We start from the raw sequence: 273,817 nt of genomic DNA, 5'->3' as shown, positions 1-273,817 counted from the left end.
CGCTGTCCCTCTTCCACGATTAGCCCATTCCCGCAACCCGGGCAGAAGAGCAGCATGGCGGCCGCCTGGGTCCCGCAAGCTACCGGCAACCCCCGCGGCCGGCCGCGGGGCACTGACACCAGGCCCGTCTCCAGCTCACATTGGTTCGGGAATCCGCCCCACCTCCCGGCCTGCCAACGGAAACGCCGATTTCGCGTTCCCAGTGAGCACTGCGGCGGGCCGCCTCGCGCTTCTCATTGGTCCTCGTGGCGGCCCCGCCCCTCGCAAATCCCGCGACTGGGCTGCCGTCCCCGCGGGTGCGCGCCCCGCCTCCGTCGCGTACCCTAACAGGTAGCGCGGGCCGTGCCTGGGGACTGAGAGGCGCCCTGGAGCAGGCGGAGGAGGAGGTGGCTGTGCGGCCCGAGACGCCCGAGGACGATGAGGACGAAGAGGAGGCGCTGCCACACTCCGAGGCGGTAGACGTGTTCCAGGAGGGTCTCGCCATGGTCGTGCAGGACCCGCTGCTATGCGATCTACCGATCCAGGTGCGCGCGGGCGGGGAGCCGCCGGGTGTCGTTCCCCGCCGGGCGGTGCTCCCGCTGACAGACCTCTGGAGGCCCTGATGGGGAGCTAGGGGAAGGCGCCTCTGGGCTCAAACGAAGGTCTTAACCGGGGCGGGGATGGAGGTGGGGGTTGGGTGGGCGAACGAGGCTCTCACCTGGCGAGCAGAATTTAAAGGGGTCAAAACAAACCACAACCAAATTAAAAAAAAAAAAAAAAAAAAAAGTCAGGCTATATGACCTTTTAATACACTGTTTCAAAAACTCGAAGGTCATGTGAATAAGTATGCGATAAACAAAACAGTGATATTTTACGTAAAGACCAGATCAGCATTGATGGTTTTTCACTTATCAGCCTTCAGTGTGCCTCAGGACAGTCCTGTCTTGAAATCCTTGTAGCAGGAAGAACAGTGTCAGTTCAGTCTGAGAGCCCCTAATTACCAGGAGTCAGGCCAGGGCCCAGGACAATGTAGACGAGTCAAGTGTGCAAGATTTACCAGGACGCCACAACACGGTAATGATAAAACATTGTAATACAACTAAAAAATAATACACTTAAAAAATAAAACTCCAGGGGCGCCTGGGTGGCTCAGTCGGCTAAGCGTCCGACTTCAGCTCAGGTCACGATCTCACAGTTCGTGGGTTGGAGCCCCGCGTCGGGCTCTGTGCTGACAGCTCAGAGCCTGGAGCCTGTTTCAGATTCTGTGTCTCCCTCTCTCTCTGACCCTCCCCCATTCATGCTCTATCTCTCTCTGTCTCAAAAATAAATAAACGTTAAAAAAATAACACTCCAATATGAGCAAAATAACAAGGATGGTAAAGGTAAAGGTAGACTCACGTCTACATTGTCCTGGGCCCTGGCCTGAATCCTGGTAATTAGGGGCTCTCAGACTCAACTGGCATTGTTCTTCCTGCTACCGAGCCCCAGAACCCGGATCTGATCCTCATCCTCCTGTTTCTGCACTCCTCTTTCTCCCGAGATCCTATCCACTTTGCACATTAAATACAAACGTGTGGGTGGAACTGGGGAAAACCCTAACATACAAGCAAGAAATTTTGTTTCTTGTTCTTCATAAAATACGGTACTGCTTTTTGGACACTATCAGCTTGCTTTCTTTTGTTGCTGTTTGGGATGGTAAAGAGAGGCAGGGATCCCACTTCCACCCTTGGTCTTTTTGTAGGTTACTTTAGAAGAGGTCAATTCACAAATAGCACTAGAATATGGCCAAGCAATGACAGTCCGAGTGTGCAAGATGGATGGAGAAATAATGCGTAAGTGCTCCCTTCTCCTTTTGGACCATGCAGTCTGAGTTTTCACACAGGCAAGATGCTAACATGGCCGCTCAGTGGGAAACTCAAGGGCCACGTCCAAGGATACTGGGGCAAGCACAAGCCTACCCTACCCAGATCTGAATCTCCATCCAAAACCATCTGGACAGAGCTTCTGGGTTCCTTTCCTGCCATCCGAGGCTGTGGCTCCCCGCCATGGCTGTTCTCCTTTTGTGTTGCAGCTGTGGTTGTGGTACAGAATGCTACGGTCCTGGACCTGAAGAAGGCCATTCAGAGATACGTGCAGCTCAGGCAGGAGCGGGAAGGAGGCATTCAGCACATCAGCTGGTACGTGGAGCCACAGGAAGGGCTGGTGCAGCACGAGCACCTGCTGCCTGTATGCTGCAAAGTGCCAACGGGGTCTGAGCTCCCTGTCCCAAGCATGGAGACGTGGTGGCTGCCTCCATGCCTGGGAGTCCTGCCTCAGCTGCTCTTTCATGCTCTTCACCTCACCTAGATAGCATTTCCAGTGGCCGGAAGTGGTCTCCCTGGTTACGGATGGGGCAGCGTTCGGCAGCCCCACCCCATCTTTACATGGGTGCTCTCCTCACTCCCACTAGGTCAGATGTCTTGTTGCCTGTGTGTTGGTATTGCCGCCTGTTTTGTTAATAAGGTGTGTTTGGCTCCCAGCCACCCCACACAGCCCGTTGAGAGCAGTGCTTCCTTACAGCTGCCTCATGCCCGGTGCATACGTGGTGCAGGAAAGGCCAAGAAGAGGCCACCTGCCCTGGGCCCCCAGGACTGAGCACCTTGAGCTCATCTCACACACAGCCCCTGCATCCCAGCTGGCCAGTCACCGTGCTTGTGGTTTACCTGAATCCCCATCTGAATCTTGCAGGTCCTATGTGTGGAGGACATACTACCTGACCTCTGCAGGAGAGAAGCTCACTGAGGACAGGAAGAAGCTTCGAGAGTAAGTTGGGGCCACATTTTGAGCTGCATCTAGTGTGTTGCCCTCTTGTTCCCCAAGCCCTGCCAGAGGGCCGGGGCCTCTTCCCCGGAAGGAGGAGTCTTAAATCACTTACCGGGGAATAACCAAGACCAGCACAGTCCCTGGATGGACTGACTCCTTCCTGCAAGGAGCTTCCTGGGGGCCCTTCCTACCGGAATGGGAGGCATAAGCACAGTGTGAGTGAGCACTGCTCACTAGTGGCAGTGTGGGGCTTCCCACAGCCAGAGGAGGCCAGTGAGAGCATGTGTGCAGGAGAAAGGCTGCCCGCTGGCACAGTGTGGGCTATGGGGTGATGGCCACTGCCACTTCCTCACCTTCCTGGACACAGTGCTCTTCCTATTTGTCCTTTCTTGGTCCCTGACATGAGTCTCTGGTGAGGAGTCACAAACAGACCTCACACTACAGCCCTCCTCTTTCAGTTACGGTATCCGGAATCGGGATGAGGTGTCCTTCATCAAAAAGCTGAGGCAAAAATGAACCTCCAGACAAGGACAACTGTGCTGCTGACCAAGCTCTCCCCAGCCCCAGGAGGAAGCCTTCGACAACTGTTCCCTTTTTGCAGAAGAGTGTTGAGGTGGCCTGCACCTAGCTGGAACACCCTAATCATGTGGCAGATGGGCCTGGCCCTCTGTACAGGATTCATCCATTTGCTTCTTAGTTTGAAAAGTAAAAAAGCCACGGTACTTGGGGCAGGAGGGACTGGTGCTGCCCAGTCCCAGAGGGAAAGCAAGGGCAGAGAATAGGGCAAGTGGGTGCTAAGGTGGAGGACGCTTCACCTGAGCCCTGTGGCCACCCCCTGGCCATAAGACCCTTTTACTGTGATCTCTACAGCAGGGGGAAATAAAGGCAGAGTGGCTGGCTTTCTGTTTGTGCTTATGGGGAAACAAGGGCCTGGGATCGAGAGTATGCGGGTGGGGCCCCCAGCCTCAGCTCACAGGGTTCACCTATAGCAACACCTTCACCCTTTGGCTTCCGGAAAGGGAGGTAGCCTGGGGCTGAACTTTGAGTTGCCGGCTGGGTAGGTGGTATTGGGGTCGGAGATGCTTCCCATTTGTTTGGGGGGGGGGGGAGGGAGAGGAGGGCAGGGGTGACCACACAGCTATGGGTTCTTCTTTCATTATCAGCTGCCAGTTACTGTAAGGAAGGGGGACAGTGTACTCCCATCCACCTGACTGAGAGACTTCACTGGAAGGTATATTTGACACTTAGTTCCCTGTTGTGGGGAATTGTGAGCAAGGTGGCCAGCGGCCTGAAGGATCTCCCTCCACAGCCCCCAGCCAGAAGCCAGAAAGACGAGGCAGCTCCGGTAAGTTAGTGGCAGCTAAAACGCTCCCAGTCCATTTATTGGCCACACGAGGTGGTCGTCAAGAGACTAGTTAGAAGGTAATCACGGGAACTAGTGTAATAAATGCCCTGAAGTACGAGAGGTTCACCGCTGGTGAACAAGGCACAAGAGGTCAGTGTTCAGGAAACAGGCAGGGCGGCAGCACACAGGGCTTGAGCGTCGAGTCCTGTGGCCTGTGAGGCCTGGGGGAGACCATGTGCTGGCTCTGGCCTGCTGGAGCACATGGCCCCGGCGCCCCAGCCAGCTCAGTGGAGCTGAGCATCCAGCTCGTACTTCTCACAGAACTTGTCAGTGAAGGGGATGCAGGTGAGGAACTCACACCACTCACAGCGGACGGGGTAGAAGTAGAAGAGGACCACCAGGCCGGCCAGGAGGCCCAGGAAGACCACCTGAAAGACGATGATCTGGCAGCGCTTGCGGTACAGGTCAAACTTGCCGAAGCTGATGTAGGGCAGGAAGGCAAAGGAGAGGAAGAGGCCGCTGATGAAGCCCGAGATGTGAGCGAAGTTGTCGATCCAGGGCAGCAGCCCGAAGGTGAACAGGAAGAGGACCACAGCCGACAGCTTGAAGAAGGCACGCCAGGGCCTTGCCAGGACCTGCCAGCTCTGGAAGAGCTCCACGAACAGGCAGGCCAGGATGCCAAACTGCGAGCCGGCTGGGCCCACCTGGCGGCAGTGTGGGTGGCTGTGAGCTGGTGGGGCCGAGCAGACCCGCCCCAACCCAGAGCCGCGTCTCCCCGTCCTGCCTCCCGTGGCCCGCAGCACACTGAGATCAAGGAGCCAAAAGGAGATGCTCCCCGTCTGGACCCTCCAGGGCCCCAGACTCCGAGCTGGACGTGGACTCGGTTTACGACAGGCAGCAGGTGCACATGGGGGCGTCCCCACTCTGGGTGACAGTCTTACCTCTGCCCGGTATGGCAGGAAAATGGCACTGGCCAGGTTACCAGTGACACCGCTCAGCAGGTAGATGATGGCTATTCGGTGCCAGCCTGCCAACTTCTCCAGGTCCCGCAGGACAGTCATCTGGAAGCAGACTGACACCAGGCAGTGCAGGATCCTGTGGGGTGGGGGTGAGGTGGTACTCAGTAAGGAGGCCGCCCCCTTCACCATCTCTGGCCATCCTGGGGTACCTGGGACCAGCCACCCCTGCTCAGCCCACATGGTATCACTTGCCCAGCGTGCAAGAAGAGGGACAGCCACAGGCGGTAGAACTGGTCAGGCACCTCGGGGTTGAGAAAGGGCAGGAGCCCACACACGTCATCCATGCAGTGCACCTGTGCAGAGTGGCCCGTCAGCACCCACAGTGGCTGGGGGGAGAGGGGAGGGACACTCACCCTGGAGGCCTACCTGGGAGCACAGTGTGGCCTCCTCGTGGAAGTAGCCCCTCATGAAGTCACAGTACTCCCGGGAGGTAATCTCACACCTGGAAGGTCAGGCCAGGATTGCAAGGACTTGTAGAGTGGCCCAAGGGCAGAGGCACCTGACTATGCCAGCCAGGCCCAGCTTTCAGCCCTACTTGCCCACCATCGTTGGCTCTGGACAAGTCCAGGCAGACCCCTTCTCACTCCAGGCCCCTCGGAATCTTGGGTTATTTTGGAACTTGGTGAGGGAGAAGGGCACAGCCCCAGGGCAATCTGCACCCAGGACTGGCCGCACACACAAGCACAGACAGGCACACCCACCTGCCCTTTGTGCCGATGCAGCAGGGCCGGCCCGTGATGACACAGTCCATGTGAGGGTGGTTGGTGTGGTTCCCGGCGCTGTTTTTGGTGCAGATCTGGGTCACAAATGGGGGTGAGTTGGGTCAAGGCCTCCCCCAGCCCTGGGACCCACAACCATGCTTGGAGAATGGGGCAAGGATGGACAGGCTCCTAAGGTAGGAAGCCAGCCTCCCTGGACTTCAAGCTGGCTACCACACCCCGAGACACAGATGAGCCATCTGTCAGGTTGGAGTAATGTCACTTGGCCTCCTAGGCTTCCACCTGGTTCTCCTGTTCTGGCTACCTGCTCAGAGAGGCAGGTGTTTGGTAGGTAGACAGGCTGAGCAAAGGCCAGAGGCACAGCGTCTGAACACCCAGGGTGGTCCCATGATGGGGATCTCTGGCATCGCTAACGGGTGGAATGTGGGTTCCTCCTTCACAAAACAGGGTGACTCACAAACAACCCCTCCACTCTGGCTCACCGGCCACTTGGTGATGTCATCTGGCCACTCGTGGGGGTCCTCGGAGGAAGGCTCATCACACACCCTGCATGAACCCAGGATGTGGTCAGACCCTGCCTTGTACCCTTGGTATCCGTGCCTTCCCGTCCGACTCAACGACATGTGGGGCAGCTGTACCCTCTCCCCCCACACACACCCCATGGAGCCATTGACAAAGGAAGTAAGGGAGGGGCTGGCAGGACTGACCTGGGGTCCTGGTGGCAGACAGAGCCAAACTGCCTCTTGCGGCCCGCAAGATCTGGGGCACTGGGGTGGAAGGGCCACTTCACCCACACTGCCAGCGTGGACTGTGGGAGGACACAGGGTCAGGCCCTGGTCAGAGCCCACCCCTTAGCCAGTGCAGTCTCCAGGAGGCAGGAATCAAAAGTAAAGTCACTGAGTCCCTCACACTGACCCACAATGCAATTTCAATGAAATTACACTCCACAAATGTGCAGGCATGTTGGGAGACTATTAAAAGGAGCTCAGCAGCATAATTCCTGTTAGCTTAACAATAGGAACGACCTGTGTCCAAAATCAGAACTGGTGTAAACTACAGCACCTCCACATGAGATGAAGTAATATAAACTTGTAGGAATCTTTTTTGGTTTTTTCTTGAATTGTTTAGTGGAAAGAATAAGGCAACACCCCTTGTGTAAACTTAGGACATGTGCACAAAAACAGGACCGACGTGCAAAAAGAGCACACCCAAATCAAAGACTTGCTACAGCTGTCCTCTGTGACAGGAGGAGCAGGAAATGGGGGGAGCAGGGGATACAAGGAATAAATGTGAGCGGAGGGCCCTCGCACGGAGGGGCGCCATAATATGCACGGAACTAGGGTAGTGATGACTCAACCGACTCTATCTGAAGTCCCAAAGTAACCGCAAGCACACGGTGGTGGGGGCACAAACCGAGCACTCCTCCTCCGAGGTCTGCACGCAGCCCGACCGGTCATTGCGCACGCAGCAGGCCGAGTGCTTCTCACGCTCACGCGCAGCGCGGATGAAACTGTGTACCTGCGGGTCCTGGCGCATGCAGGGCGAGAACTTGGCACCCAGGTGAATGAGAGCCTCCTGCGGAGGATTGGGATGTGCAGCTGCAGAATCCGGCCCCCTGCGAGCCCAGGGTTCCCACCCTCCGGCACCCACAAGGCCCTGCCCTCACCGAGCTGGGCCCGATCCAGAAGTTCTCCTGCTGCACGTACTTGACGTTCTCATAGACCCCGCGGTTCCGCAGTACCTGCAAGGTTGGGGAGAGAGATCAGACAGAACCCGCTCCAGCCCTCTCCTCACAGAGTGAGGAAAGACGGAGTCCAGAGCCCAGACTCCGCAGATCTGGGCCGGGCAGGGTGCCAGGGCTCACCGAGTCCACAGTCTCATGCTGCGAGAAGCCCACAGGCGCGATGCCGTAGATGCACACGGCTAGAATGGTGACGAGTGAGTGCACGAAGGTGAGCCAGTAGGTGAAGAAGGGCCTGCAGGGCAGAGCGTCAGCAGAGACCGCGTCTCCAACCCAGAGAACCCACCCCCAACCTGGAGCCTTGCCTGCTGGAAGCTGCATCCCACCCACACTCCCACCCCATGCCCACCTGTGGTCGTCCATGTCCTCAATCTGGCGCTTGACATAACTGTCGATACGCTTGCGGTAAGTGCGGTTGGTCAGCCGGCCCACCATGCCCAGCCCATATGGCCGCTTCTCCCTGGCAAAGAACTTGCGCACGGGCATCGCGATGCGCTGGCCCCGCCGCTGACCCGCCGTGCTCACTACCTCCTGCCGCAGCCGCACCTTGGGCTGTGGGGCCGCTGCGCCACCCTCCTTCTGCTTCCTCCAGCCTCGTTCCAGGGGCCTGGGGGAAGGGGCACAGTCACCTCCCGCCCTAGACTCCCAGCCTGCCTCAATCCCTCCCAGCAGGACCAGGATGGCCTCTCCTCTCTGGCCCCCATCTAACACTGAAGGCACTGTGCAGTCATCCACCATCAGCCTCCTCCTCACCAGTGAAAGAGCAATCCTGAGCCCCCCTGGGGATTGCAGAGGTGGAACCTGACCTATGTGAGGTTCCCTGGACGATCTACAAGTATGCCTTACAACACCCTCCATCTCCCTGCTAGATTCCGTCCAGCCTGTGGACCCTGGGATTCCGTTGCTGTCCCACAGGTGGGCAGCCAGGACTTGAATGGTGCCCAGCCCTGGGTCCCACAGCCATAGTGACCAGGCTGGGCTCACAATCCACAAGATGACTCCTTCCCTCGGCCCTCCATGGCATCAGTGCCCTAGGGCCCAGATGCTCCGGACAGCCGTAGATCCTGCCCTCCCCCCTCCCCCCTGGCTGGTGGCACTCACAGCATCAGGTGGCTGCGCTCAAGCTCACTGCGGTCCAGGGCCCCACCCGTGAGGTCTGCCTGTTCTGTGGCTTTCTCCCAGTCTTTGAGTGCTGCCTCCGAAGGGGACTCAAACACCTCGTCTGGGTACGTGGACAGCTCCTCGTGGAGGACTCCTTCCTGAGCAAATACACACGGTCAGGGTGGGATACGTAGGCGGAGGGGTCTCAGGTGATGCCCCTGTGCTCTTACCCGGGCAAAGAAGGATGTGTCCAGCTCGTCGGGGAAGTCAGCTGTGTCCTCCTCCAGGAAGCTGGCGGGAGTGAAGCTTCGGCGCTGCACCCGGCGCAATGTGCCATCCCTAACAGAGCGGCCCTACCAGCGAGGAGGTGAGCGTGCGGTGTGGTGGCCAGCTTAGTTCCCACCTCACCCCAGCCCCTGCACCCACCTTCACCAGGGCTGCAGCTGCCCGGAAGCTCATCTTGGCCACCGATTCACGCTTGCGTCGCCGCGGGAGCCGGTTGAAGCCCGAGCGGGAGCTGGAGAAGGAGCAGAGGGAAGCAGCACCAGGCGTGACAGGTGTGTGTGGGGTACTCAGGCCGTCAGCCGTGTCATCTGCCACTCGGAAGGCCCGGCCCCGGGCCAGGGGATCTATGATCTGGCAGAGGGAAGGAGATGTAAGAGTCAGGGACTGGGTCATCGCTATGGGGGGGGGGGGGGGGGGATCCTTTTCCACCCTATACTCCACTGTAGAGAACACAGCTGCTGGTCTTCCCACTCCCCAATGGGTCCCTGGACAGCTGTGTGGGTGCCCAAAGAGGCCCCCATCCTCGCCTGTAGTACCTTCACACTGCTGTTCATCCTGCGATACTCTCCCACCTGGAGACTGGCCCATGGTACAGTCCCAGGACCTTGTCCCTTGCCCCTGGCCCCCATTCCCAGAGTATCTTGGGTGCCTTTATGGAACCATCTGACCACCCTCCCACACCATGAGCTCCGAGGAACCTCCTCCGCTCAGGCTGGCTGTGTCCCCAGTCCCAGTCCGGGAAGCAGAGTGAGAAGCTGGTACGAGGCAGAAGGTGGGCATACCTTCTGCATGCCCAGCTGGCATGGCCCCACGTACAGTGGCGGGGGCGTCTCAGTGCTGGTCAGAGACACGTTGTCCTGACTAGGCAGGTCTAGCTCCCGGATGACCTGCGGCTTCAGCTTTCCGTAGCGCTGGCTGCAGTGGCGGATGCTCTTGCGCTGCCATTTCTGGGTGCTGTCGCTGTCCTTGCTCACTCCGAACCAGTCAGCTGTGCCCCTGCCATAGGAGGGTCTCAGCAGGGTAACACCAGATCTTCCGCCCACCCCAGCAGAGGCCTCAGAGGCTCTCCTCTTGTGCAGCATGCCCCAACCCAAGCCTCCAATCACTCTAGGGTCCAGGGTCCAGGTGGGCTTGGTCTAATTAAGGGGATGAGTGCGTTCCAGCCCTGGCCACCCCCTAAACAATTAGCCAACTCCAAATTCCTACTAGAACCGCAGACGGTAGGCCTTGCCCAAGTGAGTATTTTACACAGATCCTCAACCCATCATGGAGGGGGGGGGGGGGTCCATGGGGGAGACATCGAGTCCACAGATGGCACTCAGAGCTCAACCCTTAGCCACAAAGCTCGGCCCCAGGCAGCAGCCTGACCTTGGACACCACAGAACTCAGGCAGTGGGCACTGCAAGCCCAGGAAAGCTGCCCATAGCTCTTAGACATGCAAGGAAAAACACTACCGGCACCTGCTGTTAGGAACCCCAGGGAACACCAACTGCACTGGCAACTCCCGAGAGGCCACAAGCCATGCACACGCCAGCTAATGTCAACATACTCATGCCCTGCCCCAGGTACCTGAGCAGGGACCGAGAGAGAGACCGGCGCTGTGGGAGGGCCCTGCGGGCACCAGGGGGACCCAAGAGGGGCAGAGTGTGGACACGCCCAAAGCGCACCTGTCGGCTGTTCAGGGGCCAGAGCATTGGGATGGGGGAGACAGAGAAGGAGAGAGCGAGTGCTGGAGGGGAGCAGAGAAGGCAGTAGGTGAGAGCAGTTGGTCCCCAGAGCGGGAGGAGGACAGGGTGATGTGGGGAACAAGATCGAGGAGAAAGCCAAGACAGGAAGGACCCTTGCTCCGTTCCCAGCCCTAGTATCCAGAGGGGACCCTGTATGATTGCCTCTGTCCCCCCAGCCCCCCACCAGCGGAGCAGCCAAGGCAATACAGTACCTGCGGATGGTCTGGGTGATGGACGTCTGGCGCTGCAAAACTGGCCGCCGGACCTCATGGTGGGGCGAGGGGATATGGGCTGTCTCGGCCGGCATACTCACACTCCGCAAGAAAGCCTGGCGTCTCAGGGGCTGGACAATGGGGTCACGGTGAGGAGGCTGGATGGAGTATACCCACAGCCTCTCCTGGCCAGGGCCTACCTGTAAGAAGCTGGGTTCCTCGGTCACTGGGGGCGCTACAGCTGGTATGTCCAGCTTCAGCCAGGGTGGCTTCTTGCGCTGCAGGCTGCTCGTGCTGTCCCTGCGGGCCTCACTCATGGTTCCACGTGGGGCGAGGCAGGCCTGGGGGGTGTCATGTGTTACTCAGTAACGGTGCTGACAGAACTCTGAAGTATCGCTGGGCCCAGGGATGGTCCTGGTCCCTGATGCTGAAGTCCTACTCCATGCTCAGCGCTAATCTGCTGAGTGCCTGCTTCATTCATCCCTAGAGACGTTGCAGGCATGAACTAGGTCCTCAGACAATATACATTCATTCATGTCGAAAGATATAAGTTCGTAACAGATATTAGAGCATCTACTATGAGTCACTCCTAGGTGCTCAGGGACACATTGGTGGAGAAACAAGGAAACAAACACGGACAAAATCCCTGACTTCCTGGAGCTTAGAGTCCAGACAAACAATAAACCTATAGATACGGTGTGTTAAAACATGGGAAGTACGATAGGGAAAACAGCACATTCCAGTTGCCGGGGCACTGATGCCTCCCTGTAAGGTGACATCTACCAAAGACATGAAGATTGTGATGAGGTGAACGAGGCCAGTGGTTGGCGGGCAAGGTTGTTCCTCACACAGGAAACAGCCAGGCTGGGGGCTCACTCCAGTCTGTACACAGGGTACGTCTCACGTCTGCCTGACACATACCTCACCGTCCTACCATCTGCTACAAAGACAAAGGGCCCACTGCATCCACAACAGGGGTGCGTGATCCCTCCATCTCAAAGAGGAACAGCCACATGGCTTGCAGCGGGCCACGGATGCCCCCACCAGCAGGGGACCTACTGAAAACCACTGGCATGCGGATGCTGCCATGACCACCAGGGGCCGCTATGCGCCCAAAAAACAGATGCACTGCAGTGCCGAGGACTTCCCTCAGCATCTGAGACCCTGCCACAGCACGAGGGCCCAAGCAGAGTAGGGAGGACCCAGAGCAGAGGCCATGGCTTGATCAGGGTCTCTGCTGCGTGGCCAGGTGACAGTGAGGCAACGACCATGTGACCACTGGCCTCTTGGGCACTCTATTCCCCCCTTACAAAAGGTCAATTTCAGGGCAGATCTGGTTGTCCCCCCCACCAAAGGACCACAAGGTGTCTGGAAGCAGGACATCCAAGTTTGGAAGGGTTCCCCAAGCACACTGTGGGGCATGGATAGCAGGCGAGTGGCCAAGCAATACTGAGAGGGCGGAGACTCCAAACTCCCGCCGCTACGTCAAAGAGCTTCAGACCCAAACAGACTCTGAAATTTGGGCTTGGGAATCCACCCACGAACGCCTCTAGAAATAGCCTCCCTTGCAATCCCCTGAAGGAGATATAGAGAAAGCCCCGCCCGTACTTTACAAATAGGAAGACTGAGCCCTGGGGAACAGGGGCTTGACTTGCCCAAGGTCACATATCCAGGGAGCGTGACTACAGACAGCCCCAGGATGCTGCCCACAGCTCCCACTGGACTCACGCAGAACACGGAAGGCAGGAACTCTGTTCAGAGCAACTTCCAGCTGTATACTGACCCGGGAAAGTCGAGGGATGTTGTTCTCACCCCTACACAGACCAGGATATGAGCCGGTTCTCCACTTAGGAGCACAAGGAACCTCTGCCAGCTGATTGGCTTACACCACCACACACATCCATGACCCTCCCAGCTCCCACTGCCCCCATGGCCTCTCCGCACACCCGGCGGCCTCCCATCTCAGCACTCTAGTCATGCCCCAGCCTTGCACATGCATTCTGCCCCAATCCCCACATGTTCAAGGACCCACAGCCTTAGTCAGGCTGGCCCCACCCCTGAGAGGTGCTCCCAGACCTGGATTCCCCTGGCACGGCTCAGGAGTTCACCCACGTGTATGCTGTCCTGTTACCACCGGGTCTGCAGTGGCAAGACAGGCCTGCTCCAGAGCCACTGCTCAGTCAACACTGGCCATTTCTGAGCATGGACTGGCAAGGGCCCATCCTCATGATCTGGAGGGAGGAGGGGCTCCTGAAAAAGACCCTACAATTGCGTCTGGGAGGAGGAGCTGACCACAAGGCCGGGTCAGGGCAGGGATAGCACAAGCAAAGAAGTGGGAAAAGGGTGGTAAGGTACACAGGAAATCTGGCATTCCCCAGCCACTGCTAGCCTGGGCGGACAGTCAGCCCCAGGAACACAACAGCCGTTAAGCTCATGAGGGAGGTACCAGGGCCCTGCAGGTACGCCCAGATCTCCCAGTGTCCCTCGCCTCCACACAAACCCCTCCTGTGTTTGGGGCAGAACCTGGAGGGTGCTCTGTAACCCACAGGGTTCCAGGATCCCCACCCTGCCCCCAGTGCTGTGGGTTCCTGGCCTGCCCCCCCCCCCCCCCAGCTGTGCACAGTTCCCCATCTGGGCCTCAAGTGGGTGGGATTCACAAGGCGGGGAGTGCTCCATAGTGGGCCCCAGGGGTGTGGAGCAGAGGCAGGCCCAGAAGACAAAGAGTCTGGGCTGGGGAGGGGCACAGTGCCTACGCAGAGGACACAGTGGTTCTGTGTCCAGGCCTCCCCCAGGCACACAGTGGGCTCTTGTTCCCAGACAGCCCCTCAGGGGGGAATCCCGACAGCATCTCTGCTCTGCTGACCCCCTCAGTGCAGGAAGAGACCGCAGCCCAGGGAGGGCCTGATTGCATGGGGCCACATATTATCCGAGTCACTCTGGCAACAATCAAGACTGCCCACCCGGGGCCCAGCCCCACCAGGAGACCCCCAAATGGGCATCCAGAAGTGGAGTAGAAAGTGCTGGCAATGGCTTACCAAATGCTAAGGTGGGGGCCAAGCCCAGCAAGGGGACACGAAACAGGGGTGCACATCAGGTGCTACACCCCCAGGCAGGGCAGGACAAGTGCAGGGCCCATGATGAGGGCCCGGGATGGGGCTGAGGCACAAAGGTCACAGGACCACTAGGGCTGCTTCTTTTTTCTTTTTTTTTTTTTTTTAAGTTTATTTATCTATTTTAAAGAGACAGGGAGGGAAAGTCTTTTTTTTTTTTTAAGTTACCACTGGGGCTGCTTTAAGTGCAGGGAGAGGGGTGGGAGTAGCTGCAGCCTCATGGCAGAGGGCTGGGTAGGGAGCCGGGCCAGGTCCTACTGAAGCAGGTTCCTGCTCTGGGGATGAGTGGGGACCCTTCAGGCTGGCACAGTACACAGGTACAAGAGGGGCCGGGAAGCCCATGGAGGGAGGCCCGTGGGGGAGAGCCTGGCCTGAGACACTGGACAGACCCTTCTCACCTTCACCACCTGCAACCCTCTGCAAGCATCAATTTCTTCATCTGAAAATCAGGGGCTGTAGCAGTGCCTGGCACACAGTTGGTGCTTGAGAAGCAGCAGCTAACGCAAACACCAGGCTGAAAAAGACCCTGCAATTGAGTCCGGGAGGAGGAGCTGCCTGCTGGCTCTGTGGAGCCCCCTGAGGACAGCCAAAGGAAGGGGCGGGGGGGGGGGGGGGGGTGGAGTAGGAGGGCCACAGAGCATGCACCACCAGAACAGCAGTGCGGGGCATGGGGGGGGGGGGGTGGCACCTGGGGATAGGACCCTTCAGAGATGCCCAATTTGGTAAGGTATAACCAAGAGGCAGGAGGAGACTGGGGAGCAGTTCTGGCCTGCTCTGGCCTGGGCAGTGGCCAGAGCCATTGTGAGGCTGGATCCTCAGGCGTGAGCAGCAGCCACCAATCCACTCAGGCCCGCTCAGCCCCACGGCAGGACGATGCCAACAGGGGCGGCTGGAGGCCTAGTGGATAGCCCAAATGGCCCAGCCCCAGGACAAGACCCGCCAAGCCCTGGCCCCACCCTGCCCAGGGGACCGCCCACTGCCAAGGTCAGCTGGAGCAATGGGCCCCGCCCAGGACACCTGCCCAGACGTGTCCCCAGCTCACCTGAGCATGATCCCAGGAGGGGCCAGATCCTCCAACCTCCACACTAGTGCCCTGATCTCTGACCCTCGGTCTTCTGTTTGACTCCTAATCTGATGCTCATCCCCAGAAATCCCTTGGGAACAGGGATCACCAGCTGTCTGGCATCCATCCCAGAATCCAATCCTTCAAACAGGCTACTGTGTGGCAAAGCAGAATTCACCTGGCCTCTCTGTGCCTCTTTGTCTCCTGTATAAATGGCATAATGCTAAGAACGGTAATGGCCAGGCCCGCCCCCCCTCCTCAACCCTCCCAAATCTCACCACTTTTCTGTGCAGGAAATAAGGTCAGACAGGAACAGGGCAGGCCTGAGACCCAGCTAATAGCCTGCACAGTGCTCTCTGCCCATCCCCAGGAGGATACATCAATCCCTCCTTCCCCTTGTCACCCGTCACCGGGCAGATGTCACCCCAGACATGTATGTGGAGGGCCCATAACAGAACAACAGAAGGCTCCCTGCTACAGGAGGCCCCCAAAGGCACAGGAATCCCCAGGAATAATCACACTCTGGGACCTAACCAGGGAGCGTGGTGCACAGGGAGCACCAGCCCTGGGGAGAAGTACTGCCCAAAGTTTCAACAGGCATATATGACAACCAAAGCCCAAGCCCCTGACCCCACTGGCTCTGACAAGGGCTGACAGGGTGGATACACCCCGGGCTGGGGAGCCCCAAGGCTCAGAGAGGTTGAAGGTCCACGCCACAAAGTCAGTCAGCAAGGGCGCAAGGGAACAGACTGAGCTATAGCAGATTCTGGCTGAGACTTAGGTGAAAGCATCCCTCAACCTGCAGAGGGGAAAGGCCGGCATCCTACCAACCTGCCTGGCTTTAGGGCAGATGAGTCGCCTGGCCACCGATCAGAGCCCCCAGAAGTTCCCCCCTGAGACGCAGGCGCTCCCTGGTGCCTTGACACCCTCGGGCTTAGTGACCTCCTCCCAGGACAGGCCAACTGCTGGATAGTACTAGAGAGGCCCCAGGAGGGGAAACCAAGTCCCAAAGTCTGTTCGAAGAGCAGAAATGGCCTGTCATCAGAAGCCTGGCACACCTGCTGACCTATCACAACCCGTAGCAAAGGGTCCTCTGTATTCATCTTACAGATAAGAAAACTGAGGCTCAGAGAGGCCAGTCACCACCTGAGGTCACTGAGCCTCCAAGGGAGTTCAAAGCCTTGGGCAATGTCTGCCCAGGAGCTGGGGTGCAAGAGACCTGTGTGCCTGCCTAGCTGGCCCTGGCCAAAGTCCCCCAGGGGTAGGGACAGACCATGTGGGTCCCTCAGGCTGTGGACCTGAGGCTGTGGGCTATCAAACCCATCCCCCAACTTCACGCTATCCTGACCCGGAGCATCTCCGTTCAGGCAGAAGGGGTTCACCTTCAAACACATCCAACCCAGAAAATAGGTAGGAGCCAAGGAATATGATCCTTGGGCAGAAAGTGGATCCTGTCACAGACACCGAGGTGGGGGAGCTGGGGCTGGCAAGGGGAGCACCTCATCCAGAGAGAGGAGCAGAGGGTGTGCCCTGAGCAGTAGCTGGGAGCTGAGAAGACCCTGAGGGAGGGCCCCAAAAGGCAGGGGAGAACTGGCTGATCCCCTCTGAACAAAGGATATGACTTCCCAAGGGCAGCAACTTGGCCACTAATGCTGGATGAGGAACGTTGGTCACAGCAATGCTCCAGCTCTGCTGCCCTCACTTGGGCCGTCTGCACAGCGGGAGGCTGGTTGGCTGCTTGGAAGGGTTGGAAAGGGGCCTGGGGCCTGGTACCTTCAATTTAGGGCCAATCAACTGTTGTGCCCACCTACTAGCCTCTGTCCCGTTCTCAGGGTAAAGGACCCAGCTTGCCCAGAATGACCCCTGGTGACGGGGGGGGGGGGGGGGGGGGGGGGTGCAGCCTTAGGGACTTCTGGGACCCCAGCCAGGTGGTGGGTTCCTCACCTTCCTCCTAATCTCTGGGGACTCTCTAGGGGCCTGGGACTGGCTCCCGGTGGGGGGGGGGGGGGGGGGGATGGGGGAGAATCCAGCTTCTAGCTGGGTCAAACCTGAAAAGCTGGTTTCATCCTTGAATCTTCTCAGCTGGGAAGTCCCAAGGTTGGGGAGGGGGGCTCCCAGCACAAGGTTAGGGCCTTCAGACCCAGGACCCCCGCCCACCCAAACAGACACAGAGACACGGGACCCAAGCTGCACAGAAGGAACTCTGCTCAGGAACCAGCTGAGCCTTGGGCAGGCATGACTGTGGGATCCCCTGCCCATTCCCCACCCAGCCCCACAGACTTGCCCCCAGCAGGACAGACAGCCAGGCCCTCCCCCAGTCCCCTGAGCCCCTGGGGTCCTGCCATCTTCCCTGCAATAGAAAGCCAGCCTCTAGGTACGCCCCCACTCCCCCACCCCACCCCCTGCTGCTCTTGGTCACTAAGCACAAGATAGGGGGTGTCTTTGGGAGTAGATCCCAGGGCCCCCGCAGCTCCAGGATTTACAGATTAGGGAGACAAAGGTTGTGAAGCGGGAAGTAGGGTCAGTCCCCCGCCCCCACCTCCCCAGCTACTGCTATTATTGGTGATATTATTCCCATCCACAGTGGCGACGGCTGCGGCAGGGATGATTCCCGAGGAGTCCCACCCTCGGAGCCGGAGTTTCGACTTGGAGCACCACCCACCGGTGGCGGCCGGGAAGGAAAACGTCAGGGGGGGAGGGTTACAGCTTGGAGGAGCCTGGGGACACCCCCAGACTCCGAGCCCTCCCCAGGACCCTCAGCTGTTGGGCGGGGGCTGGAGCCGCGCTGTCCGGCCCGATCGGGCCGCTGGGACGTGCTAATCCGGCCATGGGCTATTTTTGCGCCGCGCCGGGTTAGGAATCCCGGGCTGGGCCGCCTCCGCGGGTGAGTCGGGAAACTCCGGGAAGGGAAGTCCGGCCGACCGGGGCGGGTACTCGCCCGACCCGGGACCCAGACCTGGAGCCCTCAGCCAGCCCGACTCCGGTCGCTGCCGGCGGCTCCGGCCACGGCTGGCTGAGGACGGGCCCCGGGGGCGGCGGACGCGAGCCCCGGAACCCGCCCGGCCCGCGGAGCCCTGCGCCCCGCTCCCGGCGCGCTCACTCACCGCAGCCGCCGCCGGCACCGAGGGTCCTCGGGGGGTCCTGAGGGCTCCGGGGAGGGGCTGCCACCGCCGGCCGGGAGGGCGCCCGCGCCGAGTCCCCGCCCGCGCGCCTGTCCGGCCCGCCCGCCCGGGAATGCCATGGAGCGAGGGGCGTGCGCGCCGGGGGCGGGCCCGGCCGGAGGGGGCGGCCGCGCTGACTAAGGGCTCAGGAATGCGCGCGGCCCGCCCGGCTCGAGGCACCTCCTCCGGGAAGGCCCCTGGGCTCCGCTCTCTCCGTGTCCGGCCGCTCGGACACCTGTGGCTGGGGTGGGGGGGGGGGGCGGGGGGGCGGAGGGGGGGGGCGGTTTGGACGCCTCGGCCGGGGAGGGAGGGCCTAGGGGCCCAACCGGACAGAGCCTCAGCGTCAAGGGCAGTCCTGTGTTCCTCAGCCTCTCCCAGACTCTAGAGTGAATCCTGACCTTATTCCTCCTTGACTTGTGCTTGAGAAAGGGGGGAAGGGGCGGTGTGGGACAGTGTCCCTGGGTCTCCTGTAAAGCGAACCACCAACCTCCTCCAAAGGCCCACACTAAATCCCTCTACGTTCACCCAGACCCATGTGAGCACTCACACTTACCCACGTTCCCGCTCGTGCATTCAAGCACGTACACACCCACGCGCTCTAACCACTCTCCCTGACTCACACATTCACACACACCTGTTTACAGACTCACACACACACACACACCTACACACACACACAAAACTGTACACACCATATCAACTTGCACATATTATACACATGCACACAACCACAATTGTACACTCCCATCTGTGTGTTTACACACTGATGCACACCCTCACAGCAAAGGATTAGAGCAGTTACCCCCTCCCTGGCCCCCTGTGCTCTCCAGCAGGCACTCCCAGGCCAGGCTGGGCCTACGACCCCAGAAACATTCAGAGCAGAGGCAACACTGTGGCATCCACTCCTTGCTCTTCCCTCTTTCAGAGCCTGCCACTGCCCCTGACAGGCTCATCCCTGCATTGTCTGAGTTGGATACAAAATGACCCATCTGCTTGAGGCTGATGGGAATTTCCCAGAGTCCCTCTCTCTCGACATCCTAGGAGTATGCGGGGTCGAGAAAGACCTGGAAATGGGGGAGGGGAGTTCCAACAGCAGGGCATAGATAGGGCTGACCAGGTCCTGTGAGTGGTGGACGAGCCTAGGCTTCCTTGGGGTGGTCTCTCTTACTGCCTCAGAGAAGACATAACTGGGACCACAGGTCTCCTAAGGACCCTTTCACCAGATGCCAGAACACCTTGGGGCACATCTGGCCCAGCACAGCAAGCCTCGCAGTGTCCTACAAATATGTCCTCAGGCCCTTTGCTGGTCTGGGACCAGGTGGCACTGGCCTGCCCCAAACAGAGCTGCTGCCACCAGTGGCCAACCATGCTGGGCCTGACCGCAGACTTGGTTCCTGACCACACAGAAAAGAGAGTTGACAGCTTGAGGAGGCAACCAATGTATGGGCTCTGGAAACTGGGCAAGGGACAGAACCCCTTGATCATGGCCTCACCTGTACCAGGGAACAAAGTGGTGCCGGCACATACTGGGACCTCTACGAACACGGGCCTGTCAACACAATTCCTAGGTAGAGGGAGGCAATGAAAGCTTTGGAAGGGCTACAGGAGGACTCCTCCATGGGGTGCGGGGTGGGGGGGGGGGGTGGTGACTACAGGTGCACTGGGGACACAAGGCAGGAGGGAGCCTGCCTGGTGCTGATGCTCATGGCTCCTGCGGCCTACACGTGCCACTCCTCTCATGCCAGGCTCTCAGCCAAACAGGACAGTCTCTCCATACCAGGCATTCTCGACCCCTGCCAGGGGTAAGCAGGCCCCGCCCACCTGGTTGCCCAGACTGGGCTGGCAGGGCCAGCAGTGGTGTCAGTTCTGGAGGCCGGGGCCCGGGCTCACGTCCAAAGCATGCCACGGCTGGGCATCCGGTGTTGGCAGGTCCCCCTCCTGCAGTGGATGCTTCAGGGTGCCACTCCATGACCCGCTCCATGACCCAGACGCTCATTCCCAGCTGCCAGGAGTACTGGCCATGGCTGGCCCACAGCTGAAATCCCCCTCCGAGGAGTCACCTTCAGTGGACAAGAGCCGCCTTCCCAAAAATCATACTCTTTCCCCAGAGAGGGTGGTCTATGTGTTCAGTGACAGGTAAATGGCCTCCCCCTGTGTTCATTTAAGCTATCTCCGAAGGGCCCTCTCAGCACTGGGCTTCAGTGGGAGCCCCAGCAGTCTCTGTTGCAAACCCTTGCCCCCCACAGGTGTTGATCCCAAGGCATGTCTCAGTATACCCTGGCCGGCAAATCCAGGAACCCCCACGTTCTCAACCCAGCTCAGCATCCTGAACAAGGACCTTGGAATCAAAGGGTGGTGGGAGCAGAGGCCTGGACACGTGAGTGCTCAGGCCTGGACCTAGTCCACATGGACACATTCACACCTGTATGTTCTGCTTCATGTCTGTCCCACTGCCCTGTGCTCTGGGGAAGGAGCCCCTACAGGGAAAGCCGGCTGCCGGTCCTTCTCTTTCCTCTTCGTCCGAGCCCTAGAGAAATGGAAATCAACTGCAACTGCGGACAGGTGGCTAGGTGTGGATGGATATCTGGACCACCCCCATGGCTGTGGACCTCACTCTAGGACCTGAGGGGGGAAGATCCTGACCAACAGCACGAGTCCCCATCAGCTACCCTGGAATCCTCAACTCAGCAGGCCAGTTCCTGGGCTTTGGGGAGCCTGGACGGGCCTGGCACCAGCCCCTGGCTATTTGGGGAGGAGAGGGAAGTGGGCCAGGCCAGCCGGGGGCCTGAAGTCACTAGCTATTTCCAAGGCAGCTGCCTGTCCCTGTGTCTCAGTGCATGGCAAGGGGTCCCGTAAGTGCCTCGGGCCAAGGCCCAGCAGCATTGGCGGCACAGCCCCAGAAAGGGAGGATGCAGCCCCCATACATCTCCTTGGGCTGCCTTCTCTTCCCAAGGGGGCTCTGATCCCCCTGCCCTGCCCAGAACCCGTCAGATTCAGAGCGCCTTGGAGGCCACTTGGGATGCCAGAACCGCTACGAAGCTGCCAGAGGGCTGGCCCTCTGCTATCTGCCGTGGAGTCCACTGGGCCCTGACCCAACTCTCCCTTCAACAGTGTCAGCATCCCTCCATCAGAGAAAAGGACACTGGGCTAGTGTGCTGGGTGCTCTGCAAGAGTGCTGCTGCTGGAACTGTGGCCTCTGTGCTGTCCCTTCAGGGCTTTAGTCACGGCCCCTCCGTGGGCTGGCCCAGCCCCAGCACCGACTCCTTTCAAAGCATGGAGGGTGTCCTCAACTCCATCTCGCCCTGACAGCCTCCAGCACGTCTACCGGCCCAGCAGCAAGGCACACTGAGGACAGAGAAGGCCCTAGGACCCTCCTCCCACCGGGACCACCTTCTCTGACCCCCGGCCAGCCTGCCCAGCAGGCCACAGTGGGAATGCTCAGCCCACCACTTCCAGCCTGCGGTGGGGCCTCAGACCACTAACCAGGAAATGGGGGCGGGCCGGTGGAGGGCCCACCCTGGAGAGGTTTCGCAAGCCCCTGCACTCAGGCTGAAACATCTGGAGAAGTACATTGCTGGCACCGGCCCTGCCTCCTCCTCCTGGGGGCCAGGGTGTGCTCGAGCCTCTCTCTCCTCATCCTCAAGGTGGGGATAAAACACCCCTCCAGGAACAAGCAGGCTCCTCCCCGATTTCTATAAGGACCATGAGCCATTTGTAAAATGAGAATAAAAATTAATACAAATGGCATCCACCCTGCCCCGGCCCTCACCAGGAGGAGGGGCCCAACTGAGGCCTCACTTTCCCTCCTGGAGAGAGGGAGGTTGGAAAGGCAGGAGAGAAGGGGGACTGGACACAAAGGAGGGCAGGAAGGGGGAGTTCTTGTTTGGGCAGAATGCCTGCAGGGGGTAAGGAGGAAAGAAACGGGTGGGAGTCACATCTAAGCCTGCCTTACAAGCATGGATTTATGACACATTGCCCACCCCCGGAAGGAAGCGGCACATAGTGCCACAAACAGCTGGGTGGCTTCCAGCAGGCAGCTGGAAGGCTGCAGCCCTTCCCTCCCCAGGAAGTCCTGATGGGAGCCCTGAGGGGAGGGGGCCAGCAGTACTGCTGGCCCAGGGCCCAGGCTGAAGTTCAGCTCCCAGGCTGTTCAGAGGAAGGGCCTAGCTGGAGACCAGAGTCCTCCCAGCTGGACTGACCCTGTGCTCATCTGAGGCCTATTCACATTCACATGGCCCATCCGGGCACTTCCTACCTGACATCATCCTATGCCCAGTCGCTGAGGCCCCACAGGTACCCCCTTCCAGGGCCAGGGTCACAGAAATCAAAGCACAGACGGTGCTCCTCAAGGGTTTTTCCAGAGTGGGTGGTACAGGAGGGTGGGACTGTGCCAGCCACAGCAAAGGGGACCTGCAGGGGAAGAGACCCTAGAGCTACAGTGTGTGTTTGTGTGTGGGGGGTATTCTGCTGGGTGTTGAAGCCAGTACCCTCTGGTCCGCTGAGCCACAGGAGCCGGCAGTGTGCCCCTCCCCGCCATGGTTGTCCCCAGCCAACAGCCCCCGTGCTTGAACACTTCCCACTCACGGCCCTTCCTTCCTCTGGATCAGGCACTGCCCTCCCCAGATTCCCCTCCCCTCCTCTTCTGGACTCCAATCCGACTTGAAAGGTTACAGGCAGGGTGAGCAACATCAGAGGTGGAGGGCCGCACGTTCCCCACAGGCCCCCAGCCGCCGCCCTTCCCGGCTGCAGGCTGCAAGCGCAAGCCGGGTCTTCCCGGGTCCCCAAAGTCCTAGTCCCGGCCTCAGCCTCTAGAGGAGACTGGCCGTGATCCAGCAAGCCCGTTCCAGGGCGTGGGCAGGCTCCTCTGGGCATCTTTGGGCGGCAGAAGGGTTGGAGGCTACACTGCAGACAGTATTCTCAGACCCGCTAGCGATGATGACCCCGGCAGGGGCTTCCGGATACGCCTGGCGTCCGCTTCCTGGACAGTCTTCCTGGCCCACTCCCCATGTCCTCTCCCCACAAATGCCCCCCGGAGGTCTGGAGCAAGTAACACCCCTCCCCCGTCCAGGAAGCGCATTCCGAGGACCGGGACTCAGCCACCACCTCCCTAAGGCGCACTCCGCATCACCCCACCCCCCGACCGGGGCCCCTCGAGGGCCAGGAAGACACAGGACGGACCAGTCCTCCTGGGGGTCTGACTACTGGCTGGCGGCCGTGCACGGACCGCGGTGCATACGGGGGCGGGAGGCCGGTCACTGGGAGAGGCACCAGGCTGCGGGGGTGCTCGCCCCAACCCCAGACGCCTTCTCCCGGGTCTCACGCCACGAGAGTCCCAGCCGCCCCGGGCCTACGTCCAGGATGGGCGGAGGCCCCCCGGCTCCTCCTCCGCGGGCGGATCCGCGCCGCGCTCGCCGCCACTGCGCCGGGCTTCCGTCCTCCCGCGCGCAGGCGCCGGCGGCACTTCCGGGGTCGCCTCGGCGGGGCGGGTGGGCTCCACGCGCTGGGGGTCCCCACGCCCGGAACCCCGGCCCCAGCCGCGGGATGCCCGCGCGCGGGGCGGGCCAGGTGAGTGTGCGCCCACGTGAGCGCGCTTCTCGCTCCCCGCGCGGCTGCCCCGCGCCACGGCCGAGCAACGGTCTCCGGGGCGATCATCTCCCCCCCCCCCCCACCCCGCCCCCCGGAGTCGTTCAGCCGGCGGACCGCTGAGCGAGAACCCGGGGGACAGCAGTAACGCGGGCCTCACTTCCCAGACAGGCGCCCACCGGTGTGTTGGCCCTGGCTCGGCTGCTCCATCTGCCAGGAGAAAAGCTGAGGCCCGGCCGAGGTCGCAAGTGAAGTCTGGGAGGAGACCCCGACACCGGCTTCTTGGTTAAATGTTGTACACTCAGACCCAGCTCAGACGTTCCCTCCCCAGGGGCCGGCCTGCTACAGAAATGACCCTGGCTTGGCCCAGGGGGCCACTTTCTCACGCTCCTCGCTTCGGGGCCTGTCACAGCCGGATAAATGGTCTCTCTATACTTAGGAACCTCGTGTTTGCCCAGGTTGTGATGGAGGGCTGGTGGGCACCCACATCCAGGCCAGGCTGTTTCCTGCCCTCCGCCGGGCGGACCTACTCTGACAAGAGACCCTTGTCCCCAGGTTTTGCCTGGAGACATCCCAGGTGGAGGGTGTTTCTTTTTAATCTTTTAAAGTAGATTTATTTATTTTGAGAGAGAGAGTGAGAGCGAGCCGGGGAGGGGCGGAGAGAAGGAGAGAGAGGCATGCAAGCAGGCTCCAGGGTGTCAGCTCTGAGCCTGCGGGGCCGGGTGGGGGGGGTGTCTCGATCTCATGGAACCGTGAGATCCTGACCTGAGCCACCCAGGCGCCCGAGGGCGTTTCTTCCTAACATTCTTTGAGTGCTTGCTGTATGCCAGCCGAGTGCATACCTGACTTCTCTCATTTTATCCTCGTAACTTTGTGTGGCAGATATTGGTTACTTTTCTACAGATGAGGAAACAGAAGCACAGCCACTTTAGGTGATTTTCTGGGGCCCCTTGTTCAGGGAACCGTCATTTCCAACCGGTGCCAGGGAAGCATGTGAGGTGCCCACGTACAAAGTTTGAGGCGGTGCTCACTCTTGGGTGCAACAGCAGGGGCACCCCCACTACTTAGCCCTGGGCCAGTCCATCACCACAAAGGCCTGTGAGGCAGGTTCAGATTCTAGGTCTCTGATGGGGAAACTGAGGCCTCTCTCTCAGCCTCTGTCCCTGTGCAGCTTTATGAGTCCCTCCCCACCCAGGGTGGACCAGTGCTGACCCAGAATGACCCAAGTGCCATGAGGCAGGCAGGGGGCCAAACTCCCAAGTGGCGGTGTCCCAGCGCCTGACCCCATGGCGGGTATTGGCAGATGGGCTGGGCTGCAAAGACGGTCACGTCAGTGTCCACTCTCAGTAGACTGGCGGTCTCCTTTTGACATGGAGCGTCAGCACTTATGTTAAAAATAATGGGTCTGTCACATGCCAAGGAGATGTGGGTGCTACTGAAGACCAGCCCTTGAGCGGGGTGTTTCCCAGGCCCCAGTGCTCACCTGCTCCCTTCATCTTATCCCACTTGCTGGAGAGCAGCTGGTCTCAGAACAGCTGAGCATGTGTGGTCGTGTTTCTCAGGCTGTGTGGCAGCAGGTGGGAGGCTGGGTCTCGTCCCTTGAGAGACCTCACCTTTGCCCCGCTTGCTCCTTATCATTATGATATCCCGGGTCATGAGAGGGGATAGTTGGGGACTCACCAGGGGTCATGCCTGAGCCCTTGGGGTGGAGCAGAGAAGACAGCAGGTGCGCAAGCAACCACCTGTGTGTGGCCTTCTGAGCCATTCTGAGGAGGGGATGGTACAGTGGGAGCCCTGCCAATGTGTCAACAGGGTGGGTGGGAAGGGAGTGTGGGTGACACAGCAACACAAAACCCATTCCTTGGCCGGGCCCCATCAAGGTCATGGCTGTGCTTTTAAACTCCTGGTTAGGGTCAGTGCAAAGGGCTGGGTTCAAGAAATAAGATCAAAAGTTCGTTTGGTGGGGGGGGGGTGCCTGGGTGGCTCAGTCGGTTAGGCGTCCGACTTCAGCTCAGGTCATGATCTCACGGTCCTCGCGATCGAGCCCGTGTCAGGCTCTGTGCTTAACAGCTTGGAGCCTGGAGCCTGCTTCGGATTCTGTGTCTTCCTCTCTCTCTGTTCTGCCTCCGTTCGCCCTCTCTCCTTTTCTCAAAAATAAATAAAAATTAATACAAAAAAGTCTGGGGTCCATATGATGAGTGGGAATAAGAGTACCAGCCCTCCTGTCCTAGGCTCGGATGCCCACTCTCCCCTCCCCGGGCCCTGCAGCCCTTTGCCACCAGGCTGTGCATCCGCAGCATGTGGAGGGTGTGTGGATTAGAATGGCTACCCTGACCCTGCCACCGACCGCCTCTCCTCGTTTCCCAAGGCTTCCTGGGGCCCAGCATGGGGCTGAGTATAGCATTCTGCTTGCACCTTGCAACAACCCACCAGGTGGCTGCCTGCCTCCATTTTGCAGGTGAAGCAGGCAGTCAAATATGGTCCTTGAACTCCACCAGCCTGACTTCACCACAGAACCTATTCAGAATATTTATTTTGTCTGTTTTCATCACAGCTTTCCCGAAGAATGGGGCAAAAAAAGCAGCGACTGTTGGAGGCACGACGGCGTCAGAGCCTAACAGACGGAGCCCAGATGCCTTCCACCATGGAGCCCTGCTTGGGGCCGCCTGCAACCCTGGGACCCCAGCGCAGCATCTATTTTTCAAGCCCCAAAAGCCACTCTGCACAACTGGGATCTGAGTTTTTCGACCAGCCTGCAGTCCCTCTGGCACGGGCATTTCTGGGACAGGTAATATAATGTGGCCAAGGAATGAATAGGTGAAAAGTCTTCAGGCTGAGAACTCAGTTCCCTGGCACATTCAGCACTTCACAGGCCCTCCCTGGTTCCACTGTGGCCTGAGCTCCTCTCCTAGGTGCTCTGTTGACCTGAAAGCACCGCCCCTCCAGTGATAGCCCCTGGAAACTGCCCCCTGCCCTGTCCTCAGCCGGTGCCCCTGTCCCCTGTGGGTGCCACCCCTGGCCCAGGGTACTGTCTGAGCCAACCACAGCCAGCGCATCTTCCTGGCATAACGCCTACACTGACGCCCTCCTTGTGGAGCTGACTACACCCAGGGTTGTGGTCCAGGCCAGGGGTGCTACGGGCACCTGTCTTGCTGCTCAGAAATGCCTATCAGAGCTAGGTGGGTGGGAGCTGAGTAGGATGGTCCTTTGTGGGTTAGTCCAGTGGAGGGGGCTACACAGGCTCTGGGGTTTCAGCTGTGTGGGAAGAGCATGGGGGCCCTGTGCCCCCCACGCTGCCCTGCACTAAGCTAAGCATTTCAGTCCAAGGGGGACTTGGGGAGGAGGAGGCAAGGAGATGGGAGGCCTTACCAAGAAGACTTGGAAGTGTGTGGTTTCAGTGGTGCCGACTTTCCAACCCAGCCCGGGCCGGAGCTTGAGATAGCTGCTAGCTGTGGCCAGGACACTTAGTGAGCAGGGCCTGTGGTCCGGGGGGTTGAGCAGGCCAGAGGGGACAGCAGGGGACCCGGCTGGACCTGGGTGCCCTGGTGTATCCTGAACCGGGGAGATGAGGCCCAGGCTGTGAGCTATCACAGTTGAGTCTCTGCTTCTTGCTGCTCTAAGCAGACCGACTGCCCACAGGTCTTGGTTCGGCGACTTGATGATGGCACAGAGCTCCGCGGCCGCATTGTGGAGACGGAGGCATACTTGGGGCCCGAGGATGCAGCTGCTCATTCGAGGGGTGGCCGGCAGACCCCCCGCAACCGTGGCATGTTCATGAAGCCAGGAACCCTGTACGTGTACATCATCTATGGCATGTACTTCTGCATGAACGTCTCCAGCCGAGGTGAGCAGAGTCCCCTTAGCTGGCAACTGGGAGACCCATGGGAACACCAGGCTGGGGCAGGTATCTGACCAAGGAGGTGTCAGTGCTAAACTAGGTTGCAGTTTTAGGAATCCTGGCTACACTGACAGGGCGGTTATAGGTGCCAGAGGCCCCCACGGGATAGAGGTCATGGGTTGACCTGAACACAGAGCAGACAGGTTCCACAAGGCCACCCATGGTCACAGAGCTCAAAGGTGGTGTCCCCTGTGGCCCAGAGTAGACCTGTGGGGGTCCGGTTGTGGGCAAACAAGGGTGAGATCAATTTGGGTTGAGTTGGGCTCAGGCCAGAGCCTTGCCAGAGGTCAGTTACAGGGTCTGAACCTGTTGTTCTCAACGTGCTACTGGCGTCTAGTGGGTGAGGCCAGGCATGATGCTGGATAGCTCACAGGCACACGCTGGCCCCCGTCACACAGAATCACCTGGCCCCAAACATCAGTAGTGCCCAGAGATGCTGGTCTAGAGCACCCAGGAGAACCCATTCACCCTGTGGGACCTGCTCTGGGGCGGCTTCTGTTCTTCCTGAGCAGGTGGCTGCTTTCTGGAAGGCCTGTGCTCTGAAGGAAGAACCCACAGCGTCACCCTGCCAGAGGCACCGCTGACCAGGAGCAGGGTCTGCCTGGCCCATTCTGACTAGCCAGTCTCAACATCTGTATGTGTGTTGAGCTTCCTCCCTGACCATCCCAAGAAAGAAAATGCTTGAGGAGACCACAGAGAGGCGTGGGGTCTGGTATGCTGTGTGTTACACATGATTCCAGTGGCCTGGAAGTTGTGATTGCGCAGAGTGGACAGCTGGGCCTGTCCAGTGTCAGAGCCACATGGGCCCCAAGATTGGTCCCATGCCCGGCACAAAGCAGGTGTTGAGCGAAGCTGAGTGACTGGAGATCAGAGGATGGTGGGGACCACCCCAGAGGGTCGGTCCTCTTACCACCCTGGAAGACTTATCTTGGTTGTCTGGCTTTTCTTTGGCAATAGAACCAACCCCCTCTTGTGAAGTGGGACTGAACTCGGACAAGGAGAGAGAATGAGTCTGGGGATGCCTGGGGCTATGGTCAACAAAGAAGGGGAGAAGCCTGGAATTTCTAGGGTCGGGGGGCAGGGGGAGGGTGGGTACAGCGGACAGGGCAGACACGGGAGGTAGCACGTTACTTTCTGGACACATGACCAAGATGCCCCGGAAACATCCAGGTCAGGGGGGCAGGAAACCACATGGGTGCAGACAGGGCCAAGGGTCATCCAGCTAGAGGGAGGAAGAGGGGAGGCCAAGGACATGGTCGTTGCCTGCCTGCCATCAGTGTGGAGGTGCCACAGAAATGACCAGGAAGGCAGGTGGTATAGACAGAGGACTAGCGGGTGAGGATGGGGAGACTTGGTGGGAAGAGGTCATGCTTTCATCAGGACGTGGGACTCAGATGCATTCCAGGAAAGGGGCGTGGGGACAGAGGGATAGGCTCCTCCTTCACCCCGTGTGCAGGGGCTCATTGAGACACTGAGGGACATGTGAGGCACCCACGGGGCACCCTGAGGATGGTGGGCTAAGAAGGGCCCAGGAAAAACAGAGGCTCAGGAACTTGAGGTTTCGCTTGCTCCCGACTAGATTTTGAGATACTTTAAAAAATCGGTTGGTTAAGGGACATCTGGTCACAAAACCCCCAACACTTGCCAGGTGCTGGCTACAAGGGAGAGCATGGCTGCTGTAACCACTCAGGGCTCCCAGGTGCCGATGGGGAGAACCTTGTGGCCAAGGTCCAAGAGTGGAGACTGGCCTGGCCACCTGAGCCTCTTCAGACCCCCTGGTGGTGGGGGTGGGCCAAGTCGGTAGAACAGCCTTGCTGGAGGGTCAGGGCTCCTCTGGCCAGGGTCATCACTGTCCCCAGCCATGCAGGACTGAAGGAATTTGGGGAGATGCATCTTCCTGAGTGAGCCCCTGGGCCCAGGGTATCCATTTGCGGTCTCCGGTCTCTAAAGTAGCTTCGCCTGAGCACCTCGCTGGCTGGAGCATTTGACTCTTGCTCTCAGGGTTGTGAGTTTTGAGTCCCACGTTGGATATAGAGATTACTTAAAAATTAAAAAAAAAAAAAATCTTCAAGTAGCTTGGACTGCTACACAAAGAGCCAGGGCCGGAAGGAGGTGAGGGGCTATGCCGGCATCTCTTCCCACATGGTCTCCTGTGTCGCTGGGTGGGGCTCCCCCAACATCACGAGCACACTGGTGGCTGCTCTGAGCCAACCTTTCAGCTTGCCCAACAGATTCCAAGTAGGTGAGGTGAATGGGGTGCCCTGGGACCTGGTCAGAATCTGCCAGGTCTCAGGCCGCCTGCTTCCTGGTGGGTTGGCCGTGCTCACAGACACCTGGCTCTCTGCGGTTTCCTTTGCCAGCCTCACAATTGCTGCCAATCACCAAGCCAGAGGAAGCCAGAGAGGAGGCTGACTACAAGCACCCTCCAGGCTTTTTTTGAGATAGGTTCTCCCTAACTGATGCTCAGGCATTCAGGCTGCATGGGGGAAGCCCCCACCTGGCGCCACAGGTCGTGTGTGCAGAAGGTGGAGGTAGCCGAACCTGGACACCGAGTGCAGGGCCGCCCAGGAAGGCAGCTGCGTCACACCCATAGCGCTGCACGCACCCTGGGGTAAGGAGGGCAACCGGCCTGGGGAGACCTGGCTTTCTAGGCTGTCTGTCTGTCCCACAGGGGATGGGGCATGCGTCCTGCTGCGAGCGCTGGAGCCCCTGGGGGGCCTGGAGACCATGCGGCAGCTTCGCAGCACCCTCCGCAAGGGCGCCGTGGGCCGAGCCCTCAGAGACCGTGAGCTGTGCAGCGGCCCCTCCAAGCTGTGCCAGGCCATGGCCATCGACAAGAGCTTCGACCAGCGGGACCTGGCCAAGGACGAGGCTGTGTGGCTGGAGCGCAGCCCCCCGGGCTCCAGGGAGCCGGCTGTGGTGGCAGCAGCCCGAGTGGGCATTGGCCAAGCAGGAGAGTGGGCCCAGAAGCCCCTGCGCTTCTACGTCCAGGGCAGCCCCTGGGTCAGTGTGGTAGACCGAGCGGCCGAACAGAACTCACAGGCCTGCTCGGACAAGGCTTTTTAATTGTTCAAAGACCAAATAAATGCTTTATGTCTGGAAAAGAGTACTGCTTGTTATCTCTGCCAGAGCGCCTCTCGGTAGCCAGCGTGCGCTTAGTCCTTCTTCCTCCAGGACGGGACACTGGGGGCCGTGTGTGGCAGGAGGCTGAACGCATCATTCCTCAGGCCTGCACGAGGGAGGGGAGCGTGTACCAGTGCAGACTCACCTTGAGGATGGGGATCAGCCCAGTCCCTTGTGTATCATCAGGTGTCAGAGAGGGAGTGACAGCCTGGTCACGAGCCTGCTGGCGGTTAACGCAAGGGCTGTGGTGAGTGAGGGCAGGGCCACTCAGGTGTTCCTGGCCCCCGGAAGGGCGGAGGGGTGGGGGCAGACGTGTTTCTGTGTATCCCCCAGGGTGACCAAGGGAAGGCAGCAGTGGAGGGGGTCAGGGGATGAGGACGGGGTTGGGAGGAGGGTCTGACAGAAACGCACGGCCCGAATTTGCGTGTGGAACGAACGCAGCAGGCCTCCCTCTGAGGCGTGAGTCCTGCACACTCCCTCCAGCTGGAAGCCTCACCTCAGCTCAGATACTGAGGCTGCCTCCAGGACCAGACGAGACCGAGAACCTGGAGTACAGCAGGCCCAAGGCTGCTGCTGGACTGTAGTCGGGCTTCAGGCACAAGAGGGCTCAGCCCGCTGTAGGGGTGGGAAGCCCAGGGCTGGGGAGAGCCCAGCAGCCCCGCCGCTGGCAGCACCCGCTCTCCGCCTCCTCGTCCTCGGTCTGGTCTCAAGGGAGCAGTGCCTGGAACACCGCGATGACTGGGTCCTCATGGGTGGTCACCACCAGCACACTGCGGAACTTGTCAAAGAGCATGAGCAGCTGGGAGCGCCGCGTGTTTTCATTGTACATGATCTCCTCCAGGTGGTGGCGGCCCCGGAAGTAGTGCAGGAGCCTGGGGGGTGGGGGAAGGACAGCATGAGCCCAGGTGGCCTTTGCCCTCACAGCCACTGGTGGGGATCTCAGGGTCTCGGGGAGGCGGCCACCCACACCTCCATCCCCAGCAGAGGCAGGAAAGGTCCCCTCAAGTGGGTCCGTGAGGACACAGGGCTACTCAAACCCTGGAGCCACGCGAGCCTGAGGGCCATTCCCGCCCTCAGCATCCTGACATGGGTGGGGAAGTCCCATGTGGCTACGGACCCAAACAGGATCAGTGCTCTAGGGGGCCATCTGTGGCAGGGCTGGCGTAGGAGGCCTGGACGTGGCTGCTTCAAAGAGTTGCCTGGCATGCGGTTCGTGACTGAGGGTTTCCTCACCTCACCCAGAAAACCATACACCTGCAGAGCCCCCCACCCATCCCGAGTCAAAGCCGGGTCTGACAAAGTGTGTCACCAATGATGTAGGGAGGCTGGAACCCCTTCCCCCCACTGCCTGGGCCAAGAGCTTTCCCACGTGGGAAAAATCCCTGCCAACCCCCGTGAGGAGGAGAGCCTGCTGCTGCTTCCAGAGAGGTGACAAGAGACACCCAGGAAGTCCTGGAGGGACCCCAACGTCAGAGGCACCACGGGTGGGGACACCACAGTGCCTGAGACGCCACCTCAACCAGCAACTGCCATTTGTCATCGATGGATTTCAGTTGGGGTTGTGTTGGGTAAGTCCCCATCCACTTTCTGTTCTGACCCTAGAACTGAGCCAGCCCCACTGGTCACCGCGCCCCCACCTAGCAAACATGCGGAGGTCCTCGGGGTTCTGGGCTGCAGGCACGCTGAGGATGGCCGCCCGCTCGTGCTCCGAAAGGCTGGCCAGCAGGTTCTCCGTCATCCTCTTGTTCAGCGGGGAGTCCCCACTGGGGAGAAGCTCTGCACTGGAGTTGTCCATGCTGGGGCTCGTGAGGGTCATGTCGTCACTGCTGGCTGTGGGTGGCCGTAGGTCAGGGAGCAGCCAACCCCCCAAACATGCCCCTGTTGCGCCATCTGTGCCCACCGGGAATCCACTGCCACGCCCTCTGGTCAGCCCCCCCCCCCCCCCCCCCCCCCCCCCAGCACAAGGCAGGCCTGCCCATCCCGCCCCTCCTACCCGACATGGACAGGGTTCTCGGACTGGACCTGAAGACCAAGGTCAGGCCTTAGTCGAGGGAGACTTCCAGCCCTTCATCTGCCCCGAGCCTGGGAACCTGGGGCATGCTGTGGCCACAATGGCTCTTTAAAGAAGGGGCTGTGACAGTCACTTTCTCTTCACAGGCCCTGGACACAGCAGTCTCAACCGTGACCTTCTAGTGACGGTGTGAAATCTGCTCTGATCCCAGGCTGCTCTTGACTCGAGCCCAGGAGCCCAGAGGCACGGCTTTCTCCTCAGAGCCACAGAAGTACAGGGAGGTCAGGGAGAGAGGTCTCCTGTCCTCCCTCAAGGGAGAGCCGCTCAGCAGGGGGCAGGGGCTCTCCGTGCGAGGACCCAACTGCCCACACAAGGTGTGGGTGTGCGCGCGCACGTATGGCCACGTGAAGGTGCTCCAGTCACTCCCAGCCGTGCCTGTGTCGGGATCCTGGCCGCCACTCCCAGGCACCCTCCCGAAGGCTACCCCCACCCACCAGACGCGTGCCCTGGGCAGGGGGCTCCTACTTGGGGAACCAAAGCTGAGGGCGTTGGGTGTGCTGAGGCTGCGGCCGCTGACCCTGGTGGTGAAGGGGACATCGTCCTCTCGAGGGTGGGGCTCATCCTCACTGGGCGAGGCCATCAGGCACACGTATGTGTGCAGCTGGACAAGGAGCCTGTGCTGCAGCATCCACACGACCATCTGAATGAGCTGGGTCTGCACGAGAGACAGTGTGAGGCCCAGGGCGGTAGGCGGGGTGGGGGGGGAAGGCTGGTCCCCCACCACCGCCCTGCTCCCCTCTGGGTAGGATCCGGGAGCCACGACCTGAGACACGGTCCCCACAAGTCATCCCAGACGTAAGGGCCACATGAGCTTCAGGGGCCCAACCCTAGAATACAAGGCTCCACATCTCAGAAAAGCAGCTCTTGGCTGCTGGCCGGCCTGCAAGCCCAACTCCCTGCTCCAGGGAAGGTGGCAGGGCCACAAGGGCACTGGGCTTACACCTGCACTGCTCCCACCACACACCTGGGCTTTCGTGCCCAGAGCCGAGGAACAGGACTGATTACATGGAGGCCCTTGCTCTGCCTGGTCTGCCCCAGGCCACTCGGCCCTGTCGCCCAAGCCCCCCACCACACAGAGCCGGGCCCACTGTGGCCTGGACACCGTTCACAAAAAGGCTGCTGCTCTGAGAGCAGGAAGTCCTCTCCTTGGGTCAACCTGGAAGCCTGCCCAAGGACAGGGAGCTGTAATGCGGTGTGCAGTCCTAGGGCGTGGAGTCCACCCCTCCCTCGGGGGCTGCCACCTGACCAGGGGCAGTGAGGAGGCCTGTGCAGGCATGGCTTGAGCATGCCTGAGCAGGAAGGTGCATGTTCTCAGACACACACATCTGCCTGATCGGATCTGCGGGGGTCCCCTCCTGGGAGGGGATGGCTGCCCAGGGATGAAAACAGGGAGGTACCATGGGCGTGTTACGACCTGGTCAAACCAAATACAATTGAAAAGGACTGTAACATAACTAAACTTAAAATTAACAAGTAAAACAAAGAGGCTTCTTAAGACCTCAACAACACACTCCAGGCCCCGAAACAGGAGGTGTGACAAGAAGGCGGGCTCAGGGTCACCTGGGTGGCTCAGGCGGTTAAGCATCCAACTTTGAGTCAGGTCGTGATCTCACGGTCTGTGAGTTCGAGCCCCGTATGGGGCTCTATGCTGACAGCTCCGCGCCTGGAGCCTGCTTCACATTCTGTGTTTCCCTCTCTCTCTGCCCCTCCCCTGCTCACATTTTGTCTCCCTCTCTCTCTCTCTAAAACATAAATAAACAACAATGAAAAGAAGCAACAGAAGAAGGAGGAAGAGGAGGGGAAGGGGAGGAAGAAGAGGGGGAGGAGGAGAAGAAGCAGAAGCAGCAGAAGCAGAAGGAGAGGCAGAAGGAGAAGAAAAAGGCCTCAGCCCGGGACTGTGCAGGACCAAACCCAGCTCCATCTGGGCCCTTGACAAGGGACAGGGTGGCCCCCCCAGGCATGGCTTGGAAAATCCACCCACCATCCAGACCATTAGGAAGCTTCTGCTGGGTACAGATGCAAAGCGTGTCTTTTATTCGGCTGGCATGGCCTGGCACAGTTCCCGGAAACCAAAGGCCCCATGAAAGGCGGCCTTTAGAACTGTCACACTCAGCATCTAAATGAACTCAAGAACCTGGATCTCCATCTCATTCACAACTTGAGAAGGGAAAGAATTTGCTCTTAAGGACTGGTTTAACAGATCTGTCGCTTATTAAAACAAATACTTTGGAAGACAAAGCCTTGAGAACACCCAGCCCCATCTCCAACACCTGCCCCATCTTGGCCCTGTGCTGGGTCCCTGCCCAGAATTCCAAAGCTCCAGGCATTCAGCGGAGAGGAGGCAGGCAGAGCCTTGTTCTTGGGTCTAGGCTGCACCTGGACCACAAGCCCCATACCTCCCTGGATGAGCCCTTGCCACACCCAGCAATCCCACCTGGCCCTCACTTTGCCCCAGGCCCAGTGGGGCCTGTTCCAGGCCTGTCCTCTCCAAATCCTCTTGGATGAGGAGATTCTGGGAACCAGTGAGCCCAGAACTTAGACCTATATACCCTGTGGCCACCTGAACTGTGGAGGGGGAGAGAGCAGGAGGGCAGGGCCCAAGTTCAGTGAAAACAAAGCCGATTCCACACACACACACACACACACACACACACACACACACACACACCCAAACCCAGGAAAGGTCACCACTCTCCTGCCATCTGGGCTTCTTAACTCTGTTCTACCCCAAGAACCACTCACCATAGCCAGGGTGGGCTCCACTGGAGTGGGGGTGGGGGGACTTGGGACTGCCCAAGTGTCTGCAGGTGGCCTGGCTGGGGAGCCAGCTTTTGATCACCTTGGCACAACATGTGCCACCTACTCCCCAAAGGAAGCCCCCTCCTCCCCAAAACCAAGGCTAAGGGTGCAGCACTGAGGGCTCTGGGATGAGAAACTGACACCAGAGGAGTGGTTCCTGGGCTCCCCAAGACTCCTGTGACTTACCTCCTGCACCGGGGGGGCGAGGGGGTTTCTGAATTCTGACAAGGAGACGGGCAAGGAGAACTTAGCAAGGACAGATGGCAGGTCGTGAGCTGGAAACTGACGGGAGAACTGCTCAGCCAGTGGAGAGTACCTGGGGATGGGTAAGGTGGGCATGACCGTGAGCTCAGCAGGCTTCTCCGTCATTTCATGACATCTGTGCCCTCACCATGAGCCCAGGGTGGGCAGCAGGAAGGCTCAGCATAGCTGGTGGCCTAGGATGGGTGCAATGAGGACAGAGCCCAGATGCTCTCCCTCGAGGGGCAGAAGGAACAATGGGCACAGGCCACAGCCCCTCTGAGCCCCCAAGTCAAGACCAAGGCTCCCAACCCCCACCAGGCACCCCGTCCAGACCCCACTGGCCAGCAGACATGGGGGAGCACAGACCCTGTATGGAAACTTTGAATGCCAGAAGAGCACACGCCCAGGGCAGGCCACGTGGTCCTGGACCAGGCCAGAATAAGAACCTGGACACAGCAGAGGCCAGTAACCAATTCCAAGCGAGGTCCTGGCTGAGCAGAGGAGCACGGCCCTGGGCTCTGGCAGCCAGAGGTACTCACAGACACACGCTGGCGTTGGGAGAAAGCATGTAGACATTGTTCTCACACAGCGGGTAGATGATGATGGCCTTGCCCCAGTACACCAGGTGAGCCGCGAGCTGGAAAACCTGTAGGCAGAGGGAGCTGACGGCAACCCTCCCACCCAGGGGCTTGGCACGGCAAGCACACAAGCCTTTGTATCACCGGTCGCTGTGTGGTTTGGGACAGTCACTTCCCACAGGACCCGGTGTTGTCCAGGCTGGCAGTAAGGAAAAGTCCCATGAGCATGGGGACATGTGAGGTGCTCAGGACCATGGGGTCAGCTCAGCTGAACAAGGGCCTTGTCTGAACAAGCTGGCAGAGGCCAGCACCCTGCTCCCACCAGGAGCCCAGCATGGGGATGGGTTTCCACATGGTAATGGATGTGGGTCAAATGAACCTGTCCTACACCTCCTGCACTCATCCCTGTGTGTCCCAGTATCCCGGGACCACACTCCACTGCCCGGCTCTCCTGGACGCTCAGACAAGACGGGCCAGAGACAGACTAAGATGCCAGAAATTCCTTCCAACTGCAAGAGGGGAGCCCAGGTCTGAGGGTACGGCACTGGACACTTCTTTTTTTTTGGTTTTGTTTTGTTTTAGTTTTTTTTAACGTCTATTTATTTTTGAGACCTAGAGAGAGACACACACAGGAGGGGAGAGGCAGCGAGAAGGGGAGACGCAGAATCCAAAGCAGGCTCCAGGCTCTGAGCTGACAGAGCCCGATGTGGGGCTTGAACTCACGAACTGTGAGATCGTGACCCGACCCAAAGTCGGACGCCTAACCGACTGAGCCACCCAGGCGCCCTGGCACTGGGCATTTCTAATTCTGCATCACCGAGGTGAGCGTGCTGCCCCTCCGTGCCATCACTATGTGTCCCCAAGTGGGCAAGACACCCCGACCCACATGCAAGGCCAGGGACACCGCGGAGTCCACCTCCACCTCATCTTGGCAAACAGGACCTCCAGTGGCACCACCAGTGCCAACGTGGCAGCAATTTCAGTTCCTTCACTGCCGCTCTTCTCTCTCATCCCAAGTCCTACTGAAGCCCACTCCAAAGCAAGGACACACCCACTTTCCTCCGCCTGGCGTCCACCCCCCACCACTCCCTGCAGCCCGAGCGCCGTTCTGGGGACCAGAGGTCTGAACTCGGATCCCAGGCTGCAGCGTCTGTCAGCAGGACGACTCTCTCCAAGTCTCCGCCTCCTGTAGCGGCAGCCTTCCTTGGCCTGTGCGTGTGGCCACATCCCTCCAGTCTCTGCCTCCAGGGTCACGTCCCCTGCCCACTTCTTACAAGGACAATCCAGGGTCACCGCCCATCTCAAGATCCTTTATCGCCTCTGCAAAGTCCCACGTGAGGTTGCATCCACAGGACCTGAGGGTTAGGATGCGAAGGTCTGTGGAGCCATTACTAAGCCAATCATAAGGAATGGACACTGTGATCAAAGATACTGTCCTAATTTATACATACAGAAAATCTGGAGGAATCTGCTGTGTTTACCTCTGAAATACAGGATTGCAGGCACTCTCTGTGCCCATAATTTGCGAGATATATCAGTTTGTATATGAAAGAGCATATCGACTTTATCACGACAAAAAAGGCCCCAAATAGGGGAGGTAGGTGGGGTGAAATAGTGAAGGAGATTCAAACTACACTTATCTTGATACAGAACTGCTGACTCCGTATACAGCACGCCTGAAACTGTCGCTGTGTCTTATTTATAAAAACAAAGGGGGCCTGGGGGGCTCAGTCAGTTAACCATCTGACTCGATTTCAGCTCAGGTCATGATCTCACGGTTCCTGAGATCGAACGCCACGTCTGGCTCTGTGCTGACAAGAGTGGAGCCTGCTCAGGATTCTCTGTCTCCCTCTCTCTCTGCCCCTCTCCCGCTCGCCCTCTCTCAAAATAAATAAATTAAATAAAAATAGATTAGATTAAAACAAAGCCCGGGGCGCCTGGATGGCTCAGTCGGTTAAGCGACCGACTTTGGCTCAGGTCAAGATCTCACGGTTTGTGAGGTGACAGCTCGGAGCCTGGAGCATGCTTCCGACTCTGTGTCTCCTACCCTCTCTGCCCCTCCCCCACTTGTGCTCTGTCTCTATCAAAAATAAATAAATCTGAAAAAAAAATTTTTTTTAATAAAAAATAAGAAATAAATTAAACAAGGCCCAAAATATTTACTTTGCCTGGGATGGAACAGGAGTTATTTAAGATTTTATTTTTTCTTCAGTGATCTCTATACCCAACACGGGGCTCAAACTCATGACCCCAAGATCAAGATTCACATGCTCTTCTGACTGAGCCAGCCAGGCGCCTCGGGAACATGAGGTAAGCTGACATCTTCTCTCTAGTGGGGCCATCCACGCTTGAGGGTCCAACTAGGCTCAGCCAGCCTCTGCTCCCCTGCTCTCCCAGGGGCCTCCACTGGGCCACCTGACCTGCCACAGGCAGCAGCAGTCCCAGAGGCCAGGGAGGCTGGCCACGCCAGCAGGAAACCCTGATTTGAAGTGAGCTCAGTGGGGAGGGTTATGGAAGGAAATAACAGCCTCCCCATGGCAAGGTGGGGGGCGGGGTGCGTGAAGGGGTTATCATCAAAGCTTTGTCTTTGCCCAAAGAGACCGAGAAACTTGAAAGCTTTGACAGCTCAGCCTGTATTGATCAGAACACAAGCTCTGCAGTGTGTACAAAACAGCCAGAACATTTAAGGTTCTGTCTTGTGGATGCTACGAAGGTGACTAGGATGTGGTCCTCACTGGGTCCCATCTAGTCTGTGAGCCCATATGACACACAAAGGCAGAATCGGATGAACTCTCTGGCCAGGTAAATGAAGGTCATGGGGAAGGACTTATTCTGGATGGCAGAACCTGAAACGGCTGCTTTGGGAAACAGAGGCCTGAGAGTCAAGCTCCCGCCCCTTGCCAAGGACCACAGGCCAAAGACGTGCCTCCCAGAGGGCCCAGGTAGGCTCGCGTCACACCTGGGATCCTCTTCCTCAGCCCATCTGAGAAAGCAGCTGCTCTGTAGCCAGGTCCTGCTGCCCCCTGGTGGCCACATGGTGCCCACCGTTCTCGCCCTGGGGCTCTCACCTGGAAGGCACACTGTCCCAGGGCCTCCAACTTCTCTTTATGCTTCTCTTCACTCCCTGGCCCCCACCCAGACTCCAACCAGATCGCAGCCAGGGCTGAGAGGCCCTCTACCCCATCAGAAACTGCAGCCCACAAGCACGTGGCTTGGCAAGAGGATGGCACCTCACACAGAACATAGGCCTGGGTGCACATACAAGGTAGAGGTCAAGGCCACGAAGCTAGGTCCTGGTTCCGCACACAGGCAGGCTCTCAACCCAACTTCCTGCCCTCACCTCCCACACTGGCAAAGTGGAGCTGTGGTACTGGCTGCTCACACGACGACACTCTGCGTGCCCCTGCAAGCCCCTAGCCCTGCCACCCCATCCTTCAGAGCCCAGTAACCCAGCACCTGGAGGGCCTCATGCCTCACAATCCTTGGACACAGGGGTTAGTACAACATTAGTCCCAAAGCCAGTTCACAAAGCCCGCCCCGAAGCCAGGCCTGACTCGGATTCCAGAACTTGGAGCCGACCCAGGGACTACCCATCCCATCACGGCAGGCCACGTAGTGGACCTGGGTACATGGCACACAGGCAGCCTGCTTTCCTGACACCCTGACCTCCCACCTTCAACCAAGGGCGGCCTGCTTTGACGTGCCCACCCCTCCCTCCCCCATTCCCCCCTATTTGGGGTATCTCCCCAGGCCCCCCCGGGGTTACCTGAAGCAAGGCCAGATCTGCATCCTGGGCCAGCTGCTGCAGGTTCTTCACGGCAGACGTGGTCTTGATCACGCGCACCAGGGCCGGGGAGCAGTCGAGCGGGAGCTCGCCCAGCAGGGACTTCTCATCACTGAGAAGCAGCAGGGCGTGGTAGGGGCTGCGGAGTAGAGTCACGGGTCACCAGAGCATGCAAGCCACAGGCCTCCCCAACCAGGCACACGCCTTGAGCACACAGACACTGAACCCCGGAGAAGAGGCCGCTGGAAGGATGAGAGAGGCCCAGGGGCCTTTAAGAAGCCACCAGGATTGCAGTCACCTTCAGAAGAAACTAATTAGAACAAAGCTGAAGAAGGCCCAAGGACCCGACTCCATCCCCACCTCTGGGATTGCCCTGCAAATGTTTGTTGACTGAAAAAATGCGTGACTCTTTTCTAAGGAAAGAGTCCCAAATGCGGGAAAAGCAAAATCCTCACCACAGACTATGAACAGAACCACATTAAAACGTACTCAGCAAGGAAACCCAGGAGGAAGGACGTGGACTTGAAGGCGTGGACTAGGTGAGGGAGGGAGGGAGGGAGGGCGGGCCAGGGGGTGCCTTGCTTTCTGTCACCCCCAAATTTGCTGTCATGTGCCCACATTTCTTTTTTTAGTTATAAAAGTCTCTAAGGAAACGGGAGACTTGGTGGGATGTGTGTGTGAAAACTGAGCTTAGCTCTTACCTTGCAGGAAATCAGTTAAGTAACTGAGTTCCCACAAGCTCTGATTCAAATGCAGGAGGTCCGGTGAACAAACACTGTAAAGACAAAATCCCTCCCGTACCCTGGCTGACCCCCACAGCCCTGCCCAGGCCTAAGGTGAAGACCCTTGGCGCAGGACCCCAGGCCGTGCCCGAGACGGCCCAGGGGAATCCTGGGGTTGGTAATTTCTGGACAAAACCAGACCCCAACATGTGTGTTTTTACTTCTATCAACAGTAGAGCCTTACCTGCCAGTTTCTGTAGCAGGAAGAGGGAAAGACAGTTCTTGGGAAGAAGTAATTGGTAAAACCTCAGGCAGAAGCTAAAGAGAAGAGCCCCCGAGGGGCGAGGGGCCAGGGGCGTGTGCAGGGGCAGGTGCTCACCGGATGGCTTTCAGGCTCCGCTCGATGGCCTCGGGGGGGATGAGGCTCGCAGCAGCGTAGTGGATCTTATGCGGCAGGCAGAAGCCCACCTCCAGCCAGCTGTTGATGTGGAGCCGCACCACGCCGGACGTGCAGAGGCTGCAGAGAGCAGGCGCGGCGACTGTCAGGTGCTACTGAGAATCCACACGGTAACTTCTGACCAGACACACAGATCACACAAAAACCCCTGAGGGTGCTTCTTCCAGGCACACTGCCAGTCAGAGGAAACTGCAAGCGACGCCCTCCGGGGCAAGCAATCATCTTTGCAGATCTCAGTATACTCAAGAGAAGAAAATGCATTAGGAACGCAGAACCGTAGCCCTGGGTAGCCCCGGAATCTGCAGTCCAAACAGAGTGCCAGCGCTCTGTGAAGGCCTCCTGTGCAGAGGGGAGAGAGCCAGGCCCCCTGCACACCTGCCGAAGGCCCCACCACACATGAGCAGCCAGGCAGGGCAAGGCCTGTCTCCAAAAAGGAGAGGCAGGCAGGACAGGAAGGGCGGGGGGTGCCAAGTCCCCCCAAGCGTCTTGTTCGGGAGGAGCACACGGCGCCCACCTTGCTGTGGATGCCAGCACCGCCCAGGTGTACCCCGGCAATGGCCCGAGCTGGCCTCGGCCTCACCTCATCAGTGACAGCAATCTGGTTCTTTCAGAGCCAAACACCGCAACCCTGTCCCTGACTCCTCCTTTCTCTTATATCCCGCCTCAACCATCCCACCTGCAGGGAGGTACAAAGTCCAGACCTTCCCTGCACCGGCCCCCATCTGCCCTCGCACTCAGACCCCCACGGCTCCCATCCCATCTCGGCAGTCCCAGCCTGAAGCCCCACGTGACCTGCTCACTTTTCTCTGATGCCCTCTCCTACCCCAGGCCATCTGGTCCCCCGCCCTGCAACCGTCCCCACAACTCCGCTGTTCTCTGACTCAAGCGCTCCCTCCAGGTGACCCGGCTCCCTCCCTGTCTCAGGTTTCAACTCAAGCACTACCTTCTCCAGGAGGTGAGCTCTGACCCGGCCCTAGCCCCAGATTCGTGTGTCTTGAGCACCTGACCACAGGATGCAGTTTCCCCGACCAGAATTCAGTCACCACGTGTGCTCCTGTGTTGCACTAACTGTTCCTCACACGGCTGGCAAAGTGTGGGGTACTTGGGGGGCACTGAGAACCATTTCGTGAATGGAGGAAGGAAAGGGGCCCAAGGAACATGCTACTGACTCTGGGTGGACTACCTCTCAGTGAGCCCCTGCCGGGAGAACACGCTCATGGTGGCCGCACGGTAGGCACGTGGCCCCATACGCCCTGCACCAGAGAACCACACACAGACTTGTTTTCAGCAGGGGTTTCTGAAACCCTCCAGCGAGAAGCCAGCCGGAATGCGCCCACAGCCCAGTGCACAGCCCTGGGGCTAAGTGCCAACAGCACTCGATGTCTGACACAGAGAGAAAGTGGCTGCTTGGACAAAGCCCCCGTGGCTGGTGCTCACCACGCCCCTGGCAGGTGGACAAGAGAGGGGATGTGTGCCCACTGCCAAGGCCTGCACTGTTCTGACCCAGCTCTTCCCATCACATTCCAACCCCACTCTGCCATTCCCAACTGGCCGGAGAGGCCAAGATGCCCACATCTGGCCCAGTGTGGGAAGGCCGTGGCTCAGGGGGAGCCCCGCCTGGTCTTACACCTCCCTCGGGGGCACACAAACGCACAGTGCCAGCAGGAGGCGCTATGGCCCTCACTGCCTGCACCCACAGGCTGTTCTCGCCGCCGTCTCTTCCCTGAAACGTCAAGCAGCAGACCAACTACCACGAGCTTCCCCGTGGGTCCACCCAAAGAGCCAGGAGCATCGTGGCCATCAGGTTTCTCAAACAGGGAATGTGCAGGGAGAAAAAAGTGTGAAGAATGCAGAGCACATCTGCGACCTCCACAACCCCTAGGATTCCTGCCAACACCACCGTCTGCTCACTGCCAACCACCCCAGAGATCCAGAACACCCTCTGCTTGCCCTGCCTGGAGGTGTCAGGAAGACCCACGCCACGCTCCCAGGACACCTGCGCCACCGAGTGGTCCCCGGAGGGAGGGTCAGAGCACCGCTGGCAGCAGGGGTGGGGGCCACAGGCTGTGGCTGAGTGTGGAAGGTGAAGGTTGGGTCACCGCTGACGCCACACTCCCTCAGGGTGAACCCTGTGAGTGTCAGGATCTAGGGAAGAGACCCGGGGTCCTTCCCCAACGTCCCAGAGGAGGATACTACTCTTGGGTTCTTCGAGAACGGGGCGCTAATCAGTAAGTATGAGCAGATGGAGACTCCCGGAGCCTCGCCAAGTTTTGGGCAAGGGTCTTCGCAGGTGGGCAGCTCCCATCAACCTCTGAAAAACAGCCTCTTACAGAATCCAAGTTCACACGATGAGACAGCGCTCCAGTGGATGAGAGTCTCAGCATCCACGAACAAAAGGGAAGAGAAGAGTGAGGAAAAGCAGGGCTTGCAGGGAGAATGAACTGCCAAAGCTACATGGGCAGACCCCTCCTCCGTTTCACTATGCACCTGGACAAAAAGGCTGGTGGACTGAAAACAGAGTCTTTTTATTTCTGAGCTGTCCTCTTTAGGATACGGCTCAAAGCGGCGGCTGGAACACCACAGAATCAGAATTCAACACTGAGATTCCTACCATTTCAAAGGTAGCTGTTTTTGCTCCCCCAGGAGCTTGGCAAGGCCATGTACATGCACACACTGGCATGGGGTCCTCTTCTCCGGGTGGGAGAGACGCTCCCGTGTGGGTTCCCTGGTTTTCACGTGGATTTTACTCCACTTTTCCAGGCATCTGTTCACCCACTGGCAACTTCCACCTGGAGTACTTCGCACTGGGACGCGGTGTGAAGAATCCCTGGACCGAGTCAGGAGGAGGAGCACACCCACCCACCCGGAGCCCCCAGGGAAGCCCTGCAAGTGCCCCTGCAGCAAGACAAGAGCCAGGAGCGGCACTGAAGTCTGCCAAGAGGAGGGAAGAGAAGGTCGGGCTCTGTTTTCAAAGTGCCCTTTGTTTTTTTTCCTAAAGCCTCCAGGGTAGAGGGAGCCCACCCTCTGAAAATCTTTGAGGCTACAGTTCATTTATTTATTTCTTGACTTTGAAATAGAGTTGACATACATTGCTGTATCAGGTTCAGGTGTTTGACGGTTCTCTTTATCACTCAGTGTTCACCAGCATAAGAGCAGTCACCACCGTCTGTCACCAAATAACATGATTCCATTATTAACGAGTATATTTCCTATGCTGTATTAAGTACAATTTCAAGACAAGTGTTTAGCAGAGCAGGGGTTTGGGTTTCTGCTATGCTTGTACTTCTATTTCCAGGGCTTTGGAACCCTATTTCCAGGGTGTTTGGTCCGGAAACACCGCGCAAAAAGCACTCCCCCCGCAAGCAAGGCTTATCCAGCCCGTCCCACAGCTCTGGGCCAGATAGGGTCGCCTAGCCCCATCTGCCACGCGAGATAGATGCTCTTACCAGAGCCCCGAGTCCTAAAGCGATGACTGTGCATATCCTCTAAGGCACGCTCTTATCTTTCCTATCCCAGGTGGAAATGTACTGTGTACAAGCTTGCTCCATTACCCTCACACCTCACTGCCCGAGGACGAACTTCAACTCCTAACCGTTAGCTAATAGCCAAACGCCCTTGTTTGGCCTTGCAGGCAACCTTCACCCTGCCAGCCCAGCACCTGCTGGCCACTCTGGTCCCAGACACAGCCAGGCTTCCCAGTCCATGGAGCGGATGCTGCTCACAATCCAAGAGGTGCAAGCAGGCACCAAGTGGCCCGCCGTGACCCTTCAAACAGAAGTTTCTATGTATGTGCTTTTTACGGGCAAAGGGAGTAAAACTCCCAGGATATTAGCAGAGGTGTCCGGGGGCCAATCTCTGCTCTGGAGGGGCAGCAGTGGGAGGCAGCAAGGAACAAACGCAGAGTCCCCAGTGCCACCTGCCTGGCCAGGGCCCGGACAGCTCCTCCAAGCTCTGAGGACTCTTGGCCCCACCACAGGCCCCATTAACTCTGAAAATGGTGCAACAAACACTTCCATCAAAGCACGGAATCCACAATCACACGACTCCTGTTTGTTCATTCCTTTGGCCACCAGTGGACAAGCCGTGCTTCCCCACGCGCCAACCACAAGGTCTGTGTTACAGAAAGTGAAGGGGTATCCCTGACCTCATGTCATGGGAGACACCACCTAACAGTCACACAAAAGAGTGGGACACTGTCACTGAGATCACCAAGCTCCATGGAGAGACACAGGTGCTAGAACAGTCAGGGTAGGCTCCTGAGGGATTCATGCTGCCAGCCTATACTCATGGGCACTTGGGTCCCAGGGCACAAGGCCACCAGGCTAGTCGGCCACACCACAACCCTGGATTTTAATTAAAACAGCAAATCCAGAACCACTCCTTTGAGAAGTTTCACCCCAACCTCTAGCCTCCACATCTCACATCTTCCGGCCTCTCACTTCTGCTACGAGAAAACCCTCCCTGGGGTTTTCTGGAAACCTGTTGGGAAGTTGACAATAGGAGAAGGCGGCTCTGTGCTCTGTTCTACCAGATCGGTCATGTAAACTCAAGTCTCCCTTTCTTAGCTCCAAAGCAAGCCTACCCTACAGCAACAGGCCAGGCCATACCTCAAGGCAAAGGGAAGGCCGCAGGCCAGGGGGGCTCCTGGGTAGTCACAGAGCCACTGCTGTTGCCAGGCTGGGACAGGGTGCAGGGGGAGTGCACCACTGTCCCTGGGACTCCCTCCAGACAGGCCCTGTTGCCAGCTTACCTGAGGTGGGCCCCAGGACCCACAACCTGAGCAGGGTGGGGTCTGAGAACAGGAAGGGTACATGGGGGTTCACCCTGAGAAAACAAGATCCTGAACACTAACACACCAGGGTGCCTGGGCTAGAGGAAGGAGGGCAACTGCTCAACAGTGGGACCCTGGGAGCCTTTTCTTCCCCAGAACAGATTCCTTTAAAGGGAATCCGGTCCAGAAGGACCTTTAAAGGGTCCTTCTCCTTAAAAGTAATGTCCACCAGGGGGCGCTGTGCCACCTCAAGCTCTGAGTCGCTACAGGCGGGCCAACTACCCAGGACTTCATTCCCTCCAACTTGCGGTTTAAACATCAGAAATTGCAGTCCGTTCTTTCTTTAGACATAGTAAGTGTGGTTCTGGTTTGACGTTTACTTTATCTCCAGGTTAGGCTGAATTCTGCTTGTGGTCTAACCCTAGCTGAGGTGTACATTGTCCCACTCAGAAGCAGGCAACACTTCTCACAGAAGGGGTTTCTGGCACCAGCCAACCCAAGGCCAGAGAGCAGCACTTCTACTGCAGAGACAGCTTCAACGTGATCACGAGCGGCGTCATGAGAGAAAGAGACGGGGTGGCTACGACACTAGAGACCCCACTTCCTAACGCCCAGAGGCCCACACCCAGCGGTCAGCAAAATCAGGACAAAGGAACTGATTGTGTCACAGAGGACAGCTCTGACTCCTTTATGAGGCCACCCTTCCTCCCAACAGAGAGATGAGCTGGGATCTGGGGAGAGCTCAGAGAGAAAAGGGAGATGTGCGAACTTGTGAAGATGCAGACAGCTGTGCCAGGACACCATTCTCCACCCACTACGCCGGACGGTCCACAAGTTCACCAAGACTCTGGGCAAAGCCAGAGAAGGGATATCTCCTGTGTTGCTAGTTGGGGGGAGGGTACAGCCTGAGGCACAAGCCCCAACGGGGAAATACACCAAAATTACAAGTGCATTTTACCTCTCCAGCCCGGCCATTCCGCTCTCGGGAATTTACCTTGCAGACACACAGGCACACGTACACAGTGACATGTGCACGGAGCCGACCAGCAGGTCTTATAGCACCAGAGGCTGGTACCAACTAAATGCCCAAGGGAAGGGCTGGCTGGCTATGCAGGGGAAAAAAAAAAAAAAAAAGAGTCCCTGAGTGACTCAGTCGGCAGAGCGTCTGACTATTGATTTCAGCTCAGGTCATGATCCCAGAGTCGTGGGTTTGAGCCCCACATCGGGCTCCACGCTGAACATGGAGCCTGCTTGGGATTCTCTCTTCCTCTCCCTCTGCCCCTCCCCGACTCATGCGTATGCTCGCTTGCGCTTGCTCTCTCTCCCTCTCTAAAATAAAAAAATTAAAAAAAGGAAAATTGAAAAAGTCCTTATTTGCCAATACAGAGAGAGTCTAAGCTACATGGTTCAACTACGAAGGCAAAAGGCAGGCCGCATGTACAGCGTAAAAGGAGAAAGGCAGTCTGTGCCCACCTGTGTGTGCCTCAGGCCCACCTGTGAGGGACGGCACAGGACACACGGCTGTCTGCTTAAATGCATCCTGCCACCAGAATGGGAACTGGCGGTGGTACAGCAGGAAAGAAACTCAACACTCTGATTTTCAAACTTGATGGAAGTGATTGATGATGAAAGGTGATTGAAAGGTGGCCTTTCAAAAGCTTTAGTTAAAACGGCAAAAAGGATGAAAATTTCCAAAATGCTCATAACAAGTATCATTGGGTATGGGACTACAGACGGGCTTTGTTTTCTCTTTATTTTTCTATATTTCCTAAGTATCTACAATGGACGTGTATTATTGGTAAGATCAGGAAAATTATTAACATCAAAAAAAAGGAGAGGATGCTGCACAAGCCACCTTTTCTGCGCTCCAGTAACACGTGGTATCGCCGGCCACACTCTTAGATCCAGCACACCTCCGGTGGGTGGCATGGAGCCTACCAGGATGGAACGAAGCCCAAGAAGGCCAGGAGAGGGCACTGGGCTGCATGCAAGGACATGGCCCAGAGAAGCCTGCACCTCCATGCCGTCTGTGCAGCAACATGCCTGCACTATGCGGTCCCCTCGGCTTGAGTGATGGCTCCTCGTGAACCAACAGTCCTGGAGTAGAGTGGGAAGGCAAAGCTTTCAGGGGAACTGTCACTTGGACACGTGCCCAACCCCCACTCTCCACCTCCCACCTGCAGTGCAGACCCAGGGTCAAGGACTGGTGGACCCTCGTTAAAAAGAGGTTCTTCGCTTGTCCACAAAGAGAGTGCTGGGAACACCAATATAATTGGAACTGTTAACTTCTGCTGTGTCTGCAAATGTCTGCTGCTCTCCTACACTCAGGCCCCAAGCCCCAAGTCCCTCAGAGCCAGGAGGAGCACCCTCTGACCTTCAGTTTCCTCGTGGGGGAGGTGGTGACAGTGACACCGTCTTAGAGGACAGACCCAGAACTTGGCACTGTGTCATGCTGACCCTGCATCTGATGATGCAAAACACTTTCAGGCTCTCCCATGTGACTTCAGGTTCAGTTCTGGGAGGGACTGTCCCAGCAGAAGGGCTCTCTCACCCCCATCTCAGTGGCACCACAGGACAACGGCTCAGGCAACAAGGCCCACAGGGAGATGCACCAAGCATGCCACCCACCTGTCTTACCTGTCGTAAGCTTCCTTAAGGTCCCTGGCCAGCTTGCACTTGGGCAGAATGTGATGGAACGGGGACTGAGGACCATCATTTGCTGCAAAAATCGTAACACGGAGAATTTAGAGACTCCAAAGCAAGAAAACTTGCCAAGGTTGGAATGGAAAATACCTTTAAAAACAAATTTAACTGAAAATAAATTGTAAGTCATTTTAAACCAAATATCACACCATTCCCTACTGCTTTTTATAAAATCTGTGCATCGAGTTGAATGAAGATGAGACTCAGGCTGCTTTGTTTGCAGTCTTTATATGGAACTTTTGTGTTTAAACGTCACCACTGGTGCCCCCTGAGCCTGCAGCACTGGAACAGTCCAGGTCACTGGCAGCCCCCAAAGCGTCCCCTGAGACCACCAGAGCCACCTTCCACTTGGTGAGTGGGTGCTGCCACACCTCATCCTACTCACTCACACTAATGCAATTTTTTAAAGTTTACTTATTTTGGAGGGGCCAGAGAAGGAGAGAGGGATCCCAACTTGGTTTTAGGCTCAGTGCAGAGCCCGACATGGGGCTCGACCTCACAAATCGTGAGACCATGACCTGAGCTGAAATCAAGAGTCAGACATTTAACCAACTAAGCAACCCACGCACCCCTAATGCAATTTATTTTTATGATCAAAAGTCTTTCATTAATCCTTTCTCATAAATGCCTTAAAAATATGTAGTTAAATTGAATTTTTACAAAATTTCCTGTGATAGGGACGTCTAGGTGGCTGAATTGGTTAAGTGTCCGACTTTGGCTCAGGTCATGATCTCACAGTTTATGAGTTCGAGCCCCGTGTTGGGCTCTCTGCTGACAGAGCCTGGAGGCTGCTTCAGATTCTGTGTCTCCCTCTCTCTCTGCCCCTCCCCACTCATGCTTCGTCTCTCAAAAATGAATAAACGTTAAAATTTCCTGTGATAAAGTCACAGACCCTAAAGAGAATGTTCTTTTAAAAACAGAACTTCTAGGGGCGCCTGGGTGGCGCAGTCGGTTGGGTGTCCAACTTCAGCCAGGTCACGATCTCGCGGTCTGTGAGTTCGAGCCCCGCGTCAGGCTCTGGGCTGATGGCTCGGAGCCTGGAGCCTGTTTCCGATTCTGTGTCTCCCTCTCTCTCTGCCCCTCCCCCGTTCATGCTCTGTCTCTCTCTGTCCCAAAAATAAATAAAAAACGTTGAAAAAAAAAAAAAAAACAAAAAAACAGAACTTCTAGGAGCATGTGGGAGGCCCAGTCAGTTAAGCATCCAACTCCTGATTTTGGATCACCTCATGATCTCATGGTTTGAGAGTTTGAGCCCTGAGGTGAGCTCCACACTGTTAGTGCAGAGCCTGCTTGGGATTCTCTCTCCTTCTCTCTTGCCCCTTCCCCACTCATGCTTGCGCGCGCGCTCTCTCTCTCTCTCTCAAAATAAATAACTAAAAAAAAAAAACCCTTCTGGATTGTTATTAACACATAACTGCCAAAACATAATTATACATTTTGACAGCTATCAAAGATAAAAAGCAAATTTTCACTGAAAATGCACGTGAGTTGGACACTTCACATATGGTGGTCATTACTTTTACTTATTGCTTAAGATTAGACTGGGTTCACCTTCAAATCTATTTCTACTTTCTCTCTTTATATAGGCGCTGACCTGAGATGGATGTGGCATGTGTAACAGGTAGGCCTTTCTCTGTGCTTTGAGGTATTTACAAAATACCAAAATCCACAAAAAGATCTACTGGCAAAAAAATTTTTTAAAGATTTTTCTTTTGAACCCCAATGTGGGGCTCAAAGTCACGACCCCGAGATCAAGATTCACATGCTCTACCAACTGAGCCAGCCAGAAGCCCCTGGCAATAATTATTTTTAATTGGTCAGCTGATAACTCAATCAGGTCCTTCATCAATTTAGTTGAAATCAAAGAACTGGAAACCACCCTCTTTGCCAGCTCGATGATCCCACTGGCCTCTCTGCATGTCCTGTCCCACCACAGGCGAACATGGCCAGAGAGAGCAGGGCTGGGTGGGCAAGGCCCAGTCTGCACGAAGAGCCATCCTGCAGCAGCTGGGGCAAGGGAGGGAGGCAGTGGGGGCTGGGAAATCCATTTAAGTGCATCAGGTCAGGAGAGCTGCTTTCCAACTGTGATCCTTGGGGCACCCTCCTGTGCACCCCAGGAAGATCACGTGAAGGTCACATAACCTCCTGGTGCCTCAGTTTCCACATCCGCACACCTGGATCAGGGTCCCTGCCTCAGAAGGCTGCCTGCTCTGTTGTGTGGGGGAGAGACTCTTGTCACACTCACCATCAGCTACCGCGGACACCTCATCCTGCAGCGCCAGGATCAGCTTGGCCTCTCTTGTGAGATACTGGCAGCGGCGCTCCTCGTGCTGCAGCACAGTGGCGATGCGTCGGGAAAGGTTGTGCAGGCAGTTTATCACTGATGGGTCCGCGTTGGCCTGCAAGAGAGGGCACACGTGACTCAAACGTAGCACACACACTCGTAGCACACGTGCACAGCCGACTCAAACCGCGTAAGAACTCTGTCCAGGTTCACTGCTGTCCCCGGTTCCCTGTGTCCCCTCTAGGGTCTGTCCCCAGAAACACCAGTGCTCTGAGCACCCTGTCCTGGGAATCGATGCCCGGATGGTAACGCAGGGACGGTTCTGTGGGGTCCCCTGGCTGGTGGGGCGGGGGAACGCAGGCATTTCCTATAGGCAGAGAAAGGCTCCCGTGCTACAGGGCCGCACACCAGGGCCATCCAGGATGGCGTGGTACAGACCAGGCATCCACTCCAGGCCGGACAGAGGTAGCCCACTGGGGCAGCGGAAGGCACAGATCCAGTACCCATCTGCTGCGGGATTCTCTCGAGTGGGATTCTCTCGGGTGAGACCTGAGACAATGCCCGACAGCGGCACCTCCCTCTCCAGTTAGTTTGATAGAGCCTTCCCAGAGCACAAGTCCTGGCAGCGTGTGGTCACCAGTGTGCCGCTGACTGTTGGTAGACAGGACCAGGCTACGTGATCACACAGGTGACATGGGGTGTACTAAACAGAAGCACTACACCGACGGTTCACTAAACACGCTGTCTGCAGGAAAAGAGGCTCTTTCCAGCAGAAATAAGCATGGCTCACAGAAGTCGTCGGCAGGATCCAGGCCACCCATTCCCCACAAGCTCCCCTGGCACCCCTGTGCTAACTCTGGAACCTATCAGACACCGCAGTGAGGCCAGGCAGGCACACCCACCCAGGCCAGGGGTGGAGCAGGCAGCTGTAGGGTCTCTGAAGATGCTCCACAGAGCAGATAACCGGCCAACCATGACTCAGTGTTTCAGGAGGCCGAGAGGGCGGCTGAGTCATCTTAGGGGTGGAGGTGGGAGAAGGGACGCGTGGTACTGCTGATTAAAACCTCTGGAACCGCCTCCCCTCCTGTTTATCTGGCAGGCAGGGCCCTGCCCTCAGGGTGTTCACAGCCTGCCTTCTGGACCAAAACCCAACCCAGACTCATCACCTGGACTTGGAGAGATTTTCGAAACTCCTGGAAGATTTCATGCTCGCAAAGAGAACTCACACCTGGCAGCACACCTGTGCTGGAGAGAGGACTGGACACTGCTTTCAATGCTGTGCCCACGACCGGGCAGAAGCCCTGCCCCTTCGTGTCAAGGGCAGCCCCTCAACAATGTTCCCCCACAAGATTATGGAACTGGAGGGCCTAGGTTATAAAGTATGTGCACATGCTTTAAGACAACATATACTTTTAGAAAAATCCATGTCAAAATACTCTTAGCAGCACAAGAGAAGAAGGGCAATGATCCTGAGCACATGGCTGTTCCCTTGAACAGTAATCAACTCACACCTGAGAGCCTGACCCTATGCTCAAGATCCCACTGGCTGGGACAGGACCGTGCTTTAAGTCAGACGTCCAAGCCCACCTGTGCCGTATTCCCAGACGTGCAAGGGGGTGTGTTCACCCAGGCGAGGCCGGATGACCTACACTGACAGCGTGTGCTGGGGGGTCCTGTTTGGCTTCACAGGCCAGGTACCACTCCAGGTACCTGCACAGCCCAAGGCTATGTGGCCACAATGGGAAAGCTAGCACCTCGGAATTGCCCGGTCTTGAGTGGGAGCTCTGAGAAATGCCACATTTGCCCCACAGGTGATGTGAAACAGCAGGAAATTTAGGGTATCGCCTGTGAGACTTTCTTGCTCCCCAAAACACGTACCCAAATGTAATGAGGCTTCGGAGCAAATGTCCAATTTGCAAGCAATACATGAAATGAAGAGGAAGCAGGATGAGATGAATCCCAACATGGAACATTCAGTGGGACAATGTGAGAGGAGAGTCCTAGGCTGGCAGAGACCTACAGGTTCTCATCCTGGTCCAGGCCAACTGGAAAAATATGGCAACTGAAGAAAGTTTCGATAGACTAGGCACCAGGTGACAACAAACGATGGCCAATTTTGTCAGGTGTGACAGGGTATCGTGTTATAAAATAAATGTCCGTACTTTACAGAGATGTTGTCTGAAGTACATAGAAGTGAACAGACATGAGGTCTAGGACTTGAAACACATGAGCAACAGGTGGGGTAGAGAAGCCAGGGTGGCCTGGTGACGGCTGTGGGACATCAGAGACGGGTATAAGAGGGTTATCAAACTACTGTCACTGATCTGGGGTTTAAAACTTTTCAAAGTAAAAAACAAAAGTATACATTTTTATAAGACTACTAAAAAGGAGGAAAAAAACCTGTCTACCCTAAAATACCAAACCTTTACGTTACTGAAATTTCCTCCCATTCTTCGACATCACGGCCTATGCTACATGAAGCCCTACACTACCTCGTTTCCTGCTGCTTCTACCCGGCAGCAGTCCTCTCTACTCCTCCAGGCTCTGGCCTCCCCTACTCCTCGACTCTAACAGCCCAGCATTGCCAGGAAAATAATCGCCACTTTGTCGAACCCTTCCCCAACTACTGGCCACCAGAATGAACCTCCGGCCTCATTTTTATTACAAAAGTCTTCACACAACTTCAAAACCGGCTTGTTTTCTTGACTGCTACATCCAAGGGTGTCACACATTCTGCTATCAAGGGCTGTTCCCCAGAGAAGAGGGCCCGCCTGCCCATGTCCAGGGCGGGGCCGCGGCTGCTTCTCACCACCCATCTCACAGAGGCTGCCGGTACTGACACGTGGAGAGCATTCGCCAGGATTTTTAGTCTTTGGTTTCTTACTTGAATTCTCTCTCTGGATGTCTGCATTATGTCATTTCACAAGTCAGACCCTGGTAGTACTTACACTATGAAAATGCCAAAACTATAAAAATAAAAGTCTCCTCTTAGCACCTCACACCTCAGGGACAGCCACTGTTAAGCAATCATTTTGTCTTAACATGCAGCGTTTTTTTTTTTTCTTTTTTTAGTGTTTTATTTTGGAGAGAGAGAGAGAGAGAGAGAGAGAGACAGTGCAAGTGGGGGAGGGGCAGAGAGAGAGGGAGACACAGAATCTGAAGCAGGCTCCAGGCTCTGAGCTGTCAGCACAGAGCTCCACGCAGGGCTCATACTCACAAATGGTGAAATCATGACCTGAGCCAAAGTCGGATGCTTAACCAACTGAGCCACCCAGGCGCCCCAGAAGGCCTGTTTTAAAAATTAAGCTCCGGAAAAAAAAAAAAAAAAAATTAAGCTCCGGGACACCTGGGTGGCTCAGCCGGTTAAGTGTCGACTTCGGCTCAGGTCATGATCTCGTGGTTTGTGGGTTCGAGCCCCGCATCGGGTTCTGTGCAGACAGCTCGGAGCCTGCTTCAGATTCCGCGTCTCCCCTCTCTCTGCCCCTCCCATGCTCATGCTCTGTCTCTGTTTCTCAATAATAAATAAATGTTAACAAAAAAAATTTTTTTAATTAAGCTCCATTATAAAGGAGCTTTTCTCTGACATTATTTTGGTTTTGAGCCATTCATGCAGTGAATGTGGTATGGGCTACACACACAAAAACTCTCAACATAAAAAAGCACCTTGAGACTTAGAATGATACCCAATTTTACAGGTGCCCTCTCTACTCAGCCTCATTTCTGCCACTCTGAAGGTTTTCTGTTTTCTTTGTCACTGAGATCCAGTCACTTTGGTCTGGGACACTTCTGTAAAAAGCCATCAGGCAGATTACACGGGCCCAGACAGAAAGAACTACTGAATATTTTGGTGAAAACTGATAGTGAGATATTTCAGAGAAATTCCATTATCTAATAGTTACTAAATATAAATAAATTTTCTAGGTAATTAAAGTCCTTTCATAATATTAGCCAGTTTCTACCCAGGAATGCTTTTTATGCTTATTTGGATCCCTTATATTTTGACAGCTTTATTGAAAAGAAATTTCCTCTGACACAACTTCAGACAGCACTGGCAACTGCCTTAAGAAACTATCAGTTTCGGGGCACCTGGGGGGCTCAGTTGAGCATCTGACTTTGGCTCAGGTTATGATCTCACGGTTCACGGGTTCGAGCTCCCACGTCAGGAGCTGTACCCTGGCAGGGGAGGAACCCCAAACACCACAGCCCAGAGACTCAGCTGGGAAGAACTTCTAGGTTCTTTTGTTCAGGTGAAGCTGACCGCTTGGGTGAGCTGACTGGCCATCCCTCCCTCCATCACAGTGAAGCCAAAGAACAGCAGGTTAAGGAGGCACCAGCAGGGCAAGGAGAGGCACAATGCACAAGACCAGCGGTCTCAGGCCTTCCCCTTCCCTTCTCCCCACCCACTCTGCAAAGGGGAAGCAACTACATGGGACAAAGGAAGATGGAAAGGTAGAAAGAAGGGAGCAAGGCAAGAGAGGGAGGAGGCAGACAGAAGCCGTACAGGATGGTGACCTGGGGGCAAGCTCACCTGTATGAGAGGCGAGCTGGGGGCAGCACACAAGGACTAAAGGAAAGGTCCTGCATCTTGTGATGAGATGTCCTCATCACAGGGTCCACCAGCCCCCGCACAAGTGCCAGACAAGGACTCACAAATGGTGAAGGAACTCATCACCGGCAGACCGCCACTGCAAGAAGTATAGTCTTTCGGGCAGAAGGAAAATGACAGCAAATGGAAATGTGGATCTGGAAGCGAATGAGCAGCGCAAATAGTGACTGTACGGATGAACACGTGATTCTTTATTACGTATGTCTCTTAACAGTTAATACCAGTATCCTGTGGGGTTTACAATACAGGCAAAGTAAAACGCAGGACAAGGTAGCACAGAGAGCAGAGAGGAGAAATGTGTGAATACTGTTGCAAGGTTCTTATGTTACATGTGAAGTTATAGATGGACCTCTGAAAAGGTGATCTTGGTAAACTGAAGATGTTTACTAAAACGTTAATTAAAGGGGTGCCCGGGTGGCTCAGTCGGTTAAGCATCCGACTTCGGCTCAGGTCATGATCTCGCAGTCTTTGAGTTCGAGCCCTGCATCGGGCTCTGTGCTGACAGCTCAGAGCCTGGAGCTTGCTTCAGATTCTGTGTCTCCCTCTCTCTCTGCCCCTACCCTGCTCGTGCTTTCTCTCTCAAAAATAAATAAACGTTAAAAAAAATTTTTTTAAAGAAAATATCAGCTTACATATATATATATGTAATATATATATATAATATATATAATATATATATATATATATATATACACACACACACACACACACATAAACACATATACACATAAAGGAAAATAACAATGTTGGCGAGGAGGTCAAGAAGTTGGAATGCTCACACATTGCTGGTGGGATGTAAAACAGGACCACCCCGGTGGAAAACAGTCTGGTGCTTCCTCCAAAGGCTATCATATGACCCTGGAATCCCACTCCCAGGTGTGCACGGTATACCAAGGAGAAATGAAAACGTGTCCACGCAGACATTTGGATACAAATGTCTATAACGGCACTGTTCATAATATTGTATTGTTGAACATATATTATTCTTTTATTTACTTATTTATTTGAGAGACACAGAGAGAGAGAAAGAAAGAGAGAAAAAGAGAGAGAACGAGCGGGGAAGGTGCAGAGAGAGAGAGGGACAGAGGATATGAAGTGGGCTCTGTGCTGACAACAGAGAGTCCAATGCGGGGCTCGAACTCACAGACCACGAGATCGTGACCTGAGCCGAAGTCAGATGCTTATCAACTGAGCCACCCAGGCACCCTGAACATATATTGTTCTTAATGGCTAAAAAGCAGAGACAACATAAACATTCATCAACAGATGAATGGATAAACTGTGGTTCGTCCATATAACACAATACGATTTGGCCATAAAAAAGAAGAAAGTCCTGACACATGGTACCACATGGGTGAACCTCAAAATCATTACGCTAAGTGAAAGAAGCCAGATACCAAAGGTCACGTATTATAGGATCCAATTTATATGAAAATGCAGAATAGGTAAATCCACAGACAGAAAGTAAACTGGTGGTTTCTAGGGGCTGAGAGAGGAGAGAAAATGAGATGTAAGTGTTCTCCTTTTAGGGCAATGAAAACGTGCTGGAACTGACAGTGGTTACAAAACGTGGTTACTAGACGCCACCAAACCACACTTTAAAATGGTCAAAATGGTAAATTTTTGTTATGTGTATTTTATCCAGAAAAAAAAAATAAAACAAAAGGGGGAGCATACCAAGGGTAAACTCTTCCAGCAGCTCAGGAGGAGCTTGGCAGTAGCTGGGTCAGCTCAGCAGTCTGAGCTCGGAGCCAACCACTCACCAGAAGTGAGCTGCTGCTACTCTTCCCTGACCCTCCTCCCTGATCTACCCACCTGTGCTCTTCAGCCATTTGCACACTCACTCACCCTCAGGGCAAACACCACATTAAAAAGAATCATGGTGGGAGCTTCCCTCTTTGGAGATGGATCGGTTTTTGAGACCTGTAGAAGAAACGTAATTCTAATGAATGAGAGTTACCATGTTCCAAGAAATATCTTGTTTAGTGCTATTCTTCAGGCATGGGAAAAGGTTCCAGAATATACCCAACCCTGAGAAAAACAGAGCCCTAGGGTCTTGGAGAAGTGATCAGCATCCCTGTAGAAGCAAGCACTGGCGGCATAGACAGACTGAGACACAGTTGAGACAAGAGTGGGAAGGTCAGTGCTATGACCCAAAGTGACAAGACTACCCCAGTCAATGGAGGTGAGCTGAGGTGTCCACACGAGACAAGATGGGGAGAGGCTCAAGCAAATGGGGTGTTCTCTGCCAAGACTCTCCGTCACTCAGTGGTGTTTCCAGTGTCAACCTGGGTCCTCCCAGGCTGTCTCGGCCCAGTATGGCAACCACTTAGGGCAATTAAGAGACAAGATAATGCTCAGAGCCAGCAAAGACCAAGCTGCTGCTCTGTCATCCAGCCAGCCAGCCCAGTTCACAAACACCAAGGTGAATACCAGTGTTGCCACCAGGGGGCATAGGAGTTCGGCCGAGGGGGGGGGGGGGAGGGGAGGGAGTGCACATCTCCCTGGGTCATCCCAAATCGGCTCTTCATCCCTGCTTGCCACTCCAGTTCTGTAGGGTATAACTCCTGACAAGCTGTCAGATCTCCCCTCTGTCACTCACAGGTCATCAGTGGGGACTGAGCCCTGTCTCCAGGGGCCTCGGTAAAGAGGAAGGATGCCACCCGTGGGGCCTGGTGCATGGCCCCACATCCCGGCACCCCCAACTGCCTCAGAAGCTCCTTCCATGCGCTGATTCATGGAAAAGATTTGAGGACTGCAATTTCTGGGTCATATAAATGGAGCTAAATCTTATACTGTCTTATCAAAGACCTGATTCTGCCTGAGTGCAAAGGACTGACTGGCAGGTTCTGGTGTGCAAATTCCCTTGGGTGATGGTACACTGGATCTTGTTAAAACCCCTCAGTACTGTACCATTTCATTCATCACAGAATGCACATAGAGGGTTTAGCACAAGAGAAAGAACTAAACTAATAATATTTGCTATGGTATCATCTAACAGTAAGAAAAAAATACTTGCACCACTTTAGAAACAGACATCTGAGATATAAAAGGGAAGGCCACATTCAGGAGAGACCCTGAATGGGGCAAGAACTGAAACCACAGGAGGCCTGTGAGAGTGGCAGCGGACAGCAAGCACCAGGTCAGGTCTGCCGCACAAAGGCTGCCTTCACCGGAGCCAGCGTGGGCCACAGGCTCCCCAAGGGCCTCAGAAACAGTGTGGGCCATGTCTGCCCGGGGAGAACCTTACCTGCCCAGGTAGGGCCATACCTGCCTGGGAAGGCCATACCTGTCCGGGGAGGGCCATACCTGCCCAGGAAGGGCCATACCTGCCCAGGAAGGGCCATACCTGACCGGGGAGAACCCTACCTGCCTGGGGAGGGCCACACCTGCCCGGGGAGAACCCTACCTGCCCGGGGAGAACGCTACCTGCCCGGGGAGAACGCTACCTGCCCAGAAAGGGCCATATCTGCCCGGGAAGAACCCTACCTGCCCGGGGAGAGCCATACCTGCCCGGGGAGAACCCTACCCGCCCAGGAAGGACCATACCTTCCCGGGGAGAACCCTACCTGCCCGGGGAGGGCCATACCTGCCCAGGGAGAACCCTACCTGCCTGGGGAGAGCCATACATGCACAGGGAGAACCCTACCTGCCCAGGGAGGGCGATACCTGCCCGGGGAGAACCCTACCTGCCCGGGGAGGGCCATACCTGCCCAGGGAGAACCCCACCTGCCCAGGAAGGACCATACCTTCCTGGGGAGAACCCTACCTGCCCGGGGAGGGCCATACCTGCCCAGGGAGAACCCTACCTGCCTGGGGAGAGCCATACCTGCACAGGGAGAACCCTACCTGCCCAGGGAGGGCGATACCTGCCCGGGGAGAACCCTACCTGCCCAGGAAGGGCCATACCTGCCCAGGGAGAACCCTACCTGCCCAGGGAGGGTGATACCTGCCCGGGGAGAACCCCACCTGCCCCGGAAGGACCATACCTTCCCGGGGAGAACCCTACCTGCCCGGGGAGGGCGATACCTGCCCGGGGAGAACCCTACCTGCCCCGGGAGGGCCATACCTGCCCCAGAGCATGCTGCAGCAGTGTCGGGTGCCCAACAAACCGCACGTTATCAATCTTCAGTTCAAATTTTTGGCCACACATTTCAGACTTGGTTGCCAAAATTGTTGCCAGAATGACATCCGAAAACCTTAAAATTATAAAAGGGTAGAGTGGAAATAAGTAAACAAAGCGTCACAGCACCACACCCACCTGCCCTCAGAGAGGAAAGGTCTCAGGACATGGCAGCTTCGTGCGTGGAGTGGTCAACCCCCACTGCTGACTTGGAGATTTCTATCAGTTTCCCTTTTGAAGCAATCCCCAAGATCAGGGACATAAAATCACCAGAATTACAAGGTAAAAGGCATGAGAAGCATAGGCTGAAGGCACATGCTGTCATTTCTCGGCATGCTCTATGAAATTCAGGACAGAAACGAGTTGCAGTTTGCTTTTAAAGGGAGGACAACAGCTGGAGCTGGCACTGCCCTGAGAAGCCACTCACTGAGGCTCACAGACGTTTCGGGGGCTTCCCCCAACTGGCCCAGGTTTGCCAGGCTGCACCCCACAACCCCCAGGACCTCCCATCCCCAGGTGTGTGAAGGGCGAGGGGACAACACTAACTACAGTGTGTTAATTACCTTCCTCACAGCACGGCTGTCTGGCTGTTTCCTCATCTGAGTTCTTACTAGGGATGAAACTTCTAAGATATGCAAAATATGCAGAACCAACGATATGACAGAAACGTGGGGGCACACAGGACTGGATGCCATGGAAAAGGAGGAATGGCTGCAGTGCGACAGCAGCTCTGGATACAATCTCTGTAAAACTGCAGAGCTCACTCCTTTTCAAGATGCATCTGCACCCTTGTGTCTCCCCACCAGCGGCCCTGTTCCTTCCTGCCCAAAGCGGTCCAGATAAGGGAAAGGCACCACAGGGAGGAGACTGCTGAGGGGTGCAGTGTCGAGTCTTATCTCAGAGCCCAGGCTCCAGGGGCCTGCACTCTAGAAACAGTGATGAACCATATACGATCTGGAGCCAGAAGGGAGACAAGACTGGTGCTCATTTCTCCACCTGGAAAAAGCATTTCTAACATCCAGGTCAGAAGGGCACACTGTGTTGGGGAAGGGGGCTCCACTTCCCCCAAGACCACACTCTACCCCTGGGCAGGGAGACCCCTAAAGTCCCGAATAGGGCAACGAGGACAGACACGCAATGTGCATCCTGGACCTTCGCCGAGGAGCCACAGTGAATCAGGGACTGCGCCGGATGTCTCCCTCCTGGAGGAACCACAATGGGGGGAAGAGGCAACTAACACCTTAACGCTCCAAATGGGAAGGTCTGCTGTGGACTGCTGCTGCAGTTCAGCCCTGAAAGAGCAAATGACTTTGATATAAAATGACCTAGGAAGGGGGGGTCGCTGCTTCGGCCTCCTTACACTCGGCAGGCCTCAATGTCTAACACTAGAGGCTAACTTGGAACCAGCCTGGAGCAAGAACCTTGTGGTGCTCAACCACCACGCGGACAAAAGCAAGACAGGCAGCACCTCCGCGGCAGGCAGGCCGGGCCTAGCATTGCCAAGGGGGGCTGGTCACGGTGGCTTCCAGCCTTCCTCCAGGACCAACACGGTCCTCCAGGTATCCACACAAACCAGATGCAGGGGGGTTGGTCAGAACGGGCTGCCTTGCCTCTTGCACGGTCAGGACTGCAGTTGGACCTCCTGACACCGAAGTTGTCAGAAACATTCTGGCAAACTTGGGGCCCACAGCCCAAGCCCTTGGCTGCCCAGCGTGCGTCGCTCCTTCCCAGGAATACCGCTCTCTGGAGTGAATAAACCAGAGACGGCAGAGTCCAGAGTATTAGACCAAAGGCATTATTACATGTTTTCTTCAAAAACTCTAAATGGGTCACTCTGCCCTGTAACTCCCATCTGAGGGTTACAGTGACAGTGAGGGAGGGCTTCAGAATGATAAAACCCTAACAAATACTTCTGCTCTCGTAACTGATTCAATGCCAACATTGCACACCCTATGTGAACAAACGCTACCCCTCCACGGACAGTGATAACGGATAGGAAAACAACTTCCTACCATTCCAGAAGGTTCGCTTTTTCTTGTGATACCCACAGTTTCCACTAAAAACCTCTGCTCTGTCACAAAGAGCCATAGACAGGCCTCAGCCCTGGCCTTCAGCCACCAAACCAGGAACCTAAGTTTGGCTGTGAGGTGAGTCCCGAGATTCAGAGGCAAACAGTAGTGGCCCAGTTCACATTCATAAATATCCAAATCCAAAATGTGTCTTTCCAGGAGCCAAATAAAAAGCACTTCCCCTTCTAGATTCAGAAAGGACAGAACAGAGGGAACCAACTGGAGAGCCATGTACTGCTGAAGTTAAAAGCCACACTGAGCCGAGTGGCCCTTCGAGGAGGCCTCTCTAGGGTGGCGAGTGGGAGGGTGTTAGGCTGCTCTGCCTGACTGAGCTAGTCTGGACCACACAAGGACCCACTCACTGCAGCCTAATATTACACATTCATGATTTTAGCAAATGCTTGAGGGGCTTATACTTTCTGTACTGTGTGTGCTGACATAACACGCCCAAAGTCACAGAGTCTGTCATGAGATTTAGGGGAAGGGGACACAACTGACATAAACAGCAAAGTAAAACAAAAACAAGTGACAATATTTGTTTCCAAAAATAAAAGCACTTAACATGAATTAGCCCAGCTGGAAAACAGGGAAAACCTTCTATTTCTGCCGGAATATTCAGGAGCAGGACTTTTTCTCTGCCTTGGCAAAAAAAAAAAAAAAAAAAAAGAGAAAAAGAAAAAGGGCCGGGGGGAGGGAGAGGCAGCATAGAAGGGAACTCATCTCTGCCCCCTCCTGTTTTGGGGGGCTCACGGATATTCTATGCACCTCCAACACCCAGGGGGATGCCCCATCAAGGGGACAGAGGGACCCACTTACCCACACCCTCTTGGAGAAGTGCCATATAAACTCCACAGGAACATTTTTGCCTCTAATGGGCACACACAACAGCATCTAAGCCCAAGGACCACATTTAGCACCCAGCCCTTGAGAGAGGCCTCCTGTGACTCCTCTGAGAAATGAAGGGAAGAAGCAACGATCAGAGGTCTCTCTTGGAGGCTGGCTAGGGAGAGGAGGAGCCTGTTCCTGCTTGCCTACCACCTTCATGGGGCCACTGGTGCCTGCCTGGAGGAGGGGAGGTCTAGGTGCATGCCTGGTCCCAGAAGTCTCCCTGGTACCAGCCAAACTCGCCTTGGCCTCTCAGGTAATGTGGAATAGCTAAATAACTCCAGGTGGAGAAAGGGCAGGGGCACTCATGGGGGATCAGGCAGTGAGGTCCAAGCCAGAGCCTGTGTGCCTCGTTAGTCATTTTTCAACACTGAGGGCAATCAGTTAAGCACAATTATAAGAAGAGAAGGCAGCAAGAATCAAGACAGAAAGGTGGCGGAGAAGTCTTGGGCTTACCCTGCAACCAATCGCTCATCGGTTGGAGGACATGGCTCGCTGGAATGGGAACAGGACCATCAAGACCAAACAAACACACTGATTTTAAAAATCATGAATAGTTACAAGGCTGTTTTATTAAAACAAGTGTTAAAGTCTAGCAAAAGTACCACCATAAGCATTAACTGCTGAGGGCAAGGCTAAGCAACTTACCGGACAAGAAAAAAGACACAGACACTCGCCAAGTTGAAGACTTACCACAGTTTTCTCACAAAAGCTCAAAGTCCCACATGTAAACTGAGCACAAGTGAGTGTCTGTCTTCAGAAGCAAGAGCAAGGCTGGAAGACCTGGGTCAGAGCCCAACACCACACGTATTCACTTGACACCCATGCACAAGCATTTAATCTTTCTGATGAAACCATCTCAGTAAGATCCAGGGAGATCGCCACAGGGAAAAGCCTTATAAACACTGTAGAATGCAGCGAACATCGCAGCCCCACGTCTTGAGATGCCGTTAACTGTCTGCAAAACCAAACTCAGCGTGCCTCTGCACAGCACAGGACGGCAGGCCCTTCGGCAGCAAATCTGTACGTGATGGATGAGGCCTCTGTGCTATGAACTTTAGTTTTTCAGAGAGTATGTTTAAAAGAGTCAAGTTCGTCTGCAGAGGCCTGTGTTCTCGGACATGCTGCTTTCCCAGTACCCTGCAAACAGAGAGTAGGCCAGACCCCAGAGTGGAGACAACACTGGAGGGACAAGAGCCTGCCACAGCGCTGTGCCACCCTGCTGGGCCTGCTGCTCCCCACGGCTCTCACTGAGAAACGCCTAAGACCCACACGACAGAAACACACAACCAAGAGCCCCCTTTTTCAACAGCTCCCAAACTTCAGCTCATCAGTTTACATAGTAAGAAAGGGGTAAGATGTTTTGTGGACTTTCCAAGATCACCCACCAAGTCAGAATCCCTAGAAGCCCTAGTGCAACTCCTACCACCTTTATCTTCGACGAAATCCCTCTAGTTTCAAAAGAGAAGAAGCATCTGGGGCTTCCAAGTGTCAGCAGTGCTCTATTTCCACCCTGGGCTGTGGAGGTGACAGGTCAGACCCCGCTGGCATGTTTTGTTTTGTTTTGTTTTTTAAGTTCATTTATTTATCTTTGAGAGAGAAAGGAATGTGACCAGGGAAGGGGCAGAGAGAGAGGGAGACAGAATCCCAAGCAGGCTCCACACTCAATACAGAGCCCGACGTGGGGCTCGATCCCACAAACTGTGAGATCATGACTTGTGCCGAAATCAAGAGTCAGACACTCAAACTGAGCCACTCAGGCGCCGCCCCCCTCCCCCCCCCCCCCTGCTTCCCCCTTCAGTGGCGTATCTTATGAACTTGTGTCTGCACCTCTGAGGGAGGCAGAGCCACCAACAAGTACTCTCCCCAAGGCACAGATGTTCCCATGATACCCAGACCTGGGAGGGGGAGGCAGAGGTGCCCTGCCACCCTCAGCATCTTACAAAGAGGCAAAACTGAGGCTCCTGGTCTAAGAAACATGCCCAAGATCATACTGTAGGATGCAAAATGAGAGTCACACCTGGAACCCTGAACTTGCACTCGTCCCAACACATTGCCTGCAGGCATGTGCCAGTGTGGACACACCAGTGTAGACTCAGTGACTGGGTCAGGAAAGGGGTAGGGGATGCCCAAGCTTCTTGGGGACAACACTGCTTATCCACATTCCATACAGTGACCTCAGCTCTAGGAAACAGGGGCACCTTTATTTATTTATTTATTTATTTATTTATTTATTTATTTCTGGGGGGGGGGGGGGGGAAAGCATGAGCAAGGGAGGACAGAGAGAGAGAGGGAGAGATAATCCCAAGCAGGCTCTGTACTGCCAGCACCAGAGCCCAATGCGGGACTCGAACCCATAAAACGTAAGACCATGATCTGAGCCGGAATCAAGAGTCGGACGGTTAACCGACTGAGCCGCCAGTCCACCTGCACAAGGGGCTTCCAAGCGTCAGCAGTGCTCTAACACATGTCCAGCTGCACGCTAGTAGAAGCAAAGCTGGTAGAGAGAGGCCCGGTGGAGCCCCGTGTGCACCTGGTGTGGAGGACCCAGCTTGCCTGGCTAAGGTTCTCATCCAGCTGAGGGTGTGAACATGCCACAAAGCTGGACCCACTGCTTAGAGAAAGGTGGCCAAGTCGCTGAGGAGGGCAGCAGTGCCATCCGATCCCACCACCCCCTCAAGGCCAACCGAGAATCAAAAGGTTTCACAGTTCCGAGGTCTTCTGGATGATGTCTAAAGTAAAATGATTTCTGGGGCACCTGGGTGGCTCCGTCGGTTGGGCGTCCGACTTCGGCTCAGGTCATGATCTCATGGTTTGTGAGTGTAAGCCCCGCGTCGGGCTCTGTGCTGACAGCTCAGAGCCTGGAGCCTGCCTCAGATTCTGTGTCTTCCTCTCTCTCTGCCCCTCCCCTGCTCACGCTCTGTCTCTCTCTCACGCACAAAAAAACACAAATAAAAAAAAAAAAAAAATTTTTTTAAATAAAATGATTTCTGAGTGTTCTGAAATAAAGTCAACTCTCCTCCAAGCTACCAGCTTCTCCTTCTAAGACGGTGCCCAGAACACTCCACGTTGGGAGGGATCGTGCCTTTGTGACAGACTCCAGGCTTTCTCCAAGACCTCTCTTGATGGTTTTTGCCCTGCCAGTGTCGGGGCTGCATAATGCTATGAAGCATGACCTCCGTGGTCCCTAACTCTCATCCAACAGAAACACTACAACGTTTCTAAATCTGAATTTCAAACCTTAAAGATAATGAACAATATCCATTTTATTCTTCTCTTCCTACTGAAGTCTATATAAGTTTTTGTTAACCTGACAATTAATTTTTATATCCTGAAACACATCTTTTTTTTTTTTTTTTCTTAATGTTTATTCATTTGTGAGAGACAGAGAGAGAGCATGAGCAGGGAAGGGCAGAGGGAGGGAGGCACAGAATCTGAAGCAGGCTCCAGGCTCTGAGCTGTCAGCACAGAGCCCAATGCGGGGCTTGAACTCACAAACTGTGAGATCATGACCTGAGCCGAAGTCAGACACTCAACTGACTGAGCCACCCAGGCGCCCCTGAAACACATCATCTTAATGATTCACCTTATAAAACCAGCACACGCTCTAAGCCAGTGCGGTCCAACCCAAGTTTCTACAGTGGTGGAGATACTCTAAATCTGAACCATTCAGTACAGTAGCCATGAGTTGCCTGTGGCCCCGGAGAATTAAAATGCAGCTAGTATAATGGAGGAACTAAATTTCATTTCATTTCAATTTAAATGATGACTTTAACACAGGGCACCAAAGGTCTGCATTCTCACTTCTCTGAGGCCGTGGACGTCTTCCACCACACGCACACATCACACAAGCGGCCGGTTAACATCGTTTCAATCTAGCAAAACAGTGCTCAGGACCATTCTCCTGGTTTCAGAAGAAAAGCCCCTTCGAGAAGACAATCAAGGAGAACACAGACAAAAGGTACGATGCACCTTAATCGTACTGCTTTGGAAGATGTCTGAGCCACAGCAGGGTTCCCCCAGGTGTCAGAGGCTTTGGCAGGCCAACGGGACAAAAAAAAAGCTGGGTATTAACCAGTATCTCTGAAAACACAGCAGGCGGGGAGTGCTGTCATGTGCTAAAATTACCAAATGAAGTAATTCTTAAGTTTAATGAGACAGAGTATAAGGAACCAGCTCTTCTTACTGAACAAGCTTATCAGAGAATTCTGATAGACCCACAATGCCTCGCTCCCGTCCTATGGTTTTTCCCCTTCTGTATGCTACATATGAAAATAATTCCCTAAAAAACATCTTCTTAGTCTTTTATTACAGGCCTCCGAGAGCTAACGCCAGGGCTCAGGTGCTGCCAGCCTCCTAGGAAAGCCACACAGACTGCTCCAACGGCGCTTTCTGCTTCAGCGGCCCGAGCCTCAAACCTATGGAGCTTGGAGGGAGAAGGGCAGGCCAGCCCTGCTCTAGATGAATCTATGCTGCAGGCAGAAGACAAAATGCACCCACCCCACGAGAAGGAGCAAAGTGCTTTCTACGCACCTGTAACAAACGAGAGTTTGTTCCAAGTGGCCGACCTCAGAGGACAAGAAGACCACAGCCTTCTACATCAAGCAGAACATGGGATGTCCAATAATCCCCCACACCCCCTGCCCTCTCCTGCTGGTCTCTCTTCCAAAGCTTGCTCCCCTCAGAGACAGTCACTGGCCATGCCAGAGGCCCCATATACCCTCACAAAAAAGGGTAAAAACCACAATTGTGGAACTGCACAACACCATGGCGGATATGGTGTCTTGTCAAGAGGCCTGAGGGAGACAGTGCTAGCTCACGCCATGGCAAAGGCCCAGGAAGGGACCTCAGCTATTCTGCCATGGAACAGTTGAAGCTGAGTCCTTTACTGCATGCAGGCCCCAGCTGTGTTTAAGGCACCGAGGGCAGGCAATTTATAACCCTCCTTTAGCTGGTAGTACCATTTACTAAGCCTTAAAATGAATGTAAAGCAGACGTGGTCATTTCCTATGTTTGCCACCCTGACGGCATCTCCCAGGACAAGCAGGGGAGCACACACAGGAAGGACCAGGACCTGCCTTTCATCCGTGCCCTAAAAGAGCAAGGGTCACATCAGCCCTGGCTCTCAGCCCACATCACCCCATGAGCAGGCTGGGCTGCCCCAAGCACCTACATGTGCCCTCTGGGCACATGCTTGAGAAGTCAATTCTGAGGACAGCACTGGGGACTGATTTTCTCCATCTTCCTCTCATGGTAGATAGCGTTCCCTCTAGCCTCATCTGTTTTCCAATCTCCTTGAGCAACCAACCAGTCCACAGCTGGAACATGGAACAAACTACGCAGCAAGGCCGAGACTGGCAACACAATCCCAGTTCTGCACAACCTGAAACCCCCACAAATGGAATAAAAGGACACCAGGTTTGTCACAGGAGAAAACCTCTGGGTCAACAGGAGGTAGGGCTTTGCCCAGGCCAAGGGGCACGACAGCCCCATCACGGAGTGACTGTAAAGCCCTTACCTGGAATCACCATCCTGGTCGTCGGCATGGTCTCCGGTGTTGTTGACGGCGTATCTGCTACGAGGCTTATCTGAGGGCAAAAGGGGGAGAGTGGCTAAGAAAAGAGGATCCATCCACACGCAGGTTTGTGGATACATCAAAAGTAATGGCCTCTAACTACTGGGACCTCATCAAAATAAAAAACTGCACAGCGAAGGAAACAATCAGCAAAACTAAAAGGCAACCGACAGAATAGGAGAAGATATTTGCAAATGACATATCAGATGAAGGGTTAGTATCCAAAATCTATAAAGAACTTATCAAACTCAACAGCCAAAAAACAAATAATCCAGTGAAGAAAAGAGCAAAAGACATGAACAGGCACTTCTCCAAAGACGACATCCAGATGGCCAAGTGACACATGAAAAAATGCTCAACATCGCTCATCATCAGGGAAATACAAATCAAAACCACAATGAGATACCACCTCACACCTGTCAGAATGGCTAACATGAACAACTCAGGCAACAACAGATGTTGGCGAGGATGTGGAGAAAGAGGATCTCTTTTGCACTGCTGGTGGGAATGCAAGCTGGTGCAGCCACTCTGGAAAACAGTATGGAGGTTCCTCAAAAAACTAAAAACAGAACTACCCTTCGACCCAGCAATTGCACTGCTAGGCATCTATCCAAGGGATACAGGTGTGCTGTTTCAAATGGACACATGCACCCCCACGTTTATAGCAGCACTATCGACAACAGCCAAAGTATGGAAAGAGCCCAAATGTCCAATGATGGATGAATGGATAAAGAAAATGTGGTGTATATATATATATACACACACACACACACACACACACACACACACACACACACACACACAGTGGAATATTACTCGGCAATCAAAAAGAATGAAATCTGGCCATTTGCAACTACGTGGATGGAACTGGAGGGTATTATGCTAAGTGAAATTAGTCAGTCAGAGAAAGACAAAAATCATATGACTCCACTCCTATGAGGGCTTTAAGAGACAAAACAGATGAACATAAGGTAAGGGAGACAAAAATAATATAGAAACAGGGAGGGGGACAAAACAGAAGAGACTCATAAATGTGGAGAACAAACTGAGGGTTACTGGAGGGGTTGAGGGAGGGGGATGGGCTAAATGGGGAAGGGGCACTAAGGAATCTACTCTGAAATCACTGTTGCACTAAATGCTAACTAATTTGGATGTAAATTTAAGAAAATAAAAAATAAAGTAAAAAAAAAAAAGTGATGGCTTCAAAAACGTGGCATATATACACACAATGGCCATAAAAAGGAATAGAGTTTTGATACATGTTAAAACATGGAAGAACTTGAAAACGTTACGCTAAGTAAAAGAAATCAGACACAAAAGGACAAATACTACACTTATATGAAATACCTACAGTGGGCAAAACTCAAGAGAGACAGAAAGTAGTTTAGAGATTACCAGAGGCTGAGGGCAGAGGAAATTGGATTATTGCTAAATGGTTACATATTTCAGTTTGAGGTGAGGAAAATTCTGGAAATACACAGTGGTGATAGGCGCATAATGCAGTGAATTAATCATGGTGAATGAAACTAATGCCACCAAACTGTAAACTTAAAAATGGTTAAAATGGCAACTTTTATAATATGTATATACACTTGTATTATAATATATCACCCCTTTTGTGTGTGTGTGTTTATTTATTTATTTTGAGAAAGAGAGAGACAGTGTGAGCAGGGGCAGGGACAGAGAATCCCAAGCAGGCTCCATGCTATCAGTGCAGAGCCAACTGTGGGGCTTGATCTCACAAACCCTGAGATCATGACCTGAGCCAAAATCAAGAGTCGGATGCTTAACCAACTGAGCCATCCAGGTGCCCCACATATATATTTTTTACCATAACAAACATGTTTTTCCCAAAAGTTACGGTTTTCAAGGAATTATAACATAGGAAATGTTTTTGCTACCACTACGTTTAGTTTAAAAAAAAAAAAAAAGAATCTCACACACACACACACCCTCTCAGTATGCGATGACAACTAGGTTGGAAAAAGCACAGGCTAAAGAAAAAATTTTTCAATGTCCATATACCAATATCCTTCACATACCTTACCAGAGTAATACAGTTTAAAGAATTTGGGATGAACTTAAGAAGTTCCTTATAGGCAGGGCACCTGGGTGGCTCAATGGGTTAAGCATCTGGCTTTGGCTCAGGTCATGATTTCCTGGTTTGTGAGTTCGAGCCCCGTGTTGGGCTCTGTGATGACAGCTCAGAGCCTGAAGCCTGCTTCGGATTCTGTGTCTCCCTCTCTCTCTGGCCCTCTCCTGCTCACACTCTTGTCGGTCTGCCTCTCTCTCTAAAATAAAATAAACATTAAAAAAATTTTTTTTTTTATTATTTGAATGTGGATCTTTAGGGGTTTTTTTTGCATTTTTTTAATTTTTTTTTTTTAATATATGAAATTGTCAAATTAGTTTCCATACAACACCCAGTGCTCATCCCAAAAGATGCCCTCTTCAATGCCCATCACCTACCCTCCCCTCCCTCTAAAAAAATTTTTTTTCAGTTCATTACGGGCAAGTGGTCCATGAGGAAATCAGAAATGCTAGCAAGGGAGACAAGAATGAAAGCAAACATGCTATGCTCTTGAGTAGGGGGACTCAACACAAAGATGTCATTTTTTTGCAGTTAACCCATACATTTGACATGATTCCCACAACACCACCAACAGTCTGGGAGAAGGGCCCAGTATATTCAGTACTCATGTTCACCGGGAACAGTAAGCAAGAACAGCCAGGACAGTGCTGAAAAAGAGAAGTAACGATAAGCGACTAATCCTATCTGAAAGTATAACGCAGTGTAAAGTTACAGTAATTCAGCAGTGTGGAACCCACATCGCTGGGAAAGACGAAAGGTCAAGAATAAACAGGGAGTTGAGTATGCGAGAAAGGCAGCAGAAGCAGTCACTGAGAGAAGAGACAATTATGCTGGCTCTGGAAGCAACCACTCTGAAGCCCCATGTTCCCACATCCTTCCTCACCCATCATAGCACCTGCTTCAGAAGGCTCCGGGAGGTGCACACACAACTCACTCTCGGCAAGTGTGCAGAAGACACCGACTCCTACCAGGAGCGTCCAACTTACACCAAGAGAAACACATTAAAAAATACACATATAGTAAATACGAGATAGAAAAACACCAGACAGGTCTTGTTTCTTTCCATTAACCTTGAGGAACAGAACGCCTTTCTACATTTAACAAAACTCAGAAACTCCAAAAGAACAGACTGAAAACCTGACTCCGTAAAAATCAAAATTCTATGCGGCAAGAACCACACAGAAGCAAACTGGCTACGAATGTGTGGCTTTGTCACAGAAAAAGGCCTATTTTATCCTAAATATTTAAAGGGCTCCTTCAAATCTATAAGGAAAAAATAAACCCAAGATGAAATCAGGCAGAGGTTATGAGTAAGTCATTCACTGAAAAGGAAATCCAAATGGCTTTGAAAAGAGGAAAACGTGCTCCCCGTCATTAAGACAAACGCACGTGTAAATCACGATCAGACACTTCACCCATCTCACTAACAAAGACAGAAAAATCTGATCTGCCGAAGATCAATATGTTCATTTTTCCCTAGATCCAACCATCCCACTGTGGGGAATTGACCCTATATTCTGAAAAATGATAATGTATACAGAAAAGACATTCACACTGTTTGTATTAGCCAAAAGCCTATCAACAGAGGCCTAAATGAATAAATCAGTGTGTTCATCCCATGATTCTGATCATTCTGAACCTAAATCCAAGATGTAAAGTGAACATGAAAACAACATGGCAGAAAAGTGTGCACAGTGTGTTCACTTCTGCTTAGAAAATACAACATGTAGGAGCACCCGGGTGGCTGAGTCAGTTAAGCATCCATTGCTTGCTTTCGGCTCAGGTCATGATCTCATGGTTCATGAGATCAAGCCCCACACCAGGCTCCACGCTGACAGTGCAGAGCCTGCTTGGGATTCTCACTCTCCCTCTCTGTCCATCTCTCTCAAAAATAAAATAATATAAACTCTAAAAAATAAAATAAGATAAAAAATAAAATAAAATAAAATGTGTGGGTGCGCCTGGCTGGCTCACTCTGAAGAACATGGGACTCTCGATCTCGGCGTCCTGAGTTCCAGCCCAACATTGGGTTTAGAGATTACTACAAAAAATAAATAAATAAAACAAAGGAAAGAAAATGTGTGTATATGCTTATATTCACACAGAAGGTTCTGGAAAAATACACAGGAAAATGGTAATAGCAGCTGCCCCTATAAGGGGAAATGAGTGGCTAGGGATCAATGGTGGGAAAGAACTTTCTTTTCATCCTCTATACCCCTTTGTACCTTTAAAACTGCGTACCATGTTAACAAATTTAAAAGTAAATTTAAAACAAAATATAAATCAGGAACTGCACATTCATGATAGTGAAAAATTGCAAGCAACCTAAATGTCTATTATGTTCTTATGTGCAGCCGTATGAGTGAGGGTGATCTCTTTATAGACTGGAAAAGTGCTCCAAGGAAGATCGTTTACTGGAAAACAGAGCAACTGCAGAACAATGTATCGTGCGGGGGGAAAATCCCCAACACAAGGCACTGCTTTTCTCTGCATACATATCTGTACAGGAGGGACAACCGCCAAAATGGCAAGCGGTTATCCCTGCGATAGGGAAGGAGCAGAAGGCGGGAAACTTCAGATGTACCTGTCATTTCGTGTTTGTTCCAAGCCGAATACATTCATACAGTACTTCTACACATTCTTAAAAGGCTGGAGGTACTGACGAACGTTAGCAATAATGCCTTTGGCATGTTGAACTGAGTGAGCTTTCTCTGCTTTTACTCTTCCGTACTTTTCAAATACCCTAATGAGTAGGCACTGACTACATGATCAGGAAAAGAAAAGGTCAACGACTTCAGTTTCAACGTGCGAGGCGGGGAGGGAAGGGAGCCGCCTCCGTGCGTTGCTCCGATCCTGCCGCCGGGCGCACGCCCGGGAGCGCCAGTCCCTCTGCCGGCGCTCACTTACTTGTCTGGGACGCCGGGTGCTCCTGGCTTCTCTGGAAGGGATACCTGAACAGCAGTTTATTGCCCCTGCTGCCCGAGCTCACCAGAATCACGCTGATGGGGCTGGTGTTGTCGCCCATCCTGCGGTGGGCGGAGACGGGGTGGGGGCTCCGAGGAGGACAGGCTGGGACCGGGTTGGGGGCCGGGGTGGGGGAGGGGCCGGAGGGCCCGGGGCGGAGGCGGGGAGCGGGCTCCGAGGAGGACGGGCCGGGCCGGGGAAGGAGGCCGGGGTGGGGGAGGGGCCACAGGGCCCAGGGCAGAGGCGAGGTGGGGGCTCCCAGGAGGACCGGCTGGGACCAGGTAAGGGAGCTTGAGGAGGAGGCTCCCAGGACGGGGCTGAGGGGGCTTGACCAGGACGCGCCCGAGGTCGCAGAAATGCGCGGCGCCCGGAGCTTCCAAACCCACGAACCACCCGGCGCGTCCTCCGAAGCTCGCAAGGCCTCGGAGTCAGGGCCAAGGACCAGCTCAAAAGGAGCCTGCGCGCAGATGGGTGCTGAGTGCGCAGGCGCAGGCGACCTTTGCGCAGGCGCGAGGCCTTCTAGGGAAGCTGGGCGCACCCTGCAGGCCGCATGTTTGTCCAGAGTGCGGACGGGGTCCGCCCACCAGCGTGAAAGGGAAGGTGTGGCTGGGGTGTGCCTTTGGGGTTCCAGCAGGCTGTATCAAAATGTTGCATTCTTTTTTTTTAATGTATGTTTGTTTGTTTGTTTATTTATTTATTTATTTATTTAATTTGGGAGAGAGAGAGAGAGAGAGCACGTGAGGGGGAAAAGGGCAGAGGGAGGGAGAGAGAATTCCCAAGCAGGCTCTATGCTGAGAGTGGCTCCTCTGACCACAGGGAGACCACACCTGAAGTGATAATTAGAGTCGGATGCTCAACGGATTGAGCCACCCAGGCCCCTAAAATGTTGCTTTTTTCACTCTAACACTTCCTTTGGACAGAAAGTTCAGACTTAAGACTTGTAAAGTAGTAAAGTCAGAAAGTAAAAAAATCTCTCACAAGGATCATAGACCTAAGTTAAGAGCTAACAGCATAAAACTCTTACCAGAAAACATAGGAGTAAACCCTCTTGTCCTTGGACTAGGCAAGGGTTTCTTAGATAAGACACCAAATGCACAAGTGGCTAAAGAAAAAATAATTGGAGTTAGCAAATTAAAAACGTTTATGCCTCAAAGAGCACCACCAAAGAAAGTAAAAAGAGCACCCACAGAATGAGAGAAAATATTTGCAAATCATATAAGGGAATTGTATCCAGAATATTTAAAAAAAAAAAAAAAAACTTACAACAAAATAAAGACAACCAACTGAAAAATGGGCAGAGAGGTGCCCGGCTGGCTCAGCAGGTCGTGTGTGACTTGATCTCCAGAGTCCTGAGTTTGAGACTCATGTTGGGTGTAGATATTACTAAAATTAAATAAACTTAAGAAAAATGGGCAAAGGATGTGAAAGGACATTTATCCAAAGAATACAGAAAAATGGCCAGCGAATTCATGAAAAGATGCTCAACATCATTACTCATGAGGGAAATGCAAATCAAAACCAGAAACAGGTTCCACTTCACACCCCTGAGGATGGCTATGATCAGAAAGACGAAATGCCAAGTGTTGACTAGGGTGTGGAATTGGGATCTTTACGTGCTGTTGGTAAGAATGTAAAATGGTGCGGCCACGGTGGAAAACAGGAAGTTCCTCAAAAGGTTGAACCTAGGGTTCCTGCATGACCGAACTAACTATTCTACTCAGAGGTACATCCCGAAGAGAAATGAAAACATAAGATCACACAAGAGCTTGTATGTTCATAGCAACATCATTCGTAGTAGCCAAAAAGTGGTTCAGTTGGCTCCTGGGTGGCTCAGTCGGTTAGGTGACTGACGTCGGATTGGGTCACGATCTCGCAGTTTGTGGGTTCGGGCCCCGCATCGGGCTCTGTGCTGACAGCTCAGAGCCTGGAGCCCGCTTCAGATTCTGTGTCTCCCACTCTCTCTACCCCTCCCCTAGGGGCTCACGCTCTGTGTCTCTGTGTCTGTCTCTCAATAATAAATAAACGTTAAAAATTTTTTTTAAAAGTGTGAACGACCCAAATGTCCATCAGCTGATGTGGGATAATCCATGCAAAGAAATAGTGTTCAGTCACAAAAGGGAATGAAGTACCGATACGTGAACGAACCTTGAAAACACACAAGTTGTATGATTCCATTCATATGAAATGTCCAGAACAGGGATATCGATAGAGAAGGAAAGTAGCTTAGGTAGTTTAGACACGGGGAGTTGGAGGGTGTGGCTGCTAGGGTGTGGAGTTTCTTTTGGGGTGATGAAAACATTCCAACATAGGAGCGCCTGGGTGGTTCGGTCGGTTAAATGTCTCACTTCGGCTCAGGTCATGATGTCACGGTTCGTGGATTCAAGCCCCGCGTGGGACTCTGTGCTGACAGCTCGGAACCTGGAGCTGCTTCGGATTCTGTGTCTCCCTCTCTCTGCCCCTCCCCTGCTCATGCTCTGTCTCTCTCTCTCTCACTCTCTCAAAAATAAATCAGCATTAAAAAAATAATAAAATAAAATAGATCGTGGTAATGGTCGTATAACTCCCTGAATCTAAAAACGCACGCTTTAAATAAGTGAGGTGCCTGCTGCGTAACTTGTACCTCGTTACAGCTGGGAAAGGGTCGCATAATGTCACTCCTCCCACTTTATTCTTCATTTCCAAAATGGTGTTAGTTATTCCAGTTCCTTTGCCTTTCCATATGAATTTTAGAGGCAGCCAAAGAGGTATCCGCACAAAATCCTGCTGGACTTTTTTTATAGAATTAGAAACTCCTGTATAGGGAGTTTTCGTCACGGATATTTTGCGAAACTATTCTTAGAGAAAATTTGGCTTGGACGAGCCCTTTGAAATGGAGAACACGTACGCCAGGCACCGTGCTGCCGTTTTATTCACGTCGCCGTGCTCATTTCTTCTATACCTGAGATGTGAGACGGTGGGAGAGTCAGGGGTTGAGGGTGGGAGCAGCATCTGATTGACGCCCCGTCAGCCCTGCAGACAAGGTAAGGCTCTCTCCCTGCGTGTGTCCCGGAGGGAGAGTCTGCCTTCCCAGACCGAAGTATGTCCTTCTCCTTCCTGGTCTCTCCTTTATTTACATTTCACAGCTGCCCCCTCTTTTTTTAAATTAAGTTTATTTATTTGTTTTGATAGAGAGAGACAGAAAGGGAGAGAGAGAGTCCCAAGCAGGCTCCTTGCTGTCAGCGTGGAGCCCCACAAAGGGCTGGAACTCACGAATTGTGACATCATGACCTGAGTGGAAACCGAGAGTCGGCTGCTCAACAGACTGAGCCACCCAGACGTCCCAGCTGCCCCTTCTTTTTACGAGACGGTGTTCCCCTGTCCTAGGGGTGTGCCCACCGTCCCTTGGCTTTATGATTGTTTGCTAACTGTCCTGAGAAGTGATGCTGCCAACCCCAGGGGGCCTCAGGATGTTTGCCTGGAGTGTGGCTGTGCCTCTCTGGGTTCATCCGAGACTGAGATGAGCCCAGCCATCCTTGGTCTTCACTTGCTGTCTCTTGATTCGGAAGGAAAGTCCAGCACCACCTCAGGCTCGCAAGCCTATATAAGGGTGTGTAAGGGTGTGTAAGGCTGTGCTGCTCCTTTCGGTTTCTAGAAAGGAGAGGCAGGGAGAGGCAGCAGGAGAGATGGAGGTGGACAGACAGACTGACAAACAAAAGAGAATGTGTGAGCGAGAAGAGGCTGAGGGTCAGAGGGAAGGTCAGGCAGAGGTAGGTAATCTGGAGTCCCCGGGGTGAAGCACAGAGAGGTGTCAGTGAGGAGTGTGCCTGGGAGAATCCCTCCAGCTGTGGCATCTGGGGAAACTGTGGCCAGAAGACCCTGGAGGGCTGCCCTGTCCCCTAACAGTAGGTAATGACCATGGATTCCAGGATCCCACTCCCAGGCAGCTGTCTCCCCTATGGCGGATGATCCTCACCTCCCTTCGGTCCTCCAGGGCCTCCTCTTTCCATCCTGGCAGAACCCCCACCCCATCCTTCGCCTCTGCAAGGAGAGGGAGCCACAGGAGGCCTCTTTGTTCCTGAAATTCCAAGCCCCACAAACCATCGTTTTGAGCAAACGTCCCGTTCTCTTTTCCTTTTTTTCATTTTGAACTATAGCACAGGGCACACAGTGGAGCTTCATGAATTGTTATAAAGCAGATACTGAGCGCCCCGATCCTCCTGAAAGGTGATCCCACCCTGACTTAGCTTCTTGCTTCTCAATCTCTTTTTACCGCCCAAACGTGCACCCTTCAGCACTTCAGTTTTTTCTGCCTCCCTTTGGCCTTCAGATACACGGAACCATACCGTGTGCCCTCTTTCACGTCTGCCTTCTTTCACCCGTGTCTGTGAGATGCCGGCCACGTTGTGGGGAGTACGTTTGCATCGCTGTGCTGTATCTCCTTGTAGGAACAGACCTCAGGTCATCCACTGTGCTGGGGATGGATGTTGCTTGCTAGGTCTTGGCTATTAGGAATAACGCAATGAACATTCTTGCATGTGTCACTGGATGGCCACGTGCCTGCACGTCTATGGGGTGCGTTCCCAGGATTGCTGGTTCTAGGGGCATGCGTATTTTTAGCTGTAGCGGATAATGCCAGACTTCTCTCCAGGTAGCTGTACCACCTCGCAGCCCTGCCAGCGGTGCATGGGCTACCCTTCCAAGCATTTCCTGTGGTTGGTCTGCCGCTCTCCTTAGCTTTTGGCTTTTCTTTTTTTTTTTTTTTTTTTTATAAAAATTTTTTTTTTTTTTACATTTATTTATTTTTGAGACAGAGAGAGACAGAGCATGAACGGGGGAGGGTCAGAGAGAGGGAGACACAGAATCTGAAATAGGCTCCAGGCTCTGAGCTGTCAGCACAGAGCCCAACATGGGGCTCGAACTCACGGACCGCGAGATCATGACCTGAGCCGAAGTCGGCCGCTTAACCGACTGAGCCACCCAGGCGCCCCAGCTTTTGGCTTTTCTGATGGGTGTGTAGTAGTGTCTCATGTGGTCTTAACTTGCATTTTCCTGGTGACCAATGAGATTGGGCCCCTGTTCACACATTTGCAGTTCAACTGAATTTCTTCTTCAAAAAAAAATTTTTTTTTATTTGAGTGTAGTTGACACACAATATTGCATTAGTTCCAGGCACAAGATTTCCCTGCTTTTTTTGTTTTGTTTTGTTTTGTTTTTGCAGTATCCAACTCATGCCTGTTTGTCTACTGTGTTGCTAGTTTTACTGATTTATAGGAATTTAAAATATATTCTGGATATAAGTTCCTGGTCAGTTTTCTGTCATTATCTTCCTCAACTCTGCTGTTTGCCTCCACTCTCTTAATACTGTTCTTGGTTGAATAGAAGTGTATCATTTAGTTATTTAGTTAGCAGTCAAATTTCGTTATTTTTTGGTCCTATTTAAAAATGCTGGGGGCACCTGGGTGGCTCAGTCGATTGGGTGGCAGACCCACTCAGGTCATGATCTCACAGCTCCTGAGTTCGAACCCCACATCGGGCTCTGTGCTGACAGCTCAGATCCTGGAGCCTGCTTCAGATTCTGTGTCTTCCCCCTCTCTCTGCCCCTTTCCTGTTTAGGCTCTGTCTCTCTCTCTCAAAAATAAATAAACATTTAAAATAAAAAAATAAGTAAAAATGCTGTACCTAGGGCACCTGAGTGGCTCAGTCACCTAAGCATCTGACTCTTGATGTCGGCTTGGGTCATGATCTCACGGTTTGTGAGTCCAAGCCCCATGTTGGGCTCCCCGGCTGACGGTGCAGAGCCTTCTTGGGATTCTCTCTCGCCCTCTCTCTCTCTCTCTGCCCCTCCCTTCCTCATGCTCTCACCCTCTGCCTTTCAAAATAAATGAATTTGGGGTGCCTGGCTAGCTCAGTCAGTTAGGCATCTGACTTCAGCACCACGACCTTGCGGTTGGTGAGTTTGAGCCCCAAATCGTGCTCTCTGCTGTCAGTGCAGAGCCAGCTTCGGATCTTCTGTGTGTGTGTGTGTGTGTGTGTGCGTGTGTGTGTGTGTGTGCCCCTTCCCCACTCATGTGCTCTATTTCAAAAAAAAACCATTTATTTTTTTTTCTAAATTTTTTTTTAACGTTTATTTATTTTTGAGACAGAGAGAGACAGAGCATGAACGGGGGAGGGTCAGAGAGAGGGAGACACAGAATCTGAAACAGGCTCCAGGCTCTGAGCTGTCAGCACAGAGCCTGACGCGGGGCTCGAACTCACGGACCGCGAGATCATGACCTGAGCCTAAGTCGGCCGCTTAGCCGACTGAGCCACCCAGGCACCCCAAATAAACGAACATTTAAATAAACAAACAAACTTTTAAAAAAATGTACCTTTCGGGGTACCTAGGTGGCTCAGTCGGTTAAGTGTCCAACTTCAGCTCAGGTTATGATCTCACGGTTCATGAGTTCGAGCCCCAAACTGGTCTCTGTGCTCACAGTGTGGAGCCTGCCTGAGATTCTCTCTCCCTCTCTCTCTCTGCCCCTCCCTGGCTTGTGCTTTGTCTCTCTCCCTCAAAATAAATAAATAAACTTAAAATAGAAGAGAGATTCTCTTGTAAAAGAAAAATGTTGTATCTTTCTATTTAGAAAAGCCAAGTGTCCATCAATGGATGAATGGGTAAACAAATTCTGATATTTCCATTCGATGAGATATTACTCAGCCATAAAAATGAGGCACTGACACCTGCTACAAGTGGGTGAACCTTGAAAACATGATACTCAGTGAAAAGCCAAACAGCAAAGACCACATACTGTGTGATTCCATCTGCGTGGAATGCCAGGAAAGCAGATGAGCGGGTGCCAGGGGCTGGGGGGGCAATTCATAAAGGGTACTAAGTTTCCTTTTGGGATAATGGACATACTCCAGAACCAGACAGTGATGATGGTCGCATACCGTTGTGAACATACAAAATGGCACCAAGTTGTTCAGTGTGAAATGGTTAATTTTGCATTATGTGAATTTTGCTCCAGTTTTCTACAAAGTGAAATAAGTGTTGGGCCAAGGTGAAGAGAAACTTCCGTGCTAGCTTTCTAAGAACGTCACCATTTAGTCTTTTAAGTCAGGCAACAGTCGACCTGGGACATGAGATGTGCTGTGGTTCTTACTGACATTGATCACCTGCCTTCTGCGTTCTGGATACAGCACCAAACACTCTCCATGTGTGTTTGCCCTCACAGGTCTCTGTGGGAGAAGCTTTCTTTTATTATCATTACATGTTTTAAGATAAGGAAATCGAGGCACAGGAGAGTTATGAAATGTTAAAGTTTCAGTGAAGGAAGGAAACACTCCAGTGGGTAGACAAGACCTAAGTTTTGTGCGGGCCAACTGCAGGCTCTTTGGGCCTCAGGCAAGTCTCTTCTGTCTCTGGGCCTCGGTTCCCCTGCCTGTGACACAAGGAGCCCGAGCTTGGGCAGTGCTCCTGCTGGACGCTGAGACCTGCTGGAATTGGCTGAACTCCAAGCCCTGGGCTCACCCAGAGTTTGTGTAGTTGGGGCTGAGCTCAGAGGATCCTGGTCACTCAGCAGAAGGCCGCGATGGGGTCCACAGACCCTTCCCGAGAGTAGCCCCTGGCTGGCCCTGAGCAGGGTAATTAACCTTGTGAACCCCAGTTCTACATTTGCAACCTCTCAGGTGGGGTATGAATAGCCCCCACCTCACTGCTAGGAGAGATAATCTGTCACCATAGGACCGCAGAACATGGCAGCGTGAATTCAAGGTTATCATAGCTACTACTGTGAGTGGGTGATTCTTTCTGGGCAGGAACACTGCTGCCGAGAAGGTGGAGGGGTCGAGGTGGGTCCGAGATAGGGTGTGTGAGCCCTGCCTGGCCCTCTGACAGACAGTGGCGGCTCCACTGGGCCCAGAACAAGTGGCAGGACTGATAAGGCCTCCTGGCCCTGGCCAGAGGGGACCCAGGTTGGGTGTGCGGGTTTGGAATTTTCATTTCCAAGAATCGAGTTGTCTTCAAAAATTAGGTTACTGAACAGAATTATTTAAGTGTATAGTGAGGACACAGAGGTGTGGGGTGTTAGCAGGGAAGAGTTGGAAGATGTGAGCAAAGGTTGGCCCTGGGCACATCATTGTCCAGGAAACTGTGAGGGCTTTGGGGTAGGACCACACTTAGAGACCACCTGCTCCCAATCCTGTTACAGGTGCGGAGGCCCAAAGCAGGGCCAGCCTACCCCCGGCTCCCTCCAGCTGCTGGCACCTGCCGGATTGTCCGGGAAGTGACAATGAGCTCTGATTTCTGTAACAGCCCAATGAGGCAGGCCAATGTGGACTCTGAGACGCTGCCAGTGAGGGTGGTGTGCGATTCGGACCTCTGCTCTCTCCAGTCCGGCCCTGGATAGCCTTGCACCCGAGCCCTGCTAGGGCAGCCTGGGAAGGCATCCATGCAGGACCTCTGTGGCCTGGGTCCTAGTGGTCCCCCTTTACCTTTCATGGATCCCAGTACTCATTACTTGATAAGATACTAACTATATAGCCAGAAAAATAAACAACAAATGCTCTTGTGAAAGCTGCTAGCAGGAAGCAGGCCCCGAGGGGGTGATTGGAGAAGGGTAGTTTCCTCCAAATCTGGGACTTCCCCCAGAGTTCTGGGGTCAAGAGACTGCCCAATGGGGGCAGCAACACGGCCAGGGAAATTAGAGGAAGGGGGCCTGCGACAGAGTCCTAGACCTCACATGTGAGTACTGGGCAGAGTCCCAGGGCCCCTGTGGACAGGCCCCCATGACCACAGCTGGCCACTCCCCCAGACACAAATCCCTTCCCTTTCCTCAGCCTCGCCTCCTGCTTCCGTGCCCTTACTCCCATTTCAGGGCCATTCCTGGGAACTGTGAGAGAACTCAAAAGCCTTTTTTTTTTTGACAGAGAGAGAGAGAGACTGTGAGCAGGAGAGGTGTGCAGTTTTCGTATATTCAGAGGATTGTGCAACCATTACCACAATCAATTTTAGAATGTTTTCATCACCCCAAAAGAAACTCCACACCCTAGCAGCCACACCCTCCAACTCCCCGTGTCTAAACTACCTAAGCTACTTTCCTTCTCTATCGATATCCCTGTTCTGGACATTTCATATGAATGGAATCATACAACTTGTGTGTTTTCAAGGTTCGTTCACGTATCGGTACTTCATTCCCTTTTGTGACTGAACACTATTTCTTTGCAAGGATTATCCCACATCAGCTGATGGACATTTGGGTCGTTTGTACTTTTTGGCTACTACGAATGATGTAGCTATGAACATACAAGCTCCTGTGTGAGCTTATGTTTTCATTTCTCTTGGGGATGTACCTCGGAGTAGAATAGTGAGTTTGGTCATGTGGGAACATTCTTACCAACAGCATGTAAAGATCCCAATTCCACACCCTAGTCAACACTTGGCATTTCGTCTTTCTGATCATAGCCATCCTCGGGGGTGTGAAGTGGAACCTGTTTTTGGTTTTGATTTGCATTTCCCTCATGAGTAGTGATGTTGAGCATCTTTTCATGAACTTACTGATCATTTGTATACCTTAGAGAAATGTCTATTAAAAATTCTTTTATCTTTTTATTGTTGAATTGTATGATTTTTTAAAAATACTTTGGACCAGTGTCTTATCAGATACATGGTTTGTCAGTATTTCTCTTATTCTTTGGAAAGTATCTAATTTCAAGACTTAACACAAGGTGGGACACCTGGGTGGCTCAGCCAGTTAAGCAACCGACTCTTGATTTCTGGTCAGGTCTCTATCTCACATTTCGTGAGTTCAAGCGCCACATCGGGCTCCATGCTGACAGTGTGGAGCCTGGTTAGGATTCTCTGTCTCTGTCTCTCTCTCTCTCTCTGCCTCCAATGCTCTCTCTCTCAAAATAAGTAAAATAAACTTTTAAAAAATAATAAAGAATAAAAAAATCTTTAAAAGACTTAACATAAAGCAACAGTAATCAAGATAGTATGGTTTTGGTGAAGGATAGACACACAGATAAATGCAACAGAATATAGAGTCCAGAAATAGACCTGAAAAATACGGCAGATTTATTTCTCACAAAGGATTATGAGAAGGAAATCCAGTAGGGGCTGTACGGTCTTTTCAATAAATGGTGTGGCAACAACTCAGAGGCAAACCACACCTACCAAAAGAAACTGGAACAAAAACTAACCCATACGCAAAAACTTATCTCCAAACGTATCACTGACCCGAACATGAAATATACACTATTAACTTTGATGACAAATCATTGACGAAATCTTCGTGGCCTGGAATGAGACACAGTGCTCTCAGGGGTGGCACTAAAGGCATGAATCATAAAAGAAAAACTTGGTAACCTGAACTTCACCAAAATGAAAAGTTTTGCTCTGCACGCGGCATTATCGAGAGGCTGAAGTGACAAGATACAGACTAGGAGACGATATACGCTAGTCACGCATCTGACAAAAGACTGCAGCCAGCGTGTCTGCAAATGTCTACAGAGTGTGTCTCAAAGCTCGCCGGTAAGAAACAAAGAGCTTATTGTAAAAATGGGCAGAAGAGCAGAACAGATATTTCACCAAGAAGACGTACGGATGGCAGAGAAGCACATGAGAAGACCCTCACGTCGCTGGTTATCGGGGGAAACGCGGAGTAAAGGCACATCACCACGCCCTCGCACGCCTGTCAGAACGACTGCAGTGTAAAGAGGCCAGCAGAACGTGGCGACCAGAACGTCCTGCACGGCCGACCGCAATGCAAAATGGTACGGCCACCCTAGAAAAGGTTCGCAGTTTCTTAGAAACACACACTTCGCACATGAGCCGACAGTCCTCTCCTAGATAAAGGATCCCCTAGAGAAATGAAAACTTGCGCTCACATGAACACCCGCGCACAACGTTCGTGCAGCTTTAGCAATAGTCCCAAAGCGGGAAAACTCTCGTTAAGCGAAGGAATGCACACACTGTGACAGGTTCATTCCACAGAGCATGACTCAGCGATAAATAGAACTATTGGCACACGTAACAACACGGGAGAGGTATAAAGGGAATCGCGCTGCGTAAGAGAAGCCAGTCCTAAAAGATAACGCGCTATAGACTTCAATCATATGTTATTCTTGAAAAGACAAAATTATAGTGGTTGTCAGAGTTCAGGCGTAAGGCGGGTGAGATGGCAAAGGCCCCCAGCATGTGGGAGTCTCTTGCGGGGGGGATAGAGCTCTTGTATGTCCCGATTGTGGCGGGGGTTGAATGAATTTACGCATGTCAAAACTCACAGAGCAGTATACTAAAAAAAGTCAACTTTGTTTGATGTTAAAATAAAGTGTAAACAACTATTTGCCTCATTATGTCACAACGATGATATGGTGAGCAGGACGGCAACCCCTATGAGCACAGATTACAAGAATTCTCTTTTATTAATCTGATACTTCATCCAGCTCTTCAGAGGGGGTCAGTCCATCTCTCCTCAGCAACACGTGGACAAAACCATTGCTCTGTCAGAGGAAACCCAGGGATCACAGAGCCGGAGGGAGAGGAGACTGACACGTGGCCAGGCTGGGCTAGCCACAGAATCCCACTAAGGAGCCCGGCGGGCAGAAATGGGGCCTGCTCCAGCCCAAGGACAGTGTGTTGAGCTAAGGCTCTGGTTTGCCCCATTCTGTGACTCTGAAATGCAAGAGGATGGTCAGAGCTGGGCTATACACCCAGGCATGGCCTCCTGGGCTGGCTGGGCCCCTATCTCTCCAGGACTCTGGTCAGGCTGTGGCCAACATCCCCTGTAAGGCCGAAGGGGAGGGTGGAGTGATAGCCCCTCACCCCACCAGTCCCACCAGGGACTGGTGACCACCCATCCTCACTGGGCCTGATAAGAGACCCCACCCCCACAGCCCTCTCCCCTCTCCAGACCAATGGCCACAGCCTGGCCCCCACCCCGGCTCTGTGTATATAAAGGGATCCCGGGGGGTGAGCACACAGAGGCCAGTCCTGGGCACACCCGGCTCCAGCTCAGCCACCACCATGTCTCTGACCAAGGCTGAGAAGACCATCATCCTGTCCATGTGGGCCAAGGTCTCCACTCAGGCGGATGCCATTGGCACCCAGGCCCTGGAGAGGTGAGTGCCAGATGGGCTGGGGTGGAGCCCCGTAGGTGACAGTGTGGAGTTGGTGAGGACAGGGGCCAGTGAGGAGAGGGTTCTCTGCGGAAAGGGTCCCTAAGGAGGGGTCAGCGAGGTGCGGGTTCTCTGAGAAAGGGGGCAGTGAGGTGGGCAGAGGAATTGCACAGCCTTCTGATTGACCCTATGCTCACTGAGTCCTGAACAAGCACAGGCCCAGCATCTCACCAGAGGGGTGTGGATGCGTTTCCCCCAACACCTGACATGCCTAAGGAGGCAGTCAAGCATCTACAAGCACCAGGGTCTCTAATCCTGGGGCCAGGTGGTCCCGGGTGGTTTCCCTAAGAGATCTCCCTTGCAATGTGCCTGCAGGTGGCATTATTTCTGGCAGAGGGCAGGTACAGCAGGAGCCCGGTCAGGGGTTGGGAAGGAGGTTTTTGTGGCCGGAGCAGAGGTGAAAACGGGCTGGAGGCCTACAGTGGGTGTGCAGGGCCAGCTGGGAGCAAGGAGACCCTGGAAGAGGGCTGAGGTGGGGAGCAGGGGCGAGCCTGGGTGCTGGGAGGGTGTGGAGGCAGAAGGCCTTGGGACCATGGGGTGCAGCTTGGGGGAGGGGCAGCAGTCAGAGCACAGCACACCTCAGGAGGTGGTGCACCCGCTGAGCTGGAAGGCCCCAGGGCGGTGGTGAGGTGGCACTTGGGTCCTCAAGCTCAGAGAAGGACGCAGGGGTCGTAGAGAGGTGGACGGGGGCCCAGGTTCCTCCAATGCTCAGGTCCCGCCCTCCCGCAGGCTCTTCGCCAGCTACCCCCAGACCAAGACCTACTTCCCGCACTTCGACCTGCGCCCGGGCTCCGCGCACCTGCGCACGCACGGCGCCAAGGTGGCGGCCGCCCTGGGCGATGCGGTCAAGAGCATCGACAACATCGCGGGCGCCCTGTCCAAGCTGAGTGAGATGCACGCCTACGTTCTGCGCGTGGACCCGGTCAACTTCAAGGTGCGCGCGGGGGCCGGGGTCCTGGCGGGGACGAGGCGGGGGGGGGGGGGGGAGGGGGCGGGGGCGGGGCGGGGTCTCGGCGCCGAAGGTGCTCCGCCCACCCCAGAGCACCCGCAGAGCACCGAGTCCTCGCGCTGAGCCGCCCTCCGGGCCCCCCAGCTCCTGTCCCACTGTCTGCTGGTCACGGTGGCCTCGCACTTCCCCGCTGACTTCACGGCCGACGCCCATACCGCCTGGGACAAGTTCCTGTCCATCGTGTCCTGCGTCCTGACCGAGAAGTACCGCTGAGCGCCGCCGCCAGGCCGGGGGCCGGCTGCGACCTCTCCGCGGCTCCAGGCTTCTCCAAACCCTCTAGCTTCCCCGAGACGCCAATAAACGAATGCACGCCCACCTCGCCTCTTGTCACTGGGGCCATCAAGGGGGCGGCAGAGGTGGAGGGGGGTGGCGGGGAGGCACAGGGACACCTGGAGGGCTGCGGGAACACTGCGCACTAACCCGAGGGTCTCTCCGACCGCAGAGGGCACTCCGGGGGCGTGGTGTGTGGGCCTAGGACACTCGGGGTCCGGATGGGGTGACAGAAAGTGCACCCCTCGGCCTTTATTTCTGGGGTCAGCGCTAAGCCCACCTGGCCCCACTGACTCTGCTGGGGCGCACCATGGGATTCCTCTGGGATTTATCCTATTTCCTAGTTTATGCTTGATCTTAGCAAGAAAGGAGTAATGAGTGTACCTAGTCCCTCATTTATTCTTCCACCCTTCCACTAAACACACACACACACACACACACACACACACACACACACACACACACATTTTTGATGCACAGGATGCCCAAGCATTTTTGTAGACTCTAATACAACAGCTAGAAAAAGCAAAGCCCCCTGCCCCATGGAACTGACAGTCTAGTCCCAGATACAGATGTGATATTCAGTGAGATCACAGCTCACAGAAAGGAAAAAATCATTTTGCTCATTATTAGAGAAATACAAATTAACACTACTAAAAATGAAACCTCACTGATATCCAGACTTTGACCACACTGTACTGATGGTCCCTTCTACAATGCAGTCCCTTCTACCACAGAGACTACACAAGCTTAGTTTTCTCAGCACTAGAAAACCCCAGTCCATCATCAGGCATTGACTGAATGTAGCATGAAAGCTCACACAGCAGAGAACTGTGACCTGAAAAAAAGAATGAAGACAATTTGTAATAGTGGCTGTGATGTCCAGGATTTATCAGGTAAAAAGGAAAAGAAAAAAGAAAGAAGCAGAAGTGGGTGTGTGTGTGTGTGTGTGTGTGTGTGTGTGTGTGTGTGCGCGCGCGCGCGCACGCGTGTATCATGGTGGCTTTTCTGTTTTTCTGTAAGAAAGGAGAGGAGGGGGAGCCTGGGTGGCTCAGTCTGCAGAGCATGTGACTCGTGACCTCTGGGTGGTGTGTTGGAGTCCCACACTGGACATAGAGTTTACTTTAAAAAAAAAAGAAACACAGTGAGAGGAGATACAAATGTGTGTGTGCATTTGTGTGTACTCACAGGTGTGAGTATGTGTACATTTTGACACACATGTATGATTACGATCATAGCTCCTGTGTGTGCACTTGTGTTTATAAGTTTGTGTGCATTTGCTCTTTTTTTTTTTTTTTTTTTTTTTTTTTTTTAAGTAAGTGCTATGCCCTGCATGGGACTTGAACTCGGGACCCCGAGATCAAGAGTCACACGCTCTACTGACTGAGCCAGCTAGGCGCCCCTTGTGTTTGCTTAGTTTTGCAAAAGGAAATCCTTCAAGGATAAAGTGGAAATGATTACAAATAATAACACGGATGGACATAAAGAAGGGGTGGAGGGGCTCCCCCAAGGCTAACTCTCTGGATGGTTTTACTTTTCAATCATGTAAATCTTTTACATCACCAAAAATAGAATTAAAAAAAGCAAAAAATGACAACTTGAAAAACCCTGCTCGTTTTCCACGGCAGCTGCTCCAACCCATGTTTCCAGCCACAGTGCGTGACGCGCCGGTGTCTCCACTGCCTCACCGATCCTTGTTCCTGGTTTTTTCAATAGTACGTATCCCGTTGAGTGTGAAGCGCTACTTCCCTGTGGTTTTCAGTTTCGTTCCTCTAACGAGTAATGAGGTTGAGCATCTTCTCATGTGCTTTCTGTGTCTCTTTTTTTTAGAGAAAAATCTATTAAAGTCCTTTGTCCATTTTTAAATCGGGTTGTGTTTCACCCTTTCCATTGCCAATAATTTTTAACCCGACTCTAACCAAGCCTTTAGATCTGACTTCCAGTGCACAGGAAATGCGTGGATAAAGGCACGGTCTTAAAAAAACAAAAAATAAAAACAAAAAAAACCCCACAAAACTTCAAGTAAAACCATCAAACCAATGCAAAATGTAGAACATTCTGTAAGACAGCTTGTCTGGACTATCCAAAAAGTCACTGATATGGAGAAAAGGTGGGTGTGGGGTGGAAAGTTTCTGGAATAAGAGAATAAAGAGACAACTGAAAGCTATGTGTGAGCCTGGGTCAGATCTAAATTTGAAAGATTGAACAAATTTTGGTGATGAGCGAGGACATGTGATGCGAAAGAATGTTAATTCACTTAGATAGGCGATAAACCTGTGGGTATTTATGCAGGAAAACCTTAGTCTAGGAGATGCATGCTGAAGTGTAGACACAGAGCTTCAGGAGGACTGCCACACAATTCCATATTTTTGGAAGAAATGGAAAGCACACCCGGATATATTCCTACATGTGCTGATAATGCAAACATGGCAAATGTTCACAACTGTGGGACCCCAGTGGTGACAGTGAAGGGGACCATCGTTCCATACTGGGACACACTGGGATATGAAGGGGACCTAAAGGGGAGCCTGGGTGGCTCAGTCGGTTGAGCATCTGACTTCGGCTCAGGTCATGATCTCGCAGTTTGTGAGTTCGAGCCCCGAGTCGGGCTCTGTTCTGACAGCTCGGAGCCTGGAGCCTGCTTCAGATTCTGTCTCTCTCTCCTCTCTCTCTCTCTCTCTCTCTCTCTCTCTCTCTCTCTCTCTCTCTGTCTCTCTCTCTCTGCCCCTCCCCCACTCACACTCTGTCTTGCTCTCCTTTAAGAATAAACATTAAAAACAATTTTTTAAGGGGACCTGAGGGATACTGTAAGATCTGAGCTCAATACTGCTCCTGTCACCCTCACTCTGCCCAGCCACCGGCCTCCTGGCTTCTCTTGAACAATGGAGGCACAGCCCCCTCTCAGGGCCTTTGGGCTTGCCAACCCCCTCTATGTGCTGCGCACTCTTCCCCTGAATGTCGCATGAATTACTCTCTGAACTACTCAATACTTGCTTACATTTGCCACCTCAGTGACGTCTCCCCAGGCCACCTCATCTACAACTGCAACCCCTCTCAGCACTACCCGCCATGCTTTGCTGTCATTTTCTTTCTACGGTCAATGCCATCCAGCCAAAGAGACCACTGGGAACACTCCTGTAGTCAGAGTTGGCTTTGTCAACTCGTTGCCACGGAGGAGGCCGCCCACCACAGGGAACTGTGGTTCTGTGGGGCCGGCATTTAGCAACTTGGGCTCGAGGAAGCAGGACTTTGCCCCGGATTGGATGCTGCCAAGAGGTGGGAGTAGCCCTAGGATCTAGTATCTTAATAATTCCTCTCTAGAAGGTGAGAAGAGCAAAAGGAGGCTGGAGCCACCGTTGCCAAAGCAGCAGTCGCCCTCAGCAGCCAGGATGGGGGTGTTGGGCATTCCCGTGGCTTCTCTGTGTTCACACGGGGTTCCTCTTTGTCTCAAGCTCACAGTCCGAGGAGAAACGCGGGCTTTGCAGCAACAGCCCAGGTACCGGGGTCTTTACTCTTTCTCACTGCTGTGCTCACCTCCTGCACTCACTCTGTCTTGCAGACCTTCTAGACCAGAACATCAGTTCCAGAGAGGAGGCATTTCTGGGTGTCCCCTGCTGTGTCTCCAGCAGTTAAAGCTGGCCTGGCCTGGGATAGGTGGTCAAATGTAATCCATGAAGAGAGCACGGAGCTTCTGGGGGGTTTCAGGAGCCTGCCTGAGGTTGCTCCTGCTACTTGCCTGACATTAGGGTCTAGGGTTCTCGGTGCAGGAGAGACTCTGCCCTGGAGGAGGAGCCCAAGTTGGGACCCCCTTCTCCAGGGAGGACTCTGACTCAGGACTCCTGCCCAGGAGCGTGGGTGTGGGACACGAGGTGTGGTCTCACGTGCCTGTCTGCCAGGAGCCGGGTCTTTGGCATCAGCCTCGGAGATGCCCAGGGAGAGACGTGAATCTGAGGAGTCTCCTGAGGCCCTCACCCCGCCTCCAATGGGCTTTGTGACTGTGGCCAACCTCTCCTCCACTCTGGGCCTCGGCTACCCCAAGGCCCCGGATGACACCAGGGATCCTTCACATTCCAAAAAACCAGTGCCCATCTGTTCTGGTGGATCTGAAGCCTCGAGTGTGTTGTCAGCTCCATGAAGACAGGAAGCCAGCCTCCTCGTCCACCATCGGGCAGGTAGTGGCCGAGCGTTTCTGCTGCTCCCAGCCCTGGGCTCTGCATCCGGGAGGCAGGGCCAACAGCTCAGGGGGTTGAGGACCATTAATGCACTCAAGTACTTTTGGGGAGCTTGCTCTGGGAAGTCCTGGTTGTTTAAGAAGCTTGGAGTAGACCAGGAAACAAAACGAAAACAAAAATTCTCTGCCTTCCTGATCTCATAGTCCACTGAAAAACAAATAAAAACTTTCTTTCTGAGGGGGAAAAAAGTAGATCAGGCAAGATAGTGCACAGGCAGGGGTGGGGGGTTGCAATTTTAAACGGGGTGGTCAATTTGGGCCTATTAGTAAGGCGACACTTAAGGGAGTGACAAAATTGGGGAAGGGCCTTCCGGGGAGGGGCCCCAGGCGGGACTGAGGAGGACAGAAAGTGGGGAGCAGGGCTGGGATGGCAGGGAGCGGGATGGGGGCAGGAGACTTCAGCTCGCTCGCAGAGGATCAGAGACCACAGCAGTTTTGAGGGATGAGAGAGGAGCGTCCAAGAGGACTGTGGTTTCTGGCCCGAGCTTTGGGAAGAGAGGATGGTGCTGCTTGTCACCAGGCCCCGGGGAAGGGCAGGAGCAGGGAGGAAGAGGCTTTGAGGGAAGATCAGGGCCTCATGCGAGATGCACGGGTGAGGCTGCGAAACACTGCCTGGGTGCAACTCTGAGCTCAGAAAGGACATGTGCACGGATGCCAGCAGGAGTCCCAGGTCACAGATGGAAGTTAAGGCCATGAGGTGGACGGAGGGCTGGCAGAGAGGAGGACAGGATGGGGGCTGCAGCACAAGTTTGAGGGCTGAGGACACAAGCCTATCCAAAAGAAGAAAGGAAGGGTAGAAAATGTGGGGGGGCAAAGTGTACTCCCAGCTTCACTCACCACTCAGGTAAAGACTGGGAGGTGTGTCTGGGACGGGCTTGGGCAACCGAGGCCCCAGCCCGCAGGAGGAGGGGATTCTGTGGATGCCCTGGGGACTAGGGAAGAGTCCCTGTGCTCTGCCCTCAGGCCCTCCCTGGCTTCTCCCCTGCTCCTCTCAGCAATGCTCTCTTGGGTCAAGGGCTGGTCTCATCTGCAGTCCCTGCCTCTGCCTGAGCCTCTGGGGATTCAAGGTTGGAAGGAGGTCAGGGCTGGAAGCCTAAGACCAGTTTTGAATCAAGGCTGATTCCGTCCCAGGCCTGGCACACTGAGAGTTCCTCCAATCCTCTCCCCAGCCTCCATTTCGCTGGAGACCCTCTCCTGGGAGGAGTTTCCAAGGTAAGGGGCTGGCAGTCTCCTGTGGGTCCCTTCCTCACCCCAGATTTGGGCCCGAATACCGTCCCCATCTTCTGTCAAGACGTGGACAGGGAAATCACTTCTGCTGAACTTCAGACTTGCTTAGTGACAGTGATAGCACCCAGCCAGCAAGGGCACCCACAGGGAGCCTCAAATGGCGACTTTTGGAATCATAGGTCAAGGCTTCCCAGGTGACTGGTTCAAATTCACCCAGAGCTGTGACAGGTACACCCCTGCTGAGTTGTAGGACGTAAAGATGTAATTTCGAGGGAGTTCGGCTAAGCAAGGAAAACAACCCTAAAACGTTAGTGTCAAGATACTGTGATGTCTATTCACCTCCATAGTCTGTAGACTCCTTCAAAAGGTCTCAAGAACCACGTATTGTTTTACGAACAGGAAGGGTGGCTTTTAGGATCCCTTCGAGGACAGATGCTAACTGCCCCCCTCTAGAGCTGGAGGGGAGGACCCTGGCAGCCCTGGACTTGGGAACAGGGAGAACCTCCCCCCACGTGAGTTCTCACAGGTTGGGTTATTGCACGCACGTGCGCACACACTAGGAATCTCTATGCCCAGTGTGGGGTCTAAACTCAGGACCCGAGATGAAGCATCGCATGCTCTCAGCTGAGCCGCCAGGCGCCCCTTATATGCATGTTCGTAACTTATCGCAGAGCCCTAGGAAAATAATTAAAGGGTTATCTCTGAAGACAAGCAGGTGAGAAGAGAACATTTTTTTGGAGAGAGAAAGAAGGAGAGAGAGAGAGAGATAAGCAGGGGAGGAGCAGAGAGAGACGGAGGGAGAATCCCAAAAAGGCTCTGCACTGACAGCACAGAGCCCCACTTGGGGCTCGAATTCACAAACCATTAGACCGTGACCTGAGCCGAAATCAGGAGTCAGGCACTCCACCGACTGAGCCACCCAAGCGCCTCTTATGATTTTGAAGTGATCTCTACATCCAATGTGGCACTTGAACTCACGACCCCGAGATCAAGAGTCTCACACTCTACCAACTGAGCCAGCCAAGTGCCCCAAGTTTAATTTTTCAATTAACTCTTTAAAGGGGCACCTGGGTGTGGAGCCTGCTTAAGATTCTCTCTCCTGGGGCGCCTGGGTGGCTCAGTCAGTTGAGTGTCCGACTTTGGCTCAAGTTATGGTCTCATGGTTCATGAGTTCGAGCCCCACATCGGGCTCTGTGTGGACAGCTCAGAGCCTGGAGCCTTCTTCTGATTCTGTCTCCCTCTCTCTCTGCCCCTCTCCAGCTTGTGCGCTCTCTCTCTCTCTCAAAAATAAATAAAGACGTTTTTTAAAAGTTAAATTATAACTTGATTTTAAAAGTTTAACATAATAAACATTTCCTCATAAGCACACCTTTTTTTGAAATACAGGAATTTTTAATAGGAAGGGGAAAAAAGCAGGACATACCATCTGATCATGTGTTTTAAATACAAGAAAGGGCTGGACACAATCGCACCAAACTGGTAAAAACTCTTCCCCTGTGGGATGAGAGTTACGGTTTTTCTCTTTTGTTTGCTTGCGCCCATGTTCTCACTGGGCTCCCACACTGAGTACATGTCACTAAAACCATTATGTGCTGTGAGGTGGCAGCTGAGCTGGGCCATCCTGGACCTTGCCATCTTTGGATGAGCAAGGAGTTTCGCAGGGGGTGGGGGGAGGGCGCGCTGAGCTTCCTCAGTGGCTCTTCCTGTCACACTTTCCCTCACAGGGGCTTGAACGGTGCACTGTGGGCCTCAGCCGAAGTGGGACGATTAACCGACTGAGCCGCCCAGATGCCCCTAGCTATAATTTAACTCAAAATACATTCACCCTTTGCAAGAACACATACTAACTAAAGGCACATATTAAGTACATTAAAATGGTTGCCTTATGGTAGAGAGGGGAAATGGAATAAGGTAAGAGGCAAAGAGGTGTAAATAGTACAGGCTGTGACGGGAAAGTGACAGGTAGGATTGTAGGCTCGGGTGACCCCAGACTCTGTGTGAAGAGTCTAGCCTCCTCCCAGCCTGGGTGCCCAGCTTGGAGAATCCCCCCAGTCGAGCTGCTGAGGGACTTGGCCTGTGGGGGAGAAGAACCTTATCCAGGTGAGGAAGGCACTATACACAGAGGCAAGAGCATCTGAAGCCAAGACTGTCACTCACACCCTGTGACACCTGGCCTCAGTTTCCCTCTGTGGACCTCCATTCACTCATCTGTAAGGTGATGCTACAGAAGCTTAAATAAAAGGAGGAGAGAGTGCTTCTGTGAAAGGCTGCTACCTTCTAGATCATCCTAATATCACAAGGACAGGGAACTCAGCGACCATGATTATAGAGGTCAGTCACTGGACTGGGCCCCGACCTCCCTGGAACCTGGACTCAGGCTGTGGCCCAGTGCGGGGAGGGGGGAATGTTAGCCCTTCTTCACCCCACCAGTCCCACCAGGGACTGGTGACCACCCATCCTCACTGGGCCTGATAAGAGACCCCACCCCCACAGCCCTCTCCCCTCTCCAGACCAATGGCCACAGCCTGGCCCCCACCCCGGCTCTGTGTATATAAAGGGATCCCGGGGGGTGAGCACACAGAGGCCAGTCCTGGGCACACCCGGCTCCAGCTCAGCCACCACCATGTCTCTGACCAAGGCTGAGAAGACCATCATCCTGTCCATGTGGGCCAAGGTCTCCACTCAGGCGGATGCCATTGGCACCCAGGCCCTGGAGAGGTGAGTGCCAGATGGGCTGGGGTGGAGCCCCGTAGGTGACAGTGTGGAGTTGGTGAGGACAGGGGCCAGTGAGGAGAGGGTTCTCTGCGGAAAGGGTCCCTAAGGAGGGGTCAGCGAGGTGCGGGTTCTCTGAGAAAGGGGGCAGTGAGGTGGGCAGATGAATTGCACAGCCTTCTGATTGACCCTATGCTCACTGAGTCCTGAACAAGCACAGGCCCAGCATCTCACCAGAGGGGTGTGGATGCGTTTCCCCCAACACCTGACATGCCTAAGGAGGCAGTCAAGCATCTACAAGCACCAGGGTCTCTAATCCTGGGGCCAGGTGGTCCCGGGTGGTTTCCCTAAGAGATCTCCCTTGCAATGTGCCTGCAGGTGGCATTATTTCTGGCAGAGGGCAGGTGCAGCAGGAGCCCGGTCAGGGGTTGGGAAGGAGGTTTTTGTGGCCGGAGCAGAGGTGAAAACGGGCTGGAGGCCTACAGTGGGTGTGCAGGGCCAGCTGGGAGCAAGGAGACCCTGGAAGAGGGCTGAGGTGGGGAGCAGGGGCGAGCCTGGGTGCTGGGAGGGTGTGGAGGCAGAAGGCCTTGGGACCATGGGGTGCAGCTTGGGGGAGGGGCAGCAGTCAGAGCACAGCACACCTCAGGAGGTGGTGCACCCGCTGAGCTGGAAGGCCCCAGGGCGGTGGTGAGGTGGCACTTGGGTCCTCAAGCTCAGAGAAGGACGCAGGGGTCGTAGAGAGGTGGGCGGGGGCCCACGTTCCTCCAATGCTCAGGTCCCGCCCTCCCGCAGGCTCTTCGCCAGCTACCCCCAGACCAAGACCTACTTCCCGCACTTCGACCTGCGCCCGGGCTCCGCGCACCTGCGCACGCACGGCGCCAAGGTGGCGGCCGCCCTGGGCGATGCGGTCAAGAGCATCGACAACATCGCGGGCGCCCTGTCCAAGCTGAGTGAGATGCACGCCTACGTTCTGCGCGTGGACCCGGTCAACTTCAAGGTGCGCGCGGGGGCCGGGGTCCTGGCGGGGACGAGGCGGGGGGGGGGGGAGGGGGCGGGGGCGGGGCGGGGTCTCGGCGCCGAAGGTGCTCCGCCCACCCCAGAGCACCCGCAGAGCGCCGCGTCCTCGCGCTGAGCCGCCCTCCGGGCCCCCCAGCTCCTGTCCCACTGTCTGCTGGTCACGGTGGCCTCGCACTTCCCCGCTGACTTCACGGCCGACGCCCATACCGCCTGGGACAAGTTCCTGTCCATCGTGTCCTGCGTCCTGACCGAGAAGTACCGCTGAGCGCCGCCGCCAGGCCGGGGGCCGGCTGCGACCCCACCCCTGCCCCTGCAACTTCCCTTAATTTTCCCCCCAATAAATGGATGCGGATGGAATGGGTCCTGCGTTCTCAGTATTGGCCGAAGGAGGGGAGAAAGTGAGGCATAGAAAGCGTAAGCCACAGGAACGCGGTGGACCCCAGTGTCACCACCGGCCTGGAGGCCACCCCGAGGGCGCTGTGGCTCGATCCCTGCGCCTGCGGACCCCAGAATCGGGAGAGAGTAGATCGGCCCCAGGCTGGTTCTCCGGGGTCCGAGGTGCGTTTGCTCCTGTCCTGCTTCCCAAATCGCCCAAAGATCGTCGCTTTCCTCAGCGTGTCGCGTGCGTGTCGGCACTCAGGGGGCTTTTCCTCAAAGCCTGACACTATAGGTCCCGCACTGCGGGGACCCACGATACGCTTCCCGTGTCCCTAGCGGAAAAGAAGCGTCCCTGCCCAGCGCTCTTTCTCTCAATCCCTCCACTGGCTCCCTCCTGCAGAGGCTCTGACGCTGCCCGCAGGGGAGGCACTCCCGATTTCGCGCAAGTCTGCAGCAAAAGCACGCGCACACACACAGCGGCGTGAGTCGCTGCCGGTAACCCCCGGCCCCGCCCGCCCCAGGCCGTGGCCTCTGCAGCGATCGATCGGGACCTGGGCTGGAGGCATTTGCCCGAGCTGGCCGAGGGTCCCGCAGATAAGGGCGGGTGGGGCGCCTGGCAGGCGTGGGGGCTGCTATAAGGAGGCGGGAGCGGCGGGTGGGGCGGCGAGCGCACGCCCGGCCGGCGCCATGCTCAGCGCCCAAGAGCGCGCCCACGTAGCGCAGGTCTGGGACCTGATCGCCGGCCACGAGGCGGCCTTCGGGGCGGAGCTGTTGCTCAGGTGGGTTGAGGCGGGGTTTCCAGGGTCACAGGGAGGCGGACACAGGGGTTGGGGGCCCCGAGTCAGAGGGGCGGGCCAGGCTGGGGTTCCGGGTGTCTGGGAGCTGCCGGCGCCGGAAGGACCCCGCGCGGCCACCCTCACTCACCGACCGGCTCCACCAGGCTCTTCACGGTCTATCCCAGCACCAAGATCTACTTCAAGCACCTGGGCGTCTGCCCCGACGAGGCTCAGCTGCTGACCCACGGACAACGCGTGCTCGAGGCGGTGGGCGTGGCCGTGCAACACATCGACCACCTGCGCGCCGCCCTGAGCCCGCTCGCCGACCTGCACGCGCAAGTGCTACGCGTGGACCCCGCCAACTTCCCTGTGAGCCCGCCCCCGCCGCGGTAGAGTGGGCGCCCCGGGGTTGGGTTAAAGGAGAAAGTGGCTGCAGCAGACCCCCTCTCACCCGCCCCTCCTCCCACAGCTGCTGATCCAGTGTTTCCAGGTGGTTCTGGCTTCCCACCTGCAGGGCGAGTTCACCGTGCAGATGCAGGCGGCGTGGGACAAGTTCTTGACCGAAGTAGCCACGGTGCTGACTGAGAAGTACCGATGAGTCCCCTGCCCCACCGGCTTAGGTCTGTGCGTGTCAATAAACAGGCCTCAAATGGCCAGACCCTGCCCGTGTGTGTTCTTTGGGGAGCAGGTGGGCCGAGAAGCTGGGCAGAAGCTCTGGGTCCCGCGCAGACTCCTGGAATCTTAGGGCGCCATCACGAACCCTTGCGGACCAAGAACCAGGGGCCCAGGAGCCGGTCCTTGGATCTCTCCAAACTCTGAAATGAGGGCGGTTGCTGGGCTGAGGGTGCTGGATCTTGGGCAGGATGTGGACCCCTAAAGGCTTGAACAGAACAATTGCCCTCCTCTGCCGAGGAAACGGGAGGGGCAGAGTGGGTGCCAGGATGACAGGGGTCTTTGGGAGCAGTTCTCACCCAGCTCCAAAGCACGTCTGCACTCACCCACTCCCGCACTCACTCCTTCATTCTTCCTCCAACCCTCCCACTGGGAGCTGGGAGCCAGAATTCAGAATTCGCAGCTCTTTTGCAGACAAACATGGGCACCAGGCCCAAGGGTCAGGTTTCCGGCCTGAGGTCAAACAGACTTAGGGGCCAGGCCTCCTCTGACCCCCGGCGCCTCCTCCCCTCCCCACGACTCTCAATCTGCAGCAAACCTTGCCCTGGCCAAGTTGGGTCCTTTCTCTGAAATTCGTGGGGTGGGAGACTGGGGTGGGATGTCCCGATGGCCACAGTCAGGCACACACAGCAGGGTTCCGACCCAGTTCACAGGATAAGCTCTGTGACACTGGACATGTCCCTGGGCAGTAGGAGCCTAACGCATCAATGTAAAAGCAAACAGAGCAAACGACCAACAAAAAGCCCTACCTCGCTGGGTCTTTTGAAATAATTTAAAAGATCATAAGGCAGGCTCAGTGCCTGGCAGGCACTTGGCCATCCAGCCCCACCTATGCCTTTCAGTATCTGCAAATCTCCCAGCCAAGCCGTTCCTCGCCTGCTCTCCCCACCCCCGCCCGCCAGGGTCAATCTCTCCCCTCAGCAGCAACAGGGCAGGAATCTTAGCTCTCTGCTCAGAACCTTGGTGGACCAGGGAATAAGGCCAGGGACCCTGGAAACTCTCCCAACTCGGAATGAGGAAGGTTCCCCAGATAGCAGTCTCGGCGGGTGCGGGGAGCACTGCACAGAGCCCTGAGCCCCAGTGGCAGTCCACACTCACGTCCGACGGGTGCTGGAGCCTAAGCCGAACTACCCACCCCCATCCACCGTCCGTGCCTTCACCTGTTAACCCCGCGCTGCCTAGGAGCGCCGGCCCACCAGTGGCGACAGGAGGGCTTGGAGGGTGTCAACTCTCATTATCTCCTTCACCTTCACGTTAACACGGACAATCTACAGCCCTTGGTCCTCGGGAAAGTCTGGGGCGAAAGCAGCTCGTTTTACTTTAGAAAATAGCCGCGCTCGCCTTCCCGACCGGCAAACAGCCCAGGTCGGGGCGGAACGTGGGTGCGCGACAGATGGGTGGGGAACCTGTGTAGGCTTCCCAGAATCACGGGGGCATTGGAGAAGGCACCTCGGCCTGCGCGGAACCGGGAGAGGGAGGGCTGCCGCCGGCCCAGCGCACCTTCTGGCCCCGCGCCAGCCAATGAGCGCAGCCCGGGCAGGCGCGCCCCGCGCGCCCCGGGCATAAAGGCTCCGCGCCCTCGCGGCCCCGCACCTTCTGGTCCCGACACAGATCAGAACCAACCATGGTGCTGTCTTCCGCCGACAAGAACAACGTCAAGGCCTGCTGGGGTAAGATTGGGTCCCATGCTGGCGAATATGGCGCAGAGGCCCTGGAGAGGTGAGCACCCAACTTGCCCCTGTGGGCACCCGGCACCCGGGCTCAGCGACCCCTCGCGGTCCTTGTCCTGGCCGCCCCGCCTAACCGTGGCTCGCCCACCTCTTCCTCCCGGCAGGACCTTCTGCTCCTTCCCCACCACCAAGACCTACTTCCCCCACTTCGACCTGAGCCACGGCTCCGCCCAGGTCCAGGCCCACGGCCAGAAGGTGGCCGACGCGCTGACGAAGGCCGTGGCCCACATAGACGACCTGCCTAACGCCCTGTCGGATCTGAGCGACCTGCACGCGTACAAGCTGCGTGTGGACCCCGTCAACTTCAAGGTGAGCACCGGGCTGGGGGACATCTGCGGTGGAGGGCTCATCGGACCCTGCTGGCAGGAGGGTAGAGTCCCTTGGGTTCCAGAAGGTGGAGTGCGGGCAGCCGCGTCGCGTCCGCCGACGCCCCCTGACGTCCCCCCTCCCCGCAGTTCCTGAGCCACTGCCTGCTGGTGACCCTGGCCTGCCACCACCCTGAGGAATTCACCCCCGCCGTCCACGCCTCCCTGGACAAGTTCTTCAGCGCTGTGAGCACCGTGCTGACCTCCAAATACCGTTGAGTGAAGCCGGGGCGATCGTCCTGAGGGCCCGGGGCCTCTTGGGCTCTGGGCACCCGAACTTCCTGATCTTTGAATAAAGTCTGAGTGGGCTGCAGCCTCTGTCTTCTTTGTGGCTGGCCTTCGTGTCTTGTCGTGGAGGGGGGTGAGGTTGGGGGTGGGGGTGGGGGTGGGGGAGCGGTGATTCTCCTCCACTGGTACCAGGGACCTCTCTGACTTCGGAGGGAGAGGGCAGGGGAGTAAGGCTGATGCTTCCAGGAATGTGCTGAACCCTGTTCAGGCCTGGGAAGGGCCAGACTTCCAAGGGTCCCTCTCTGGGGTGAGAGGTAGGGGAGTCTTAAGATTGCCACCTTCTTTTGAAGTCTAACACCCATTAAACAGTCTAGATCAAAACAAACCACAAAAACACAGCACTCCTGGTGCAAATGCGGGCGCTGGACAGTTTCTCTGAGATTCCCACCTCCTTCCTATCAGAGGGAAGGTGGGCTGGAAAGGGGGTTGCAGCCCCTCCCACCTTTCCTGGGTCACAGTAACCCTCCGGGGGATGGCGGGGGTGGGGTAGAGTCGGGGAAGAAGAGTGGGGTAATGAGCTGGGGGAATGGTCAAGGTTCACTTGGGGAAGCCCTTTAGCAGAGCGCCTTGCTCCCTTGTCCTGCAGGTTGTGAGGCACACTAACATCTCACTGTTGTGCAGCCATGTGTCCCCCAGCTCATCGCTCCCCCTATTCAAACTCCCAAGGCTCCTGGGGCCTCCCAGAAGTTCTGCCTCGGTGCTGTGAACAACATTTGGAAAGTCCCCTGGCGGCAGTGCTGAAGCCCTGGGCTCAACTTCGCACACCCCACCTGGGCTCTGCAACCATCTTAGGGACCCCACCAGGGCCTCCAGCCCAGTCTGAGCTCAGGGCAGCGCGCAGTCCTGGGTTGTCTCAGGACAGTGACAGAGCCCCTTGCTCCCCACTCTGGACAGTGGGGGTTGCCTCTCCTCCTGCACTGCACACCCTTCCTTCACCCCGGAGCCCAATTCACTTTTACTTAAATATAGAAAACACTTAAGAAGTAAACTAAGGGGGCACCTGGGTAGCTCAGTAGATGGAGCGTCGAACTCTTTATCTCAGCTCAGGTCTTGATCTCAGTGTCGTGGTTGTGAGTTCAAGCCCCCTGTTGGGCTCTGTGCTGGGCATGGAGCCTACTATAAACAAATAAACTAAAATTCGCCCATGCTTTCACACACAAGCCACGCGCGCGTGCACACCCACACACACCATTTTTGTGTTATTCAAAGTTGGGAAAGAGAGTCGCTGTGCCCTGTCCCACACCTCTGCAGAAGTAACACAGTTATCAGTTTGGGACTGAGCCCACTGGCTTCTATCCTGTGCTGAGGGGACACAGCTACATCTATGACTACACTCTTCTTTTTGGTTAAAAATATCGTCATACCCTAGATATTTTTCTGCAACCTGCTTTTCTCATGGAACTGTGTCTCCACTACATCTCTTCCAGCAGTGTATCCAGCTCTTTCTCATGTCACAGATTTATTGGCCATTTCTCCATTTCTTTATTTTAATGCCTATTTATTTATTTTGAGACAGAGAGTGAGAGAGAAACAGTGTGTGTGTGTGTGTGTGTGTGTGTGTGTGTGTGTGTGTGTGTGTTTGGGTGTGGGTGTGGGTGGAGGAGGAGGAGAGAGAGGGGGAGACAGAGAATCCCAAGCAGGCTCCTTGCCATCAGAGCAAAGCCTGACATGGAGCTTAATCCCATGCAACATGAGATCATGACCTGAGCTGAAATAAAGAGTTGGTGGCTCAACAAACTGAGCCATCCAGGCGCCCGGTCATTTCTACATTTCTGTTAATTTCCCGTTAATATCCTTTGTCCATTGTTCCCATTAGTCATTTGTTTCTCCCTTTTATATATATGTGGGAGCTCTGACCATGTTAAGAATGTAAGCCATTAGCTGAGATATGTTCCTCAGTCTTGCCTTAAAAGGACTCAGTGGCAGAGGGATTGGAACAAGATGAAGAAGGGGGGATTGTCCCTGGCCTGGGAGGTGGGTCTTGTATGCCTCTAAGCCCCCAGTGTCTTATCCTTTTTGGTGGGCCAGGAGAGGGCCTCTGGCTCTGACAGAATCGGGAAAAGCGTGGAGGTAGGAAGGGAAAGCGGACTGAGCTAGGGGGAGAGTCCTGTGTGAACAAAATTAGAGGAACAGACACCAGGAGGTGGAGCAGAAGGGGGAATTGCTGAGAGTTGTCCAGAGCTTCTTTCTTCCCAGTCAGTTTGACCATTACTTCCTCCCGGGCACACAGGGAAGGTCTTGCGGGAGGGCCCTAGGAGAGGGATGGGGGCAGAGGGTGGTGCCCCCCCACCCGTCCCCAAAGGGAAGTCTTCTTCCCAAGAAAGGACGTAGCGGTGGCCCCTCCCTCCCTTTTCCCCTCGCCAAGCTCTGATGTTCTGCCTCATCGTGCCCATCACACCACCTACTAGCCCGAGGGACTTGTCACCAGCTGGAGTTCCTGCCCCTTCCTACCACCCCACTGGAAGCTCCTCCCCTGCCCCATGCTGTGGGGTCTGACCAGCTTTATCATCCCCACATCTCCCACCCCCATTCTGCGGCCACAGAGGCCTTCTCTCCCCTTCCCCTCCACCAAGTGATGGGTAGCTCCCCCTGAACTCTACTCTGCCTATTACTGACTCATCTTCCAGTCTTACTTCCTCAGGGAAGCCCACCATGATCCCCAGACTAACCCTGATATCCTTGAAAGCCTCATCCACTCTCTCCATGCTTCCTTGGGTCCTTTAACAAGGTTTTCCACTGTATGTGTACTTGTGTGATGATTTGGTCACTGTCCCTAACTAGGCTGGAAACTCAGGTCTTGTCCAGCCATTCGCTTTATTTATCAACTCAACTACTATTTGCCTCATGAGTCTTGTGTCAGGCACAGTTTACAGCACTGGATGTGTCATCGTGACCCAGAACGGTGGGGGAGAGAGACATTCGTTCACGCAAGGTCTCAGATAGGAGAGGCCTGCCTCTGTGAGTCCCCGACCTGGGGTGCAGCAGCCACCACCCTGGAGGAAGGAGCTTGAGCCTGGAACTCTCCTACCCAGCCCTGCAAACTCTGCCCCTTGGTTCCTTCTGCGATCGGCACTCAGTGGCAGTCGATGGCTATTTGTGTAAAGAAAGGGGGTTGGGAGAACCAAGTCTGAGGGGAGCAGAAGGGCTATTGGGTGGGAATTCTCGAGTACATGTGAGGAAGGACCCCCTTGTGTGCACATCTCTTTCCGCCCCGGGCTAGGACAGGCCTTTCTTTCCACGACTAACCGCCCGTTCTTTCACTGATTCCGCCCAAGTTAATACATGTCCGGGGAGTGCCAAGCCTAGATCAGGGTAGGTGGCACAAACTGACTACTCCCTTCCGATCCTCAGGAGAGCACAGCCTGGGGATAGGGGTGCTCGGGGACCCTGAAGGGTGTCACTGAGCTCACGTGTTGGAATAACGGGCATCGAGCCACCTCAGCAAACCGACCCTCACTAACTGGGGTCTACGATACCACTGCCATGGCCGTGAAGAGGCGGATGGGAGGAAAACACCCGAACCCTCTACAAAGCCTGGAGCAAAGCCCCCACCGCGCCAGGCTGGCGCTGGCCGCTCGCTGGCGCCCCCTGCCGTCCGGCCGAGTCGGCCCCGCGCCAGCCAATGAGCGCAGCCCGGGCAGGCGCGCCCCGCGCGCCCCGGGCATAAAGGCTCCGCGCCCTCGCGGCCCCGCACCTTCTGGTCCCGACACAGATCAGAACCAACCATGGTGCTGTCTTCCGCCGACAAGAACAACGTCAAGGCCTGCTGGGGTAAGATTGGGTCCCATGCTGGCGAATATGGCGCAGAGGCCCTGGAGAGGTGAGCACCCAACTTGCCCCTGTGGGCACCCGGCACCCGGGCTCAGCGACCCCTCGCGGTCCTTGTCCTGGCCGCCCCGCCTAACCGTGGCTCGCCCACCTCTTCCTCCCGGCAGGACCTTCTGCTCCTTCCCCACCACCAAGACCTACTTCCCCCACTTCGACCTGAGCCACGGCTCCGCCCAGGTCCAGGCCCACGGCCAGAAGGTGGCCGACGCGCTGACGAAGGCCGTGGCCCACATAAACGACCTGCCTAACGCCCTGTCGGATCTGAGCGACCTGCACGCGTACAAGCTGCGTGTGGACCCCGTCAACTTCAAGGTGAGCACCGGGCTGGGGGACATCTGCGGTGGAGGGCTCGTCGGACCCTGCTGGCAGGAGGGTAGAGTCCCTTGGGTTCCAGAAGGTGGAGTGCGGGCAGCCGCGTCCGCCGACGCCCCCTGACGTCCCCCCTCCCCGCAGTTCCTGAGCCACTGCCTGCTGGTGACCCTGGCCTGCCACCACCCCGAGGAATTCACCCCCGCCGTCCACGCCTCCCTGGACAAGTTCTTCAGCGCTGTGAGCACCGTGCTGACCTCCAAATACCGTTGAGTGAAGCCGGGGCGATCGTCCTGAGGGCCCGGGGCCTCTTGGGCTCTGGGCACCCGAACTTCCTGATCTTTGAATAAAGTCTGAGTGGGCTGCAACCTCTGTCCACCTCTGTCTTCTTTGTCGCTGGCCTTCGTGTCATGTCATGGAGGGGGATGAGGTTGGGGTGGGGGTGGGGGAGCGGTGATTCTCCTCCACTGGTACCAGCGACCTCTCTGACTCCGCGGGAGGTGACGGAAGGGGAGGGGAGTGGGGCCGGACCTGCTGCCAGTGCAGGATTTGCGGGCCACCCCCGTCCCTCTCTCTGGAATGAGTGCCATTTCCTGCGTTTCACTTCAGACCTTTCCATTGGAGCTCGGATTTGCTCAAATGATGAACTGATTTTCCATCTTTACGTTTTATGGCACACACTTGGGCTGAGAGCTGGTGGGCCTCCAGCCTGGACCTCTGAGCTCTCCGCGGCTCTTCCTGAAGTTGGGCGGTGGGGAAGACCGGAAGTTGCGCTCCTCAGAGTCCCCCGCAGTGCCCCCACACCCGTCAAGCGCTTACAAAACACACATGCAATCCCGAGGACATTGTGGCAGGCAAACGGTGCAATGGCAGGTGGCGGGCAATTTCCTGGAGGCATCTCTGTCACTGGTGTCACTTCCAGGACATTCACTCTGCAGATGATGATGGCCTGGGGCACCATGGATCCAGAGGCCTGGTTTTGGGCCCAGCTCAGCATTTACTTCAATGCCCAGAGGCTGGCACTCCTGAGGCCCACCGACTCCCCCTGGCAGGGCAGCAAAGAGAAAAGCCAGGGCCTGGGAGCCTGCACTCTCACACTCTTCCCCCCCCCCCCACCCACGCCAAGCCGCTAGTGCTTAGGGGTCTGGTCCTGGCAGCCATCCAGGCCTGAGCCCCCAACTAACAGCAGTGTCCTTTCTTCCCTAAGAGTCATCCTTGGAAAATGATATGGCAGGTCTCTGCCTCAGTTTGTGCTACTTTTAACAGAGCTGGTGGCACAGTGTGAGCTCCCAGTAAGAGGCAGTCTCCTTCTTTTATTATTAGGGAAAAATGAGGGCCGGGGCTAAAGGTGGAAACAACCCAAATGTCCATAAGGGGATGAATGGAGGAATCAAGGGTAGTCTATCCATACAGTGGAATATTATTCCGCCATTAAGAGCTATGAAGCACTGACACAGGCTACAACGTGAGCGAAAACATGCTAAATGAAAGAAGCCAGCCACAAAAGAATATATAGTGTGTGATTCCACATAGAGGAAATATCCAGAATAGGCAAATCCATAGAGACAGAGAGCAGACTGGTGGCTGCCAGGGACTGAGGGGAAGGGTTGTGGAGCGACTGCTAATGGGCACCAAGTTTCCATTTCGGATGATGAAGTTCAAGAACTAGATAGTTGTGGTTGCACAACATTGTGTGAATGTGGTTAAAGACACTGAATTGTACACTTTAAAATGGCTACTACGGTAAATTTTATGTTATATGAATTTTCCAAAAAAAAAAAATTTTTAATGCGTAGAGTGGCGCCTGGCAGGTATCATCACTGAGATACAGTGGAGGAACTTAATAAATGTTTTACTGCCCTGAAAGGAACATATGCCATGAGCTTGACAGTTGTTATCTGCTTAATTCTCACAGCAACCTTGGGAAGAGGACATTTTTATGTTCCTTTTTTACAATCAGTGCGAAAACAGACTCAGAGGGATGTCATAATAGGCTGGGGAGGAAGGGAGGGAGAATAAAATTCAGTGTCCCCTGATGATAATAATAACAAATTATTAGTTTCCATATAATAAACAGTACAAAAATGGGGCCGCGGGGTTCATGGCAATAGGGCAGGTCCCAGACTCTGGGACCCCTCAGCACCGGGGCCCGGGACCCCTCGGGACTATTCTACGAGCAGAAGCGGGGCGCGGCCGCGGCGTGGCGCCCCCTGGAGGCCGCGGGGACGCACCAATCGCGTCCGTGCTGCCATCCGGCGCGGAGCGCTCGCCGCTCAACGCCGGACCCGCGATGGTGCTGTCCGCCGCGGAGAGGGCGGCAGTGCGCGCGCTGTGGACGAAGCTGGGGAGCAACGTTGGGGTCTACGCGACCGAGGCCCTGGAGAGGTGCGGGCCCGGCGCCCCTCCGGCTCCCCGCCTTGGCGCCTGCCCCGCGGATGCCGTCCCCCGCCGCTCCTGGCGCCCTTCCTCCCCAAGCCTCCCCCCCCCCCACCCTCGCCCTCGGATCGCACCTCACTAGCCATTCCTCCCGCAGGACCTTCCTGGCCTTCCCGACCACCAAGACCTACTTCCCCCACTTGGACCTGACCCCCGGCTCCGCCCAGGTCAAGGCCCACGGCCAGAAGGTGGCCGACGCGCTGACGCGGGCCGTGGCCCACCTGGACGACCTGCCTACCGCCCTGTGGGCTCTGAGCGACCTGCACGTGCGCCAGCTGCGCGTGGACCCCGTCAACTTCAAGGTGAGCACCGGGCCAGCGCTGGGTCAGCGGTCGCCGAGAAAGGGGGTGGAGAAGGACGGCCCCGGGCGGGACTGCCTCTCTCCGCAGCTCCTGGGCCACTGCCTGCTGGTGACCCTCGCCCGGCACTACCCTGGAGACTTCAGCCCGGCCATGCACGCCTCGCTGGAAAAGTTTCTGAGCCACGTGATCTCGACGCTGGCCTCCAGCTACGGCTAAACTCGGAGAGGGGCGCCCGCCGCCCAGCCGCCCCTCCCGCGAGTTCCAGAGTTTGAGTAAAGTCCCCGCAAGAAAGCCTCAGCCTGCATGCTTGTGTTCTCTCTGGGGGCGTGCGCGGGTCTGCGGAGTGGGGGGGGGGGGGGTCTCGGAGACGCCGGAGTCGCACCCCACCGTCGTTAGACCCGGGCGCGCCCCCGCCTGCCCGCTGGGCGCCCTGGGCGATCGAGGGAAGGTTTAGGTCGCCCCCACCCTCAGCGGGCGAGGCCCGGACTCCTTCCAGGTGCAGGCGAGCCGGCCTGGCCCCGCCGCGTGGCCCCTGACCCAACCAGAACCGCGGCCCGTCCCGGCCTCTGGGAACGTGAGGGAGCGGCGCCCCCTGCCGGCAGAACCTGCGCAGATCCCGACCCGTGTGCTGCTGGAGGGGCCTGGGGGCCTGGGGGTCCCGGGAGCCTCGGGGGGGCCCCGGCAGGAAAGCCCCTCCTCCAGACTCTGGACCTGGTGGGAGGAGGCGGGTCCTGCCCCAGCACCGGTGAACTGCCCACTTGTGTCCGTCCCTATTTCCCTGCTGTGGTATCCGTCATCAGATTAGCCCACAGAAGCCTTCCTCTGGAGATCTGTAGACGACTTTTAGTTCATCTTATGCACTGAAATTACTTGCCCATTTTTTCCGTCTGTATCTGGGGGGGTGGAGGGGAGAGCGGGACACTTCTTCCAGACACACTCAGCTCCTCCTTCAGGGTTGTGGGCCTTGTCAGTGCTCCAACACGGACTGCTCTGAGCAGGCATTTCCAACCTGGGAACAGAGGCCACAGTTTCACTTCAGCTAACTACAGATACTGGACAAATGGTTTCAATGGGTTTTTTTGTTTTTGTTTTTGTTTTAAAGCTCTATACCCAGGGGCGCCTGGGTGTCTCAGTTGGTTGAGCCACCGACTTCGGCTCAGGTCATGATCTCACAGTTCGTGAGTTTCAGCCCCGCGTCGGGCTCTGTGCTGATAGCTGGGAGCCTGGAGCCTGCTTCAGATTGTGTCTCCCCCTCTCTCTGCCCCTCCCATGCTCATGCTCTGCCTCTGTCTCTCAATAACAAACAAACATTAAAAAAATAAAAAATAATGAAAAATAAAGCTCTATACCCAATGTGGGGTTTCAACTTACAACCCTGAGATCAAGTGTCATATGCTCTATTGACTGAACCAGTCAGACATCCAAATTAAATAGTCCTAAAAGCATCAAAGAGAAAAGAAGAGGATAAGGAACCTTCTGGCCAGAAACCAAGTAAAGGCGAGGACTCAGAGAGGGAGAGGTTATCACAGCACCTAAACTACCTGGGTCCTGAGGTATTTGCCAAAACTAGCAACATTGGGCTAGAATTTTCTTCTTCATAGGTAAAAAAGGGGGCAGTATAAGGTGATGTGCTCCATAGGTGACTCTTCCCCATAAAGCTTGGGCCCCAAAAGGCTACACCTACTGGAGAATTCTCTTCTTTCCCCAAAAAGGGGGCCTAAAAAAAATACCTTGGTGGTAAGCAGAAAAGGGAACATCTTTTCCTGATAAATCGAAATCTGATGTTGACACTCTATGGCTCTGCAGCCCAAGTTTGTATCACCTGAATGGTCCCCCAAAATCTCAGGCTATGGATCTCATTTAAAACGATCCTGGACTCCCTCATAGGCACCTGGCATTAGGAAGTAAGTCCTTCCTAGATAAAGGCACTTTACTATAGGGCACAAGGGGCAGGGCACCTGGGTGGCTCGGTTGGTTAAGCATCTAACTTGGGGTCCGGTCATGTTCTCACGGTTCGTGGGTTCAAGCCCCGGATTGGGCTCTGTGCTAATAGCTCGGAGCCTGGAGCCTACTTCAGATTTCTGTGTCTCCCTCTATCCCAGCCCCTCCTTGGCTCACACTCTCTCTCTCTCAAAAGTGAACATTTAAAAACATTTAAAAAACCCCAAAATCCCGGGGTGCCTGGGTGGCTCAGTTGGTTGAGAGTCTGACTCTTGATTTTGGCTCAGGTCATGATCCCACGGTTGTGGAATGGAGCCCTGCATCAGCCTCCATGCTGAGTGTGGAGCCTGCTTGGGATTCTCTCTCTCTCCTCCCCCTACCTCCCCCCCCGCCCCCCGGTCCATGTTCTCTCTCTCTAAAATTTTATTATTTTGAAAAGTTTATTTTTGAGAGAGAGAGAGAGAGAGAGAGTGCATGAGAGAGGAGGGGAGGGGCAGAGAGATTGGGAGACAGAGCACCTGAATGGGGCTCTACTCTGACAGTAGACAGCCCGATGCAGGGGCTCAAACTCATGAACCACAAGATCATGACATGAGCCAAAGTTGGCCACTTAACCAACTGAGCCACCCAGGAGCCCCTAAAATAAAATTTTTTTAAATTTAAACATTAAATAAACAAATATTCAATGGCTAAGTTTAACAGATAAAACATAGTCACAGAGAGAAATAGTGAACTTAAAAATAGATCTGAATTAAATTCTCCGGATCCTGCCTCACCCTATCCTGACTCTACTAAAGGATGCACTTCAGGCAGAAGGACAGTGAGCCTGGGGAGAAGCCTGAGATGTAAGAAGGAATGAATAACAAACAACGTGCTAACACAAACACTGATTGTATATAAAATCACATATGAGATTAGAAAGGAAAAAAAAAAAACCCTACAGACATAAAACACCAGATATTAATAACTAAGTCAGAATTGAGTCATGACTCAATGGCAGTTAAGTGCTCTTAAGTCCTTATGTCATCTGGGAGGGAAACATGTTTTTATTAACTTTAGATTTTGCTAGTTGTATTACTTTCCTATCGCTGGCTAACAAACTTAGTGACTTAAAACAGCACAAATTTGGGGCGCCTGGGTCACTCAGTCGGTTAAGTGTCCAACTTTTTTTTTTTTTTGAAGTCTTTTTATTTGTTTATTTTGAGATACAGAGAGAGTGCATATGGGGAAGGGGCAGAGAGAGGAGAGAGAATCCCAAGCAGGCTCCGCACTGACAGTGCAGAGCCCGATGTGGGGCTCAAACCCACAAACCACGAGATCATGACCTGAGCCAAAGTTGGACGCTTAACCGACTGAGCCACCCAGGTACCCCAAGTGTCCAACTCTTGATTTCAGCTCAGGCCATGATGTCACAGTTCCTGAGTTCGAGCTCTACACCCAGCTCCGTGCTGACAGGAGCCTGCTTGGGATTCTGCCTCTGCCCCTTTCTCCTCCTCCCCTGCCTGTGCTCTCTTCCTCTCAAAAATAAACATTAAAACACCACCACAAATCCATTCTCGTATTACAGTTTGGGAGGGCAGAAGTCCAAACTCAGTCTCACCATGCTGAAATCAGTATGTCAGATGGATTGTGCTCCTCCTTCAGGAAGCTCTGGGGGGAAATCCATTTCCTTGCTTTTCCAGCCCCTAGAACTGCATTCCTTGGTTCTGGGCCTCTTCCTCCATCCGTAAAGCTAGTAGTATCTTGCTTTCTTCTGTAGTCACATATCCCCTTGCCTGCCTCTAATAAGGACCCATGTGATCACAGTAGGCCTATCTGGATAATCCAAAATAATTTCTCCATCTCAAAAATTTAAATTTTTTTTTTTCATGTTTACTTCTGAGAGAGAAAATGAGATGGGGCAGGGGCAGAGAGAGAGGGAGACACAGAATCCAAAGCAGGCTCCAGTCTCCCAGTTGTCAGAAGAGCCCAACATATGGCTCGAACCCATGAACCGTGAGATCATGACCTGAGCCAAAGACAGACATTTAGCCGATTGAGCCACCCAGGTGCCCCTCCCCATCTCAAAATTCTTAATCACACCTTGCAAAGCCTTTTGCCATATAAAGCCACATTCACAGGTTCCAGGGATTAGGACCTGGATGTCTTTGGTGGCTATTATTCAGCTAGCATACCACAATACATTAAGCACGTACGTTGTCAATTCTGGAGCAACCATGAAATAGAAATGGAATGTCTGACTTCCAAAGTAACGGAGAGAAAAAAGTAGGAAGTTAAAATACTCTAAAACAGGGGCACCTGGATGGCTCAGTTAAGGTCCAGTTCTTGGTTTCAGCTCAGGTCACGATCTCAGTTTATGGAATCAAGTCCCATGTTGGGCTTTTTGCTGATGGCACAGAGCCTGCTTGGGATTTTCTCTCTCCCTCTCTCTGTCACACACACACACTCTAAAAATAAATTTTAAAAATAAAAAAATAAAACACTGAAGCACATGGGTGACTCAATTGGTTAAGTGTCTGACTTCAGCTCAGGTCACAATCTCACAGTCCTTGAGTTCTAGCCCCGTGTCGGGGTCTGTGCTGGGGCCTGCTTCGGATTCTGTGTCTCTGCCCCTCCCCTGCTTTTGTTCTCTCTCTTTCAAAAATAAGTAAGTAAACATTTGTTTAAAAATTAATAAAATAATTAAAAACTATTCTAAAACAATCCCCTCAAAAAGGGGCAAAAATGGAAATAGAATGGGCATGGCAAGGGGAAAGCTCAAAATAAGATGGTGTCAACAAGACCAAATATGTTAACTATATGGACCATAAGTGACTTCATTGATCCCGGTAAAGGATAAAGACTGGACACATGGACAAAGACAAAAAGCACAGACTCAAAAAGTGTCAGTAATAAAAGTACCTCAGGATCCCCACCTCCTGGTGTTCATACCCTTCTGTAGTCTCTCCACCTCCTTTTGAATGTGGGTTTTGCTGTTTTTAATATAAACAATAAATAAAACAAAGTTAACCTTTAAACCACTTTAGGGCATACAATTCGGTGGCATTTGGCACATTCATACTATGCAACCAACACCACTATCTAGTTACAAACCTTTTCATCACCCCAGAAGCCCTGTGCCCCAGGTCACTCCCATTCCTCCCCCAGAACCTCTGAAGATCATTTGTCTACTGTCTGTACGGAACCGGTTCTAGATAGTTCATATATGTGATCTTTTGTCTCTGGCTTCGTTTTCACTTAACATAATGTTCTCAAGGCTCATCCATGCTATAGTACGCATCAGAACTTCAGTCATTTTTATGACTGAATAATATTTCATTGCATGAAGAGACCACATTTTGTTCGTATATAATGCTGCAAAAAACACTGGAGTGCAGAGAGCTCTTCAAATCGGTGTTTTCGCTTCCTCTGGATAAACACACACTAGTGGAATTATTGGATCATATGGTATTTCTTTTTAATTTTTGAAGGAACCTCCATACTGTTTTGCATATTTTGTCTTCTATCCATCCAGCTGCTGATGGATACTTGGTTGTTTTCACCCTCTGGCTATTGTGAAAAATGCAGCTATAAACGTGTGTGCACAAGTATCGGAGTTCTTGCTTTCAGTTCTCTTGGGTATGTTATCTAGGAATGTAGTCATTGGGTTACATAATTCTAACTCGTTGAGGAACTCATTGCCGGACTCTTCTCCACAGTAGCTGACCTATTCTGTGTTCCACCAGCAGTATTTAGGGTTCCAGTTCCTCCACATCTTCACCAGCAATTATATTTTCTTTCTTCCTTTTCCCCTTTTTTTCTTTTTTGAACTGTGGCAATGCTAGTGGATGCTACGGCTTGCTTTTAACCCACAAAATTCTGAAAGGGGACTGGATGTCGCTTCCATGATTAATAACGCCTCTCTTGCTTGGAGACTGTCTCCCTTGCTGGCTTGAAGCAGCAAGCTGCCATGCTGTGGCTGCCCCATGGGGTGGACCTCTTGTTGACACCCAGAAGGTAGCTAAATGCTGCCAGCAACCATGTGAGTGTGGACCCTTCTCCAGAACAGCCCCAGAGGAGACCCCTCGATTGCAGCCTGTGAGGGAGAACTTGGTTGAGCTGTGTCTTGACTCCTGGTCTTCAGAAACCAATGAAATAACGAATGTGTCAAAGACTACCACATGTCGGGAGGCCGTGACCTCTAGGAAGACAGAGGGGCCGCGAAGGAAAGACGGGGGTTTCCCAGGAGCTGAGACACCGTTCCATTTCCTGACCCAGGTGGACATGCAGAGCTTGCTTCTTATTCTCTAAACTCTTCCGTGCCCTCTTCTGTAGGGAGAGGCTGGGCCCAGCCAGTAGCTGACTCATCTGGAGTCCCAGGCACGCTGGACCTTCAGAGAGCTCCAAAGAAGGTTCCAGCAGCCTCAGAAAAAGGCCTAGGAATATGTAATACTGCATTGTGTATTATTACATAATTACATACACAGTATTCCACATACAGTAAGCATACTGTATTATATATTACATAATATACAGTATTATAGTTATATGTATATATAATCGCATCATATATTTACATGCATCTATTACAAATATATATACTTCACCGTATTATAGGTTATGTAATTACATATACAATATTATGTATAATGCTATCCTGTATTGTTCCATAATTACATGCATAGTATTACATATATAATACTGCACTGTATTATGTTACCTAATTATATATATACACAGTATTCCATATATAGTCATTACATATGGCATTTTATACAGAACACTTCATTGTATTACATATCATTACATTACATATACAGTATTATATATAATACTGCACTGTATTATACTACATAATTACATACAGTATTATGCAAATAACACACTATATTATTACCTAATTATATATACCAAATTATATATATAGTAACATGGCACCATATTACATATTAGTTACATATACAGCATTATATATACAATACTGTACCTTATTACATAGTTACATTATTAAATATACAATAACATCATAGTGTATATTTGAAAGCTGCTCAGAGTACAGCTTAGCGGTCCTCACCACCAGAAAACAATTTGTGAAGACAGATGTTAAGCAGACTTCCCGTGGTGACCATTTTGCAACATATATGTGTGTTAAAATTAACAGAACACCATTTATCAATTATATCTCCATAAAGACAAAAAGAAGGTGTCTGGGTCCAGTGGTGGGGGCAGTCTTCTTCACGAGCTCTCACCACTGCTCCTCCCCTGGCAGTGACCCCTGCACAACTGCCTTGGGAGGGTAGCCCCAGCCCACAGGCTCAGCTGTATTAGCCCCAGGGAGGGAAAAGAGTGAAGGGCAGGAACAAAGGGCCAGAAAGCGCTAGAGAGCTTCAGGTGCCCAGGAAATCCGGTGACCCCCAGGGTCTCCCCTCAGCCTTCCTTGTGGATCTGTGTTATGCAGGGAGCACTGGCACTCCTGTGAGGATGGTCAGTCCTCCTGCATGGGCTGGGTCAGGGACCATGGCCACCCGCCAGACCTTGTGCCCATCCATTAAGTAGCCATCAGCTTTGTCAGCAGTGATATAACATGCAGGGCGACGTGGCACCACATAGCCTCATGTGCCAGAGGATGCCCAGGGCATGTGCGGAAAGTAGGGGAGGGCTTGTCTGGGGTGCTGGCATACGGACTGTGCAGCGGACAGAGGATTTAATGGTGTCATCAACTGAGGACGTGACTCCTCAACCCCCCTTTCCTAAGGTCCAAGTATTACCTTTGGCGTGTGCCCTGATGCCAAGAGCTGGGGGCCCTTCTTTGAGTCAGCATCTCACTTCACATCCCAGAGAGGTCATTCAGGGTTTGAAGCTGGTGCCACTCCTGGCCCCCAACACCCTGCTGCCCCCACTCCAGCTCTCGAGGGTTACGTTTATGGTACGGTGCGGATCCATCTTGCAAAACACTATGCTCAAAGAAGCTAGTCACAGGTCACTTACCGTGCTTTCACGTACAGAAAACGTTCACAATACGTAAATCGACAGACACAGCAAGTAGATGAGCAATGGTCTAGGGCTGGGTCAGAGAGAATAACTGCCTACTGGTAACTAGGTTTCCTTTTGGGGTGATGAAAATGTTCTGCAACTACATAGTGCTAGATAGCATAACATTGGGAATAGATTATAAACCACTTTCAAGTGGTCAAAATGTTGAATTTTATGTTAACGAAAAAAAAAATCGACCTACAAAATAATGAAAATACATTCTTTCTGGGGCCCCTCCCCAGAAAATCGAAGCGGGGAGGCAGGGTAGCAACCTGTTTTAAGGTACCTGTTAAAAGTCTAAGAACCACTCAACTGTCCCAATCTTACCAGAGCGTAACCATATGCGGATCCCAGCCCTCACTGTGGCCACCATCCCATTTCTAGGTTAAGGGTCCCTTCCAAGGCACTCTGGTGCACAGCCCCTCTCCCCCTTACTCCAATCACAGATGGGTACCACCTTGCCCAGGGAGCTCTCCTAGCTCCCAGGCCCAGCCAAGTGCACCTCATTACCCTAAGGGAGGATCTCCACATAGCCACAGAATGCAGTGAGAGCCCAGGACCGGCCAGTGAACTCTAGGGTGGGTGCTCCCCAGGGCTGGGCCCTGCTATGGATCCTATGGGCTCCCATGCAGGGAACAAGGCCAACAGATTCTCTCCAACCCTCCCCTCATCAGATGGCAGCCCTCGACCTGGCTAGAGACCCCCATTTTGAGTTTGGAAGGTAGCCCCAGACCTCTACGCAGTAAGAAGGTGCCACAACCCACACTAGGTACTGGTCACTCTGTCCTCTGCCAATCGACAGGTCTCTGTGTGTAGCGGGGAAATCCTCAAGGAACAGCAACTGGGAGGGGCTGAGGGCACCACACAGCCCTGGGGTGGTCCCAAGGAACATGGATTCCACTATGACCTTGGGGTCCTGGAGGCCCTGCACCTGCTGGCCTGGCCCACCCAAATCTCCTCAGGGACTGCAACTACCCCGACCTGCATCCCTGCTTCTCCATAAACATTTCCCACATTTTTGTATTCTTAGCAAGGACTCAAGGTGGGGTGGTGAACTCTGGTCCCAGCCACTTCATGATTTATGGGTGACTTTCTCTAGGCACCCTCCACATCCCCCCGACCAGGAGCTCACCTCTGTTGAAACCCACCTGGGATGAGCTGTGGAGCTCTGGGAGTGTCGTGCGTGGCCTCCATCAATATCACCTCCTCCTCTCCACCCACCTGGAACACAGGACGGTGTGTCCGCTGCACTCCTGCACACGGGAGCTTGGTGAACCCTTGAAAGCCACGAGGCTCAGGGGCCTGGGGTGCACCAGAGGCAGTGGGCACCTCCAATAACGAGGTTGGAGAGTCAAGCATAAGAGCTCCAGACTCCCTGCTCCGCTACAGACTGGTAAGCGCCCACACGTGAAGAGAGCAACTGCAGCCTTGACCTCAGCCTCATGCTCATGGCTGAGATCTCACTAGGTCCAGGGATGCCCTTTCAAAACCACCCCTCCACGGATGGTGACACACTCAATACCACTCAAATGCACACTTCAAAATGGTTGAAATGGGGCACCTGGGTGGCTTAGTCAGTTAAGCATCTGACTTCGGCTCAGGTCATCATCTGGTGGTTCCTGAGTTCGAACTCTGCATCAGGCTCTGTGCTGACAACTTGGAGCCTGAAGCCTGCTTCGGATTCTGTGTCTCCCTCTCTCTGCCCTCACCCCTCTCGTACTCTCTCTCAAAAGTAAATAAACAAACCAACAAAAAAGGTTGAAATGGTAAATTGTGTGTATTTTACTACAGTTCTACAGTTTTGTTTTTCTTTTGTTTTCTAAAGCCTAACCCTCCAGGAGATGGGGGGTGTAGGCAGGAGGTCCTTCTGACACTCTGCCTCACGCTGTCTGAGCTAGGGTGTCCCTGCCTGCTTCAGACCATTCTCTGCATTCCCCACACGGGACTGCAGAGCCGAGTCAGGCACCCAGGACCCCAGCCCTCATTCCCTCCGCCCCTCCCCTCCTAGGACTACCCTTAACCCATTCGTGGCTTTGCACCAATCTGCCTCTACTTCCCAAACCCAAGACGCACCTCCACCACCCAGCCAGCTTGGTGTCTACACCACCTACCAAGCCGACGTTTACCCCTTGCTCTCTGGCAGCCTCCCACTGGATGTTCCAGCAAGGCCCCTTCTTCCTGGCTCAGCCTGGACCCCAGACAAGTGCAGGGCACGGACATCCTACTGACACTGCCCTTCCTCCCTGTGGAGACAGGGGGCCAGGGAAAACCTATGCTGCAGGAGTACCCACCTATCCACACATCTTCCTAGAAGGGGACAGACTGCGATACCAGAGTCCACAGCACGGCTACCAGTCACTTCACGGTGCTGGTGGCACAAGATCCAGACCCAGTGACCATGTGCCTATTGGCCCAACCTCTGCACTAAGGGGGTGAGGATGACAGTTTTCACAACTTGGCCGTCAGAAGCTCCCTCCCAGAATAAACCAACCCAAAGGGCTGATGGGCTGATTTTGGTCTCTTAGTTCGTGTGACAGAACAGCTGAGAGCATGAGAACACCACTAGCCTCTCCTGAGCGTGAGGCGAACTACAACCTGATCCCGAGTCAGTAACCCCTGCCTCTGAGGACCCTGTGGCTGCCAGGCGGATGCTGTCCAAAGGCCTTTCTTTGTCCTTAGGTAACTCCTGAAGGGGGAACTGCAGTGTGGTTCACTGGGGCCAGGCAGGCTGAGGCTATGCTAACAGCACACTAGACCGGCAGTCCTTCCAGAGAAGTGGATGCAGGATGGGGCACCTCCCTCCTCCCCCACAGAGCCTGCTGTGGTCTGCACTGAGGGGCGGGGCGGGGCGGGGCAGCTCAGACCCTCAGAAAGGACACATCCAGCCCAGCAGACAGACAACTCTGCACACCTCGCTCTGCTTGGTCAGGGCGGCAAGGCATGTCAGATGCCAACACTCAAAGCGATGTCTAACAGGAGGTCACCATTTCTGAGGGTGAATAAAGCTCACGGAGGACATCCAGTGTGTCATCAACCATGGAAGGCCATGGTGAAGTCTCTAGAGCACAGGAGGGACAGCAGAGACCCCACCGCAGCAGTAAGGAGGCCGTCTGTCAGATTTATTTATTCCTACTCAACATAACCCCAGAACACAGGAGCAACTCTGTACATCTCTAGAAACTCACAGCTAGCTCCAAAACAATAGAAATTGTAAACTACAAAAGATGAGGTGTATTCAGCAAATATAAAGGGGTACTTTAGGCTGTGTCAAACGTTTAACAGACTATTTACAGGCCCAGATGTAGGCTTAGATCTCGCCAGCCTCCTTCTCCTCCGATCTCCGCGAAGCTGTCTTCCCGTTGGAGCTCTCCAGCCTCCAGTCAGCGGCCCCTCGCTCACTGCGCCCATGCTCCCAAGACTCCTCCCTTGACGCCCGCTCTCTGGAGAACCTGGGAAAAGAGAACCAGAGGCTCAGAGGAGGCTGGCTTCCCCCTTCAGGCTGGCTCCTGGGGCGCTGACAACTCGGATCCTCAACACCAGGTTAGGGAAGGCCAAGACCCAGCACACCTGGGGAGGCCCACAGAAGGCCAGAGGGCAGCCGTCTAGTGCCCACGCCACAAAGGAGTGTTAGGCAGCCATGAAAAAGTAACATGTGCAGAGGTTTCTCCCAACAGGGTAAGCTTTCGCTAGAGTGTAAATGGAGCAAAAAACAAGAGTGCATATGAGAAATATGACCCGTTCTGTAAACGTGATGGAAAAAAGGCTACAATCAAGCACACACAGTGCTTATCTTGAAGTGTGAGTATGAATGGTTTTTAATTTGTTTTTCCTTGGGGTGCCTTGGTGGCTCAGTTGGTTAAGCGTCTGACTTCTCTCAGGCCACTATCCTGTGGTTCTTGAGTTCAAACCCCACGTCGGGCTCTGCACTCACAGGGAAGAGCCTGCTTGGGACTCTCTCTCTCCCTCTTGCCCCTTCTGTACTTGTGCATGTACACATACATGCTCTCTCTCTCTCTCAAATAAATAAATAAACTTAAAAAAAAAAAAAAACTTAATTTGTTTTTCCTCAAACAACAACAAAAACAAAATAAAACAGAGGCAAGAGGCCCGTGGTCAGGACACAAATCTCAGGGGCTCTGTGTATCTGTGTATGGAGGTGACACTGAGTGTGCAGCGGGTCACAAGAGGGAGCCATACCCATGTAACCACCCCCACAGCCTCTCAACTGTCCTGGCCCTGAATCTACCCACTGCTCTCTGCTTAGAGCTCCCTGTTCCCTGGGCCCCATTCACAATTCTCAAGGCTCCAACACTCAGTCCCACAGATGCCCAGCCAGGCTCCTGAGGCAAAAGCCTCAGACCCATCCCTACCGGGTATGGCCAACGGGCCCAGATGACAGACCCCCAGCAGACCCTGGGAACACAAAGAGAAGGGGCTCACTCCGGGTTGCAGCTACTGAAGGAGTCAGAGTAGTTACTTGTATTTCGCACTCCGGTCCCTGGAAGCCCGGCGGTGGCCCCGGCTGTGGCTCCGGGAACGGCTGCGGTGGCGCCGGTGTCTGTCTCGGGACCGGGACCGGGACGACTTCCGTCTCTCCCTGGAGGTAGATCTTGACCTCCTCCGACGCCGGTCCCGGGAGCGCGACCTGCAGCAGACACCCAGACGGCTCTGAAGGCTGTGATGGCCCCATCCCAACAGCCCTTCTCTCTCAGCAGGTCCAACCTGATGCTTCCCTGGCATCTCCCCTTCCCTCCTACAAAAATACAACTGGGGTTCACAAGAGTCCCCTCAATCAATCTCCGGTCAAAGAGAATTATGGCCTGATGCTCCCACTGATGCTTCCCGAAAACATCTTGCCAGGAAACACTCACTGCCCATAGGCCTCAGCAATCCCACCTGACTTCTCTCATTGACAGTGGGTCCCTCTGCTGCACTAAGTCCCAACCAACCTGACGAAGACAGACAGGGTTTGAGTGTGTCCCCAACCAGCCCTGCCCACCAGGTAACAACTGTGAAGCTATAATGGTTAACTATTAAGGAAAAAATGCACATGGAAAAGGACATTTGACTGAGAACACATTAATGGATCTGCAAACCTACCTCCTGCGATCTCTGGTTCTTGAACCAGACCTGAAAGAAAAAAAAAAGATGAACAATTTCCCCCAAACTGCCCCGCCCCTCACATATGTATGACGAGAGGTGCCCCTAGTTCTACAAGGTGAAGGAGAGTCAGCTTCTCAGAGACTTGTTATTTTCTAGTTCTCAGGCCTATAGCTCCAAGTGCCCCCAACTCTTGATTTCAGTTCAGGTCACAATTCCAGGGTTGTGTGGGAATAAGCCCCACGTCAGGCTCCACACTGAGCGTGAAGTCTGCTTCAGATTCCTTCTCTCTCTTTCTCTCTTCCTCTGCCCCTCTCCCCTGCTCACTCTCAACAACAGGAACAAAGAAACTGAAATCACTATCTTGAAAAGACCTCTGTGCCTCTACGTTCATCACATTGTTATTTACAAGGGGCAAGACATGGAGACCGACATATGGACGGGTAAACAAGTAAATACACAACGCAACACTACTCAGCCACAAAAAGGAAGGAAATGCTGCCATCTGTGACAACATGGACGGACCGTCAAGGCATGATGCTAGGTAAAATAAGTCAGACAGAGACAAATACTGTACGATCTCAGTTATCTGCGGAACCTAAAAAAACCCCCAAACCTCACAGATACAGAGATCAGACTGGTGGCTGCCAGAGGCAGGGGGTGGGATGTGCAAAAAGTGTGAAGGTGGGGGAGGAAAAAAGGGTAGTTAACCTTGCCACATCACTGTAAGGGCACTGTGTATCTGTCAGGAGCACCCCTGCTGGGGGAAGATCTCAGAGGTGAGGCAAGGGTCCCACGTGCTTCCGCACACACAGACACACCCCACCGGAGTAGTGGTCACTTTCGGGTAAAAAGAGACTTACGTGTTTTGCTTAATACATTTTTATACTCAGTGAGTCTCTTTACAATCACAACCTGTTAGATGATTAAAGTAATGAAAAGATACACAGAGAAAACTATAAACGTGATCTTTCCTTTCTGAATTACGTACTAAGAAATTCCTCCAGGAATCCCAGCATCCAGGCCTTTCAAGGAACAGCGAGCTGTGCCCCACGAGAGCGTGGTCCGGCCTCTGCCTCTTCCCTGAACTCTGACCAGATGTCTCCTAAGCATCTCAAAGTGAATACGGTCAAAGCCAAGTCCTGTTCCCTGCAGCGCCTTCTCACCCCATACACCGGTCCCAGTCTTCTCCATTTTCCTAAGTGGCCACGCCAGGCCAGAAAGCAGTGAGGCCGACTTCAATCCCCCTCTGCTTGCCTCGCCACCTCGTACCAGCAAACCTTATCAGCTCTACCCCCACAACACACCCACACCCTTCCCACTCGCACCCGTCAACCAGCAGCTCCTTCGCCTGGTTCTCCTAGGTAGCTCCTCACAGTTCTCACTGCTCCCGCCCCTGTCCACTGGCCCCACAACCCTCAGTCAACACTGGAGTCTACCCAGCCCTAAGGCCCTTTGGTGGATTCCCCCTAGGGCAGTACGGCTCCAGCTCCACAAAGTCTCTGCTCCTGCCCGACCGGTCCGCCCTGACCTCGTGGGGGCAAGGCAGGTGCCTCTCCCATTGCCACCGCTCAGCCCTCCCTCACACCTTTCCAGGCACAAATGAGGTTGTCACAACTGCTCCTGCAGCTCAGGGTGGCCGTGTACACACCGCAAGGCTCCTACCACGCCAGCCCAAACCCTGCTCTCCGAAACATGTCGCACATCGCTTATTTTTAAGGGCCACTGAGATCCGTAGCTGAGCTCAAGTGCTATGAGCCAGACTGAAGGAAGGAGCAGGGTCTCCCTGGGCGTGGATCCGCCGTGGACTCACCTCCTGCTCAGCCGCTCCTCCCGCTCCCTCTCCTCTCTCCTCCTCAGTCGATCCTGATTCCTCTTCTCCTGCTTTTCAGCCACAGTTTTCTAAATAAACAAGAAATTGGAAAATGAGAGAAGAGCAAGTTACACCAACTAGAGTGTGAACGCTGTTTAACAAAGCACTTTTACGTAATCTCAATATTGGTAATTTAGAAATCCAATAGAAACTTTTAAGAAACAGGAACACAATCACCATTAAAGCTTCTTAATGGGAAATACGTGAAAATAACGCTTTTATCATTATATCTTACAAATTCAGTGACGTGTATATTCTAACAGATGCTACAGTTCTAAGTCACAGAAATCTATCTTTTGCCTCACACCAATCCAGAAAGTTATTTTTTTACCCAAAGGAGACTCCACAAACTTTATGGTAAAAAAAGAACACGTCTCTAACCAAACATATCCTGCTGCTCGTCCCTGGGGTGCTGCGTGCTACACTGGCTTTAGACCCAGCCTCATGGCGACAGTAGGCCAGGGAGGTAGACCCTGAACCCTCAATACTTGGCCCATCAGGCTGGATTGTAAACACGGAGCAAAGACAATGCACAGACAGGAGGAGGCCTTGAGAAACGTTACTACCCGAACACAATTGACACAGCTTAGCTCAAAGCCCTGGGATCAGTCTGCACACTCCCACCCAAGGTCAACTCAAAGCCTTTTGGTGCCCCCACCTCTCTGCTGAGTGGAACGAAGCCCTGTGTAGAGTGGAGTAGGGAGACAAAGGGCCATCAGTGTTTTCGTGCTCATGATGGCACAAAGGATGGTCCCACCTTGCTGCAGACTACAGCCAGACACCGCATGAGAGGCGTAGCAAGGACTGAGAGAGAGGGGCCAGCTGTCCTCAAATCACTCCCAAGGCACGAGAACCTTCCTGTCTGGTTGCTTCTGGCCCTCCACCCCTGGTTTCACTTGTCCTACACTTGAGCAGGCACACAACGATGGACAGGTTACGGTTAGGGTTAAGGATGGGAGTTTCAGCCCCTTAACTTCCTAAAGGGGATGTGACCGAGCACAGGCCTATGGTTTGGCATTAACTCCTTTCCACATCTCCCTACTTCCTAGACACTATGCTTCCACCCCTAACAAAGAAGGTCTTGCCTCGCTCTTACCCTCAGTGTGTGGCACACCTCTGGGACCACTGTAAGGGAAGCCATCTCTGATTAGGGCCCGGAACTCTACCCCTCCCTACTGTTAGGAGGTGCACTTCCAAATACATTTTCTGTTGTTAGTTTAACAGCTATTATCAAAATATATTTATGTTGCTTTGGTCAACGACATACCACTTGTAACTTCAATGATAAAACATGCTTTCTAGATCAAGTTAATACTTAAATTCTTAAGGTTTTAGGGGGAAAATTTTCAATATACTCTCATCTCTGTTGGAGAAATGTGTGTTAAAAAAAAAATAAAAAGCTTTCAGCTATAAAAAAAAAAAAAAAAATACCAGGACAGGGGCACCTGAGTGGCTCAGTCAGTTAAGCGTCCAACTGTTGATTCTAGCTCAGGTCATGACGTCATGGTTTGGGAGATCGAGCCTCATGTGGGGCTCTCTCTGTGCTGAGCCTGCCTGGGATTCTCTCTCTCTCTCTCTCTCTCTCTCTCTCTCTCTCTCTGCTGCTCCCTTGCTCATGCTCTCTCTCAATATAAATAAACTTAAAAAAAAATACCAGGACAAAATTATGGGACGATAGAAAATGGAAACGTAATTTGAAGGAGAAATGTAAAAGTGCCATTTCCAACTGCTAAGTAGTACATTTTTAGTGGGCATGGTAGTGGACACCAAACTGCTATTTATGTTCTATTGGCGGGGCACCTGGGTGGCTCAGTCGGTTAGGTGTCCGACTTCGGCTCAGGTCATGATCTCACAGTCGTGGGTTCAAGCCCTCTGTCCGGCTCTGTGCTGACAGCTCAGAGTCTGGAGCGTGCTTCAGTTTCTGTGTCTCCCTCTCTCTCTGCCCCTCTCCCGCTCACACTCTGTCTCTCAAAAATAGACAAACATTAAAAAAAGTTTTATATTCTATTGGCGACACAAATATTTTTACACCTTTCATATCCATCAGCTTGCAAGGACAAAATTCCAACTTAATAATATGTGACGGAGTGTATCACTTTTCAAAATTCTATTGGGAGCACAGAGCTGAATGTTTTAAGAGCAGAGGCTGCCACCCCAGCCCCACCCCTGCTGGTGAGTTCACACCGCACCTGCTGGCAACCCCTCTTCAGGGGCAGAGCTCTGTCCCCTGCTCCTTCTGGGGACACACAAGGCTCTCTACCCCGATGGTCACAGGGTCCCAGTCAGGGGCCATATGTCTGTCCCTCTATACTGAATTTGACGTGCGTGGAGGGAAGGCCTGCATAGGAGGCCTACTACCCCATCCCAATGGTCTCCATACGCAGCAGGGAGGACTCCACCAGTCTGAAAAACAGTTCAAAGTATCTAAAACACACTCATCCTTCCTTCTGAATGTTCTGCATCCATGATATGTTTTAGAGCCTAACCTAGGAAAATGAGGAGTCTTGGGGAAGAGACAAAGGTGGACAGTGGTGCAGCAGCACCATCCAAAAAAGCCCTACCACATCCGCATCCTTCAGAGAAGGCTCAAAGGCAAGGGCCGGGAAATGTGATCTTCTGTCTAGCCTAACCACTCTCCACACATCCACCTCTGCCCAAGGAGAAAAACGAGACTACTGGCTCTTCCCATCTCCAACCAGAAGTTACTTCAGAGGTGGGCAAGAGCGGTCTGTACCTGGGGACGAGACTCTTTGTTTCCTGTAAACAAGTGCAGACTAAATAAATACCCAAGGTCCCTCTGGATTCTAAGACCTTAGATCTCTCGTGTGAACAACGTGATGAAATCAGAATATTTCACTATAAAACTCAAGGCACGTTCTTGAGAGAGGATAAAAACACATGGTTTTCTAGATGTCAAGAAACATGAGGACAGTCAAGAGACTTGTTTCTCCAGAAACACAACACATTAACGTACCCTCAATTGATCAAGCTTCTCTCGAATCTGAATGAACCCCAAGTGTAACTTGCCCCCGAAGTGGTCTGCAAGGCGACGGTCATTGTCGTGGAGACCAAGGTAGGCTGAACAGACCTCACAGACGCGCAGCTTCTGCTGTTGAAAACTGGAAGCGGGCATGGAATTTCTGTATTCTTCCTGGACAACAGGAACAGATCAAGGACAGTGAGGTACCCAGCACCACAACCAAATATTCAACCCCAAAATGGATATATTTCAAGGGACTATAGGGATGACTTTTAAATAAATAAAAACTACACCACTTACAAGCCTCAGATATTTGTAACCAACTCAATTTTCATCGTTTATTTACAAAATGAACTAACAGTCATGATTCCAAAACAGTAAGAACATTTAAATCTCTGACAAGCAGGGTGCTGGTCTCAGAGGCCAGCAGAGAAGGGGTCTCAGCTACGCACAGAGGAGAGTCTAGGAGGGCCAGAGAAGCAAGAAGGGAGAAACTTCAAAAGGGGCCTTTGAAAAAACAAAGCACAAAACCCAAACCAAATAAACCACCAAAACATACAAGAGCCACTCATAGAGACTGTGTCCCAACATCCAGAAAACTGTATACCAATGCAACCCCAAAAACTAAAATGTGGAAGGACAAATACATTAGACTCTCTCTTCAAAGAAGGAAGTATATAATAGAACAGAGCAAACGACACCACCTAGTGCAGCCACTCCAGTCCGAATCCTATTATAAGGAGTAACTCACTCAGCTTCAAGGTGGAATGCATGAAATATAAAAGAAAAAAAAAAAAAAGGAAAAGAGGGACACGGCTCCTGCTGCTTGTGCCAAAGCTAAAACACTCTTTCCAAACCCAGGTTTAAGAAATGCATTCCAACAGTCACTGACCCTTACTTAAAGGGATCTTCCATTAATTCACACGTTCAAAGTTCCCTGGCAAATGGAGATTAACGTAAGTTACCATGTCATTCATTCGACTGGTGGGCACTCTCATACGCTGCTGGGAGGAGACCAGGTTGGTGCAACTAACAGGTGGTGCAACTGAATAATCTGAGAGCAAGACAGTGCATGCCATTACCAGAAATTCTTCCGGGCGTACGTCCTAGAACACGCTCATACACGTGCCAGCAAACAAGTGCAAGGGCACTTGCTGTGGAGCTGTCTGTAAGATGAGAAACCACCAACGGACAGTAACACGTCTGTGAAGCGGAAGCCTACAGCAATAACCTGAAGGAAGTTGTATGTAGCAACAAGGAGAGACCTTACAAATAGTGCCAAGTGAGGAATGCATGTGAGAGATGTGTATAGAATGGCAGCATTTAGGGGCACCTGGGTGGCTCAGTTGGTTGGGCAGCCGACTTCGGCTCAGGTCATGATCTCAAGGTCCGCGAGTCCGTGAGTTAAAGCCCCACGTAAGGCTCTGTGCTGACAGCTCAGGGCCTGGAGCCTGCTTTGAGTTCTGTGTCTCCCTCTCTCTCTGCACCTCCCCCATTCGCGCCCTTGTTCTCAAAAATAAGCAAACGTTAAAAAGATTTTTTAAAAAATGGCAGCATTTGGGACTTTTTATTTTTATTTTTTTTTAACGTTTATTTATTTTTGAGACAGAGAGAAACAGAGCATGAATAGGGGAGGGGCAGAGAGAGAGGGAGACACAGAATCTGAAACAGGCTCCAGGCTCTGAGCTGTCAGCACAGAGCCCGACGCAGGGCTCGAACTCGCGGACTGTGAGATCATGACCTGAGCCGAAGTCAGACGCTTAACCGACCGAGCCACCCAGGCGCCCCTATTTGGGACTTTTTAAACGCACAAAGCACACAACGCAGACACACACACACAGACACACATACACACACACACACACACACACACACAGTTTACAGGCGGTACACATGTGTAATACCAGACAAAGACAAAACTGAATGCACAGTAATGTCTGCCTCTGAGGAGGGAGAGAATGAGACTAGAGGGGGAAGGACTGGGAACCTGAATTTCCATTATGATGTGCTATAACTTTTTTTTTTATGTTTTTATTTTTGAAGGAGAGAGACAGAGAATAAGTGGGGGAGGAGCAGAGAGGGAAGGAGACACAAAATCCGAAGCAGGCTCCAGGCTCTGAGCTGTCAGCACAGAGCCCGACGCGGGGCTCGAACTCGCAAGCTGTGAGATCATGACCCAAGTTGAAGTTGGACGCTAAACTGACTGAGCCACACAGGTGCCCCATTGCTAAACAAAACCAAAAACCTTACTCAAAAACGTAAATATGGTGGGCACACGAATATCTGTGATATTCTGTCCCTTTCTAGTTTCAAAACTTTGAATACCACCGCCTCATATCTTTCAAAATAAACTCTATGCCTAGTTAAAAAAAAAAAAAAAAAAAGCCAATCTCAAAAGGTTATGTACTGTATGACTCCATCTACTTAAGATTCTTGAAATAACCAGAATATACAGATAGAGGACAGATTGGTGGTTGCCAGGGGTCAGAGAAGTGGGTGTGGCTACAGAAGGATCGAGGGAGGGATCTCAGTGGTGATGGACTTTTGACTATCAACATCCTTTGTGATACTGTACTACGGTTTTTCAACATGTTACCACTGGGGGAAACTGACTAAAGGGTACATGGGATCTCTCTACATAATTTCTTGAGACTACCCAACACACCCACCCTTGTCCACTACTAAAAGCAGAAAGGAACCCACAGGTGCCTTATTACCTTAGGTCAGCACTGCCCAGACCTGCCCAACACCACCCTGTCTTGCCCAGTGGTTTTAAGGAAGTAGTGCTGCCTCCTGGCGGCACCCTCAGTGATGCGGATGGAGGACAAATGGCCAGGGCAAGGATGCTAGGAGTCCTGGGCACGAAGAGCCGCGCATGCTACATTCTGCTCCTGTGTGGGCTGTCTGCAGACATGCACACGATGAACCCCACATCTACAATTTTTTATGCCTACATACAAATCTCTGAGCCATCCCAGGGATTTCTGGTGTTTGCTCGGCTCTTAGAAGCTGAAAGAGCGGGGCCACAGGACGTACCAATAGGCCACAGAGCTTCCCACTGGACAGAGCTGTCAGGACTCTCCTACATGTACACAAAAATTTCCCATTTCAATATACATCGGTTTAGTTCCTACGTAAGGACGTATATACGTGATTTATATTTGTATAGATACTCAGGGACTTAAATCCTGTGCAGAATGCAAGATTTAAATATACATGCAATTTCCTGGATATGTATCTACTCTGTAAACCAGGAAAGACTGTTTGGAACTCTACCAAGTCATACTAACATGGCAATGCCACCCAAGGTAACACCTGCAACTGTCACATTCTCAACCCATCCATCTCTTACCTTGAACACATCTAAGCATTTACATACAAAACATCCATCTGGGGTGGGGGGTGGGGGAGAACGCCTGGATGGCTCAGTCAGTTAAGCATCTGACTCTTGGTTTTAGCTCAGATCATGATCTCACGGCTGGTGAGCTTGAGCCCCATGTTGGGCTCCGTGCTGACAGTGCAGAAACTGCTTGGGATTCTCTCTGCCTCTCCCCCTCTCAATCTGTCTCCCTTAAAATAAATAAAAATGCTGGGGAAAAAAAATTGTTTACAAAACATCCATCTGGGGGCACCTGGGTGGATCAGCTGGCTAAGTGTTCAACTTTGGCTCAGGTCATGACCTTGCAGTTCAGGAGTTCAAGCCCGAAACTGTACTCTGCACTAACACTGCAGAGCCTGCTTGGGATTCAGTCTCTCTCTGTGCCCCTCCCTCACTTGCGGTCTCTTTCTCTCAAAAGAAACGAACTTAAAAGAAAATCCATCTGTATTGTGAATTTTCTCCCTCTCATGTTCAAGAATGGACCATATCAGCTATATATGTCACTAAGCAGGTGCTGTCCTGCCAGGGGTATGAGGCATTATCTTGGCACCACCTTCCAGGAGATACCTTCCAAGTTGGAGATGACCCCAACCCCAGCACAGCCCTGTCCTGAGTAATCCTTCTGCTCCCTGTACTGACTACTGCCTCAGTGGGCATCGCTCTAACACCAAGAGGCCCCTGGCACTATCCATGCATTCAGTTAGTCATTACCGAGCTCCTACTGCGTGTCCATCACCATGCTGAGCCAGGGGTGTACAGAGATAACCAAAGGGGACCTGACACCTACATGCCATCTGCTCACCTCTACCGGCCCCCACCACTCTAAGAACTGTCTCCGTTCATAGGTCTCCACTAAGGGGACTCCCAGGACCAAATTACTCTACCTGGAGACCCTTGGCAACACAAAGTCACTCTCAAACTCAGACCCCATTTCTTTTTTTCTTCTTTAAAGAATTCTTTTATTTCTTCTAATTTTTATTTATTTGTTTTTTGAGAGAGAGATGGACAACCTCAAGCAAGCCCCATGCCCAATATAAAGCCCAGCACGGGGCTCGATCTCACAACCCTGGGATCACCACGTGAGTTGAAGTCAAGAGTTGGACACTCAATGGACTGAGCCACACAGGTGCCCCCAGACCCCATTGCTTCTAAGCACCTGATTTCCTCAGAATGAAACATATCCATCTGTTCACATACTCTCGTCTCTGCACCCCCTCCCGCCTCCAGCACTGTCTCCACAAGAAGGGCATCCTCTGGCTTGTTCACAACCAGAAAGTATCTGGCACATAGCTGGAGCTTAATAAGCATGTGCTACAGGAACACAACCATCCCACCTCCCTCTGACTCTACTGTTCCCACCATTCTCAAAGCCGACATGAGCCATCTCCCATTCCAGGGGTAAGGACTTGAGATCCAAAGCATATCCAATGGATACAATAATCTAGGAGGAACACGGTTGTCAGTGATACAAACAATGAGTCCCTGACTCATTTTTTCCACCGCATATCCTGGCCTGGCATCCCAGCCAACACCACTTGGATGCTACCCTCAGTCTGCACAGGTTCTCCCTACGAGAGATGTACTGTCGCCAAGGACACCCAGCTTTCATTCTCCAATATAACTCTGACCCACTCATGCCAGCTGAGTAACCACCACAGCCAGAGGATCAGAGAGTAAAATGACACCACTCTGGGGGTGCCTGGATGGCTCAGTCGGTTAAGCGTCCTACTCTTGGTTTTGGCTGAGATCTGAGATCATGATCCCATGGTTTTGGGATCGAGCCCCACAATGGGCTATGCACTTACCGTACAGAGCACAGCTGGGACTCTCTGTCCCTCCCCACTTATGCTCGAGCACTCTCTCTCTCTCAAAATAAATAAATGAACATTACAAAAAAAAAAAAAAAAAAAAGACACCACTCCAGTGACTTCACTCTCAAGACTGCATTCTGCATATAGGTGTTATGCTCAGGGCTGGTAAGGGACTGGTCTGATGTCACACGAGTGTCACGGGGGGGGGGGGCAGAGCAAAGGCACAAACCCAAGTGTGCACAGACTCTAAATCCTACAATCCTATCCATACAGCATCTTATTTCCAACTTCTTTCCAATATTCAAAAAATTGAATGCTTTAATTTTAGCCCAAATGGTGAATCTTCTGGGGTTACTAAGTTTCCTCTTTCTTGAAGACATTTCCCACTAACCTCAGCTTCTTTTTTCTTTGCACGGACTTTTTCCACTTCCATAAGAATTTTCTGGGATTCATCAACATTTCCTTCAGCTCCCAGCTGCTCAGCTTTAGCAAGAAGTTTTCCGATTTCTTCATTCAACTCATGTACTTTTTCTGCCTAAGGAAAGACAGAAATAATCAGGTAAGCAGACATCTAAAACCAAAAGACTAGAACAAAGAGAAAGTGAGTGGTTCTCTTGCTGTTCTTCTGTTCCGTTCCACCAGAATTAAAGAGAACAGCCAGGATCCTCACTGAACGCATGCAAAATGTAGAAATTTTGACATCCTTACTAGCACTGTTGTGACCCTGACCTTAAACTAAACCTGGCCACTGCATCCCAGTAAGAGCATGTAAGACAGTAAGAGCATGTCTGTCACTTCCAACGTGGTGGTCAGGGTCATCACGGTGGTCATTTTCAGGGCTGTCTCTTCTCACTTCTATCACAACTCAACCTTCTGGGTAAAGGCCATAAAACATCCAGGTTTAAAGGTATAAATTTGTACTGTAAGCAAAATGCCTAATCATTTGGAATTTAATTTTAGAAATAAAGTAGCACCTTTGGTCCAGTTATCAACTGCACATATCTTAAGTGATGCCTTTACAAAACTGAAAGTAAAGGACACCACAGAGACTTAGTTGTGCTGAAAGAGGGGGAGCAGAGGAGGGATGAACTGATAGGCCAGTTACACAAAGATCTACCTTCTTTATTCTGCGGTATAGGTACCCCACAAACTAACCATTTCTCAACTAGCTTTCCCCCGTTTCCTATTTTACGTGGTGATGTTAAAAAAAAAACAAATGTTAATGTCTCCCAGGCATACCTTCGCAGAAACTTCTGCACTGATCTCCTCCTGCGTCTCTGCCAGTCGCTTCTTGGCAAGCTCAGTTCTCCGATCACACTCGGCAATAAAGGACTCCAAGTGATCCATTGCCTAGCTCAGGAGAAGCAGTGAGCTATGATCAGTTACATGTAGGGCCTTGGAACCCATTTATTCAATAGGACATACACTCCTGGGTTGGTTTCTTAAAAGCCTGTAAGTTCAGTGGGAAGATCTTAAACTACACTATAGCCAGCACGTCCATAATCACATTAAACCAAGGGGCTTTGTTAAACCAAGTGATCACTCAGAAGCATGGTCTTCTCATCTGTTTATTTCTAAAATTTGTAAAAGGACCCCCATCCCTCAATAACATTTCCAGGAATTTTTTAATTAAAACACTTGGCCATAATTAACAGCGTTCTCTGAGGGGCAGGAAGGGTGGACTGAGACTAGTATCAGAGGCCCTCTGCTGGTGAGCTGTGGGGGATGCAGATGATGTACTCACTGGTCTGTGTGAGCCACGTAAATATTATTCCCTCATGTTCTGAGGGTAGAGTTCCCCCTTCCACCTCAAAACAAAACAATAGAACAAATATTACTGAGAGCTGTGAGTATGGTTAGTTATTGCCTACGGTCTAAAGTAGCAGGAAAACTGGTTACTACTTACCCAAAGAGATAAAGGAAAAGAAACTCTAGATATCTAATTGCTCACTCTGAAGAGTTTGTGGGAAACACTAAAATACACTAATTAATAAGCTGCTTCGTAGGTTTTAGGCAGTTAATCTGTCATGACCAGTCAAAGGCTCCAGCGTAACTCAGATAAACACACAAACAGATGTGTCAGGCTATGACCAGTGATTAGCACCTCCTAACTCACACCCACAAGTCAACTTGCAAATGTCGGCATTGTGTTAAATATGACAGCAACAGAGTTTAGAACAGGATGACATGACTAGACCATGTGAACTATCACCAAAAAATACAGGAGAACAAACTCTGGGTAGAGTTCCTAGAAAGCAGATGGAAGGCCAACAGACCAAGTGGTGAGAATCTATGTCCCTCTGCCCAAAGATGGCCAGGGGACAGTAGGTCAGCTGTCAAGAAACCACTCTACAAGGATCAGTGCCACAGTGGAATGGATAATAGGGACACTGGAGAGGGTTACTGTCTCCTCTAGAAATCTTAAATACTCTTTTCAAACAAATGCTTACTTGGAAGTAGGTCAAGACAGAGAAGAGGCTCTGTGACGATGCCAAGCCCCCCCAGGTGCTGAAGAAAGGTTAAAGCCTAATCATCCACTGAGGCCAATTCCCAATTTCACTCCATGATTTTGGAATTCAGTACCTCTTTCCTGTTGTTTGTTGGCCATCCAAATATTCCCCGATGTTTCGCTACATTTCAATCTAACAACCAGGAAAGCAAATGATCATCATGTGTCTGCATGCACTGTACTTCCTGGAAAGATGTAGAGTTGACCAACTCTGCAGACAGGGTGGTAACTTACCAGGATCAAAGTGCCAGCGAGCTGATACAAGTCCCATGCCACCTGTGCTCACATGGGATAATGGATTGTGGCAGACCATCCTGAATCGCCCCAGGTTCACCCACACAGAGGTGTCAAATCTGTGGTGTGGTGTCCCTCCGTTATATACCCAAAAAGAGCAATCTCCCCTGAAACAGACCCACGAATCTACACATCAGGGGTCAAGTGGGCAAGAGACAACTAATAACCCTGCCAAGGCCTTACCAATTAAAGCAACCAACTGCAGCTTCAGCAGAACCTCAATTAGCTACAGACTCAGACATCTGATGAGCTAAAAACTAAATAGGAAACCTCACAACCCAAAATAGGCAGACCACAGGGACATCCTTTAACTGCCACATTCTTTAAAAGACGATGCTTTGTTCTACTGCTTCTTCTCTTCAAAGTGCTTGTCAAATTCAGATTGATTCCTAAAATATATCAAAGAGGAGGTTTAAATACTTTTTCTTAAAAAAAAAAAAAAAAAAAAAAAGGTACCCAAGTCTAAAAATTAAGTCCTAATCACAGCCCACCATTGACCAGAACGTGACCCAACCTCTGTGGCTTAGGAATGGTACGAGGAAATATGAACTACTGAGGGTACCTGAGCACAGGGCTGCTGTACAATTGGCACATAAATCTCACTGCTGCTGAAGGCTATTCCTCCACACGCAGGACCGTCTGGTGCTGCTCCCAGCCCAGCAGAAATGACAGTGGCCAGAAACAAGCATGTGCCATCAAGGAGACAGGTCACAGCACACACGTGCCCCTGTACTGTGTGACATGTCCACACATGCCTTAAAAGAGCTACACAGAAACTCTGAAAGTCTCCATTTCCCAGGTGAAAAAAGTGAGGTACAGTTTCCAAACTACTAAGTAATGGCATCAGGGTGCAAGAACCCTTGTGGCTTGGCTCCAAAGTCCTTACACCCAATCTGCACAACTGTGAGGCGGTCAGTACCAGCCCAGTTCACAGATGAATAGAAAAAGTTAAAAGAACTTGCCCAAGGTCACAAAGGGATTCTAATCCAGAATATCTGACTTAGCAAATACAACTGTTATACTGTCATCTGTAGCTAGAAAAAGTAGGTATAATCACAACTGGTCTCCTATGGGATATTAAAGATAGCTTGGAAATTTAGTTGATATGGTGTGTAGTTTTTGGAAACCTGTGAAGTAAAACATCAAAAAGCAAGACAAAGGCACCTGGGTGGCTCAGTCAGTTAAGCATCCGACTCCTGAGGTCGGCTCAGGTCGTGGTCTTGAAGTCGTGAGATGGAGCCCTGTGTCAGGCTTTGCATCGGTAGTGTGGAGGCTCCCTGGGATTCTTCGTCCCTCTCCCTCTGGCCCTCCCCTGCCCCTCTCCCACTTGCATGCATACACTATCCCTCTCAAAATAAATAAACTTAAAAAAAATTTTTTTTTAAATAGGAAACAATCTGGGGAAAAAATGATCTCTACTGAATTTAAAAAATAAAATTTTTTGTTTTTTCAATATATGTATGCTAAAGGAAAGTGTTGCTCTGTAACTTTTTCATCGGCAAATATGTTAATATTGCGATTTGCCAGTGTTCAAGTTGAGAAATTTTATAGAGATGACCTAGTAGCAAACATATTATATACCCTTTTCCTAGGAAATTTCTGAATAAAACACTTTCAAGAAGTCAAGGCCTGGCCCTGGCATGTCAGGCTGAGGCTGTGGTAGGCTGGGAGCCTGTGGTGAGGATGGGGAGGCGCCTTCTCCCAGATAAACTCCCAGAGGCTCCAGCCATCAAGCTCAAGCTGAGGTAGACGTCTAGGCAGGCTATACCTACACAAAGAATTGCTTTTACAACAACCCCATCAGGACCACAAATAAATACCTTTTTATATCTCTGACTGGCAAAGTCCCCAAAATTTGGCCACTCACTGTTGGCAAAGATGCGAAAATGGAACTCTTCTACACTGCTGGTGGGAACATTCATCCCTCCGGAGAACACTATGGCACCATCAAAATGAAAGATACCCTTCTGATCCAACAGTTCTGCATGTAGGAATCTCTCCCAGATACATGTATACAATGCCAATGTGTAATGCAGCACCATGATCATCAATAGGGGACTGGTCACATAATGTAGATATCCGTGCTTTGGAATACTACGTAGCCACAAAAAGGAATAAGGAACTCTATACAAAGATACACTAACAAGGAGAACAAAAAAAAAGGGGGTAAGGATACAATAAGTGTATAGTAGACTGCTATTTGTGTAAAAACAAAACAAAACAAAAGAAAAAAAAACAATGGAATACAGACATACTATCTGCCTCAGGTATGCACATAAACTCTAAAGGAAACAGAACACTTAACTGGTTACTTCTAGAAGCAACCAGGTGACTGAAGAACTGAGCAGGAGAGCGGTTTCACAATGTACCTTCTATACTTTAAATTTTTGAACCTTATGAGAGTTCTACATGTTTTTACATTGCTAAGAGATGCTGCACCTTAGTGAAATAACTGATCTAGGCAACTATCCTCAACTGTGCTTCAAGCATCAGGCTAAAGGCTGAAGGGGACCTTCACGACCAAGAGATAAAGGGTGTCTGTAATGACCAAGCCCACAGATCACTGTGTCAGCTGAGGTGATACAACAGGAAGGGCAAAGCTCTACCTCTGAAATCCTCCAGTCACAGAAGAAAGTAAATCTGATTATCAAGCCTCCAGATCTAACTCCTAGGGTACAGGAATTTCAAAGATAAGGGAAAACATGTTAAAAAAAACATCATGAGGATACAATCACCAAAGTCCAGGAGGAGACTTTAAGAAAATTAATTTCTTCAAAAAGATTTAAAAAGACTTACAAAAAGAAGTAAAAAGACTTACAAAGCACTCTAATGTGTAGCCCTTATTCTGAATCCTAAGTCAAACAAATAAAACTGTAAAAGAATCCTTTTTGAAGCAATCTGGGAAATTTGAACACTATCAAATGGTATATTATTTTTTAAAAAGACTGTTTTTAATAAAGTCTTCAACTTCTAGATATACTCTTGCAGCATTTACAAATGAAATTCCATGTCTAGGAGCTACTATAAAATAATCCAGTGGGGGCACCTGGCTGGCTCAGTTGGTGGAGTGTGCAACTCCTGATCTCAGGCTTCTGGGTTCAACCCCTATGGTGGCGGTAGATATTACTTAAAAAATAAAATCTTGGTGTACCTGTGTGGCTCAGTCAGATAGTGTCCAACTTTGGCTCAGGTCATGATCTTGCAATTCGTGGGTTCGAGCCATGTGCTAGTGTCTGTTCTGACAGCTCAGAGCATGGAGCCTGCTTCTGATTCTGTGTGTCCCTCTGAATCTGCCCCTGTCCGACTTGTGCTGTCTCTGTCTCTCTCTCTCCCTCTCCCTCTCTCTCTCAAAAGTAAACATTAAAGGGGCGCCTGGGTGGCTCAGTCGGTTAAGCGTCCGACTTCGACTCAGGTCACGATCTCGCGGTCCGTGAGTTCGAGCCCCGTGTCGGGCTCTGAGCTGATGGCTCAGAGCCTGGAGCCTGCTTCGGATTCTGTGTCTCCCTCTCTCTCTGCCCCTCCCCCGTTCATGTTCTGTCTCTCTCTGTCTCAAAAATAAACAAAACGTTAAAAAAAATTTTAAAAAAAGTAAACATTAAAAAAATAATAAGAAAAATAAATAAAATCAAATAAATAAAACCTTACAGGCATCTGGGTGGCTCAGGCGGTTAAGCGTCTGATTCTTGGTTTTGGCTCAGGTCATAATTTGTTTGTGAGTTTGAGCTCCGTATCAGGCTCTACACTGACAGCGCGGAGCCTGCTTGGGATTCTGTCTCCCTCTCTCTGCCCCTCCCCTGCTCGCTCACTCACTCTCTCTCTCTAAAAAAAAAAAAAAAAAAAAATTAAAAAAAATAAATAAAATCTTTTTTAAAAAAAATCCAGTGGGGAAACACAAGAAAAAAGATGAAACAGGAATCTTCATATCAATAATCACTGAAAGAATTGTTGCACAGGAGTTGCACTGGGAGACAGAACCCAGAAATTTCATTATAATATTCTGTTCAGTTCTGTATCTTTAGAACTTTCCCTTACCACATTTTAATTTTTATTATTTAAAAAAAAATTTTTGGGGCGCCTGGGTGGCGCCGACGGTTAAGCGTCCGACTTCAGCCAGGTCACTATCTCGCGGTCCGTGAGTTCGAGCCCCGCGTCAGGCTCTGGGCTGATGGCTCGGAGCCTGTTTCCGATTCTGTGTCTCCCTCTCTCTCTGCCCCTCCCCCGTTCATGCTCTGTCTCTCTCTGTCCCAAAAATAAATAAAAAACGTTGAAAAAAAAATTAAAAAAAAAAAAATTTTAAGTTTATTTATTTTGAGAAATACAGAGACAGCGTGAATAGGGAGGGGCAGAGAGAGAGAGAGAGAGGGGGGGGGGAGGGAGGGAGATTTGGAAGAAAAGTTAAGACAAGACGAAACAGCTGGCAGTGAACTCACCATTCCCAAGGCTTAGTGATGGGTACAAGAAAATTCATTATATGATTACATCTACTTTTGATATTTGAGATTCTCCACAGAAGTTTAAAAAAAATTCCCTGGTAAATCAACTTTGTCTTTTTTTTGTAGAGAAATAATCCATTTAATCATAACTTTAAACTGTTAGAAGTTCGATGAGCAGGACTCACTACCTCCTTTTGGCCAGCAGAGCCTCAGAATTCTGACCCACAGCCAACCCTTGACACACAGGCTTCCAGCAAATGTTCTGAAACAGTCTGCTAAAAACCTAACCCACCAAGGTCAACTTGTGCCAGTTAACCAGCAAGCTGTCCCTTTTGAGGCGCCTGGCTAGATTAGCCAGAAGAGCATGCGACTGAAGTAGGGTATAGAGACCATTTAAATCAAAACAAGAAACGAAAGAACCAAGTTGTTGCTTTTAAAGTGTTTGCCTCCCTGCATTTTGACAGATAAGAGACTTGAGAGGCAGAGAGTCAGGGGGAGAGAGAATTGACAGTGTGGAGCCTGATGCAGGGCTTGATCTCAAGATCAAGCATCAGGACCTGAGCCAAAATCAAGAGTCAATGATTAACCAACTGAGCCACCCAGGTGCCCCTGCTTCCCTGCATTTTAAAGCAGTACTAAGTGACTGCCTCCAGGGAGGGGAGGGCACACTCTGTATTTTAAAAGCCAGATCTACCAATTCTCTGATTAAGCAGTATGTGTTCAATGAGACCACAAAAAAACAAAAAACAAATCAAACAACCCCCCCCCACCCCCCCCAAAAAAACTATAGATGAACTCTCTATTATACACAATTTTGTACCTTTGTCTTGCTCGTGACATCATAGCAATTCTAAATCATTAAATAGATTTTATACAATTTCGAGGGCAGTCTATGACATGAGTTCTGTGTCCAATTTTCCAATCTTATAAACAATCCTACCATATTTGTTTACCAATGCCTGCCTATATTTCTAATTACTTCCTAAGAATGGAGATTTGTAAAACTAAGTCACAAGGTAAAAACACACACACACACACACACATTTTGTTAAGATCTTCGTTTTGAGGGGTGCCTGGGTGGCTCATTCAGTTTAGTGTCTGACCACTGATTCTGACTCAGGTCATGATCTCATGGTTAGTGAGACTGGGCATGGAGCCTGCTTGGGATTCTCTCCCCCCGCTTTCTCTCTCTCTGCCCCTCCTCTGCTCACAGATGCTTGTGCTTTCTTTCTCAAAACAAATAAATAAACTTAAAAAAAAAAAAAGATTTTATCTTTGGGGGGCCTGGATAACTCAGGTGAGCGTCTAACTCTTGATTTCAACTCAGGTCATGATCCCTGGATGGTGGAATAGAGCCCTGCATCAGGCTCTGTGCTGAGTGTGGAGCCTGCTTGAGAGTCTCTCTCTCCCTCTTACCCTCCCCCCACTTATTAAAAAAAAAAAAAAAAAAAAAAAGATTTTATTCTTAAGTAATCTCTATATCCAATGTGGGGCTCGAACCCACAACCCCAAGACTGAGCTGCACACTCCACGAACTGAGCCAACCAGGCACCCCAAGATAAAAATAGTTTTTTTTAAAAAAAATTTTTTTTTAACGTTTATTTATTTTTTTGAGACAGAAAGAGACAGAGCATGAACGAGGGAAGGTCAGAGAGAGGGAGACACAGAATCCGAAACAGGCTCCAGGCTCTGAGCTGTCAGCACAGAGCCCGATGCGGGGCTCGAACTCACGGACTGTGAGATCATGACCTGAGCCGAAGTCGGCTGCCCAACCGACTGAGCCACCCAGGCGCCCCTAAAAATAGTTTTAAATTTTCATTTCTGCCTATTATTGTGTTAGCTAACTGGACCTAATGACTATATGTGACACCGAAAATGTAATTTTTTCTTCTCTCCTCCCACAAGAAATAATCACTTAAGAATTTGGTATATACTGGGATGCCTGGGTGGTTCAGTTGGTTAAGCACCAGACTCTTGATTTCTGTTCAGGTCATGATCTCACGGTTCGTGGGATCGAGCCCTGTGTCAGGCTCTGTGCTGACAGAGCAGAGCCTGCTTGGGATTCTCCCTCCCTCTCTGCCCCTCCTCCACTCGTGCACATGCTTGCTCTTTCAAAATAAACATTAAAAAAAAATCTGGTGGGGTGTCTGGGTGGCTCAGTCGGTTAAGTATCCGATTTCGGCTCAGGTCATGATCTCACTGTGAGTTTGAGCTGTACTGACAGCTCAGAGCCTGGAGCCTGCTTTGGATTCTGTGTCTCCCTCTCTCTCTGCCTCTCCCCCACTCACACTGTCTCTATCTCAAAAATAAACATTAAAAAAATTTTTTTTTCTTAAAAACTGGTATATACTTTTATTTAAAAAAATTTTTTTTAAACTTTATCCATTTTTGAGAGTGAGACAGAGCATGAGTGGGGGAGGGGCAGAGAGAGAAGGAGACACAGAATCAGAAGCAGGCTCCAGGCTCTGAGCTGTCTGCACAGGGCCCTACACCGGGCTCAAACCCACGGACTGTGAGATCATGACCTGAGCCGAAGTCAGACACTCAACCAACTGAGCCACCCAGGCGCCCCAAAAACTGGGACATACTTTTAAAACTTGCATTAAGATGCATATACAAGAACACAATTTTCATTCCCACCAAACAGGACAATTTGGTAAGTTTCCATTTTCTTCTTCACATCATGTATCTTCTATGATCTACAACTGTGCAGTATTTCACTTTATTGTGACACAACTACTTTAGCCCCTCCAAAAACATCCATGTTTGGGTATCTCCATTTTTCCACTAATTCAAAATGATGCAATGAACACCTTCCATCTTCTCATACACACGCAATGTTCTTGTAGAACAACTTGCTACAAATTGCTTAGAGGTGACTCAAATCTCTAACCGCTTTAGTTTAATTATTTTTAAGGTTTATTTATTTTTGAGGGAGAGACAGCGTGAGCAGGGGAGGGGCAAAAAGAGAGGGAGACACACACACACACACACACACTCCTTACATAACAAAAATCGTTTAAAATAGAACTCAAACACCTGTTATCTTTAATATATTTGATAAACTTTTCAACATTAAAACAAAACACATGTTCTGAGTTTGTGGTCAGTTGTCCCCCAACAGGCCTACTGCAGGGAGTCTGACCCCTCTGCCAGCACCATTAATTCTGGCAAATAACAGTGGGCTTCAGACACTTCCAGAGACTCTGGTAAATGGCTGGCCTATCTAATTATTGCCAACATGGAGATTCTACCAAAACACTGGATGAGGTACACAAAAATATAAGTTACTAAGAAAAAGCAGAATAAAGGGTGCCTGGGTGGCTGAGTTGGTTGAGCATGTGACTCTTGATTTTGGCTCAGGTCATGATCCCAGGATTGTGAGATCGACCTGCACATCAGGCTCTGCGCTTAAAATTCTCTCTCCCTCTGTCCTGTTTCCCACTCTCGCACACACACATTCTCTCTCTCTCAAAAAGAAAAGAAAAAAAAAAAAAAAGAAAAATCGAACAAATCATGGATTAGAGGTGGTTTACAACCTATGACAATGAAACCTGTATTCATCTCCTAACAGTGATGACCACACCACACTGCAGCCTTTCCAGAAACCAACCTCAAGATGGGCACCTGGGAGCTGTTGGTCCCAGGCCCGTGGCTCGGATAGTGCAGGGGCCGAACGGCAGGCTCGGAGGCCAGCACCACCAGCAGGTCTTCAGAGGGCAGCAGCAGAACAGGGACAGCAAGAATTAGCATACTGACTATATTTGGCCAAAAAGCTTCTGAGGGGTTCTGCTTCTCAAAATTGCAATTCTGACAAGAAGTACCACAACTAGCCTTTCTGATAAACCTATCTGTTCATCTAGGGGCGCCTGGGTGGCGCAGTCGGTTAAGCCTCCGACTTCAGCCAGGTCACGATCTCGCGGTCCGTGAGTTCGAGCCCCGCGTCAGGCTCTGGGCTGATGGCTCGGAGCCTGGAGCCTGTTTCCGATTCTGTGTCTCCCTCTCTCTCTGACCCTCCCCCGTTCATGCTCTGTCTCTCTCTGTCCCAAAAATAAATAAAAAACGTTGAAAAAAAAAAATTAAAAAAAAAAAACAAAACAAAAAAACCTATCTGTTCATCTTGAATCAACTATCTTTAAAAGATCAAAGTGACCTCCAGAGAGAGCTACTGGATGGCTGGTCACAGAAAGGGGAGACTTTTCACCAGAGCCTTTTAGACTTCTGGTAAAACATGTATTACCTACCAAAGAGATTTAAAAATTGGTTTTCATCAAATTAACTTAACAAATCTATATTCTGAGAAAAGCCTTTACCTTCCCTAAAAAGTTTATACTGTAAAACTAAGGAGATGAGAAGTTATTTTAGGGGCGAGGCACCTCTGTGGATAAGTTGAGCATCCAACTTTGGCTCAGGTCATGATCTCACAGCTCGTGGGTTTGAGCCCTGCATTGGGCTGTGTGCTGACAGCTCAGAGCCTAGAGCCTGCTTCGGATTCCGTGTCTCCCTGTCTCTCTGCCCCTCTCTTGCTCACGCTCTGTCTCTCAAAAATGAATAAATGTTAAAAAAAAAAAGTCATTTTACAGGCACCTGGGTGGCTTAGTCAGTTAAGCATCAGACTTTGGCTTAGATCATGACCTCACAGTTTTCAGTTTCATGAATTCAAGCCCTACGTCGGGCTCTCTGCTGGAAGTGCAGAGCCCACTTTGGATCCTGTCTCCCTCTCTCTGCCCTTCCCGCTCCTCAAAAGGAAAAAAACATTTTTAAAAAAGTTATTTTAGCTTGGTATCGTAAAGTGAGGCCACTTTTAACTACTTTACTTAGAGTAATCCGTGTACATCCAAACAGTGTTGATATGTATAAATTAAAAACTCAAAAGGTGGGGCATGGGCATCATTATCTTAAAACCAATGCAGAAACTTTTAAGGTAAAATCTCCCTCTTCTCCCTAACACCTAGAGGTATCTTCTTAGCTTCATAGAACAACAGTCCACTGTGTGACAGAACAATATATTTATTTTTTTCTTTTTTAAGAAGATTTTATTTTTGTGGGGCGCCTGGGTGGCTCAGTTAAGCGTCCAACTCTTGGATTCGGCTTAGATCATGATTGCGCAGTTTGTGGGTTCGAGCCCCATGTCAGGCAGGCTCTGTGCTGAGAGCGCAGAGCCCCTTGGGATTCTCTCTCTCTCTCTCTCTCTCTCTCTCTCTCTCAAAATAAATACATAAGTAGATTAAATAAATACACACACACACATCCAACGTGGGTCTTGAACTAACAACCCAGAGACCAAGAGGTGCACACTGTATGGACTTAAGCCACCCAGGCACTTTGTGACAATTTATATAACTAGTTCTCCATTAATAGTTGCATTACAGCCTCTTTTTTTTCCCTTAAAAAAAAAAAGTTGCAATGAGCATCTTTTACATATACATTTGCACGTATCCCTAAGATATGTTCCCAAGAGCATAGTTTTTTAAAGTTTTTTATTTTGAGAGAGAGAGAAATCACACATGTGTGCATGGGGGAGGGGTAGAGAGAGGGGGAGAGAATCCCAAGCAGGCTCCGCACCGTCAGCGCAAAGCCCAATGCAGTGCTTGATCCCACGAACCATGAGATCGTGACCTGAGCCAAAATCAAGAGTCAAACGCTTAACCGACTGAGCCACCCAGGCATCCCCTGGCTATCAAACATTTTAATTTGAGCCACCTGTAAAATCAAAAATTATTTTTAAGGAGTTGGGGGAGGGGTAGTTACCTTTTTCAGTGAAAAATTCCTATGTGTGATAAATTTTCTCATAGCACAAAAAAGTCTCTTGACCCACTCTAGCCCTCCAACCAAGTTAAGAGTGTTCATAATCTCTAAAACACCTCTCTGCACATCTAAACATGTCAACAAGTGTACACCACCCTTCCCTGTTAAAAAAAAAAAAAAAAAATACACACTATGGAGGGGTGCCTGGCTGGCTCGGTCAGTAGAGCATGCAACTCTTAATCTCAGGGCCATGAATTCACACCCCACATTAGGCACAGAGCTCACAAATAACTAAATACTGTATGCAATTTACAACAGCGTTAAAAAAAAAAAAACCACACTATGGAAGCATCATATCACACTTTGCTTATCCATTTAATCTACCTTGCAGATAAATTCACTTCAGTGATACAGTGAACTAACTCAATTCTCTTTTCACAGCTCTACTTCATTCCATCCTAAAGAGCAACTATGATTTAGCCAGTCCCTTATTGAGGAAGTCTACTTGGTTCCCGTTTTCTATAGTTATAAATGCTGTAGGAATATTCCAGAACAAATTTATCTTTGTACGTATGGGAAGTATTACCAGTGAGCTATGATCTTAGAACTGGCCATCCTGGGATGTGCTTTCACATCTTCAGATGTTGAATTACCCACGAGGTGTATCAGGATTACTTAATTCTTCATCTCTTCAGTTCTGAATGAGGGAGAGCACCCACCGCAGGATTAGATGCCCGCTAGGAAATGTCCTTTTCCATTCTTTGCCCATTTTCTATTGAGCCACTAATACCATTCTAGTCAATGACGATGAATTTTACATAGAACTAGCTTGTTGTCCTCCACACTGCAAATATTCTGTCCCAGCTTATTCTCATTGTATGTAAGGCAGTTTTTTTTAGTAACCCCTACAACCAACGTGGGGCTGAAACTCATGACTCAGATCAGCAGTCACATGCTCTTCCAAGTGAGCAGGCCAGGAACCCCACATATGGGTATTTTGGATACACTAAATTTGTACGTTTTTACACAAACGCACACATCTTTCTCTTATAGCTTCTAGACTTTATAGCACCGAGATGACAAAACAAAATCCATTTTGGGGGGATCCACCTGGGTATTTTACTACCGGTTGGTACATAGTTTACTGTTCGTTAAAAACAAATCCAGTTTCTCCATACTGGCGGAACACACCTCCTTCAAAATACACTACACGACTACGTGTTTCAGTCTGTTTCCAGTTCTTCTACTAATCTATTTCGTAGTTGTAAATTCATCAGGTCATTTAAAAAATGCGTGGACATTCTGATTTAGCAGAAATGCTGAGACTTATGATCCAGAAAACATTGCTGAAACTGAGATTTCAAACAGACACTGGTGTACATACCAGTTTCTGAAACCTGACATCCCAAGATAATGGCCTCTTCACATAAGCATTTGCAGTTTACTGAAGAATGAAACTCACAATACAGAAAAATTCCCTTTCTGAGCCTCTTCTGTTAGGTGACCTGTTGCTAAAGGCATTTTTATTTTTAGTTAATTCCAAGATTCAACACTGAGAACACGCTGTGGCTAAAGAATGAATCTGAAAAAGAATTGTTAATTTTCATCACTTTAAAAGCTACTGGATTAAATAGAATTTACTCAAGTTATAATACATCCTTCCAAATGGCCTTTGGTGAGGAGGAAATGCCTTTCCTTGGGTTTTGTTTTTCCCTGACTCCCTCACACCAAGTTCTGTCCCTTCCCAGTCTTCACTCAGAAACCATTGTGAATGGCATCAACGCCACGCCACCCTTTAGTTATTTAGAGACAGACAGTGTATGAGTGGGACAGGGGCAAAGATAAAGGGAGGCGCCAGTGCAAAGCCCAAAGCAGGGCTAGAACTCACAAAACTGTGAGATCATGACCCGAGCCGAAACCAAGAGTTGGCTGCTCAACCGACTGAGCCCCTCAGAGGCCCCTACATCAAACCCCTTCACTGACCTCTAGTCATACTAGCGATGGATGATGAGAGAAAAGAAAAAACCTAAATAGAGTGACTCTAAATCCTGCATTCTCAACGGAGAAAGGGGTGAAAACGGCTTAAAGGATGAAAAAAAATCTTAGATATCACAATGGTTTGTGGCCTGGAAATGACCACAGCACATAAGCTAATATGCAGGGTATCTATGGTAACAAAATTTCATGGAGGGGCAAGGGACAGACAAATTAGAACTAAAGATCTAAAAGGGCTCCTTTGGGAGGCAACATTTTTTTTAAAAGTTGCGAAGTTCCATTTTATTACCACTAAATTGCAAAAATTTAACACTAAAGGGGTATAAACTGGTATCATGGCTTCATCAACAACAGAGTAACAATAGAAACAACATACAGAAAAAGGACATTACAGAACTATCCTGCAAGGATCAACACACGCATCCCCTACAAGCCAGCAATTTCTTTCCTCGGAATAGACCCTAGATAAATCCTAATACGTGTGCACCAAAAAGATATTCAAGAACACTCATAATACTGATTGTAACAGCAAAAAAAACCTAGAATCAACCTGTCTGTGAATAATGAATGGAGTTTGGGGAATAGTCAAGCAGCAATGAAAATAAACCATATCCAACAAAATGGGTAAAAAGAGACATACTGAATGAAAAAATAAGATTACCAAGGATCTATATTATGAAACAATTTTTCTAAAGCTTAAAAACAGGCAAAAGTATAATGTTCAAAGAATCATAATAATACGTAATCAAAAACACCTTGAAAAGGAAAGGATAGATATGAAACGCACAACAGTGTCGGGGTGGCAGACATACAGGTGGATACCAAATGATACTGGCCATGTTCTAACTCTAAGGGAGAGTGGTGGCATAGTAAGTATCTCTTCAATTATTTTGCTTCATAACTTACAAATCTCACATTATTCTCATTAGTTGATATTTGGCTCTTCACAGTAGGGATGAATTAACACCAAAAAAAACTTACATCTAATTCAAAAAACAGGTCCCTTTCTTTACTTGCAATCTCATAGTCTGCTCGGAGGGCCAAGTCGTGGATTTTGGTACATTCTCCTAAATCCATGCGCTGTAAGAAAGAAACAAAAATTTACACATGAGCATCTACTCAATGTAGAAAGCACACGACCTGGTGTTTCAACTGTCACCAAAATAAACAATACCTCTTTGAATACTAAACTAGAATAAATAAATTAAGAAACCATGCATAGCCAAGAAGCCTTACTTTTCTTTCACCACGATTATGTGACACTTGTATGCATTTAAGTGTGAAGGTTTGTATCTCTTTCAAAGCCAGAAATAGAATAACAATGAAAACCACATTAATTAGCTTTTGCTAGTTTTATTTTTGCATCAGTCATAGAAAAAACGTCTATTCAGTGAGTATCAGCATGGGGGAGGGGAAGGTGGCAAGGAAAAGGCCAGAAAACAAGATGCCATCAATACAAATTTCTAGGCATTCCTTCCTATAATCCTCACTACTCAAGACGATCAATGCTTCGGGTGCAGAGATAAGGAAAAGGAAAGAGCAGATAGCAATCAGGTTTTGGCAATTCTAACAGAACCTGACGCTTAGTTTTGTGTAGCTCTTTGTATACCAGAAGGCATAAAGCAGAATGGGCCAATTCAGAGCCAAAAGAATCCTCCAAACATTCTCCTAACCTAGTAAATGACCCTTGACATAACTGGGGACATAGATTGCGCCACAAAAGGCTCTTTTACTAAAACAAATGGCTTGTGTTACCGGTAACATTAGCCTGACGTGACATGCTATCATGTGTTGTACACCTATGTAAAACAAACAACAGGGCACATTCCTTAACTAAATTCGGAGTGTGGGACTCTGTGATGGCACCCTCCACCTCTGGCCATCACGAGAGCACAAGGAAAGTTTGTATGCTGAGGATCATGCTATCAAGTCAGACAGGGCAAGTTAACAAAAGCCAATACCACAATGAGGAGACATCTCTGAAATCCAAGCACTTGGGACAAAAGCACAGGTATACATAACTAGCAAACAAAGAATGATGGGAGTCCAGGACCTCCTGTAAGCTCAAACTACAACTATGTCCAAAATGAGTTCAAAACCTTCGTGGATTATAAAGTCCTTAACATCTTAGGCAAATTAGGGAGTCTCGTGGTACCTAACTCTTGAACCACAGTCTCACAGAAGGTGCGCGCCATGCTCACTAACGAAACGTCCTTTAGAATCACCAGTGAGAACCAACAGTGGGCTCCCTGGTGTAGAGCTTATCTTCATTTGATCTTCATTTTGATCATCTTCTGCATTTAAATGCTGATGACCTTTTTTCTCCTTCACTGTTGTTATCGTGAAGTCATATGTAGCTCACGTATGTTGGTTCACAGGGGCATCTAGAGGCAGGGCAATAGTAGTTCTAGAAGCCAAAGTTGCAAATAGAATCGCTGTCCCTGTACTGCAGACAACTTTTGCTTCATTCACTCTTAAGTATCAATACGATTTTTTAAAATATAGTCTCCACAAGAGAAAGGTAAGCACTATAGCTGCAAAATAACTGGCAAACACCAGGAATACTTAAAAGCTAATGCAAGTTCTGTATCTCAAAGAAAACCTACCATCAGAGGAAACACTAAAACCTGAAGTACTAAGCCTTCAGTACATGTAATGTAATATAATTTCAGGAATAGAATTTACTCATTCATCACTTATGTAGAACACCCAGTGCTCATCCCAAGTGCCCTCCTTAATGCACATTGGTCATTTCGCCCATCCCCCCAACCAACACCCCAGGCAGTAACCCAGTTTGTTCTCTGTATTTAAGAGTCTCTTATTGGGGTGCCTGGGTGGCGCAGTCGGTTAAGCCTCCGACTTCAGCCAGGTCACGATCTCGCGGTCCGTGAGTTCGAGCCCCGCGTCAGGCTCTGGGCCGATGGCTCGGAGCCTGGAGCCTGTTTCCGATTCTGTGTCTCCCTCTCTCTCTGCCCCTCCCCCGTTCATGCTCTGTCTCTCTCTGTCCCAAAAATAAATAAAAAACGTTGAAAAAAAAAAAAAAATTTAAGAGTCTCTTATGGTTTGTCTCCCTCTCTGTTTTAATCTTTTAAAAAAATTTTTTTTAATGCTTGTTTATTTTTGAGAGAGAGAGAGAGAGAGACACAGAGTGTGAGCAAGGGAAGGGCACAGAGAGAGAGGGAGACACAGAATCCGAAGCAGGCTCCAAAGCGGAATCCGAAGCTGTCAGCACAGAGCCCGATGCTGGGCTCGAAGCCACGAGCTCTTGAGATCATGACCAGAGCCGAAGTCAAACACCCAACCGACTGAGCCACCCAGGCGCCCCCTCTCTGTTTTTATCTGATTTTTGCTTCTCCTCTCCTATGTTCATCTGTTTTCTTTCTTCAATTACACATAGGAATGAAACCATACAGTATTTGTCTTTGACTTATTTTGCTTAGCATAATACACTCTGGTTCCATCCACATTGTTGCAAATGGCAAGATCTCATTCTTTTTGATCATCTGATGACATTCCGTTGTATGTATACCACAGCTTCCTTATCCATTCATCAGTAGATGGACACTTCAGCTCTTTCCATATTTTGGCTATTGTCATTAGTGCTGCTATAAACATTGGGGTCCATGTGCCCCTTCGAATAAGCATTTTTGTATCCTTTGGATAAATACCTACCAGTGCAATTGCTGGGTCATAGGATTAAGTACTAAGCATCTTAAGTACAAATCAACCTCCATTCTAAAAATTTAAATTGTCACGGGGTGCGTGGGTGGCTCAGTTGGTTAAGCCTCTGACTTGCGCTCAGGTCACAATCTCACGGTTCATGAGTTCGAACCCCGCAATGGGCTCTGCATGAACAGTGCAGAGCCTACTTGGGATTCTGTCTTTCTTTCTCTCTCTCTCAAAAAATAAAAAATAATTTAAGAAAACAAAAATTTTAATCGTCAGGAAAATTTTGACATTTGTGAACCACACAGGAAGAAATTCACTGCTGTCTTCGTTTGGGTGAGAATTCTCAGGCAGCCACTGCTAATGCAAGCAGTGGACAGGGCTGGGCTCCACGGTTACTCCCTGTCTATATATTTTCAGCTTTGCCAAGGAGGGAACAAAGTACTGGCTAACTTCCCTGGCAGCTGAACACCAAGCAGAGCTGCAATGTCACATTAGGCCCTTCCAGAAGATTTCAAATGGCTGTTAAATCCAGCTGGTCAGATCTTTTTTACCGAACAAATATCTGTGCTCGCTACCTCCTAGTGGTCTCACACTGGGCAGGGAACTAAACACACAGGGCAGGGAACTAAAGGCTCTTTCCAGAACGTGTGGAAAACAAGTTCTTCCACGGAGGCAAGTTACACTACCTTCCTCCAGTTATCTTACTCTCCCAAACTTAACAACCAATACTGTATTTTCCCATTAAGCTGTTTTTTTCAAGTTTATTTATTTATTTTGAGGTGCCTGGGTGGCTCAGTCAATTAAGCGTCAACTCTTGGTTTTCACTCAGGTCATAATCTCACGGTTTCATGGGGTCGAGCCCTGCGTTGGGCTCTGCGCTGGTGGCATGGAGCCTGCTTGGGATTCTCCCTCTCCCTCTCTGCCCTTCCCCCATTTGCACTGTCTCAACCTCTCTCAAAATAAATAAACTTAAAAATTTTTTTTCAAAAATAAAATTTATTTATTTTGAGAAAGAGAGCACGAGCAAGCACACGCACACACAAGTGGGATTGGAACAGAGGGAGAGAGGGAAAAAGAGAATCCCAAGCAGGCTCCGTACTGTCAGCACCGAGCCTGATGTGGGGTTTGAACTCATGACCTGTGAGATCGTGACCTGAGCTGAGATCGAGTCAGACACTTAACTGATTGAGCCACCCAAGGGCCCCATAGCCTTAACAAAACTGTAACATCCATTCCACCTTGCCTCAGGCCTACTAATGACAGGAGATGGTTCTGAGCAACAACTTGGGCCTGGAGCAGCCCATGGAAGACTAAAGGTTATACCCACCTTCATTCAGCCACTCTAACTTTTTTTTTTACATGTTTTATTTTTGAGAGGGAGAGGACATGAGTGGAGAAGGGGCAAAGAGACAGAATCCCAGGCAGGCTTGGGAACTGTGAGATCAAGACCTGAACCAGAGTCGGATGCTTAACTGACTGAGCCACCCAGGCACCTCTAGCCACTATATTTTAAAGAATCCCATTCATTCCATTAAAATTTGACACAAAACACAAACTCCTCAGAAGACCCGTCATTCAACTCTACCCCTCACTTCCCCCTCCGATACAGTCCACACCAGTGAGGCCCGACCTTTACAACCGCTTTCATCCGATTTTCCAACCCTCATCCTAGTCGTCCCTCAGCAGCCCCTGACATTTGTTTATTTGCATTTTCACAGTACCATGGGTTCTCCTGGGTTTTCTCCTCCTCCTTAGTCTGCTGCTTCTTAGACTCCCCTAGCAGAGCCGCCCTCGGCCAACCCCCCCCAGGAGTGACCCTGCTAATTCCGTGCCTTCTCATAACTCATCCGATTCGACAGTCTCTGCCTGCCTCTCCCCCTCACTCCCACCTCAGACACACCAGCAGCATTCCCACTGTCCTTCAGTTCCAACTTCCACCCAGAGCATTATAACCCCAACTGTGCAGGTGTTCCTTCTCACCATTCAACGTCCTGAGAAGCCTTTCTTATCACTCTACCTAAAACCATCCATTATCCATTTAATGCCTGTCCTCTTCCTCCACTGGAATAAAGACTCTGTCTTACTGGTACCATTTCCCCAGTGCCTGGCACACAGCTGGTGTCCAATAAATACCTGGTGAGTTAACCTGTACCTACCACAATAAACGCTTGTAAGAAACGCGCTCATTCTCACTATCTTTCTCACTGGCATTCAGGAACAATGCTACCCAGGGATCTGACCTCCCTGCTCGAAGTACCGAAATGCGTTACTCATGCGCGTCCATCCCCCTCTGCTCCTTCTGGCTTCTCCCACTAAGATCAGTCAACAACTCCAGGTTGTGATGCACCCCCCCCCAATGGGATTTTCCTTCAGCTGAACTACTTTCAACTACTGGAAACCATTAATCTACACTGACGGTACCCAAAACGATTAGCAGCAAAAGGTATCTCTACCCAGGTCAAACTACAGGCAAAACCTCAGGTAACAAAAGCACAGGGTTTGACATTCATTTCTTCTCTGTTCTCTGAAGAGTGAGCTTGAGAATTTAATACATGAGTGGTTTTCCACAGGCTGCTCCCCCCACAAGTGTAATAACAAAAGTAATCATGAAGAAAATGTTCCCTAGTGGATGCACATTTGACCCTTAAAATGAAAAAATAATATAAAATAAAATGAGTACAGGGGCGCCTGGGTGGCTCAGTCGGTTGGGCGGCCGACTTCGGCTCAGGTCATGATCTCACGGTCCGTGGGTTCGAGCCCCGCGTCGGGCTCTGTGCTGACAGCTCAGAGCCTGGAGCCTGTTTCAGATTCTGTGTCTCCCTCTCGCTGACCCTCCCTTGTTCATGCTCTGTCTCTCTCTGTCTCAAAAATAAATAAAACGTTAAAAAAAATTTTTTTTTCAAAAAAAATAAAATGAGTACAGTTTTTATATTCCATAAAGTAGCTATGCAATCTAAAATGGTGGTCGTCGGGGCGCCTGGGTGGCTCAGTCGGTTAAGCGTCCGACTTCGGCTCAGGTCATGACCTCACAGTCTGTGAGTTCAAGCCCCGCGTCGGGCTCCGCTCCTGCTTCCGATTCTGTGTCTCCCTCTCTCCCCGCCCCTCCCATGCTCACACTCTGTCTCTGTCTCTCTCTCTCAAAAATAAACATTAAAAAAATTTTGAAAAAAAAAAAATAATAATAATAAGATAAAAAAATAAATAAATAAAAATGGTGGTCATCTTTATCGAACTCCTTTTCTGTAAGTAGCTGAATCACGGCAGGTAATTCTCCACTCTTTAGTCTTTTTCGATCCTATCTGACTCTGAAGAAACATACATTCCGTAACACTAGCATTTATTTGTTTGGGTTGTCTCAAGTGAACATAAAACTTTAGGGTTTATATTCACTGGAGCATGTGCTGATTTCTTGAGAGGGTGGCATAACACAAGCCTAAAACTCATATTCAAACAAAACGCTAAAACCTCAGTGTTAAACCCAACTGATTTTTTAAAAACCCTAAAAATTTGGGGGGTACCTGGGTGGCTCAGGGGGTTAAGTATCCTGCTCTTGATTTCAGCTCAGGTCATGATCTCAGTGGTTTGTGAGCTCAAGACCCATGTCGGGCTCTTTGTTGACATCACAGAGCCTGCTTGGGATTCTGTCTCTCTCCCTCTCTCTCTCTGCCCCTCCCCCACTTGCTATCTCTCAAAAAAAAAAACAAAAAAACAAAAAAACACACACCTAAAAACTTGGGGAAGAGGGGCGCCTGGGTGGCGCAGTCGGTTAAGCGTCCGACTTCAGCCAGGTCACGATCTCACGGTCTGTGAGTTCGAGCCCCGCGTCAGGCTCTGGGCTGATGGCTCAGAGCCTGGAGCCTGTTTCCGATTCTGTGTCTCCCTCTCTCTCTGTCCCTCCCCCGTTCATGCTCTGTCTCTCTCTGTCCCAAAAATAAATAAACGTTGAAAAAAAAAAAAAAAAATTAAAAAAAAATAAAAATTAAAAAAAAAAAAAAAAAAAAAAAAAAAACTTGGGGAAGAAATGTACCTTGCTGTACCAAAAATTTACCAGATGTCTGACGTGAAAACAAACCAACCCAGAATTTTCAAAGTATAGGCTGACCTGAAGCATACTTTCAGGTTTGGCCAAATGACACTAGTCAGAGTACTTAGTTATGAATATCTCCATATAAATGATTCAATGAAAATCTGCTAACTTACAAAATGAACTTTATAGCAATAACACATGTCTCGTAACACCAAATGCCACCAAACTAATGCCACGAGTCTATCATTTGAAGGACAATAGATGATTTCTGCCTGGTAAAGGAAAAGAGAATTCAAGCTGTAAGCCCTTCACTGCCTGCACAGCCCTCATCTGAGTGTTTGATGATATTCTCCCAAACCCAAATACACCTACCGTCCCAGCCAGGATATCATGGGGGCAGCAGTCCAGAAGGTGACTCTTGCAGACACGGTCATCTGTAAACTTGACCCTCTGTCTGGTTTCGTCTCCTGAAATTCATTTGTGGTTTTAAATAAGACAATATTATCACGTTAAACACAAAAGCATATCTGGTACAACAATTCACCTGGATGATTGGCAGACTACGAAATACAATGAAAAGCTGATCTAGAGATAATTTACAACTGGAGCGGAATACAGATGTTTTTTGATGCTGAATGTATCATGAAGAATCACACTTAATGAGATCTGACTCCATCATTGTGCCAAAGAAGTCAAGGAATCTGAAGTAAGAGACTGAGCACCAAAAGGCCATTAACCCCGCACATACATGTGGGGAATGATACCAAAACCCATGCTACTCAGAGGGCCATGAATCACCACATATGACTTATAGCTGGTAGTTTCTCCACCAACAGAAGCTACGTATTAGTCTTATCGTTTTGCTATGGACAAATGCATAGGCAGTATTTTGCCCAAAGTCACATGAAGGAGAAAGCTTTCAAACTCTACCGCTGACTGATAAATAACCTAGACCTAGTCTTCCTCTCCCCCGTCACCCCCACCCTTAAAAAAGAGAGTTGGCACCTGGGAGTCACTTTTAACAAGACAATACTGGAAAAAAAAAAAAAAAAAAAAAGGAACTAGGTTAGTCAATACACACTGTGAGTTCCAACACATACTGTACCCATCTGCATTCTTCAAGACCTCAGCTGCAGAATTTTATGCCCGCTGTTGAAAAGTTTTAAAGGAAAAGTTTTCTTGCCCAACCTGCAGTAAGGAAGTCAGGGGAATGATACATAAAAGTAAAGGCAAAGTGGAATGTGACAAATTTTAAAGCTAATCTGTGTATCCACAGAGCTGTGTAATACTAAAGGAGGAATATATTTTAGGATTTGCAAGCATCCAGGATTAATGTTGTGTCTTTTTATTGAAAATGTTTTCTTTCTAAACTACACTTTTAAAGTTATTTGTGAAAAAAAGCAAACACTTTTTTGTTATAACAGCTTAGAAATTGGTTGTGACTCACGGCTCGATGAACATGAGGCTTTTCTGCAACTCCCTTGCAGATTGATGTAGGCAGGCAAAGATACACTGAACCTTTATAAATAAAATAGAGGGGCCACAATTGTTCAGTTTGTATGAAATAAAAATATGGGAAGCAATTCAAAAGCAACTCAATATACAAAGAAAGCTAAAAGAGCACTTATTCACCTATGAGATAAAGTGCAAAGAATCTGCACAGCCCTGCGAATGTGTCCATGTGAACTTACAACTTCATTACTTCAGTAGAAAAGAAAACACAAACCACAGCAGGTATACACCTTTGCGAGGTGCAACCGCTTTCTCCTGAACACAACCATCATGATCTTTCACTCCTCCCTACGACAATCAGTGCAAGACCTACCTAACGACTGCCAAGCGCTGGCCAAACAGAGGCTCTCCTGTGTGACTAGGGGGAAAGGGGGACTGGAAAAGCACTCGGCAGGAACCCACGTTAGAAAAGCTCAATTCACAGCTCCCCTCGGTACAGAAGAGGAACGGCGGGGGTTTCAAGGCCCATCCGGCTCCCTCGGGTGTATGTAGCTTCTTCCCCGAGGAGCCTCGGAGGAGCTCCACCACCCGGCTGTCAGCGACCTGGAGCCCACGCTGGCGCCAGCCCTCCGCCGACTCCCCGGTTCGCGGCGCGGGGCCGCGGGAGCGGGAAGGAGTCGCGCGGCGCCGGCCAGGGAGAAAGTCGCAACCGCAAATGGGGAGGGGACCCATCGCCAGCAAGGGAGGGCCCGGCCGCGGCCGCCTCCAAGGCGAACCGGCTCAGACAAAGGCCCGGCGCCGGCGGTCGGCGCGCGGGGGAGGGAAGGGTGCCCGGCGCAGGCGCAGACGGTCGCGGCCCCCGCCTCAGGCCGCCCGGCGGCCTCGCCTCACTCCAGCCCAGCCCCTCGCCAGGCCTGTCGCCCGGACTCACCGTCCCGGGCCGTGCCCATGAGCTGGTCCAGCAGGGCCCGCATCTGCGCCTGGGCGGACATGATGGCCGGCGAGGGCGGCAGGGATGGCCGCGACGACTCCTCTCAGCGCACGGGCAGCGGTGGCGGCAGCGACGACGAACGCTGGTCGCGTCGGCCTCGAGCCCACTTAGCTCCTTCCCGCCGCGGGGGACGCCGGGAGGAAGTGCGTCAGTGCCGGTGTTGAGCCTGCTGGGAAATGTAGTTTCTAAGGCGGGATAGGGAAGGAAACTCCGCCCTGTAAGAGACAGGCGGGAGGGGTCCAAACAAGTTGCCCAAAAGGGGAAGCCAAAAAAGTCCCCACCCTGATTTTATTCTAGGGCCCAAGACCTGTATGTTCCACTGGGACTAAACTGCAATAAAGAAATATGAATATGGACAATACAAAACGAAAAAATAAATCTTATGTGTTTTCTTGTTGGCAATGAAACCCTTTTACTCCCAGACTCCAGTTGTTCTCTACTGTGAAATGGGGATTCTAATGGTGCCTGTCCTATGACTTGTGAGAGTTAAGTCAAGCCTGGTATTAATGTTAGATTCTGTGATTACAATTTTATGGTGGTCCATCTGTGAGGTCAGTCGGCCATCCATCAAGGCTATTCTATTCTAGCTCCAGCCACACCAGAGATTGGCCATGAGGTACTATTCCTTGAGTAGAACAGCCAGTCACAGGAAGGTAGGTTGATTACATTGGATCCTTTTTACTCTAGGCGGACAGTGATTCATCCCTATGGAACTGTCAACTTACACAGATACGTGTTTGTTTTTCCAGACAACAGTGCCTCTACACTGGCCTCTACACACATCCAAAAGCTTGCAGAATGCCTGATTCATTGACATGGGATCCTGCACAACACTGCCTCATATCAAAAAATATGTTTCATGGTAAAGCAGATCAGGTATTTATTTCTGTATAGCAAGCCACTTAAAAAACTTAGTGGTGTAAAAGAGTTGATTTATTATTTCTCATCATTCTGTGGAATTCAGGCAGGGCTTAGCTGGGCCTACGCTCTACTACTCTAGGTGGTGTTGGCTAAATTCACAAAATTGCTTGTATGGAACTGGGCTAAGGTCCAAAGCTTCATTGACATGTCTGGTTCCTCTGTAATGCTCCACATGGCCTCTCTCTCTGTACAGAGATCACGTCACTCAAAAGTCTAGCACAAGCTGCTTTATGGTATGGCAGATAGGAAACAAAAAAGTGAACATGTAAAAATTGAAAAAACGCTGCCTGTATGAAATGATAATAATAATATTAGTTTGTGGGATTTAGCAAAAGAGTAATAGGGGCGCCTGGCTGGCTCAGTCAGTGGAGCATGCAACTGTTGAACACGCAGTTATGAATTCGAGCCCCACATCAGTGTAGGGATTACTTAAAAATAAAACCTTGGGGTGCCTGCATGGCTCAGCCCAGTAAGTGTCCCAACGCTTGATTTCAGCTTGGGTCGTGATCCAAGGGTCCTGGGATCGAGTCCCATGTCAGGCTCTGGGCTGAGCAGGAGCTTGCTTACGATTCTCTCTCGGGGCACCTGGGTGGCTCAGGTGGTTAGGCCTCCATCTCTTGATTTCAGCTCATGTCATGACCTCACGGTTTGTGAGTTCAAGCCTCATGCTGGTCTCTGTACTGGCAGTGTGGAGCCTGCTTGAGATTCTCCCTCTTTCTCTGTCCCTCCCCCACTCACACTCTCTCTGTCTCTCTCAAAATATATACACTTAAAAAAAAAAAAAAAGATTCTTTGTCTAAAAAAATAAAAATAAATCTTTAAAAATAAATAAAATATTTATTTAAAAAAATTTTTAATGTTTATTTATTTTTGAGAGGGAGAGAAGAGAGAGCGCAAGCAGGGGAGGGGCAAAGAGAGAAGGAGACACAGAATCTGAAGCAGGCTCCAGGCTCTGAGCTGACAGCACAGAGCCTGATGGGGGGCTTGAACCCAAGAACCAGGAGATTATGACCTGAGCCAAAGTCAGAAGCTTAACCAACTGAGCCACCCAGGTACGCCTCCAACTCTTGGCTTCGACTCGCGTCATGATCTCAGCGTTCCTGGGATCAAGGCCCCCAGTCCGGCTCTCTCAGCGTTCCTGGGATCAAGGCCCCCAGTCCGGCTCTCTCTCTGCTTGGGATACTCTCTCTCTGCCTCACTCCCATGTATGCACACACTGTCTCTCTGTCTCTCTGTCTCTCTGTCTCTCTCCAAATAAATAAATAAACTTTAAAAAATTGTTTAAATTTAGATTTGGTTAAATATTCATTGTAAAATTTCAAGGATAATCACTTTAAAAATATAAGTGGATTATAAAAATTGCAGGCAGGTAGATGGGAAAAAATGGAACAAAAACATTAACAAAGTTAATCAACCTGAAGCACGCAAGAGGTATTGAAAAGTGAGACAAATAAAAATTAAAAATGAGGGACACCTGGGGGGCTCAGTCAGTTAAGCGCCCAATTTCAGCCCAGGTCATAATCTCACTGTTCCTGAGTCTGTGCCCGGCATTGGACTCTCTGCTGTCAGCACAGAGCCTGCTTCACATCCTTTGTCTCCCTCTCTCTGCCCCTCCCCACCCCTGCAGGCACCATCTCTTGTCTCTCTTTCGAAAATAAGAAAGAAAAAAATTAAAAATGAAATGGCTAGGGGTGTCTGGCTGGCTCCATTGGTAGAGCATGGGAGTCTTGATCTCAGGGTTGTAAATTCAATCCCTATGTTGGATGTACAGATTACTTACGAATAAAATCTCAAAACAATCTTCCTTAAAAAAGGTAATAAGGGCACCCGCGTGGCTCAGTTGGTTGAGTGCCCAACCATTGACTTCGGCTTCGGTCATGATCCCAGGGTTTGGAATCAATCAATATCCTGTTGGGCTCAGTGCTGAGCATGAAGCCTGCTTGAGATTCTCTCTCTCCCCCTCTCCCTCTCTCTCCCCCTCAGCCCCTCTCTACCACTTGCTTTCTCTTTCCCTAAAATAATAATAATGATAATAATAACAATAATAAGGCTAAATGCAAATTGGCAGCCTGGATTAGATCCTTGAACAGAGAAGGGACAGTAGTGGGGTGCCTAGGCGGCTCAGTTGGCTAAGTGTTCAACTTCGGCTCAGGTCATAACCTTGTGGTTTGTGGGTTTAAGCCCATGTTAGGCTCTGTGCTGACAGCTCGGAGCCTGGAGCCTGCTTCAGATTCTGTGCCTCCCTCTCTATCTGCTCCTCCCCTGCTCACACCCTGCCTGTCTCTGTGAAAAATAAATAAACATGAAAAAAAAGGGGGGGGGGGACAGTAGTGGCAAAATTGGTGAAACTGAATAAAGTCTGTGATTTAGTTAATCATGAAGTACTAATATTAATTTCTTAGTTTTGACAAATGTACCATAGTCATGGAAGCTGTTAATCTTAGCGGAAACTGACTGAAAGGTATATAGGAACTCTTTTATTGTCTTTGCAAGTTTTCTGTCAAATTATTCCAAAATATAAAGTTTATTTAAGAAGCAGTATGGTGGGGCACCTGAGTGGCTCACTTGGTTGTGTGTCCAGCTCTTGGTTTTGGCTCACATCATGATCTCACGGTTTTACAATTTCAAGCCCCATGTCGGGCTCTGTGCTGAGAGTCTGCCTGGGATTCTCCCTCTTTCTGCCCTTCCCCCTCTCGAGGTCTGTCTCTCACAAAATAAATAAATAAAGGTAAAAAAAGAAAAAGGCAATACAGTATAGGGTGTCTGGCTGGCTCAGTGAGTACAGCAGGTGACTCTTGATCTCAGGGTCCTGAGTTCAAGCCCCTCAAGCCCCACATTGGGCTCGGATAAATGTAAATAAATAAATAAACAAACAAACAAATAAATAAAAATACGTAAATAAAAATAAGAAGTAGAGGGGCACCTGGATAGTACAGTTAACTGTCTGACTGTTGATCTCAGCTCAAGCCTTGATCATAAGTTCAAGCCCTATGTTGGGCTCTGTGCTGGGCGTAGAGCCCACTTATAAAATAAAAAACGCACAAACCTCGAGATCATGACCTGAGCAGAAGTTGGACTTTTAACCAAGTGAGCCACTCAGGCATCCCTAAGCATTTTTTTTTTAATGTTTATTTATTTATTTTGAAAGGGAAAGAAAGAGAGCACGCGCGCCCACACATATGAGTGGGGGTAGGGCAGAGAGAGAGAGAAAGAGAGTCTCCAGAAGGCTCTGCAATATCAGATATCATGAGTCAGCTGATTAACCAACTGAGCCACTCAGGCACCTCTAAAGGGAATACTTTCAATTCCTGCTTATTTTTGCTCCTGTAGGATTTTTTGGTAGTTAACCTGTAGGTAGTAATCCTGTAGGATTTTTTGGTAGTTTGGTAGTTAACAAGCTAGCAATGTTACCTCCTATTCTTTATTTTTATTTATTTATATTTTTTTTGAGAAAGAGACAGAATGTGAGTCGGGAGGGATAGAGAGGGAGACACAGAATCCGAATCAGGCTCCAGGCTCTGAGCTGTCAGCACAGAGTCCCACACGGGGCTTGAACTTGTGAGCCAGGAGATCATGACCTGAGCCGAAGTCGGACGCTTAACTGACTGATCCACCCAGGTGCCTGTTTCCTTCTATTCATAATCTCCTAAAACTTTTTACATCAATGTGCACTGAATTTTATTGACTGATTTTTCAGCATATCTTGAGATGATTTTGTTTTTTTCCTTTAAGCTTTTAATGTAGTAAATGCCATGAACTTTCTAATGATAAATGGTCTTTATATTCCTGGAATAAAACAATTTGCTCATGGCTTGTTTACTTTGTGCATATTGCTAGATTCCATTTACTGATATTGTTTGGGATGTTTGCCTCTGTGTTTATAATTGGATTATAATGTCACTTTATTTTACTAATCTCTTCTAGTTTTGGTATCAAGGTTAAATTGACCTCAAATTTAATCTTTCCCTATTTTTTGGATGTTTGTATAACATCGGAATGACCTGTTTCTTTAAAAGTTGGTACAATTCACCAGTAAAACTATGTGGGCCTGATGCATTCTTTGAGGAAGAAATTTAAAGTTAGATTTATCGTGGTGCCTGGGTGGCTCAGTCGGTTGAGTGTCCAACTTTTTTTTTTTTTTTTTTAATGTTTATTTATTTTTGAGACAGAGAGAGACAGAGCATGAACAGGGGAGGGTCAGAGAGAGGGAGACACAGAATCTGAAACAGGCTCCAGGCTCTGAGCTGTCAGCACAGAGCCCGACGCGGGGCTTGAACTCACGGACCGCGAGATCATGACCTGAGCCGAAGTCGGCCGCTCAACCGACTGAGCCACCCAGGCGCCCCGAGTGTCCAACTTTTGATTTCAGTTCAGGTCATGATCCCAGGGTCATGGGATTGAGCCTTCAGTCAAGGCTTGGCTCAGAGCCTGCTTAGGATTCTCTTTCTCTCCTTCTGCCCCTACTCCTGTGAGCATGCACATGCTTTCTCTCTCAAATAAAATAATCAATTAAAGTAAGATTTATGATGATCTTAAAACTGGTGCATAAAAAATTAGCTTGGAGCGCCTGGGTGGCTCAGTCAGTTAAGCGTTGTACTTTTGATTTTGGTCAGGTCATCATCTCACGGTTCATGTGATCAAGGCCCGGGTCAGGCTCTGAGCTGGTACTTAAGAGTGTGCTTCGGATCCTCTCTCTCAAAATTAATAAACTTAAAAAAGTATTCCCTTTAAAACTAGAAACAACGACGCCCACAATTGCTTCTATTTCACAGTCAGCTCGGAAGAGCAAGAAAAAGAAATTAGACACAAGAATTGAGGAGGAAAAAACAAAATCGTCTTTTTTCAGACGACGGTTATGTTGATAGAGAATTCAAAAGAATCCCCCAAAAGACGTTAAAAATGAATTTAACACGGTTGCTGGTTAAAAAACAATGTATGGAGGGGCGCCTGGGTGGCGCAGTTGGTGAAGGTCCGACTTTGGCTCAGGCAATGACCTCACAATTCGTGAGTTCCACACTGTGTGGGGCTCTGCACGGACAGCTCAGAGCCTGGAACCTGCTTCAGGTTCTGTGTCTCCCTCTCCCTTTGCCCCTCCTCCACTTATGTGTACACACTCTCTCTTTCTCTCTCTCAAAAATAAACATTTAAACATTTAAATAAACATTATTTAAATAAATATTTAAGTAAATAAATACACAAACCAATGTATGGACCCAATGTGGGGTCTCCTGATCAGATGGGGCCACCACAAGTGGGGCATCCCAATAAAGTAGGGGCCGGTAGCACAGGCAGTGAAATAATTCACCCAAGGGGCCCCCGCGTGACTCTGTAGGTTAAGGGTCTGACTCTCGATCTCAGCTCAGGTCATGATATCATGATCACGAGATGGAGCCCCGAGTCAGGCTCCACACTGGGCCTGGAGCCTGCTTGAGATTCTCTCTCTCCTTCTCCCTCTGCCCCTCGCACACGCCCTTTCTATCTCTCAAAAAAATAAAAAATTCACCCAAAGCAGAACAAAAGAGATAGAAGTTTATTGAATTTATTGAATACACGAGGGAGCAACAGGTGGGACAGCAGAGGAGAGACTGTCTTCAAGGGAGGTGGTGGAGGCCACGGGTGGAGTGAGAGTATGGGAATGTGTGGAATTTTCCCTTTTGGGGTAATCTTAGGAACTGTGCCTGGTGGTTATTGGTCAGTTAGGGCCTAAGGCAATTTCAAGGCGGGTTGCATTATTAACAAGACTGTTTGCATGGTCTGTTTGCAATCAACTTGGTGGTGGTCGCCGTGGGCCCTTTCACCTTGATCAAGTTTCCACTGCTCAAGCCTGTTGACTAAAAGCATCCTCTACAGAAAGGTATACACTATTTCCATGTGGCAACTACAATGAAAAACATTATTTTTTTAAAGACACCATTTTCTTCTTCTTTTTTTTAAGATTTTATTTTTAAGTAATCGCTACACCCAACATGAGGCTTGAACTCAAAACCCTGAAATCCAGAGTCCCATGCTCTACTTGTGACTGAGTCAGCCAAGTGCCCCTAACGACACCACTTTCAATAGTACCGAGAACCACAAAATGCCTACGAGTAAATCTAACAAAAGATTCAAAAGACTTGGGGCGCCTGGGTGGCGCAGTCGGTTAAGCGTCCGACTTCAGCCAGGTCACGATCTCGCGGTCCGTGAGTTTGAGCCCCGCGTCAGGCTCTGGGCTGATGGCTCGGAGCCTGGAGCCTGTTTCCGATTCTGTGTCTCCCTCTCCCTCTGCCCCTCCCCCGTTCATGCTCTGTCTCTCTCTGTCCCAAAAATAAATTAAAAATGTTGAAAAAAAAAAAAAATTAAAAAAAAACAAAAGACTTGTATGCTGGAAATAAAATATCTTACTGGAAGGCGTCACAGAGAGCTTAAATCAAGTGGATGGTCAGTCTGTGCTCTTGCTTAAAAATACAATATCTAGGGGTGCTCGGGGTGGCTCGGTCGGTTGAGGATCCGACTTCGGCTCAGGTCATGATCTTGAGGTTCGTGAGTTTGAGCCCTACACTGGGCTCTGTGCTGACAGCATGGAGCCTGCTTTGGATCCTCTGTTCCCCTCTCTCTGTGCTTCCTCTGCTCGCACTCTCTGTCTCAAAAATAAATAAACAGTAAAAAAAAAAAAAAAAAAAAACAAACCCTGTGGGGTTATTTTGTTAAACTTGCCTGATTGTAAAATTTTCCTCAAGAATGGCTAAAGCTCATTAACGCAAGAAAAAGGTGGAGGTATCTGTCCAACTAAATATCACGAGTTATTATAAGGACACCGTAATTGAAATTGTATAACTGAGATTCTCTTTAGCACAAAGAGGGAGAGAACAGTGACAGAATAAAGGTCCCAGAAAGAAGCTATGGGGAAACTCCCTCGAGTTCCCAGTGCTCCTGTAAAAAGCCCTGGTCTCCTTAGACCCTTCGCCTACATGAGAATTGAGAATTCGATCTGCAAGCATTTACTTGCCCAGTTAATTACGCTGCTCCAGAAGTGTAACTTCCTGTATCTGAGAGAGCCAAGTGGTTAAACCTTGGATTAGGTGCGTAGGTACTGGGGAGAACAGAGTGTTCTCTTTCCAGTTATTTACATTTCAAGGAATGAGAACCAGGAACTTGGAGACAGCTCCAGGTCCTAAAAGTCTAGACAAGAGACAGTAGGGCTCTCTGGCCCCTGGAGAAACTCATTTACATGGATTTACAAGGACTGGAGTAGGGAGGAGACCCCTTTCTAGAGGGGAGGAGGGCATCTACCTCTTCCCCTTAATAAAAGCAGAAAAGGTACTTTTCCTCATCCCTCACCTATGTTGCAGGGCCACTCCTGTAAGAAAAAATTCCTTTGGTTATCCTCCTATTTCCCTGGGGGCTAAGGCTTGGAAGGAGGAGGTGTGAGGGACTCAACATGCTTATTATTACAAGGGGGTAAGTAGTAAGAAATCTTCTCTGATCCAGGACACCTCCTGTGAGCATTAGGATGAAATTAATTAATAAAGACACTCGTGCATATCCAGATTTTTAAAAAATATGGCCGGTGCCTCTGCACATTGCTGGGGAAAAGAGACACTAACTCAATAAATGTCACTAGAACTCCAAGTTATCCAAATGATGAAGAAAATGAAATTACCTCCTTACACCACACTAAATCTATTCTAACTCGAACTTAAATGTTAAAATGAATACTTTAAAACCATTAGAAAAAACGGGGGAGACTTATTGGGGGTAGGGAAACGTTCCTTAAACAAGGCACAGAAAGCACTAATCATAAAAGATTGACACATTTTTCTATATTAAAATAGAAACTTGTGGCCACCAAAGGCACCATAAACACCACGACGCCAACGGCGACATTCATCACGCGCATCAAGGGCGGAGGCTTCTTACCCTAAACCCAGCGCAACGAAACCACAGAAGAAGCCGCGCAAAAAGTGCAGCAACGGCAAGACAGGCACTGCAGGGGAAACGTCGTGGCCAGTAGAACGTGTGCACAGATACTCAAACCCGACGAGGCAGAATAAAACCACAGGAGGTCCCACCTCAAAGCCAGGGACCCACGAGGCCCGCGCGGCCGCGGCGCCCGACCCCCACGCGAGCCGGCTCCACGCGCGGCCGCAGGCCCACTCGACTCGGCCGGGCCGCGGCCACGACCCGTCGCTCCTCCACAGCGGCCCGCCGCAAGGTCGGAAGCCGGTGGGCGCGCTTCCGCCTCCGCTCCAGCCGGCCGGAAGTGACGTCCGGGGGCGGGACTGAGGAGTGCGCCAGCAGGTGAGCGAGCGCGGCCTCGTCCTCCTCGCGCGTGCGCGCGGTGGGGCTCGCGCGGGGCCCCGCCTCTTCGCTCGCGATCGCATCTCTCCGCCTCGGCGATCGGGCCCCGAGAGACTGCAGCCCAGAGGGACCCTGCCCACGCTGTGGCCCGCCTCTCTCAGCATCGGGCCCACGCGTGTTCGTGCAGCGGTGTGGGTGGAAAGGCTGCCGCCGGAGCCAGCCAGCCCTCCAGTCCTCCCCCCAGCGGGTCAGCAGGTCCGACTCCCGCAGCCCGGGCTTCAGTGGCCGTCAGCTCCAGCCCCAGTTTTCCCAAAGACAAGATTTGCTCCCAGTAAGAAACTGCCCGTCCCACGTTGGCTGCACAGTAAGTAAGCCAGCCTTTACTGTTTGTGTTACTGAGGGTGCTGCATCGGTTGCCTGAATATAATTAAAAAGACGAAAACAGAATGGGCGTGAGAATTCTCTCACCAGAGTCAGAAATCCCCTAGGACCTCTCGTCGGGACCTACCTGTTAGACCGGCAAAGTAACCCAAAGCTCAGCTGACATCTACCCTTGTATGGGGGAGATCACTCACCCTGACCCAGTCTGTCTTACTGAGCAGAAGAAGCAAAGCACAGTTTGAAACGGAAAAGGGCACTGCGGCTGTGAAAGAGTTCCTTGCTGCCCTGTGAACCGACTGGCGGTGACAGTCTGACCTTGAGCACACTGATCAGGTATCAGAATAGGCCATTGCAATTACTTTCGGGTGCTGTTAGAAACCGTGTGATTTCAGCTAAGGAGCTTGTGTTATGCGCTCACCTCCACGCACTGGCTGGCAATGTCTTTTCGACGCCACCACCGGATTGCCCCACTTCCTTCATTGGAAGGATCTGACGGGGAGCATGCAGTTAGAGCAGCTTCTATTAACAAATACTGAGTGCCTGTTGGGTGCCCGGCATTGTTCTAGGTGCTGAGGGTGTGGCCCTCAACAAAACAGAATTCCTGCCCTCAATGAGCTCCATTTCTACGGAAGGATACAGATAATAAGCGAAATACAGAGCATGCTAAAGACAAAATACAGAGCAGAGAAGGATGAAATGGAAATGCCCCGACTATCGAGTGGATGTTTGTGTGTTTTACCCGTTCTCTGGTCCTTTTTTGCACTGATTAGAATGCTTGTCCTGCCTGCTGTGGCAGTCAAAGGAAATAAAATCTGCCTCAGAGTTCAGGAAAAAGGCTGCTCCGTGCTACTTTCCGGACAAACTATAAAAATTATTTTGTGTAATAGTTACTTGTCCGAAATGCAGAGAGGTGTTCACCCTTAACTTATACTTAGGAGGCACTGTGAACTGTGCTGAATCACTTTAAAAATCTGTGCGGTTGCGAAGGAAGGGACCTGTGTGTGGAGGCTTGTGCGCGCTGACCGCATATGCTGTGATACATTTGCCTTTATCCAGGAACTGTGACCTTAAAATTTGTTCTCATTGTGAGATGAGTGAGGGCCTGTTCTGGGTTTTCAGATCGCTTACTTGGTGAAGAGAGGAAATACTTGTTCATCTGTAAACAACAGAACACTGTAGCTGTCATTGTCGGGCTTCTGCTTGGCTCAGCCAAACATTCCATGCTGCCTAGCTGGATATTGTGGGTGCCTCTCAAATGCCTCATGCTGAACTGCTGCCAGAATATTTGGCCCACTCTTGGCCATGACACAGGCTCCCTAATGGGAAAGACGTTCGTAAACGACCTGTGTGTCTAACAAGCAGCTTTACGGACACTTGCTATAGAGTTGGCTAGCGATCACAGACCCTGAAGCCTCTGCAGAGATGGTCCGTGAAATACAGAAGACAGTCGTGCTGCATTACCGCCTCTTCTGGCCCAGGGACGGGGCCCACAAAGAGCTCCCATCCCATCTAACTGACCTTTGCTGCGTCTACCGTGTGTTTGTACGGCGAGTGCCGCAGAGCCTTCCGGCCCTAGAAGGTTCTCCATCTGCCCTGGGGGCATCGTGAGTGCTCTGGGGTGGAAGGCGGCTAACCCGGATCAGTTGTGCTCACATAGAACTTCCTAAGGCTAGACGCTGGTCTAGCTGGGGCTTGGAGAGACAGGGCTTCCCAGGCAGGAGAACCAGTGCATGGGAAGTGTTGACAATCAGTAACCCTTCCTGGTCAAGTCACAGCACAAGGCAAGAGGGCAAAGGCAGTTCACAAGCCAGACAGCACAAAGGCGCAGTGAATATGTGATGAGATACAGAATATTCTGTTCTGTATGATTGATTCTTACCTTTAAGATAATCTAACGGAGGGTGCTTGGGTGGCTCAGTCGGTTAAGTGTCCGAATTTGGCTCAGGTCATGATCTCATGGTTTGTGAGCTCGAGCCCCACATCGGGCTCTGTGCTGACAGCTCGGAGCCTGGAGCCTGCTTCGGATTCTGTGTCTCCCTCTCTCTCTGCCCCTCCCTGCTTGCACTCTGCGTCTCTCTCTCAGAAATAAACATTAAAAAGAAAAATTTTTTAAAGATAATCTAATGGAGCGTGAATTAAGGCAAGAGGGCCCTAGCAGAAACACATGAATGTACTGTACTCCCACCCAGACTTTAAGAGCAAAAAATTCTAGTGATACAGTGGTGGGTGATCTTTCAGTTTCTTTTAAGCCATCCATTTTACAGATCCTTTCAGTTTCTGTGACTGGTGAAGCTAGATGGTAAAGTCAATCTATAATCAGAGCTTTTCCCCAAGTTTTCCCTACATGTTTTCTTCATTTAAAGAGCTCATCTGAGGTGCCTGGGTGGCTCAGTCAGTTGAGCATCCAACTCTTAATTTCAACTCAGGTCATGATCCCAGGGTCATGGAATCAAGCGCCTCATTGGGCTCTGCACTGACAGTGTGGAGCCTGCTTAGGAATCTCTCTCTCCCTCTCTCTCTGCTCCTCTCCCACACGGGGCCTCATTCTTGCTCTCTTTCTCTCTCAAATTAAAAACAAAACAAAACAGAACAAAAACTTATCTGTTCCCTCGAAGCCTCTCCTCTGCTCTCTGAAATGCATTTCTCTCTCTCTCTTTCTCTCTCATTGTTTAATGTGCCAGGACACTTTCTTCCTCTTGTTTTATTTATTTAAGTTTGCAGATGCCCTTGATTAAAATAATGTCCCCTTTGTAAAATTGTCACCCTGGTGAGGCTGAGTAATGGCAGAAGGAGATACTCTTCTGAGTGATGGGTGGCATGCGTTGGGCTGTGCTAAGTTATGGGCAAATGGAAGCGGCCCTCACTCTTCCTTATTCCCTCGCAGAGACAAAACTGTAGTACCAAGTTATTCTCAAAATTCTCCTATAAAACCAAAGTTATGACTTTAAGACATGCAGTTAAAACTAAACAAAAATTTTACTTAGTTTAAAACGATTTTTCAAGTGCACAAACTACCTTTTAGATCTGACGCAGAAATCAAGAGTTGGGCGCTTAACCTACGGAGCCACCCAGGCGCCCAAGCCCTTGCTAGAGTTTTAATGCTTTCTTTGTCCATTAAAAAAACAATTAGGGTGAGACTTTTCTAATTTAAGTTTTCTTTTCTCTCTGACTCAGCAAACTGTTCCTAGAGAAAGAGCCTTTGCAGGATAAGGAGGCGCCTTTTCTGCAAATACTGTAGTTTTCCTGCCCCCTTGAGATGTTGATGATCTGCCTGAACTGTTGTTTGACTTCATTCTTCCCTGTGATCAGAGTTTCCACCTGGATGGAAAGCCCGTGTTCAGGTGGAGGACAGGGGTGGCAGCCACGGTGGCCTTGAACAGACACACCCACAGTGGCTCCCTGGAGCCACGAGAGTGACGTGTGGGAGAAACCGGACATGTTCATGTCACTCCAGGATGTCCTAGAGCACCTTCTTCCTTGATGTGTCTCCTATCGGTACATTTTCTTTTTTATCGCTCACATTTCTCTTCGTTTCTTTGCTTTTTACTTGAAATTAAATTAAAAAGTAGGATTGTAGTTACCATCGATAACTCAGAATTTATGGGAGAAAATTCCAGTCAATGACAGTCTCAAAAATACTGTGAGTCATTTTCTGTTTTCTGTCCTCAGGATCAGCAACTTGTTAGAAGTAACAGAAAAGAATATTGGATGCAAATGAGATAAAGATGCAGATCTCTTTTTGCGTTTTTAATGTTTATTTATTTTTGAAAGAGAGAGACAAAGTGTGAACAGGGGAGGGGCGGAGAGAGAGGGAGACAGACTCCGAAGCAGGCTCCGGGCTCTGAGCTGTCAGCACAGAGCCTCCGACGCGGGGCTTGAATCCACGAACCGTGAGATCGTGACCTGAGCCGAAGTCGGACGCTCGACCGACTGAGCCACCCAGGTGCCCAACAGCTTTTATTTTATTTTTATTTATTTTTTTTTTTTAATTTTTTTTTTTAACGTTTATTTATTTTTGAGACAGAGAGAGACAGAGCATGAACGGGGGAGGGTCAGAGAGAGAGGGAGACACAGAATCCGAAACAGGCCCCGGGCTCTGAGCTGTCAGCACAGAGCCCGATGCGGGGCTCGAACTCACAGACTGTGAGATCATGACCCCAGCTGAAGTCGGACGCTCGACCGACTGAGCCACCCAGGTGCCCAACGGCTTTTATTCTAGATAAAAGGGTCTGAATCCCATTTTGGTAGCTGGAAAGTGTTCATTTAATTTCTCTCTCTCACACATACACAAATATGGAATGTTTTCCTTTTGAATTTATTGAATTGGTGCTAACATATGTGAACAGTCCCCAAGGACTTCCCTTCTGCTTCTCACATTTAATTTCACTAGCGTATAGATGACCATTTTGACCCCAGGTGGGACTTGGCAGAGGCCTCTGCTAAGTGGGTGTGGTTATTTAAAACCCATCAGTCTGTGCCAGCAAATGAGAAACTGATAAACACACTTTGTGTGCTTTGCTCCATGTTTGTGGTTTCCAGGTGCTTCATTGTGGTATCAGAGGCAAAATGAGTTTCTCTTATTCCCTCTTTTTCTTTAGCAGGTTTTTTAATGTATATTTTACAGAGAGAGAGAGAGAGGGAGAGAGAGAGAATCCCAAGCAGGCTCCATGCTGTCAGCACACAGCCCAACCCTGGGCTCAAACTCACAAACCGTGAGATCGTGACCTGAGCCGAAATCAAGAGTTGGACACTCAAATGACTGACCGCCCAGGCACCCCTCTTATTCTCTCTTTATGCAGAATTTAACAACGGAAGTTGCATTTTGAAAAAGGGAAAAAAACCTGGAGTTCATAGACATACATAGTTTGGGGAGAAATCTTGGGCGCTTTATTTTTCAGTCTGTTCAGATCAGGGTGGCACTTTGAGCCACTTCTCCTCCTTAGGTTGTGACCAGGTGTCCCACAGCGCCCCAGACTCCGAGCTGGGAGGGAGGAGGTTTGTCCTTCTAAGTGGGCCCCTCGGCGCTCCATAGGTGACACGCAGACCCCGCCCGGCACTGCCTGCCGGTGCTTTGAGACTTCTCTGCTGGCCCTGCTCCTAAAGGCAGGCCAGAGTGAGTACACGCTCTGCGGAGTCCGGAAGCTTCTCTGCTTCCAGCAGAGAAGAATCTTGTATCGTGTTTCCAGATCCTCCACAAGATCTCCGTTCGCCCTGCAGGTTCTCCAGGTGGCGGAGGGCTGAAGGCACATCTGTGTCAGGGAAGGGTGCAGGTATGCAGTATAGACGAGGCTGAAAACCAGGTGGGGCGTCCGGTTGGGGTAAGACTGCATCGAGAAACACTGTGTTCTTTCCTTTGAAAGTTTTCTCCTTCTGCACAAGAGAGACTGAGAAGTGTACAGAAGTCATAGGAAAGTGCAAAGTACTCACTCTGGGACCCCACCCATACGTCATGTTAGGATTACACTGGGATTGAGAAACCTTTTGCTATTGGCTCATGCCTGATTTTAATCTTCCAGAGTGCACACACTCTTTCTTTCTTTTCTTTTCCACACCCCCTTTCTGAAGCAAGCCTTCGTGTGCCGGGTGGAGGATACAGGATACTCAGCAGCGAAAACTCGCGTCCTTTGGGCACTTACATTGTCACTACGTTGTTGGGCTTTCGTGACCCTTACGAACTCCGGCATTTGCTTTGTGCTCTGCGTGTTTTGGGGAACCTCTGTAAGCGAGTTAGGCTGAAGAACTACACGTATCTTCCTTTGCCACTGTGGGAAGGGAGAGGGTTGCTTGCGGTGGTTTTCAGAAAGCTGGGCATTATTTTGTTTTGTTTTTGTTTTTGTTTTTTTAGGGCATTGTCTTGAAATAGAGAACTGTGGCAGGTCAGAGATTCCGCTGTTGGATCAGAGGCACCGCAGAACTCCAATGCTGTTGACATTCCACCAAAACAAAACCAAACAAAGCACAGAGACTTCCCTGGCATTAGAACAAAAGAGCTCCGTGTAAGGGAGCTGAGAGGCGTCACCACGGCCGCCTGTGGGGAAGCTGGCTCTTCCTCTTGGCATGTATGATGCTCTGACCCCCGCCCTCTTGCCAAAGGCTTTCTTTTTTTAACTGTTTGTTTTGAACTAATTATAGACGCACAAAATGTTACAAAAATCATGCAGAGTCGTCCTCATGCCCTCCAAAGGCCTTACATAACTGAACAGTTATCAAAAGCAGGAAATTGACCTTGGCACAAAGCACTTAGCTAGGGTGCAGACCTCACTCCCTCCCGTCTCACCAGTTTTTACATGCACTCATTTGTATGTGTGTCTGCGAATTTTTATCACCAGTAGGTATTTGTGCAGCCAGCAGGACAATCCAGATATAGAACTGACCCATCAGGACAAAAGACTCCCAGACCACTGCTCCATACCTGCTCCCCCATCCCTTCGTAGTCAGCCAATTTCTGCACGAGGCGGCTGTGCCTGTGCTGTGCCCTAGAGACCCCAGCTCAGCTCCAGGGTTCTAGAGGCGAAGAGCTGCTGGATGTAATTTACTGTCATTTCCTGAAAGGGTCGGTAGTGGGGTTATCCTCTCTCCATCTGTCCACCTCAGCTGTTTTTAGGTAAATAAACTTACATTATTGGGTTGGGTATGTGGTCCCTACTTACTTTTCTCTCAAAGAATGGAAACCTTCAGAGAAGGATCACGGTATCTTTTATTTGTTAATGAAGTGGGTTTTTTTTTTTTTTAAGTTTATTTATGTAGAGAGAGAGAATGTGTGTGTCTGCAACCGGGGGAGGGGCAGAGAGGGAGTGGAGGGGTGCTGGGAGAGAGAGAAAGAGAATCCCAAGCGGACTCAGCACTGTCAGCACAGAGCCCGACATGGGGCTCTATCTCACGAACCATGAGATCATGACCTGAGCCGAACTCAACAGTCGGACACTTAACCCACTGAGCCACCCAGGTGCTCTTGTTATAAAGTATCTTTAATTTCACTGGGACAAAGTCTTGGAACTCTATTAATGATTAAGAAAAGAAGAAAGAAATTGTTCAGAGTAAGTCAAGGGAGCCGGTGGTTGATACAGGAACATTCAGCGACTGCTTGCTCTTACAGAGATGGCAGCTGGAGCCGGTTCAGCCTCGAGTCATAAAGGATTGGGGTTGGAATGTCCCGGGACATTCCAGCCAGGTGGTCCCGTCACCCTGCACTTGAACCCTCCATTCATAGCTGCTTGTGTTTCCTCTGCATTGGCCCCAGCCCTACCGACACCCGTTCCATACGAAGCCTTTTGAATTTTCAAAGACGTCACAAGGCAGAATTTAAATCTCACTTTTCACGACTGTTTATTATTGATCCCAGTATAAACATAACCCTTGTAACCCTTTGCTCAAGGTGAGGCCTTGGTGTTGCTCACAGTGTAACAATGTCGTCAGGCAATGAGGTGGCTCAGCCTAGGACTAGGTAGCCCACATGTAACATTTTTGTGTTACTTCTCCACATTTGAAAGAAGTTTTTCCTTCCGGATACCATTTGTTCTCTTTTTCTGTAGGACTTTGTGCTGTGTGTGCCTGCTGCCATCTCCAGCCCTCTCTGGGGCCCGGGCGAAGGCATGGGGGAGGGGAAGGGCACCTGCGATGGTGGAAAGCCCAGCCTGAGACGTGCAGAGCCGATGGTTTGAGGGGTGCCCAGCCTGTCTTGGCAGGAGCCCACGGTGAGGGGCCATGCAGTGTCCAGGGGCCAGGGAGCCTTATCCCAGCTGGACCGCTCCCGTGGCCGTGGTCTCATTGTGGTCTTGGGGACCTGGTGTCCCTGGATGTCCACTCATGTCCTGAATGTGGTTCTCCAGTCTTCCCATCAATCTGGGTACAGTCCAATCTCTTTTCAACAAAGTGCCTTTCTATCTAAATTTGCTAAGATCTCTTGAGCAAGGAAGAAGCTTGCAGACACAGAGGCTAGGTCATATAGCCAAGGTGCCCCAGATAGGGCGTGAACCTCCAGGTCCAGCCACTCCGCGGGACTGTGCCCTTCCTCGTGACTTAAGAAGAAAGAAATTAATGGGGCGCCTGGGTGGCTCAGTCGGTTAAGTGGCCGACTTCGGCTCAGGTCATGATCTCGAGGTCCATGAGTTCAAGCCCTGTGTCGGGCTCTGTGCCGACAGCTCAGAGCCTGGAGCCTGTTTCAGATTCTGTGTCTCCCTCTCTCTGACCCTCCCCCATTCACGCTGTGTCTCTGTCTCAAAAATAAATAAACGTTAAAAAAACATTTTTTAAAAGAAGAAAGAAATTAATTCTTTTATTTTGGCGCTAATAATCTTTCTCTTTTTTTTAAACTATCATATTGGTTTTATTTTTGTCATTGACAACATGCACAACACTAGAATTGTGTTATTATTTTACTTGATGTCCACAGATATGCACTAAAAATGTTTACATTTAAGAAAAATCACACATTATGTAAGTCCTATGTAAACATAACCCCTTTTCAATATGTTTTCCTGCTTTGTTTCACACATAAATAGCAGTTTACAAAGTTATAAAACTCAGTTTTTTAAATTTTTTTAATGTTTATCTATTTTTGACAGAGAGACAAAGCATGAGCAGGGGAGGGGCAGAGAGAGGGGGAGACACAGAACCCAAAGCAGGCTCCAGGCTCCAAGCTGTCAGCACAGAGCCCAACATGGGGCTCAAACTCATGAGCCATGAGATCATGACCTGAGCCAAAGTCGGACGCTTACCTGACTGAGCCACCCAGGTGCCCCAAAACTGTCAGTTCTTACGGCCCCAAGTACATACAGGTTCTGGAGCATGACAGAATGTTCTCTTTATGATTATGATTTCTTTTGTTTTGTTTTGAGAGAGTGAGAGCATGAGCAGAGAGAGGGGCAGAGGAGATAGAGGAAGAGAGAATCCCAAGCAGGCTCCATGCTTAGCATGGAGCACAGTGCAGGGCTCAATCCCACGACCCTGGGATCATGACCTGAGCCAAAGTCAAGAATCGGACGCTCAAATGACGGAGCCACCCACGAGCCCCCTCTCTTTATGATGATTTCATAACTAACAACATGTACTGTTACAGTGCTTATCTCAGTCCAATGACTTATAATCAATCACAAGAGGTTATTGAGCCAGTATCACCAATAATGGACCCATCAATGCACTTGCTGAAAGATACATGTGTTTAAAAAGTTAAAATAGGGGGCGCCTGCGTGGTCAGGCAGTTAAGCATCTGACTCTTGATTTCAGCTCACGTCATCGTCTCGTGGTTTCATGAGTTCGAGCCCTGTGTTGGGCTCAGCACTGACAGTGTAGAGCCTGCTTGGAATTCTCTCTCTCTCCCTCTCTCTCTCTGCGCCTCCCCAACCCCTCAAAATAAATAAATAAACTTAAAAAAAAAGAAAAAAGGTTTTTAAGGGCACCTGGTTGGCTCAGTTGGTGGAGTGTGTGACTCTTGATCTCAGGGTTGTCAGTTAGAGCCCCATGTCAGACACAGATTACTTTAAAAAAAATAAAAAGTCAAAATAGTCAAATGTCTACATTTTAAAAACAACAGCAGAGAAAGCTGCTGTTTGTTTGTTTGTTTGTTTGTTTGTTTGTTTGTTTTATGTAGACAGAGCTGGAGAGGGGCAGAGAGAGAGAATCCTAAGCAAGCTCTGTGCTGTCAGTGTAGGGCCCAATGTGGGGCTTGAACTCATGAACCGTGAGATCACGACCCAAGCCGAAATCAGGAGTTGGATGCTTAACCTATTGAGCCCTCTAGGCACCCCAGTTTCAGATCAGTTTGTGCCCTTGCACATGTCTTAGTGGCTGGTTCAGTTTTAGACGCCAACATCTGTCATTTCAAATGATGCTTCCCACAAAAATGTCTCCTACAGCTGCTTCCCTGGCCCACGGCGGTAATGGTTTACTCCCGGCTGAGCCTCTGGGAAGGGGAGCTCACCTCTGGAAGCCCTGGGCTCCTGTTGCCGCGTCTCTGATGCACGGCCAGGTTGTAGATGCCGACAAGAGGCACATCACCCGACCTCCTGTTACTGGTGACCATATGGAGGGTTTTTTCCCTTTCTGCTTCTAAGTCTTGTCACGGAAACAGGCAGTGGTGTGGGGGAAATGTGTGTTCTTTCAGCTGGGCTCCCAATCAAAAGCCAGGTCATTGAGAAAATGACAATATTCCCTCTGTTCTTGCCATGAGATGCACCCTTTGGTCTCATTTAGCAACGTAAACCATGCAGGAGAAGCAAGGGAATAGTCTGGGCTTAGTTTCCACATAATTTTCGGATTTATCACTCGGCTCTTCTAACCAACTGAGCGAACAGGCCACCTGCTCCAGTCACATTTTAAAAACACACTTTATGCCTGACAGTGCACAGAATATTTCTGGACGGAGCCGTAAGAAACCAGTAGCACGCTTCCCCTCAAGCCTGAGGGCCGCGGAAGGGAGTGAGCTTTATACTTCTGCACCTTTCGGAGACGTATCGTGTGTATTTACTGCTGACTTAAAACCCCAAACGACATCTGTAATCATTGTTTGCCACTGTCCTGTGTTGTTCGCCTTAGGGACCCCTGTAGCCTAGGGATTCAGAGACCGATCAGGGAAGGAGCAGTCCAGCCTCCCAGGCTGGGGTCTGCATCTGGATTTGCTGTACTAAAGCTTACCAAGAATTCCAAGGAAAAGAACGCCCAGAAGACACCGTCCAGCAACGTGGTTGAAGGGAGAAGTCCTTCCCCCTCTGCTGTGCTTTCCCTCCAGGCTGGCAGTGGGAGGTGGGGTCTCCCTCTGCTTCAGGGGCCAGAACACAGGAGACAACATCTCATCGTCACCAGTGGCGAAGGGGAGTGACCAGAGCCAGAGAAAGGCAGACTTCGTGGCCAGTACTGCTCCACTTGGCTGCTCTCTGGGATCTCCTGCATAGCATTTAACCACAGCTCCTGCCTGGAGCCACCGCCCAGATTGATTTACTCGGGGTGTGGTCGGGGTGTGACATCAGGATTGTGAAAGTGGTTCTCGGGTGGAACCACGGCCAAGAACCAGGGCCAGGGAGGACCTGCGTCCCTCAGCCAGAGCATGTCACCAGCGGCTTCATGCTCCTCAGTCGCCTGGGCTCCTGAAAGCAGTTTCCCTGGGCAGACTGGTCAGCAGTCGGGCCCATGGCTGTCCAGAGGCTCCTCCCACAAGGTGGGTCTGGGAACCCAGGGCTGTAGGCTGGGTGTGAGTAGTTGTGTCACTCTGAACGGAGGCCTCGCTCTTACATAGTCTTGGGGTGCCTTCCCACTGTGCCCTGCTGGACACCCTGCTCCTGACAGATAAGGGCAGCTACAGCTCAGAGACCCTGAGCTTCCTGCCCTGTGTGTTGAAGCTCTGAAGTAAGAGAACGTCACGGATAGAGCTTGTAAAATGGACTATTTTAGCATTCCGAGGTCTCATTCGGTTTTCTGTCCTTTGCCAAAGGAATGTGTGTTGTAAATGCGTCCACTATCCTTCCCTTGCAGACACAGCATCTAGATCTTTCCCGAAGGTCAGGCCTGATCCCAGGTTCTGCTTCCGCTCTTTCCCTAGCTACTCCTACCAGACGCTCCTGCCCCACTCCCCCACCCCATGCCAGCTGCTTGCGTTTAATGAGGTCCTTGGTCGTGAGTCATTGTTTGATTCTCTTGTGTCCAACTCATTACCTTGGACAGGCACACCTTTTCTGACTTCCAAGACCTTAAAAGTCACGTCTCTGCACTAAGGAGAATGCACACAGATTCGTTTGGTTTCCTTTTTAAATTGTGGTAAAATACACTTAACGTTTAACACCTAGAACTTACCATCAGTGACATGGAATACATTCACAGTGTTTTGCAGTCATGGCCACCGTTTTTATCACCCCAGTGGGAAACCCTGTACCCACTAGCAGTCTTCCCCTGTTTGCCTGTCCCCAGCCCTGGTACCCAGCCATCTCCTTTCTGCCATCATGGGTTTGCCTGTTGCGAACAATTTCACCTAAACGGAGTCATACCACGTGCCGAGTCTGGAGTCTGGGCACCTCACGGAGCCTCGATGTTTCCAAGGTTCATCCATGTCGCAACAGGTGTCGGTGCTGATCGCCTTTTACCGCCGAATACTATTCCATGGTGTGGATTTGCACGTTTGCTGCATCCATCTGTTGAGGGACATTAGGGTTGTTACAAATAACGAAGCCATGAACGCTTGTTTACAAGTTTTTATGTGAGTCTGTTTTCGGTTCTGTCGGGTGTATACCTACAAGTGGCACTGCTGCATCACAGGGTAATTCTGTGTAGACGTCTGAGGAGCTGTCAGACTGTTCTGCACAGTAGCTGCGCCGGGTCCCACGTTCTCCACACCCTCACCGACACTTGTCATCTTCCTTTTCTTTTCTTTTTTAATGTTTACTTATTTATTTTCAGGGAGAGAATGCGGGAGTGGGAGGGGCAGCGAGAGAGAGGGGGACAAAGAGAATCCCAAGCAGGCTCTGCGCGCAGCGTGGAGCCCGGTGCCGGGCCCGATCTCATGACCGCAAGATCACGACCTGAGCTGGTATCAAGAGTTAGATGCTCAACGGACTGAGCCACCCAGGCACCCCTCTCTCTTTTTTTTTTTTTTTTTTTTTTTAATTAAAGCTACCCCGACCTTCCCACATGGGCCACCATCTCCATGGGTACCTCAGACTGGTGGGAGGCAGGTCGGGCGTGCCCAGACCTGCGCTGGCCAGGCTTGTTAATGTGTGACACATGGGTTTATTATTGTCAGCCGCGGCCCCGGCCCCGCCCTGCCCTCCCTGGGCTTGCCGCGGCGTCAGCAGGCAGGAGACACTGGAGTGTGAGGGGTGAAAGTTTTCCCTGCCCGCTGCCTCCACACAACCGGTCTGCCAATTAAAGATTTTCTTAGGTGGCATTTGTGACACCCTAAACATTCGTGGAGCTTTTGTTTCTTGGGCCGGCGGCCCGCAGTCACGGCTGCAACCGGGCGGAGAGGCCAAACGCAGCGGAGCCCCGGACGGCTGTCCGGTGCGGCAACCTTTTGACTGTCCCTGTTTTGTTGACGCAGTGACCGGGAGTGGCACTCTGGGATGTGCACGCGATGATGGGCAGCAAGGACTTGGAAGCTGAAATCCATCCCTTGAAGAACGAAGACAAGAGGTTGCAGGAGAATCTGGGAAGCCAAACGACAAAGGAGGACAACCTGAAAGGCTTGCCTCGGCAGCCCGGCCTCTCCGGCTGCCGCACGGTGGCGTTTTTTCTTTCACTGTTTGTCTGCCTTTCTGTGGTGTTCGCGGTCTCGTTCATCATCCCCTGTCCGGACCGGCCCGCGTCCCAGGGGACGTGGAGGGTCTACTACAACGCAGCAGGTGTGCCTGGGAGTGGGCGGAGGGGAGCGTTGAAGTTGCAGGGCGGCCCGCAAGCAGGAATCAGCCCGAAGCGGCTGCCAGTCCCGCGTCCAGGTTTTTCTTGGGACCGTAAGGTCCGTAGAGCAGCCTCCCGGCAAACGTGGGGCACGACCCTGGCAGCGTGGTGGCCCGCTCTCGTTTTGGGAAGGATGGGTTGGGTCAGTCAAGGAAAGCCGCCCATTTGGGTACATTTTGGAATTTTTAAAAATTAATGAAACAGAGCACCGGGCAGCTTAGATAGAGGGGAGGCCGTGGTGAACTGAAATCCGCAGATCTGGGAGCCCGGTCTCCTGAAGCGCTCCGGCTAACTTGCAGGGCGGCTGAGCCGGATCCAGCACACTCCGTGTCTCTCATGAAATCCACAGTGTGGAATCGTGGCCTCTATGAAAAGCCATCGAGTCAGCCCCACTCTGGACACTCTGCCTCATCTCACAGTGGGGGCGCCTGCAGTGCGCACACGAGTGGGCACCGCGGAGGCTCCGTGACCGCTGCCGGGGGCGGAAGAGGGGGTTTCTCATCTAACCCCCACAGCCCATTTTATTCAGGTTTCGTGCTTAATTTTGAGAAGGAGGAATAATGTATGTCTCTGTGCTTACTCTTGCAGCTTTTGTTGAGGTGTAATTTATATGTCAAAAGATTCGCTTGTTTTAAGTATAGGACTCAGTGATTTTTAGTCCATTTACAGAGCAGCTGTGCACCTATCAGCACGTTCCAGTTGTAGCAGATTTCCGTCATCCCGACGAGACTTCTTGTCCTCCCCGCTCCCCTTCCCCCAACGTAGGCAGCCACTGTTCGCTGTCTGTGTCCACACACTTGCCTTTCCTGGATACTTCACGTGAACAAAGCCACTAGACCTGTATCTGGGAGCCTGGCCTCCCACACGGAGACAAGTCTGTCAGCCACGGCATGTCCCCCTGTTCTTTCTGGTGCTGAGCAGGGCTCCTCCGTGGGGGTGGGCCGCATCGTTCACCGGTTCAGCCGTTGGTGGGTATTGGGTTGTTCATCGTTTGGCTTTGCTAACGCTGCTGTGAACATTTACGGACAGTCTTTGCACGGACACGTGTTCTCATGTCTCTCGGGTAGGTTGCTAGAGGTGAAACTGTTGACGCTGATGGTAAGTTCATGCTTAGCTTTCCTGGCAAATGTCGAGCTGTATAATTATATCGGGCTGGAGAGGATTCTAGATTCTCCACGTCCTTGATAATACTCGTTGTTACCTGCCTTTCTGGTTCCAGCAGAGGGTATAAAGTGGTGTCCCGTCGTGGTTTTAGTTTGAATTTCTCTCGTGACCAACGATGCTGAGCATCTCTTCACAGGGTGTCTGCCATTCTAGAATCTTCTCTGGTATAGGTCTATTCAAATCTTTTGCTCATTTAAAAGATAGGATTTTTTAATTTTGAGTTATACAAGTTCTTTACATATTGTAGATGCAAGTCTTTTATGAGATACATGATCTGCAGATATTCGCAACCAGTCTGTGGCTTGTCTTTGCACTTTTTGTGAAGGTGTCTTCCAAAGCACAAAAGATGTAAATTTTGATGTAGTCAGGTGTATATTTTTTATTATGGATCATGCTTTTGGTGCCAAGAACTCTGCCTAATTTAAAGCCGTGAAGATTTTTTTTTTTCCTGTATTTTCTTTTAGAAACTTTATAGTTTTAGCTCTTCAACTTAGGTCTCTAGTCCACTTTTCCCCCTAAAGTTTATTTATCTTGAGAGAGAGAGAGAGCATGCGAGCAGGGGAAGGGAAGAGGGAAAGAGAGAGACAGAATCCCAAGCAGGTTCCACATTGCTGGCATGATCACAAACCTTGAGATTATGACCTGAGCCTAAGTCAGACACTTAACCAACAGAGCCACCCAGGTGCCCCTTTCCAGAAGTTCTAATCATCTCAACAGAGACTCTGTACATACAGCATTTTCCCTTTTGTATCTGGCTGCTTTCACGGAGTCTAATGCCCTTCGAGCTTGTCCGTGTCGTAACAGGTGTCAGAATCTCCTTCCATTTTATGGGAGAATCTTATATACTGTGTGTGGACTGCATCTGGTTTATCCCTTCTTCTCTTGGTGGACACTTGGCATGTTTCCACCTGGTGGCTGCTGTGAGTAATGCAGTGAACTTGGCTGTGTGGGAATTGAGTCCCTGTTGTCAGTTATTTTGGGTATAAGTATGAGGTAGTGTCTCCTTATGGTTTTGATTTAATTTCCCTAATTGCTGGTGATGTTGAGCATCTTTCGGGTGCCATGGCTATTTCTCTCTCTTCTTAGGAGACATGTCTTTTTGAGTCCTTTGCCTGTTTTTACACTGGGTTGTGGAGTGACAGGAGTTCTCTCTCCCGGGTATCAGTCCCTCATCAGATATCTGATTTTCAAATATTCTCTCGCACTCTGTGGGTTGTCTTTTCACACTCTTGACAGTGTCCTTTGATGCACAGAAGTTCTAAATTTGGATGAACTCCAATTTGTGTAATTTTTCTTTTGTTGCCTGTGCCTTTGGTGTCACATCCAAGAAATCATTACCAAATCCAGTGTCATGAAGACTTTTCTCTAGATTTTCTTCTAGGAAGCTCTTAAGTTTAGGTCTTTGATCCGTTTGGAGTTCATTTTTGTACCTGGTGTAGGAGAAGGGCCCAGCTTCATTCTTTTGGTGTTTGGTTTGAGTCCTTGAACGAAGGGAAGACGTAGACCCTTACGAGTAGTGGGGTGCGGACTCCTGGACCCCAGACTGACGTCGGGAGGGATTCCTTCCTGAATAAAAGGTGTTCAGAGGACGCATTTGTGCACCCCAGCGTCCTGCTGCTGCCTGACATTTCATCCGTCGTGTTCGTGAAGGACACGTGTGCTCGGAAGAAGCCGCTGCTCTTGTGGCGGCCTCACGCTGGCAGGTGCTAACTGGCGCCAAGCCTCAGGGAGCACAGAAGTAGGTTGAGCCAGGGGCGTGCAGCTGGCTCGGTTGGAAGAGTGTGCGACTCTTGATCTTAGGGTTGTAAGTTCAAGCCCCAGCCCATGTTGTGCGTAGAGATGACTTAGGAAAGAAAAGAAAAATTAAAAAAAAAAAAAAAAAAAAAAAAGAAGTGAGTCATGTCAGACTTGGCCTGGCCTTTACACCGGGCACGGCCTGAGGAGTATACTCTGTGGTTTTCTTTCTCAGTCACCTATGACTTTCTGGCTACAGAAGACATAAACAGGGACAGGATCCAAGACGTTCTCTTTCTGTATAAAAATACCAACAGCAGCAACAATTCCAACCTGTCCTGCACTGACGAAGGTAACTGTTTTTATCTGAAAAAGGAGGAACTTGCTGTGGGTGGAGGGATCCTCCCCCCTTTGCCACCTTTGAGGAAAACAGATGGTGGCGTTTCTGTAACCCGGCACGTTGCCCTTACTTCCCAGCAGGACTCGGAGGAGACGAGGGGGCAGCCCTGGTCCCAGCACCCTGTCCTCCGTGCGGCTCCTGACCCCTTGGGGCCAGCACTAGGGTCCCCGTGAGCCCAGTGGTAGCGGCCTGGGCCCGGGAGTGGGGTGTGGGGAACAGGGCCTGTCGCGCCCCACAGAGTTGGGTCTCTCCCCTCCAGGCTTTTCTTCCCCCTGCACCTTTGTGGCCGCTGTGTCAGGGGCCAATGGCGGCGTGCTCTGGGAGAGGCCCGCAGCCCAGGACGGCGCCCTTGTGCAGTGTGCTGTCCCACAGCCACAGGGCGGCAGGACATCGTCTGCCTGCATCCTCGTGGGCAGACCCAGTTCCTTCGTCGCTGTGGACGTGTTCACAGGTAGGCGGCTCCACACGGGAGGTCCCACACCAGGCAGCCCTCAGGAGGTTCAGCCGTGTTCTCGGGGCCAGTGGGCGGGATAGGGAAGACGGTTCCCGGAGTGGGAGGGAGCCTCCGTGGGGACACCGCCTCCTGGCAGTCATGCCCTGCTACCCTGATGTAGCCGTCACGTTTCACCCTGTCTTGGCACCTCCTGGTTCAGGCTTGCCAGGCCAGCAGAGACGGGGAGCTCAGAGGGGCTGCCCTTCGCAGCACCCAGGCCAGCGCCTGGGTTGAGCCCACAGGGGAGGTCCTGGCCTCCCAGGGCTCTGGATGCACGGTGTCTGTACCCGGGCCTTGATGTAACATGCTGTGGTTAGCCCCATCCCTCACCGGGGTCTTCTGGAATTCTGCGCCTTGACACTAGATGTGCTGAGCATTAGCATTTCCCTTACCAGTTGTGGTTTTGAGGGTATAGAGGAAAACAAAGAGCAGCCTGGAAAACTTTAAGAACAGAGGAATTCGTCTTAAGAAAGAGCGTGGACAAGATTGTACCTGGGTAAGAAAGAAGCTGTTCTGTCAGAGCTGGGCTTCTGTGGTCCAGCCATAAGCACGCACCTTCCTTCTCTGCCTCCTGTGCGCAGGCGCCTTCATGGAGGCCAAGGGTCCACCTGTGATCCCAGCGGTAGTCAGGGGTCCTGAGGCGCTTGGGAAGTGTCGAGGTCAAGCCCTGTCCATCCAGGCGGGAGGGTCAGGATGGGCCTTCAGATGTTCTAGAACCAAACGTGAGAAGACATGGATGACAAACAAAGCAAGACGGAGCTCTTTGGTTCCAGAAACAATGCTGCTGACACCCTGGTGCGTGACCGCACCTTGGACAGCCAGTGGTGCGCACGCTGCACTTGCCTTTGGCTTCCCACTGGCGGGCGTTTCCATTTCTCCGTGCGGGTGCTGTGCGACTGCCAGCACGAGGCAGAAGGGGGTTTGGAGGCCAGCGCTCGAGCGACGTGTTTGGTTTTAGGGGAGACCCTGTGGAGCCACCCCAGCAGCTTTGGAGGGAATGCTTCCATCCTGAGCTCTTTACTCCGACTGCCCGACGTCGATGCTGACGGGGCCCCAGACCTGCTGGTTCTCACCCAGGAGGAGAAGGAGGTACCGCTCCCCCCACCAGCTGGCTCACCGCGGCCCACTCGCCGTCAGGCCTCTTCTCTGCCCTTGGTCCGCTTTCACTTCTTGGCAGAACTTGGGTCTGACCATCGGTCAGGGGCCTCACTCAGGGCCCTGTGCTCTTGGCACCTGCCGACTGGCAGGCTGGGGCGGCTCTGTCCCTGTTGGGCAGCCTCTGGGCCTTCCCAAGAATGGCAGAGCCATTTGGACCAGTGCAGCCTGGGGGGTGGGGCCCTGTAGGCTGGCATGGGGCTGCCAGCGTCTCCCAGGAGGGTTTTACCCCCCTCTCCTCTGTGTTACAGGTTAGCGGCTACATCTATTCAGGCAGCACTGGTCACCAGATTGGCCACCGAGGCAGCCTTGGTGTGGGTGGGACCAGTGGCTCCCTCCTCCATGTCACCAGGATGGGTGCTCACTACATCCTTTTCCCTTGCGGTATGTCGTGCCTGCCGTTTCCAGGACTGTCCCTCTCACGGAAGCCACGCCCCTCTGAGAAAGCAGATTGGGGGTGGGGTTGGGACCGTGGGGAGGCATATCAACTCCTACCCTTACAGGAGAGACACGAGTTGGTCACTGACAGGCTCAGAAACCAGAGGGTCTCCGCGCCCAAGGCTCAAGGAGGACACCTGTGTCCTGGCAGCAGGGCTCGTGAGGGGACTCCTTCCTGCCAGCAGCAACTCGAGGCACTTCTGTGTTTCCAACAGCAAGCTCCCTCTGTGGTCGCTCTGTGAAGGGTCTCCATGAGACGGTGACCGGGAGAGGGAGCCCACTGAAGAGAGACCCGCTGTGGGAGGGCATGCTCAACGCCAGCACCCACGGGCTGCTTTGGCACAGGTTGGTCTGGGTGGCGGATGGCACAGGTGGTCCCGTCCCAGTGCTTGGAGCCGTCGAGCAGGCCAAGGGGCGAGGCCCTGCCTGGTGCTGGGCTCCAGGGCTGCCCTGGGCTCAGGCTCAGGAAGCGGGCCTACAGCAGCTCAGAAAAGGCCAATGGGAAGGTAGGTCCCCGACAGTGGGCTCACCCTCGTCTCTACACAGCCAGGGTCTTGACTCCTCTTAAACCAGAGAAGCAGGGAGCGTGGGCTGAGCCGGGAGCTGGAGAGACTCAGCCCAGCAAGCAGCCCTTGGGGGTGGATCCTGCCTACCTCTGTGTCCCAGCCGCGTGCCTCTGGCTCTCTCCTCCCTTAGCCCTGGAGCCATCCGCTACCTGATGACCGTTCCAGGGAAAGTGGGTGAGGACCTCCTCCTTGTGAGTTCAGAAGCCTGTGTGCTGTTGGACGGGCAGGAGCTGGCACCCAGGTGGATCTTCAGCGCAGCCCGGGTCCTGAGGTACAGCGTCTTTCTCCAGGAACCGCGCAGCGATTGCAGGCCAGGCGCGCTCAGCCTGTCCCTTGGTTGCAGCCCTGGGACGAGGCCTGCTGTTGGTGGGGGAATGCCTGTGTGCTTCTGCCCAAAGCCTCTTGCCCATCACCTGGTGACACCGTGTCACCCCTCTTGCACTGGAGGAGCCGGTGCAGTCCTTTCAGCCCTGGCCCAGCCTCCATGCTGGCCCTGGTGTGGGCAGGTGTGCCCAAGGGGAAGATCGGGGGGTATACCAGTTCCCAGGTATTTCCTCACAGAGGTCCTGTGCGAGCTCTCCTGCCCTGTCTTCTTGCAGAAGACCCATCCTTGGCTACTACAAACCTGACACCTTGGCTGTGGTCATTGAAAATGGAACCGGCATTGACAGACAGGTTGGCTGCACCTGCTTTCGAGGCCCCACCTTTGTTCATAGTTGAGGGACATTCGTCTGCACAGCCCACGGGGCCGTTCTGGAAGACTGAGCCGGAACAGGAGAGGCCTCAGCGAGATCCCTTGGTGGCCCTCGGGGAGTAGCTCCTCCGGGGCTGGCCTAGCTGGGGCCCGTGGGCCTGTGCAAGCCCCACCTGCAACCCTCTACACTGTCCCCCTCCCACCCTAGATCCTGCTCCTGGACCTCAGCACAGGGGCCGTCCTGTGGAACCAGGCCCTCCCGGGCCTCCCCGGGGACCCGCAGTCCGCCAGCCTGCCAACCGCAGACCACCGCTCAGCCTTCTTCTTCTGGGGTCTCCACGAGCTGATGGGCACCAACCAGACAGTACAGGTGGGGCAGGCGCAGAGGGGACACGCCCATGCCAGGGCCAGAGACCAGAGGCCAGGCTTGGGTGCTGCCTTGAGGCACCCGGGAGCTAAATGGGTGGCTGCATGCACACATAAATAGAAGCCATGGGACAGTGGGTGGGCCACAAAGGAGGCCAGGGCCGAGGTCAGCCTCAAGCAGGTGACGGGGATTGGGGAAGAAGCGGGGGTACGTCTAGGAGGGCAGGCGCAGATTTCCAACCAGAGCGTTCCTGAGAAGGATCAGGGTCAGGTCAGAAGAAAAGGAATGGAAGGTGGGTGCAGAGTGGAGGACCCTGGGGACACGGCTCTGGGCAGGGTCACTCTGTCACGGTGTCCTGTGACGGCAGGCACAGCATGGCCCGGCAGTGAGCCAAGGACGCTTAGTTTCTCCGATCTGGCGCTGGTGACAGCCACGGGCCTCATCGGCTTCACGCTCCATTGCCGTTTCTTGCTCTAGGAGCCCGGAGACACCCGGCACAGCCTGTACATGTTCCACCCCACCGTGCCCGGCGTCCTGCTGGAGCTGGCCAACATCTCCGCCAACATCGTTGCCTTCCAAGGTGAGCGCGGCCTCGTGTGGGCCGAGGGCCTGCCTCCTGTCGGGTCTCCTCTGGCTGGTCCTGATTGCCGCGACGGCTGTGTCTCCTGTAGCGGTCCTGTTTGAGCCAAGCCGCCACGCTGCCTACGTCCTCCTGACGGGCCCCACTCGCCAAGACGCTCCTGGCGTGGTCTCTGTAGCCAAGCACAAGGTGCGGGACCTCGTCCCGAGCGGTAGGGTGGTTCGCCTGGCCGAGGGCGGGCCCGACAGTGACCAGGCGGTCCGGGACCGGTTCTCCCGCCTGCGGTACCGCAGCGAGGCCTAGGCGCCTGGTGGCCAGCGAGGTGCGAGGCGCTCCAGCTGCTGAGATTAAACACCGTGGGACATCGGTCTTTCGCTCGGTTTGCACGCTGACCCCCCTCGTCTCCATCGTGCCCAGGGACACGCGTGGGTGAGGGGATGGCCGGGCCTCTCCCTCGCGCGCCGCACACCACGTCCCCGCAGGTCCTCGCTCTGCCCCACTGGGGTCCTACTCGTGGCCGGCTGCCCTCACCGTGGCCTCTCTGGGCTGCCTTGGGCACAGCTGGGCCCTACGGCACCACTCTCACTTGTCCACACCTGGCTGGAGGGGCCGGGGCTTTGGGAAGAGCCCCAGCCTACAGAAGTCCCCTCCCTCGTCCCATCTGCACCCACCCTGTCTGCACATCTCCCTGGGGCCTGCGGTGGCCTCCGGGCAACAGCCGGGCCCTGCGGCCATTCCAGCTTCTGGCCTCTCTCAGAGCAAAGGGGGGGCTAGACTCTGGTGGGGTTGGTGGACACTTGCCCTGGGGGCCCCTTTGACAGGCCCGTGAGGAACGGGATGCCTTGGAGCCGTGAGGCTGGCCTGCTGCTCATGGATGCGCTGAGGGGCATTTTCACCCCTGTGCTGCGAATGTCACGAGGAACCGGCCGTAAGGCCCACACTGGGGTCAGTCTGTACCCCCCCAACACACACTGGAGCTGCTTGTCCCTTGGGGGTGCCCACACTCCTGGCCAGTGCCTGGCCTCCTCCTGGTGCTCGGAAGTCCTCGGCCGGCAGTGTCACCTGATGCAGGACTCACCTCTGTGCCTTGCTGTGCCCCAGGCCTACCGCGGTGCTGTGTGGGGCTCAGTGTGCCCTGATGACCCTGAGTACCACCGGAAGAAGCCGGAATAAATGATTTGCACTGTCTGAGAGCACGCGCCGCCTCATGTGTGTCTGCTCCAAAGGGGTGAAGGGGATTTGGTGCTGGTCAGGCTGCTGGATCACGGAAGAGGTGGGGGACCCTCCACCCGGTTCCCCTCCAGATCAGCAGTGGGGGCACGAGGAGCTTTGCTTCTTGGCCTGTAAGTGCAGCTCAGGTTTGAAGACCCCTCCCTGGTCTCTCCGGTTCAAGTCAGGAACCCAGCCTGTGGACGTGGATATGCCCCCCGCAGGACAGGCAGGGTCCCCTGAGCACCCCTGTGTACTCCGAGGGCAGCTGTGCAGGCAGCAGGAGCCTGGGGGCGGGGGGGGGGGGCTTCAGGGAGACACAGCTCTGGAACCGAGGTGAGGGCGGTTATCCGAGAATCCTGCGGGAACCTCCCGTGTGCACGTAGGTAATGGAAAGCCCCGTTTCCCAGCCGCACAGACAGGAGCCTGGGAGGGACAACGCGGGGGGCGCCCTCCGCCGCGGAGCAGGCCCCTCGTTGCGGAGAGAAGCCGCCCAGTCCGCACAGCCTCAGGCCCCGCAGGGTTGCGGCGGCAAGTCCACGGACGAGAATCCCCGAGAGTGGCGCAGGGCCGGGCGCCGCCCGCAGCAGTGCCGGAGGAGCCTGAGCGGGAGGGACCCCCGCCCACCCCCCATCCCCCACCCCCGCAGGTCCCGGGGCTGGGGGGGGGGGGGGGGGCAGGGGTTCGGCGCGGGCTCCAGGAGAGGCCCGCACTGGGGGGCATCTCGCTCCGCGGACTCGTGCCTCCGATCGCTCTGGGGCCCTGACCCACGCCAGGCTCCCTGGGACTCGGGCCTGGCCAGGAGTTGCCGACCGGCACCAAGGGCCCGCCCTCCCCACCGCAGCACTCGGCCATCCTTGTCCTGCCGGCGCACAGACGGCGTTCCCCACCGTCTCCTCCGAAGACCCCCGAGTCTGCGCCCGAGTCCTCTGCCCCCCACGTGGGACCCTGCGTGCCGACGTCTTTGACGCCTGGACGTCCCCCCCCTCCCCCGTCCCCCGCCACTGCCCGCCTGGCAGACACCTCATGCGCCCCACGCCTCCCGGACACGCCCCACGCACACGCCTCACCGGGTACGCCTCGCCTCTCCGACACGCCCAACCGGCACCCTCACGGACACGCCTCACGGACACGCCCCACCGACACCCTCGCGGACATGCCTCGCGGACACGCCCCACGCACACGCCTCACCGGGTACGCCTCGTCTCTCCGACACGCCCAACCGGCACCCTCACGGACACGCCTCACGGACACGCCCCACCGACACCCTCGCGGACATGCCTCGCGGACACGCCCCACGCACACGCCTCACCGGGTACGCCTCGCCTCTCCGACACGCCTCACGGACACGCCTCACGTGCACGCCCCACCGACACCCTCGCGGACACGCCCCACGCACACGCCCCACCGACCTGCCTCGCCGACACGCCCCGCGGACACGCCCCACGCACACGCCTCACCGGGTACACCTCTCCGACACGCCCCACCGACACCCTCGCGGACACGCCCCACGGACACACCCCACCGACCTGCCTCGCGGACACGCCCCACGCACACGCCTCACCGGGTACGCCTCTCCGACATGCCCCACGTGCACTCCCCACGCACACACCTCACCGGGTACGCCTCTCCGACACGCCCCACGTGCACTCCCCACGCACACGCCTCACCGGGTACGCCTCTCCGACACGCCCAACCGGCACCCTCACGGACACGCCCCACGTGCACGCCCCACCAGTGGGCCTCACAGCACACGCTCCACGATTTGGACAATAAAGTGGGCTCAGAGTGAGAGCTGCGGGTCTTTTATTTCCGCGTCGGGCGTGGGTGGGAGCAGGAAGGGGGGCGCCGCTCCCTCTGGCCCCACAGAGCTGCGCTCCCAGAGGACCAACTGTCCTTCGCCCGGGGCTGGCGTCCCCTCCTCCCCCAAGGGCTCCACCTGCCCCTGCCGGGAGCTGGCACCAGGGGTCACCAGGGTGGGGCCGTGGGGGCCGTCCCTGGGCAACTCTGCTGGAGAAGCCACAGCCTCCAGGACACCGGCCAGAGGCGCCCCTGGGGCATGAGGCCTGGGACGTGCACGGTGGCGGCCACAGTGTAGGCGAGACGCAGGAGGATGGCTCTAGGCCGACTGGAAGGCTGAGGCGCCCCCAGCAGAGGCGGGGACGTGGTGTGGGGTCCCCACAGGGTCACACTGGGCGGAGCACCCCGGGGAAATCCACCCGGCGGCCCGCATCTCCTCCTATGACAAGCGCCACCTGCCGGAGGCCCACCTGGTATCTGCCAGCAGTTTATGGTTCTGGAGGTGGGGAGGTGTCGAGAGGGCTTGACAAGGAAAAAGGTGGGGAGCCCAAGAGGTCTGTTTGCCCCACAGCAAGGCCGGGGCCTCTGGGCATGAGGGGACGCCCGTGCCAGGGCTCTCAACAGTGGCCAGGACCCTGGGCAAGAGGTGAGGGTGGCGCTTGTGCCCACTCAGGCGCCCCCCTCACCACACTCAGGGCCACCGGCGGCAGCCGCGGGCTCCCCAGAGGTGGCGGCAGGAAGCAGAGCGGGGCTGGGGCTTGAATGCGGCAGCTTCCGCATGAACGGGAACACCCTGTGGGCAAGACGGGACCTGAGCACCGGGCAGCCGTGAGGTCCTGCCCGCCTCACTGCGGGTCTGCACTGCTCCGGGCACAGACAAGCTCACCGTTTCTTGGCCTCTGGGGGAATCACGGCTTCGGCCAGCAGGTCTTTGTAGGCGGCAGACTTCAGGAACCTCGGGTAGGAGTCCTGCAAGAGACCGCGCCCAGCCGGCGTCCCCTGCCGGTCCAGCCTGCCACTGCTGGGGCCTCCGCCAGCCCCAGGTCCCCCCCACCCCGCCCCAGTGGACAGTGCTGGAGGCGACCACCCCAGACCTCCCCAGAACAAGTCAGACGGACTCGGGGAGACCTAGGCTCCTATCCAGTTTACCCACAAAAGCTGGGCAGGGGCCGGGTGCCCATGCTAGGAGTGAACCGTGGTACCTACCGCGGGAAATGCCAAGTGGTGCCCCCCCCCCGTTCTCTGTGTACCCCGAGAGTGAGGGGGAGGACACAGAGCAAAATAAAAAGCAAGGTCGAGAAAAACTAAAACTGCAATAGTATACAATAAAGAGGGAGAGAAATCTATGAACCCAACTGCTTATTATTTTTAAAAGAAAAAAATAAATTACAAATAGTTAATTTTAGTGGGAAGAAGGGAAGACAGCAGAAGGATCAGGACAGAACCACATTTACTTGAATGTACCTTCTTTGCAGATTGGATTTTGAAACTGTGTAGACACTTTACATAATTATAAAATAAAACAACAAATAGTCAATTCCCAAACACTGGAAGTAAAGTGGGACAAGTGAGCCAGGCACCCAGTCGGTGACACCACCCTGGCCACACGGAATATAGCTGTTGGAGGGGGCGTCCCCAGGAGGGTGTGTGCAGAGGACCAAGCCGAGGAAAAAGTAAACCATTTTCAGTGACTGCATGGTAAATGGTAATGCTGTGTTGTTGAGACTCCTGAGTGAAATGTGAGAAAAAAGCAAGTGAGTCATTATGTTAGCATCGTCGAGAACCAAGATTTTCAGTGGGTTAGTGAGGAAAGAGATGGAAGTCAACAACGTCAAGGAAATTCTCTAACCCTGAACCTGAATTAGCAGTGTCACGAGGCGCCTGGGCGGATCAGTAGGCGGGGTATCTAACTCTTGATCTCTGTTCAGGTCATGATCTCATGGTTCGTGAGTTCGAGCCCAAGTCAGGCTCCATGCGGACAGCATGGAGCCTGCTTGGGAGTCTCTCTGCCCCTCCCCCCACACGCACACGGGTACGTGCTCGCTCTGTCAAAAATAAATAAATGCACCTTTAAAAAAAAAAAAAAAAAGAAGTAGAGGCGCCTGGATGGCTCAGTTGGTTAAGCGTCCGACTCAGGCTCAGGTCATGATCTCACGGTTCGCAAGTTTGAGCCCCACATCAGATGCTGTGCTGACAGCTCAGCGCCTGGAGCCAGCTTCAGATTCTGTGTCCCCCTCTCTAGCTCTCCCTGCCCCTCCCCCACTCGTACTGTGTCTCTCTCCCAAATAAACTAAAAATTAATAATAAAAAAAGGGAGTGTCACTACGAACTCCTGATATATCCTGTTTAAAACACTGACATTCCTACTTCTGTTCACTGAAAGGGCCGGAAACAGTTCAGGTTACAGTGAACACATCAGCGTGCGCGTCAAGGTTTCTAAACACCCTTGAAAAAGAGCCAGGGCTTCCCATGGAAACGGCGGACTCCAGTTCTGGCACAGGCGGAGCCTGGCACAAGCCACCACGCCAGAAGGCAAGAAAGCCAGCACGGATTTCAGAACACATCAAATGCCCCAGGAGCCAACAGCTGGCAGGCTGGACCTCTGCTCGGGGATTAAGGGTAAGAACCAGAGCGGAACGAAACCCGTCATCTGGTGAGAGGTGGATTTACAACGGGGTTAAAACTATCCTAGACTTACCGACCACCCTTGGCAGACACCGTGGGTACGATTCGTTATCGTGAAAACTGGTGACTAAAAGAAGGGGTCAAGCATTGATCCTGCCTTCCCTGGACGACTGTGCCACAAAGAGCAGGCGAGAAGAGGTGTCTCGGAGCAGTGTCCCCGCCTCTTAAACAGAGGCAGGGACGGGCCAGCTCCTTGCCTGCACCGAAGCCACAGGCTGCTCCCATCACAAAAGGAGAGGCGCCCGGGCCCCACATACCTCCCGATGGGAGAACACACTGAACACCATCTCTGAAGTAAAGACCCTTGGCAAAACCAAATACACGAAAAAACTGAAGATGAATCCAATCAAGTCTTAAACGTAACTACCAATCTGCAGAAACACACAGGGACACCACGAGGGCGCCATTAGTAAAACCCAGACTGTGGGAAATCACAGGACAAAGGACCTCCAGTTTCTTTAAAACAAAACAAAAAAAGAAGAAAAGGTAGAGAAGAAGCCTCTGCTTTACAGAGAGGTTTAAGGGGCACCTGGGTGGCTCAGTCAGTTGAGCATCCGACTCTTGATTTTGTCTCAGGTCACGATCTCGCGGCTTGGTGGGTTCAAGCCCCGAGGTGGTCTCTGCACTGAGTGTGGAGCCTGCTTGGGATTCTCTCTCTCCCTCTCTCTCTCTGCTTCTCCCCTGTTCACGCGCTCTCAAGATAAAAAAACTTAAACGATAAAAATAAATAAATAAAAGGGGTTTAAGAGATTTATTAACCCATCCTGACATATGGACTTCGTTTGGACCCAAATTCAAGCAAATTGAAAAAACAGATGAGTGTTTTTGGCTGTGGCATTCAGAGGGGAAGATGCCAGAGATGTCCATAGCCTAACCTCTGGAACTGTGATGGTGTCTCTTCTAAGGCAAAGGGATTTTGCAGATGTGAGTAACTCAACGATCTTGAGGTGGGGAGATGTCCTCAATTGTCCAGGTGGGCTCAGTGTCACCACAGGCCCTTAGAAGTCAAAGAGGGGGCTGCAGGAGGACCAGAGACACAGGTCAGAGATGCTAGACTACTGGCATAAAGACGCAGGAGGAGGAGGTGCCAAGGAAGGCAGGCGTCTGCAGAAGCTAGAAAAGGCAGGACGTGGGATTCTCCCCCTGGAGATTCCAGAAGGAACCAGTGCCACCCACACCTCGACTTTACCCCAGGAGACCTGTGTCAGACTTCTGACCTCCAAAACTTTAAGAGAATAAATTCGTGTTGCTTTAAGCCAAGTTTGTGGCGTTTTTTTACAGCAACAACAGGGAACTAAACACAGATGCCAAGCGAGGAAGTTTTGACCCCGACTGGCTCTTTGAGGACGCTGAGTGATCCTGTGTTCAGTATGTGATACTGGCGTCTGGGGTCACGTTGAAAGGGAGGGAGGGGGTCCATGTCTTTTAGAGGATCCTGAAGTACCTACAGATAGGAAGTCTGGAAATGGCTTTAAAGTCACGGGGTGGGGGGCAGGGGGAAGGGATAGACAATGAATCAGGATAGGCCCTGAGCTGACTGTTTTTGAAGCCAGGCAGTAGGTACGTGGGGGTTCATTTTACTACATTTTTGTTCACGTTTCGGATTTTCCATGTCAAAATACTTTTCTTTTGAGGAAGAGAGCATGAGCATGAGTGGGGGAGGGGCAGAGAGCGAGAGAGAAACAGAGAGAATCTCGAGCAGGCTCCATGCCCAGCACAGAGCCTGACATGGGGCTTGATCCCATGACCCTGGGAGCAGGACCTGAGTCGAAATCAAGAGTCGGATGCCCATCCAACTGAGCCACCCAGGCGCCCCATATTAAAACCCTTTCTAAAATCACGACTGGACCTCTCCTTAGGCCCGTGGCTTGGGCAAGCCCTCAGCCCTTCTGAGCCTCAGTTTGCCCCTCTGTGAAAGTGGAGCCTGGGCTGCAGGTCTAAGCATGCCAGCACCCGGTGGGAAGTGGGTGTGCAGACCCAGCTGTCACGGGGCCAGGCACTCCCCGAGCCCTCCAGGCCTGCACACTCACCTTCTTCATCAGCATGTAGATGTGCAGCTGGGCGTCATCCAGCACATAGCGGTGGGGCTGGCGCAGACCCTCCAGGGTCCGCTCCATCGTCTGGCTGTCGATGTTGACCCACCGGGCAGCGCCAGGGGCCAGGAACTGCCTGTGTCGGCAGAAGGCGGACGGGAGACAGGCCCTGTGGGTCCGGGTTCCGCACGCGGGCCTAGCGGCCAGCCGGGCACCTGCCCCTCAGCACTCACTGGTACACGGCGTCCACCGTGGCGCGGACCTGGGCCTGCCCTCCATGGCGCAGCTCCTCGCATGCCTCCCAGAAGCTCAGGTTCTCAGCTAGGGGTCCACGCGCCGGGTCAGGCCCACGTGAGCCGTGGTCATGCCGGCAGAAACGTGGCGGGGGCGGGGCGGAGGGGGGGCGGGGGACGGTCCTCGGCAGCAGCATCCCTCACAGGGGCCTCGAGCAAGGCGGGGGGCTTCTCACCGCTGAACTCTGTCCCGAGAAAGGCCATGAAATGCGCCCGTCCCACAGGGTCTTCCAAGAGCTCCTGGAAGCTGAAGCCCCATCGCTCCACGCGGAGCTTCGTGGGCACAGCCGCACTGGTGGGACAGGGCACGGAGATGTGCCAGCAGCAGGGGGGTGGGGGGGCAGTGCCCCGGCGGGGAGGGAGGTGGGGGGCAGTGCCCCCTGCCCCCCCTGGGCTTACCTGGGTGCGTTCACGGTCCAGTAGGTGTCATCGTCTGTGACCCAGGGGTTGCCAGGCAGGCACCCTGACATGATGGGATCATGCGGCTCACGTTGGCTGCTGAACTTCAGGTACCTGGGGGGTGGGGGGACGGTGCCAGGGGCCAGTGCAGGGACAGGCTGTGGGGACAACGGCACTCGAGGAAGAGTCTGGGCTCTGGGCGGGGGTCCCCAGCCGGTGCCCTTCAGCCCACTCACGCCTCAAGGCAGACAGAGGACTTCACCCGGGCCCTGCCCAGGGCTTTTCTGCACAGCTCCATCTAGGACGTGAGGCCTATGAAGTGGGGCCTGGCCTGGGGGTCAGCCAGCCCAGGCCCCTCTCTCCCACCCACTGCTAGGACCTACCTCCCGCTTGTAGAAATCTATATTCTTGGTCTGGAAGGGGCCGGGCGGGCTGCAATTAGAAGGCAGGCCCTGTGGGGACTGAAAACCCACCGTAGTTCAAGACTCCATCCCTGGGCTGATAGAGAATGGCTCAGGCCCCCTGCCTTGCCCCTTGAAGCCCCCTCCTCAATGGAGGGGTCTGGCTTTCCAAGAAGCTTCTGGGGGCCTCTAGTCTAGAGGTTTCCAGAATGTTCCACGGAGCCCTCAGAACTGCCCTTGCAGTTCCCCAACTGTCACTATTTCACATTTTCAAATGTATTTAGGTCTTTTTTTTTTTTTTTTTTTTTTTTTTTTTTTTAAGAGCAGATACGTGAGAAATACTGCAACAGAATCCCACTCAGGAAGTCAGTCTCGCTAACTTATGCTCCAGGGTGATCTCAGCCTGTTCTGAGCTCAGAACCTGCCTGTCACATCTTCCGGGCCAGGTGGATGGACTGACCCTTCCCAACACCCGCGAACCCTCAGGATGCCCGAGATCTTCAATTTTCGCCTCGGCTCTCTTCGGCTGACTTTACAACAAGAAAATTACAAACCCGCAATCTTGAACTAGGACTTCGAAGTCAGGAAAAAGTTTTATCTGTAAGGTACTAGATGTGGGATATTCTGCGTTTTGTGGAACTGAAACAGACGGCTCGGCTGCCCCCAAGTACGGACACGTCTGTCCTGGCTCAGTTCCCTCTGGTTCCAGAGGCCACTGGAGTCCATGCAGGGTGTTGGCTGGCTCGGCCCAGACCCCTCAGGCCTGTGGCCCCACCGAGGGCACACCTCCAACTCCCCCGGGTTCTGATGCTGTCCCGGCCTGGGGAGGAGCTCCCACTCTTCCCAGGGCCCCATCGCACTTACTTGCACCCAGTGCAGCAGGTGGGAGGCAAGAGGTGAGAGTTAGCAGAGGTCTGGGAGCGGGGGTACAGGCAGTGGGGCATGACAGCAGGCAGGGTCAAGTGCCATTTGAAAAAACAGATGGACGGATGAGCAGCCCCCAAGTTGGGGTGGGGGAGATATGTGTGCAGGGTGGGGAGTGGTCTGGGGGTATGGTGTGGGGTCCTCACCATCCGCGCTTGCCCGGCAGTGCAGGAACTGCGCTCTGGACCCTGCTCCAGGACGCTGGGGACCCCTGGCTGCAGAGGGGAGGCTGAGATGAGGTGAGGGGTGCAGCCCAAGTGGGCTGGCGAGACCCGTCCTAGTCTTGTGTTCCTGCCCCCCACCAGCTCCACATACAGAAGCCCTGCACCCACACGTCCTCCTTCAGTGGAAACTACAGGGGACCTGGGGGGGGGCTCCGTTGGTGAAGCGTCTGACTTCAGCGGAGGTCACGATCTTACCGTTCGTGAGTTCGAGCCCCGCGTCAGGCTCTGGAGCCTGCTTCAGATTCTGTGTCTGTCTCCTTCTCCCTGCCCCTCGCCCACTTGTGCCCTGTCCCTCCCTCTCTCTCTCTCTCTCTCTCTCTCTCTCTCTCTTAAATAAATCAAAAAAACAAGACATTAGAAACTGTCATTCAGAGAAAAGTAAGAACCTGAGTCTCCAGTCCCTAACCCTCTCTCTACCCATCCCCACCCCCATGATTACCTCACCTCAGCTGAGCTCCCCTCCCTGCTCCTGACTACTCAAACCACAAACCTGAGAATCCTTTTTTTTTTTTTTTTTTAAGTACGCTCTGTGCCTCATGGGGCTCGAGCTCACTACCCCAAGATCAAGCGTCATGTGCTCCACCAACACAGCTGGCCAGGAGCCCCCTCCTAACCATCCTTCTCGAGATGCTCACCCGCCCCACATCTTGCTGCCCTATCCTCAAATGCATCTGCACGTCTGGTCTCTTCCTCACCTCGGACCAGGCAGAGCCCTCATGCCCGTTCGCCCGGAGGCCCCCGCTGCCCTGCCCTCAGCCCGTGTGCACAGCCTCGGGGCCACGTCTGCTCTGCCTTTCCACCTCCCTATCCTGCCCACCTGGCGCTCAGGTGGAAGAGGAGGAGCCATTTCCCAGAGACCCCCCCGCCCCCCAGACACACACTTGATGAGTTATAGGCCTGTGGATCGCTCTCATTTTTCTTTTCCATGGATTTTTCCCACAAGAACTCGCATTCGTGCTGGCTCTGACCGCCCCCACAGACCAAGATAGCCGGTCAGCCTCATCTCTCCACAGCAGAGGACTGCATACCGCCTGCTCAGACCGCGGTTCTGGATACAGCCTAGCTACAGGCCAGCACGCCCCAAAATTCTTGGTCTGTGACCTCAGTTCCTCAGAGCTATAACTCAGCCTGACTCCACTTTGCCTCCTTCTTTAGACCCAGAAAGAAGCTGGTTTGTCCTGGGCTGTGTGGATGGGAGGCAGACTCAGGCCCGGGCCTCAGTTCTGATGGGCCCCAGAAATAGAACTTACTGCTGAGATCCCGAAAGCCGCATCCTTATCACAGGCTCAAAATGCAGGTTCACAGCGAGCATTTGAGGGAAACACACTGCCTTCTGGCAAGATCCCGCTGCTATACAAGGAACTGCCCCCCCCCCCCCCACACACACAAGGTTATTACCGGAGGCCTATTCACCAGCCAGTACGTCTGTTCCTGGCACGCCATGACCAGCCTGTCCCCCTTCCTGCGCTGCTTAGCTGCCCTGGAGGGAGGGTAGGTGGAGTTGAGGGACAGGGTACCCACAACAGCACCTCTTCTGCCCTGTCCCCACCCTCAGGCCAGAGCCTGGGAAAACAGCCAGGGCTTGGTACTGCTGGGCCTCCCGGGCAATTCCCACTCGATGCCCACGAGTCATGGGTGGGGCAGGGTCTCACCGAAGCTGTTCTCTCGCTTGCATCACCACCAGGTCCCATGCGTGGTTGATCTTCCTGTGCAGCTGGCCATAGTGTTCCTGGAGGGTGTTGAGGTCTACCCTGGGCAACCCCTCTCCTGTCCAGCTCTGGGTTAGGGACCACCCGCATCCCCACTGAGACATACAGGGATCCCATGTTTGTGTCTGCACCATCCTGGGGCCTGGGCTGTGTGTGTGCTCCAGGGCAAACTGAGGCCCCGGGGTCAAGAGCAGGGCTTGGGTTCCCCTGGCTGGCCTCAGCCTAGGGGAGCGTCCCACCTTCTCATGGCCGATCAGGGCCCCCTGCTTTCGGATGTTCTTCTTCGCCAGGTAGATGGCTGGAAAGACAGGGGGCCAGGCTGCAGAGGAGAAATCTCTGCCCCTCGTCCCTTGCGACATCACTTCAAAAGGCAGGAAGCTGTCCCAGGTTAGCCTGCTCCTCCTCACTCACCATAGTCCAGCTCAGTAGCTGGCCACAGCGTGCTCATCCAGAAATAGGGCGTCTGGTATGGTGCAAGGACAGCGTTTCTGGGACCTGCTGGACCTTCCCCACCCCAGGAGTTGTCCCCCTCCCCAGGCCCCTTGGGAAGAGACTGGGCGGCCTCAGAATCCGCCTGTCTGCCCACAGCCTGGAGACTCACACACCACTGGCCATCTTCCCCACCTGGAACCAAGCTCCACTCACCCCTTGGGGCCCCCTGCAAGCACTGCCTCCTGGACTGGGCTCCCTGAGGTCCCTACTGCCTGGTGGGGGGTGGGGGTGGGGCCTGCTCAAGTCTGTACTAAAGACTGTGTGTGGGGACTGTCGTGGCCAGGGAGGCCAGGCAGGACAGGTCCGTCGTGATTGAGGTTACACACTGAGATGCTAGAATCCTGTCCTCGGGCCCCACACAGACTTCTTCCTGGGTGGGGGTTTAAGGATTCTCAGGGAAACCATCAGAATCCTCCACAGGTGCTATACCCTTTATGGGTCCCCTGCTGCGGCCTCAGAGAAACTGAGGGTCTCTCCCCTTATCCTGGTCCTCCTATCACAGGGCACGTGTGGGTTGGGGCAGTGGACCACTCCCCAAGAGCCTGGGGGAGGGGCAGTGGACCCAGACCCGTGGTGACATCACCACGCCCTACTCCAACCCCTTCCCCTCTAGCTGGGCTGCTGGGTTTGTGCTTTCCACCTGCTCCCAGTTGCACCTGACCTGAAATCTGTAGGGTGTGTCGTCTGGCCGGAGCACAAGACAGCGGGGGTCTCGCAGCGGGTACAGGTAGCCGTGCTGCACCAGGAGAGTGCCCAGGTGCAGGGCCTCTGCGGGCGGCAGGGTGGTGAGTGCTCAGCCTGGGAGAACCAGTCCCGGGGCTCTCCCTCCCCAGCACACTTGGCTTGGCCCTGACACCTGTGAGCCCAGCCTAGGCCATCAGCACAGTGACCCCGGGGCAGGGGGCAGGGGACAGGAGGCGCGGCAGGGGTGGGGCACCGGATGAGCAAGGGGCTGACCCCCTTACCCTCCTCTGAGATGCAGTACTTCTGGATCAACCACTCCACGAGGTCGCTGCCTGCACAGCAGAGATTGGCACGGGGTGGGGGTAGGCTCGGGCAGGGCCTCCATCCACCCCAGCCCCCGCGGCGCCTCACCAGCCACCATGTGCGGAATGACGGTGATGAGCAGGCGCTGGCTCCGCATCTTCACGCCCTGGTCGGGGTCCTGCATACTCACGACCACCCGCTCCATCTGGGCGAAGGGGGGCCTTGAGGGACTGTTCCGGCCCGCCTCCCCCGCCCCGCCCCAGATCCCGATTCCCCGGAAAGGGCCGAGAGCCCGGGATCAGTGCGCTCAGAGAAGATTAACGCGCACGCACGACGGTGGCATCTGAGGCCGCGGCGGGCGGCGGAGGAGCGGGGGCGGGGGCGGAGGCTAGAGGCGACTCCCGCCCCCGCAGCCCAGGTCTCCGCCGCCTCGCCCCGCCTCGCCTCACACAGCGCTGTCGCCCCCAAACCCGCGGCCACGCTCGCGCGCACCCACGCCCACCCCTCTTCGGCTCCCGGCCTCGGATGCCGGGAAATGGGGGGTACGGCGGGACCCCCAACCGGCACCCACCTTGCTCAGATGCGGCATCTGCGCACCGGCGCGAACGCCGGCCATGGCGGCGGGAAGGCCAGATGGCGGGTGGGGGCGGGAGCCGCCCCCCTCCCCCCGCCCCGCGGTCCGCACGCCCCACCCCTCCCCGCCCCCACGCCCCGCAAGACCCGCCTCACGCCCCTCGCCGCCCACGCCCCGCAAGACCCGCCCTCACGTCCTCGCAAGACACGCCCCTCCCCACGAGATCCGCCCCCACGCCCCGGAAGACCCGCCCTGCGCAACCCCCCCCCGCCCCCCCCCCCCCCCCCCCGCAGTGGTTGCGAGGGAGGTGGGGGTTGCCCCGGCGGTGTCAGCCCTCAGGGCACACGGGGTCTGGGTTCTGAAGTCTGGAGGAATCTCCCCCTACGACGGGAGAAACTGAGGCCTGCGCCTGCGCCTGCGGGAGGGGGCGCGAGGTGGGCCGTGGAGATGCCCGCCCTGGGGCCATGGCGCGCGGAAGTCAATGAGGGAATCCGGGCTCAGCTGGGACAGGGTGGGGGGCTCAGAGAGAGGAGGGTCTCCAGGAGAGGGTCCTTGTGGGGTGGGTGGGGACAGCAGTTCAAGGTCTCTTGTAATCCCTACCCCCCCTCCCCCAGCCAGCCCACGTGTGACCTCCTCAGGATGCGGCAGCCCCAGTGGTGGAGGGGGCTGTGAGGTCCGGGCAAAGGGCTTGACGGTCCTAGGAGTGTGTGTCTGTGATCGTGACACCACGCGTCACACCATGTTGGTGCCTCAGGTTGGCTGTTGCAGGTGTGCTGGGTGGGGGGAAAGATGGCAGAAGGCTCACTCTCCCCCCAGCTGCACAGAGGCCTGGGCAGGACCAGTTGGGGAACAGGCAGAGGCTCCACAGATACAGGATATCTGAGACTGTGGGAGAGGACCTTTACTGGGGAGGGGGATCTCAACACGCCCGCCCCACTCATGGTTCCCTTGCAGCCTCTAGGCTCAGGGCCCTGTCCTGGCCCTTCCTCCCCCTACGCCAGCCAGCAGCTTGGCCACTACACCTCAGCACCCCTTTGCTGGACATTTATAAGAAATGCAAACAAGGGGCGCCTGGGTGGTTGAGGCCCGGGTGGTCAAGGTCTGACTCTCGGTTTCGGCCCAGGTCATGATCTCACAGTTTGTGGGATTGAGCCCCATGTGGGGCTCTGCACTGACAGCATGGAGCCTGCTTGGGATTTTCTCTCTCCCTCTGTCTCTGACCCTCCCCCACTTGAGCGCGTGTGCTTGCTCTCTCTCTCTCTCTCTCTCTCAAAACAAATAAACTTAAAAAAAAAGTCCAACCAGGTCTATCTCTGCTTTTTGGAGATAGAGTCTCTGTCCTCCCCTCCTGCCTCAGGGATGCTGGGGACAGAGCAGGACGGGGGGTTGGCCTTTGTCCTGCAGCCTCAGACCGATTTATGTCCACTGCTAGCAAGGCCAGGTCCAGGATGGGTTGGGGCAGGGGGACTGGAGTGGGGAGTCCTGCCTCCGCCAGGGATCTCCCTCAGATCCCAGTGACCTTCTCCCAACCATCCCCACCCACACAGGTGGGGTCAGGCTGGTGCCTGGCCTGCCCGTCCTCTCTGGATGAGTGGGCGTCCACAGAAGCTGAAGGCCACCAGAGGCCATAGCTGTGCACCTGGGGACAAGTGGTTTCCCTAACCAACTACCCCTGCCACAGGGAAAGGGCAGCGGGGGTGGGGCCCTAGAATGGCCTGGGCCCCAGCTGGGGGAATCCTGCCTTGGGAAGATTGTGGACAGATGGAGCTCCAGAGGGGACATTCCCCACCCAAGCCCAAGTGCCCCTAGCATCCATGGTCCTCCTCTGTGTAAATTTTGGGGGTGCAGGTGGGGAAATTGTCACATGGTCTCCCACCTGGGCTCCGGTGGGGGTACGGGGGCTTCGGCAACAAAGGAGCCAAGCACGGGCAGGCCTGTTTGTGAAGCCAGGGTGGCAGGGACACTCTCCCTCTTGTTTTGGGCAAAGGTGGGTCTGATCCCTGGGTATTTTCAGAAATGGGGTGTGCGACAGAAAGGTAGAAGGAAGAAGGGGGACTCAGGCCGGTGTTCTGTCTCCTCCACGTGCTGCACTCACGTCTCTTGGATCTAGCTGTCCCCAGCCTGAGACCCAGCTCACCCTTGTTCCCTGCACTGGCTGCTCCCATCTGCCTACCCCAAAGTTTGTCCAGGCATCAAGACCAGAAGCCCCTTTTATGCCCCCATCTCAGCTCTCCACCACCGGGACTCTACTTTGGGTCAGTGTCCTTTCCTCCTCAAGGACAGGGCCCTCCGTTACGGCCTGGGTGCACAGAGCCTGCAGAGACCAGGGCACATTCACACAGCCCAGTCCATAAACACTAGGGGAATGGCTGTGCGCCTCCATGTTGCATCTCGCTCTGTGGGTGGGACCTCCAGTCTCTGGGTATGCGGACACGGGTCCTCTGTGAGCCTCTGGGATGTGGAGCCAGAAGACTGCGCAGACACACACACACACACACACACACACACACACACGCACGCCCCAGCTCCCCAGGCTGGGCAGACTCCAGGAGTCCCCTCTGCCCACACAGAAGATGGGTGGGGGTGGGGGTGGGGGTGGGGTGGGGGACTGTGGAGCCCCAGGTGCGGCCTGTACCGCCTGCAGGTAACGAGAGCCTGGGGACCTGGGGGAGGAGGGGCACGCCTGCTCCACTGGGCGCCCCCGCCCCCACCCGCCCCTCCCAGAGGGCTTCCCCGGAGAATCCCCCAGGCTCTCGCGGGCGCCGTAGGGGTGGGGCAGCTCTGACGGACAGAGCGGGGTGCAGGCTGGGCCGGCGGCTGGGTCCGTGACCGCGGCGGCTGTGCGGGCTCCTGGTGCGCCCACGGCGGGGACGCCCAGGTGCCGGCGCCGTGCGGGCGACAAGCGCGTCTCTGCGGGGCTGCGCGGGGTCCGCGGAGCGGCTGGGGGCGCGCGGCGCGGGCGCGGCGCTGGGCGCGGGGGGCGCTCCCGGCCGGGATGAGCTCACCGCAGTCGCGCCGGGGCTGAGCGCCGAGCCGGGCGGCGGCGGGGCGGGCGGCGGCTCCTCGGCGGCTCCGCGGCGGAGCCGGGCCGCGGGCCACCATGCTGGGCCTGGACGCGTGTGAGCTGGGGGCGCAGCTGCTGGAGCTGCTCCGGCTGGCGCTGTGCGCCCGAGGTGAGCGGGCTGGGCTGGGGCCAGGGCGGCCACGTGGGCGGGGGTCTCGGGCGGGGGGTGGGGTGAGGAGGCTTCGGCCCGGGGCGGGGGCTCGCCCTCCCCCGCGGAAACTTTGGGGGCACTGGAGGGGAAATCGTGGCGTGGTCCCCCGCCTGGGCTCTGGCGGGGTGGGGCGGGGGTGGAGGGCTTCGTCCAGGGCAGACCTTGGCGGAGGGGGGGGGGGGGCGGGGGGCGGCGGAAGAAGGAGCCAGGAGTGGGCGGGTCTGTTTGTGAAGCCGGGGTGGCTGCGAGACCCTCTCCCCTTGGGAACCTGCCCCTGAGATCCCCCCTCCCTTGGGTGGGGCGAGGGCTCCTTCAGGGCGTGTGGTGATCATTGAGGAGCCTGGAGTGCAGTGAGCATGGACTGGAAAAGATCCTGTCCCAAAACACTGTGGGAAGGGGTTTAGCGAGACCCCTGCTCCCAGACACCATGGAAAGGGGCTCGAGGAGCCTCTGAGTCCGAAGGCGCCCAGGGAGGTAACCTCAGAGCATCAGCGCAGGCAGGGGTTTAGAGAGAACCCCCTCTGTGCCCCAGGAACACTACCAAGAGGAACCCCTGGGACAGCAGGAAGGCTTTCCGAGATGTGAAGGGCAGGGCCTCTGCCCCAGGGAAGACCTCGGAGGTCACCACTCCACAGTGGTGGCCTCCAGTCCTTGGGGCTGTGCCCCATTCAGGGTCTTCCTTCCCCCCACCTTTGGCCTCAGAGTCAGGGAGGAGCCCCGGATGGATGGGTTGCTGGGCCAGAAAAGGCAGCTGGTGCCTCCGGGGTGTCGCTTGACTCCCTCTCTCAGGAGCCTTCTCCAACCCCCCAGCCTCCTCCTAAAAGGTTTGGGTGCAGATGCTGCTCTGTTTCTTCCCAGCCCACCTCTCTCCCCTGACCCCCCATGCACCCCTCCCTCTCTGAGCACACATCCCTTTCCCTAACCCACCCCCCTCCCTGAACCAAGTCCCTCTGGGCACTGAGAGGCACAGCTGGCCAGGTGGGGGGCTTCGGTTTGATGAGTGAATGCCAGGGTCAGCTGGTCACGGCTGCTCATGCACCTCCCCAACCCTCAGTCCTCCTGACCGACAAGGAGGGGAGACAGCTGTCGCCCGACGAGGCACTGGATGAGGCCGTGCCTGAGTACCGGGCCCCGGGGAGGAAGAGCCTCCAGGAGATCCAGCAGCTGGACCCTGATGACGAGAGCCTGGTCAAGTACAAGCGGGCACTGCTGGGGCCCCTGCCACCCCTCGTGGGTATGTAGGGCTCTGGGCCCGGAGGGGAGGGGCGGAGGCCGGGCGGCTGGGGCGGGGCGGGGGTGGTGGTGGTGGGGGGGGGGGGGGAGCCGTCCTGGTGACTTCCGGTTTCTCCTCAGACCCGAGCCTGCCCAATGTGCAGGTGACCAGGCTGACGTTGATGTCTGAGCAGGCTCCAGGGCCCATCACCATGGACCTCACAGGTACTGCCCCCCCCCTCCCCCGCCGTGGGGCTCCTGGGGCAGGGTCTCCACCGTCACACTTGGCTGCGCTTTCCTTCACAGGGGAGCTGGCTGCGCTGAAAAACCAGGTGTTTGTCCTGAAGGAGGGTGTGGATTACAAAGTGAAGATTACCTTTAAGGTGAGGGCAGCTGTCGCGGGGGACACCTGCCAGCACAGGGCCAGCCCCCCCAGAGGGGCCCTTAACACCCTCTGTCCCCCAGGTCAATAAGGAGATCGTCAGTGGCCTCAAGTGTCTGCATCACACCTACCGCCAGGGCCTGCGTGGTGAGGGCAGCGAGGAGGGCTGGCCTGGGGGGCTGGGTGGGGGGGGGGGGCTGCTGCGGCAGAGGGTGGCCCCTGACAACCTCCCCCTCCCCCAGTGGACAAGGCGGTGTACATGGTGGGCAGTTATGGCCCTAGCGCCCAGGAGTATGAGTTTGTGACCCCGGTGGAGGAGGTGCCTCGAGGAGCCTTGGTGCGGGGTGCCTACGTGGTCACGTCCTTCTTCACTGACGATGACAGGACAGACCACATGTCCTGGGAGTGGGGCCTCCACATCTGCCAAGACTGGAAGAGCTGAACGTCCCCTACCCCGGGGGCTGTCCTCAGCCCACCTGGGGTCCTTGTTTCCCCTGCCCCTGCAGTCAGTGACCACACCCCCACACCCTCTGCTCCGGTCCTGGGACACCCCCTTCCTGGGCTGGCACTGTGCCCTGAACAGTCCTATTAAACGTCACCTTGTCTCGGTGCCCTTGGTGTTGCCTCTGTCTGCCTCCCCTCCCCCGGGGGTGGGGGGAGCCTCGTGGCCTTATCTTCCTGGGACTAGGACTGGGTGCCACGTGGCAGCTGCTGCTTGGCCCCCGGCCCCCTTATCTGCCCCCCGCCTCGTGGGCCCAGCACTGCCATGGACGGCCAGCTCCTGCTTGTGCTGCTGCTGCTGCTGCTTGGGGCCTCGGGCCCAGAGGGCCAGGGGCCAGGGCCCGGGGAGCCCGAGGAGGAGCCCCCCAAGGAGGAAATCCCTGAGGAGGATGGGATCTTGGTGCTGAGCCGGCGCAACCTGGGCCTGGCCCTGCGGGAGCACCGCACTCTGCTGGTGCAGTTCTGTGAGTGCACCGGGCCGGAGGGCTGGAGGACCCACAGGGGCCCCCCGGGGCGGGGGGGGGGGGGTTCAACTCCCCACCCTGTGTATCCGGGGCTTGTGCACATGAGGGACTTCCCCTGTGGGCACTTGGCCCTCCGCTGTGCTCCTGGGGCTCCATGGAAGGGCACCTGAAGCAAAGCCCTGGGACTGAGCTGGGCCTGGGGGCGTCCAGCCTGAGCAGGAGAGGGTGGGGCTGGGGAGGGAGGGGCAGGTGCAGGGAAGACCCTAGATCACCATCCATCTGCAACTCTTTCTGTGAGGGGCCACATAGCATTCAGGCCTTGCATATTCTGCTATGGATTAGAAAAAGAATAGGGGCGCCTGGGGGGGCTCAGTCGGTTAGGCGTCTGACTTTGGCTCAGGTCATGATCTCACAGTTTGTGAGTTCGAACCCTGCGTGGGGCTCTGTGCTGACAGCTCGGAGCCCGGAGCCTGCTTCGGATTCTGTGTCTCCCCCTCCGCCCCTCCCCAACTTGAGAGTGCGCGCGCGCTCTCTCTCTCTCGCGCTCGCTCTCTCTAAATAAACATTAAATAAATAAACATTAAAGAAGACATGTTTTTAATGTTTATTTATGTTGAGAGAGCAAGCGCGTGAGCAGGAGAGGGGAAGAGAGAGAGGGAGAGAGAGAATCCCAAGCAGGCTTTGCACTGTTACCTCAGAGCCCGATGTGGGGCTCGATCCCATGACTCGTGAGATCATGACCCCAGCCAAATTCAAGAGTCAGACAGCCAACCAACTGAGCCCCCCAGGCTCCCCTCTTCGGTGGATTCTTGCAAAACTTGACACACGTGAAAGTCATTCCTAGATGGCAGGCTTCCGCCAGCAGGCACAGGTGGCCGGGGAGCAGCAGCTGGAGGGTTCTTCTCAAACTCACTGTCAGGGCGGTGCTGGCCGCTGCACGCCTCCCCCCACCCCCACCGCCCGCCGCCCCCCGGTGTGGGACCTTGAGTCTGGCTCTGCTGCAGAGGGTCAGATGGGCCTCCAAAGGATTCGGGAAGCGTGGATAGGAGTGCTCTCTGCCAGACCTGACTGATCCCAAGGTTCTGGCTGGGAGGGAGTAGGAGCCGAGGCTGGGGCTGTGGAGGCCGGTCGGGGACTCTCACGGCCCTGTCCCCCAGATGCCCCATGGTGTGGGCACTGCAAGGCACTGGCCCCTGAATACAGCAAGGCCGCAGCCCTGCTGGCGGCAGAGTCAGCCAAAGCCAGGCTGGCCAAGGTGGACGGGCCTGCAGAGGCAGAGCTGACGGAGGAGTTTGCTGTGACCACATACCCCACGCTCAAGTTCTTCCGCGATGGGAACCGTACACACCCGGAGGAGTACACCGGTAGGGGGAGCAGGCACGAGGGGGGCGGGGGCGGGGGCGGGGGGCTGGGCCCGGGCTGAGGGGACTCTTTGCAGGCCCCAGAGAGGCTGAGGGCATCGCTGAATGGCTGAGGCGGCGGGCGGGGCCCAGTGCCACCCGGCTGGAGGACGAGGACGGTGCCCAGGCACTGATTGACGGCCGGGACGTCGTGGTCATTGGCTTCTTCCAGGTGAGCTGGTGGTACTGGGGTCCAGGCCATGGGAGCAGGGCCCGAGGTGCCAGCTGACCTCACAGGCTTGGGGCTCCTTAGGACCTGCAGGACGAGGACGTGGCTACCTTCCTGGCCCTGGCCCAGGATGCCCTGGACATGACCTTTGGCCTCACTGACCAGCCAAAGCTCTTTCAGAAGTTTGGCCTCACCAAGGACACCGTGGTGCTCTTCAAGAAGGTGGGTCAGGGCCAAGGTGGGGGTCGGGGCTCGGGGCCGTGGCTCCTGCTGACCCCCGCTGAGTTGTCCAGTTTGACGAGGGCCGGGCAGACTTCCCAGTGGACGAAGAGCTGGGCCTGGATCAGGGCGACCTGTCGCACTTCCTCCTCACGCACAGCATGCGTCTGGTCACAGAATTCAACAGCCAGGTGAGGTGGACTGTAGGTGCGTTTGCAGGGGTGGGGTCGCGTCCAGGGGAGCCAGCCCCCACGAGCGCGGTTTGCCCTTGCAGACATCGCCTAAGATCTTTTCGGCCAGGATCCTCAACCACCTGCTGCTGTTTGTCAACCAGACACTGGCCTCCCACCGGGAGCTGCTGGCTGGCTTCGGGGAGGCAGCTCCCCCATTCCGGGGGCAGGTACCGGCTGGGACGGGGGGAGGCAGGGTGGTGGGGATGCGGGCTGACCGGCACCGACTCCCTGCCGGCAGGTGCTGTTCGTGGTCGTGGACGTCGGTGCCGACAATGGCCACGTGCTGCGGTACTTCGGCCTCAAGGCTGAGGAGGCCCCCACCCTGCGCTTCATCAACATGGAGACCACCAAGAAGTACGCGCCTGCACACGGGGGGCCGCTCACCGCAACCTCCGTCACCGCCTTCTGCCACGCGGTCCTTGGCGGCGAGGTCAAGGTCTGCTGCCGAACTGCCCACCCGGGAAAGGGGGGGGGGCGGTGGGAGGGGAGCAGCAGTGCCCAGGAGAGCCCCCCAGTGAAGCACCCGGCCTGGTCTCCCCCAGCCCTACCTCCTGAGCCAGGAGCTGCCCCCTGACTGGGATCAGCGGCCGGTCAAGACCCTCGTGGGCAAGAATTTTGAGCAGGTGGCTTTCGACGAAACCAAGAATGTGTTCATCAAGTTTTGTGAGTGTAGCGGGCCACGGGTGGTGGGCGGCGGGCAGGTGGGGGCCTCTGCCGGCTGTGCCAACGCCCCGCTGTCCTAGACGCCCCTTGGTGCACCCACTGCAAGGAGATGGCTGCGGCCTGGGAGGCCCTGGCCGACAAGTACAAGGACCACGAGGACATCATCATTGCGGAACTGGACGCCACGGCCAACGAGCTGGAGGCTTTCCCTGTGCACGGCTTCCCTACCCTCAAGTTCTTCCCCGCGGGGCCGGGTCGCAAGGTGAGGTAGGGCAAGAGACGCCGTCTTCCTCGGTCTGCGGCTTGGTCTGCACCTTCCTCGGGCCTTGGCCATGGCCAAGAGACAGGGCAGGGCCTCCGGCGGCAGGGCCTGGGAGGATGTGGCCAGGGTGCAGGGCCGGGTGAGGCGTGTTCTCTCTCCAGCGCCTCGTGTCCCTCCTTAGGTGATTGAATACAAAAGCACCAGGGACCTGGAGACCTTCTCCAAGTTCCTGGACAGCGGGGGTGAGCTGCCCGCAGAGGAGCCCGCAGAGGAGCCCGCAGCCCCCTTCCCGGTGGGTGCCTCTTTCCCAAGGTTCCCAGTCTCTGGACGTGGCAGTGAGGGTGCCAGGGGCTGGGGTGAGTCGAGGGCACAGCTTCTAGCCGGGGCTCTGTGACCCTTTCCAGGAGACCCCAGCCAATTCCACCACGGAGCCCAAAGAGGAGCTGTAGTCGCCCCCCTGCCACATCACCGTCTGGTGCCCCCACACCAGATGGTTCACTGAGGAGCCAGTGAATAAAGAGCTTTTGACCCTGCACTGTGTGTGTGGTTCCTGAGCACGGCCGGCCCCCCGGCCCCCCAAGAACCTCCTGGGCCCGTTCCGTCTTGAATGTGTCCTAGCCCTTGTCCCCAGCCCTTCTGGGTGGGTCTCTGACCCAGATCTGGGTCTGGGAACCCACCCTCTCCAGAGCTGTCCGTGTGCCTCCACCGGACGGACACCCCCCCCCCACACACAGGGGACCCTCAGAGGCCTGAAGTGCCGTGGTGGACGATGGCAAGCAGGCCGCCAGGCTCCACCCACAGAAAACAGGTGTCTCCGTCGCCGGAGAAGGTTCAAAAATGATTTTATTCCATTATCATCCAAGTACCTTTGAAAAGATAATTGTACAAGTCAGCGCATGAAAAATGGGCTGGGGCAGCCCCCTCCACCCCGCTGGCCCTGGCCTGAGAAATGTACATATTTACACGGGCCCTTAAAGGGGAGGTGGGGGCGGGGGGGGGGGGGGCCCGGGACCCGCTGAGCCCGCGCTCTGGAAACGGAGGGTGGAGGAGGGAGAGCGCTCCGGGCTCCGGCGCCGGATCCACACAGTGGCAGGCAAGAGACAAGCTGTGTTGAAGGCACTCGGTGACACGTACAATTTACAGAGGCCCCCGCGGGGCCCCCGGCCCCCCAGGCCCGGGGCAGGGCGCGGCGGACGAGTCCCAGGGGGAGGGGCGGAGCCTGCAGTGTGAGCGCGGGGCGAGGAGCGGGCGGGCCTGCCCACGCTCAGCAGCAGGGCGACACGGAGGGCGGTCGAGGCGGCCGCGGGGCGGGCTCCCCGCCCAGGCGGACCGAGTATTGCTGAGGAGTGGACCGCGCACCCTCCTCGTCAGCTGCAGGACGGAGGCCCGTGGGACCCGCAGAGGGACCCCTGCCCGTCCGGACACAGCTGGCCCGAAGAGGCGGGTGGCCTTCTGCCAGTAGTTGTGTCGTCTGCATACACGCCAAGCAGGTGACCCACAGGACCCTCGGAGGCCACGCCGGCCCCTGCCTGACGAGGGCCCAACCCGGCGCGGAGGCCCGGCTGGCGGGTCAGTCCACCTTCTCCACCTTGCCGATGATCTTCTCCTCAAAGACCGGCAGGACGGTCTCATCTTCCCGAACCTCCTCAAACACCACGCCGCAGTCGAACTCGTCGCTCACCTTCTTAAAGTAGTATCTGGAGGACGCGGGCCAGAGGCGGTGAGAGGAGGCGAGGGCCTCGTCCCCTCCTCTGCTGGCCCCGCGGCCTCATCTCCCCTCCCGTGCACACAGACGCCGCAGGGCCCCGGCCGCCAACACGCGTGCTGCCCACCGCAGGGTCCCCCGCGCCGCCCGGCCCTCACCTGTAGTTGCCCTTCCTCGTCAGCAGCTCCTTGAACTGGCCCAGAGTGACGGCTCGGCCCCGCACCAGGGTCCGGTACGGGATGGGCTCCCCGCAGAAGTAATAGGCCACCACGATGCTGTCACACGGCTGGGCGCTCCCACTGCCCGCCTTCCTCTGCGACTTCGACCTGGGGGCAGAGGCACAGCGGTGACCGCTGGGCTCGGGGTCACACAGGACACACCCCAAAGGGCTTCGGGCCCCCTACAAACAGGGGATAAGGACTAGAGAGGATGAGCCGGCCTGGCCGTGTGCAAAACACCACGAGTGCGAAAGCCCGGCTACCCCTCACCCGCAGCGCCCTGTGGCCTCGCTCCGTGTGGGGCCTCAACCAGAGGCTCCGGTCCGGCCACACTCTCCGAAATCTACAGCATGGATGCCAGCTCATCGCCCCTCGTGCCCGTGGCCTCCAGCCTCCCTGTGTCCTGAGCTGGCTGGAGCACGTCACCTCCTACGCAGACCACACGAACGTGGCTTCTCAGGGCCAGAACCCATGGTGGATTCCACCGCGAGGCGTGGGAAAAAACGCCTAGGTTACTGGAAAAAACGCAGCCCCCACCTCTAGGCTGGGCTATGCTACCTGTACCTTAGGAGAGGCCTGAATCCCTAAAGCTTCAGAAACTCTGAAGGCCAGAGGCTGGGCGAATGGCACCGTGCATGGGTCTGGAAACGAACCTGCCCACCCCCCTACCCCCCGCAGACAGCTGGTCTGAAGAGCAGAGGCAGTGGCCGGCCAGATTTGCAGGGAGGGGCGTGAGGCCGGCACGGTCTCCTGCCCGGGACCATTCCGAAGGGCCATCTGTCCTGATGGGTGACGAGACCGCACAGGCAGCGCGCCCTCCGTCCCGTAGCGGTCCCCGTCCCTGTGACCGCCCCGGAGCTGCCCAGGTGTGCTCGGACAGCCCCTGGCCCCCGCCAGCCGCCCTGCCAGGAGCGGGTGCAGCGTCATGTCAGGAAGGCCTCCTGAGCTCACAACGGGACCCCCCGTCTCCCTGGTGCTCCGGGGGACAGAGGGGGCGGTTCCTTGGGCTAGCTGGCCGTCTGCTGCTCAAGCCGGGCTCCTGGGCGCCTGCTTTCCTTCCCTGAGTGCTGCAACCTAACACGGTGGCGAGGGTCCTCTGCAGAAGGGATGCAGGGCCCCTCCCCGCCCAGAGACCACCCTCGAGGAGTGGCCTGGTGGGGAAGCTCTGAGTCACTCAGGCATCCGGCTGGACGTGACGAGCCGCTGTGTGGGGTGAGGTGGGGGACCCCGTTTCTGCTCCGTTCCGAGCGGAGGCACAGGGGTTGGGTGGCCGGCACCGTCTACATGCGGGCCCCAATACCCGCCTGCGCCACGCCCGCCTGGGGAGCGGACACGCCAAGCACCCGTTCCCACGTTCCACGCAAGAACAGAGCTAGACAGACTCCGTGCGCTCACGGCACCCGGACACACACGCCCGCGGTGCCGGGCCAGGAGGGGCAGCACCAGTCGCAGACCGCCGAGCCCCAACGCCCGGCCGGGAAGCTCAGGAGAGTAAAGGCGGGTGGGCACACGGGGCCAGAGCGGAGGCAGCAGGTCAGAGCTCCCTCCCTGGCCCGGTGGCCACGTGTCACACAGGACGGCCCACGTCTCCTCTGACAGAGACCGGAAGCTTGAGGCCGGCTCCAGCTCTTCCGGCGCGACGCCCCAGATCCTGGGAACAGCGGCTCCCCCGCGGCAGGCGGGGTAAGCGGTACCGAGACCCTCGGGGGGCGCACGTACTCTGTCTCCGAGAGCTCCAAGTCGGACACGGCTGGCACCACGCTCAGCACAGGTGTGCACGCTGGCCTGACACAGGAGCGCCCCCGCTGGATGACCTCCTGCACATACCTAGGGAACAACCACGGCGGTGAGCTGCACGTGCTGGGGTCGGGCCTCCGCCAAGGCTCCGACGTGACAGTGGGGCCACAGACAGGCAGACGGAGCAGGGGCCCCGGGGAGGGTCCGTCACCGCCGAACCAGGCTCCCACCGTGCGGGGCGGACAAAACACCACACCACACCACACGACGGGGGCTTCCAGGGCTCCGTCGGGGCCGGTCAGGAAACGCGAGGCTCCAGTGAATCCAGAGTTCCTGGACTCCTCGGCGGATGACACTCCGGGGAACCACCGACCCGTCCTCCACACCGAGAAGAGCCTTCGGGGATGGCCTGGCTCCGGCCTCGTCGGCGCGCTCGTCCTTGTCCGCGCCCTGCTGCTGCTCCATCCCGAGCAGCTTTCCCAACAGCTGTCCGCCCCGGACGCGATGTTGTGCAGCCCTGACGGTGACTTCTCTTCCGCCAGCCGGGGCGGGGTGGGGGTGGGTCACCCCACAAGGAACTCGGACCTCCATCCGTGTCTGCAGTCGCTTACAAAAGGCCCACGTTCTGGACCGGCGACAAATGGAGACGCCGGAGCCGGTGGCCAAAACCCTGTCAGGAGCCTCAAGGCCCAAATACAGATTCCCAAGAGGCTTGTGCGTGTCTCTGGCCGGCACGAGCACACGCAGGGCCTGCCGGGTGCTGCCGAGAAGAGCAGACGTGAGCCCCACACCCCCAGTGCGTGGCAAGGACGACGTTCCCAGGCTCTGTGCAGCAGGGAAGACCTCCTACCCATATGCCCCGGCCCCTTCCCCGCCGGCCCCTCTGCCGCCCTGTCCGCCTCCAGGTCACAGGCCCTGTCAGACGAAGCAGCATCCGCAGCACCGAGCCGGCTCTCTGGTTCTATGTTGACAGGGTCACAGGGTGTGAGACAGGTGGCCATAAACGTGGTCACACTCAATGACCAGAGGACGCAGTCAGGCTCCTGGTTCTGCCCGATAAGACAGGCACCAGGGATGGTCTGCATCTTGACACCAGCCTCCCAAGAGCTGGACGGCCCCCCACACAGTGAGGTCCCCAGGAAAGATGTCCAGTGACCATGACTGGGCAAGGGGCGCTGGCAACGTCCAAGATCAGGGCCACCGTGTGACCATGCTCCGGGGCCTCGGTGGGAAATGCAGATTTCCTGGTTCTGTCTGGGAATTCCAACGCGCTGGTACATTCGGGGAAAAGTGACCTCAAGGCCCAGCAGAAAGGGCAGGGGAAGGCACATTCTGGCCTGGAGAGAAGACCGCCAACCACAAAGGGGTTCTCCCTAGGGTGAGCGGCAGGGGGTGGGGAGCCGCATTGGCCTGAGGCTGCGTCAGCAGTGGGCGGGGCCTCTCTGGCCCTCAAGGCCCAGGAGGGCATGGCGCTGGGGACAATGGGGCTTGGGGTCCCTTGCAGAGAAGACTGTACCTCTACGCGTACTTCAGCAACGTTCACCGTCCCACCTGTGCGTGGCACCGTTTATGGCTCCCCGCCCAAGGACCCCCCAGGACCCCCACTCTGTAGCGTGCACAGCGGCCAGGGGGATCCTGACCGTAGTGTCTAGCGAGTCCGTGGAGCCCCGGGGCGAGTGCACACTCACAGAGGGGAGACGGCTCCCTCTCTACCCCAGGAGGACCCTCCCAGCCCCTTGTCACACGGCAAGGCCACGTGCCGTGCCCCGGGTGGCGCTCAGTGAAAGAAGAAACCAGGACTGCTGGGGGGTGCCCAGGCCTCGGGGGGCTACGGCCCCAAAGCAGTGCCAAGGCAGCCCTGACTGGGGGTGTGGCCTGCCCTCCCCGCTGTCCCCCTACCTCTGCTTTGAGGGTAATTTGCTGGCTCTCTTCTCTTCCTCCTCCAGGCGCCTGCGGGCCTCCTCCAGCTGGGTCAGAGGGTTGGGGGCTGGGTTGGGTGGCATGGTGGGGTCTTGAACGAAGAGGTGAGAGGGCTGGACGGAGTTGCGAAGCTGAGCGCTGACCCAAGGGTGCACGGCCCCGGGACGCTCCACGGACAAGGGCCTGGGGCTCTCGTGCACCTGCTGCTTCTTGGCACCAGAAGACCTTTGGGAGCAAAAGAACGAGTGTGGCAGCATCTGGAACCCTGGCCACAGGCGGGACCAGTGGAGGCCACCAGGGGCACACCTGCCACCCCTCCCACCACACCACATGACACCGTGGTCCTCCGCTGCACGCTCCTTTTGTAACTCATTTTTATTTATTTATTATTTTTTTTAAGGTTTTTTTTTTTTTTTTTTTTTTAACATTTATTCATCTCAGCGAGACAGAGCACAAGCAGGGGAGGGGCAGAGAGAGAGGGAGACACAGAATCCCAAGCAGGCTCCAGGCTCTGAGCTGTCAACACAGAGCCCAATGCGGGGCTTGAACTCACAAACTGTGAGATCATGACCTGAGCCCAAGTTGGACGCTTGGCTGAGTCACCCAGGTGCCCCTGTAACTCATTTTTGAAGAATTGTTTAAAGGTTGTTTATTTTCAGAAAGTGTGAGTGGAGGAGGAGCAGAGAGAGAGGGAGACACAGAATCCGAGGCAGGCCCCAGGCTCTGAGCTGTCAGCACAGAGCCTGACACGGGGCTTGAACTCTCAGACCGCAAGATCACGACCTGAGCTGAAATCGGATGCTTCACCGACTGAGTCACCCAGGTGCCCCTTTTGTAACTAATTTTTAACAACTTTACTGAACTATGTCATACCTTATATAAAAACTTAAAAAAAAAAAACTTTTCACTGTTTTTAAAAAAACATTTTAGTATCAAAATAAATGCTCTTTGTGAGAAAGCTGAACCATATAGGAAATTCCAAAGTAAAAACAATCTAAAAATCTTAATTTAGAAGTACCTACTCTCATTATATTGGTATATTCTCCTTCCCATTAAAAACAATCAGCGTAACTCTAAACATACAATTTTTCATTTTTTCAAATGTTTCCCCCATGGGATCACACACCTCTCTCTGCCTTCATTACCCGACACAAAACGCTCTAGAGCTGTGCAGTACGCCTTTGCTGCACGGCTGAATTATACCGAAAACATCAGCCTCTCTTAGCCTTGGCTGGAGCCCTTGGAAAGGGGGGCTTTAGCATCAGGAGGGAACCCTGGAAGAGGGCCCCCAGGCTCAGTGCCCTCGCAGTCCCGGAACTGCCCCAGGAAAGATGGCATCTCCCTCCTAAAGAACCCACGGGGCCAGCCACAGGGAGACCTTGGCTCTGGAGCCCATCCCCAGCCTCTCCTTGCCCCCCACCTCCCCGCCCCACACCCACCTCCCATCTCCTGGCCCCCCCACGTCCTCCCTCTCTCGCTGCCCCATGCCTCCACCCCCCCCGCCTACCTGTTGTATGATGTAAGAGCAACAAAGACAGAGGCACACTGTCCCCCAACTCCAGGGAGGCCAGGGAGACCTGGCAGGGATACTGAAATGCCACCATTTAAAATGGCCCATCCTGACATCAAGCACCTTCCAACCTGAGACTGTTTCCAGATGGGCCTTTTATTCTTCCACCACAGAAACCATCTGGTGTGGGAGGAACGGCCAGAACAGAGCCATTCCTTGTGGAAACCCGAAAAGGAAATCCAGAGAAACCCAACCAAAGCAGGAGAGGGGCTCTGGGAAGACCCCTCACCCAGGACAGGTTCTGTGACCGCAAAGGTGTCCGAACACTGGCGGGAGCCTTGTTCCCACAGTCACGTGGAGACCAGACACAGGGACCCACGGGTGGAGAGTCCCACGTCTCTGCTCAGGATGGGCTGGCTGGCAGGTGGTTACCCACTTCTCCCTTTCTCCCCCCCCCCCCACCCCAAGCCACACACGTGCACTCTACCGTCCCCAACCATATCCAAAACAGACAGTCAGGGAAGCGGGAGACTGAGGAAGGAGGGGTGGCCAGCCCACCCACGGGCACCAGCCCCACGGCCCAGACAGCTGGTCTGGGGGTAAGGCGTGCAGTCCAGGCCAGCCCCAGTCCCCCATGGTCCCCCCAAAATGGACAGACCCACGCGAGGCAGCAATGGCACTTCTGGGGTCCTGGCTCCACACCCTCCAGAGCAGCCTCCGGCTCTGTGGGGCCAGTACAGAGTTCAGAGGGTACAGATGCCACCGACGGCTGGGGGGTGACCAGGTGCGATCAGAGAAGACTTGTCCTGCGCGGTCTGTCTGGAGTGGCGTCCAGGTACCTGCCTAACTGCCCCGGTAACTTAGGTCGCTGTCGTGTGGAGGCGTCAGCCACCCAGAAAGCAGCTCGTGAGGGCAGCTGTGTGAAAGCGGGGCCCCCCTTGGCGGGCTGGGCGCAGCAAGAGGAGATCAGGCAGAAACGTGGTGACTTGAGAACGAGCTCAGCAGCGGACACTCCTGCCCAGGACACCGAAGCTGTGTCAGGACCCCAAGGCCGGCACAGGGCCCCACTCGGGGCAGGTGTCAGCGAGCTCACACGGCCACGGCCACGGGGTATAAGGACAGCTGGGTGGGGCCAGGCTGCAGCTTCAAAGACCCTGGCGGAACCGTGCCGTAGGCTCGTCAATTAGTGCTACACGCTGGTGCCCGCGCCACCCAGGACGCCGGGCACCTTTTACCCGTGGCTTGCGTGGCCACACCCACCCGGGACGCTGGCGCCTCTCACCCGTGGCCAGCCTTGCGGTGCCGGCTGATCTCCTTCTCCCCCTCGATGATCCACTGCATGATCTTTTGGTTCTTCTCCGCGTCTTCCGAGGGGCCAGGCACCTCGGCTCCCGCGCTCTTCCCTGACTCCGCCTTCTTGGCGTTTCTTCTGGAGGCAGTGCCAGACTTCCCGCTACAAAAGCAAGGGGCCGGGAGTCACCTGCTGCCTTTACTTTGTGGCCTGTTGCCGGAAAGCGGCTACCTGAACGTGGTGGCTTTGACAGAGCTGTGTGTCCTCGCGGGCTCCGCCCCAACGCCAGGGGGTTCTCTGAGGTTAGTCTGGTGGGGAGCGCAAGGCGTCCAGGCAGCACCAGCTGGGAGGGCAGGAGCACCACCTGTCCTTCGCCCTCCCAGCCCCGCCACCCACCTGGTGGCAGCAGCACCGGGACCCAGTCACCCCTCACCCGGACGCCTCCCCAGAAACAGGTACCTCTCTCTCCGTGCATCCTTCAGGGCCAGAGCCCTGGATGGCCCGGGACCCCAGGCAGGACCAGGCACTCATGCGGGGCGCTGGGGCCCTCTGGCCACCACATGCCCGCAGTCTGTGCGGGCAACCCCGGCTGGACGACTTTTAAAGGGGAATCGTGGCCCAGAAAACTGAACAGAACCCTCAGGAGACACAGCCTCTCACCGTGACCCCTTCCTCCCCAGGAAGGCGCACGTGGCCCTTACTGATACAGGCTCAGGGATGAAGAAACCGCAGCCCCGATCCCAAAGCAAGGCCCAGGCTGCCACAGACACTCACCTGTAGGCCAGGCTGTCGCCGGCATTGGGGGCGGTGCCCACGCTCTCTGAGTGGCTACGGGGCTTGGCTGTGTGGCCGTGCGGCTCCGGGACCCAAGAGAAGCTGCCCGGGACACGGCGGGTGGCCTCAGCTTCGGCCTGCTCCTTGGGCCTGGCCGCCCCGTGGTGACTGTGGTGGTGGCCGTGCCTGTGCAGGTGAGGGCCGGATGCGTCCAGCTTCACCCCGGACTTAGGTGCGTGCTTACTGTGCCCAGGAGGCACGCCCCCTAGGACCCCCACAATCTTGGGCACGTGCCCGCTGTCAGGGGAACGGTGGCCGGGCCCCGGCGACTGACAGCCCGGCGTCCTCATGACCCGCTGCACATGCTCATCCAGGATGCTCTCAGGGTTCTCCTCGTGCGCGTCCCGCAGACCCACGCAGCCCACGTCTGCATAGCGGGGCGGGAAGTGGTGCCAGGCTGTGGCCAAAGGCAGCTTATGAGTGGCCCCCGGGGGACCAGAGGGCATGTCACCATCCTCACCTTCTTCCTCCTGCAGGACAAGGTCACGAGTCACCTCTTGGCACCGGCCGAGTCACAGAAACCTCGCCCTCGTGGAAACAAAGAAATAGGCCCGCAGCGCTCCATCTCGGGGGCGGGAAGCACTGAGCCCAGGATGAGCAGGCCAGGTGAGGCGCTGGGTACTGGGGAGTGTGAGAGAGTGAGCACGCCCACCATACACCAGGAGCTCGAGGACCACAACACCCACCCAATCCCGCCCACTGAGAAACCTCCAGAGGGACTTAGTTCTTTTACGCTTCTCAATAAAGATATTTTTACTTCTTCATTGATTTTCCTAGTTCTCAATTTTATTTCCATGTTTTCCATTATATTTTCTTTTGTTTGCTTTTAAAGTTTATTTATTTATTTTGGGGGGGGAGGGGCAGGGAGAGAGAGAGAGACACAGAATCCTAAGCAGGCTCCACTCTGTCAGCAGAGCCTGATGTGGGGCCCAAACTCACAAACCGGGAGATCATGACCTGAGTCGAGATAAAGAGTCAGACGCTTAACCGACTGTGCAACCTGAACGTCCCTTTCCCATTGTATTTTCAAAGGGAATATGCCCTTGTACAGAAGAGCTCGTTTTCTGCTTAATTGCTCTGCTCTGTGATTCTGGGTCAACTGTCACACTAAATCCAGTTGGGTTTCTCTGGAGTCTCTGGCAGCCAACAGGACCCTATCTGTAAATATAACATCTGACCAGCCAAATCTTGTATTTATTTTCTCATCTCACTGAATTGTGCAAACCAGAATAACGGTGAGTACATCCGGTAGTGACCAGAAAGGATGGGACAGCTACCCCTGTACTGTACCAGAAACAAATCTAACAAAATCCACAAGAAACTTTTCACTTATGGGAAAGCGTCTCCATGTCACCAGGACAGGCGGTCAGCTGCAGACACCAGTCCACGCTCAGGTCGCAGGTGGCACGGAGCAGGACAGAGGGCAGGCGCATGGCTGCGGGGAGGGTGAACACGCCCCTCTCGGGCACACTGGGGCCCTGGGCTCCCCACCCCACGTCCCATCCCGGACCCCCCACTCTGCCCTCGACGGACACTGACCCCTACGGTTAAGGAAGAGGGGCTCTTGCAGTCCCCAGGGGGCGGCACGGGGTGGTGACGGACAGCTTGGGCTGAGAGCCAGCTTGTCTCGGTGGCTCTGCACATGTAGGAAATCGGTTTTACGGTTTTGAAATGTTACAGGTTTACCAAACTGTCTAGCTAAGAATTTTCACTTTCTTCTTTGTTATTTTCCAAATTTTACAACAAAACTCCTATTTAAAAATTTGTAGTTATTCTTCTTTAAAAAAAAACTATAGTTTATGGCATATTTACACGAGCCTTATTTTGTAAAATCATGCAAGACAGGGACTCTCACGTCCATGCGGATTCCCTGTACATATGTGATTAAAATTTCTCCTGTTTTGTTTTTAAACACACAGGGCATCCGATGGAACTGCACAGCCAGCTGTGGGGCAGCGAGCCCCCCAGGGTCCAAGGGAAGCCTATGGGGACAGAGTGGCTACAGGCCAGAGACTGTGACACGGGGCCCGGCAATCCTGTCCAGACGCCACCGCGGGCCTGCCGATTCGTTCCCGAATCGATACCCAGGATATACAAGGGGCTACTCGTTTGAACATCTTGTGTTAAGTCACAGGCACTGGGGGGGCGCCTGGGTGGCGCAGTCGGTTAAGCGTCCGACTTCAGCCAGGTCACGATCTCGCGGTCCGTGAGTTCGAGCCCCGCGTCAGGCTCTGGGCTGATGGCTCGGAGCCTGGAGCCTGTTTCCGATTCTGTGTCTCCCTCTCTCTCTGCCCCTCCCCCGTTCATGCTCTGTCTCTCTCTGTCCCAAAAATAAATAAAAAAAAAAAAAAAAAAAAAAAAAGTCACAGGCACTGGGGAACCTCTGTGGCCAGGCCCAGCCCCCCCGTGACAGCTCCTGGGAGATCCAGGCACAACCGCACGCCCCCAACAGGGAGGCCGCAGAGAACAGGAGACTAAGACTCAGACATGAGAAAAATACACCGAATACCGATGGCTGTTAAAATGCCCGTCCCGCACAGTGACCTGCAGGGCCACGGGCACACGGAGCCACGAGGACAAACTTGACACAGTTACCACAGCTGGGTTCTACGGCAAGACGGATTGAAAGTCTCCTTCCTTAAACTTCTTTCACAAACCACAGGGTACTTTTACTTCGTGAGCGTACTCAGGAGGCACTGATGGAGGTGTGCTTGGGCCGCGGATGCGCCACGGTGCCAGCCCCACAACGGCACGCGAACCAGGGCTTGGCTCCTGTAAAACCCGCCGCGCCTCACGGCAACTCTGTGTCCAACACTGATTTCTCAAAGGTTACCTGACAGGCTACGCCCTGACAGTCCCTTCACTCACGGAGGCCTCTGCTGGACCCTGACGGGGAAGGTGGCCTCCATGGATGCCCACTGAACGTCCGCCCCCACCCTCACTGCAACCCAGACTGGCAAACAGGCAGCAGGTCAGCACACGCCCGGCGCCCAGGCCAGCACTGCGCTGCCTACATGGCAGTCACCGGGTCACTATGAGGGAGGGAGACAAGAAGATGCCGGTAAGAAAAACCTAGTGCCCCTGCACAGGTGCTTAAAAATACTTTCATAGGGGCGCCTGGGTGGCTCAGTCAGTTGAGCGGCCGTCTTCGGCTCAGGTCATGATCTCTCGCTCCGTGAGTTCAAGCCCCATGCCGGGCTCTGTGCTGACAGCTCGGAGCCTAGAGCCTGCTTCTGTTTCTGTATCTCCCTCTCTCTCTGCCCCTCCCCCATTCACGCTCTGTCTCTCTCTGCCTTTCAAAAATGAATAAATGTTAAAAAAAAACAAACCAAAAACTTTCATGCGGGCTCCCTCTCGGAGAGCACGCCATCTGGCCATTCACCTCAGTGACCACCCCAGCCTTCCTGGTGCCCACCGCGAACCCCAGATTTTGAAACGCTATTCAAAATCTGAAAAATGTGGGGGGTGGGCCGGCCCCTCATTTCAAACCTGGGTGTCATATGAGGGGGCTCCGGAACCCTGGACGGCAAGGGCACAGCACCGTGTGTGATGCATGGAGGGCAGGACAGGAAACCGCCAGGTGTGACTGTGGCTGGGCCCCACGACTACCCTTACGATGGCATCTCCAGACTTCAGGTGCACATGACTCACCGGGGGAACACGGAAGGCGAGACAGCAGGCCCCTCCTGTGGGTTCGGACAGAGTCTGAGCAGGGCTCAGGTCCGTGTTGTAAATGAGTATCAGGTGATCAGGTAGAGAAACAATTCCTTCAAGAACAATCCTGTTTTGGGTGTGTTTTTCTTTGTGTTGTGTTTTGAGAGAGAGAAAGAGAGAAAGAAAGAGAGCAAGCCTGCAAGAGGGGCAGAGAGAGAGGGGAAGAGAGAATCCCACCAGGCTCCACGCTCAGCACAGAGTCCTACGTGGGGCTCAATCCCATGACCCTAGGATCATGACCTGAGCCAAAATCAAGAGTCGGATGCTGTACCAACCGATGCGCCAGGCACCCCTACAACAGTCATGGTTTGGGTTTCAGGCATCGGGCATGAGGTATTGAGGAAAAAAATGCAAGACGCCACTTGTTGGAGACTGTTTTTCCTTTTTCTTTTTTTTAAAGCAAACTCCACACCCAACGTGGGGTTTGAACTCACAACCCTGAGAGGAAGAGTTGTACGCTCCACCGACCGAGCCGGCAGGGTGCTGCCAGTGGTGACCTTTCTTAGTTTCAGAAGGAGATTCCTACCTGCTGGAGAAAAGCAAAGGCCTGTCTCCAGCGACACAGTGGCGCCTGGCTCCGGGAGCACGGGGCACCGGGGCCTTGGGGACACACAGAACCTGATGAGGTGTGAAGAGCACGGGGAAGGCCGTGCTCAAGGGACGTCTGTCATCAACATCTCAGGACGGAAACCCGAGCACAGGTGGGAATGAGTCTTGCAAGATGACGCCCACAGGCCACATAAGCCCCATGTCTCTTTGACAGCTACAGGCCGAGAAGTATCAGAGCAGGTAAGTCACAAACCACACGTAATTGTCCCAGCACTCCACGTTCTTCCCGGCAAGGCCACGGGGCAGAAAACAAGGCACAGGAGCCTATTTCTGAACATGACCCTTTCTGCACTCGGGATGACAGGTGGGAGCCCCCAGGCCCCGTGCCAAGAGCACACTCTGCTCCACACGTGTGCCCGGTGCCCCTGGGACCTGGCGGGGCCACGGGGGCATGTGGGACACGGGAGGGAGCAGGAAGGGGGTTGGGCTGAAAGGAGAGGTCAGTATGCACGTGGTACGCGTTGAGTCGTCTGCCAAAACTGCCTTCCTGAGCCGAGCCGATGTAGCTCCAGTGTGGCCACCGCCTGGGGATGACAGCAGGGCGTGGTCTCTGCCCGCCTCTCAACACCTCCCCAGAAGCAGGTGGCACAGGAACCCCAGCTCCCCGCAGGCCAAGGAGCGGCTGCTGAGTGCCTACCGGTTGCTCCCAGATCGGGCTCGGGGTCCCCGCCAGGGGGACCTCCTCCCCAGGAGACGGTGAAGGCCGCACAGAAGCGGTGGCGGCTTCAGACGGGCCCCCGTCACAGGAGAGCGGCCAGCCACCAGGGCAGGGTCAGAGGGCGTCAGGAGCCAGCACTCTGGGAGACCCAGGAGGGAGCTCGTGGGAGCCTGAAGCTGCCCTTAACTCCACCAAAACGCAGTAAGATCATCCAGAACCCGAGCCGCGCCGTGGCCTCTTCCAGAAGGCTCACTCACCATCCGGACGCGTTTCAGCCGCTCCTCCAGCTTCTCCTCGGCCTCCCGTGTCCGCTGGATGGCCTCCAGGCGGTGGATGAGCTCCGCGGCGAACTTCTGGGGCTCCACGCGGACTTCCTTTGGCATTCGGTAAGTGCGCTGCAAGGAGACACTGATTAGCCGGCCACGTGCAGCCTCGAACTGCCAGCCCCGTCAAGATGGCACACGGGCACTCTCTGGGTGACCAGGAGGGGCCCCGAAACGTGCGTTTTGTTTCGTTTTTTTAACTTGTTTTATTTTTTATTTTTTAAAATTTATATCCAAATTAGTCAGCATGTAGTGCAACAATGATTTCAGGAGTAGATTCCTTAGTGCCCCTTCCCCATTTAGCCCATCCCCCCTCCCACACCCCCTCCAGCAACCCTCCGTTTGTTCTCCACATTTATGAGTCTCTTCTCTTTTGTCCTCCTCCCTGTTTCTATATTATTTGTGTTTCCCTTCCCTCATGTTCATCTGTTTTGTCCCTTAAAGTCCTCATAGGCGTGAAGTCATGATTTCTGTCTTTCTCTAATTTCACTGAGCATAACACCCTCCAGTTCCATCCACATAGTTGCAAATGGCAAGATTTCATTCTTTTTGATTGCCAAGTAATACTCCATCGTATAAATATACATCTTTTTTTTTTTAATTTGTTTTTATTTATTTTTGAGACAGAGAGACAGAGCATGAGCAGGGGAGGGGCAGAGAGAGAGGGAGACACAGAACCTGAAGCAGGCTCCAGGCTCCGAGCTGGCAGCGCAGAGCCCGACGCGGGGCTTGAACTCACAGACCGTGAGATCATGACCTGAGCTGAAGTCGGCCACTCAACCGACTGAGCTACCCAGGCGCCCCATATGTCGCATCTTCTTTATCCATTCCTCCAGCAATGGACATTTGGACTCTTTCCATACTTTGGCTGTTGTTGATCGTGCCGCTATAAACACGGGGGTGCATGTGTCCCTTTGAAACAGCACGCCTGTATCCCTTGGATAAATGCCTAGTAGTGCAATTGCTGGGTCGAAGGGTAGTTCTATTTTTAGTTTTTTGAGGAACCTCCATACTGTTTTCCAGAGTGGCTACACCACTTTGCATTCCCAGAAACCTGTGTTTTCTCTTAAAACGAGTGTTCACACTTGCCCCTTCTGCTGGGTTCCTCACTGCCCCCTTTTCTTGTCTAAGGTCTCCTTTACCCAGCACTGAGCCGGGAGGGACAACAGAGCCCTGGTGACCATCACATTAGGTCTGTGTTAGGTCACTACATGTTTTAAAAGTCTAACATTACTGTTACCTAATCAGGCCTTATTTTAATTTGATCAGCTGTCCTAACAATATCTTTTAGAGCAAACGTGTTTTAATTTTTTTTTTTTTCAACGTTTATTTATTTATTTTTGGGACAGAGAGAGACAGAGCATGAACGGGGGAGGGGCAGAGAGAGAGGGAGACACAGAATCGGAAACAGGCTCCAGGCTCCGAGCCATCGGCCCAGAGCCTGACGCGGGGCTCGAACTCACGGACCGCGAGATCGTGACCTGGCTGAAGTCGGAGGCTTAACCGACTGCGCCACCCAGGCGCCCCATAGAGCAAACGTGTTTTAAAAGTCTAAGCCACTTGGGCGCCTGGGTGGCTCAGTCAGTTAAGCATCCGAATCCTGATTTCAGCTCAGGTTCCAATCTCATGGTTCCTGAGTTCAAGCACCACACTGGGCTCTGTGCTGACAGCGGAGAGCCCAGCTTCGAGCCTTCTGTCCCCCTTTCTCTCTGCCACTCTCCAGCTTGCACTCTGTCTCTCTCTCAAAAATTAAAAAAAATATACATATTTTTTAAAACCTAAGCCACCACCCCCCTGTTGAGGGGGATGGGGTCACCGGGGAGCTGCCAAGAGGAGGGGAGAGAGCCCAGGGGGCTCAGATGGGGCAGGAGGGCAGACGGAGGAGGGAGTAGCCTGAGACAGGGTGACACACAGGAATCCTCTCAGATCTCCTGGATGGATAGTGGCGATCTAGAACCCTGGACTTCATATGTACAGCAAGCTGAGTAGGGAGGACTCCGTGTGGGGCAGGAGCCTGAGCGGGGGCAGTGCCCCTGGGCACAGTTTTGACTATGTTTCTCATCTACAAAACGACAGAACCTCAGAAACAGGTAAGCTTAGGTGAGAAAATCACGGGAAGGGCTCGGGGACAAATGCCCACGTGTGGGGCTATCACTGGCCTCGATGAGCTCAGGGGCGGCTGCAGAAAGCTCGGAAGGGTCCGGAGAGGGAAGCAGGGGAGGGCAAGCCCAGGACACAAGCTAACACTTCAACAGAGAGAGCTGGTGCGAAAGGTCCGGGGGTGCCCAGTGTTCTCAGAAGAGCCTGGGCAGTAGGGACAGCCATGAGGCCGAGACCCGGAAGGGAGTCTTTGCGGACAGCATATCCCAGTGGACAAGAAAGGCCCGAGGCCAGCAGGCTGGCTTCTCCGGGGACTGAACTGAGCAGAGGGCAGTGACCTATATGGGACTGAGAGAGCAAAGCCAGACGTCCAGGTGGCAAGCGCTGAGCAGTGCTGACCGTGAGACGGCACACGCAGAGAAAGGGCAGAGTGAGAAGTCCCCACGAGACGGAAACGCACCCACGTGGAGTGAGGACGCGTGCGAGGCTCGGCCCTGCGGCGGATGCCTGCCCCCAAGCTCAGGTGTTCTGGAAAAGAGCCTCTAGGCTGCACGGCTGTGCTTCTGAAAATGGAAAACTGTCAGGAATGACAATAATTACCAGCTCTGTGGAAAAACGGGTACCCTTCCGGCTGTGGAGGAACAAAAGAAGTCACAAAGGAAAAAGTCCCAGTAATTACAACTGTGGACCTTCTGGGGAGTTCAGATGGCCCCTCCCTCGGGCATTAAGGAGTAGACCTTTCCCGACTGGAAAGTCAGCGGGGTCCCCCACGTGGTGGTGCCTCTGTGCCCCTGCGCCGACACCCACACACAGCCCCTCGTCCTGGGCCTGATCCCCTGGAAGTCACGCAGCAAGGACCACCAGGCACAGCCCGCTCGCCTACCTCGGGGCAGCACAGCGTCTGCCTCTCGCGCGCGCTCCCCGGACCTGCCTCCCCTGAGACCCACCCCAAGTCTCCGGCCCGGCGACAAAGTAGACACGCACAGGTTCCTGGGGCAGGAGGGTGTCACCAGCCACAGAAGAGACACCCCAATCACAGGACTCCACGACCTCGGCCAAGATGGGAAACATTTTCTTCTGGTTTGTTCGATAAAAAATGTTGCCCTTAAAAATAAAAGTCAGTTATTTTACCAGCAAAAATGGTTTTATTTAGGAGTAACAAAGAACTGCATCCGGGGACAAGCGTTGAATGGCAAAAGTGATAGACTACTCCCACAAACAAAGGCAAAGACGTCATCTTACGGAGAAGGGGAGTTGGGAGGGCTGCTGTGAACGGAAGTCCACTGGAGAGAAGCAAGCGTCTGGGGCGGCAAAGGCTTCTCCTTGGCTGAGCTGCAGGGGTGGGACGCAGTGTGTAGGGGACGCAGCGCGTCCTTCCCTGTCCTTCCCTGTCACGGACGCTCCTGCTGGGTTGGCACGAGAGCTCCCCCCACTGGCTTCCCGACTCCCCTCCTGTGAGGTTTCTCCTGCTTCATTTCCACGCCGGACAGAACGGATGCAGCATGCCCTCTCTTGGCTCTTAACTCCGAGCCACGCGCGGGCCTGTCTGACCCGACCACACAGCCAGGCTGGGCTCCAGGCTGCGCCCAGGGCTCACGGCAGGCGTCAGCTCACCCAGGCAGCGCTTCTGCTGCTGAGACCCCCCCGCCCCCCGCGCCCCACCGCCTCGACGGGCTACCCAAGCACACCCCCGCCAGGCCCCTCTGCCGAGCTATCAGACAGATGCAGAGGGGCCCCTGCAGAGACCACGAAGCTCCCCACGCCGCCGAGAAGCACACGGGCGACATCTTCTAACGCGGGTCCCCGGGAAAACGAAGCCCAGGTGGGTGAGGAGGCCGGTGACCTCTGCCCCCCCCTCACCGCCCCCGGCATCTGCACCAACCGCCTGGCCGTGCCCGGTCCATCCCAGCCACGACCTGTTCCCTTGAACGTGTGAACAGCTCAAGGAGCGGGGCTCATTAAGCCTCCCCTGGAAGGTAACCAGCACTCAGAAGTCACCAGGACCCACAGAACTCCTGCTTTCACCGAATGGTTGCACAGGGTCAGGCCCGAGGGTCAGTGCGGTGCCCAAGAACGCTCCTAGCCCTGCCGGGGGGTCGGGCGGCCGAGGTTGGAAGGCTGTGAGGCCGCAGCACTGTCCACACCGCACGGTAAAGCCAGGCTCTCGCTGCCACGCCTGCCTCTCTCAGCTCTGCCTTCACGCTGACTTGGCCAGGACCTTCCAGAGACTGAAGATGCCTTGCTTTCGATTCTGGAACATTCCCCCAATGACACTTCTGACTCTTGTCTCTTCCTGATTCTCTGTGCCGCATTCTGAGACATCTTTCCGGGTCTATATTCCGGGTCACCAACTTTCTCTTTTGGTTTTCTTGAATATGCCATTTAATTGTTTGAATTAGATCCTATCGCCAGATTGGTCGGTAGGCGTCCCACAGAGGAGGGCTCCCTGACATGAGCATCCCTGGACCCCGAGGCCCCACAGGCCCTGCACGGCCACGGCGCTCAGCCGGACCGTTTCTCTGCACTCCCTCGGTCTGGAACGAGGCTGTCTCCTCTGCACCTTTGTGACCCTGTGACTTTTGAAAATTTGAAGCCAATTCTTGGGCAGGGTGGCCCTCAACCTGGGCTGTGTCCTGCTGATTTCTCCGGCAAGAGGCCCCGGGCCTCTCGTGGTCCTCGAGGGGGCAGCATCCACGGGTCCCCTCGCGGCCGAAGATGACACCCCTGCCCCGAAGTCACTTTTTCCCATGGGAGCGACAGCTTCACCTGGGCTGGTGCAGGTGTCCTGCTGCTCATCACACTCCCGGTGTGTTCAGTCCGTCAGCGGAGACGCGCACGTTCCCACCTCACCGCCACTGACCCTCACGCTTTGGTGGCCTGGTGGGAGGGAGCACCTCCACGTGGCTCCCGTGTCCACTCACCCCCTTCCTTTCTGGGACACAGGGTACCCAGGCACCCCTACTGCTCCCCCTGCCCAGGCCCAGTCCTGAATTTACACATCCGTGAAGAGAGGAACCTGGGGGGTCGGTCAGTTAAGCGTCTGACTTGGCACCGACTCAGGTCACCATCTGAGACCGAGCCCTGCATCAGGCTCCGTGCTGACAGTGCGGAGCCCACTTGGGATTCTCTGTCTCCCTCTCTCCCTGCCCCTCCCCCACTCCCTGCCCCCTCTCTGAAAATAAATAAATAACCCTTAAAAAAACCACAAAACACAGAGAACAAAAAAGATCTCTGAAGAGAGCTGGGAGACACACGCACCAGCCTACAGCGAGGTGAAGACGTGTGCAGGCCCTGGCTGCGCTCCGACAGCACGAGTTGGCTGGTGCTCCCTACGGGGGAGCCCTGAGGGGCCCCGGCAGCGCGCACGCACACGCAGGCGCACACAGACCACCAGCAGCAGCTTCCACTCCTCCCGAGCACACGCTGTCGGCGCCTGGCTGAGGTCAAGTCTGTGCTGGGAGGTGACAAGATGCTTGACCAGGCTTTTCTGTTTTCTCCTTTTTTTAAACATTTATTTATTTATTTAGAGAGCACGCAAGCAGGGAGAGGCAGAGAGAGAGAGAGAGAGAGAGAGAGAGAGAGAGAGAGAGGAAGAGAATCACAGGCGGGCTCCGCGCTGTCAGCACAGAGCCCGACACGGGGCCCGACTCCGCCAGCAGTGAGGTCATGACCTGAGCCGAACCTGAGGTCATGACACTGAACCGACCGAGTCCCCTGGGTGCCCCTAACACTGACCACCCATCCTCTTCTCAGAAGCGAGAACATACCCACATCCTTTCTGCTCAACCATAAAAATCACCTTTCTTACCTGGAAATTAGCTAAAAGACTCTAAGCAAAGAACTGGCCACGGATGAGTGTGCGGTGACCCCGAGAGACGTCCCCTTCACCTGCACAGGAACCGCGGACAGCTGCTCGCAGCACCAACGGTTTGAGACTCCTGCAAGCCCTCCTTCTCTTCCCTGAGAAGTCTTTCCCGTTCGGTCGGCACGCCAAGATAAAGAGGTCTCTGCAGATGGGGGTGGGCTGCCTGCCTGCTCTGCGAAGCCCCCCCCGGCGCCCACAGTCGGGGGGACTACTGTCACCTATTTCCTCCCAGGAGGCGAAGCTGAGGCACCTCCCACAGCAAGTGCTCGCAGTAACTTGGGATCAGAGGCGCTGAGCATCGCCGCCGTCAGGATTCCGCATGGAGCCACAGTGAGGTGGCCCGTGCAGGGGCCGGGCCCGGTATCGAGCCAGGGACAGGGGCTCAGAGCTGCTCTCCCACATCGAGGAGCAGCACGTCACTTAGCAGGACGGGAAGACTGCACAGCAGGTGCTACGTGAGGCCCTCCCTGCCCCTCTGAAGGGAACGTGTGGGCCTACAAGTCGCCCACGCTGTCCTCGCCAGCCTGCGGGGCGTGACCTCGTGTTGACCACACGCTATGCCTGGACATGAGCTGAGCCCGCAGGAAGCAATGCCCTTCCCGCTGCCCAGTGCCACAGTGGCCGGGGGTGGAGGGAGAAAGGGTGGGCATGGTCCCAGAGGGCCCAGGAGACAGGGCGCAGGGCTGCGCGGCCAGAACTTACAGGGATGTGAGGTAGGGGCACCCGCCCGTTGACCTGGACGCTCTCTTGCATCTCCCGGCGGTGCTGCTTACGGGTCCTGTACGGCGGGACTCCATCCCTGTCCGGAGGAGAGAGAGTCCGGCGTGAGTGCAAGACAAACAGCTCAGGGAAGTGCAGCTGGCGAGGCCTGCTCTCTATAGCCTGAGAGCCAACAAGGGTTTCTCTGTTTTCTAAAGCAGTGGACAAGGGGCACCTCGGTGGCTCAGTGGGATGAGCGTCATTTCATTTTATTCTTCATTTCAGCTCAAGTCATGATCCCGGAGTCGCGGGATCGAGCCCCTGTCGGGTCCCACACTGAGCATAGAGCCTGCTCTCTCCCTCTGCCCCTCCCCCACTTGTGTTCTCTCTCAAAACTTGAAGGGGAAGGGGTGCCTGGGTGGCTCCGTCGGTTAAGCATCTGACTTCGGCTCAGGTCACAATCTCACGGTTTGTGAGTTTGAGCCCCGCGTCGGGTTCTGTGCTGACAGCTCAGAGCCTGGAGCCTGCTTCAGATTCTGTGTCTCCCTCTCTCTCTGCCCCTCCCCTGCTTATGCTCTGTCTCTCTCTGTCTCAAAAATAAAAACATAAAAAAAAATAAAATAAAATTGGGGGGAAGAAAAGCAGGAAAGGAGTATGTGACAGAGACCATATGTGGCCACAAAGCCTGAAACATTCACTGACCTGTCACTGAACGCCCAGGTGCCTGTCTGGCAGGGGTGCTGTAAACAGACCAAAACATGGACAGCCAAGACAATTTAGATCCCACTGGAACAGATCTCCCAGGTTCTATGTTACCTGCTATCTTCCAAGGTAGACTGGAAAGGCAGCGTTCTCTCTCTGAGGGTACGCAAATTAGCTTCCTTGACGTAAGTTTTAGTTATAAACCCTCTTGAAGATTGTGATAAACGTATGAATCAAATCACATGTTGTCTGTACATGACTGAATGTACCTACTCAAGACACATGCCAGCTCTAACACCTCACCCACCGCACGGACCCGATCCCTCCAGCTCTCCAGTCCTCTCCGCACTATTTAAATCTACGCTAAGAAGCACAGTGGCCAACAGGAGCCACTGTGACGTGACGACGTCCGCCAGAGCAGGATGCCTAGAGAGAGTGGCTCCTCTGGGTCTCCACCTCCTCCTCACTGAAGAACTCCTGAGCGGGTTCCCAGCTCTGACAGCTGGAAGGGAGGGGTCTGTAAACCATCTGGCTGTTGAAAGACCTCGGCCTCCCTGGCCTCCAGTGGGTGAAGATCTGTGTCCCCTGGCCTCCTTCCCAAGCACGGCCCAGGGAAGGGGGTGTGGGGAGACAGGGCTGGGGCGCTCTCAGAGCAGTGCTCCTACTTGCCAGCAGGATCCACACGTGCACACAATTCTGATCTCATTTCTTAACTGCTGGGCCCCCAGCTCGGCGGCTTTGCTTACAGGCAGGGATGCAACATTCTCCTCTTAAAATCATATTCCTGAGAGCCCCGGTCTGGATGGAAAGGGTAGACTTTGGCTGAATGAGGCAGAATGAGGCTGGGACAGCCCACCTCTCCTGTCACTGCCTCGGTGTCCCGGCTATCAGGGCACCAGCTGGGTGTGCAGTGTGACTGGCTCAGCACTCCAGCAGGGGCACCTCAGGGGACAGCTATCAAGCAGCAGGCAAGTCAAATGCATTAAAAGATGTCGTCATCTGCCCGGAGGGTTTTGCTCAGGTGTCCCGAGCCACCAACTTGTTTCTCATACGCTTTGACCAGGCACTGGTTAAAGGTCCCACATGCCTCCGGATGAGGCACTGTCCTTGGACGCCCACGTCCAAAGTCTAGTGAGCCATGCCACCGTTTTTACTGTGTGGTCGACGTACCGAGGGCAGCTGTGCCCAGGAGAAATAATGTAGAAGAAATGCACCATGCTACTTTTTGCCTCTGACATATATTCAAATACATTCTAAATTTATTCCTACGTTTTTTTGAAAAAATTAAAAAAAAAAAGCATACATTTATTTATTACTATCAAGTTTGTTTTTTTTTTTACTTGAGAGAAAGAGGGAGAGCACACACACACAGGGGAGGGAGCAGAAGGAAAGAGGGGGAAAATGTTTTTAATGTTTATTGAGATGGAGAGAGGGAGGGAGGGAGAGAGGGAGAGAGGGAGACAGGGAGAGAGGGAGTGCACACAAGTAGGGGAGGGGCAGGGAGACAGGGGGCCACAGGATCCCAAGCGGGCTCTGTGCTGTCAGCACAGGGCCCAACACGGGCTTCAAACTCACGAACCATGAGATCATGACCTGAGCCAAAGTCGGACGCTTAACCAATAGCCACCCAGGTGCCCCTACTATTCCTATGTTTCTCAGTCTTAGAGTAAGCCAACATGAACAGAATATCAGGAAAAAAATACTTTAAAAACTTTAGATCTTCCCTTTAGCAAACATATGTCCTTTTCTTAGAGTGAATTAACAGACTTTACGAGAAAAATGTGCTGGCAAATGAATCTTCATTGTAGTAACCAGTTTCTGGGAGGAGAAAACCAAACAGCATGAGGGCACCATCCCGAGCCTTCAGCTGCGAGTGGGGGTCACAGTGGGCACTGCTAAAAGCACAGTCATTTCAAGTAAGAAACTGCTAAAAACACGTCAACGTTTTATCTTAAAGATGTGATGCAAAGGGGGTGGCTGAGGGCTGAGGGGCTCAGTCGGTTGAGCCTACTTGGGATTCTCTTTTTCCCTCTCTCTGCCCCTCCCCTGCTTGCTCTCTCTCTCTCTCTCTAAAAATAAACTAAAAAAAGGGGGGGGGGGCACCTGAGTGGTTCAGTCGGTTGGGCATCCGACTTTGGCTCAGGTCACGATCTTGTGATTTGTGAGTTCGAGCCCCGCGTCAGGCTCTGTGCTGACAGCTCAGAGCCTGGAGCCTGCTTCAGATTCTGTGTCTCCCCCTCTCTCTGCCCCTCCCATGCTCTTTTCTGTCTCTCTATGTCTCTCTATAATAAATAAACGTTAAAAAAAAAAAAAAGATGTGACACAAAGAAGGATGAAATAGTCAATATACACACACAAGTTGAACCCAAAGGGACAGACCCGTCTTGTGACGTCACCACCATGTGGCCACCAAAGAGGAAAAGAGAAAGGGGCCCCAGATGCGCGGCGACGCAGGGGAGCCTGCAGAAGCGGCGTGTGCACACCACAGGCAGGGGTGTAGGCAAAGGGGAGACAGCAAGTATGAAAACGGCGCAGAAAGTGGGACAAATTTAAAAAAGGGTTTAGTAACCCTTTTTTTCTTTCTTATTTAACCCTACCTGATTTTCCAAAATGTTTCCCGTGAAGAAACAAGCGGGCTGGGGAAGAAATCCCCCAGCGACTGGTTGACAGTTGCTACCCCCCCCCCCCCCCCCGCGGGTGGTCCTGGCCCACACCCCTGCAGCCTCTGTGCGGGGAGGGTGCCCGCGGTTCGGCCCCCAGCCCCTGGCCCTGGCCGGGGACTTCCCATCAGTGGTGGTCAGATGGCGAATGGCACACAGTCTTAGAGCTGGGTACGTCTGATGTTCATGGGTGGCCAAGACCCCACATGACGTGGATAGGCTGGTTGGGCAATGCCCTGATATAACAACAGGGTGTTTTACACCACTCTTTGGGTGGTCCCAAAAAGCCACCTACCAAAGCAAAGGAAGAGTGTTGGAAAATAAGTACTTTCTCACAAAGGGAGGGCTTCCCTGGGGAGGACGATGGGAGAATACGGTCCACTGTCACCACCGAGGGCCGCTAAGGCTCAAGGTGGTTCTTGACGGTCACTGAGGCCTCAGAGATGTGTTGCAGCCCCAGTAGCTGTCCCTGAATCGACCAGGCGGTGGGGCTGGCCCGGAACCAGCTGTAACGACTCCCCTTCCGGCTCCTGTCTTCCCATCCCCCATGCCAAGTAGGTGACAGGGAGTAGATTTTGAACAGTGACAAGTACGGAGAGGCACCCCTGCCCAGGAAGCAGCCCTGCCAGAGGAGGCCCACACCCCCACCACCCACCCTGCTTGGCCACCTGTCTGTAAAGCGAACCCCAGACCGAATGCCGAAGACAAAACTGAACCACGGCATGAGAATCTGGGCCGCTCTGGAATCTGCTTCCTTAGTTTCTTCTCTTTCAAAGGTCCCGGCAGCCTTGGCCTGGGGAGAAGCAGTGGCTGCAGCCCCAGGGACCATCAAGGACACGTCCTGCAGCATGGACTGTCCGTGCAGCAGCGGGGGGCCTGCCGGGGTTCGCCCAAGAAGGGGGGACTCACACGCTGCTGTCGGTGAGGGACAGGCTGTCGGCATCACTGGATAGGCTCTGCTGCTCACTGTCGTTGGCGCTGGTGGCCGGGGCGAGGGCGTAGCCGGAGCTGACGTAGTAGGGGTTGGCAGGCTCCCGCCAGGACCCGCACCTGTGAACAGGGAGCAAAGGTCAGCAGCAGCCCAAGGACACGTGCGCAATCACCCACATCCACGGGCGAGTATCCGTGCAGATACCGATCTATGAACCGCGCATGTAAAGAATCCAGAAAACACAGCACAAGGGGCCGGTGCCTCCGTCCTGCCTCCGGCCCCTCTGCTCTTCCCAGAGGGATCAGTAAAGCCCCGGGCATCTTCCGGATCTTTGGCGTGCATTTAGGCAGACGTGTAAGTGCGCACACACTTGTCACCGCGATTTGCGCTTTTATGCACGTCACTACAAACGGGATGTGTGCCATTCTGCTCTCGGGTCTTCTAAAGAACGCTGCTGGCAGGCTTACTTGCCGCACAGCGGGGCGCACCTCCGCCACCAGCAGCAGCGACACCGATGCCCCTACCCCCGCTGCTTCTCCCCAGAGTCTGAGGCCACGGGAGGCCACGACCCCTTCAAGGAGCCGGCCGGGACTCTGGCGCACGAGTCTGACAAGGCTCACGGGACGCAGGCGGGAGCCGGGGGGTGAAGGTGCACGTGCGTCTACGGAGGCTGCAAGCTGCCCGCCGGGTGCGGCGAAACCAGGAGTTGGACGCTCAATGGACCGAGCTCCCGGGCACCCTCGGGGCCAGTCGCACCGCAATGACTTCTGGGAGCAATGACTTCTGGGGGCCGTGCTGTTCTCCCGTCAAGGTACCCCCCCCCCCCCAAGCCCCGCCAGGCACCTCCTCCTCCCAGACTGCCCTCCGGTAGCGACAAGGGGCTCAGGGAAAGCGAAGACGTTCTGTGATGGCTGGCGGGATATGGGGGCCTCGCAGGACCCGCCCGACTGCCGCCCCGTCGGGAGCCCCAGCCTCACTCTGTCGAGCGCACCACGACCCACAGTGCCCAGCGTGTGCCAAGCGCGGGCACCTGGGGCGCATCACGGCGGCCCTCAGACTCCAGTGTCCTCAGCGCAGAGAGGGAGAGGAGACCGTCTCTACGGGGACGGAACCCCTGTGGACAACCATCGCCTCACCGGGCCCGATTCGTGCCACACACAGACTCAGAAAAAGGTGCCCTAACAAGACTGGGGACCAGGCCCCTCGGTACCTTGAACACCCATCACGCAGGACGTGCAGGGCCAGGCAGCACGACCAGAAGAGAGGCCCGACCGAAGGGGGACCAACTCCCCGGGGGGCCTTGGCATCCGGTCTCGGGAGAGGTGGCACCTGAGGCCACGAAAATGAGAAAAGCGCCAGCCAGGTGGTCCTCCTATTCTGGCCAATGAGGCCACAGCACCGGATGGAGACACAGCCACCGAAGTTCCGTGCTGGCTCAGGAAACATGTGCTCCACGTCCGTCTCCAGAAAGGAGTAGGTCACCGTCCAACACCACGCAGTTTCTCTGCCCCACCCACCCACAGCCACCAAAGCCTCTGGGGAGGCCACTAACGGGTTCCAGCCAGCTGGGGGCAGGGGCAGGGCCCAAAGGCTCCTAGTACACAACACGTCCCGTCCAAGGGCCATAGGAAGGGATGGGGACGAGGACAGAGACACCGATGCCTGTCCCTGGTCTTGTGCCTGTGTACACTTCCTTATCTAGATCATTCCTACCGTGAAGCAGACAGAATGATGGGAGCCTGCCACATCAAAACTCTTTAAGAATCATACAATTTCATTTTTATTACTTTAAACAATTTTTGTGAACAGTAGGCTCTACACCCAACATGGGCTCAAACTCATGACCCGGAGATCAAGTGCAACGACAGAGCCAGCCAGCCGTCCCACCATAAAACATTATTTTTAAATGACACTCTTATTCCTCTTCTATACTTAAAAACATAAAACCACCAATATTGTCACCATAATAACCACAGTACTGGAATCCAGATCACAGGCTAAGTGCTAAACTGTTTTTTCAGTTTCCCCATTACGAGTAAGGAATATTAAACTTTGGTTACATTCTGTAAACACTCATTTGGTCAAACGAGAAAAAAAAACTCCAACTTAAAGAGGAAAAGGCATCCCAGCTTGGAAGCCCAAGCCCGCAGAGCACGCGCTCCACCCCTGCACCTGCTCACCTTTGCCCTCCCCCTATGCAAGAGCCCCGTCCAGCAGGACAGAGCCTTCGACTCCCATGTGTCCAAGACTGTGTGTCTTACACCTCAGACATGTCCCCAGTGTGCTTCCCACACGTATAAAAAAGTCCATCTTGGGGCGCCTGGGTGGCTCAGTCGGTTGAGCATCCGACTTCGGCTTGGGTCATGATCTCACAGTTCGTGAGTTCGAGCCCTGCATCGGGCTCTGTGCTGACAGCTTGGAGTCTGGAGCCGGCTTCAGATTCTTTGTCTGTCTGTCTGTCTGTCTCTCTCTCTCTCTCTCTCTCTCTCTGCCCCTCCCCCACTTGTGCTCTGTCTCTGTGTCTCAAAAATAAATAAATGTAAAAAAAAAAAATCAACAAAAAAAGTCCATCTTTAGGTGAAAAGCAAGAACAACATGGTTTAATTTTCCACAGCCTGCAGCACAGAGCCAAGCCCACTACGTACATGAGCTCTGAGTCCAGATGACAAAGGGAAGAGAGAAGAAAGAGCCACACCAGACAGAACAGAAGAGGAAGGGGTGCCTGGGGGGCTCAGTCAGTTGAGCGTCCGACTTTAGCTCAGGTCATGATCTCACGGTTCCCAAGTGTGAGCCCCACGTCGGAGTCTGCACTGACAGCTCTGAGCCTGCTTAAGATTCTCTCTCTCTCTCTCTCTCTCTCTCTCTCTCTCTCTGCCCCTCACCCACTCATTCTTTCAAAATATATAAATAAATTTTTAAAAATAATAAAAAAGAAGGGAGAAAGAGCTATCGGTTATCTTTTCCCTTTTTTTTTTTTAATTTTTTTTTTTTTCTTTCAACGTTTTTTATTTATTATTGGGACAGAGAGAGACAGAGCATGAACGGGGGAGGGGCAGAGAGAGAGGGAGACACAGAATCGGAAACAGGCTCCAGGCTCCGAGCCATCAGCCCAGAGCCCGACGCGGGGCTCGAACTCACGGACTGCGAGATCGTGACCTGGCCGAAGTCGGACGCCTAACCGACTGCGCCACCCAGGCGCCCCTCTTTTCCCTTTTTAAACTTGTAGACAATAAAGCTGGCTCTTGGAATCAAGACCGTTAGTGCCCTGGGCCTTCGCTGCAGGCTGACACCACAGAAAGTTCTGGCCAATGACCTGCGAGAGGAAATGTCACGTGAGGGAGCCCATGTGTCTACAAGACAGCCAGAAACGGAGACAGGGAGAGTGTGCGTGTGCTCACACACATGCGCGCGCGCGCACACACACGCACACACACGCACACACACGGGCCCAGCAAACGTAGCCAACCTCCCAGGTGCTGAGGCCAGAGAAAATGCCCACTGCTCTGTCCCTTTCGATGTGCTCAGAATAAAACCCGGACGGGCCCACATATGCCCAACCGGGAACATCCTGCCTCTGTGCTGCCTTTTCTCCTGGGATGCCGTTTGCAGGACTTGGGTTTTCCATCTTTCCACGTTTAACTTGTTATTCTACTTTCGTGTGTCTGCTGGGAAAGCTGGCCTTGTTAAGATCCAGCTGGACAATCTTTCTTCCAATTAAACAATTTGGTCCCGCTGCATCTGGTGTGACCACTAAGGGAACAGGGGTTGTCCACCACCTTGTTATCTGCTGTCTGTCCTTCTATTCCGTGTTTTTTGCTTCTTTCTTGCCTTCTTCTGGCTGTTTATTTTCCATCTCCTCTCTCTAATAAAGTAACCCTTCGGTCAGTAGTTCCTGTAAAGATCACAACACAATCCCAGGATCATGGCATCAAGCCCCGGGTCTGGACCAGAGATCCGTCCCCCGGGGACACCGGGAAATGTGGCCCGCTCCACGGAAGGCCAGGGGCCTTCCCAGGCCGGCGGCCTCTCCCACTCCCAGCGCTCAGGCCAGGCGCACACCAACCCCTCGCCCATAAGGCCTTGCTCCCTGCGCTGAGCCCAGACGCGCCCCCCGGAACAGGGGCAGAGGCGGTTCAACACCGACATGACGCGGCCTGCCGACCCAGAAGACAAGCTCAGACGTGTTTCACTGTCCGGTTATGGACCGTAGAGTGTTTTTCTCCCTTCTGCCTCCTTTAACCTGGGCCCTCATCCTTACCAACACGACGTTCTCAAGAGTCCAGGCGGTTACCCGACACAACGGTTCACTATTTCCTTGTGGTGACACTCACTGGGCACTTTTGGGCAGCAGTGTCACAGAAGTGATGCTGAATCACATCAAGAACACCAGGGGGGTTCGTCCCGGTACTGGTAGCAAACCAAGCGCCAGCCAATTTTTCCCACTTCATTATTTTTCTTTTGTTATCGATAGGCAATTGCGGGGAGATGCTGAGATACCTATGAATTGTTACCACCCGGTGATTTTCCAACCCCTTCATTTGACCGCACACCCACAGCTGGCTGGTGTTCTACCGTAAGGAAGATGTTCTCTCCATCTGCATTTATTGACGTCCGTGTGGACCTCAGATGGCTTCATCCAATGGATTATAACCCATTCATTTCTTTTCTGCTCATACTCGGCACAGCCCTGTCGGCCTAGGAACGCGCCCACACTCTCTGGCACTCCCTGCCCCAGCACTGAGATTTTCACCAAGAAGGTGTCTGTTAACTGTGTTATCTGGATTCCCGTGGTTTTCTTTCTTTCTTTTGAATGCTTATTTTTGAGAGAAAGGGAAAAAGAGGGAGACACAGAATCCAAAGCAGGCTCCAGGCTTGGAGCTGTCAGCACAGAGCCCGACGCGGGGCTCGAACTCAGGGACCCTGAGATCGTGACGTGAGCCAAAGTCAGATGCCTAACCGACTGAGCCCCCCAGATGTCCCCTCCCTCTCTTTTTATCATCCCATTGTCGTATATCCCTGAGCACATGGTTATTTTTCATTCAGTATCTGGTTATTTTGGACAGAGGGCCAGACACTGTGTGGGAAAACCCTTCCACCGCAACAGCCTGGGATGACACATCCTTCTCCAGAGCGCATACGTGTGACAGGGCATGTGGCTGGGGCACCAGGGTCCCCAGCCACCTTAATCCAGTGTCAGGAACTGAGAGATGCTGGGTGAGGCTGCAGACCGGGGAGGCGGGAGGGCTCGCGTCCTGCAAGTGTGTCCCTCCTCGAGGGCAGGGCACCTCCCTCCTCGGCAGGCCCCGGCCTCCTGGGGCCCAAGAGCCATACTGCCAGGCTCGCCCACCTGGGCTCCCTCCTCCCTGAACGGGGCTGCGCGCCTTGCTGCTTGGGTAGCTCTGCAAAGCCTTCAGCCAGATTAGAGACAGAAGAACAGGGGCGCCTGGGTGGCTCGGTCGGTTGGGCGTCCGACTTCGGCTCAGGTCATGATCTCGCGGTCCGTGAGTTCGAGCCCCGCGTCGGGCTCTGTGCTGACGGCTCAGAGCCTGGAGCCTGCTTCCGATTCTGTGTCTCCCTCTCTCTCTGCCCCTCCCGTTCATGCTCTGTCTCTCTCTGTGTCAAAAATAAACAAACGTTAAAAAAAAATTTTTTTTTAGTAAATAAATAAAGACAGAAGAACAAAACCAGGTCTCAACATTTCTAGTTATGCTCAGCAGGATGTCTGCCCTGAACGGCCTAACTTCTCAGCGTAGGGAGACCTCTCATCTCCTAGAAATCCTGTGACGAAGGATGTCCCCTAACTAGCACTCTACCCAGGCGAAACGTGAAATGGAGATTAGGCCTCTCCCCCTGCCCGACTGCCCGGAGCGTAAACGTGCGCCCTCGCCCCACAGGGAAGCTCCCGTCGACCTCAGTCAAACGCCCCGAGGAAGAGGCTTGTGATTTTTACTCGGAAGTGCAGGTACACACTGCATTCTGCTTCACGTGACGCGCCCGTCCGTGGAGACACAAAGGTACCGCCCTGAGTGATTTAGCAGGGAGTCCGCTCGGCGCTCCAGGGGAGCGCTCGGGTGTCTGTCCGGCCGCAGCTCTGCCGGCTCAGGTGGGGAGGCAAGACCGCCACGCTCCTGTGACCAGCTGGCCCCACTGTGCCCCCTGTATCCGCGCTGGTCTGCAGGGACTGTCGGGGGCCGGACACGCACACCCCACACGGCCTTTCCTAGCGAGCCAAGCGGTCTCTGGTCAGCTGCTGAGGTGACAGATGGGCCTCCCAGCTAATGAGCCAAGGAGGCCACACGGGCTCGCTCTCTCCTCTGTTTATTTTCTTCATCTGAAATGACGCTAATCCTTGTTACGGCCCCTGCTCCGACCCCCCCATCCACGCGGGCTCACTGGCTGTGTGCTCGGCAGCGGCCGGCACAGAGACAATAAACGAGCCCTCGGTACCGACCGCGGGTACCAAGCACCGTGCCGCCCGCTTCCTGACCCCGGTCAGCGTGGCGTCTGTGTCTCGACCTGAAAGCCCTCCGTTCGGTGCCACCTGCCGGGCTTGGCCAAGCCCTGCCCCTAGCAGAGTCACTGCCGTGTCCAGACCCGTCCCTTTGCTGAGTACCTACGCCCTACCAGCTCGAGCAATTCTAGACTGCGCGCACAGGTCAATCGGTAGAGGAGTCCCACCGCCACAGAGATCAGAGCAGAGGTCCTCCCTGAGCAGACGGTGAGGTGGGCTGGCGCCCCGGCCTTCTCCTTCTGGGCAACCCTAGGGCCTCAAGGCAGCGTGGCGGCATCGACTCGTGCGTCCCCAGCTGGCAGGCAATTGCTGCAGCATAGAATTTAATTCCCTGTGGGTGTATCCTTAAGCCCAAGACACGAGTGTCGTGACCCATACGTTTATTAGTTCTTGCTGACCCGCGCCGACCACTTCAGCATTTCAGGTGTCCGCCGGGGGCCCTTCAGTCGGCGCGCACTATCCTCCGGCACGTGCGCAGAACCCTCGTGGCCGCGGCCATCCTTCACTCCCAAGTGTGAGACCAACCGCTGCTCCTCGAAGGTCTTTTCTTCCTCCGCAGCTGGCGCTCTCCGACGTCACTGCGCGCCCTCGACGTGAAGACTGATCCATCCTCCTTCTTCCCTGCCCCCTTGTGGATAATTTCTTCTGGCTCACCCTCTTCTAAATGACTCATCTGCTAAATCTGTCCACGGGACTTTTATTACGGCTGTCGTCTATCTTAATTTCTTAAATCGTCCGCTGTGCTGGATGCTAGCTTCGTGTGCTACTTGAACTTACTCAAAATTATATACGTCGAAAGTGCGCCTCCTCAGGCACACTGGCCACATTACGGGTGCTCCCGCTCGGTGGTGCGCCCAGGGCTGGTGAGCCGGGGCAGCCGGGAGGACCGCTCCGCCCTCACAAGGCACCGGCCCACAAGATCTAATTGGCTGCTTCAAAGTTGCTGCATCACTGTTTCCTGTCCCCTGGAGAACCTGTCGGGTAAACTGTGATCTTCTGGACTTGAGAGCGCTTACATTTTACAGGCTGTCTGAGACCCCCGCCCTGTCCAGAGCCTTCCCGAGGGTCACTCTGGCCTCTGCTTCCGGTGGCTCACCCTCTGCGTATCTGCTCACCTGTCGCTGCGGACTGGCTGTTTTGTTACAAAGTTTTCTGCAGGAGTCGCTATGGGCTAGGATAACGTGCCTTCTGCCAGAAGCCAGACCCGCCTGCACCCAGTTTGAGGCCCGTGCTCCTGGGGTGACTGTGGCTTTGAGTCCATGCTTCTGGGCCGCCCAGCCCAGTCCAGAAGCATGCCTGGTCTGAGGCCGGGGTCTGTGCCACCCAGCCCTGTGAGGTGACGAAGGAAACTCCCAAATGTCCCCAAATTTGACCTCAGGGTCAAATATCCTCCCTGATACTTTGCTTGTTGGATTTTCCTCTATATGTTTAGTCTGATCAGTTCTGGAACACATGGTTTTTTTTTAACGTTTATTTACTTTTGAGAGGGAGAGACAGACAGAGCGCAGGATGGGGAGACAGAGAATCCGAAGCGGGCTCCAGGCTCCAGGCTCCGAGCCGTCAGCACAGAGCCCGACACGGGGCTCGAACTCACCGACCACGAGGTCATGACCTGAGCTGAAGTGGGTCACCCAACCAACTGAGCCACCCAGGCGCCCCTACGACACATTTTTTTTTTTAATGTTTATTCATTTTGAGAAAAAGAGTGAAGGGGAGGGGCAGAGAGACAGGGAGACAGAGGATCCCAAGCAGGCTCTGCGCTGTCAGCATGCAACCTGATTCTGGGCTCGGACCCACGACCTCGGGATCACGACCTGAGACAGCATATCAAGAGTCAGACGCCTAACTGACCGAGCCACCCAGATGCCCCGAACACATTTTTCATCCTAGGAAATGTCGACCTTGTATACAAGTAGACGGAACAGTGTATGAACCCAAGGCTCACCTCCACAGTGACCGCTTCACAGCCAGCCTGTCTCCCCTGGCCCTTGCACACCTCGCTCAGCCCTGTCGCCCCTGGGGGTGCAGAGCCCAGCCACGCGCATGCCCTCGACTGCTGTAGCCGCTTCAACAGAAGGGAGGTCAGGAGACCTGGCCCCGGCTGGAAGCATGAAGTCCTGTGGTTGTGCGGGCAGGAAGCAGGGGCCACGCACGCCTTCTCTCGGGTGTCTTCCCTCATACTCATCAAGGTGTAAGGAAAGCCAGAAGACCTCATCATTGTGTGAACAGCGGCCAACGCCGGCTTCCTCCCCTGCGTGGCCTGCTCACACACAGCCGCCCGCGTGAGGGCAGCTACAGCCTGGAGCTGGGGCCCAGACAGCGCTGCGCTCTGCCCTCTCCATTTGCGGCAGGACCTTCCCCGCTCACCCTCTGCTAGTCCTGTGGCCGGGCCTGGTTTCCTCACCTGCAAACCAGAGACAAAGCACACGGCAGGCCTCACAGGCCCACACACACGGGTAGTGGGAGCAAGTTGGGGCCTCACCCCCGCAGGCCAGAGTGCTCCTGGGAAAACGCCAGGAGAGAAGTGGGGATTTGGTTTCTGTTTCTGTGCTCTTTGTCTTTGGGGGGTTTTGTTTGTTTCTGTGTTTCTAAAAATTCTGCGGAAAACTGAACAGTGACAGAACTTCTGGGAAGGAACAGTAATAATGGAACAAGTGGAAAGAGGAGAAGGTGGCAGGCTTTGGCACACTGCTTCTGCCCCAGAGCTTTCCTTCGTAACACAAGTGTGCGGTCAAAAGTAAGAAAGGTTAAGAAGATAAGGAGATGTACTCCCTACATAAACAGGTAAGTTTATCATCCCCATTCCAGAGACGAGGAAACTGAGACTAAGGGAAGTTACATACCTCAGGTGCCGAGGCCCGTGAGACACCGAAGAAACGCAGGAAGCGGGGGGTGGGGTGGGGTGGGGTGGGGTGGGGGGGTCAGAAAGTTAGAAAGCAAAGCCCAGGCCAGGCCCTCCCACCAGGGACCACACTGGGGGCTTCACTTTTTATTCTGAGTGCAATGGGCCTCACCAAAGAGTTTGGAGATGTGGCTTCTTATATGGAAATAAGAGCAGGGGACAGAGTGAGGTGGGGTGGCCTGGCCTGGAAGGCACGAGAGGCCGGAGACCCGGCAGCCAACAGCCGGCAGGTGGGGACTGGAGTCAGGGAAAGTACTCACACTTGAAAACGGTCGTGTCCTTATTGAACGGAAAAGCCTTCTGACAGGCAGGAAGGGCCAAGGAGGAGGCCTGGTGTCAGCTTGTCTGCCTCGCTCTGACAGAGCCTGCCCCCCCCCGCCGTGTGTGGCTCCCCTGTCCTTGCGTGCTGAGGGACAAGCCCTGATCCGGAGCGCTGCCTGGCTGTGCCCCTCAGTGAGGCCTGGAGTCGAGGCCACTCGCTGACCTCGGTGAGGCCACCACGCTGGAACGGCCAGCATCCCAGGACTCGCCGTCTGTGCCTGCACTCAGGCGGCTCACAGACGACACGGGCAGCCCGGGCGCAGACGGCTCCTTGGGCCGCCGACCTGGGACGACGTCTTGACACCCTGCTCACCCGCTCCGGGGTGACCTGAGCCGCCTCCCGCCCGCAGCATCCCTGACTGAAGTGTGAGGACGTGACCCGCTGAGAGAGCCTGACAGGGCTCATTCCCACGCCAGCACGCTGCGCCGGGACGGCCTTCGGGGCTGCGACGCGGGACGCTCACCACGGCCGTGAGCCCCACGAGCAGGCAGATGCTGCTGCCATGTGCGGACACTCTGTCCCTGCTCCAAGCTCCCTCTGCCCTCTCTCAGCGTCACTCGCTGGTCCCAACCACTCTCAGCTTCCCCGGTGGCCTTCTATTAAGAACTCATGAGAACAGTCTCCACCCTGAAAAATACTCGGCAAACCGTTGTCCACCTGCTGTCAGCGAACCGCAGAGGTGTGTGCGCTCAGTTACGGGGACTCACAGGCCACACCCGCCGGTTTTAAGCTTGCTCTATCTATTAGTCTATCTAACGTCTAGCATCTAGCAACTGTCAAAAGTAAGTTCAAGGCCCAATGTGGGGCTCAAACTCATGACCTCAACTTCAAGAGTCGCTGCTCCACTAAGCCAGCCAAACGCCCCCATCAGCTAATTTTAATGAAAGCTCAGCACAAATGAACACATGCCTAAAATGATTCCCGCAAAGTGAGAACACACCAGGGAGCTCAGGCAGTGGAACGTGTGGCTCTTGACCTTGGGGCTGTGATTTCAAGTCCCACGTTGGGCCCAGAGCTTAACTTAGAAAGTAAGTGAAGGGCGTCTGTGTGGCTCAGTCAGTTAAGCGTCCGACTTCAGCTCAGGTCATGATCTCACCACTCGTGAGTTTGAGCCCCACGTCAGGCTCTGTGTTGACAGATCAAAGCCCGGAGCCTGCTCCGGATTCTGTGTCTCCTCTCTCTGTCCATCCCCCACTTGTTTCTCTCTCTCTCTCTCTCTTTCTCTCTCTCTCTCTGTCAAAAATAAATAATTTTTTTAAAAAAGCGAATAAAAATAAAATAGAAATTGAGAAATAGGTCAAGCTTCAAGCCATTCCACAATAGCCCTTAAACACACACCCATAAATTCAAGAGGTTTTCGGCCTTTAAAACCGCATGCCTGGAAATCAGGCCTTTCTCATCAAATACTTGAAGAGAATACTGTTAAGTTCACTTAAGGATATAAAAATTAATGGCAAAAAAACTTAACAGCAGAAAGCCAAAAAATAAATGGCCAGCCCACTGACCCTGGGTGTGAGGGGGGCCTCTGAGTAGCCAGGGGGAGGTCTGCTCCCTGGGTGTCGCTACAAGCAGTGTCCAGACCTTACTCTGCCCCTCCCCCTCCCCCTCTCTGCCTCCTGTCCCCAAGGTCCCCGCCCCCCCCCATCCTCAGCAAGAAGCTGCTGCCTGCCATGCCGCTTCAGTGGGCGGACATCGCTGCGGAGAAACAGCAGACCATGTGCCCAGGACAGAGTGTCACTGTTTCCCTAAAGGACTCCCAGCCGTTCTGGAGGCAGGTTGCCTTCCCCTGAAACCTGGGCTCTGGAGTTACCAGTCAACTTTCCTAGAACGCTCACCTGTGAGCGAGCACTGGAAGACAGGTCAGGGATGAGCTGCGGCCACCACGGCAGTTCCCAGGACACGCGGGCGCCCAGACCAGACGGTGAACACGGGCCTCCGGGAAGACCACGCGCCCACGTCCACGGGAGACGCCCCCTTTCCGACGAGCACCTGTGGAGGCAGCCCCGGCCCCTCACGCCTCTCTTGCGGCTTCTGCCTGAGCTCTGACGCAGGCCTCGGCCTGTCACCGTGACCCGAGCCCGCGACCTGAGCTCTGCCACGGGGCCAGGGGTGCCGGGGGGCTGGCGGCAGCAGGCCGCAGTCGGCCCGTGTGTGCCCCCCAGCCAGCCCCTTCCCAAGGCCTGTGAGCCCCTCGGCAGCCTCATCGCCCATCCCCAGCCGTCTCCGTCCCAGGGGCCCCTGGGACCTGTCAGGTCAGAGGGATGCGATCACAGAATTGCCGGCTGTGACATGTCAGCGTTCTGGCACCCAGAGAGCCGTGGCAAGGACAGGCGCCGTGGTCAGAACGCCACTGTCTGCAAGACACGGAAAACCCACCTTCAAACAACACAGGCAGAAAGGGGTTTGGCACAGAAGGCAGGTGAGTAGGTCTGGAGAAAGCTGATGAGCCCACAGCCTGCCCCTTCCTGAGCACCGGCCTCAGACCAGTTCCTGCCCAAGCCCAGAGCCCGCACTTGACCTCAGTTCACAGACGGGCCTCAGCCACGCCCCCTGCCTCACAATCCCCCCACCCCTGGGGTCCAGGGAAAGGGCTCTGGCAGCAGATGGGCAGCGGACAGTCACGGGGCAGACAGGAAACCATGGACGCCACCACTGCTGGCTTCCGGAAGGGCAAGCAAAGGGCTCTGGCGTGTGTTGTCCCGTACCCCAGAAGGCACACGGCCTTCATCACCTTGAGGACAAGGGGGAACAGGCATAAACTGCCCTAACTCCATCAACACTGCGGAGCAAAGAGCCTGAGTGGATGGCCAACCCGTGGGGGGGCCGAACCCACAATGCCCAGCACCCTCTGTACTAACCAGCAGCCTCCACAGGGTGGAGACTTTCAGGCAAGTGTCAGAGGTGGTGGTGTGGTGTCTTTTGGTGTTTAAATCCGTTTTTTTTAGGGGCACCTGGGTGGCTCAGTCAGCTGAGCGTCTGACCCTTGATTTCAGTTCAGGTCACGATCCCACGGTTCGTGGGTACAAGCACCACATCAGGCTCTGTGCTAACAGTGGGGACCCTGCCTGAGATTCTCTCTCTCCTCTCTCTGACCCTCCACCACTCGCCCTCTCTGTCAAAATAAACAAATGAACTTAAAAAATATACATATATATACATATATTAAACCTTTTTTTCTATTTAAACATACATAACACACCACGTTATATTAATTTCACATGCACGACACTGTGACTCCACATGTCTACACAGTATGCTGTACTCATTACTAGAGTGGCTACCACTTCACCACGCACTGTGCCTTTGAACCCGGTGACACATTCATCCCATAACTGCAAGCCTGGATCCCCTACTCGCCCTCACCCATTTGGCCTGTCCCAGCGGGTCCTTCTTGGTCACATCCTGGCTCGGTGCAAACACACAGCCACGGCCCCAAGGATGCTGGTTCCATCGAGGGCACCTTCCCGGATGAGCCTCCCTGAGCCTCCTGGGGAAGAGGGTGGCGGTGTGGACACGCGCACCAGGGGGAGGCTGGAAAGCAGCTAAGGAAACAAGCCATCACCGGAAGAAGACGCAGGCACAAAGCGCTACTTAGCAGAAGGTCCTCTGGCGGACCTGCGGGGACCACGTGACCGTGGCTGGGTCATGACCAGCAGCTCCCAGACAGACTTGTCCACGGCAGCTTAATACAAACAACTGGAAACAACGTCAACACAAGTCTACACTGTGAGGTCACAGAACCACAAACCACACATTAGGTTATGAGATACATCAATTCACCTGATAGCTATTGTGAGAAGACAAGTAATAATTTACACCAGAAACAAAGCAACGCGTCAGTGTTACTCACTTCACCTCTGCAGAACCAAGGGGAGGGACGACCCGGCTGAGCCCTGACCCTGCCAGGGCAGACGCCGATCTGCGCCCTCGGAGTCAGCAGCCCACAGTCAGGGCAGGCGAGGACAGCAGGGGCGCGCTACCGAGCAACCTCCTGCCAGATGCCACAAGCAGCTTCCCGTGTCCCCGGCCCCTCCCCGGAGCCTGGTCCTCACCGAGACCCCAGTGACAGCGGCTGCGCACAGGAGCCCACACCTGTCACAGTCCTGCGGAAGCCAACGGGTGGGCTCTGCCCGAGCCCTTCCGCCTTCGGGTACTGCTGTCCCCCAGCGTGTGAAGGCCTCGTTCCCCTACGTGAAGGCACGTAACAGCCATACGAAGTGCTCCACACAACCCACTGCACGTAATTGAAGCACAGGACGCAATGGCTTCTGTGACACGTCCACACCCATGAAACCATCAGCACAACCAAGATCATAAAGGCACCTATCACCCTGAAGTTTCCCTGTGCTCCTCTGGAGCTCCTCTGTTCGGCCCCTCCGCCCCCGCCGTCACCGGTGGGCACATCTGTGCCCCTCTGGAACTCCTCTGTCACTCCTGGGCACATCTGTTCTGAGATCTGTGCAGGCTCTGCTCCCATCGGTAGCCTGCGGGCGACACTGCGTGGCACCGTGTGACACTGTGTGGGTGACACCCTCTGTGGTGACACTGCGTGGCACAGAGGCCCCATGGCTTGTTTCTACACCCGCCTGGCAAGGGCCACCCTGGCCGTTCCCGCAGTGACACGGGTTCCTTCTGCCAAAGAGCAGCACCCTCCCCACCGCCTCAGTTTACCGAGGGGAGGGAGTGCGGGTCTAGAACCGCATCTGAGCAGGAGGCCACCAGCGGACTCTGTTCCGCTGCCCTGAAGGAGCCAACCACCGAGTGAGAAGACCATCACCCAAACCCAGAGTGACGCGGCTGGGCCCCTGGCCCAGCTTCTGCCCAGCGCCCGCCTGGCACGCACAGGGTCGGCCCTCAGGAAGAAGAAAGGAGGGCCGGCCTCCTAACAAAGCGGGAACAGCTCTGTCTTCTCACGCTACAGAGACTTCAACACCACAAAGAAATGACCAAGACAAAGGAGCGAGAAGGTTTAGGACGGACGTTTCCTCATTTCAAATCAAAGTCTTCACAAACTGCAGCGCACCGGCCCCCAGAAAGGACACATTTCTGTGTTTCTGCAGCCGCGGACACCATTTCAGGGCACAGGGCCCACACTCGCTCACAAAACAAATAACTGATCTTTGCATCCAAACATCAAAACGTTTATATTAAAAATGACAGAGGGACTCCTGGGTGGCTCAATCGGTTAAGCTTCTGGCTCTTGAGTTCAGATCAGGTCATGATCTCACGGTTCATGGGATCGAGTCCCATGTCAGACTCCATGCTGAGCATGGAGCCTGCTTAAGAGCCTCCTTCCCTGTCTCTCTCCCCCCTCCCCTGCTTGTGCTTGCTCTCTCTCTCTTTAAAAAAAAAAAGAGAGAGAGAGAGAGAGAGAGAAAGAAAGAAAAGAAATAAAAATGACAGAAATCAGGCCAATGTCAGCTATAAAAATCTATCTTACATGCTCTGTGCAGAAATCAAACAATCAGGAATTCGGTCTCTACACAAACCATGAGCCAAGGTTAACGGCACCCTGTGCTGGCTCCCCTACACTCCCCAACTGACACACCCATCACGAGCTTTAGTGTCAGACACCTGGGGCACCACTGGGGGCAGGAGCAGGTGCAGTGAGGGGCCACTCATAGACCATCAAGCACACGCACTGCCCCTGACAGAGCTCAGAGGGAACAGGGTGGGAGGAGATGACAGCTAACTGAGTCACCTGGCAGGACCCGGTAAGAGCTTCCTGATCACTCACTTTGCTACCTGTGCATGGGGTGGCCCCTGCTTTCACATTCCTGCAGGCATTCTATTTATTTTTATTATACAGCGGTGCGCCCCGCCCAACACCGTGCACGAACTCTGGACTACGTAACATATAAAAGGCCCTTTTGGTCAGAATCAAACAGTGAGACAGGGGACGTGCGTTATGTGGCACAGGCACACTGGTGGCCGCTGGGTGACCTCTCCACTTGCCCCCCGCTGCCAGGCGTGGACAGAAGAGAACCCTGACTCTAGAATGGTCCCCGGGGCCAAATCCCACCTCTCCACCACTTGTCTGACCTTGGTCAGGTTGCCATTCATCCCCTGCCAAGTACAACGACAACGGCCACTCAATTCTTTACAAAGGTTCCGAGAGTCGGGGCACCTGGGTGGCTCAGTTAAGCGTCCGACTTCAGCTCAGGTCACAATCTCACCGCTCCTGGGTTCGAGACCCACATCAGGCTCGCTCGCTATCAATGCCGGCTTCGGATCCTCTGTCCCCTTCCCTCCCCCTCCCCTGGCTCACACTCCCTCTCTCAAAAATAAATAAAACATTAAAAAAATATTTTAAAAAAAATTAAAGAATAAAGGTTCCAAGTGTCCTAAGGAATAGTACTCATAAAGCATCTGCTGGGGGCTAGAATATGAAGCAGAAAGCCGTCAGGAGAGACCACAACCATGCTGCCCTGGCACCGTGCCCCTCGCATCCAGGGACAGAAGGACTAGATGGTAAAGCCCGCAGGCTGCAGTTAGAACCCACGATTCCACCTAACTTACTTATTAGGAGAGTCAATACGAACGCTGAACAAGCCAGACTCAAGGCTCTAAAGTCAGAAGAATCATGCTCACGGGAGCCCAAGTGCTCATGGGCTGGAAAGGCACAGCAAGACTCCCAGCTGGAAGGACAGATTCACACACAGATTCACAGAAGAGGGGGCAGGCAGGGCAGCCCTCCCCCGCCCCCCACGGCATCACTTCCTCTCTGCTCCCATCTTACGTGTAGTTGTGCTGTTGAAACCAGCTCTTCACAATGACTGTTGGAGACGCACATTGTGGGTAACGTGGATTAGGGTCCCATCTTCCTGGGGGAAAACAAAGATTACGTATGTGCCAAGATCTACAGGGATCTAGACAGAACAGTGCTATCTCTGAGCGGTGGGATATTACATCATTGCTCATTTGCTCATCTGTATTTTCTAGTTCTCCTGCCCTAAATGTATTTCTTTTTACTCTTTTTCTTTCTTTCAGAGAGAGTGTGTGAGAGTGGGGAGGGGGGGGAGGGGAGGGAGAAAGAGAGACAGAGTGAGAGAGAGGGAGGGAGGAAGGATCCTAAGCAGGCTCCACGCGCCTAGGGCCATGAATCACGACCTGAACCAGTAATGTCAAGAGTCTGAGCCACTCGGGCGCCTCACCAGATGTATCTCTTATATAATTTTGACAGTGACGTGTCTCAATATATTATCTCTGCAGAACAGTTATTGAAATACGTAGAAGAACACACACGAAGAATGCTTTGACAACTGGGAAACAGGACACAGAAATCACCGATGGAACTTCCCAGTGAGAGCTCCCGCACGATGAGTTAACAAAACCGGAGACCCTGATCCTCTCTGCTCAGCATAAATCAGCTTTACCCTGCTCACTGCCAGTGTGTTACAGGTCAGTGCAATTCTCTTCAGGGCCTAGACTTACATAAATGTTTCACAATTGATTTTAGATTCTCACGGATCTGAGGAAGAGAACGCTGAGGTAGTACTGTTTCAAAAGTGGAGAAAAAACATTTTACAGAATCTCCCATTGTAGTTTTAAATCAATCTTTCTCAGTGCAACGGTGGCGGTCAGCCTGCCTGGTGGTGCCTTCTCCCGGAGACCCCAACCCCTTACTCCAGCCTTGAGCCCTCAAACCAGAGCTCCAGCGAATTTACCAGTTGCCAAGAAGAAGTGCCAATCACACTTCACAAACTCAGTAAAGGCTGCAACAAACATTTAGCAATAGCGACTCCCAATTAACTGCAGGTCATTTAGAGTAATTTACTGTGATACTATCTGCACCTACCCCCCTAAGGTCTTTCAAACATGAGCTAGAGAACTACAGGACACTCTGGACCTGGGTCCTTACTGACGTCAAAATGGCAGATCACGCGTCGGACTGATAATCTCCTTAGCACAGGTCCAACCAGTCAATGACCCGAAACGAGGCGCGGGGGCTTATGCTGCAATCCTACGATCCCACAAAACTGCTCAGCAGCCCGGTTCTCAGCGCTGGAGCTACAAGCCCGGAACAGTGGCTTTAGAAAAACAAGGCTTATTGAAAATCACCTTTAAAAAGCACTTAAGAGTCTAGTCGCAAATTGTGTTCCCTTGAAGTGACTTAGTAAGCACTAAGGACTCCCAGCCTCGGGTTGCCCTCTTTACTTCTTCACGTCATCGGGTAACCCTCAAGACCTTCTCCGAGCTCACGGGTTGCCTGACAGTCCCCACACCTCCAGGACACTGGTCTTTCCTCGCCTGAGCACAGAGAAGCAGCCTCCGTGCAAAGACTGAAAACCTGGAGGAGAAACAAAACCTCTGGGTAGCCTGAGCTATTTGATTTCTCTGCTTATGCGTTTTCTTTCACAATGTTTCAAAAGGTTTTTCTTTTTCGAGGGGTTTTACTTTACCCAGATGAACTTAGCATGACCACCTGTGCAAAAGCTGAACCACAAAGGATCCATCCCATGTTTCCGTACGTAAAGAGAACCTATAGTGGTAACTGAGCACGTGAGAGCACGGCCTGGGCTGCTTTCGTTTGCCAGTCTTTGTTCACCACGGAAATGGTGTTGTCTTTAAAGTACCCCCAACGCAGCCCCACGCGGCCCCACAAAACTTCACGTTCCAAAGCGAATGAAGTGTCAAGGGACCAAGGTGCGAGCCCCCTCCGTCGTCGGGATCTCCATCGAGGCATCCGTGCTGCTGGCCTCACCCCACACTGATCTCTGGCTCAGAAGAGAGCGCCAGGGCTGATGAGGCCCGACTCGACGCTGCCACTTCCACACCCGTGAACTGCAGAGGCTGCCTGGAAGGTGGGACAGGGCCGCAATGCCGGGCGCCACAGACGAGTGCTCCAGGTAAGGATGGGGAGGACTCCATCACAGGTGTAGCTGTGGGCCTCCGTCTCCTGCGCCCCCGGCAAGGCGGTCAATGACACGTAGCCTGCTGCGGAGAACCAAAAGCCGAGCCCTGCATCTGCGCGTGGTGGCGTGCACACGCGCCCAATACACACAGGACACGTGGGGCTGAACCTCCCTGGCCTGTGTTTGCTGGGCCAGCCTACGTGTGCCAAGCCCCTGGGCACGCTCCTCATGTAGGCCGGCCAGCTGAGTCCGTCGTCTTCCCCAGTAGCGAACCTGGCCACTAATCCATCCAATCCCCTTTGTCACGTGGGGAGTGGGGCAAAAACTAGGTGCATAAAAGCTATGTAATTCAAAACACAAAGAAAATCCTAGAAACGTTTGCAGTAATTAGTAAAGTCATCTTTATAACTGAAAAATGAACACATATTCAATAGATCCAGAGTGTGTACTCAATACATACCATACTCTCTGTGAATGATCTGATTATTTTTGGCCATATCCATTTCTTTTTTTGTTTTTTCTTAATGTTTATTTATTTTTCAGAGAGGGATAGGAGGCACAGAGAGAGAGGGGAACAAAGGATTCAAAGCGGGCTTTGTACGGGCAGCAGAGACCCCAACATGGGGCTCGAACCCGCTATGAGATTGTCACCTGAGCTGAGGTTGGATGTTTAACTGACTGAGCCATGCAGGCACCCCAGGTCATATCGATTTCTCATATGAAAATCTCAATGTTTTTTAATGTTTATTTACTTTTGACAGAGAGAGAAAGAGACAGAGAGTGGGGGAAGGGCAGAGAGAGAGGGAGACAAAGAATCTGAAGCAGGCTCCAGGCTTCGAGCTGTCAGCAAAGAGCCCGACGCAGGGTTCAAACTCACGGACCACGAAATCATGACCTGAGCTGAAGCTTAACCGACTGAGCCACCCAAGCGCCCTTAAATTTTTTTTTTTTTTAACGTTTATTCATTTTTGGGAGAGCGCAAGTGGGGGAGGGACAGAGAGAGAGAGGGAGACACAGAATCCGAAGCAGGCTCCAGACTCCGAGCTGACAGCACAGAGCCTGACGCGAGGCTTGAACTCACGAACCGCAAGATCATGACCCGAGCTGAAGTCGGCCGCTTAACCGACTGAGCCACCCAGGCTCCCCAAGAAAACCTCTACTTTAAAGTGTATTAGGTATTGGGGAGCCTGGGTAGCTCAGTTGGTGAAGTGGTCGACTCTTGACTTTGGTTTAAGTCATGATCTCATGGCTCTTGAGTTCAAGCCCCATATCAGGCTCCGCGCTCGCTGCACGGAGCCTGCTTCGGATCCTCTGTCTCCCTCTTTCTGGCCCTCTCCTGCTCACGCTCACTCTCTCTCAAAAATAAACATTAAAAATTTTTAAATAAAGTGTATTAAGTATTAAAAATGGAATATGTTTATGTTAATACGAACATGCGTAAAGACATTGTGGAAGGACACCCAATAAATTACTCACATTATTTACCTCCACGCAGTCAGTCCTTGCAGGGCAGGTAGGCCAAGAGTGATGAGGGGGAGACCGGGGAAGAGGAGGGTTCCATCTTTCGAAATATATTTACATTTTACAAACTGTGGGGCATAGACTTCAGTGTCTGCTCGTGTACCTGACCACAGCAGGCTATGACACAGTCTGCAGAAGAAATGCCACTGAAGACAGCTCTCAGGACGAGAAAGAGAGTCACTGCAAGGCCGAACAGCCTCCCTGCCCATAGGCCATTTCAAGTCACGTCCAGAGAAACAGGGACACCTATCAGCACCCACTCATCTTTTCAGACTCTTCTCTTCTGACTCCTACCTAGTTCAAAATCACACAGAAACATCTAACACAAGGGTTCATCAAAAATAAGCTCTAGGGCACCTGGGTGGCACTGTCAGTTCAGCGTCCAACTCTTGATCTCGGCTCAGGTCATGATCTGACAGTTCATGAGTTCAAGCCCCGTGTAGGGTTCTGCACTGATGGTGCAGAACCTGCTTGGGATTCCGTCTCTCCTTCTCTCTGCCCCTCCCCTGCTTGTATGTGCACATGCTCTCGCTCTCTCAAAATAAATACATCTTAAAAAATAAATAAACAAATAATAAATATAATAATAGTAATAAAAAATACAATCTTGGGGCGCCTGGGTGGCTCCGTCGGTTGAGTGTCCAACTTTGGCTCAGGTCATGATCTTGTGGTTCGTGGGTTCGAGCCCCATGTTGGGCTCTGTGGTGACAGCTCGGGTCCTGGAGCCTGCTTCAGATTCTGTGTCTCCCTCTCTCTCTGCCCCTTCCCTGCTCATACTCTGTCTGTCTGTCTCTCTCAAAAGTAAATAAAACATTTAAAAAAGGAATATCCATATACAAAACCATATCCAGATTATAAAAGAAACAACTTATATAAAAGAATATAGAAAAATTGAAAGTAAAAGATTAGAAACACAGTCATGCGTATATTAACAAAAGAAAATTTGGGGTAGCATTAGCAATATCAAAGTAGATTTTAAAAGAAGAAGCTTTGTCAGATATAAAGAGAGAAATTTCATAACAATAAAAACACCAGTCCACAAGAAAAATATAATGACTCTAAATTTGTATGCATGCAAACTACGGGTTCAAAACACATAAACCAAAACCTAACAGCAACAGTACGCCCGAAACTAATAAAACACTGTGTGTTAATTATACTTAAAAAAAAAACAAAAAAACTAACAAAATCAGAAACAGATATTCACATTCATGATGGGAGATTTTAGCCAATCAATTCGGCCTCAACACTCACTAGCAGCGGTACATACAAGCCACGGCTTGTTTCTGTACACTTAGTAAATCAGACAGAATTTCTTAGTTTACCTATTTTTTAAAAACATATTGACTTCTTTATCAAAAGTGAAAGGTCCAAAAGGTAAAACCAATGCAGAGGTTGTGGCTGGCCGTGACTACAAACCACAATTCGGATAGCAGCTTCCTTAATAAAAGATAGGATCCCAAAAGACAATGTGACAGCAATGGCTCAAGTGCATAAAGCTATCAAATGCTGCAAGTCCCACAAATGATTTCTAATGGCTAGAACCATTTCAACTCAACACATATTTCTCAACAGCAGACCTGCAAACCACTATTTTAAGCCAAGAGACAGAAATAAGGCAAAGGTACAGTCCCTTCTCAAAGGGCTTTGAGTTGTTGAAAGCTAAACTTGAAAGTTGTTTCAATATACCTTTACCATTTCCCACCACCATCACCCCCACCCCCACCATCACTACCATCATCACCCCCCCACCCACCCCTCCCCACCCCACCCCCACCATCACCTCCACCCCCCCAACTCCCCCCCCCACCACCCCCACCACCCCCACCATCACCCCCACACCCACGCCCCACCACCACCACCGCTGCCACCCCACTCCCACTCTCACCATCACCCCCACCCCCCCATCTCCCACCCCCACCACCACTCTCACCATCACCCCCAAGCCCACCCCCACCAGCCAGAATCACCCAGGATCACCCAATAATCTCCACATTGTTAAACCTCATGACTATCAGTCCCCATCTCACTTCACCTACCGGCAGCATTTGATAGCTAATCATTCCATCCTTCCATCTGGCTTCCAAGGCACCACACTCAACTGGTTTCTTCCTACCTCATCTCCTTCTTGCTTCCTATCCATCCCCAAAGCCTCAGCCGTGGAGGGTCACTTGACTCCTGGGGATGTCAACAACGCTCACAGCTCTAGATACCATCAATACGCTGACGACCCGAGAGAGAGGCCAAAGCGGAAGCTGCAGTGGCTTTTCTAACCCCATCACAATGTCCCATCGCCTCTCTGGGCTCACCTCCCCATGGCTCTCCCTTTGAGTGCTCTGCTCCAGCCATGCCGCCCCGCTTGCTTTTCCTCTTCTTCCTCCTCCAGGTACATGGTTTGTGCTCTCACTTTCTTGAGGTCTTGCTCGAAAGTCATCCTCTCAAATGGGACCCTCTCTGGCAACACTTTGTTAAAATCACAACCCTTCCTCTGCCCCTTACTGCCCTTTCCCCTCTTATACTTCACCACAGTACTTGTCACCATCTGGAACATTCTATGTTTTATTCATCTTTTACTGCTCCCTGTTAAACTGTAAGCTCCGCGGGCGGAGGGATTTTCGTCTGCTCTCTTCACTGGTGAATCTCTGGCTTCTAGAAGACTATCTGACACAGAGGGCACTCAACGAATGAACGTGTCTGTATTTCTGTCAACTCTCCTTTTAGAGGGGCAGCGCATCAGGCCACACAGTAGAGACATCTGTTCCCATCTGCTCACACGCAGCTTTTCTCGGACGTGCGTGCCCCACGGTGTTTACACTCTCCTCCTGTTCTCCAAACACCACGATCGTATCATAGTCCACCACCAGAACAGGCATCAATTGTCCTGAGATGAACCAAGGGTCCTCAAGAAGGTGCGGTAAGAAACCCAGTCACACCAGAGGGAGAGACAGTACCCACATCCCCCCCAGACACCAACCCCTCCAGCTACATCCAGTACAGACAAGCCTCACACCCGGGATAAGCGTTCCCCCGAGAAGTACCACGTCCGCATACAACTTTTACCCACTGAGTGATCTCAGATTATTAAAGGTGTCCTGAATGAATTTGTATTAAAAAAGAAAGAATCCTTTCACGATGCTGCCGCCTCCAAATTACATATTTCAAGGTAATTACATCAGACCTCCCCCAAACAGCAGGTTCACATATCCTTCACGGATTTCTTCTCAGAGTTCTCTTACCTGTGCAAATAAGGCCCAGCTCTACAGAAACAAGGAGCAGGCTTCCCCCGCACACGTGCAGGACTTCTCGGCAATAACCAACCGCACCTCCCTACCGAGGGCTGGGTGGAGGGCATGACGCTAAATACAGGTTGTTGAGCATCAGTGAAGGGCTAGTTAGACCTGCAGGGCCCGGTCCTCACACCCCTCCAGCATGAAGACACAGCCCTCCGTCACACACTCCTGGAGGACGCTGGACAAACAGTGTCTGTAAAAATGAAGACGAGGGGAGCCTGGGTGGCTCAGTCGGTTGAGCGGCCGACTTCGGCTCGGGTCACGATCTCGCGGTCTGTGAGTTCAAGCCCCGCGTCGGGCTCTGTGCTGACAGCTCAGAGCCTGGAGCCTGTTTCAGATTCTGTGTCTCCCTTTCTCTGACCCTCCCCTGTTCAGGCTCTGTCTCTGTCTCAAAAATAAATAAATGTGGGGCGCCTGGGTGGCTCAGTCGGTTGGGCGGCCGACTTCGGCTCGGGTCACAATCTCGCGGTCCGTGGGTTCGAGCCCCGCGTCGGGCTCTGTGCTGACAGCTCAGAGCCTGGAGCCTGCTTCAGATTCTGTGTCTCCCTCTCTCTCTGCCCCTCCCCTGTTCATGCTCTGTCTCTCTCTGTCTCAAAAATGAATAGACGTTAAAAAAAAAATTTTTTTTTTAATAAATAAATAAATGTTAAAAAAAAATGAAGGCAAAAGGCCTTTGCAAAAGGCAAAAGGGGAAATCGGGTACAGGGAAGACATTAGGGGGCTCAGGACCGAAAACGGAGAGACTAGGCGAAAGTCTGTATTCTCACCTGGGAAACCCCAAACTCCTGTACCTACTTAGCGCCAGAATCCAACAGACAGCCCCCACAAAAAGGAGACATGAAGCATCCCTGTCAAGGAGAAGCAAATCACCCAGAGAAAAGACCACAACAAAGTCCACAGGTGGCGTAAACACTCTGAGCACACTGCTCCAAAAGGCCGCCTTGCACACAGCTTTCAACCAGCATCTGTAGTGCCTCACTGTGAAACACGAAGGAACAGCCAAGGATCACCACTTGGGTAGAACTTCCAGCAAGGAAGACAGGAACCACAGCAAACCCATAAGAAAGGAACTCAGAGGACACAGAGACTACCTTACCCAGAAAGCTGGGCAAAACAGTAATTAAGAAGTTATAACTGACATCTCCAGAAAGATTTTTAACAAATGTTGACCCATGAACACAACAACAACAAAGACAAATTTTTTGTTTTTGTTTTTTTCAGAGCGTGCATTCAAAAAACAAGGGCAGAAAAATTTAATAGATCAGAAAACACAACAAAAAGAAATGGAAAATAGGAGAAAGATTTAGAATTTAAAGGCTCGTTCCAGATGGTCCAACATCTAAATAATAGGAACCCTGAAACGAAGAAACCGTGAACATGGAAAATAGGAAATTATCAAAAAAGTAACATTTAACAAATTCCCAGAATTGAAGGACTAGTTTGCTCAGCACAATGAAACAAAAACCACAGAGCAGGCACAGTGCGATGAGACAGCGCTGCTGACAGGGCACCCAGAAATGCTCACAGAGAGGGGACCCACGACCAAGGGTTATGAATAGAATGGACTCAGGCTTCCCCAGCACAAGGCCCTAAGAAAGAAGACGAGGCGCAAACCCTTTAATCTCTGAAGGAGACACCACCGCCCCAACTGGAATTCTAAGCCCATTCGACCTCTCCCCCACTCACAGCAGTCACAGGGTACCACGCCCCAGTCACACGGCACCACATGGCAGTCACACAGCAGTCACAGCAGTCTACACAGCAGTGAATGAAGAACCACCTGAAGGGAAGTGGGAAGAGGGAGGGTTTTAGGAGACATGTCTCTTGGAGAAAAACAGTTTGTCTGACAGGTTTTATAATGCAGAGACATATATACGCAAGGCATTGCTTAAGCTGATACAGAGTAAGGGAAAATGTACATCACAAAGTCAAATAACTAATCGAAGGGAAAAACACAGCTCTTATAATTCAAAAAACACAAAAAAGTGATACTTCTTAACAAAAAAAAACATTTAGGGGCACCTGGGTGGCTCAGTCAGTTAAGCCTCTGACTTCAGTGGCTTCACTTCACTTCAGTGGGATCACTTCGTGATGATCTCACGATTCGTGGGTTCGAGCCCCACATCGGGCGTTGTGCTAATGGCTCAGTGCCTGGAGCCTGCTTCGGATTCTGTGTCTCCCTCTCTCTCTGCCCCTCCCCCGCGTGCATGCGCTCGCCCGCTCTCTCTCTCTCCCTAAGAAATAAACATTTTAAAAATTAAAGATTTTTTTTTTAAAGAAAGAAAGAAAAAGCTTGGCCCAGCTCAGCAATGAATACACCAAATATGGATGGAAGCCAAACCTAGGGTGTACCAACAAATAGGGTGGGTGGCAGGGAGCCAGAACCCCAACAGAGATGGTCTAATAGCAGGTGGCCTACAGACAGCAGTAGGGACACAGGACTCAACGCGCCTGTGAGGGCCTGAAAGCCTACATCACCCCAAACCCTATGTTGGGGTCCCGGCCCCCGGCATTTCTGAATTTAGAGGGGGTGCCTCTACGGAAGTGGTGAAGGCTACACAAGGTCGTAAGAGCCCTGATGACAGGACTTAGCACCCCTTACTCGGACACAGCGGGGGGGGGCGGGGGCCTGCTCCCTCACCACCCGCAGGGTGAAATGGTGAGACAGCGGCCCTGCTGGAGCCTTGATGTGGCACCTCCAGCCCCCCCACACTGAGAAATAAATGTCTGCCATCTAAGCCCCAAGTGCACGGAGTTTTGTTGTGGCGGCAGAGCGGACACACAGGAGGCTCAGACACAGATGGAAGTGGCCGTCCTGGAGAGGAGGGGAGGAAGGACATGGGACTGCTAAGGGTTTTGGGGGGTCTTTTTGAAGGTTTTTTTAAGGGGGCACCTGGGTGGCTCAGTCGGTTGAGTATCCGACTTCAGTTCAGGTCACGATTTCACGGTTCATGAGTTCAAGCCCTGCATCGGACTCCGTGTCTCCCTCTCTCTCTGCCTCTCTCCCACTCGCGCGTGTTCACTCGCTCGCTCTCTCTCATTCTCAAAAATAAATAAACGTTAAAAAAAATTTTAATGACGTTAAAAAAATAATATAAATAAATAAATAAATCTAAGATCATATTAAAAGGAAACATTTCATGCATCCTTCTTAAAGAAAATATAGACTTTTGAAAGCAGATAATTCAGGCCTCCATGCAACCTGTTTCTATACACCTGATTTCTATAAATATGTTTTGAAGAAACTTGGAAAATGCAGTGAAGCCAAAAGCCTACGTTCTCCAGCTGTACAGACACAATCCCTGTGCGACCACCCGGGCTACTGGACATTCAAGTTACTCTGTTAGCCGTCACGAGCAATGCTGCCAGCAACATTCTTTATGGCTTTTTTTTTTTTAAGTAGGCTCTACACTCAGCGTGGGGCTTGAATTCACGACCCTGAGATCAAGAGTCACACGCTCCGACCGAGCCAGCAGGGCACCCGTTACGGTTACTTTAAAATGTTGGTTCAAGAGAAGGCACTGGCCCTACACCGAAGATGCGTTAGTTAAGATCCAGAGAGGGTCAATGCCAAAAACAAACAAACAAACGAAACCAAAAAGCATTTAAATAACTCAAAGTGCACAAAGCTGGAGGAGCTGAGGGCTCGGGAATGGACCGATGGCGCCCACCAGACCACCTAACCGCCTCTGTCCCCTGGAACTGGAAGAGCCAACCCCAGCTGCTACCAGAAATTTCCCTGGCTCACAGAGAAGGCTCGAGGGCCAGCACTGGAACACACCCAGCGATGGGGGGCTGCCCACAGGGGTGCAGCAGGCCCTGTGCACGGCCTCTCCCGTGAGCTCTCCGAAGACGCCGAAGTGGTTCATTTTAACAAAGTCAGGCAACCAGCCCGGGTCCCGGGAAGGGACTGAAGAGATACACTGAGTCGTTTCTTCAGATCAACGCTTCTTGGAATTTTGGAATTAACGGGCTCTAAGAGGGCCCTGAGTGGCTCACAGAACCGACCATCTGTACCGATGTGACACAGAGGGAAAACACAGCAACACCGACTTCCTTCCCCACACACAGGTATGCGGCCTCAAGCAGGCCGCAGACTTCGACTGCCCTTCTTTCCTACTGAGCTACCTACCACTACTCACCCAAGTCTCCTTCCAGTAGCTGCGGGGTAAACTGACGTAATGCAGCCGGGACTCTAGAACAGATTAAGAGGGCTGGTGACTACGGCCAAATTCAAATCTCTGTGACACCAGGGCACAAACACGGGAATGCACTGGTCAGAGCAGGCGGCTGACCTATACGTATGGCTCAGTTCCAAGAAGTGCACCCAAGCCAAGCACACCAGCCCCACGCTCTCCTGAAATCGTCCTGAAACAGCGGCACGTCGGAGCCACGGGCAGCGCCGTCCGTGCAAAGGGTCTGGCCAACAACATTGCTCATGGGCTCTCATGGGCTCTCTGCAAGCACTTCCCTGTCATAAGCCCACTGACGCAAAGGCCCAAGCAAAGGGGCCTCTCTATTCCAGAATTCTCCAGTCTGATGGCTATCTGCAGATACTTTCCCAGACTCTGTTGAAACCTGTCAAAGACCATGGAGTTTTACATGACTTTAGCGGACCGAAAAACACTTTGACTGTCCTTAACTCGCTTAGAAATTTTAATGGCCATGTACACCACTGACAGGTAGAGGAAATGCATACAGCATGATCGTGCCTCTGTGACGGGGTCCAGCACGGGCGCACGCGTATCACAGGAGCTTGGGGTCAGGTCAGGTGCCGTGGGAAGTCCCGACGGCGCTGGAGAAAGGGAAGACGCGGTCACACTGGCACTTAGGAGGGACTGCTTTGGTGCTGTGGGGAGAAGAGACAGAGGCCCAGACGGAAGGTTCTGTGGTGGCCCAGGAAGAGGTGGTGGGAGCCAGCACGCAGAAAGCAGGAAGCAGAGGGATTCAACACACACTTGGTGGGGAACCAGGACTGGACGCTGTACTGGATACACAGGTGAACAAAGCAGGGATCAGAGTGCTTGGTTGGCCTGGTAGATGCCGGTACCACTTCTGCAGGTTGGAATGGTTACGAGAGGGACAGGTTTGGGGCGGGGAGGTACTATGCCTCCCCTGAAGGGAATTTTTTCTTTAACTTTTTTTCAATGTTTATTTTATTTTTGAGAGAGAGAGGCAGAGCACTAGCAGGGGAGGGGGCAGAGAGAGAAGGAGACACAGAATATGAAGCAGGCTTCGGGCTCCGAGCTGTCAGCACACAGCCCGAAGCAGGGCTCGAACCCACGAACCGTGAGATCATGACCTGAGCCGAAGTCGGATACTCAACCAACTGAGCCACCCAGGCGCCCCATGAAGGGAATATATTATTAAAATCTGGACATGGCATTCCTATCCTTGAAACCACTGTAATCCAGATACGAATCCCACCAACACCTAGCACTGTTGGTGAAATTCAGATGACGGAGGGGAATGGGGCAGGCATAGGCCGCACCCCCAGGAGCGATCGCACGGGACCCCGTGACAACCTCATTCGGCAGGTATCACCTCACCCTCCCCATCTCACACATGAGCACAGAGAGGTACAGCAACTTTCCCTCCGTCACAAAGCAGGAGACTGACCTCCCAAGACACCGTCTAGTGGAGAAGTCACCAAGTGAGGAGTCATTGAGCTAAACCACCAAGCTTCACGTTCTCCCCGTCCAGCTGGCAAGGTGAGTGAGATGACGTGCAAACTCCCGACCCAGGAACCCACAGCCGCACACCAAGGGCTGTCCGAAAACGTCTCCAGTCACCTCCTCTGGGATCATCTGTTCAGTTAGAAGAATTCATCTAGTTGAACGGGTCACACATCTAGAAGATGACAAGGGAATGCCAACGGGCCCCGGTCTCTCCCTAAGCTTCATGCCCCTACTGAAAGGAACTACCAGCACTGCAGAAGAAGCAGCAGGGGGAGGGCTTTAGGGAGAGCCAGACGCTCGCTACACTCCATAAGAGATGGTCTAAAAATTCAATGGCGAAGAGAATTTGCTGGTGGTCAAACCGAACAGGCTCACTACTAACCAGACAAATGCACACACTGTACCCTCTGCAGCCAGGCCACCGTCCCCAGACTGTACCCTCCACAGCCAGGCCGCCGTCCCCAGAGCCACAGCCTGAACCACAGCCCGCTCCACTTGAACTCCAATCAGAAATCCAAAACCAATCTTGCTTTTTTGCATTCCGTGGAAATTATATACATTTGGGGCATTTCCTCTTTTTACATTTTTCTCTTGACCTTTTAAATACAGTCAATGAGCCAACCATCAGGACAGACAGTTCCTTAGTCAAAATATGAAGGGGCCCTAGAAAGGACCAGCTGTCTGCCCTTTAAATGTGGAGCCGCTCCTGCTATAAACGGCATCCACGGTCCACTCTCTGGCCATGACCATGATGACCAGCCCTGACCAGAAGCACCCTACTGGGCTGGCCCACCAGGAAGACACAAAAAAATTTGTGGGACCCTGTCCTGGGGGAACTTCCTACCGGATGAAGAAGGTAAGGGTAGCAGACAGATACAGAAAGCGCTTGCCAATGTCAGTCATTAAAACCAGCAGTGACTGCGGGGGCGCCTGGATGGCTCAGTCGGTTGGGCGTCCGACTTCGGCTCAGGTCACGATCTCGCGGTCCGTGAGTTCGAGCCCCGCATCGGGCTCTGTGCTGACCGCTCAGAGCCTGGAGCCTGTTTCGGATTCTGTGTCTCCCTCTCTCTCTGCCCCTCCCCCGTTCATGCTCTGTCTCTCTCTGTCTCAAAAATAAATAAACGTTAAAAAAAAAATTAGGAAAAAAAAAAAAAAACAGCAGTGACTGCGAAGTGTGGGTGGTTGAATGGCTGAGGCAGGTGACCAACCAGGCCCTCCCACACAGTCCCTCAACGCATCTGGGGGGCCAGCGCATGCTTTTCATGGGGGAGTAAACCTTGAGCCTGCCAGCTACTGTCCCACAGCCCCTGGGCCCTACACCTGATGCCAAATCATTCACACACCCTCTGCCACTTCTACACCAGTGAACACGATGGGTGGGAGCCAACCAAAGTCCTATTCAGAGTTCCACCAACTGTGGGCAATAAAGACTGGGAAAGTCTGCGCAGAGACACAGAGAACAGCAAGGGATTCTGGGATCCCGTGGCCCAGGGGCTCGAAATGGCCCCGGGCGAGCAGGATAAAAGCAGAAGGCCAGGGAGCACCGCTGCTTTCCCAGGTGTGACAGAGACCTGGGTAACGCTCATCTAACTTTCCTCAAGTTGCCTCCATGAGAAACAGCCACGTGCCCACACGTAAGGCCAAGTGAGGACAGACACTCAGGCCTCCTATCGGGAAACAGGGAAAATGCTTACCTGGTCAGGGAGGCTGAACACCAGAGGGCACGCGTGGAGCAGCCCCAGGATGGTGAACTCAAGGAACCGTGAAGCTCTAGGTTCGGGAGAACCCCCGAGTCATCTTGTCCTAGATGGTGGCCCTGCTGACACACGTGTCCAGGCACAATCAGTGCTTAGGAGAGGCACCTGTAGGGCACCTGGGTGGCTCAGACGGTGAGGCGTGCCACTCTTGATTTAGGCTCAGGTCATAACCTCACAGCTCATGAGATCGAGCCCAATGTCAGGCTCCACACTGACCGCACGGAGCCTGATTGGCATGGCGCTCACCCAGAGGAGGTGAAAACTCCCATCCGCACAAAAACCTGCACACAGGTATGTATGTACTGCAGCTTTACTCACGATTGCCAAAGCGTGGGGACAGCCACGACGTCCTTCAGCAGGTGACAGATAAATTAACTGTGGTCGATCCCCACGATGAACTAGTATTCAGCACTGGGGTGCCTCGGTGGCTCAGTTACATGTCTGCCTTTGGCTCAGGTCATGATCTTGTAGTTTGTGAGTTCGAACCCCACGATGCCCTCTTTGCTGACAGCGTGGAGCTTGCTTGGGATTCTCTCTCTCTGTCCCTCCCCCACTCGTGCTCTCTCTCTCAAAATAAACATTAATAAATAAATAAATAAATAAATAAATAAATAAATGTAGATAAAAGAAAAAGAAATGCTCCATCAAGCCACGGGAAGCCACGCCGGAAGCTCAAATGCGTATTACCAAGTGAAAGACGCCGGCGAGAAAAGCCTACACTGTAGGGGTCCAACTACATGACATTCTGGAAAAGGCAGAACCGTGTTACAAAAAAACAAAACGCAGTTATCTGGGGCTGGGGGAGAGGAGAGGCTGAATAGGCAGGACAGTGACACTACTCTGTGTGATGCTGCAATGGTGGAAACCGGTCATCGTCCATTCAACCAAACCGACAGTGTCCAACACCAAAAATGGACCCTAATGTAGACTTTGGGTGGTGATGCCGTGTTGATGCAGGTTCAGCAGCTGTAACAAAGGTAGTGCTCTGCTGACAACGGAGGAGGCTGTGTGTTGGTGGGGTGGGGGGGGGTGGGGGTAATGGGAAACCTCTGGACCTTCCTCTCACTTTTGCTGATAACCTAAAACTGCTCTAAAATAATAAAGTCTTTGGGGCACCTGGGTGGCTCAGTTGGTTAAGCGTCCGACTTCAGCTCAGGTCAGGACCTCACAGTTCGTGAGTTCGAGCCCCACGTTGGGCTCTGTGCTGACAGCTCAGAGCCTGGAGCTGCTCCGGATTCTGTGTCTCCCTCTCTCTCTGCCCCTCCCCCGCTCATGCTCTGTCTCTCTCTCTCAAAAATAAACATTTTTTAAAAACTTAAAAAAAATAAAAACTGTGTCAGTTGCTAGCCTTACTCAGAAAAACTTCATGGTTAAGTTCTGTCCTAAAAAGCTTGCTATATCGACAGCATTCAGCTAAAGACAATGAGCAAAAGTCACACAAAAATTAGTTCAAATGGGGTATCTTGAATCCCATCACTTAAATGATATTTAAAACTTAGAAACGTTTAATCCTGTGCTTATTAAGCAAGTAGCCAGTTTCTCTGCCACAGTGAGCTTGAAGAAATGATCCAGGTTTTGAATAACTCCACGGGAGAGCCACAGCACGAGGTTTCTGACTCCTGATTAAGTCAGTGTGGTCAACAGGGTCACACAGATGCCACGCTTTGAAGGTTTCAGGGGCAGAAGTCCCCAGGACCAGCTACAGGGAAAGACGGGACACAGGAGTGGCCTACCAACATGTGCTAACATCGGCCAGAGGCTCCAACCCACGGCCAAAACCTCCAGTAACCGCAGGGGGAACCACCAAGAAAAGAGGATGAAGACACAGGTTTCCCAAGCTGTAACAACTTCTCGATTAACACCACTGGTGCTTCCAAAGTTGCGAGAAGCCTGTAGGCAAAGGCTCCCCCCACGACTTCACACTTCACACGATGCTCGGAACGGACCACACAGCAGCAGGAGGAAAAGGCCGCCCCTAGAATTCCATCCAGGGGACGTTCCCCAAGTGCTCCGATACTCTGCTGCATGGTAGTGTCCTCCCCCACCCCTCCCCAACCTCCAGGAAGAATCCCAGAAAACCCGTACAAAATGCAACAATCCAGAATTCTCTAAGGATTGACGCTTTCAGATGTTCACTCCTCTCCATGAAGCCAAAAGGATTATGTCTATCGCGTAAATCCAACTTCTATGCAAGACGATACAAATTTCACTGCTAAAGGGTAAGTTTCAGCGTCTTTCTGAGTTTCAACGATTCCTAAGACTTCCCATGTTCTCAAAGACTTACAAAGCCACATATTTTAGACTGTTCTTGATAAAAGTCTCAACTGACAAACGTCAAACACATTTAAGGACAAATGTGCAGGTGTCACGAGTAAGGACTCAAACCACAAGTCACCCACAGCAGCAGGGGCATATCCGACTAGGGGTTGGAAGACAAGACCACTCCTTACCCACACCTCTCCCCTGCGGGTACTCTGGGTGGGTCTCGGACGTGCGCACAGACACGGACGCCTGGTACCTGACTCACCTGAATTCTCTGCCTTCGCTGGACCGTCTACTTGAGGAGGCCCGCGGGGCAGCCGTCTCCAGAAGCAGCTTCTGCGTGAGCCTGCCGGGGGGAGCAGGGTCTCTGCCGCTGTCTTCGTGCAGGTCCTGGTCACACTTCCATTCCTCATCTTCATTCAAAGTGGGCAGGTATCCAGGTATGCCCTTCCCTGTCCCCGACCCAGAGCTCTGGTCGCTACAGAGCTTTGGGCTCTCCGAGCCTGTCCTCGTATATTCCAAATAAATATCAGACTTGAGGAAGGAGGGGTAGGTGTTTTCTTCCATGGTGGACTGGATCTCCGTCTGGGCCTGGTCAAACATGGCAGGATCTATCAGCTGCTTCATGATGCAGTCCTTTATGAAGCTCTTGGTGGCTGGCTTAGTTTGCCTGGATACGATGCCGTTGTTATCGAGGATGTACTTGCGGTAAATGGCTTTGGCCAACTTCAGCCTCTTTTCCTCATTCGAGTCACAGGGCTCCAGTTTCCTGAAGCCGCTGCAGGCGAACCAGAAGTCCAGCAGGTCAGCACAGTCCTCCTGCTTCAGGAAAGTCCTAAACAGGTTTATCCCATCTTGATCGTCCAGTAACGAGTGCAACGACTCAGCCCACTTCAAGTATGGCGGGGTGGGGGAGGCGCTGCCCTCAGGCTCATACCCCAGGTCCAGATCCGAGCGCCTCGGGGTGGCTGCTGAAGTCTCACCTTTAACCCCGGCACCCTTCCCGGAGCAGAAGCTGTGGCTGACGGGCCTGGGGTCTGTGGACACCAGTTCACCCTCCTCACCAGGCACTGGGGGTCGGGGGGCATCTTCGGTGAAACTCGCTCCAAGGTCCAAAGGGAAACCCTGCTCTTGGATACTCATTGTGGGATCCTGCGTCACTGTACAATGAGCGCTGCACCCTAATAATCAGTACTTACAGCTCCAAAGTGAATCAATCTGTCCTGTTGAAACCATTAAGAGGACAAGGATTAGGAAAGGTGGGTCCACGGAAACGTGACCACAGAGGTTTTCTCAAGACAAGACTCGCCATGATGCCCTCCCGCTCGAACTCGAAGCCAGACATTCAGTTTATGTTTCAATCATCGTCACAAGGTTTGTGCTACGTTAAAACCATTTCCGGGAACTCTTACAACTACAGGAATGCCTCTGGATCGAGAAAACGAATGCCCAGGACAGGGAGAGCGCCTCTCCCGTCAAGGGTCGTTCTCCGAGAACGTTATGGAGACCGGCAGCCCGGGGACCTCCCGTCTCAGCCACAACCAGTCCTGCTCTGCAAGCTCCAGGGAGACAGGACTGGAGGAAGGAAACGTGCCCTGTAATCCTCGTGGCCGTGTAAACTCGGGTGAGGGCTGGCTCCTCACGTGTTAAGACGGGGCGGCCCCACCAGCACTGCAGGTTGCTGCCACACTCAGATACCAAAAGGTAGACACGTCACACACCAGAAGCGGGGTGTCACATCTGCTCCCCACATTCCCTAGGCCCACAGCCACGATGCCTTCTGCCCACCCCATCACTTCACGCGTCGTGTGCCTCCTAACATGTGCAAACGCACAGGTGTTCCCTTAATTCCCAACACACAACTATACGAACGAGGATGGGTCACCTTCGGTGCCTTCGCCCAAGTGATCCAAGGACACCCCCTCCCCCTCACAGGGCGGCCTTCTCATGTCACCAGTGTGGACAATCTTTAAAATGCTCCCACCAGAAAGCTGCACTTGACCTTGCTTCTAAGGAAAGCGTCCTTCTGATAGCAAGTGGCAATTTAGTACTCTGAGGAAAAGAGAAGGCATAGGAAAAAAAAAATGAAATCCAAACAGTTAGACCTTTTAGCTAAGGAAGCACACAGCTCACGATTCCACTCCGTGAGCTCAAAACCAAACCACCCACCCCCTCAGAGACCAGAGTGTTGCAGGCGTTGTTGCTGCTGCTGCTGCTGCTGCTGCAAGCCTGCCTCAGGTGCGAAGGAGGCGACCCTGGGTCAGAACTCGTCCGCGGCCTTCCGTCCCCACTGCCGTACCCTACAGGAGCTCACAGAGCCCGCGAGCTGAGCTACACGTCCCGACCTGGCCGGACAGGTGACCACAACTCGGCCTACCGGGATCCAAGCGGTCTGGCTACAAGTGGGTTGGGGAGAAGCGTGTCAAGTCCAAATGCCGAGGGCACCAAACAAGCCAGAGGGAGAAAAATTAACTCCTAAAACCTGGTCCCTCACAAAGGGTGGCTCTTCCTGGCCACCACCCCACACTCTGGGCCACGGCCGACACGGGATCTTCCCCCACACCTGGGCTGTCACCGCACCTGCCCGCGGCTGCTGATGGCTAGAAGGCAGAAGGGCATGGGTCACAATAACGTGCCCCAGATGACATTTCTGCAGCAAATGACTTTTTATAAAAACTACCAGGGAGGCTGTAATCTCAGCAGGAATAGCCTGCTTCTTAAGGTCAAGGCCCGTGGGCTGTGGCACCCTGCTGTCACGGACCGCTTCAACTGCAAAGGCGCCTTCTTTGAGCCCCCTCAACATGAATGAGCACCCGTGGTGTCGTAGCTCCAGCCCAGCTCATGGACATCTAACGTCCTCTTGTCCAGGATGCCTTCTCACGAAGGAGGGCCCATGCCTGGCCTGAGCCTTACCCTGAGAGATACTCTTTAGTTCACAAGCCTTGACAAAGATCCGAGTCCCTGTGTTCCAACGGGAGGTTAATTACATGTCGCCGTCACCTGCTCTGAAGACGCTGATGTCTCCTGTGTACATTATTAGCAGCAACCTGATTAAACATTTTCCACAAGATCTGCAGCGCCTAACACAAGGTCTTGCAACTAACAGGCACCAATGAATATTTAATTCATCGACATGAAGGCAAACGACAATTGTCAGAAAAGCCAAACGTTAGCCCTTCATAGATGCTGAACCATTGTGCTATAAAAACAGCAAGAAACTCAAGATTCTAGCCCTTTATTACAAAACTGTGGTTGTCGTTAAAAGCTAACATTTTAATTCATGTATGAACAAGTCCCCCTAATCATTCTAAACTATTTTCCATTGTCCTGAAGAAACAGTTCTCATAATTCACATCTATTTTTGGCTGTCAACTGACAGAAGACGTCTGGTGTCCCTGAAAGGACGTGAGCACCTCTCGGAATCACTGGCATTATCGAAACGCCCCCTAATTCTTGCAGTCTCTGGGTTCCCACACAGAAGCACACCAGGCGTTCAGCGTCTACACACGTACATACCACACATAAAGCAGCTCTATTAATTCACAGAGTCAAATGCCCACAAGCATCGAATACGGCCAACAGCCTGTAACCACCGTCAATAAAAGGATTCCATAAAAGTAATCTACAACTGTGATACCAGACTTAAAGTCTCCCGTAGTCACTGCGGAGGCAAACCCCTGGGTTCCACGGCAGCCAGCTCCATACTACAGAGATGTAGATGCTTACTTATTTCACTCCAATATAGCTTTTTAACTCTTAACTGACGTGCAGTGTGAAAATAACAGAGCGTGACTGTGACATTCTCCTAACTGCCCATCATTAAACTCGGAAAGGGTGAGGGCCACTGTTTTACGATGTAATCCATTCCTCCACCACCTAAATTCTCAATGACTGATGTAGCCCAAAAAAGTCCACTTAGCTTTCCTGAGGCTAGAAACCCAAGAAACACCCACACCTGCCGGAAATCCAACAGAAACATCGTATTTTGTATGCCTGTCCAACCCTGTCCCTCAAGAGAAGTTCTTAAAACTGAAACCCAAACACTGCTATCCTGGAAGGTCAGGTTGGGCCATGTGTGTTCTTCAAAACAGGGCCTGTAGATCCAAGTATGCGTGAGATTCTTCTTTTAGAAGCACAGAGCATAAATGCAAGCAAATGGGAGGGGCTGAGATGCACGGCAAGGAGTCTTCTTACATTATCTTAGAGAGGAGCTGAGAAAAGTCCCCGGAGAACTGGTTGTGTGTGTGTTTCCTCTAACGTCCTCGGTGCCCAGCTAAAAGTTTCACTGCCCTGGCCATGCAGCTCTAGCTTCGTGGGGGACTGAATTCCAAAATGTGGGGTGGAGAAAGAAGCTAAGACCCACACCCAAAAGAGAGTTCTGGGGGCAAGGCATCAACCTGAAAGAGTACAGCCACTCAGAGCAGCCAAACCACAGCCTGGAACCAGCTCAGGCACCTCTGCCTCGGAGGGAGTGCCCTCCTTGGGTTTCAGACTCACTCATTCCTACTTTCTGCTGCGGGGGAGAGGGAAGGGATGTGCTACTGTCCAGCCTCCGTCCAGGGTCCCTGCACACGGCGGCTCCTCTGCACCCCACACACACCCGAAGCAGGCTCCAGGCCCGCGACTGACACCGACCAACCAAACACATCAGCTGCGCGCCCTGGCCTCCTCCAGGAAGACCGTTCCCCACCCCCTCTCACACAACCCTGGTTCTTCCTCACACTCTTCCACTCACCTAGAGCAAGGGACTGCCCTTTCAGAACCGAACCCCGCACTTTTCCGGGTTCACACAGCCCTATATCAACGGCCCTTGCTAGCATCCCCTCTGACACACCTGCCCTCACAGCCTGGAACCCCACACACCTTCCTCGCGCACCACACGGTCTGTACACCCGGCCCGCACAACCTGCTCAGTGCTGCAAGCCTCCCCGCACGCGCCCCCAGCCCGCACCCTCCGAGCCCGTCTTCCGGGTCCCGCGCCGGGCCCGCCCGGCCCGGCCTACGCGGCCTACAATGAGCGGCCGCACGGGCCCGCGCCCCGCAGTACCGCGCGCCCGGCCCGCACTACTCACCCGCGCGCGTCGGCGGCGGCGACGGCAGGGCCCCGGCCCTGCTCGCGGAGCGGCGCGGCGCGGCCCATGCGCTCAGCGGCGGCGAGGCGGGCGGGACGGGGCGGGGGCGCGGCCCCGGGCGGCCCCCATGGCAGCGGCGGCGCGGCGGCCCGGAGGCGGGCGCGGGGCAGGCCGCGGGGGCGCCGCCGAGGCCGGCCGCCCGCTCTCACCCGCCTGCACCGGGGAACGCGGCTCCGGCCCGACTCGGGCCGGTCCTGCGGGCGGCGACGGCGGCCGCGAACGCTTCCCCGAGCGGGGAGCCCGAGCCCAGAGCGCCGAAGCCCAGGCCGGAGCGCCCCCGCCGGCGCCGCCCGGAAGTGCGGGGGCGGGGCCGGAGCGCGGGGCGGGGCCGGGAGCGTGGGGGCGAGGCCGACAACGTGAGGCGGGGCCAAGCGCGTGAGGCGGGCCGAGAGCGCGGGGCGGGGCGGGGCCGGGCGTGCGGGGCGGGGCCGGACGTGCGGCGCGACCGGAGCGTGGGGCGGGGCCGAAGGCCCGAGGCGGGACCAGGACGCAGGCGGTCCCTAGACCGTGGGGCGGGGCTGGAACGTGAAGCACTACCCAGAGCGTGCGGCGGGCCGAAGCGCGGGGCGAGGCAGGGGCTTGGGGCGGGGCCGTGAGCGTGCGGCTGGGCCGAAGCACCAGGCGGAGCTGTATTGTGAGGCGGATCCCGGGGCCTGAGGCGGGCCTTGGAGCGTGGGGATGTGATACGGACAGGGGGCGAGACCGGGGCGTGGGGCGGAGCCGAGAGCATGGGGTGGGATCGAAACGTGAGGGCGGGACAGGGACGAGGGACACCGCCAGGAGCGTGGGGCGGGGCTTGGAGCGTGGGAGCGGAACCGAGAACGTGGGGCGGGCCGAGAGTGGGAGGCGCGGCCAAGGCGTGGGGCGGGGCCAGTAGCATGGGGCGGGACGGGGACGACGGGCGAGGATAGCAACGTGGGGCGCGGCCGCACCGATGCGGGTAGGGCCGGAGCGTGGGGCCGTCCGAGAGAGTTGGGGCAGAGCCGAGACCTGGAGCCTGAGTACTGGGAAGGGCGAAGAGAGGGAAGGCTATACCTGGGCGTAAGGGTGGGTCCTGAGCTCGGAGGCGGAGCCAAAAGCGTCCTGGAGGGCCTCGAGCGTGAGGCGGAGTCAAAGGAGTGGGTGTGGCCAAATTGCTGGTGTGGGTCCAGCGCCTCGAGCGTGGGGCGGGACAAGGACCCGGGAGCAGGCTATGCGAAATTGCACTCCCCTCCCAGCAGGGCAGCTGCGTCCGGGAGGGTGGTCTGTGGAGACACCCCTGCGAAGGTCCCTGAGGGACGGTGGCCACCAGGGAGACCTGGCCTGGTGCACTGAGCGGTCAGGCGGCTCTCTTGGGCACTGCGAGGCGCACACCATGTCTCAGCCCTTTTCTGCTGCCCACACGGGTGTCCACCAGCCCGGGTCTCCCCACGTTAGCACCCACAGGCCAGGCCCGCACCCAACCGGTCTCCCATCCCTGCAGAGGGAGCATCTCGTGCATGGGCGGGCAGGGTGGCCAGGGGGACTGGAGACCTCGCTCGGGGACTGCCTGGCCGGCCCTGCACAGGAGAACCCTCGCAGGACGTCCTACAACTGCCCACAGCATTGAAGGAAGCAGGTGCGCGGGAGTTGGGCGGTT

General features: G+C 53.5%; 17 protein-coding genes and 1 long non-coding RNA gene across 55 annotated transcripts in view; 11 read left to right on the top strand and 7 right to left on the bottom strand.

The window, feature by feature from the left end:
* POLR3K (RNA polymerase III subunit K) overlaps nucleotides 1-174 on the bottom strand; it is a 4,344-nt gene extending 4,170 nt beyond the window's left edge. The window contains exon 1 of the mRNA XM_060647916.3: nucleotides 1-174. This exon is cut by the window's left edge and continues 55 nt beyond it. Within this exon, the coding sequence (XP_060503899.1) occupies nucleotides 1-56 (56 nt within the window). The 5' untranslated portion in view covers nucleotides 57-174.
* Nucleotides 175-265: 91 nt separating this feature from the next.
* SNRNP25 (small nuclear ribonucleoprotein U11/U12 subunit 25) lies at nucleotides 266-3,680 on the top strand. Its single transcript, XM_060647918.3, has 5 exons — nucleotides 266-524; nucleotides 1,721-1,811; nucleotides 2,051-2,156; nucleotides 2,707-2,781; nucleotides 3,240-3,680. The coding sequence occupies exons 1-5, from the start codon at nucleotides 483-485 to the stop codon at nucleotides 3,295-3,297; spliced, it is 372 nt and encodes a 123-aa protein (XP_060503901.1). The 5' UTR covers nucleotides 266-482; the 3' UTR covers nucleotides 3,298-3,680.
* A 447-nt stretch (nucleotides 3,681-4,127) lies between these two features.
* On the bottom strand, nucleotides 4,128-18,419 carry RHBDF1 (rhomboid 5 homolog 1). 5 transcript variants are annotated; one of them, XM_060647896.3, is made up of 19 exons: nucleotides 18,208-18,408; nucleotides 11,131-11,271; nucleotides 10,931-11,061; nucleotides 10,561-10,665; nucleotides 9,774-9,987; nucleotides 9,133-9,342; nucleotides 8,937-9,059; nucleotides 8,707-8,864; nucleotides 7,955-8,212; nucleotides 7,729-7,840; nucleotides 7,531-7,605; nucleotides 7,278-7,439; nucleotides 6,572-6,672; nucleotides 6,347-6,410; nucleotides 5,847-5,941; nucleotides 5,512-5,587; nucleotides 5,338-5,438; nucleotides 5,068-5,221; nucleotides 4,128-4,830 (listed from the first exon to the last, which is right to left on the bottom strand). In XM_060647896.3, the coding sequence occupies exons 2-19, from the start codon at nucleotides 11,245-11,247 to the stop codon at nucleotides 4,411-4,413; spliced, it is 2,676 nt and encodes an 891-aa protein (XP_060503879.1). In that variant the 5' UTR covers nucleotides 11,248-11,271; nucleotides 18,208-18,408; the 3' UTR covers nucleotides 4,128-4,410. The 5 variants fall into 5 exon arrangements, with proteins under 5 accessions (XP_060503879.1, XP_060503878.1, XP_060503881.1 ...); XM_060647895.3 differs by having other exon boundaries at nucleotides 10,931-11,271; nucleotides 18,208-18,415; XM_060647898.3 differs by lacking the exon at nucleotides 10,561-10,665 and having other exon boundaries at nucleotides 18,208-18,402.
* On the top strand, nucleotides 17,821-30,849 carry MPG (N-methylpurine DNA glycosylase). 6 transcript variants are annotated; one of them, XM_060647912.2, is made up of 4 exons: nucleotides 17,821-17,987; nucleotides 26,402-26,635; nucleotides 27,487-27,691; nucleotides 30,417-30,849. In XM_060647912.2, the coding sequence occupies exons 2-4, from the start codon at nucleotides 26,414-26,416 to the stop codon at nucleotides 30,809-30,811; spliced, it is 822 nt and encodes a 273-aa protein (XP_060503895.1). In that variant the 5' UTR covers nucleotides 17,821-17,987; nucleotides 26,402-26,413; the 3' UTR covers nucleotides 30,812-30,849. The 6 variants fall into 6 exon arrangements, with proteins under 6 accessions (XP_060503895.1, XP_060503894.2, XP_060503897.1 ...); XM_060647911.2 differs by lacking the exon at nucleotides 17,821-17,987 and adding an exon at nucleotides 23,608-23,829; XM_060647914.3 differs by lacking the exon at nucleotides 17,821-17,987 and adding an exon at nucleotides 23,941-24,028.
* On the bottom strand, nucleotides 30,794-74,054 carry NPRL3 (NPR3 like, GATOR1 complex subunit). Of its 12 annotated transcripts, XR_013552987.2 has the most exons (15): nucleotides 73,538-74,054; nucleotides 68,482-68,551; nucleotides 63,420-63,458; nucleotides 59,956-60,085; nucleotides 57,735-57,809; nucleotides 51,242-51,395; nucleotides 48,931-49,012; nucleotides 41,445-41,582; nucleotides 40,326-40,482; nucleotides 36,521-36,627; nucleotides 35,925-36,054; nucleotides 33,405-33,594; nucleotides 32,506-32,698; nucleotides 31,365-31,740; nucleotides 30,794-30,974 (listed from the first exon to the last, which is right to left on the bottom strand). XR_013552987.2 is itself a non-coding variant. In XM_078440409.2 (14 exons), exons 1-14 carry the CDS (start codon nucleotides 73,653-73,655, stop codon nucleotides 31,575-31,577), a joined length of 1,749 nt encoding a protein of 582 aa, XP_078296535.1. In that variant the 5' UTR covers nucleotides 73,656-74,054; the 3' UTR covers nucleotides 30,794-31,574. The 12 variants fall into 12 exon arrangements, 11 of the variants coding, with proteins under 11 accessions (XP_078296535.1, XP_078296537.1, XP_078296544.1 ...); XM_078440409.2 differs by having other exon boundaries at nucleotides 30,794-31,740; XM_078440411.2 differs by lacking the exon at nucleotides 73,538-74,054 and adding an exon at nucleotides 73,215-73,388 and having other exon boundaries at nucleotides 30,794-31,740.
* An 11,401-nt stretch (nucleotides 74,055-85,455) lies between these two features.
* Nucleotides 85,456-87,047, top strand: LOC144614755 (hemoglobin subunit zeta). Its single transcript, XM_078439895.1, has 3 exons — nucleotides 85,456-85,672; nucleotides 86,459-86,663; nucleotides 86,823-87,047. The coding sequence occupies exons 1-3, from the start codon at nucleotides 85,578-85,580 to the stop codon at nucleotides 86,949-86,951; spliced, it is 429 nt and encodes a 142-aa protein (XP_078296021.1). The 5' UTR covers nucleotides 85,456-85,577; the 3' UTR covers nucleotides 86,952-87,047.
* A 7,940-nt stretch (nucleotides 87,048-94,987) lies between these two features.
* On the top strand, nucleotides 94,988-96,541 carry LOC132676175 (hemoglobin subunit zeta). The gene is made up of 3 exons (XM_078439894.1): nucleotides 94,988-95,184; nucleotides 95,971-96,175; nucleotides 96,332-96,541. Exons 1-3 carry the CDS (start codon nucleotides 95,090-95,092, stop codon nucleotides 96,458-96,460), a joined length of 429 nt encoding a protein of 142 aa, XP_078296020.1. The 5' UTR covers nucleotides 94,988-95,089; the 3' UTR covers nucleotides 96,461-96,541.
* A 522-nt stretch (nucleotides 96,542-97,063) lies between these two features.
* On the top strand, nucleotides 97,064-98,012 carry HBM (hemoglobin subunit mu). 2 transcript variants are annotated; one of them, XM_060627222.2, is made up of 3 exons: nucleotides 97,064-97,352; nucleotides 97,535-97,718; nucleotides 97,819-98,012. In XM_060627222.2, exons 1-3 carry the CDS (start codon nucleotides 97,261-97,263, stop codon nucleotides 97,945-97,947), a joined length of 405 nt encoding a protein of 134 aa, XP_060483205.1. In that variant the 5' UTR covers nucleotides 97,064-97,260; the 3' UTR covers nucleotides 97,948-98,012. The 2 variants fall into 2 exon arrangements, with proteins under 2 accessions (XP_060483205.1, XP_060483204.1); XM_060627221.2 differs by having other exon boundaries at nucleotides 97,075-97,352; nucleotides 97,514-97,718.
* A 1,577-nt stretch (nucleotides 98,013-99,589) lies between these two features.
* LOC144614802 (hemoglobin subunit alpha-like) lies at nucleotides 99,590-100,429 on the top strand. The gene is made up of 3 exons (XM_078440404.1): nucleotides 99,590-99,740; nucleotides 99,856-100,060; nucleotides 100,207-100,429. The coding sequence occupies exons 1-3, from the start codon at nucleotides 99,646-99,648 to the stop codon at nucleotides 100,333-100,335; spliced, it is 429 nt and encodes a 142-aa protein (XP_078296530.1). The 5' UTR covers nucleotides 99,590-99,645; the 3' UTR covers nucleotides 100,336-100,429.
* A 3,645-nt stretch (nucleotides 100,430-104,074) lies between these two features.
* Nucleotides 104,075-104,909, top strand: LOC144614801 (hemoglobin subunit alpha). The gene is made up of 3 exons (XM_078440397.2): nucleotides 104,075-104,224; nucleotides 104,340-104,544; nucleotides 104,686-104,909. Exons 1-3 carry the CDS (start codon nucleotides 104,130-104,132, stop codon nucleotides 104,812-104,814), a joined length of 429 nt encoding a protein of 142 aa, XP_078296523.1. The 5' UTR covers nucleotides 104,075-104,129; the 3' UTR covers nucleotides 104,815-104,909.
* A 1,878-nt stretch (nucleotides 104,910-106,787) lies between these two features.
* On the top strand, nucleotides 106,788-107,581 carry HBQ1 (hemoglobin subunit theta 1). Its single transcript, XM_060647915.3, has 3 exons — nucleotides 106,788-106,926; nucleotides 107,075-107,279; nucleotides 107,367-107,581. The coding sequence occupies exons 1-3, from the start codon at nucleotides 106,832-106,834 to the stop codon at nucleotides 107,493-107,495; spliced, it is 429 nt and encodes a 142-aa protein (XP_060503898.1). The 5' UTR covers nucleotides 106,788-106,831; the 3' UTR covers nucleotides 107,496-107,581.
* Nucleotides 107,582-118,330: 10,749 nt separating this feature from the next.
* On the bottom strand, nucleotides 118,331-164,599 carry LUC7L (LUC7 like). Of its 5 annotated transcripts, none has more exons than XM_078440392.2 (11): nucleotides 164,311-164,595; nucleotides 155,434-155,659; nucleotides 153,423-153,517; nucleotides 146,336-146,434; nucleotides 131,615-131,725; nucleotides 130,767-130,910; nucleotides 125,180-125,356; nucleotides 122,146-122,234; nucleotides 120,333-120,362; nucleotides 119,710-119,877; nucleotides 118,331-118,681 (listed from the first exon to the last, which is right to left on the bottom strand). In XM_078440392.2, exons 2-11 carry the CDS (start codon nucleotides 155,492-155,494, stop codon nucleotides 118,540-118,542), a joined length of 1,116 nt encoding a protein of 371 aa, XP_078296518.1. In that variant the 5' UTR covers nucleotides 155,495-155,659; nucleotides 164,311-164,595; the 3' UTR covers nucleotides 118,331-118,539. The 5 variants fall into 5 exon arrangements, with proteins under 5 accessions (XP_078296518.1, XP_060503892.1, XP_078296520.1 ...); XM_060647909.3 differs by lacking the exon at nucleotides 164,311-164,595 and adding an exon at nucleotides 154,498-154,568 and having other exon boundaries at nucleotides 155,434-155,600; XM_078440393.2 differs by having other exon boundaries at nucleotides 118,591-118,681; nucleotides 119,673-119,877; nucleotides 164,311-164,599.
* Nucleotides 164,600-164,703: 104 nt separating this feature from the next.
* On the top strand, nucleotides 164,704-187,231 carry FAM234A (family with sequence similarity 234 member A). Of its 4 annotated transcripts, XM_078440388.2 has the most exons (13): nucleotides 164,704-165,055; nucleotides 165,294-165,405; nucleotides 178,097-178,397; nucleotides 181,586-181,702; nucleotides 182,010-182,201; nucleotides 183,202-183,332; nucleotides 183,650-183,782; nucleotides 184,052-184,181; nucleotides 184,533-184,673; nucleotides 185,002-185,077; nucleotides 185,305-185,466; nucleotides 185,941-186,043; nucleotides 186,135-187,231. In XM_078440388.2, exons 3-13 carry the CDS (start codon nucleotides 178,130-178,132, stop codon nucleotides 186,344-186,346), a joined length of 1,665 nt encoding a protein of 554 aa, XP_078296514.2. In that variant the 5' UTR covers nucleotides 164,704-165,055; nucleotides 165,294-165,405; nucleotides 178,097-178,129; the 3' UTR covers nucleotides 186,347-187,231. The 4 variants fall into 4 exon arrangements, with proteins under 4 accessions (XP_078296514.2, XP_078296513.2, XP_078296515.2 ...); XM_078440387.2 differs by lacking the exon at nucleotides 165,294-165,405; XM_078440389.2 differs by lacking the exon at nucleotides 165,294-165,405 and having other exon boundaries at nucleotides 164,704-165,059.
* LOC144614800 (uncharacterized) lies at nucleotides 175,835-188,843 on the bottom strand. Of its 2 annotated transcripts, none has more exons than XR_013552981.2 (3): nucleotides 188,323-188,843; nucleotides 182,736-182,953; nucleotides 175,835-177,191 (listed from the first exon to the last, which is right to left on the bottom strand). It is a non-coding gene; the product is annotated as an uncharacterized LOC144614800 (long non-coding RNA). The 2 variants fall into 2 exon arrangements; XR_013552980.2 differs by having other exon boundaries at nucleotides 182,799-182,953.
* Nucleotides 188,844-189,041: 198 nt separating this feature from the next.
* RGS11 (regulator of G protein signaling 11) lies at nucleotides 189,042-199,878 on the bottom strand. Of its 4 annotated transcripts, XM_060647924.3 has the most exons (17): nucleotides 199,771-199,878; nucleotides 199,308-199,404; nucleotides 199,178-199,228; nucleotides 198,874-198,980; nucleotides 198,132-198,183; nucleotides 197,960-198,018; nucleotides 197,664-197,740; nucleotides 197,410-197,491; nucleotides 195,934-196,002; nucleotides 194,846-194,923; nucleotides 194,699-194,760; nucleotides 194,463-194,576; nucleotides 194,240-194,355; nucleotides 194,004-194,091; nucleotides 193,768-193,906; nucleotides 189,939-190,021; nucleotides 189,042-189,845 (listed from the first exon to the last, which is right to left on the bottom strand). In XM_060647924.3, the coding sequence occupies exons 1-17, from the start codon at nucleotides 199,813-199,815 to the stop codon at nucleotides 189,722-189,724; spliced, it is 1,443 nt and encodes a 480-aa protein (XP_060503907.2). In that variant the 5' UTR covers nucleotides 199,816-199,878; the 3' UTR covers nucleotides 189,042-189,721. The 4 variants fall into 4 exon arrangements, with proteins under 4 accessions (XP_060503907.2, XP_060503904.2, XP_060503905.2 ...); XM_060647921.3 differs by having other exon boundaries at nucleotides 197,664-198,018; XM_060647922.3 differs by lacking the exon at nucleotides 195,934-196,002 and having other exon boundaries at nucleotides 197,664-198,018.
* Nucleotides 199,879-202,378: 2,500 nt separating this feature from the next.
* On the top strand, nucleotides 202,379-205,193 carry ARHGDIG (Rho GDP dissociation inhibitor gamma). 2 transcript variants are annotated; one of them, XM_078440396.2, is made up of 6 exons: nucleotides 202,392-202,946; nucleotides 204,043-204,222; nucleotides 204,342-204,425; nucleotides 204,507-204,583; nucleotides 204,666-204,729; nucleotides 204,825-205,193. In XM_078440396.2, exons 1-6 carry the CDS (start codon nucleotides 202,874-202,876, stop codon nucleotides 205,022-205,024), a joined length of 678 nt encoding a protein of 225 aa, XP_078296522.1. In that variant the 5' UTR covers nucleotides 202,392-202,873; the 3' UTR covers nucleotides 205,025-205,193. The 2 variants fall into 2 exon arrangements, with proteins under 2 accessions (XP_078296521.1, XP_078296522.1); XM_078440395.2 differs by having other exon boundaries at nucleotides 202,379-202,946; nucleotides 204,342-204,583.
* Nucleotides 205,194-205,240: 47 nt separating this feature from the next.
* Nucleotides 205,241-209,028, top strand: PDIA2 (protein disulfide isomerase family A member 2). 2 transcript variants are annotated; one of them, XM_078440390.2, is made up of 11 exons: nucleotides 205,241-205,547; nucleotides 206,705-206,911; nucleotides 206,986-207,119; nucleotides 207,201-207,338; nucleotides 207,410-207,526; nucleotides 207,610-207,735; nucleotides 207,807-208,004; nucleotides 208,111-208,231; nucleotides 208,312-208,493; nucleotides 208,675-208,785; nucleotides 208,898-209,028. In XM_078440390.2, the coding sequence occupies exons 1-11, from the start codon at nucleotides 205,349-205,351 to the stop codon at nucleotides 208,940-208,942; spliced, it is 1,578 nt and encodes a 525-aa protein (XP_078296516.2). In that variant the 5' UTR covers nucleotides 205,241-205,348; the 3' UTR covers nucleotides 208,943-209,028. The 2 variants fall into 2 exon arrangements, with proteins under 2 accessions (XP_078296516.2, XP_078296517.2); XM_078440391.2 differs by lacking the exon at nucleotides 207,610-207,735.
* A 290-nt stretch (nucleotides 209,029-209,318) lies between these two features.
* On the bottom strand, nucleotides 209,319-272,496 carry AXIN1 (axin 1). 4 transcript variants are annotated; one of them, XM_078440383.2, is made up of 12 exons: nucleotides 272,140-272,496; nucleotides 267,333-268,290; nucleotides 233,948-234,088; nucleotides 229,680-229,776; nucleotides 225,573-225,689; nucleotides 222,947-223,084; nucleotides 217,649-218,178; nucleotides 216,866-217,036; nucleotides 214,053-214,298; nucleotides 212,136-212,243; nucleotides 210,357-210,524; nucleotides 209,319-210,190 (listed from the first exon to the last, which is right to left on the bottom strand). In XM_078440383.2, exons 2-12 carry the CDS (start codon nucleotides 268,208-268,210, stop codon nucleotides 210,064-210,066), a joined length of 2,721 nt encoding a protein of 906 aa, XP_078296509.2. In that variant the 5' UTR covers nucleotides 268,211-268,290; nucleotides 272,140-272,496; the 3' UTR covers nucleotides 209,319-210,063. The 4 variants fall into 4 exon arrangements, with proteins under 4 accessions (XP_078296509.2, XP_078296510.2, XP_078296511.2 ...); XM_078440384.2 differs by lacking the exon at nucleotides 212,136-212,243; XM_078440385.2 differs by lacking the exon at nucleotides 225,573-225,689 and having other exon boundaries at nucleotides 272,140-272,495.
* Nucleotides 272,497-273,817: the final 1,321 nt, after the last annotated feature.

Source organism: Panthera onca, chromosome E3 (genome assembly GCF_046562875.1).
Source record: "Panthera onca isolate mPanOnc1 chromosome E3, mPanOnc1 haplotype 2, whole genome shotgun sequence".
In the NCBI taxonomy this organism is placed as follows: domain Eukaryota; kingdom Metazoa; phylum Chordata; class Mammalia; order Carnivora; family Felidae; genus Panthera; species Panthera onca.
This window is presented reverse-complemented; position numbering and strand designations above follow the sequence as displayed.

What these genes read in the sequence shown, in the direction of transcription:
- FAM234A (XM_078440387.2), top strand. Translation starts at nt 178,130, where the DNA reads ATGATGGGCAGCAAGGACTTGGAAGCTGAAATCCATCCCTTGAAGAAC. An exon ending in CGCTGTGGACGTGTTCACAG is followed by an intron (nt 182,202 to 183,201) that starts GTAGGCGGCTCC and finishes GTTTGGTTTTAG; the next exon opens with GGGAGACCCTGTGGAGCCAC. An exon ending in GAACCGGCATTGACAGACAG is followed by an intron (nt 185,078 to 185,304) that starts GTTGGCTGCACC and finishes CTCCCACCCTAG; the next exon opens with ATCCTGCTCCTGGACCTCAG.
- LOC132676175 (XM_078439894.1), top strand. Translation starts at nt 95,090, where the DNA reads ATGTCTCTGACCAAGGCTGAGAAGACCATCATCCTGTCCATGTGGGCC. An exon ending in GGCACCCAGGCCCTGGAGAG is followed by an intron (nt 95,185 to 95,970) that starts GTGAGTGCCAGA and finishes GCCCTCCCGCAG; the next exon opens with GCTCTTCGCCAGCTACCCCC. An exon ending in TGGACCCGGTCAACTTCAAG is followed by an intron (nt 96,176 to 96,331) that starts GTGCGCGCGGGG and finishes CGGGCCCCCCAG; the next exon opens with CTCCTGTCCCACTGTCTGCT.
- PDIA2 (XM_078440390.2), top strand. Translation starts at nt 205,349, where the DNA reads ATGGACGGCCAGCTCCTGCTTGTGCTGCTGCTGCTGCTGCTTGGGGCC. An exon ending in CACTCTGCTGGTGCAGTTCT is followed by an intron (nt 205,548 to 206,704) that starts GTGAGTGCACCG and finishes CCTGTCCCCCAG; the next exon opens with ATGCCCCATGGTGTGGGCAC. An exon ending in TCACAGAATTCAACAGCCAG is followed by an intron (nt 207,527 to 207,609) that starts GTGAGGTGGACT and finishes TTGCCCTTGCAG; the next exon opens with ACATCGCCTAAGATCTTTTC.
- LOC144614755 (XM_078439895.1), top strand. Translation starts at nt 85,578, where the DNA reads ATGTCTCTGACCAAGGCTGAGAAGACCATCATCCTGTCCATGTGGGCC. An exon ending in GGCACCCAGGCCCTGGAGAG is followed by an intron (nt 85,673 to 86,458) that starts GTGAGTGCCAGA and finishes GCCCTCCCGCAG; the next exon opens with GCTCTTCGCCAGCTACCCCC. An exon ending in TGGACCCGGTCAACTTCAAG is followed by an intron (nt 86,664 to 86,822) that starts GTGCGCGCGGGG and finishes CGGGCCCCCCAG; the next exon opens with CTCCTGTCCCACTGTCTGCT.
- NPRL3 (XM_078440409.2), bottom strand. Translation starts at nt 73,655, where the DNA reads ATGGGCGACAACACCAGCCCCATCAGCGTGATTCTGGTGAGCTCGGGC. An exon ending in CTTAAGGAAGCTTACGACAG is followed by an intron (nt 41,583 to 48,930) that starts GTAAGACAGGTG and finishes TGCTCTCTGCAG; the next exon opens with CCTCTGCACGTCCGGCGTGG. An exon ending in CCCAACGCCAGCGTGTGTCT is followed by an intron (nt 36,055 to 36,520) that starts GTGAGTACCTCT and finishes ACCCATCCCCAG; the next exon opens with GTACTCTCCACTGGCTGAGC.
- RHBDF1 (XM_060647895.3), bottom strand. Translation starts at nt 11,247, where the DNA reads ATGAGTGAGGCCCGCAGGGACAGCACGAGCAGCCTGCAGCGCAAGAAG. An exon ending in CTCTCTCGGTCCCTGCTCAG is followed by an intron (nt 9,988 to 10,560) that starts GTACCTGGGGCA and finishes CTCCTATGGCAG; the next exon opens with GGGCACAGCTGACTGGTTCG. An exon ending in TCCCTCTTCTTGCACGCTGG is followed by an intron (nt 5,222 to 5,337) that starts GCAAGTGATACC and finishes CCCACCCCACAG; the next exon opens with GATCCTGCACTGCCTGGTGT.
- MPG (XM_060647911.2), top strand. Translation starts at nt 23,623, where the DNA reads ATGGGCGGAGGCCCCCCGGCTCCTCCTCCGCGGGCGGATCCGCGCCGC. An exon ending in CCGCGCGCGGGGCGGGCCAG is followed by an intron (nt 23,830 to 26,401) that starts GTGAGTGTGCGC and finishes TTTTCATCACAG; the next exon opens with CTTTCCCGAAGAATGGGGCA. An exon ending in CATGAACGTCTCCAGCCGAG is followed by an intron (nt 27,692 to 30,416) that starts GTGAGCAGAGTC and finishes TCTGTCCCACAG; the next exon opens with GGGATGGGGCATGCGTCCTG.
- HBQ1 (XM_060647915.3), top strand. Translation starts at nt 106,832, where the DNA reads ATGGTGCTGTCCGCCGCGGAGAGGGCGGCAGTGCGCGCGCTGTGGACG. An exon ending in GCGACCGAGGCCCTGGAGAG is followed by an intron (nt 106,927 to 107,074) that starts GTGCGGGCCCGG and finishes TTCCTCCCGCAG; the next exon opens with GACCTTCCTGGCCTTCCCGA. An exon ending in TGGACCCCGTCAACTTCAAG is followed by an intron (nt 107,280 to 107,366) that starts GTGAGCACCGGG and finishes CTCTCTCCGCAG; the next exon opens with CTCCTGGGCCACTGCCTGCT.
- LOC144614801 (XM_078440397.2), top strand. Translation starts at nt 104,130, where the DNA reads ATGGTGCTGTCTTCCGCCGACAAGAACAACGTCAAGGCCTGCTGGGGT. An exon ending in GGCGCAGAGGCCCTGGAGAG is followed by an intron (nt 104,225 to 104,339) that starts GTGAGCACCCAA and finishes TCCTCCCGGCAG; the next exon opens with GACCTTCTGCTCCTTCCCCA. An exon ending in TGGACCCCGTCAACTTCAAG is followed by an intron (nt 104,545 to 104,685) that starts GTGAGCACCGGG and finishes CCCTCCCCGCAG; the next exon opens with TTCCTGAGCCACTGCCTGCT.
- SNRNP25 (XM_060647918.3), top strand. Translation starts at nt 483, where the DNA reads ATGGTCGTGCAGGACCCGCTGCTATGCGATCTACCGATCCAG. An exon ending in GGCATTCAGCACATCAGCTG is followed by an intron (nt 2,157 to 2,706) that starts GTACGTGGAGCC and finishes TGAATCTTGCAG; the next exon opens with GTCCTATGTGTGGAGGACAT. An exon ending in GACAGGAAGAAGCTTCGAGA is followed by an intron (nt 2,782 to 3,239) that starts GTAAGTTGGGGC and finishes CTCCTCTTTCAG; the next exon opens with TTACGGTATCCGGAATCGGG.
- RGS11 (XM_060647921.3), bottom strand. Translation starts at nt 199,815, where the DNA reads ATGGCCGGCGTTCGCGCCGGTGCGCAGATGCCGCATCTGAGCAAG. An exon ending in AGATGCCGCATCTGAGCAAG is followed by an intron (nt 199,405 to 199,770) that starts GTGGGTGCCGGT and finishes CCCTTCGCCCAG; the next exon opens with ATGGAGCGGGTGGTCGTGAG. An exon ending in GGCTGGTGAATAGGCCTCCG is followed by an intron (nt 196,003 to 197,409) that starts GTAATAACCTTG and finishes TCCCCTCTGCAG; the next exon opens with CCAGGGGTCCCCAGCGTCCT.
- HBM (XM_060627221.2), top strand. Translation starts at nt 97,261, where the DNA reads ATGCTCAGCGCCCAAGAGCGCGCCCACGTAGCGCAGGTCTGGGACCTG. An exon ending in GGGGCGGAGCTGTTGCTCAG is followed by an intron (nt 97,353 to 97,513) that starts GTGGGTTGAGGC and finishes CGGCTCCACCAG; the next exon opens with GCTCTTCACGGTCTATCCCA. An exon ending in TGGACCCCGCCAACTTCCCT is followed by an intron (nt 97,719 to 97,818) that starts GTGAGCCCGCCC and finishes CTCCTCCCACAG; the next exon opens with CTGCTGATCCAGTGTTTCCA.
- LUC7L (XM_078440392.2), bottom strand. Translation starts at nt 155,494, where the DNA reads ATGTCCGCCCAGGCGCAGATGCGGGCCCTGCTGGACCAGCTCATGGGC. An exon ending in ACCTGTTTTTTGAATTAGAT is followed by an intron (nt 131,726 to 146,335) that starts GTAAGTTTTTTT and finishes CTCCTGAGCTAG; the next exon opens with GCAATGGATCACTTGGAGTC. An exon ending in CAAAGAAAAAAGAAGCTGAG is followed by an intron (nt 125,357 to 130,766) that starts GTTAGTGGGAAA and finishes CCTGTTGTCCAG; the next exon opens with GAAGAATACAGAAATTCCAT.
- ARHGDIG (XM_078440395.2), top strand. Translation starts at nt 202,874, where the DNA reads ATGCTGGGCCTGGACGCGTGTGAGCTGGGGGCGCAGCTGCTGGAGCTG. An exon ending in AAGTGAAGATTACCTTTAAG is followed by an intron (nt 204,584 to 204,665) that starts GTGAGGGCAGCT and finishes TCTGTCCCCCAG; the next exon opens with GTCAATAAGGAGATCGTCAG. An exon ending in CTACCGCCAGGGCCTGCGTG is followed by an intron (nt 204,730 to 204,824) that starts GTGAGGGCAGCG and finishes CCCCTCCCCCAG; the next exon opens with TGGACAAGGCGGTGTACATG.
- LOC144614802 (XM_078440404.1), top strand. Translation starts at nt 99,646, where the DNA reads ATGGTGCTGTCTTCCGCCGACAAGAACAACGTCAAGGCCTGCTGGGGT. An exon ending in GGCGCAGAGGCCCTGGAGAG is followed by an intron (nt 99,741 to 99,855) that starts GTGAGCACCCAA and finishes TCCTCCCGGCAG; the next exon opens with GACCTTCTGCTCCTTCCCCA. An exon ending in TGGACCCCGTCAACTTCAAG is followed by an intron (nt 100,061 to 100,206) that starts GTGAGCACCGGG and finishes CCCTCCCCGCAG; the next exon opens with TTCCTGAGCCACTGCCTGCT.
- AXIN1 (XM_078440383.2), bottom strand. Translation starts at nt 268,210, where the DNA reads ATGAGTATCCAAGAGCAGGGTTTCCCTTTGGACCTTGGAGCGAGTTTC. An exon ending in GGCTGAAACGCGTCCGGATG is followed by an intron (nt 218,179 to 222,946) that starts GTGAGTGAGCCT and finishes CTTGTCCTGCAG; the next exon opens with GAGGAAGAAGGTGAGGATGG. An exon ending in CACCGCAAGGCTGGCCACGG is followed by an intron (nt 214,299 to 216,865) that starts GTGAGAGGCGCC and finishes TTGCTCCCAAAG; the next exon opens with GTCTTCTGGTGCCAAGAAGC.